This window comes from Callorhinus ursinus, unplaced genomic scaffold (genome assembly GCF_003265705.2).
Source record: "Callorhinus ursinus isolate GAN/ISIS: 27379988/994484 unplaced genomic scaffold, GSC_fseal_2.0 scaffold12, whole genome shotgun sequence".
Lineage (NCBI taxonomy): Eukaryota > Metazoa > Chordata > Mammalia > Carnivora > Otariidae > Callorhinus > Callorhinus ursinus.
Genome location: NW_027397074.1, coordinates 73,566,984 through 73,837,912, shown reverse-complemented (window position 1 = coordinate 73,837,912; position 270,929 = coordinate 73,566,984). Strand labels below are relative to the sequence as shown.

The 270,929-nt window shown below is 40.0% G+C and overlaps 3 protein-coding genes, 1 long non-coding RNA gene and 2 pseudogenes across 10 annotated transcripts in view; 3 read left to right on the top strand and 3 right to left on the bottom strand.

The window, feature by feature from the left end:
- NUP205 (nucleoporin 205) overlaps positions 1-18,204 on the bottom strand; it is a 78,823-nt gene extending 60,619 nt beyond the window's left edge. Inside the window, exons 1-7 of the mRNA XM_025854804.2 lie at positions 18,153-18,204; positions 10,082-10,224; positions 8,376-8,547; positions 5,983-6,127; positions 5,403-5,562; positions 4,706-4,934; positions 2,350-2,514 (exon numbers count right to left, since the gene is read on the bottom strand). Coding sequence (XP_025710589.1) covers positions 2,350-2,514; positions 4,706-4,934; positions 5,403-5,562; positions 5,983-6,127; positions 8,376-8,547; positions 10,082-10,224; positions 18,153-18,180 — 1,042 coding nt within the window. The 5' untranslated portion in view covers positions 18,181-18,204. The remainder of the gene's footprint in view (positions 1-2,349; positions 2,515-4,705; positions 4,935-5,402; positions 5,563-5,982; positions 6,128-8,375; positions 8,548-10,081; positions 10,225-18,152) is intronic.
- A 7,104-nt stretch (positions 18,205-25,308) lies between these two features.
- On the bottom strand, positions 25,309-34,381 carry LOC112810899 (uncharacterized; annotated as a pseudogene).
- Positions 34,382-47,357: 12,976 nt separating this feature from the next.
- On the bottom strand, positions 47,358-54,635 carry LOC112811039 (uncharacterized). Its single transcript, XR_012380351.1, has 4 exons — positions 54,339-54,635; positions 53,774-54,222; positions 48,757-48,897; positions 47,358-47,629 (listed from the first exon to the last, which is right to left on the bottom strand). It is a non-coding gene; the product is annotated as an uncharacterized lncRNA (long non-coding RNA).
- A 113-nt stretch (positions 54,636-54,748) lies between these two features.
- On the top strand, positions 54,749-198,179 carry CNOT4 (CCR4-NOT transcription complex subunit 4). Of its 6 annotated transcripts, none has more exons than XM_025854731.2 (12): positions 54,749-54,957; positions 116,847-117,112; positions 128,487-128,684; positions 135,881-135,967; positions 136,929-137,030; positions 137,750-137,875; positions 141,331-141,455; positions 160,402-160,459; positions 163,457-163,706; positions 164,973-165,470; positions 195,891-196,103; positions 196,784-198,179. In XM_025854731.2, the coding sequence occupies exons 2-12, from the start codon at positions 116,939-116,941 to the stop codon at positions 197,083-197,085; spliced, it is 2,133 nt and encodes a 710-aa protein (XP_025710516.1). In that variant the 5' UTR covers positions 54,749-54,957; positions 116,847-116,938; the 3' UTR covers positions 197,086-198,179. The 6 variants fall into 6 exon arrangements, with proteins under 6 accessions (XP_025710516.1, XP_025710515.1, XP_025710518.1 ...); XM_025854730.2 differs by having other exon boundaries at positions 141,331-141,464; XM_025854733.2 differs by lacking the exon at positions 195,891-196,103 and having other exon boundaries at positions 54,750-54,957.
- On the top strand, positions 148,476-150,836 carry LOC141373936 (signal transducer and activator of transcription 2 pseudogene; annotated as a pseudogene).
- A 26,865-nt stretch (positions 198,180-225,044) lies between the features above and the next one.
- The window catches only part of LOC112810900 (solute carrier family 23 member 2-like), a 49,734-nt gene continuing 3,849 nt past the window's right edge, over positions 225,045-270,929 (top strand). Inside the window, exons 1-11 of one of the 2 annotated variants that reach the window (XM_025854771.2) lie at positions 225,045-225,201; positions 227,408-227,551; positions 237,033-237,190; positions 254,364-254,523; positions 260,481-260,662; positions 261,568-261,688; positions 262,759-262,915; positions 263,742-263,995; positions 268,570-268,734; positions 269,142-269,250; positions 269,347-269,442. In XM_025854771.2, coding sequence (XP_025710556.1) covers positions 225,160-225,201; positions 227,408-227,551; positions 237,033-237,190; positions 254,364-254,523; positions 260,481-260,662; positions 261,568-261,688; positions 262,759-262,915; positions 263,742-263,995; positions 268,570-268,734; positions 269,142-269,250; positions 269,347-269,442 — 1,588 coding nt within the window. In that variant the 5' untranslated portion in view covers positions 225,045-225,159. Of the gene's footprint in view, positions 225,202-227,407; positions 227,552-228,122; positions 228,256-237,032; positions 237,191-254,363; positions 254,524-260,480; positions 260,663-261,567; positions 261,689-262,758; positions 262,916-263,741; positions 263,996-268,569; positions 268,735-269,141; positions 269,251-269,346; positions 269,443-270,929 lie in introns of those variants that run through there. The other variant, XM_073899237.1, reaches the window with a different exon arrangement.

The following is a 270,929-nucleotide window of genomic DNA, read 5'->3' as shown; positions in this document are numbered from 1 at the left end:
AGCAACCCTCAGTTTGTTTCCTGAGATTAAGAATTCCTCATATCAGTGAGGTCATATGATACATGTTTTTCTCTGATGGACTTATTTCACTCAGCATAATACCCTCTAGTTCCATCCACGTCCTTGCAAATGGCAAGATTTCATTCCTTTTGATGGCTGCATAATATTCCATTGTGTATATATACCACATCTTCTTTATCCATTCATCTGTCGATGGACATCTTGGTTCTTTCCATAGTTTGGCTATTGTGGACACTGCTGCTATAAACATCGGGGTGCATGTACCCCTTTGGATCCCTACATTTGTATCTTTGGGGTAAATACCCAGTAGTGCAATTGCTGGGTTGTACAGTAGCTCTATTTTCAACTGTTTGAGGAACCTCCATACTGTTTTCCAGAGTGGCTGCACCAGCTTGCATTCCCACCAACAGTGTAGGAGGGTTCCCCTTTCTCCACATCCCCGCCAACATCTGTCGTTCCCTGACTTGTTAATTTTAGCCATTCTGACTGGTGTGAGGTAGTATCTCACTGAGGTTTTGATTTGGATTTCCCGGATGCTGAGCGATGTTGAGCACTTTTTCACATGCCTGTTGGCCATTTGGATGTCTTCTTTGGAAAAATGTCTGTTCATGTCTTCCGCCTATTTCTTGATTGGATTATTTGTTCTTTGGGTGTTGAGTTTGATTAAGTTCTTTATAGATTTTGGATACTAGCCCTTTATCTGGTATGTCATTTGCAAATATCTTCTCCCATTCTGTTCGATGTCTTTTGGTTTTATTGACTGTTTCCTTTGCTGTGCAAAAGCTTTTTATCTTGATGAAGTCCCAATAGTTCATTTTTGCCCTTGCTTCCCTTGCCTTTGGTGATGTTTCTTGGAAGAAGTTGCTGCGGCTGAGGTCAAAGAGGTTGCTGCCTGTGTTCTCCTTCAGGATTTTGATGGACTCCTGTCTCACATTTAGGTCTTTGTAAACTGATTGTTAATGTCTAAAAAATTTATTGAAATTTGGAGTTTAATAAAGTTTCAAACACTATAAATTAGCGTAGTAAACATGTTTGGTAAGTTTTTCAGAAGTCTATGAAGAGAGTAGTAACTAATTTTTCAAAATTCCTATTTTATTAAAACTTGTCTGGGGGAACGTGGGTGGCTCAGTAGGTTAAGGATCTGCCTTTGGGGGGCGCCTGGGTGGCTCAGTTGGTTAAACCGCTGCCTTCAGCTCAGGTCATGATTCCAGCGTCCTGGGATCGAGCCCCACATCGGGCTCCCTGCTCATGCAGGAAGCCTGCTTCTCCCCTCTGCCTGCCGTTCCCCCTGCATGTGCTCTCTCTCCCTCTCTCTCTCGCTATCTTTCTCTGTGTCAAATAAATAAATAAAATCTTAAAAAAAAAAAAAAAAGGATCTGCCTTTGGCTAAATTCGTAATCCCAGGATCCTGGGATCAAGCTCCATATCGGGCTCCCTGCTCAGTGGGGAGCCTGCTTCTCCCTCTCCTGCTCACCCTAACTGTGCTCTCTCTCTGTCAAATAAATAAAATCTTTAAACACAGGGGCACCTGGGTGACTCAGTCAGTTGGGCATCTGCCTTTGGCTCAGGTCATGATCCCGGGATCCTGGGATCAAGCCCCGCGTCAGGCTCCCTGATCAGTGGGAGGCCTGCTTTTCCCTCTCCCTCTGCCTGCCACTCCCCCTGCTTGTGTTCTTTCTCTCTGTCAAATAAATATTAAAAATAAATAAATAAATAAAATCTTTAAAGACAAACAACAAAAACTTGTCTGTATTATTTCAAGAATGGCCTTTTTTTTTTGAGAGAGAGAGAGTGTGCGTGCATGCGTGCACACAAGTGGGGAAGGGGTAGAGGGAGAGAATCCTCAAGCAGACTCCCCACTGAGCACGGGAGCCCTGAGATCTGACCTGAGCTGAAATCAGGAGTTGGATGCTTGACCAACTGAGCCACCCAGGCACCCCTAACATATTTTATTTTTAAATAATACTAATTTTTAATTTGTGAAAAATTATTTTGTGAAAACCAAAGAAGAAAACATAAAAAAAATAGTAAATTTTAATTTAAAAAATTATGATACCGCCATTTCAAATTTTACACTCTTAAGGAAAAAAAGAAGCTAAAAGAGCACTGTCACTGGCTCTAATAAAGAGAAATAATATTTCATGAAAGTTCTTTCGGGAAACAAGAAAAAAAAATTGGTATTTCACCACATTCCAAAGCTTCATTTAACACAACTCTAGATACCTTCCTGTGCTCATGCTTATATATGTCAAAGATAATACTTCTTTCAAAATACCATTGAAGTTGATATGTTCTTTCTCATAACTAAATTACCTACAATCAATTTACCTGTCACATCAGGTAGCTGAGATATTCCTCTCAATGCCAGTGCCCAGGCAAGTCTAACAGTGGCTTGCAGCCCAGGCAGTTTCCAAAGCTGTGAGTCTTGAAGGCGGGAGTGAATTGTTGCAATGTACTGTCTTTCTGTCAACAGTGGAAGTTGATGAATCATATCTGAAAACACAAAAATAGACCACTATACCGAAAAGTAGAAAAATTCTCACTTTTGATATACAAGAGTAATGTCTAAAAATCAGAAATCAGAGTACTCTTATCAAATAACTGTGGACTAATTAACATTAATGTTTGACAAACCAAAAACAAAATTATCACAAAAATTATATGCAAACAAACTGAAAGAGGCAATCGACAATTCTAAATTTTAATTCTATTTTTTCAATTTTTTTAAATAAACTTACTATAAAAAATTTAAAAAACAGTTAAAGAGTCACTCATTTTTTCCTGTATATAAATTCTAAAATATATCAGGGTGCCTGGCTGGCTCAATCGGTTGAGCGTGTGACTCTTGATCTTGGAGTTCTAAGTTAAAGCTCCACATTGGGTGTAGAGACTACTTAAAAATAAAATCTTTAGGGGTGCCTGGGTGGCTCAGTCAGTTAAGCATCCGACTCCTCATTTTGGCTCAGGTCATGATCTCAGAGTCATGAGATCGAGGCCTGTGTCAGGCTCCGTGGAGCCTGCTTAAGATCCCTCTCTCTTCCTCTCCCTCTGCCCCCACCGCACTGCTTGTGCATTCTCTCTCTCTAAAAAAACAAAATATAAAATCTTTTAAAAAATAAATAAAAATAAAATATAAATCAATGCCATTTAAGATCAAAAAAAGATATAATTTGGGGCACCTGCTGGCTCAGTTGGTGGAGTGTACGACTCTTGCTCTTGGGGTTGTGAGTTCGAGCCCCATGTTGGGTGTAGAGGTTACTTAAAAATAAAATCTTAAAAAAAAAAAGAATTTTACTAGAGAAATGCCTGAATTTAAAATATCAAGCAAAAACTGGCCAAAACAAAGGATCCAAATTGCAAACAAGTATCTACTCTGATTATAACAAATGAAATTGCTAAATAATACTAATTTTCAATTTACAGTTCAATTATACTATGGTACTTCAAACAAGCACAGGATTCTGAATAAATACTAAAATGGGAAACACCACTAACACCTAAGAATTCATTTATTTTACTTCATTATTTTCTTGTACTTCCTTTTGATGTCAGTGGTTCCCAACCTTTAACAAAGAACACATTCTGTATTTAATTTCCTGTGTTTTAAAAGTTTCCATCTACTACTATATATGTACTCTACTAATTCACTTCTCCCATTTATTAATCAAACATATACAGAACAACCAACAAGAAATTACAGTCAAAATGAGTTAATTAATATAAGCATCCTAAATTTATAAAATTACAACCTAATACAAAACCTTCCATTTTAGCCTATGAAACCTTCCAGGCATTTCATTTTGCTTTTGAAAGTCCCACTTACAAGTTTCCATGAACACAGTCTGTCCCTACTTAATTCTGTGCTTTAATTCATTCAAGACAGGAAATCTGACGAATGTAGTAACAGGCAGCATTCCTAGATGAGCACAGGTAGCACTTATTCTGTGACATGCAGAGCACTGTGTGACAATTTGACTGGAGGAAAGGGGTACTTAGGTTTTCCATAAGCCTTTCCTAATGCCTAAGGATGGTCACCAAACATAAGTGGAAAATGTCTATCCTCCTTACATAACTTACTGAGAGAACACGCCGATGACACGATCAAAAGTGGACAGAGGTAATGAGGTAATGTATGGTGATTAACATTAAAAAAAAAGTGGACAGAGGATAACTTTTCAAGTAAGTATAAATATCTGTGCTGTTAAAAGGCAATAATCTTCAATAATCTTCGGGAATCATTTTTGAGATCCTCATTTCTAAGCAGTAGTTTATGAGGTTACCAAGTAAAAGTATTACCCACTTCAGAGAAAATATAAATTAGAGAGGATATATTACTAAAAATGATAGTTATCCTCCCTTAGAATGTTTTCATGAAAGGTTTGAAATGTGAATAATTAATATAAAGAAACAAGCAATGAATTGCACATGCAGAACTCATGAACATGTATTACATAACTTTTACCACTTTCCTATTCCAAAACTGAAAAGGACAATAGAGATATCCAACACGGTACATATTTTTAAAAAGGTGATCTTACTGATGAATTACGCACACAGGAAAAAATACAGGAATAAAATATACAATTTTTTATTTTAGTAGTTAAAATACTGCCCTTAAGGGTAACCTCCAAAATTTAATCTGATTTTTTTAAATAAAGACATTAATAGGTATAAAATTCAATACCATCTCTTTCCTCTGTGCTTTGTTCTATAAAACTGATATCAAAGCAGTACAGAAGTGCCATAAGAAGAGCCAGATTCACGGCATCCAACGAGCCATTAGCCTCAACTGTCACTTTTTCCAAATGGCCAATAAGAAGCAGAGTGTCATCTTTGCCTAAAGGTGACTGACAAGCCCAGGCAAAAAGGCTTTCTGCCAGAGACTGCCTGCACTCCTTGATGAGATCAGAAACCTAGAGATAAAAATATATGATCATCAGTATACATAAATCACAGTGAAGCCTGGTCTTATTCCAAAAAGTAAACTACCTTTTACAAAGCTAACTAACTAAATAAATCTATCTGAATCCACAAGTAACCCTAAAATCTCACCTCTAGAATTCTAAACAAACCCTACTGTTAATTCCTCATTTTAAGTTCCAAGCTCCTTTATGTAATGAAGGAGCTTGGAACTTATGTAATTCCTTGGAACTTCATGTAATTCCTTCAAGCGTTCATTCCAGAAAAAGAGCTACAATAGCAACTAAGTGACTAGAAAGAAGTGAAAACAGCTGAAAGTCAATTTTGGATAGAGATGCCTATACATTTCAATGGACATTAGCAATTTTCCTATGCCTGTGTTAGAATGTTCTAAATGCCATGACTTTTCCGCCTGAGATCTGACACAGACGACCCATGAACTGATCTCATTGAACCCTTGCCTCTTTTCGGTGTTTTTCACTGCCCAAACCTCTCTCCCGCTGTAGTTTCTCAAACTCATTGTTCACATCAATCTGTGACACCAGAGTAAGGACTTTATAAGTCAATCCTTGCTCCATCAGCTCCTCTGTAAAGTGGGTTGTCATGGAAACCAGCTCTGGACTGTAATGAAAAGAAATCAATGGAGAAAGTTACAATGAACAGTCACGTCTACACTTCATCATACAGATACAGCAAGCGCTCTTGACAATAATGTTTCATTACTAGAAAAAAAACAGGATGAATTGTAACTCAGCTCTTTTCATCCTTGCTAGGTAATTAGGCATCAATAAACTTCTAACCATAAATAATTATTTTTTATTTGTAAACTAAATAAAGCAGCTTTAATCTGTCACTCTTTGCAGAATACTCAGTTATGTTACATATTTTAACATGTTGAATATGGTATTTCAACTAAACTACTTTGGGATCTTAAATTATACATACTAAAAGGAGAAATTTTTGTTATTTCTAATAATTAAAATAACAATCCGACAAGTAATTTCCAAAAAAAAGCCCTGAAATCCAAAGAAGCAAACAGACCTGAGTTCGAGGGTCCATGTTTTTCCTCGTCTGGACTGTATCAAGGCTTTCAGGGAGTTTGCAATGCACCGTTTTCCATCCCAGTATAAAAGAACAGCTACTAATCCTCTGGTGAGACCAGGAAAATGTGGCTGTTGGTGCTCTCCTAGATAGGGGAGTTTAGAAATAATTTAGTAAATACGTGTTTAGGAGACAAAAAATTACTATACCAATGTTCAGTTCAAAGAAATCACAGAATCTCAGGGTTCAAGAGGTCCTACAGTCCTCTACTCCAAACACCCAACTACTGTTTTCCTCCTCCCACATCCTCAAGAGGCCATCCAATTTGTGCTGGAACACCAGTACTCACATGGAACTCACCATTTCCCAAACTCTCAACCTCACCTTCATCCACGATTTCCATATGCTGGTCTCACTGCGGTCCACTGAGTCTAATAATAGTTAATGCCCATTTCCCCCTCTTTCACATGAAGTCTTTCAAATGTTTAGAAGTTTCTTCCCCTAGAGTTTTCTCTGAAAAGTAAATAACCAATTCCTATGTTTCTAGTTCACTCGCCCTTTCAACTGCTCTCTTTTGAATAAGTTCCACTTTTGTCTTTTTTAGTTTTCGTTTAATTTCCTAAGGCTAGTTGTCTTCTCCCCGAAGTCCAATCACTCCACTCTCCTGTAACCAAATTCATCTTGAAGCTCACACCTCTGCACAGCCCATTCCTCGTGCCTAGACGCCTTTTGTCCTCCTGAGTGCACACCTATTCCATGTGACATGTGCCTACTCGTATTTCAACACCTAGTTCAGGCCTCATGAATTTTGTGACGACTTCTCTGTACACCCTGAGGTCAATTTAATCCCTTTGCCTCTGGACCATCACTAAATCTTGCATAAACTGGCATTAATGCACTTTAATGTATAATTACTCGTCTCCATATTTTTCTCAATTACTAGACTATGAGCTCCTTTACACTAGTTGAAGTTTCGTTCGTGTTTCTATCCCTGGAGTCTTACCACAGTGCCTGGCCCATGATAAACATAAAATAAATGTTTGTTAAATGCAAGTTCTGAGTTAAACTAAAAACTCAAGCCTAACCAGTTAACATTTCCCGCAACAGAGTGGGAAAACTACCTTCCTATTTCTCAGTATCATACTTTTTTTTTTTTAAAGATTTTATTTATTTATGAGAGACAGAGGAAGAGAGAGAGAGAGAGAGAGAGAAGCAGAGGGAGAAGCAGGCTCCCAAGGAGCAGGGAGCCCGATGCGGGACTTGATCCCAGGACCCCGGGATCATGACCCGAGCCCAAGGCAGTCGCTTAACCAACTGAGCCACCCAGGCGCCCTCAGTATCATACTTCTTTTAATGCAGCCTTAGGTCAAAAAGGATTTTGGAAGCCACGTGATATCTTTAAACATAGGAGACTTTCTTGGGGCACCTGCGTGGCTCAGTCGGTTAAGTGCCCAACTCGGGTTTTGGCTCAGGTCGTGATCTCAGGGGTCACAGGATCGAGCCTCTCGTGGGGCTCCATGCTCAGTGCGGAGTCTGCTTGAGATTCTCTCCCTCTACCCCTCCCCCCACTCGCGTGCACTCTCTCTCTCTCTCTCTCTCTTTATGTAACTATTCTGCTTAATGCCCCTGTCAGCAACTTCCCATTGCAAAATAAAATCCAAGTAATTTTCTTTGCCTGCAAGACTAAATATACTCAGATTCCTGCTCTCTTCCTTAACTTCCCTCGCCCTCCCCCATCTTTGTGAGGCTCCTGCAACGTTTTACCCATGGTCTCATTATTCTTTAGTGTGCCTTTGGCCTCACCTCAAGCACTTGCTGTTTGCTCTGCCTGGGTCACCCTTCTCCAACAACTCTGGCACCTTGTCATCATGCAGGTCTCAGGTCAAATGTCCCAGAGAAGCCTTCCTTAAGTATCTAAATTAGAGTTGTCCCCTAGAAGCCCCCATCTCTCTATATCACATGGTTTTATTTTCTTCCTCATACTCAGTGTCACTAAAATTATCTTATTTCTAAAAAAAACTTATCTTATTTCTAACCTATTCATTATCTGAATCACCTCCTCAAAAAGAACTCCAAAAAAGCAGTGAACTTACTTTCTTACTCATTACATGACAATAAATTCTTTGTGCCATAAAATTTGTGAGATGCTGCCAATGATTCTTTGCTAGTAAATTACCATGTAAAAGCCTATTTTAAAACAGTTAAATTACCTTTAACAATTCCAATCACTAAAGCCCTCCCATTAATCAAAGATAAACAGAAGGAGATATTTTGAATATGGTATTTCAACTAAACTACTTTGGGATCTGAATGATACAGCCCTTTAAACCCTGAGTGAATGACTTTATAATTCTGTACTATCTTACCACAGATTCACTTAAATGTCAACCTACCGGCAAGGAGAAGCTCAACAGCTGCCAATTCTCCAATATCAAAAAGGTCACTAAGGATAAAGGCCTCTTTAATGAGCTGTTCAGGAAGAAGTCTGGTTCCCTGTTGACCCTGGATAGCAACTCCCTCTGTACTGGCTTTCTGAACCTTCTCATGTTGTTGGACATTTTTTGGCTACAATGGTAAAAATAAATAAAATCGTGGAATGAAAATAGTATACTGGAGACAAAGTCTTAAATTATTACCTAGAGAAGTTAATTCATGATAAGGCAGACAGGTAACATGATGGAAGAGGTACTGCTTATCAGACACTCTACAATTAGACCTTTATGACATGACACTTCCTATTACCTTCAACACTTATGCTGTTACTATCTTCTCAATAACTGCTTCTGCTAAACTCTGAAATACAAAATGTTGAGAAAGCACAAAAATAGTACACTATTTTTCAAATTTGTAAGGAATGTTTCTAATTATATATTTCATAAATAAAACATAAGGCCTTCAAGTGGAAAATAACAAATGGATATATGAATTGTTGAATCAATTAGGAGGGCTAAGGATAGTTTGTTAATATATTATGTAAAATGCAGTCTTATTCCCAAAAGTCTTACTTGATTCAAATATTTAACAAATGACATACAGTATAGAATTACTTGATGGATCATAAAATTTTAGAAATTTACATCTTATAAAAGGTCACATGGGTCATTTAATCCAACTCTACTATTAGCAGATGGAAAAGCGGGTGCCTGGGTGAGGCAGTCAGTTAAGCTTCCAACTCTTAGTTTCGGCTCAGGTTGCGATCTCAGGGTCATGAGATCAAGCTCTGCACCGCCCTCCACTCTTAGTGTGGAGTCTACTTCAGATTCTCTCTCCCCCTCCTTCTGCCCTTCCTGCTCCTGCTCACTCGTTCGCTCGCTCTCTCTCTCTCTCTATAAAAAAATTAAACAAATCTTTGAAAAAAAAACAAACAAACAGATGGAAAAGCTAATGCCCAGATAAGTCAGGTGACGTCCCTGTGCACATACAACTCTAGTGGTAGAGCCAAGACTGGAACTCAGCTCAACTGGCTCCCAGGCTACAGCTCTTTCTATTAAAGACAGCAAGGGAAAAAAATAAAAATAAAAAAGCTAAAAAGCAAAAGGCCATTTCTGGTAAGACAAACAGTTCTTAGATAGTCTTGTTAGTCTATAAGAGAAAATTATCAAACAGCAAGGAAAGGAATTTCCAAATATACATTCCCTCCACTGAAGTACTCTATTCCTGGTTGAAAAGGATTTCAAGATGCAGTGATTAATGACACGCAAGAATTAATTAGTTCAGCTAATACAACTTACATAACATTATGAAGAGTTAAAATGTTGAAAGTGTACCTGGAAATAAACAAAATAATCAATCTTACTGAGCTTAGATATATTAACTATCGGTCAGAAATTCCAAGGAGGCTCATATTTCTGGAATATACTAAACCTTCTACATTGCATTCAAATATTACTAAGATATCTCTTGGCTAGAGATTACAGTATTAACATCTGTGGAGAACAAAAAGGTAATAACTGCTTCTAGGAAAAATTACACTCGTAAAGAACACTTGAGTCAAGGCCTAGGACAAGTAATATATTTCATTCACATGCATTAAAAATGTACTTGCTCTTTAACTTTAAAAAAAAAAAAAATCCAAGAAGCAAAAAAGAAAATTTCCTACTGGGTTTCTGAACAATGAGATGAAGTCAGGTTTGTGTTTCTTCAAAATCATGTCAAGAAGGTGGACAGCTTCAGGCTGTCTTCTCCAAAGAGCATTTCCCACAGTTTGCCAAATGTCTTTGTAAGGACCCCAGAGACTGGCAGCTTCAAGAAAAAACAAATAAAACAAGCATCAGATAAAACATACATGTGGAAAATAACATCAGGGTACTGTCCACACATTTCAGTCATGCTCATCATATCTACTTCAAAATATACAGGGTTATACCTACAAACCAAACATTAATATAAAAGCATATATATCAGGTTTCTCAAGTGACAATAAAAACATTATTTTACTTAATATAACATAAAGTAAATCCTGACTTTAAACTGGAATATCTGCTATGGTTTTGTCACTTTTTTAGATGTGTGACATGGAGCAAGGAAATAACCTCTCTAAACTTCAGTTTCTGTACATAAATAATAGAGAAATCATCTATGTCATAGGGTTGAATTGATTAAATGATATAAACTAGGTGAGACACAATACAGTGCCTGGCATATTGTAGGCACTCAATAAATGTAAGTGCTTTCTATCCTCCCTATCATCCAAATAAAAGCAGGAGTAGGGGCAAAAGATTAGATTTTGTAAAACTTAGCAGCTGGAAAAAAGCACTTTATTTGGGCTGGGACACTAGCTATTAAAAATCAACATAGAAATATGGAACACTTCTATAAATTTATATAAAAAGGATCACATTTTGATTTGTAAAGGTAATAATAGTAATACTGAGCTTTTGCGACTGAGCATGGTTCTAAGCTCTTCATATTATTTTATTTCAGAACACTATGAGGTCAGCACTATGTCTTCCTCCATTTTATAGATATGGAAACTGAGGCAGAGAGGTCAAGAAACTCACCCAAGGCCACACTGGATAGGTGAGTCATGAACCCAGGCAGTTTCTCATCAGACTGTGCCTTAACTGCTAAACTATACTGTCTCTATACATAATACTTAGAAAACGAAAATGTTTGGGATAAATACAGGTATTTCTGACATATCTAGTAAATGAAAAAATTAAGATCACATCTAGATATACCTAGACAAATTCAACCAAACTCAGCCAAATTCACTTATCTAAAAATGTTTTAAGCCCTTAACAATAAAATATCACAGAGGATAAGAGAAACAATCTGGTCTTTAAAAACTCATATCAAGTTTTGAAGACAAAGCATACTTAAGTGAAAAATTTTAGTAACAATACAATAAAGGGAATATGATTGTTGCCACAAAAAATAAGGATTTCAAAAGACACAAAACGATGGTTAAGAATTTCTAAGGCATGACTACACTTGTGCAGCAATTTGGGGAAAATCTGGGTGACAAAGAGCAGCCAAGGGAAAGTGGGAGCTAAGGCTCAAAGACAGGTATGAAAGTATAAAAGAGAATTCAAAGAGCCCCAGTGAGGTTAAAGAGTTGTGACTTCCAAACTTTTCTGACTATAATCCATGGTAAGAAATATTCCGTATCTCAATCCAGTATCCACTTATATGCAAAACTGAAAAGTTGTATAGAAAATACTAATATTCATTCATTGTATCAATGCACTCCAAGATTTTGTATCCTGTTCACTATTTTATTCACTATATAAATTCACTATATTTATTTTAGACACACTATTTGAATAACACTCCCTGAAGACCCAAGCTTCTGTTTGCAAACAATCAAATATGGTACCCGTATGTGTTTATAAAGACTTTGAAAGGGAAACTAGTCAAAACCAATCAGTCGGGGCACCTGGGTGGCTTGGTCAGTTAAGCGTCTGCCTTCGGCTCGGGTCATGATCCCAGAGTCCTAGGATCGAGCCCCGCATCGGGCTCCCTGCTCAGCGGGGAGTCTGCTTCTCCCTCTCCCTCTGCCTGCTGCTCTGCCTACTTGTGCTCTCTATCTCTCTGTCAAATAAATAAATAAAATCTTAAAGAACAAACAAACAAACAAAACCAATCAGTCATTCCAGAAACTTGGAACTTATCTATAGCCTAAACTGTTAAGGGTGGTGTGTAACCATGCTTAACTGCTATCTGAGAAAACACAAATCCAAAGAAACCTACCAGGGCAGGCAGGGCAGACTCTGCTGAGCACGGAGTCTACTTGAGACTCTCTGTCTCCCCTCTCCCTGCCCCTCCCACCTGTCCCCCCTCTCATGTGTACACTATCTCTCTCTCTCTCTCTCTCTCTCTCTCAAGAAGAAAAAATAAATAAATCTACGAGGGCAGTAAGATGGCATGATAATGTAACCTAATTAAATGTGTTAATTGTTCATTGTCCTATGTACAATGTTGTCAGAAAAAGGCAATGCACTGGGAAAAAAATTTTTTAAGGGGGAATGTGCTGGGAGAGGATAGACTAAACTAGTCAAACCAGATCATTTATTCACTCAACAGGTATTTACTGAGGGCTTTCTATGTGCCAGGGACTATCAACCAAGCAAGACAAATAGGATCCCAGTCCTCACAAAACTTAGAGATTGACACAGAGAAAGACATTAAACAAAGAATTCAGAAAACAATTACCAATATAATAAAAGACAATGGAGAACTACAGAGTGCTAGGAGAACATATAAAAGGGAGAACCTAGCCTAACCTAATCTGAAGATTAGGGCAGGAAGCCAGAGGTCTTTGGTGTGGGCATGTGGGGGATGGGAATCAGCAGGTCTAGACCTCACATAAACAGCAGTCTACTCCCTGCTTTGCTTTCATTCTTGCCAATTTTCTGATTAAAAAAATATAGCTTGTCATATAAATTTCTAGAGTAAAAAAATGTGCTGACAAACCAACACGAGTACCAGTGCAGATATACTTCCCATTAAAGATCAATACATTGAAATACTGGGCGCCTGGGTGGCTCAGTTGGTTAAGCGACTGCCTTCGGCTCAGGTCATGATCCTGGAGTCCCGGGATCGAGTCCCGCATCGGGCTCCCTGCTCAGCGGGGAGTCTGCTTCTCCCTCTGACCCTCTTGGATCTCGTGCTCTCTCTCTCTCTATCTCATTCTCTCTCTCAAATAAATAAATAAATAAAATCTTTAATACACTGAAATACTGGTTTACCTGTCTTTTGAGTCTCGTTAAAGAAAATCAATTGCTAGGATCCAATCAACTCTGGATATACCAAGAGCCCGCCAAAATGAGAACCTAACCCCTAGATCCTGCTGATTGCCAGTGAGGTACTGGTTGGATGCTAACTAGCTAATCTCCCTAGAGATCATTTTCTTGGCCTTCTCTAACTGCAAAGGATAGAGCAGGTTTGAGTCCTGGATTCCAGGCCAAGATGGAATTTTTCCTATTAGTAAATAGGAAAGTTTCAAGTAGTAGATGACAAAATGAAATTGGTACTATAGGGCAATGGTGTGGTTGCTGGACTAAATAGAACCACAGAAGTGTCAGGAACCTAGGATGACAGGTTAAGTAAGTTGCTAATAAGGTGATAGAACCTAAAGTAGGATGAGGGCAGTAAAATCACAAGAAAAGGTCTGTTAGTAGAAAAGAGCCCAAAATAATAACTGATTGGCACAGGGTACAAAAGAAAGGTATCAAGGGGAGCCTGGCTGACTCAGTCGGTAAAGCATGTGACTCTTGATGTCAGAATTATGAGTTCAAGCCATACACTGGGTGTAGAGATTATTTAAAACTAAAATCTTAAACAGGAAAAAAAAAAGGAAGAAAGGTATCAAAAACAACTTCTAGGCAAATTTGAAACTTGCCTTACCACAGGTATTTAAAAATTCTGAGAAAGAGCTGACAAAAGTAAATTCTCTTCTTTAACAGTCACAATATATTGAGGCACCCGGGTGGCTCAGTTGGTTAATCATCCGACTCTTGATTTCAGCTCAGGTCATGATCTCAGAGTCGACAGACTGAGCCCTGAGTGCACCTCCACACTCAGTAGGGAGTCAGCTTGGGATTCTCTCTCTCCCTCTACCCCTCCCCCCCGCCCCCCCCAAGCATGCACACTCTCTCTCAAATAAAAATAAATAAATAAATCTTTAAAAAAATAAATAAAAGTAACAATATACAACAGAAACTCTGAAGAACCAATAAATTTCTTTGTATTAAACATACTTAGCATTATAAGCTGACTGAGTTATAGAGAAAAATTCTATTTCCCCTCCTTTTATGAAGCTGAGAGGCATCCCCAGTAACTGGTCAAAAATCTACCAAAAACCCCATGTATCCTGGCATCCTTAGTCTATCATTAACATCAACACATCACGAAGTTAATTGCAACAAAGAGTTTTCATTGGTTGGCTAATTTTCATAAATATCTTTCTGTGATTACAAATGAAAAGAGGCTATAAATTCTTCCAAATTACTAAATGTTTTTTTTAAAGATTTTATTTATTTATTTGACAGAGAAACACAGCAACAGAGGGAACACAGCAGGGCGAGTGGGAGAGGGTGAAGCAGGCTTCCCGTTGAACAGGGAGCCCGATGCGAGGCTCGATCCCACGACCCTGGGATCATGACCTGAGTCGAAGGCAGACGCCTAATGACTGAGCCACCCAGGCGCCCCTACTAAATATGTTTTAACATAAGTGATCTGTTCATTTGAGAAATATGTTTTATTTAATGTTTAGGAATACCTCCAGCAAATCACATTCATTCACTCATTTATCATGTACTCGGTACTGGTGAGCTTACAGTGTAGGGACAAAACACAGTAATTATATAGTCAGACGTAAGGGTAATATCCAACTTGACAAGTGCTATGAAGAAGAGGTACCCAGGGCAAGAGATGACAGAATCGGGGAATACAACCAAGTCAAGGAGGTGAGGGAAGGGAAGGATTCCTTGAGGAAGTGATCATTAGTTGAAATCTGAAGGATCAAGAATGGAGTTAACTGAAGGGAGGAAGGGAGAACATATATCCAGGAAGAGAGGACAGCACATGGGTTCCCATGGGAAGAGGGAACACTGCCCTCTCAAAGAATGAAAAAGCCACGGGGCGCCTGGGTGGCTCAGTTGGTTAAGCGACTGCCTTCGGCTCAGGTCATGATCCTGGAGTCCCGGGATCGAGTCCCGCATCGGGCTCCCTGCTCGGCGAGGAGCCTGCTTCTCCCTCTGACCCTCTCCCCCCTCATGTACTCTCTCTCCCATTCTCGCTCTCTCAAATAAATAAATCTTTAAAAAAAAAAAAAAAAAAGAAAAAGCCAAGAGCGCTAGAGTACAGGAAACAAGGGTTTGGTAAGGGAGGCAACTGGCAGAGCAAGCAGGGCTCCCCAGCCCAAAGATTTTGGTCTTTGCCCTAAAAGATTAAACAAAATAAAGATTTTTAAAGTCTGAGGTCCTTAATGAAATAGAAAAGCACATTTACCTTACTGAAAGCTGTTTAAGAGGATGGGCAGAGACCAGAGTGGGTAGAGGAAGAAAAGGTATGGAAATGGTACCAGTGTATACTGACAAATCTTTTGAACGGTTTGACTGTGAAGAGAAGCAAAAGGATAGTAACTGGGAAAAGGCATGAGATCAAGATCAAAAGGGGAGGTTAGTGGAAAGAAAAGAGAGAGAGGTGAATATAGAGGAGGGAAGGGGTCCACTAGGGAGGAGGGCATAAAGGGTGGGATTTAACTTAGACACAGGGAAACTGGTTAAAAAGGGTATAGATACATGTAGGTTTAAAGTTTTTAGGGTGAAAAAAGAGAGTGCATGCCTACTGGCTCTTATTTTTCTCTATGACTAGGAGGCTGAGGGATCAGTTACAAGTTAACGTTTTGAGGAGTTGTGGAAAAAGTCTGAAACAGTCACTGCTGTGAACAGGACAGGGGTGACAAGACTGCCACAGAAAGCCTGCTAACCACTGTCAGTGGCTGCTTACTGACAAGCCTGTAGGTCTACTCGGCTAGACTGATACAGGTCTCAATACCAGTAAATCACGCAGCGGAAACTCAAGCAAAGGTCTTAGAATCTACAAGCTCTATTTTTCCCTGTCCACAACTATAAGATGTTTGTTTGGTTTTTGGTTTGTTTTGGTTTTTTTTGAATTGTAGTAAAGACAACAACAACACAGAATTTGCTATCTTAAACATTTTTAAGTGTACAGTTCAGTAGTGTTAAGTGCATTCACACTGTTGCATAACAAATGTCCAGAACTTTTTCATCTTGCACAATGGAAACTGTACCCATTAAACAACTCTCCATTTCTCCCTCCCCTCAGGCAACCAACATTCTTTGTTTCTGAGTTTGACTACTTTAGGTATCAAATATAAGTGGAATCATTCAGTATTTATCTTTTTGTGACTGGCTTACTTCACTCAGCACAATGCCCTCAAGGTTTATCTATGTTGTAGCATATGACAAGATCTCCTTTTTAAGGCCAAATAATATCCCACTGTATGTATATACTACATTTTGTTTATCCACTCATCCATCTATGGTCCTTTGGGCTGCTACCCTAGAATGTTTAATTAAATATACATATATTCTCCTGACTCAGCTGTGAAAAATGTTTCCCTTCTATGTTATCAATTAAACACTCCTGTCACAAGGCTTTATTATACAATGTATACTCTTTGCAGTTGTTGGTAACTCCCTTTCCTTGTTCCTTCACTGATTTATGTTTAATGATAATAACTTGGGATATGTACTAAAGAACAGTATATAACCACACATGTAATATGCAAGCCTTGCTTTTAAGATTGTATCTGGGTACGAGACCAGGACAGAAATATTTAGGACATAACTTCATGACCAGCATTCATATACATGAAAATTTGATGTAATAAAATGAATTAGGTTGTGCTTAAGTAGTTTAAGCACCTAAGACTAGCTTACAATCATTAGGTGTATAAATTTGGGGATGTTACCTAACTACTCTAAGCCTTTATTTCCCAGTCTGTAGACTGGGGTACTTAATAGCAGCTACTCCATAGGTGTACAAAGGGGATTAAATGAGATAATGCAAGTACAACACTTAGTCCAATGCCTGGGACATACCAGATGGTCAATAAACATAATCCTTCATCATTATAAAATAATTTATGACAGTGTTCCTGAAATGGCTTGCTTTGCAAAATTCAGATTTAGCAACTTTACAAGAATATCAGTCCTGTGGAAAGCAGAACCAGCACTCCCACCCACCCCCCCAAAAAAAGACTACATAAAGAAAGGGGGGGGAAAGCGCCCAGTAAATATTACTCTTGAGTGAGATTCTCTACTAGCGTTTACCACACAGACATGCTCTTTAAATTGAATCTAAGAAGCTAACCGCACCTCATCCTGAGCAGGAAATACTCCGTTTTCAAGACCATTCTGCCCTGTGCAGGACTTTTGGCATCCTTGCCCCGCCCATCAGGCGCTAGGAATTGTGACAATCAAAATGCACCCACTCTTTCAACAGCCTCTGGGAACGGTACCGCCCAAGGTTGAGAATCACCAAAAGAGAACCCACCCCAAATCCTCTAGAGTCCTTCAACTACCTTCTTGGTTCTACCCTGCCCGGAAGATCTACCACTCCAAAGGCAGAGTATACAGGGACGCGCCACATGCGCAGAGCTCAGAGTCATCGGCTGAGCCAGTGGCACCGCCTCCCCAGCCACCTTCCAGGTTGCAGGCTTCATAATCAAAGATACTCGCTTCCTACAAGACCGCCCAACATCCATAAGGGACTGCGCTGCCTACTCTGAGGTGCGAGCTTTCAGCCTGCGCTTGTAGCTAAAAATTATCTCGGGTCCTCTGGCCTCACCGCCGGAGACTTGTGTGTCTTGACGAAATCCGGGCCAAAGACACATAATGGGGTGGGGAGTTGAAGGCACCAAGCTCAGCCCCTGGCTGCAAGAGACTGCACGCGGGGTTCCAGTGGACCAAGCCTCCGTGCCTCCACCCTAAACCCCAATTCCAGAGCTAGAGCTGCAGCGCCGACGCGCGCCATTCAAACTGGGGAGGGGTGGGACTCTAGGCCCAGAGCTAGGGAAAAGCAAGCACGATACACAAGTGAAGGCTTGGATTGCGAGGAACCTCACAGTCCGAGACTCTCCCTAAAGAACCAACCATCGCCCTGCCCGACTGTTTCCTTCCTGTCCTGGCCGCCCTTACCCGAATTTACCGCCAACAGCGTCGCCATCTTGGAGGCGCACTAACGGAGCCCTCCTGTCGCACGGAAGCCCCAGAAAAGGATGAGGCTGCCCGAAGCTATGCCTGAACAGAAAGGTATCACCCTGTCTCGGAATGGCACTCTGGACTGACTCAGGCGGACAAAGACTTGAAAATTTGCTGTAGGTCTTAGATGTCAATTTTCGCCGCGATATTCTCATTCAAATTAGGCGAGGGCAACCGGCACGGAGATGCGAGGTCCTCGATATGACGTTAGTCGTGCAGTGCGTTCTGGGCCTTGTAGTTTCTATTTAATGAGTGAAGTTTAAGTGGAACAATAAGACAACGAGACTAATTATTGAAATTACGGCTATTTATGATATTATAAAAGCCATAAATAAATTGAAATCATTATCTCCATGTCATATTAAACCTTCCTTGCATTCTTTGAGGAGTGGAGTGGGGTGTAAAGTATATAAATCTTAAAAAGCCATTTATTACTTATAAACTAGGTTTTCATTATGTTTCAATATACCAAGTGTGGGGCGCCTGGGTGGCTCAGGTCATGATCCCAGGGTCCTGGGTTCGAGCCCCGCATCGGGCTCCTTGCTCGGCAGGAGGCCTGCCTCTCCCTCTCTCCCTCTCTGAGCTTATGTTCCCTCTCTCGCTGTGTCTCTCTCTGTCAAATAAATAAAATCTTTAAAATATATATATATATACCAAGTATGTTAGGTCAACATAGTTGCATAGATTTAAACAAATCAAAGTGAAACAAATCATAACTTTTTATTATGACATTTTCAAATGTGTACAAAAGTAGAATAATGAATGCTCAGCTTCAGTCACATGGCCATTTCCTGTAATCCACCCCTAAACTCCAGGAGAGATTATTTTGGAGAAATTTCCAGACTTATCATCTCATAAATACGTAATATTTTTCTACTTACGCACCCCCAAATAGCTGGATTTTCTTTTTAGATTGATTGATTGATTGATTGATTTGAAAGAGCGAGAGAGAAAGCATGAGCAGGGGGGAGGAGCAGAGGGAGAAGGGTAAGGCGACACCAGGCTGAGCAGGGAACCAACATGGGGCTTGATCCCAGGACCCGGAGATCATGACCCCAGCCAAAGGCAGAGGGTTAACTGACTGAGCAACCCAAGGGCCCCCAAGTAGCTGGATATTTTTTTAGTTACTAAATTTTAGTTTGCTAATTTTCAAACTAAAATATAAAGAGTCATTAGCATTTACTATCATATGCCAGATGTTTATTACAAATTTGACATCATTGGACAATGCAATAATTATTATGTTATCTCATTTAATCCCTGAAACAACTCTATTAGGAAAATGATGTTAATTATAGCTACTTATCTCAGAGATGTTCCCTGTGCCTTACAATCTCAATTTATCAACTCCAACATTCCGCTGAGGATGGGAGGAGATAAGAGTTTATATTTCTACTTCATTGTTGGAAATCAGAATTACATAATTTAGACACAATCCGAGCAGGCATGTTCATTCTTTTGAACAAATAGTGTTGGGTGACACAATGTACATTAGGTGGAACACAGAAGTCATTGGAGATTTTTTTTGAAAGTCATTGTTTTATAGACACAAATGCCAGACTACCATGAAAGTGGTTTTAAGGAGTGAAGGGGAAGAGAAAATGAAAAGGCAAAGCAACATTTCCTGAAGTTTAGCATGAAAGGGAGAAAAGTATTGAGCAGAAACTTGGCAGAGAGCGGCATTTAAAGATTTTCTTTCTCAGGACAACTATTATAAGCCCTCCTTCCCTCCACCCCTGCAGGCCCACACACTTCTCTCTCAGCAGATCACTTAGCTTTCTATGAAGGAACACTTAAACTTCCTGCCACTCCCCCTCACCCATCACATTTACAAGGATTTTTCACAGGTTCCTCAATCCATAGCAATCGAGATATTGCCATCACAACTCCCCTAAAACTGCTCTCAGGATGGTCACTAATGACCCATTGTCAACCCCATCGCACTTTTCCGAATTTCTTAGAAATTCTTTTCCCCCTTGACTTGTGCCACACCATCCTTGTTGGTTTTCTAGTTCTTAAGTTTCCTGTATGGACTTCTCTTTCTCCTCTCACCCATTAAATGTAGGTCTTTCCTTTGGGTCTCTATTTCTTCATTCTACTTGCTTTCTCTAAGAGATCTTACTGCTTCATATTACCCCCTGTTTGCTGATGAATTCTCTATTTGGATCTCTAGTCCAGTCCTCTCTCCTGGGCTTCAGATTTGCATATCCAGCATGTCTACTCCCCATGTCTATTGATCATCACACAGTCATCTCAGAATCACTTAATTAATTAATCCCAAACTTAAATTAGCACTTTCCGGGGCGCCTGGGTGGCTCAGTCAGTTAAGTGTCTGCCTTCGGCTCAGGTCATGATCCCAGAGTCCTGGGATCGAGCCCCGCATCGGGCTCCTTGCTCAGCAGGAAGCCTACTTCTCCCTCTCCCACTCCCCCTGCTTGTGTTCCCTCTCTTGCTGTGTCTCTCTCTGTCAAATAAATAAAAAAATAAAAATTAGCACTTTCCTCCTAAAATTCTGCCACCTGTATCCACCCAATCGCCAAAGTCAGAAATCTGTTAGTCATTCTATATGCTTCCTTCAACAGCCAAATCCTACTCATTCTATCTCACAGATATTTCTGGAACCCTTTTTCTTTGCTCTGTTCCCTATGTCATTGTTCTCTTCAGGTCAAGCTTCTTTTACCTTCTATTCTGCAATAGCCTCTCACAGGTCTTCTTGATTTCCATCTCATCCGCCTCTCATGGACCCCAAAGTGATTTTTCTTTTTTTTTTTTTTTTTTTAGGATTTATTTATTTGAGAGAAAGAGAGCACATGCATACACGCATGTGTACGATTTGGGGGAGAGGTTGAGGGAGAGAATCTCAAGCAGACTCCCCATGCAGGGCTCCATCCCATGACCCATGAGATCATGAGTCGAGCCGAAATCACAAGACTGAGCCACCCAGGTGCCCTCCCAAAGTGATTTTCAAATACACAAATCAGATCCTGTACTTGCCCTGATCAAAATTCATCAATGAGCTCTTACCCAAAAGTAATATTTGAAAATTTCTTAGCAAGGAACTCATGCCACTTCCTCATCTGGTTCAGCCTCCTTCTTCAACCTCCTCACCCTCACTCTTCTCACGCAGTCATCTCTTTTTGCTGACCCTTCTGAACTATTTTCTATTCCCCAAGTACAACATACTTTCTTGTGCCGTGTATGAATGAATGTCTTTGCACCTGTTTTTCTATATGCCTGGAATGCCCTTCCATCCCTTCCCTATCCTACTGACCACCCACGAAATTAACCTCCCAAATATAACCCATCTTCCAAGTCTGAGGGCCTGTGTTAATGCTGCCTCCCTGGGCGCCTGGGTGGCTCAGTCGTTGAGCGTCTGCCTTCGGCTCAGGTCGTGATCCCGGGGTCCTGGGATCAAGCCCCGCATCGGGCCCCCTGCTCTGCGGGAAGCCTGCTTCTCCCTCTCCCACTCCCCCTGCTTGTGTTCCCTCTCTCGCTGTGTCTCTCTCTGTCAAATAAATAGGTAAAATCTTGAAAAAAAAATAAAACGGAACATTAAAAAAAAAAATGCTGCCTCCCTGATGGTATCTTTGATTACTCCAACTAATTCAGGGGACCAATTCAGGGGTTTCTTTCCCTACATCCCTCTTGTACTCTTAGCCATCCCTATTTACATGCTGTGATGACTGTCACCACTAAAACTGTTAGCTTCTTGTGGTAGACTGCTATTAAAAGGACCCCAATGAATCACACATCCCTGAATTCAAGCTAGTGTGTAATCATCTGCCACACTGAATCTGGGTGGGCCTTATGACTTGCTTGGGCCAAAAAAATGCAGTGGAAGTGATGTTGGGCAAGTTCCAAGGACTGAAGAGGCATTGCTGCTTCTACTTTTCCTCTTTCGGCGCCCTGAACATCACATGAGGAGACCTGAGCTTGACTCCTTGAAGATGAAAGACCATGAGGAGAGAAGCCTAGCCAGCCTCCAGCTGTTCCTATTATCCCAGCTGAGATGTCACATATGAATAAGGCCATCTTGGATCCTCCAGGCCTAGCTGAGCCACCAGTTGACTGCAATTGGGTATGTAAGCCCAGCCCAAATTGCAAAATTGTGAGCAAGTGAACACCTATTGTTTTAAGCTACAGTTTTGTGGTTTGTTATGCTCAAAAAACAACTGCTTTGGGGCACCTGGATGGCTCAGTTGGTGAAGCGTCCGATTCTTGATTGCAGCTCAGGTCATGATCTCAGGGTTGTGAGATTGAGACCCACGTTGTGAGATTGAGACCCACATACTGGGAAGGGAGCTTAAGATTCTCTCTCTCCCTCCCCCTCTGCCCCTCCCCCCCAAAACAAAGAAACAAACACAAAAAAACTGATTTACTCCAACAGCAACTCTGTCTTCTTATATTTATGTTCCCTGCTTCTGCCACATCTCTGGCCTGCAAGTACAATTCAGAAAAAACAGTTTGCAGAGCTTGGTGCTTCCATGATCCACTGAAAGAAAGAGAGATGGAACATATAATTGTGGTTGATGGTTCAGACCCTAGAGCTCGGCTTCCCGGGCTCAGATTCTTTTAGCTGTGAAACCCTCCTTGGTGAATCAGTTTCCACATCTCTAAATGGGGATGATAATATTAGTACCTTCACAGAAGAATTTTTTTTAAATTTTATTTATTTATTTGAGAGAGAGAGAATGAGAGAGAGAGAGCACGAGAGGGAAGAGGGTCAGAAGGAGAAGCAGACTCCCTGCTGAGCAGGGAGCCCGATGTGGGACTCGATCCCCGGACTCCAGGATCATGACCTGAGCCGAAGGCAGTCACTTAACCAACTGAGCCACCCAGGTGCCCATAGAAGAATTTTTAAGAAACTTTTTGTAGAGATGCCTGGGTGGCTCAGATGGTTAAGCATCTGCCTTCGGCTCAGGTCATGGTCCCGGGGTCCTGGGATCGAGCCCCACGTCCAGGCTCCCAACTCAGCGGGGAGCCTGCTTCTCCCTCTCCCTCTGCTTGTGCTCTCTCTGTGTGTGTCTCTCTCTCTCAAATGAATAAATTTAAAAAACTTTAAAAAAAAGAAGCTTTTTGTAAAGAGCTTAGAATGTGCTGTATGAGTGTTTGTTAAATAAAAATCAATTGTTTCTAAGGCAAAATAAGTGCTAAATGGAGGTATAGTAAATTACTTAAAACTAGTTTAGCCAAAAGTGCACTGCAGGGGCGCCTGGCTGGCTTGGTCGGTAGAACATACGACTCTTGATCTCAGGGTTGTGAGTTTGACCCCCACGTTGGGTGTAGAGATTACTGAAAAAAATAAAACCTTAAAAAAAATAAAGTGTACTGCAGGGGCGCCTGGGTGGCTCAGTCTGTTTAAGTGTCTGCCTTTAGCTCAGGTCATGATCCCAGGGTCCTGGGATGGAGCCCTGCTTCAGGTTCCCGGCTCAGCAGGAAGTCTGCTTCTCCCTCTCTGTCTGCCCCTCCCCCCCTCAAATAAATAAAAAAATCTTTTTAAAAAGTATACTGCAAATGTGGAAGCATGCAGCAGTTAAACAATGTGTGGCTTCTCTGGGGTTAGGGGTAGGACTCTGTCCCAATCAAATTGATCCATTATTTGTAACTTCCCTCACTGCCCCTACTAGTTGAGTTTTAAATGTATACACAAAGTGCTTTGAGATCTTAAAATAAGTTATTTCTTATTTGGAGTCTGGGAAATGAAAATTAGGTAAAATTACACAACGGAGGTAGCACTTGAATGGACAGATGATAGGATTTTGGAGGGTCCTGAAAGTGTATGGGACAGGAAATGGGGGAACAAACCAGTGAAAAAGTGACAAAGTCCAAGGTTTAGTATTTACAGAGCAGCAACACCTTCTCTGGACAAGGCTTAAGAATTCAGATGAGTTTCCAGTTCTATGATTTTCCACATCCTGCCCAGTGGAGGACCCCGAGGCATGACAGATTCATGGCTATGTGTATGTGTTGACCCCAGCCAGTGGCCAGTTAAGTTTGCAGTTGCAGAACCACTGGCCTTGGCGTACTGGTGGTCTCTGGTGGACTAGGAAACAAATTAGCCCTAGATTTTTCCCTAGAGATGCACAACCGCAATGCATCAAGGAGGTTTGTTAGAAGAGCTTCCCCTTCGTAGGCTGCATCATCCTAATAGCCTCCTAACTGGTCTTCCTGCCTCTGGTCTCTTCTTTCCAACTCACATCCCACACCATAACCAGAGGGATCACTTCATCCTCTCCCCAACCACCCCCACATCCTTGTCACCGGCCTGAGGCGAAGTGTAATTCTTAGAATGGCCTACAAGGCTGTTCATGATCTGGCTCCTACAGGCCTCTTCAGTTTAATCTCACATCTACTCCCGTAGGCTCTTCCTCAGTGACTACTGCAGCTACTAAGATACACATTCTCAGCCCCTCCAGCTCCCCAAGACCCTTTATCAGAACAGCCCTTTTCTTCATGCGGTATTCCCTCCAGCTACTGTATCACATCTCCCTTCCCCCGAATCTTTGTTGGCACTCTCTTCTTTAGCCCCTCTGGTTGGTCTTCTCAGGAAATCACCTTCCCCCACCCCACCCTTACCTGAGGCTAGATTAAATGCCCTCCTGTAAGAGTGCCTGGGTAGCTTAGTCGCTTAAGCTGAAGCATCTGCCTTTGGCTCAGGTCATGATCCCAGGGTCCTGGGATCAAGCCCCGCAGCAGGGAGTCAGCTTGTCTCTCTTCCTCTCCCTCCACCCCTCCCCCGACTCTCTTTCTCTCTTTCTGTCTGTGCCTCTGGACTGAAGGCTCCACACAGAGGAGTAGAGATATCAACAGGTACCCAACAAACGTTTGCTGAGTGACTAAGGGTGAGGAATGGTCACACCACTGTCTTCCACTCATTGCCAGACTATATTGTGGACCTCTTGAAGACAGCTTCATAAAGCTGTCTCTCTCCAGGTGTCTCTCTCACACCATCTCTCTCACAAGCCACTGAATACTCTAGCGTAAGAAAGCCAGGACCCTCTTTCCAAGATGCATGGACTACAAGCACAGACCTGAGGGGAGAGGGTACTCCACATTTCCTCTTCTGAAGAACACCAGGGTTCCAGCTAAGGAGCTAATTAGCTCCAGCTAATCGCCTTGAGAGCTTTTCATGTTGGTATGTGTGGGAACTTGGTCCCGACAGAAGGTGCCTGACACAGAACAGGAAAATGAGGAGTAGCGAAAAAGTGCTGGTGGTGAAGTTTTTTTTTGTTTTTTTTGTTTGTTTGTTTTTTGTCTTTAACCTGATCAGGAGTCTGGATTGTACCCTGGGAATTCACAGGGCACGAGTGTGTGAAGGATAGTGGGGAGTTACTGAGGAAAGCAGAATTCGGTCAGAGGGTGATGACAGAGCACAGCATTCATCCCATCGGAAGAACACTCCAAGAGAAACCATGCACAAGGAACAAGAAACCATTAACTGAAATAAACTACCGCACTGTTCAGGGCATGATGTAAACTCAGAAACAAAGGACAATGGGAAATATTCCCTAGTGCAGACAAATGCAAACTAGATGAATTAGAGAAAAGAGACTTTAAGAAAAATTCCAGATTAACATGAAGCTGTTGTGTAGGGGTCATTTCTCTGCTTCAATTTGGCTTAGGGACTTTCTTCCCACTTCCAGGAACCGTTGAGATTCAGGAAGAGACTGATACACAATGTAAGGCACAGCGTGCTGGCAGAGTGGAGAAGAGACTTTTAAGGCAGGTTGCCTGGAATCTGGATTTCTACTTTGCGCATGACTTACTGTGGGAGAGTGAGCAAGTTATTCAACCTCTCTCAGTCTGGGATTCCTCATCTAGTAAAATAGAAATGCTTTCCTTAGGAGCGCCTGGGTGGCTCAGTCGCTTAAGGGTCTGCCTTGGGCTCAGGTCATGATCCCAGGGTCCTGGAATCGAGCCCCACATCGGGCTCCCTGCTCAGCGGGAAGCCTGCTTCTCCCTCTCCCTCTGCCTGTCTGTCTGCCTGCTTGTGATATCTCTCTCTCTCTCTCTGTCAAATAAATAAATAAAATCTTAAAAAAAAAAAAGAAATGCAGGGCTCCTGGGTGGCTCAGTCGTTAAGCGTCTGCCTTCGGTTCAGGTCACCATCCCAGGGTCCTGGGATCGAGCCCCACATTGGGCTCCCTGCTCCGCGGGAGGCCTGCTTCTCCCTCTCCCACTCGCCCTGCTTGTGTTCCCTCTCTCGCTGTGTCTCTCTCTGTCAAATAAATAAATAAAATCTTTCAAAAAAAATGCTTTCCTCAGAAAGCTGTGAAGATTCAGTGAAATAACACATGAATTTAACACAAAACACTTAAAAGACATTCTGCTGTAATAAGGACGATCAGACTAAAGTATGGGGATTAAAGAAAAGAAAAAGGAGCCATGGAATAAGAGTGTCTGATAAAGATGTATGAATGCAGTACTAATAATAGTTTAGCATCAATGAATTCTATTAATGAGGCTCCCACAGTAGTATTAACTCAACCATGTTACACAACCCTATACATATTAAATTACACATTTAATAAGTGCATAAGTAGTAATAACACTAAACGCTTTTAAAATTAGATAGAAAATTGATGTGGCTGCAGGAAATCAGAGTTGAATTTACTGTGATTTTAAGATTTCAATCTCCAGCCACAAGTGTGACAACTGCAAGGCAAGGTAATCATTTTTTAAATGTAATTTAAGAAAAAAAAGTACTATCCAGCATTGAAATATTGTTGCAACTTGGGGTTGCTCTAAAATTACACTTTTATAGTACCTAGAACAATGCTGGGTACTCATTATTTTTTATTGTGATAAAACATACCTAACCGAAAATTAACCATTTTTAAGTATACAGTTCTATGTCGTTAAATACCTAGAACAGTATGTAATACCCCATGGTGGAAGATCAATAAATATTTGTTTAATGACTCACTGTACAGGAGAAAAAAGTCGGTATACAAGGCAGAGTTAGAGTGAGAGAGAAAGAATATAGAGAAGGCTCGAAGAAAAAAACCATAAGCAATATTAGAAAATATTTCAAATTGAATGAAAATTATGTCTCTTGGAAAAGCAAAGCTAATTAAATATATGGGGAAGGAGAAAACAAGTAAGTGGAAATCAATCAAATAGAAAATGGAAAAAGAGAAAGCCAATGAAATCAACTGTTCGTTCTTTGGAGAGAGAAAATAAAATTGATGAATCTTTAGCTTGATTGAGCAAGAAAAAAAAGGAGAAAAACACAAATTGTCAATATTGAGAAGGAGGAAGTGTCACGTCAGATGCTACATGCATTTAAAAGATAGCAAGGTTGGGGTGCCTGAGTGGTGGAGTCTGTTAAGCATTTGACTCTTGATTTCAGCTCAGGTCATGATCTCAGAAGCCTGAGATCAAGCCCCAGGTTGGGCTCTGCACTGGCTTGGAGCCTGTTTAAGATTCTCTCTCTCTCCCTCTCCCTCTGCCCCTTCCGCCTTGCTTGTGTGCTCACATGCACACTCACACACTCTCTGAAAAAATAAATTAAATAAGTTAAAAAAATAAAAAATAGCGAGGAAATACTATGAATTACTTCATGCCAATATATTTGACAACAAAAATGAAGTGGTCAATTTTCCCTCACAGACAAAAGTTTCTAAAATAGAAAAGCTACATAGCTTTATATCTGTTAATGAAACTGAGCTTGTAATGATGAAACAAATCTTTGGATAGGCTAGCCCAGGTCCTCTCTCCACAGGACACTGGCAGTCACAAATCTAGGTCTTTTGCTCTTCTTTTCCCAAGAAGACCACTCTGTTTCTGTTAACAAATTTTTGCTCTGCTTTGTTGTTCATTTTTTTCCCCCAGAATTAATTCAATCGGCAACCTCTTGATGAGATTGGGACACACTCTGGTCTCTGGATTGGACTCGGTCTTCCAATTTCTAGAACACATTTGTACTCTGTCTCTTAGGATTTCCTATGGTCTTAATGTTTGTTTTCCCCCAAATTCATATACTGAAATCCTAATTCCCAATGTGATGTATTAGGAGGTGAATGAGATTAATGCCCTTATAAAAGAGGCTCCAGAGAGCTAGCACACTCCTTCCACAAGATGAAGATGCAATGAAAAGTGTGCAACCTGGAAGAGGGCCCTTACCTGACCATGCTGGCACCCTGATCTTGGACTTCTATCCTCCAGAACTGAGAAATAAATTTTGGCTGTTTGTGAGTCACTCAGTCTATCATATTTTGCTGTGACAGCCTGAACGGACTAAGAGAGGATTTCTTGCAAATGACCATTTCATGCAACAGTGTAATCACTGTTTTCGTTTATAATCTTGATTAATTTTGCTCTCAGATTAATTATTTGGCAAATTAATTGCTTAATGAAACTCACTAAGGAGTATGAAAGTGGAGACCAACTTCCTCCCCAGCTAACTTTTCAGCAACTAGCTGAAGTACCTGGCTCAACAGACAGCTGAATGTATGAATTGTGAATATGCAAGGTAAACTTTTTTTTTAATAAGCTGTTTTCACATTAAATCTGTTACATTGCTCATGAGTTCAAATAAGCTCCAAAGAAAGGCTGATACCGGGCGCCTGGGTGGCTCAGATGGTTAAGCGTCTGCCTTCGGCTCAGGTCATGATCCCAGGGTCCTGGGATTGAGTCCCGCATCGGGCTCCCTGCTCCTTGGGAGCCTGCTTCTCCCTCTGCTTCTCTCTCCCTCTCTCTCTCCCTCTGTCTCTCTCATGAATAAATGAATAAAATCTTTAAAAAAAAAAAAAAGAAAGGCTGATACCAGTGACAACCCACATAAGACAGACTCATCCACCAGAATGAGTATCAAAAAGAATGAGATGGTAAAACATCCAGACATGCACATTTCTTTCACTTACAAAGGTTGACTTAGCATCACGAATGCACATAGAATCCCAAAAGTCCAATGCAAACTAAATAGATTTTTTTATCAAACCTTAAAAAAACAATTGCCAGACACTTCACCCTCTGAGAAAGCTTATTTAGGGGGACAAACTACTTTGGGAAGATAAGTCTCCTTGAATATATTCGGCTATCAAGGCACGGCATCTTCCTATATAAAAACATCATTTTCACACTACTCCAAAGAAATCCAATAAATTACTTACTGGGCTAGATGAATCTTCAATGATAGAGGTGCCCCGGAGTGCCAACACCTCCCTCCACAAGCTCGCCTGTTATTTGTTCTTGAACGTGACCCTCTGGCGTTTCCAAGCCGCTTTACCGAAGCACGCGGGAAAGCCCAGAGCAGCGTGAGGTCAAAGAGTACGACACAAGAACTGGCCAAAGCCAAGGCTTCCACGCGATATCTCTCTTCTTCCAAGCGGACTAGAGAATGCTGGAGCGTGGCTTCAGGCCACAAGTTCTTTGGTGGAAAGTCCTCCATGCCCGTCATTTGGGGAAGAGCAAGCTCGGGAGGGCTCTTTCCATAGCAATACTTGGCCATGGGAGTCCCTATAGGTGTTCTTGTGCTGCAGTCTCCGGGATAAGGTCCCGCATTTGGCCAAACATAAATCAAAGTGATCTTCGACGCCATGAAGAGGTTCTAGAATGCCACGGCTGCCAGGTGCAGGGAGCGCTCCCGGAGAAGCAGCTTGCTGGGCTGCAGGCAGCGGGATGCGCAGTCCTCCTAAGCTGCCCTGGTGCAAGATTGCAGCGGGACTGCTTTGTGCCAGGGACATTGACCTTACAGCCGTCATTCACCAGCAAATCCTTCCTTTCACAAATGTAGCCTAGTTGGTCCGTGATGAGGTACTTACCTCGAATGGGGTTCCCTCACGGGTGGCCAGGCCCACTCCTCTTGCCTAGGGGAAACTGCACTTGACACACAACGGGCTTGTCGAGGTCTGGAACCTGGAGGAGATTCCGATCCCTCACTGCCCTTTCCTCCTTCTTGAGGGTGCTGGTGAGGAAGGAGAGAAGCAAGAGCCTGAAGACCAGGGCGAGCACTCACGTCTTCCGGAGAAGTGGGTGCCACACAGTGGCCTCCAGGTTCACCGCGTCCGCCCGGATGCGGTGCGCGGCGGGCGTTCAGCTGTGCAGGCCCCGCTCCTGGTCTGCATGGCCCCTAACCCTCCTGGCAGGTGCGGGACCCCCCGGCTCCCCAAGGATAACCGCTTTTTTAACCTCATTCCCCAATTCTAGGGCATTTTGTTACCTTGTTACTATTTCATTAGGCACAATTTTCACAAAATGTGTGCTTCCCTTTTTGTAGTGTTTTGAGTATTTTAAGTAGGAATAATCCTGTTTCCAAGTTATGGGGCAGGAGATTAAGTACAAGAATCCCTTCAACAACAAGAACCAGTCTAGGACTTGAAGTAGATATGGGTCGGTAGTACTACTTTCAGTTATGCAGGACATTTCCATCTGGGGCTAAGCAAAAGAGGTTAGAATGACACCTGAATCTGGGCCTCCCTAGAATCTGTCACCTCCCCCCCAAATGGGCCATTCTGGCTTTCTTGACCTCTGACTCCTCAGCAGCACCCCCACCCCTAACCTGCTGATGGGTGGGTGACTTAATGGAGCTCTGAGATGCATCTATTTGCTGCTCAGATAGGAAACTTGAAGCAGCAGCAAGTGGAGACCTTCGCGGGGCAGGGTTGGGGGGGGACTTGCTTGCAGGGGCCACTGCTGGCCTACTGACTCCTGGGTACTTTGAATCACGACTCTGATTGCAGAGTCCTCAGCTGGTCCAATCAGTCCTGGACTTCTGTTGGAGGTGGAACTGTATTCTTATAACTAACCTCGATTTGCTGACCCTGAAATATGGAGCTGAGAAGCCCAGTTAAACTTTGGGACACAAGTGGTTAACTGGGTAAGTGGCTCACTCTCTGCCTCTGTCCCAGCCCGAGTGGGAAGGACCATGTGACTCAGAAGGGTAAAGACAAGACAAGGTTGAGAATGGAGGCTGTTCAAGCAGGTGCTGCTCATTACCTAGGAGCTGGACAGAGACCTGGAAACCGACTTTGAGCTGACAAATGTGTCGCAATGGAAGGTCCCCAGGAAGGTTGGAGGACAATAGAGAACAGAACCTTGGGAGATGGCCTAAGGCTGTGAGACATGAAAGCCAGGAGGTTGTTGAAGAAGGCAGCCTGCAGGCTCACCCTGAGTCCAGAGGTACTACTGTTAGGGAACCATCCCAACCTAGATGATCACAGTGTGATGCCAGCTCGCATTAAGATGAACTGACTCAGGAGCATCAGGCTGGCTCAGTGAGTTAAGCTTCTGCCTTCAGCTCAGGTCATGATCTCAGGGTCCTGGGATTGAGCCCTGAGTCAGGCTCCCTGCTCTGTGGGGAGTCTGCTTCTCCCTCTGCCTCTGTCCCTCTTCTCTGCTTGTGCTCTCTCTCTCTCAAATAAATAAGGTCATTATTATTATTATCTTTTAAAGATCTTATTTTTATTTCTTTGTCAGAGAGAGAACACGCCCAAGCAGGGGGAGTGGCAGGCAGAGGGAGAAACTGGCTCCCCGCTGAGCCAGAAGCCCAATGTGGGACTTGATCCCAGGACCCATGATCCATGACCTGAACCGAAGGCAGACACTTAACCGTTGAGCCACCCAGGCGCCCCAAAAAATAAAATCTTAAAAAAAAAAGATGAACTGACTCAATGAATTTCAAATTGCAACTTGTGACCCATTAGTAGATCCTGAAATAAATTTATTGGGCCTATTCCTCAACTTTTTTAACTAAAAAAAAATACAAAATACAAAATATAACAGAAAATATCAGTGTCTTAGAAGTAATAAGGGTATGTTCCGATTTGTAAAATTTTGTTTCAGCTCTATTTTGTGTAAGTGTAAACTAGGTCTTCAGGCAAAATGTATTTCCAACTAGAGGTCATGTAAACAAAGTTTGTTACCAGTGGCTCTAATTCCCCTTGCTCTGATTTCATGCAGTCTCATCAAACAATCTATTGATTTGAATTTAGTTGCTCACATAAAGGAGACAACATTAATCAATGAGTATAAGTATTTAGTTGCTTGATAGTTTTATTTCTCACTGTGGATTAATAAACTGGCATTCTGATTTTACTAATATCAATCTCTTATGAATTCTTTTTTAAAAAGATTTATTTATTGGGGCGCCTGGGTGGCTCAGTCGTTAAGCGTCTGCCTTCAGCTCAGGTCATGATCCCAGGGTCCTGGGATCGAGCCCTGCATCAGGCTCCCTGCTCGGCGGGAAGCCTGCTTCTCCCTCTCCCACTCCCCCTGCTTGTGTTCCCTCTCTCGCTGTGTCTCTCTAAAAAAGCTTTTATTTATTTGTTAATTAGAGAGGGGGGAGCACATAAGCAGGGGGAGGGGCAGAGGGAGAGAATCTCAAGTTGACTCCACACCAAGTGTGGAGCCCGCCACAGGGCTTGATCTCACGACCTTGAGATCATGACCTCAGCTGAAACCAAGAGTCAGACGCTGGCTGAGCCACCCAGGCGCCCCTTTATGAATTCTTTTTAAGCATGAGTCAATTCCCTACTGCCCACACTCCAATGGGTAATTAACAAGACAGATTTCCAAGCCAGCCAGTCTGAAGACTGAGTATCAGAACAGGGTTGTTTCAAAGCAATGACATCCTTACTGACCTTTTCCTTGCCTTCCTCACCTGCCTTCCAACTACCCTCCACCCAGTAGCCGAGGTGGTCTTTTTATAACATAAATCCAGTCTTGGCACTCCCCTGCCTAAAACCTTTAACAGTGTGCCATTGTATTAAGTTGAACCAAGTGAAATCACTGGTTGAAATGAAAATCAATGATTTTACACTGATCAACTTAAAATGGGAACTTCTTGTGTACTTGTATGAGGACTTGTATGAGCTGGACCTAATCTCCCCCTCCTTTACCTATGTTATCTTCATCATGCAATGGCTTTCAATTTTTTTTTATGGCAATCCATAATAAGAAATACAAGAAATACATTTTAGGGGTGCCTGGGTGGTTCAGTTGGGTAAGCATCCGACTCTTGATTTCAGCTCAGATCTTGATCCCAGGATTGTGAGTTCAAGCCCCATGTTGGGCTCCACGCTGGGCATGGTGCCTACTTAAAAAAAAAAAAAAGAGGGGCACCTGGGTGGCTCATTCGGTTGGGTGTCTGCCTTCGGCTCAGGTCATGATCCTGGGCTCCTGGGATCGAGCCCCGCATCGGGCTCCCTGAGCAGGGAGTCTGCTTCTCCCTCTGCCTGCTTGTGCTCTCTTACTATCTCTTTCTCTCTCTCTCTCTCTCTCTCTCAAATAAATAAATAAATAAACCTTAAAAAAAAAAAGAAATACATTTTACACTGTGATCCAGGATCCACATATACATAAGCAAACATAACATGCTTCATGTCTTGACTGATACATAACTTCCTGAGAAGCCTTCTTCAACCAACCTGTGCAAATGGATCCCATCCTAACCTTGATTCTCTACCATTGCATCCTATTCATTTTTTACAGTGCTAAGCATAATCCGAAGTGCTACATTTACTTATTTATTTGTGAGAAAGAGAAAAGAAGTCCCCTGATATCCAGGAACTGACCTGATGTTATCACTTAGGCCTTGCTGTTGCTGAGCTGGCCCGGCACTTGGAGCCAGGTCTTGATATATTCCCAGTGAACATAAACAATATCATAATATCACACAACATCTACATGAGACAAGGGCACTTTGTGACCATGATGAATCAAGACCAAAACAAAACCACTCATAACCAGGTGCCTGGGTGGCTCAGTGGTTGAGCGTCTGTCTTTGGCTCAGGTCAGGATCCCAGGGTCCTGGGATCGAGCCCCACGTCGGGCTCTCTGCTCCTCGGGAAGCCTGCTTCTCCCTCTCCCCCTGCTTGTGTTCCCTCTCTTGTTGTGTCTCTCTCTGTCAAATAAATAAAATCTTTTTTAAAAAAAAAACACTCATAATCATATTTGAGCAGAGAAAACATTAACAGTCTCCAAGCTACAGAATACCAAATATTTTCCCTTCAGCTAATATGAGTGACTGCCACTTCTTTCCTAATTATAGCTGTGGGCTCCATATAAATAAGATATACTGATGTGTCCAATCATAGAATCACTCCCGGTTCCTGTAAGCACCCAATACTGACTAAAGCTCTGTTTCCTGGGACCTTTCCCAAAATTACTTAACCTAACCCCAAGTCTTTTAAGTCTTTCTAAACCCTCTTACCGAAATGCCCCATGGCTCCGCATGGTGTGTATTCTCCTGCACAGCAACGAGTTAATAAATCCAACTTGTTCAGCCTCAAGTATGGTTCCCGGTCTATTATTCATCAGGATATCCCCTGGGACTTGCACAGTGCCCGCCACTTAAGAGGTGCTTAATATCTTGGATAAACAAATAGATGAATGAGAGTCAGAATAATTAATTGCTTAATTTCCACCTTCCTGCACCGAGGTGGAGGACCTGTCTGGGTGGCTGGCTGATCTTTCTGGGAGACAGTGTTCTGTCTCACCGTGTGTCTTAGAGCCATCAGCTGTTATTAACACCCTCCTTAAATGCTTGGTGATCTCTTCTATAACCATCTCTCCTGCTAGTCAGAGAAGTTGTCAGTTCTTTTAAACATGCTCAAACCTAATTCTTCCACAAGCTTGGCTTATTGCGTTCTCAGCACTTAAATATTTTCTAGATTACAACTGGCAAAGGTGAACTCTGATCCCTGGATCCTCTGTGATGCTCTTTCCAAGCAAGAATTTCTTAGACAAACTTCTGACTCTGTCACCACCCCATCTAGCTATGTGTAATATTTCATCTCTATGCTGAGGTTCACTAAGCTTCCATAATTTTTAATGATCTCTTTCTGATTATAACAATAACCGATGCTCATGAAAGAGCATTTAGACAACACAGAATGGTGCAAAGAATAAAAACTGAAATTAGCCACAATCCTACAGCAACACCTTGATTTGATTTTAGTTGGATGCATAGATATTAATATAAATTAATAATATATGTTTCTTATATTTTTATAAGAATATTATGAGCATTACCTTCATCATTAAATATTCTTCAAAATCACCATTTTCAACTTTGTTATTTCATTCAGAGAACATTACATGCTAAGAACTCAAAAGCCAGAATTCAGTGTATGGTCCTTAAAGTATGTAGCTGTTCTTAATAGTGAATATTTAGATTTCTTCTAATTTTTCATTGTTATACATGCTTCAGTGACACCTTTCTGTATGAATCATTGTCCACATTCTTCAGAAAAGTTTCTTAGAAGTAACATTATTAGGGGCGCCTGAGTGGCTCAGTTGGTTAAGCGTCTGCCTTCGGCTCAGGTCAGGGTCCCAGGGTCCTGGGATGGAGCCCCGCATCGGGCTCCCTGCTCAGTGGGGAGCCTTCTTCTCCCTCTGCCTCTGCCTCTGCCTCTCTCTCTATATATATATGACTCTCGTGAATAAATAAATAAAACATTAAAAAAAGAAGTAACATTATTAGTTTAATATGCATGAATTTTTTAATACTCTCAATAGGTATTGCAAAATTGTTTTAAAGACTTTACATTTCTGCCAGAGAATGTACCTGATTCTCTGACCTTCACCAACACTAAATATTACTATTTTTTTTTCAAGATTTTATTTATTTATTTGACAGAGAGAGAGACAGCGAGAGAGGGAACACAAGCAGGGGGGAGTGGGAGAGGGAGAAGCAGGCTTCCCGCAGAGCAGGGAGCCCAATTCCGGGCTGGATCCCAGGACTCTGGGATCATGACCTGAGCTGAAGGCAGACGCTTAACGAATGAGCCACCCAGGTGCCCCTAAATATTACTATTTTAAAACATATATCATTAGGAAGATTTTCTTTTTAAATGGTATCTAATTTTTAAGTTACATTTTTTTATTGCTGGTGAAGTTCAGGAATTTGTTCAAATGAATTTCTTTAAGAATCCAAATATTCTCTCTACCCTATTTTAAAAACAAAATTAAATAAAACATAATGCCTTTAAAATAATGTTATAGAGTAGTTTTCTTACATAGACAAACTATTTATTATAGGACCTCCGTGAATATGAACCAAAACCGAGTCAAGTCTGATCCTGAGAGACAGTATTTTAAATCAAAACAGCGGTGGCAAAGCCAGGATGTGCAGTTTATATCTTGATATACCACGTTAACTTCAGAGTTATTGGCAGGGGGAGAAATTGCTAGGTCATAATTTCAAGGCAACAGGGCTTAGAAAAAGATTTCTATAAATTTTGCTTATTTATCACGTGCTCCTGGGTGAAGCCATGACTAAGATAAGAGACACGAGGGAAGGGAAGAACGTGTATTCCAGACAGAAATTCATCTCTGCCAAAGGTTCAAAAATACCCAGACATTTCCCTAGTGGTGTTTTGCAATTCTTCGTATTTGCATTTTTCTCATAACAAAGACCCTAGCCTGCAGCCAGAGCTGTTTTACCCCCTCGAACATTCTCTGAACAAAACTGCCTGGATCCAGCTTTCTATTTTTAACCCCCTTGAAACTCTTTTTGAATTAATCACTTGATCTGTGTGTGTGAAATATTCTCTGAGCTCTGAATACCTTCAATTGTGTTACATTCTATTCAGGTAAATTTGATCCAACAAATATTTATTGAGAACCCACCGTGAAAAACAAATAATTTTTTTAAAAAGAGGTCTGTAGGAGTAACAGAGAGATCAACACATAACCACAATACTCTGTGACTCTCCATGTGATACAGATGGATATAAAGGATCGTAAAAATACAAAGAAGGGATGGTAAGAAAAACTCCTCTTAACCTCCACTCCTTTTGTTGAATGGGTGGATCAAGGGTTTTTCAGGAAATAAAGGAGAAGAAGAAGAAAGCAATTTTAGTTTCTTTCCCATGCCTACAAACCTACCCCTCTCGAAATTTAAGCCCTAGTTAGGCTCCTAGATTGATCTGGAATTGATCTGGTAAGTAGCCAAAGCTTTGGGGCAGCAGATGGCTGCAGATTTATTGGACAACAGGAATGGGCCATGAGAGTGGCCAAATGTGTTGAAAACCAGATCAGGGGGCGCCTGGGTGGCTCAGTCGGTTAAGTGTCTGCCTTCAGCTCAGGTCATGATCCTGGGGACCTGGGATTGAACCCCACATGCGGCTCCTGGCTCAGCAGGGAGTCTGCTTCTCCCTCTCCCCCACCTGCTCATGCTCTCTCTCTCAAATAAATAATCTTTTTTTTTTAAAGATTTTATTTATTTATTTGAGAGAGAGATAGAAAGCACGAGAGGGAAGAGGGTCAGAGGGAGAAGCAGACTCCCCGCTGAGCAGGAAGCCCGATGTGGGACTCGATCCTGGGACTCCAGGATCATGACCTGAGCCGAAGGCAGTCGCTTAACCAACTGAGCCACCCAGGCGCCCTCAAATAAATAATCTTAACAAACAACTAGATCCGATCTTCTAAGAGGCAAACGCATGTGCTGTATTTCCAATTTTTTACCATTTTATTTAGGTACGATTGACGTGTAAAAAGCTTTACATACTTAATGTATACAACTTGGTGAAGTTGGGGATAGGTATGTACCATCACCACCATCAAGGTCATAAATATATTCATCTCCTCCCAAAGTTTCCCCCCTCCTCCATTATCATTATTATATTGTTATTCCTGTGTGTACCTGTGTGTTAAGAACACTTAAGAACTACCCTCTTGCATCAAAAACTAATGATGTAATATATGGTGATTAACATAACAATAAAAAATTAAAAAAAAAAAAAGAACTACCCTCTTAGCAAATCCTTAGCTAAGGCACTATGCTGTATAGCAGATCTCCAGAACATATTTATCTTGCATAATTGAAACTTTGTACCCTTTGACCTTCACCTCACCCTCCCCCACCCCGTCCCAGCAACCACTTCTACTCTCTGCTTCCATGTGTTTGACTGTCTTACATTCCACATATAAGTAGATCAACTGCGTATCTAACTGCATGGACCTCTGCAGGTTATGAAGTCCTCCTTCCTTCCTACATTATCTCATCTGTCTTTATACCAATTAGGTAAATGAGGAATTATTATTCTCCAATTTGAACAGATGAGAAAACTGAAGCTCAGACAAGTTAAGTGACTCGCCCAAGAGCATGCCCAGAGTGACACAGCTCGGCATAAAACATAAGTCTTCTGACTACAAGTTCAGTGCTCTTTCCAGAGGAGGAATGCCCAAATAACATTATAAGGCATACTGGTATTATCTGTACATGCAATGGCTCCAGCTTCTAGAATTTTAAAGGTCCCCTTTCAACCTGTACTAAAAGCTAGACCTAAAAGGAGAGGAAGTAGGGAGGAAGCTTTTAGATATACCATTGATTTAGGCAAAAGATGCAGGTGAAACATAACGTTCTAAAATTTTCATGTGTCTCATAAAAAGGAAGGTAAAACTAAAGAAGAGAGCTAGACAAGATGAACTATAAGAGTATCATATTATTATCCGATTTTCGTGATGTGATAATAATTATTAGGTAATAATACATAATACTCAAGTACTACTTATTATTAAGACACTTACATAAGCACTTACAGTGCTTACCGTATTCTAGGTACTGTTTAAGTATTTTAGATGTGTAAACTCATTTAATCCAGCCTCTAAGAGGCAGGTACAATTATGATTTCCATTTTATAGATGAGAAATTCGAGGTACAGAGAGGTAGTAAGTTCCTCAAAGTCACACAAGCAGGATGTGATGGAGCCAGAGAGCTGGACTTCCCAGGGCCACTTAACCACTATTCTGTAACTGCCTCTTTCAATGCCTGCAAAACTTCTTTTTTTTTTTTAATTTTTTTTAAAGATTTTATTTATTCCTCTGAGACACAGAGATAGAGAGAGAGAGAGAGAGAGCATGAGCAGGGAGAGAGGCAGCGGGAGAAGCAGGCTCCCCGCTGAGCCAGGAGCCTGATGTGGGGCTTGATCCCAGGACCCCGGGATCATGACCTGAGCTGAAGGCAGACGCTCAACCACCTGAGCCACCCAGGCGCCCCAATGCCTGCAAAACTTCTAAGAACAGCCAGACTTTGCTTTGACTTAAGCTGGGGATGTGCCTCCTTACCATGTTTCTGTAACACCTTACACATTCCTGGTCTAAACACTCCTCACATTTTCTGTTAATCATTTATTTAATTGTCTTTCTCCATAGTCTCAAAGGTATGGAGGCAGATGCTGTGACTCGCTCATTTACCACTGTCACCCAAGCGCCTGGCTCAATGCTTGGACCACTGTAGTTGCTCAATGCAGACTTGTTCAAATAATTATTCATCTCACAAGCTCTTCTATAGTGTTGACCATGTGCCAGGGACTGTGCAAAGAGCAAATATTTAAAAATCCTATGAGGTATGTACAATTTTACAGATAAGGAAACTGAGGCACACAGAAGTTGAGTAATTTGAACAAGGTCACGAACTAGCAATAAATAACAAAGTCAAGATTATAACCGAGGCTGTCTGACTTTGAAGCCCATGTTCTCCATTACTAGGCTGAATGAATACATGAATGAATGCATGAAGTATCTATCTGGGGCGCCTGGGTGGCTCAGTCATTAACCATCTGCCTTTGGCTCAGGTCATGATCCCAGGGTCCTGGGATTGAGCCCTGCATCGGGCTCCCTGCTCAGTGGGAAGCCTGCTTCTCCTTCTCCAGCTCCCCCTGCTTGTGTTCACTCTCGTGCTGTGTCTCTCTCTGTCAAATAAATAAATAAAATCTTTAAAAAAAAAAAAGAAATATCTATCTGTATGTACTATAGAATCTGGGGTTGCTGTTCCTTAGGCTTTTGTGGTCAAGTAGTTTTCTTAGTGGCTTCTTCATGGTTTCCTTTATGGCTTGGATTTGTTACTTTTCTTTGGCCTCCTCCAGTGGAAAGAGGATGGACATTACAATTGCAACTTGGCTGAGTGAAGTACCAGATATTTCTGTTTCAGTTGCTCTGCTTTTTATTTAGTCTCTACAAATGTCTCAAGGTGAACATAGCTGTCTAAATCTTTGGAAAGGAATTAAAGAACTGAATTCTCATAGCATTGCAAGATGTCAGTAGAGTGTCAAGTGGGAAAAAATGGCTAAAAGATTATTTTATTTCCAAACATGCAGCATTATTTTGCTGATATCCTCAGATTCCAAGCAAATTGTGAAAAACATTGAAATACAATTAAACATACATATTTAAATATTTAAACAGAAACTTCTACTATGACATTTTTATAGCTTATTATTTACTTGGTTTGTCCTATAAAAGCTTATGCCATGAAAATAGGATCCTCATTTTTTTATTATTTTTTATTTTTTAAAGATTTTTATTTATTTATTTGACAGAGAGAAACACAGTGAGACAGGGAACACAAGCAGGAGGAGTGGGAGAGGGAGAAGCAGGCTTCCCGCCAACAGGAAGCCCAATGCAGGGCTCCATCCCAGGACCCCGGGACCATGACTCGAGCTGAAAGCAGACACTCAACGACTGAGCCACCCAGGGGCCCCAGATCCTCATTTCTTAAATACTGTTTGATACCTACTGGAATACCAGGAGGAAAAAAAAAATGCACAGTTGGGAAGTAAATGTGCCTGAACATATAAGGATTTTTCTTTTTATTCTTAAGTCTCTTTATTGGTATTTCAAGGACTCAGAAAAATCACACAGAACTGTGCCCTGAACAATGGAGCAAGAATTAATCATGATCAATCAAGTGTATATTTTCTCCCACTTTATTCTCATCAGAGTCTGAAATATACAGGCCACTTCAATGTGTGGCACTGGGCTTCGTGGGCCTGATGGTGTTCAGTAAATACTTGTTGAAGAGAGAGTAACAGAGAAGGAAAGATACAGTTCGATATCCAACCCCTATGTTCCAGAATGGTTCTTCAAAAACGCAGATCAGCCTCTCCAAAGAAATAAAGTGAAACCAAAAATCCTGTTTTCCCAAAGTTTTTGTGGCAATCAAACCCAGAGGAGAAATCAGAAAATATTTAAACCACAAACCAAAAGTCTTTAAATGGAGTAGTTTTTCAAGGTCTTCCAGATGAACCATAAATTATTATAGTCTTTGTCTCTGTCTCTGGATTTTCCCCCAGTAGAAGGAATTTATTTTGGTACCACATTGAGTGTACAGTGCAAAGAATCTCTCTGTCTCATCTTACCTCCCAAGCCAACAGATTCCTCCCCCAGAGGGACTATTACTAGTTTCTTGTAAATCCATCTGGAGATGTTCTTTGCATACACGTTTTTTTTCACAAATGATAATATACCATACATAAACTTCTGTCCCCTGCTTTTTTTCACATACTAGGACATGATGGATAGGGCTCCACATCAGTATATATATAGATCTGTATGATCCACTTACGTGACTCTGTAGACTTCCATTATTAATATACCATAATACCTTTAGCCTGTCCACTATCATTGGACAGTTGGAACTTACATTTTGCTATTACAAACAATACTGAAATGAACATATTCAAACATATAGACCACAGGTAGTTTACAGGGAAAATAACATTAGGTAAACACTGAAAAAGGACGTTCTTTGAAACCTTTTTTAGGGCACTTATTTCCAAGGGCACATTAATAATCAGTTCATTGTGGTGAGCACCTGCGTTCAATCTTGCATTGTCTTGACTTGAAATACATTCCATAATTTCTTATTATTTCTTAGACTTTTATTTATTTATTTATTTATTTATTTATTTATAATTTAAGTAGGCTCCACACCCAATGTGGAGCTCAAACTCACAACCCTGAGATCAAGAGTCACATGTTCCACTGACTGAGCCAGCCAGGTGGCCCTCTTAGACATTTTATTTTAAACATTACTTTTAAGAATAATTTAAAAGCTAGGGTTATGTAGGTTTCCTCCAGAAAACTTCTGTTTCCTTCTACCAAGTACCTGATTGGGCTAGCAGTCAAGGGCAGGACTGGTTGACCTACATCACCCACTGGAGAGTATCTGCCCTTACATTCTGAAGTAGGGCTTTCCAGGGTCCCAGTCAACTGCAGAAGGTTGAATTCTAACCCCTATTCTTTTAGCCGCAGGTTCCATGAAGCCACCCCACTTTTCAGCTGTTCCCCTTAAATAAACTAATGGTCCTAGGGCACAAGCAGTAGTCCTTCCGCATATTTAACAAGTAAGGGGGACCTTTATCTTTGGCACCCAAAAGACTTACCTTTGACCATTGGCCAAAGGCAGGTTTGTCTCTTAGATGCTTTTTTTTTTTTTTTGCATAAGCAAATGCCCCTTGGACAGAAATGGCCTCAATCCATCTGTTTAAGCTCCAATTCCTTCCCAGGTCAGGGCCCACTATATTATTATGACTTTGATGCTTTTTAAAGTAAACACTTCCGGCATTTATCAAAAAAAAAATTTTTTTTTTAAGATTTTATTTAGGTACGCCTGGGGTGGTTCGGTTGGTTAAGCATCTGTCTTCGGCTCAGGTAATGATCTTAGGGTCCTGGGATTGAGCCCCATCAGGCTCCTTGCTCAGTGGGGAGTCTGCTTCTCCCTCTGCCTGCCGCTCCCCCTGCTTGTGCTCACGCTCTCTCTGACAAATGAATAAATAAATAATCTTAAAAGAAATAAATATTTTATTTATTTACTTGAGAGAGAGAAATAGTGAGAAAAAGCATGAGCAGGGGGCAGGGAGAGTTCGGGAAGCAGGTTCTCCGCTGAACAGGGAGCTCAATGCGGGGCTTGATCATGACATGATACCCTGGGATCATGACATGAGCTGAAGGCAGACGCTTAACCAAGCGAGCCACCCAGGCGGCCCTATCCAAATTCTTTTTAATGGTCTTTAGTGAAAGGAAAAAAATGATTTATATTTAAAGAGCCTCCAAGAACCAGAAAGTAGAGTAAGATCTGGATGGTCCCTCTTTCAGTGTCACGGTAAATTAGATGATTGTTCAGCAAATATTCACTTCCACCCAAACTCCATGAGAGGAGTCTACCTCCCAGTTCTTTTGATTTGAACTTGGTCATGTGATTTGCTTTGCCTACTGAGATGTTGACAAAGTGGTGCAAGGAGAGGCTTTAAATGTACTTGTATATTTGGGCCTGCCATCCAGCATCCCAGCATCTCTGCACTACCATGAGAAGAACTTTGCTCAGGAAACTGCTGCCCTTCAGCCTGGGCCCCGGAATGAATACAAATGAGAGCAATCCTGAGCTGAACCCACAGAGGAGACAATCCCAGCTGGATTTGCAGTTTGAAGCAGAGCCCCTCAGATAAGCCCAGTTTAGATATGATGACCCTCAGCTGACCTGCAGCTGCCGGAGAGAAAACAAATGATAATTTATTTTTAAAGATTTTATTTATTTATTTGACAGAGAGAGACACAGTGAGAGAGGGAACACAAGCAGGGGGAGTGGGAGAGGGAGAAGCAGGCTTCCCGCAGAGCAGGGAGCCCGATGCAGGGCTCGATCCCAGGACCCTGGAATCATGACCTGAGCCGAAGGCAGATGCTTAACGACTGAGCCACCCAGGCGCCCCCAAATGATAATTCTTTTAAGACGCTGAGTTTTGGGGGTAATTTATTTCACAGCACTTTTGTGGCAATAGCTAATCAGACAAGTAGCCTAGCAAGAAGCTGGCACCAGCTTGTTTGTGTTTTACAACACAAAAAAAAGGCCATTATCAGAACCTGAGCTCCAGAAGCTTTTCTTTGCTGACTGACAGTCATTCCCAACCAGGAGGTTCTCGTTATGCATAATTGCCTAGATGTCCCCCCGGTCCCCCAATCCCATTCTCTGTATGTACTTAAAACATGACAGGAGTGTGGTCCTGGGACCATCCCTCCCCCACCACACACACTTTTTTGCAAGGGTATACCAGTCTATTCATGCCAGGCTTAAATTAAGCAAATGTCTGTGTAAGATAACGAGGAATGTTACCTTGCTGCATCTCCAGTATGTTCTCCCCACCAAATCTTATTTTGCATGTACACTATCCAGCACTTAGTGATATGTGTGCAAGGAAAGGTTGGTCAGAATCATCTTTTTTTTTTTTAAGATTTTATTTATTTATTTGACATAGAGAGAGAGAGAGACCGCGAGAGAGGGAGAAGCAGGCTTTCCGCCGAGCAGGGAGCCCGATGTGGGGCTCGATCCCAGGACCCTGGGATCATGACTTGAGCCGAAGGCAGACGCTTAACGACTGAGCCACCCAGGCGCCCTTGGTCAAAATCATGTTCCTTGCTATTACTGAAAGCCAGAAATCCCACAGGGTTAAAAAACCCATTCCCCAAACTTAGCCAATTTCACTGTTTTTTTTGTCATGTGCATTTTTATTTTATTTATTTATTTGAGAGAGAGAATGAGAGATAGAAAGCACGAGAGGGAAGAGGGTCAGAGGGAGAAGCAGACTCCCTGCTGAGCAGGGAGCCCGATGCGGGACTCAATCCTGGGACTCCAGGATCATGACCTGAGCCGAAAGCAGTCGCTTAACCAACTGAGTCACCCAGGCACCCACGTCTTGTGCATTTTTTAAATCATTTCCGATTGTTATTGCTGATATATAGATGAATGCTATTGATTTTGTAGGTTGATGATGAATCCAACAACCTTGCTGAAATCTCTTTCGTTTTCATTGTTTGTTCATATATTCTCTGGAATCTCTCCACTGACAATCATAATATCTGTATATAATGAGAGTTGTTCTCGTTCTTCCTAGTTGTTGTAGCTCGTTTCCTTTTTATGTCTTTTTACATTGGCTACACCCTCCAGTTTGACATTAAATAGTAACTATGGTAATAGTGAACGTTCTTGTCATGTTTTAAAGAAAATGCTTTTGAAATTCCCCCATTAAGTGTAATTTTTGCTGTAGGTTTCTAGTGGATTAAGGAAGTTCCCTTTTATTCCTAGTTTGCAAAAATGTAAATTTTAATCATTGAGCATTGACTCTTACTGAAAGCTTTTTCTGCATCTATTAGAATGATCATATGTACTTTCTATTTTAATCTGTGGATTTGGTAAATTATACTGTATTTATCTCTGTAAGTGGAAAAGTTGAGTAAGAAAAGTTGAGTAAGAGAGATATTATCTATTTCTTGAATGATTGCAAAATATTAGTGTCTGCAAAATATTAGTGTCTTTCAGGAGCGGAAACCTGACTACTAATTCAATTCTTTGATGAGTATGTCCTTGAATAACAATTGTTTTCATTGTGAAACATATCACACAAAGGAGTACAAAATGTATTTGCATCTCTTAAAAATAATACTAACATGAACACCTGTGTGTCTACAGGATCCATCAAGAAACACACCAGCACCAAGTTCTCTGCATAACCCTCTCAGGTCATGGACCTTTTTCTCCCCATAGAGATAACTGAGTGCTGAGTTTTGTATAAAACATTTCCTTGTTTTTCTTTGTAATTTTTTTTTAAGATTTTATTTATTTATTTGACAGAGAGAGACACAGCGAGAGAGGGAACACAAGCAGGGGGAGTGGGAGAGGGAGAGGCAGGCTTCCCGCAGAGCAGGGAGCCTGATGCGGGGCTCGATCCCAGGACCCTGGGACCATGACCTGAACCGAAGGCAGACGCTTAACAACTGAGCCACCCAGGTGCCCCTTTCTTTGTAATTTTAACTCTATGTATCTCTGGGCAATATTATTTAGTTCTGCCTATTTTTAAACTTTGTATAAAATGTATCATATTGTTAATTGTTACATGTATTCATCTGTGACTTTCTTCCTTTGCCCTATATTTTGTTTCTGGGAAAATCATTCTTTGAGGGGCACCGGGCTGACTCAGTCAGGAAAGCATGTGATTCTTAATCTCAGGGTTATGAGTTCAAGCCCCCCGGGGGCATAGAGCCCACTTAAAAAGAGAAAATCAGGGGTGCCTGGGTGGCACAGTTGGTTGGGTGTCTGCCTTCAGCTCCGGTCATAGTCCCAGGGTCCTGGGATCGAGCTGTCCGTCCGGCTCCCTGCTGAGTGGGGAACCTGCTTCTCCCTCTCCTTCTGCCTGCCACCCCCCCCACTTGTGCTCTCTCTCTCAAATAAATAAATAAAATCTTCTTTAAAAAAAAAGAGAAAAAGTTCTCTGAAATTGAAATGCGTAGCTGTTGTCCTCTTTTTTTTTTTTCCTGTAGAGTATTACACCATATTAAACTACCCTTATCCATTCTACTGTGATTGACATTTGGGTTGTTTCCAGTGCTTTTGCTTTTGCAACTAATGCTGTCATTGAGTCTCCTGGCATAACGGGTGTCAGATTTATACACACTCATTTGTACATACACCCCCCTCCCCCCCCGCCCAGGAGTGGAACTGTTTGGTTGTAGGGTAACATATCAACGGGTCATTTGTATTTCCTCTTAAATGAGTGATTTAAAAAAATATTAAGGCAGCAAACTACAGCGTGTGGGCCAGCTACCTATTTTGCTACCTATTTTGGTCAATAAAGTTTCATTGGAACCAGGGCCAGGATTAGGGGAAAGGAATTGAGGCAGGGTTTTCTAAATTTAGTGTTGGATCTTCTAATTTTTATTGTAATATTTTGCTCATCGTGGAATTTTTTGCCTTAATTTTGATTTTAAAAAATGTTACATCAGGGGCGCCTGGGTGGCTCAGTTGGTTAAGCGACTGCCTTCGGCTCAGGTCATGATCCTGGAGTCCCGGGATCGAGTCCCATATCGGCTCCCTGCTCAGCGGGGAGTCTGCTTCTCCCTCTGACCCTCTCTCCTCTCGTGCTCTCTATCTCTCATTCTCTCTCTCTCAAATAAATAAATAAAATCTTTAAAAAAAATGTTACATCAAGGTATTATTTACCTTGATTCCTACATCTTTTGGTGTTTGCTTAAATTTTGTTTGTTTTCTTTTTTAAAGATTTTATTTATTTATTTGACAGAGAGAGACACAGCGAGAGAGGGAACACAAGCAGGGGGAGTGGGAGAGGGAGAAGCAAGCTTCCCGCAGAGCAGGGAGCCCGATGCGGGGCTCAATCCCAGGACCCTGGGATCATGACCTGAGCCGAAGGCAGATGCCCAATGACTGAGCCACCCAGGCGCCCCTAGATATCTTTTAAATAGCAGAACACAAAGGGAAGTGTTTCAAGTAGTTTGTCTACATGAGTGAGAAAGAATAGGCAGCTGTATTAATTCGCTAGGGCTGCCATAGCAAAGTACCACCGACTGTGTGACTCAAACAACAGGAATTTATTTTCCTACAATTCTGGAGGCTGGAAGTACAAGATCAAGGTGGTGGCAGAGTTGGTTTCTTCTCAGGCCTCTCTCCTTGGCTTGTATGTGGCCCTCTGTTCCCCATGTTTTCCCTCGGTGTGTCAGTGCTTGCTTAAATTTTGTGCCCAAAGTGAAGGCCTCCATTGCCTAACCCTAGTCCCAGCCCTGCCCTAGTCTAAGCCACTTATCATCTCCATGCTGTACTTCTGCAATAGCATCCAAACTGGTCTCTCCACTTACACATTTGCCACTTACCTTCGATCCATTCTCTACAGGGTAGCCACTCTGACCTTTTGGAAAGACAGATTGATTTATGTTACTCCTCTGCTCCAAACTGTTCAATTGTCTCTTACTCTAATTAGAATAAAGTCCAAATTCCACGTAGAACCCCAGATAATCTGGATTTTGCCTTCTTCCCTAACCTCATCTACTACCGCTCTGCTTTTGAATGCCCTAGCCTCACTGGCTAATTTTCCATTTCTGGAATATGCTAACTCATTCCTGCCTCCTGGCCTGACACAGGCAATTCTTTTTTTTTTTTTAAAGATTTTATTTATTTGATAGAGAGAGACACAGCGAGAGAGGGAACACAAGCAGTGGGAGTGGGAGAGGGAGAGGGAGAAACAGGCTCCCCGCCGAGCAGGGAGTCCTATGCAGGGCTCGATCCCAGGACCCTGGGATCATGACCCGAGCCGAAGGCAGACGCTTAATGACTGAGCCACCCAGGCGCCTCCACAGGCAATTCTTTAAACGGGTGATCCTTTCTAACCTTTAAATTTTAGATTAAGTTATCTCTTGAGAGAGGCTTTCCAATCTAAAGTAAATCTCCTCCTGATAGTTCTATTGTTCTGTTCTTTTTCCTTCCTAATATTTTGCCAACACAGAAGTAGAGTTTTATTTGCTTATTACTTGGTTTCCTTGTTCTGTCTTCCCTTTTTAAGCCCAACATCTTTGAGGGGTTTAGTGCTTTCCTCCCTACCAACACTCAATACTTAGCACTCCACTACTCACTAAATAATTAAAATGAAGGAGAAAAGATAAAACTCAGAGTAAAAGGGTTTTTGGGAAAGAAAGGGCCCCCAAAGAAAGTGGTATTGATATTCATTAATATTAAAGCAATCTGGCCATGACAAGGGACATAAAACTGATCATTTCCTTTGACCCAGTAGGTTTACATTTGAGACTATACCCCAATAGTAACTTGGAAATTTTATTTATTTAAAATATCCACATATTAATAATTTATGAAGGTTGACAAAATTGGAAACAACCCATAGTGCTGGCTGCCCATTAACCCTTCCCTGTTTTCACTCTCTTCAGCCTGGATAGGCCCACCTATACACTCTGCTGCTGTGTAGAACCCAAGTACATAAGCACTGTTAGAAAAAAATCACTAAGTTGGACAAAATACAATTACCATAATTTTCAAGTTCACCAATTTCAAATGTGCAATCGTTACTTCTCTGCAATCCTGTAGTTCCTTCAATGAAGCTGTTTTCATTCTCTCCAGATGTTGTTTAAATGTTCACTGTTCTTCTCTTATCAAAGGAGTCACCATCTGCAAGGCCATTTAGATCAGAAAATCCAAGAGCCATTTATGAGCACACTTCCCTTACCCAGTTCATCACCAAGGCGAAAGGAATCTCCCCCCCCACAAGATGTATTTATTTATTTCAGTGAGAGACAGAGAGAGTAGGGGAGAGGGGCAGAGGAAGAGGGAGAGAGACACCCAAGCAGACTCCCAGCTGAGTGAGAGCACAGAGCCCAGTGGGGCTCAATCACACAAGCCCAAGATCAGACCTGAGCTGAAACCAAGAGTCGGACTTCACCAGCCCAGTGCTCCCCAAGGATATCTTGAATTCATTACCTCTTTGCTATCTTAACTGTCACCCCAATCAGAACCACCATCTTGATGCCTGAAATGTTCTTTAAATTACTTGCTCTATTTTCACTCCTGCTTTTCTCCTATCCATTCTCCACACAGTGGAGTGTTCTTCTATTTTTTAAAAAAATGCTTACAAGGAATTCATATACATAACAATAAACCAATAGAGCAGTTTATAAAGAAAAAGTTATATTCTCCCCCCACCCCTTTCCAGTTGCAATCCCAAGGTAACCAACCACACAGTAAATATTTGATGTGTATGTATCTTCCTATTCTTTTTCTGTGCTGAATGAGAATGTATTCACATATTTTTGGATTCTTTTTTATTTCTAAAAAATGAATTACATTATATACCATATATTGTATTGTAATTTACTTTTTTTTTTTAAGATTTATTTTAGAGGAAGAGAGAGCATGCCCATGCATGCATGTATGCATGGACATGAGCAGTGGGGAGGGGTAGAGGGAGAGGGAAAGAGAGAATCCTAGGCAGGCTCCACGACCAGCCCAGAGCCCAACAGGGGGCTTTGATTCCACAACCCTGAGATCATGACCTGAGCTGAAATCAAGAGTCGGAGGCTTAACCGACTGAGCCACACAGGTGTCACAACTTACTTATTCTTTTTTTTTTTTTAAGATTTTACTTATTTATTTGAGAGAGAGAGAATGAGAGACAGAGAGCACGAGAGGGAAGAGGGTCAGAGGGAGAAGCAGACTCCCTGCTGAGCAGGGAGCCCGATGTGGGACTCGATCCCGGGACTCCAGGATCATGACCTGAGCCGAAGGCAGTCGCCCAACCAACTGAGCCACCCAGGTGCCCGCAACTTACTTATTCTTTACCAAACAATAATATATCATGGACATTCTTTCAGGTCAATATAGAGTTCTTTCCCTTTCTCTTTTTTACTTTTTTTTTTTTAAAGATTTTATTTATGGGGCGCCTGGGTGGCTCAGTCATTAAGTGCCTGCCTTCAGCTCCGGTCATGATCCCAGGGTTCTGGAATCGAGCCTCGCATTGGGCTCCCTGCTCTGCGGGAAGTCTGCTTCTCCCCCTCCCACTCCTCCTGCTTGTGTTCCCTCTCTCACTGTGTCTCTCTCTGTCAAATAAATAAAATCTTTAAAAAAATTTATTTATTTATTTGAGAGAGAGAGAAAGGGAGAGACAGAGCATGAGCAGAGGGGGAGGGGAAGGAGGAGGGGCGAGGGAGCAGGAGAAGCAAGGCTCCCTGCTGAGCAGAGAGCTTGATATGGGGCTTGATCCCAGGGTCCTGGGATCATGACCTGAGCCAAAGGCAGCGCTTAATCGACTGAGCCACCCAGACACCACTCTCTTTCTCTTTTTTAGATAGCTCTGTAATATTCCAGAGAATGGAAGTATGAAATTTAAATTAATAAATTTCCCAGTGATGGACATTCAGTAGCATGGTCTTTTAAAAATGTAAATCAGATCATGCCTTTTTCTTTCAAAGGCTTTCCTTTGCCCACAGAATAAGATTTACATTTCCTACAATGGCCTAAAAGGCCCTGGATGATCTGGTGCTTGCCTCTCATTAAATTCACCTTCCACCACTCCTCTCCTTGCTCACTATACCCCATACTAACTAGCCTTCTGGGAAGGTTTTTTTCCCACCTCATGGTCCCTGCATTTTTTCTTCTCTTCCTCTATAAAGATCTTCCCTATCCTCTACCCCAATAATCAAAATTGGGTTCCCCTTTTATACTTTCTCATAACATCTTATAAAAACCTTCACAGAATTCATTGTCAGTTATAATCATATATAGGAAATTATATTTATATATCCGATTATTATTTCATCTCTGCCTCATCTACTAGGCACCATGTATTAGGACATATACAGTGTTTTGCTGACCTCTGATTTACTGTGCTACCAGCACCTAACACAACGTTTGAAGGTAGAAAACATTTTTTTTAAGATTTTATTTATAAGATTTTATTAATTTATTTGACAGACAGAGAGAGAGAGAGCACAAGTAGGCAGAGCAGCAGGCAGAGGGAGAGGGAGAAGCAGGCTCCCCGCTGAGCAGGGAGCCCAATGCAGGACTCGATCCCAGGACCCTGATATCATGACCTGAGCCGAAGGCAGACACTGAACCACTGAGCCACCCAGGCGCCCCAGTAGAAAACACTTCCTGCATGAATAGATGATAGATCCCACATTGAGGAATCATTAAGCAAGTCGGGTAATAGAATTTTTTTTTAAGATTTATTTATTTATTTATTTGACACACAGAGAGAGAGAGAGAGAGAGAGAGAGAGAGCGAGCGCGTGCACACAGGCAGAGGGAGAGGGAGAAGCAGGCTCCCCGCTGGGCAGGGAGCCCAATGTGGGGCTCGATCCCAGGACCCTGGGATCACGATCTGATCCAAAGGCAGATGCTTAACCGACTGAGCCACCCAGGCGCCCCTCAAGTCAGGTAATAGAATTCAAAGTAAATTAACTTTTATTTTATTTTTTTTAAAGATTTTTATTTATTTTTGACAGACAGAGAGAGATAGCGAGAGAGGGAACACAAGCAGGGGGAGTGGGAGAGGGAGAAGCAGTCTTCCCACTGAGCAGGGAGCCTGATGTGGGGCTTGATCCCAGGACCCCGGGATCATGACTTGAGCCGAAGGCAGACGCTTAACGACTGAGCCACCCAGGCGCCCCATAAATTAACTTTTTTAAAATGACATGAGAATTACATGTTATATGGATAAACCTAAATGAAATGATATACATATATAGATACACATATGTGAAAACTTGGTAATATAAAGCAGTAAAAGGAGGACTGGCATGAGAGGGCACTAATTTGTTAGCAACCTAGGAAATGGCACTTCTCCCCTGGTAGTCTCCATCAATGAACTACCCTCAGCAGGTGTGGTATTGCCCCTAGTGTTGCATACTCTAGGAGGTATTACTGGCCTTTAGAGAGCAGAGGCCCGGAACCGAGGCTTCTTGAAAAACGTGGGCCTGTTCCTCAATGAAAAATTTTGTGTCCCTCACAATTCTGAAAGGCCCCAGTGTAGGGAAAAACCTGTGTATGACTATCTGTACCCAAAACCTGACCTATTTTACATATGAACACAAAGCTGTTTTTTATTTTTACATAATTATAACAGCAGACATTTTAGGAATGTATCTACAGTGGACACTGAGGACAGATTAATGTTGTTCACCAGAGGCGGCCGAAAACACCATACCTGTGTCAGTTGTAGCTTTCACATTCATGGGGATTTCACTTATAAGTGTAGCCACTTGATTTATGACTTGATTATATTTTCTAGAATGGTTATGCCTGAACATTTATATTGAAACAGAAATCACTGTATTATAAATTACTTCCTTTACACTTTTTATATTATATTTTATATTTGATTTAAACCCAAATCATGCATGTATGCAGGTTATATTATCTATGAATTTCATTTTAGGTTAATAAAGGGAGACATTATGAAAGTATTTGTCATTTAAAAAAGGTGTGTTGGGTTAAAACAAGGTTGTGAAACATTGATTTAAATAGATGAGGACTAAGATCCCTTTTAGTTCTTAATGCAATGGACCCTTATCTTTAATAATGTAAAGGATTCCTTTTATTTTGTTCTTTTCATGACTTTATGTTATAAAACTGGTAATATAAAAAATAAACACATTTAAAAAAACACGTCTCCTACACCAAATGTTTTTAGATGGTTACCTAAAGGTGAGTCCGAATGGTTTCTCGAAGGTTTCCTTGCTAGATAATAATTTCATGATTCTAAAATTTCAAATTTATGGTTGTGAGTTTATCACATGCTTTAAATTTTCACCAAGTAATTGTTGTCTCTAGGCTTGATAGTGAAGAGACTGAAACACAAAGAACCAATGTATTAAAAAAAAATGAAATGAAGGTTTCTCACTATGAGATTAGGTTCACAGATTTAAAATTGCAACCTCTTGGGAGCCTGGGTGGCTCAGTTGGTTAAACGACTGCCTTTGGAGCGACTGCCTTCGGCTCAGGTCATGATCCTGGAGTCCCGGGATCGAGTCCCACATCGGGCTCCCTGCACAGCAGGGAGTCTGCTTCGCCCTCTGACCCTCCCCCCTCTCATGTGCTCTCTCTCTCATTCTCGCTCTCTCAAATAAATAAATAAAATCTTTAAAAAAAAATAAAATTGCAACCTCTTCCCTTATTCCCCAACTATTTTAAATTTTTCATCTGTTATGATATACTATGCATTTTAATCATATATTTTGTTTTTATTTTTTAAGAGTTTATTTATTTATTTGACAGAGACAGACAGCGAGAGAGAACACAAGCAGGGGGAGTGGGAAAGGGAGAAGCAGGCTTCCCGCCTAGCAGGGAGCCGGATGCGGGGCTCGATCCCAGGACCCTGGTATCATGACCTAAGCCGAAGGCAGACGCTCAACTACTGAGCCACCCAGGCGCCCCTTAATCATATATTTTAAAAATTGATTTCGTCCTTCCCCTTTTCCTTCACCCCAAGACAGCTAGAATAGATACAGGAATTCTTAGAGTACAAACAGGGAATTTTGTGTTTTACTCACCAGCGTCTTTCCATGTATCAAACAGTGCCAGACACACAGGATGAGCTCAGTGAATATTTATTGTATGAATGGGCGAAGAATACACGCAATAAGCAAAACTGAGTGCTTCGAGCGCCCCTTTCACCAGAGTCCTAGGAGACAAGCGGGAGTCACCAGGAACTTGATTTTTGTGATTGGGGATTCCTCGGCGCTCGTACGGATTGAGAGTACTTTTTTACATTCTTTAGGATGTACTGATGTGTGGTGGTTTGTGAACTTCATGCACAGAGCTGTACACAGGTAGAACACCAAACTAACTTGCATCGAAGTCCACGTAATCTCAAATTTGTATCATCAGAAACCCGTTTTTGTAAGTGCACGGGTCTATCGTTCTCTCGTGCATCTGTACAGGACAATCTGGGATACTTCACCGGAGATTAACGCTGAGGAGGGGATCAAGGTTGGTGGCTCTGAAATGAGCAAGCAGGGGAAACGACTTAACGCTCACTTTTCGCAAACAGACGCCAATTCAGAATCAAATTCTCACCCTAGATCAAATCCCGCGCTCCTCCTACCGGCAACCTACCTCCACCCCGCCCCCTTTGATACCTATGGTGGGCGGGGCAGAGAGGAGCCGTTCCCGGCTCCCCCCAAATTGGTTAAACTCGCCCGAGTTCTGTTATCCCATTTCTGAGCAAACACAGAGGAAACGGAGCAGCCAACGAAGACCGTCGACCAAATGACAGCGGAGCTTCACAGGCGGACCGAGAACGAAGCAAAACACGAAGAAAGGCAGTAATCTAGCTGCCACGTGAGGCGCGCGATCCCGTCCGCCCTCCGAGCGAGAACTTCAACTCCCGGCTTGCAGCTGGGCGGTTATCCTCCGCGGACTATAATTCCCAGGGTGCTGCGGGAGCGACCGCCCGCCTCTCCTCCTGCTCCTCCCCCGCCCCTCCCGGCCGGATCGGCGTGCGCCTGCGCACCGGAGGCCGGAGGAGTCTTACCCTAATGTAAGATGGTGGCCCGTCTGGCTGTGGAACCCACCGAAAACTGAGAGTCTGTATCTCAGCCGTAAAGGTCGGACTCGCTGAAGCAATCAGGCCCGGTTCTGAAGAGTTTTTCCCCCGACACTCGTTCAGTGGTCTCTTGTGAGGACACGGCAGCGCGTGGAGTCGGCTAAGGGAAAAGCGAGGCAAGGCAGGCGGGTGAGTGTATGCGGGGCTGGGCTTACGGGAAACCCGGGGCTGACCGGCTACGAGAGAGCGGAGGCTTCGCTGGGACTGTGCAGGCCGCACCCCCCTTTCTCCCCACCCCCCGCCTCATCTTCACCCTCCTCCTTCTTGGTCTTCCTCCTCCTCCTCTTCTTCTTCCCTCTCCCCTCTACGCCACAGCAGTTTACCACCAGGAAAAGGGAGCCGGGCAGAAGGCGGCGCGGCGGCGAGCACCGACTCCTTGGAAAATTTCCTCAATTGGGGAGCCGAGGCGGATTCTCGTCTCCAGCTCTCTTCCCTACGTTTCTGTAGGGGCAGAAATCTTGGGTCTCGGTACTCCCTTGTTTCCCCAGCCCTCTCTCCCCTCCCTGACGTCCTTGTCCCGGTCTCCCTAGACCCAAGCCATCCCTTCCACTCTGACCCGAGTTGCTGCTGCTCATCAGTCCCACTACTCATTGCCCACTCGTCCTGCTGTTTGTTTTTTGCTCCACTGCTACCACTCTGGAGTTAGCCTTTGCCCCCCTCCGGTGCTTGCAGTCAGCCCCTACTCTATCGGCCACACTGGCGCTTCTTCCGATTTGCAGTCGTTCCTTTAACCACATCTGTCATTTTAAAAGCTGCCCCTTAAGTATCTAGATTATGCGGCTGCTCGTTCTAACCCACCTGTTTCCCAGCTTTCTTGGGAATTGTCTGTTCCTTCCGTCTTTTCTATCCAGATTCTTTCAACATACACTTCCAGAAAAAAAGGGATGCCCCGTGTTGGCCCCTGAAAAGTCAAGTTGGGAAGTGAATTGAGTGAGGTAGGATACTCTTAAACGTTATGAGTGGAGATCATTTATTCAGGCTCCTCGGGAGAAGAACGTTTTCTTTTGGCTTTCAGGGATCTATTTGTGGATTTTTCGCTCTGTTGGGACGTGGGGGTTTTTTGTGTGGTGGTTTCCCCCCCCTTCCCTTCTATTTTTGACTGGCTTCTCCCTGCTACTAAGCATTCTACTTAATTACCTTTCCCCGGGACACTTAATGTGAACTCTGATTATACCAACAAATATTAGCCTAGGCGTTTCAAAATAAGGTAAATCTGGCATACAACCAAATTAATCTGTGAACTCCACAAGAAGATATGAGATTTTTATTAATCTGCTGGTTATATGTGGGTTACAGATCCTTTCCATATTGAAAATTGATTATTGACTGAGTTATATTGAGGATCGGCTTAATTGATGACACATTTATGGTTCGGGTGGAAATTTCCTTTCCAGCCAATATCAGACTTACTTAGTATTTTTGGATTTGGGAAGTTCTCTCTTTTAACATAAATTGTCTTCTCTCGAAAATTCATTAGGTATGTATGCAAAAGAAAAATGAATTTTTTTTTTCCTCCAAAAGTAAATCCCCATTTTTTTCCACAGAAAAGAAGGGGGTTGGGAAAAGAAATGACAAAGCTGTGCTCTTGTATGCATTTGTTGGCACTCACTGTCATTATTATCTACATTAAAAAGCAGAAAACTAGGAGCAAGGGGTGGCTGACGATGTCCATTTTTTGATGAAAGCAAAATTGAAATGCCCTGACTAATGGTATGAGGAGCCTGTAATCACACCAGTGTGAAATAAAGAATTATCAGAAAAACAAACAGGATTACATAGATCAGATACGTATATTTCAGCATTTCAACTTTAAACATAAATAAGACACTGTGTTGTATGTAAAAATGTTAAAAGTCACAGTAGCAATTTCATGCATCAGTATACCTCTTGCAAAAGTAATAATACCTTAAGTGTAAATACAAATACATACAGTTACCCTTTTAATCACTTTTTCACATTGCTGTATTTTGATTTTTATAAATTTTATCTGTAATACTTGAGGAATCTTCATTTGGCATTCTATTTACTTGATTGTGATAAATGATCTGCTTTATCAAATATAAACCAAGGTTAGAAAAGCTGTTTATAAAATTTCCTTCTTCTTTTAGCCACTTAAGCCCCAATTTGGGGAAACTAAATAAATCCCTACTCTTTGAGACTTGTAAGCAATTTCTATAGCAAGACTTGTCCTGAGTTATAACTTGAGGTTTTTCTTTAAAAAATTACTTATATTTAGTTTATCAGTAGGAACATGTTTAATACAATTGGTCTTCAACTCTAAGTAAAAGCATCTATCGTTTTCTTTTGTCATACACTGGTGGAGAAGCTTTCCACTTTGTACCTGCAAATAATACCAACACACAGGTTTAGGAAACCCTTGGCAGTCATACTTGGCTGATTTGTAAGCAGTGTGTTCTAGGAGAGGACTGTTCGGCAGAAAAGTGTAAATGATTTTAATACATCTTTTGTAAAGATATTTTAGCTCACTAAATATATTCTCAAGTAATTTTCTTCACTCTACACTTTTCTCTTGCAATCATTAGATTCTTAGTTTCTGCACTTTAAAGTCAAAATGAATTTACTTTGGGATCTTTAGTACATTTGAAGGAGGTATTTAAATTTTTTTTGACATTTTGATAAATTGGGAGCTGTAATTTCAGAATGTTTGTGTATCATTTAAGTTTTTAGATATAACTTGAAGAACATTGCAACTTCATACTTCCGTGGATTTGGTTTGTTCTTTTTTGTGATAGATTGGAATACTTTCTGCCAGGTTCAATAGTTGAATTCTTTAGATGAATAGATGATTTCTATAGGAAGGTTTACTTTAAAGTTACTTTAAATTAACTTATTTTAAATTAACTTATTATATAAAATTTGTTTCCATAAAATTGCATAGACAGGTCTTTAATTTTATTAGGATGAGATAGTTAATAATCAAATCACAAAATGCAGGAAAAGAAAATTTTGTACTGTCCTTCAGCTTCACTGGCAATAACTTTCAACTCATTGCTTTGTAAAGGAGAGTGTTGCTTAAGGATGAACTTCTTTCATTAGGGGAATTTTATTTTAAAAATGATTTTAAATGGCTTAAGAGAACGAAGAAAACATTTTCTCAAGGCTTCCCTTTTCTTCCCTACTTCTGGTTTTAAGATGAAGCTACACTCTTCATTTTACTGTGTGTGTGCACGTGTGTCTTGTACCTGCAAATAATACTCAATTGAATCTATTTCAATTCATGTTATTATTTTTATAGACCATTGAAGTGAAATAGAAAGTTTTAATTTGTTAAAACTTCAGCCTCTGCTGAAAATTCAGTTAGCTTTCTGTCATTAAGTGTAGTCTTGACATTTTGTGAAGGAAGATACATTTAGCTCAGGTGGTTCCAAAGAAAAACTGTAGGGAAATAGGTTATAGAGATTTTTCGTGTTCTAGAAGTAGTATAACTAGAATGTACCACATACTATTCTCAAAGGATTTCTTAATCTAAGTGGAGCTTGTAAATGGTTTTTATCCCACTGGAATAGCATGTATTGGATAAAACAACACATTCTGAGATTTAAAAAATTTTATGTACTTAAGAGATATTAAGAAAAATCTGCAAATGCCCATTCTTATATATAAAATGTGTCAATATGTTAATATCCTTGATATCCTAAAGATGGTTCTTTTTTTTTTTTTTTAAGATTTTATTTATTTGAGAGAGAGAGAAAGAGAGACAGAGAGTATGAGAGGGAGGAGGGTCAGAGGGAGAAGCAGACTCCCCTCCGAGCGGGGAGCCCGATGCGGGACTCGATTCCGGGACTCCAGGATCATGACCTGAGCCGAAAGCAGTTGTCCAACCAACTGAGCCACCCAGGCGCCCCACCTAAAGATAGTTCTAAATATTTTTTTCTTGGAAGTTGAGATTATACAAATTATAAAGATGACATAATTTACTCAATCATGTAGTGATGCAAAGAAAGAAGATAAGTGGGGCTTTTTAATCACATATTTAGTGGTTTTCTGAAAGAACTTTTTTCCAAATTGCTTTTAATCTTATTATGTGGTCTTTATTAGAAAAGAGTGTGTGGTAAGTGTTAACTTTTTTATTTTTTATTTTTTTAAAGATTTTATTTATTTATTTGAGAGAGAGAGAATGAGACAGAGAGCATGAGAGGGGGGAGGGTCAGAGGGAGAAGCAGACTCCCTGCTGATCAGAGAGCCCGATGTGGGACTCGATCCCGGGACTCCAGGATCATGACCTGAGCTGACGGCAGTCGCTTAACCAACTGAGCCACCCAGGCGCCCAGTGTTAACTTTTTTAAACGTAGTAATATAATTCAGTGGGTTTTGTCACATTTCTTTTTCATGGTATAATTCTTTTACTTTTTAATCAGAAATTAGTTTATGGAAGAGAAAATTTAAACACTGTTTTGGCCCTTGGATTAGCTTTCCCATAGCATTTTTTTTTTTTTTCATGAGAAGGGGAGAACATCGATGCTACCAAAAAAATGATGATTACTTGTACTTGCTAGAAAAAGTTAATTTTCAAGATAGTACAAGTACAAGGGAATTTGAGGATGAGTTTATTTTTCTCCTAAGAACTGTATTTGTGAGGAAGGTTTTGTTCTTACTAAACTCTGTTTATGCAAGAGTGTTGTCCTGTTTTAAACTTTAATTGCATTGGGTGATGAGGAGATGATACGTTGCTATGAGGATAAACCTTGTTATTTGTTTATGTGTCAGATATCGTTTCAAAAACAAATATTTTTTTTAGGTATGGCAACTAAAGTCTTACCTCTTGAGTCTTCAGAGACAGTATGGGGAGGGAAAATCAAAATAATCATATTGTTTTATTTCTAAAACCAGTCTGGAAAAAAAATAAGTCAGGGCAAAATAAGCAGTGTAATTAGAAGAATAAAATGCCAGCATTTAAAGGTAGCTGGTGTTGCATTCCTGCTTTTGGAAGAAGTTAATGAATGATGTTGTAGGGAAAATACTGATTGAAATTTTAAAAGTAGCTGTAGACTGAAGTATCGGAGGGGTGGAGCATTCCTTAGCAGCTACAAACAGATACATTGTCATTAAGCCAAATATCTGAAATTTCTTAACCATGTTTTTCAGTCTTTGGAATAAAGAGGAAGTGCTAATTTTTCTGATTATTTAAGAACCTTCTAATTCATTCCCTGTTGAGGGCAGTAGGTGTCTTCAGATTGTGAGCTTCCTGAAATAATACTGGCTGACTTGTGTTATTGAACATTGATTGTAGCAACTTTTTTTCCCTACCTTTTGTATGCTTATGATTTTTTCCTGATGTTTTTTATTTTTTGAGGTTTGGGTGGACCTTTTTGTGAATGCTGTGATTGAATGAATATTTGAAATGTAAACAGTATTGCTTTTGGTAGTAAGATTAATTATTCTTTTGATAGAGAACCCCTCCGATTTTGATCCCATTTTTTTCCTTTAACTGATTTTTATTCTTAGAATTAGGATGCTGCAAGTTCCCTGTCAAATTAGATCTTTCCAGAAATTTTTTTCTTACTCTGAATTGGGACCTAGGTATTTGTTGAGTAAAGAAAATGTTATAATATATTTCGGTTTTGTCATTTAAAATGAAGTAAAGACATTATTAGTACTTTTTAAAAAATAATGTGAAAAATTTTAAACAAGTTTAAAAGTAGACACCAACTTCGGGGTGCCTGGGAGGCTCAGTTGTTAAAGCGTCTGCCTTCGGCTCAGGTGTGGTCCCAGGGTCCTGGGATCGAGCCCCACATTGGGCTTCCTGCTCAGCGGGAAGCCTGCTTCTCCCTCTCCTGCTCCCCCTGCTTATGTTCCCTCTCTCACTCACTGTCTCTCTCTCTGTCAAATAAATAAATAAAATCTTTAAAAAAAAAAAGTAGACACCAACTTCTTTGTAGTTGTTACTCAGCTTCAAAGGTTATTACCTCATAACCAGTCTGGTTTCACCTATATCCCTACTTTACCTCTCATCCCTCTGCTCTTTGACCTAGATTATTTTGAAGCAAATCCTAGTCATCACATTACTACATTTGTACTGGAACTCTTTTGACATAATGAAATAAAATATCTTGATATTTTATCAAGATCATTTAATCAGCTTGTCAAATAGTCTTTGAGTACTTACAGATCCACTTTCTGCACTATGACCCAGCCTCTTAAGAGTGTATTATCTTGGGGCGCCTGGGTGGCTCAGTCGTTAAGCATCTGCCTTCGGCTCGGGTCATGGTCCCAGGGTCCTGGGATCGAGCCCCACATCAGGCTCCCTGCTCAGTGGGGAGCCTGCTTCTCCCTCTCCCACTCCCCTGCTTGTGTTCCCTCTCTCGCTGTGTCTCTCCCTGTAAAATAAATAAATAAAAGCTTAAAAAAAAAAGAGTTTATTATCTTGTTGGGTAAATTTTCATAATAATACAACTAGCACTATCCAAAGCAGTATCCAAATAATGGGCGGTATACATAGTCTGGGTCCATTATGTCAGTGTAGGGATATCGTCAGACTGAAGTTCTAGGAGTGAGGCTTCTTAGAGAAAGTGGGACTTGAATAAAAAATACATACCATCTGCATAGGGCAAGCGTCTCCAGAACATTCCATATGTGAGCAAACACTGGCTGTGACCAGCATGATGTGAGAGGGATGTAAGTAGTCTGACCTCAGTGGAACAAGATCTTAATTTCTGAGAATGGTGTCAGGTAAGTTAGTATACTAGGGTAGAGCTAGGTTATGAAAGGTATATTCAGCGTCAGGTTGAATTTGATGTGCTAAACTGTAAGGAACCATTAGAGTTGGTCAGGAGGCAGGAGATAACATATTAAAGGTGCTTTTTTTTTTTTTTGAGGGAAAATTGCCTTTCAGTAAGATGCATCATATTTTGGGGTTGACAGGTAAGTTGAATGTGAAAAATTAATGACTAGGCCACTGAGGTAAGGGGCCATGGAGAGAAGTTAGTGTTGAAGTTCTAGAGGATTTGGCAGCTAATTTATTTTCTCTTCAGTCCCTTACATTCAGAAATAACACCAAGGTTTTAAAGAACCGAGAACTGAAGAAATGTGGTCGACTTATCTTCGATAGTAAACTGCAATTTATTATTCAGGCCTAGCTTTTGGAAGGGAAGTGATGCATGATACTCGATATATAACAACCTTAAAAAATTTCTGTAGAAAATAGCTACCAGTGTCTTAAAATAATTTTAGATATTCATTCACTAGGGAATGAGAGTGTGAACAGTAAAAGACAATCTTAATTACATGATAGTAAGAGGGGCTCCTGGGTTGCTTGATAGGTTAAGCGTCCTGAGTGTGGAGCCCAATGCAAGCTCGTTGGGCTCCACACTCAGCGCAGAGTCTGCTTGAGATTCTCTCCTCCCTCTGCATCCTTCCCCTATGCTTGAGTGCTCTCTCTCTCCTCTCTCTCAAAAAAAGGGGGGGGGAAGAAAATGACATGAAAATAAGAGATGGAAGATATCTGACTTGTAAAAGAGAAATTTATGTCTCATCTGTTTCTTGTGTGTGAATGAGTTGAGAAGGAGTATTAGGAAACTTATTTGAACAGTTTGTAACCAGTATATATTATTAAATATCTGTAAAGTTTAATAATGACCTGATGAGAGCAGAAGAAATGGCAGAAAATTCTGATGAAGTAGGGCACTAACTATTGTCAGCTCCAAGCTCCCTTAAGGATGGATAAGTTTAGGTCAGCAGGCTAGAGAAGAATGTAGGGACATTATTAAATGGAAATGCGTTCTTTGATTTAATTTGTTATACTCTGCTTTGCAAAGGTATTAATAAAAATAGATCTGGCTAAACAGCCCTATTTTTATTTGGAATTTTCCTTTTTTTTTTTAAAGATTTTATTTATTTATTTGACAGAGAGAGAATGCACATGAGCAGGGGGAGGGGCAGAGGGAGGAGAAGCAGGCTCCCCGCTGAGCAAAGAGCCCGATGCAGGACTCTATCCCAGGACTCAGGGATCATGACCTGAGCCGAAGGCAGACACTTAACCGACTGAGCCACATAGGTGTCCCTATTTCGAATTTTTCTTAAGTTACGAGACCCCTAAAGTTCTTTTCTTGTTTTGTCGACTCTTCATTAAACCAGCTTTTTCATCCGTTTTGTATTTCTGGAAAATTTTGCGTTTGTTTTGTGAAGGAAAATTTTACATTTTGTCTTAAAGCAGGAGGGGGGGAAGTAGATTTGCTTCTGGCTTTGTAAATAATCGATGAATAATACCGTATTGCCATTTATTCACTTACTGCTTCCTTCAATATCACATGTGTTCTCTACAGCATATAGCATGTGGATCTTAAGGATTCTCACAGCGTCTGAAAACATCTCAAGCTGAGGGTACTTGCAACAACTTCACAATTAATCTTTATTCACCAGTCATTTTTGGTCCTGGTATTATAAAAGGTATGACCTACCATAATGCCATGGACCCTTTAGGTACTTAGGAAATATTGATAAGGATACGGATGATGATGCAACATAGTACATTATTGGGACATGTCTGTTTTTCCTTAACATTCCCTCCATTCTACGACCTCCTTACTCTTGATAACATGACAGAGCTATTTTTGACATTTTTTACTTCTTTATATAGCTGGTCATGTGTGCTTTCTAATATGGTCAATAGAATGGAAAGCTGTTGCCTTCTTGGTTTAACAGGGGCTTTAATATGTTAATTTTGGATTTAAGATTGAGTTGAGATCCTTTCATACAGGAAAATCTTGAGAAGGATTGTATATCTGGTATATTGTATATACCAGTGTATGTGGGAAGGAAGTATCAAGTACACAGTATAAGAGAACCTTAGTATTTGAGAATATCTCAAGTGGTAGCTGCCAATCCATTCTTTCCCCAAGAAATTTTAATTTAGTCCTTGGAGTATGGAGCCATTTATAAAGGTTACAGTGGGTAGTAGTGGGGAGAAAATGGTTCACTGCTCCAAAAAAATCTCTCTCAATTTTAATAACTTAAATAAATCTCAAATTATTAATAGTTGGCTTTTTTTTTTTCATTCACGTAATTCTTGGGAAGGAGCTGACTTTGTGTGAGTGGCTTTGGGGTTGCCTTGGGCGGCCAGGAGGGTGGGTATATTGTAAACCCAGGAAAGGGGAGGGGAGGCAGAAAATAAAGTGAGAAGACTTCAGATTCTAGCAATGGCAACTCTGCATTTTTGGCTAAAGCATTGCTCAGCTCCTTTGCTGCCTTTGGTTACATACTTCAGGGTTTTTTGTTTGTTTGTGTTTTAAGGTTTATTTAGAGAGATAGAATGGCTATGGTGGGAAGGGGAAGAGGGAGAGAATCCCGAGCAGGCTCCACACCCAGCACAGAGCTTGACATGGGGCTCAATATCGTGACCCTGAGATCACGACCTGAGCTGAAACCAAGAGTTGGGATGCTTAACTGACTGTGCCCCCCAGGCGCTTCAGGGTCTTTTTTTTTTTTTCTAAGTTACACTGTTAGTACGAGTTGAGAAGGCTACAGACTTTAGCCATTTCCAAATCAAACTAGTGTCCTTGTCCAGCCTTGTGCATTTTAACCTCTACAGCTCAAAGCCTGACAAGATTTGTCTTTTCTCTGCCAGAAGGAAAGGGGAAACAGGAAAGAGAAGAAAACGATAGGTATGATACTTCTCATCTGCTTATATGTTAGTGATGTATTATTCTAAGACTGTTCTATGGAAAATCCTCTGCCTTTTATTTTTATTTTTATTTTTATTTTTATGTATTCAGTTATAAAATACCTTCATGAATTTACCAAATGAGTCCTTAGGAACCTTTTAAAAGGTCCTTTGTGGGGGAGAACGCCTGGGTGGCTCAGTCGTTAAGCATCTGCATTTTTTAGCTCAGGTCATGATCTCAGGGTCCTGGGATCGAGCCCCGCATCCGGCTCCCTGCTCCACGTGAGGCCTGCTTCTCCCTCTCCCACTCCCCTTGCTTGTGTTCCCTCTCTCGCTGTGTCTCTCTGTCAAATAAATAAATAAAATCTTTAAAAGAAAAAAAAAAGGTCCTTTGGTAGCCATGGAATTAGTGATAGGTTGAAGAGTACCTATATAAGTTGATGCTTGGTGGTACTTTTTTGAGATTTCTTGCTGCTACTAAAATCTTCCCTGTCATACTGGACACAGTCCTAGATGTGAGTTTTGCTTCCAAAAAGTAAACCTAGGAATCTCTTTTTAAGGTAGCTACCTTCCCTGCATTGTATTCAAGTCTGTTTTGATCCTGATGAAAGCAAGTGTAACAGTAAAATACTTTAATACTGTCATGCTAACAAAAGAATATTTGTTAGTCATGTGTTACCATATATTCTTTTGTCATGCCTAGCGAATATTTTCAGCAGCTTTGGTGAACTCTGAATAATATATGATGTGTTTGTGTTTACAGATTATGTTTTTTTTATTTTATGTACTACTAAATTCTACAATTTTTAAAACTTGATATATTAAAAGATATATTTTCTTCATTATTTGGAGAAAGGACTAACTTAAATGATTTTTCATAGTTGAACAGCTTTTTTTTTTTTTTAAAGATTTTATTTATTTATTTGACAGAGAGAGAGACAGTGAGACAGGGAACACAATCAGGGAGAGTGGGAAAGGGAGAAGCAGGCTTCCCGCAGAACAGGGGGCCTGATGTGGGGCTCGATCCTAGGACCCTGGAATCATGACCTGGGCAGACGCTTAACGACTGAGCCACCCAGGTGCCCCATAAACAGAGTTTTTAATAGCTTCTCATTCTCTGTGCAAGCCCTTCGAATTGTTCCCTATTTTTATTTATTGCTATTACTGTGAGTATGCAGTGTAGTATGAAGCCATACTGCCTAAATGTAAATCTTGACTCTACCATTTATTACTTGTCAGACCTAGGACAAGTTACTTTACCCTGTGTGGGCCTCAGCTTCCTCATTTGTAGCATGGAGATGTGAGGATTATCTGTGGAGTAAATGAGTTAATATGTAAAGTGCTTGGAATAGTATTTGGCACGTTGTAAACCCTGTATAAGTGTTTGCTATTATTATACATTATTATACATTTGAAAGAATCAGAAAGCGTTCATTTTTGAAGACTTTTTTTTTATTCAATACAGTTTTTAATGTTTAGGTACTAGACATATGTTTTCAGTAATTACTTGACAAGCTGGAAACACAAGTAATGTGTTTGAGGGGACAATTGAAAGACTGGCCTGCCTGGAATTCTTTTGAATCAGGGAGTATTAGAAAATGAAACTTGGTAAGTATGATAAAAAATGATTATGGAGTGTTTTGGACTGAGGCAGAGAAATTTAGATGTGGTTGTTAAGAGGGCAATCATTGCAATCATGGTAAGGTTCTTTTTTTTTTTTTAAGTCAGGAGAGTGATGTGTTTAAAATAGTATTTAAGGGAAGATGGTTTTGAGTGTCCTTGGTAGCATAGAATTATTTGATTTTATGTGGACAGAGAGTTTTTTTGTTTTTGTTTTTGTTTTTTTTTTTTGTCTGTTCTGTTCACTGATCTACCTTAAATGGCCTAGACAGTGCCTCATAGATAGTAAGAGCTCAATAAATACTTATGGGATGAATGAATCTTAAGGGAGACTGTGAGTTAACAGAGAGAGAAACACAAAGGGCTCACATTAAACTTTTGGAACCTCTGCCTTTAAGGGGTTGAAGTGAGAAAAGTGTTATTAAAGGAATAATTGGAGAGGTAGAAAGAAGATGGAAGAGTTTAAGTTTCAGAAAACAAAGAGATTTTCCAGTAGAGAGAAGTCACAAAGATGAGGAATAGGAAAATCCAATATGGTGTCACTTCAGTTTTAAGAGGAAAAGAAAGTGACATAGTCCAATATGACATTCAGGGCAGTGAGAATAGAGAAAGCTCTTTGGCTTGTGGTGTGATGATCAAGAACGATGTTAAAGCAATTTCAGTAGCCTGGGAACGTAAATCATATTGGGGGGAAGGTTAAGGAAGGTGTAAGTGCAGACTCTAGGTAAAGACCATTCAGTCTAGAAATGGCAGGAAGACAAATTATAATAGCAGCTTTCATAGTTCTTGAGTGTGTACTGTAAGGGATTCTATTTATTAGGAGAAAACTTGAGGCAGTTTGTGCTGAATGTTCTTGTTTCATAATAGAGAAGACTTATTACACACACTGTTTCAGGACTCTGCCACTTGCTAACTCTAACTCTCCCTTGTCACATGGAGGCAATGACAGCATGTATTTCATAGATCTGTGGTAAGGATTAAGTTATTGAATCTTTTTAAAACCCTTAGAACAATGCTTGGTATCTGGTAAATGTTTGATAAATGTTAGCTATTATCATCATCCACTGTTGAGGTATAGAGAGTAAGATTGGAGGTCACATAGAAAAAGAAAAAAAAGAAATTAATGAAATCATTGCCAAGTAATGTCAAGAACTACATGGAAAGACCTTAGAACCTTTGCTGTGGCTTTCCCCTCTGTCTGAAGAAACTTTTCCAAATATCCACATAGCTACCTCAACTGCTTCAGATCTTTGGTCAAATGATCTCCTTTTCAATAAGGCCTACCCTGACTATTTTTTTATAGTTAGAACCTGGGCCCCTCTCCTTTAATATTTGCATTGTTTTATTTTTTCTATAATATTTATCTTTGTATATATCGTATAATCCATTTATTCTTTATATATACTATTTTTTGCTGATTTCCACCTAGTAGGGTAAGGATATTTGTTCCCTGATGTACCCCAGGTTCTAGGAATAGTAGTTGGTACATAGTAGTAGGTGGTCAATATATGCTTGCTGAACTAATAAATTACTCTGCCATTGAGGTGGGTTTTCTGAAATTGGTGAACACTACGTAGAAGTTGACCTCAAAGATTTCCTCTCCTTTCTGAAATAAGTCCACTTTGGTAGTGGTTTTCCTGGCAATCTCTTGAGAAATCCATTTAGCTGAGAAAAGGAAAATGTAAGATGAATTTCTTTTTTGCTACAATAATTACATTTTACATTTGATTAGGTAATAAAAGCTTACCATTGAGTGCTTATTAGATACTAGGTACTGTTCTAACCTCTTTATTAGTTTTTAAAAATTCTACAATCTTAAAAGTACATTATAGTTTCCTTGCAAGCCATCTTTAGGGATGGAGGGGAAGCCCTTTGCCCTGAGACTAAGCCTGCTTCCCAAGACTGTTGTCTTCTTTTGACAGGGAGCTTCTTATATGTCATTCTTCCCTCCAGTATTCACAGCCTTGACACTGTTACTTGCCTGAAGTATATCTGGACTAATCTCATTATATCCTTTATCCCTTTTTATGTCAGTCACCACTAGTCTCATACTTTAATCCCCACAGGGTTCTGAACATTTCTAGTTCTTTCACTCCTCCATCATCAGCAAAATTTCTTCTATCCTTGTTTTTTTCCTGAATATTTTCCTCTACTTTCTGCTTTCCTGAAAACACTGCTTCCCCTGCAGTCCTGTTACCTGTTGGCTATTAAGTTTTTCATTTTTTTCTTGTATGCCATCATCAAAGGTCAGTGGGGAGTCCCGTACACTATGATTGAAAACTGTATTTCCCATTCTGACCTCCTCCATATAGGAGTTGAAGAGGGAGCCTGGTTCCACTGAGTCTGAAAAATGAGGCAGTTACTTTCCATTCACCTCCCCTCCCTGCAACTTGTCTGTTAACAGGTTATGTTGTCCATAAACCCTTGTTTGCTGTCATCTGCTGCACTCTGGGTTCCATCTTCTCTTTTCTTGACTGTTACAGCTCCTAGCTCACTGTTACTCTTGCTGATACTCTGCGTCTTTTAATTCTTCATAATTTCAACATATACCATCTCTGATCCTACTACTGTGGCCTTCTCTAAATTATTCTCTAAAGATTTTGCTCACTGTCTCATCTCAGTCATTCACTCCGTGGTTGTTACACCTTCTTATTACCAATGACTTGAACCCTTCCATGATTTTCAATTCATGCAGCCCCTCTGCCATCTATCTTTTCAGCTCATTCTACCTAATACCCTAACGTAACAATCGTTTCCTGTCATTAGGACTTCCAGTCCACAGACTGTCCTTTGCCCCCTTGATTTTCTTCTTACCTGTTATTCATTCATTACCTAGTGATCAATCATTATATTCACTCCCTTTCATATGCCCTCTACTGTCTCGCTCCTCTTTTACTTCTTCATACTTTACTTGGTAAAACATCAACTCTAGTTAAGTCAGATTCTCTTGAGTACTTCACATCTGCACCTGTGTGGCTAAAAGCGACTGAAGAATACAACTATGATGAGCACTCTCAACTTTAGATTAATAGTAAGAAACTTCAGGTGGCCCTTAATATTGTCTGGCAGTCATAGTCTATTTCTTTAGTCCATTCATTTTTCCCTCTCCCAGATGTCTTAGTTATACCCTTGCCTTTCTTCTTAGACTTCCAGCCTTCCTCCTCATATTCACTTTCAGTTGACGGACCTGCTTCCTCTTCCCTTGAGAAAATAGAAGCTGTCAGAACATTTACAGACTCCACCTGTATATCTACGTACCTGATGGTCTGACTCACAGACCTTTGCCTTCCTTCTGTTACTATAGATGAACTGTCTTTTATTCTGTCTAATCCAGTTCCTCTGATTAATGTATTCGATCCCATCCCCTTTCATTTACTCTGAACATTGCTCTAAGCAGTTCTCCTCCCTCTCTTCAGATCATTAATTTTTCCTTTTCTGGATCATTCCCATTAATGTGCAAACATGCTATCATTTTTAGCCTCATAAAAATATCTTCTTCTGCTCTTCTCTATTTCCATTGCAGCAGAATCCCCTAAAGCATTGTCTAAATGTACTTGTTCTGGTTATTTTCTCATGTTTTCTCTGAAGCCTGTTCCAGTCAGGCTTTGGCCCCTGCCACTCACTGTACTAAGATTGTTTTTGTTCAGGTCTCCTAACAATGACAGTGGTAAATCTAGGAGTCATTTCTTTGTATTATGTGATCAGTCTACATTTGACAAGTTATTTTCTCTTCCTCTTTGATATACTTGTTTCATTTACCTTTTAGGATACCATATCCCCTTGGTTTTCCTTAAAACTTACTGACTGCTCCTCCTTAGTCTTTCTTGGTAGATTCTCTTTGCCTACCTCTAAACGGTGGATTACCCCAGGGCTCAGTACTTGATTATCTTGTCTATTTACCCTCACTCCCTTGGTGATGTCTACTAGTTTCGTGGCTTTGAATATCTTCTTTTTTGGGGTGGGGTTGGGGGGGCACTTTGAATATTTCTAAATGTTGATGGGTCTCAAATTCATTTCTCCAGCCCAGACTACTCTCTTCAACTCCAGATTTGTATATCTAGTTGCCTACTTAATGTCTTCACTGGGATGACTGTTAAATATCTCAAACTCAGTATGTCCAAAATAGAATTCATGCTCTTTCTTCCCATATCTGCCCTCCCCTACCTGCTTCACCCACATAACCTTCCTCATCTCAGGTTGGCAGCTTTTAGTTGCTCAGGCCAGAAGCCTTGGCATCATTCTTGACTCTCTTGCTCTCACATATTTATTCCATCAGGAAATTCTTGGCCCTGCCTTTGAAACATGTACAGAATTCACCCAGTTTTCACCATCTCCACGGCCACCGTCATCTCTTGCTGGGTAATTGCAGCAGGCTTCTGAGGGATTTCTCTAACTTCTACCCTTTTCTCTATAGTTTGTTAATAATATAGCTGTTAGAATGATCCTTTGAAAACATCAGTTAGATGGCAAGAGATCTTGCACCACATTTAAGAAATTTCATTTGAGTTGATAAGATTAGAGATTGTTCTAGTCTGTTTTATTTTACTAAATTTCATTGGTACAGATGGCATATTTAGTGTAGACTTTGATTATACCCATTTTTATGGGTGAGCAAAGAGCTGTCAGGGATGGTTCATGGTCTTCCTCTTTTCACTAACCATTCTCTCTTTTTTTTAAGATTTTATTTATTTATTTGAGAGAGAGTGCCCCTGCATGAGTGGGGGGAGGGGCAGAGGGAGAGGGAGTGAGACAAGCAGGCTCCATGCTCAGTGCCAGGCTTGATCCCAGGACCTCAAGATCACGACCTGAGCTGAAGTCAGACACTCAGCTGACTGAGCCACCCGGGTGCTGCACTAACCATCGTCTTTGCAACCCTACACACAGAAAGACTCAACACCTATATCCCTGAAGAAATTGGAAAGAGAAGGTCTGAGTTGGTTACTATTTCAGAAAGTTGCTTTGAATGTAAGAGTGGACCACCCTTTCTTAATAGAGTTCCGCTGTTACTTCATTACTGCCACTAACGTCCTTTAGCAAAGTTTGCTTTCCCTCATCCCCTGCCAAATTTAATGTCCTCTCTACCCCTGCCCTTTTTGTTTTTTCCTACTCCCAGATGGAAGTGTTGTATTTCTTAACTTTTGGCTCTATTTGAATTAGTATTTTATACTCTAAACTCTTTTTACATATCCTGAAACCCATTCTTAGGGCTGGGATAGGAGTTGGTTTTACTTTTGTGAATAGAGTTTCCAATAGAATGATACTGAACATGATAGTAAAAGGGGAATTGATACAAAGAGGTGAAAAAGAAATGATGTGTATAATTGTGGGGAAAATGAAAGTACTTGTCATAATGCTAATAATTTCTGGAGGAATTATACTGTACTGCATTTAAAGAAGCTTGGAGATTGTGGTGAAGAAAGAATTTAACAGCTCATTTTTTAAGTTTCTTTGAGTTCTTTTCTCTGAAGGCACATGTTCTCTAATCAGTTTTCTTTTGATTCCCTTTCAGAAAGTTTTCTTGTATTGGGATCAACAATCATACAAAAATTACGATATTGTATATATGTTGCTGTTGATTTCAGATCCTTTCAGATTATTGTGCTTTTAATCTCCTGGTCTGAAGGTAGATATATGCCTGTTTTCTCAAGCCATTTCTTAGACCTGTGTTATCCAATATGGAACCTATGAGCTTCCAGTGGCTGTCAAGCAATTGAAATGTGACTAGTCTGGGGCACCTGGGTGTATCAGTCAACCAATTAAGCATGTGACTCTTGATTTTGTCTCAGGTCATGATCTTGGGCTCATGAGATTGAGCTCCAGGTGGGGCTCCGTGCACAGCATGGAGTTTGCTTAAGATTCTCTCTCCCTTTCCCCCTCCTCTTGCTTGTGCTCTCTCTAAATAAATAAATTAATTAAATACCTAAATAAAATCTTAAAAAAAAAGAAAAATATGACTAGTCTGAATTAAGATGTGTGCTAAGTGTAAAATACTGGAGTTTGATTGCTTAGTACAAAAAGATGCATTTTGAATGCATGGGGTTAAATAAAATTACTTTTTGGTACTTTTTCTTAATGTGTCTAGTAGAAAATTTAAAAAATTATAGTAGTGGTTTTCATTTCTCTTGGACACTGCTTACCTTTTTTTTTTTTTTTTTAAAGGTTTTATTTTTAAGTAATCTCTGTACCCAGTGTGGGGCTCAGACTCACAACCCTGAGAACAAGAGTTGCATGCTCTTCTGACTGAGCCAGCTAGGTGCCCCTAAACTTATCTTTTTCTTTGCCCTAATACTTTCAGTTTTTAACTCAGTTAATGATCTGTTATGTATTCAACTAAAAATGAATTTGGTATTACGTATTTTAAAAGTATTTTTTTTCTGAAGTTAAATACTTTTTTTTGTTTGTTTTTAAGCAAGCAGGAGTTTAATAGTGGTCAGCGTGAAAGTACATTCTAAAGGTGGGAGAAGAGGGCAGGCCCGGAAGTGGCAACTGCCTATATTGTTATCCTTTTTTTTTTTTAAGATTTTATTTATTTCTTTATTTGACAGAGAGAGAGGGAGTGAGAGAGAAAACACAAGCAGGGGGAGTGGGAGAGGGAGAAGCAGGCTCACTGCAGAGCAACGCTCCATCCCAGGACCCCAGGATCATGACCTGAGTCAAGGGCAGATGCTTAACCAGCTGAGCCACCCAGTTGCCCCTATTTTTTTTCCAAGTGCCCCTATTGTTATCCTTAGTATTAATGTTCTCAAGCCCTGAGTTTTAAGTATTTGACTTTTGCCATACCCTGCTCATGGCACTACATAAGCATAAATTATTCTTTATCTCCATTGCCTGGAAGAATTTTGAAGGAGGAACTTAAAAAGTATCAGAGTTGACCTTTTATTTACTTTACTTCTTAATATTAGACTATTTAATAGTACATTTTACAATCCTTCCATTATTAACGTATAACTTTAAAGGCAGTGTTTATCTGGTTAAAAAAAAAAAGGATTGAAAATTTTACGTATGAGGAAAGAGATTTTGTCTGCTTAAACACAAAACCCAGCAAATGAATAAACAATCCAAACCCCTGCTGACTCAGTCTGCTGTCTAGGTTTTATAAACTTTGATAAACTTGGGCCTTAGCACCCATTACTGCTGTTTCCCCCCCGCCATGTTACAATACTTTATATAAAGATTTAAGTTCATGGTTTTATTTATATTTTCTTTTTACAGCTGTTGAAAAAAAAATTTATCTTGGGGTCAGTGAATGTTTTTACAGAGGTTAAGCTTTGAACTGTGTTTAAGTCCAAGAGGCATATAGCTCAGATCTGGGTAGTGAACAACTGATAATTGGGTAGCTCTGGATTATTTAAAGGGAGATGTTGACTTCTGAGCTCCAAAATATATTTCATTATAATCCACACTATGTTGTTACCATGGACATATTAACAAAAATGGCTCTGTTAAACATTTGAATATTTACAGAAGAACTATTATTTTTATTCTCATCCAAAGAGTCCACCGTACATCCTTAGGTATTGAAAATTATATAAAAGCACACTCACAAGAAGAGTGCAAGAAGTAAAGTTTGGTCCAACAAACTTGAATCTTTTTTTTTAAAGCTTATTTATTTTTGGTAATCTCTGCACCCATTGTGGGGCTTGAACTTATTATGACCTCTAGATCAAGAGTCTCATGCTCTTCCGACTGAGCCAGGCACCCCCCCTTGAATCTTTTTTAAAAATGACTGAAATTGATTAAAAAAATAGGTTTTATAAACAAGGACAGTTGGGGAAAAGAAGATCTATGGCAAGAAAAGAACAGAGATAATATAGATAATAGGAACTGTAGAAAGAAGAAGGAAAGTGAGCTCATTAAAGTTCACATTCTTGGATGCTCAGTGGAAGGATAACTTTGATAGGCTGAAAAAAAGATTTTGCTACTTGTCAATTTTCTGGAGCTTAGAATACCGTTTACCTTTTTGTTTCCTCTAAGCTTTGAGCATAGGCCCAATTTCTGTTGGCTGTGCAGTCTTAGATTTAGATTGATCCATAAGAATAATTTGAAGGGGCGCCTGGGGTGGCTCAGGAGGTTAAGCGTCTGCCTTCTGCTCAGGTCATGATCTCGGGTCCTGGGATTGAGCTCCTCGTGGGGCTCCCTGCTAAGTGGGGAGTCTTTCTCCCTCAGCCCCCTTCTTGCTCGCGTGTACAGGCGCTTTCTCTCTCTCTCCCTCCTTCAAATAAATAAATAAAATCTTAAAAAAAGATTTCTGAATCCATCTATGGTGTGCATATCAACTGTTCTGTTCTTTTTAATTGCTGAGTAGTATTTCACAGTGTGGATATACTACAGTTTGTTTAACCATGCATCTGTTGATGGACATACTGTTTTTCTGTTTTTTGGCAATTGCTAATAGAGCTGTTAACGTGTGTACAGATTTTTACATGAACTTAAGTTTTCATTTCTCTGGGATAAGTGCCCAAGAGCACAAATGTTGGGTCATTAAATAAGTTCATACTAGTTTTAAAAGAAACTGCAAGACTATTTTCTAGAATTGCTTTCTGATTTTGCATTCCCACAAGCATTATATGACTGATTCCGTTTTTTTCCAGATTCTAATGAGATTGTGTATTATCCCTTTTTTTGTTCTGTAGTTCATTCTGATAGATGTGTAGTGATATAGTTTTAATTTGCATTCCCTAATGGCTGAAGGTGTAGAATGCTTTTTCATTTGCTTATTGACCATTCGTATATCGTCTTCGGTGAAACGTCTGTTTGTCTTTTGCCCATTTTCTGATTGGATTTTTTTTTGCTGTTGAGTTTTGAGGGTTCTTTATATATTCTTGATACAAATTCTTTGTCCAAAATATGGTTTGCAAATATCTTCTCCTACTCTGTAGCTTGTCTTTTCATCCTCTTCATAGGGCACCTCACAGAGCAAAAGTTTCTGATTTTGATGAGGTCAGTATGTCCGTTCTTTCTTTTATGTATTGTGCTTTTTGTGTCAAGTCTAAGAATTCTATGCCTTGTCCTAAGTTTCGAAGGCTTTCTCTAAAAGTTAATAATTTTACATTTTACATTTAAGTGTATGATGTATTTTGAACTAATTTTTGTATAAGACATGAGGTTTAGGTTGAGGTTCTTTTTTCCTTTTTCTTTTAAGTACAGTTGCTCTTGCACCATCTGTTGGAAGGGCTACCTTTCCTCCAGTGAATTCCTTGCACACATGTCAAAAATCATTTGGGCATATTTGTAAGGACCTATTTCTGGGTTTTCTGTTCTCTTCCATCCATCTGTATGTCTTTCTCCATGAGTACCACACTGTTTTGATTACTGTAGCTATGCAGTAAGCTTTAGTATCAGAAGAGTGATTCCTCCCACTTGACTCCAGGTGTTGTAGGACTTTTCCCTTTTCATGTAAGTTTTAGAATAAGCTTATCTATGTCTCAAAATCTTTCTGAGGTTTTGCTGGGAATTGCATTACACCTATAGATCAATTTGAGGAGTGTTGATATCTTTACTATGTTGTGCCTTCCAATCAGTAGTCTCTCCATTTATTTGTCTTCTTTTATTTCATTCAGCAGCATTTTGTAATTTTCAACATACAGATCTTGCAAGTTTTGTTAGATTTATACCTAAGTATTTCAGGTTTTTTTGGTATGATTGCAAATGGCGTTGTATTTGTAATTAGATTTTCACATGTTTATTGTTAGTGTACAGAAATTTGATCTTTATGTGTTAATCTTGTATCCTGTGACCTTGCAGAACTCAAAATTAGTTCTAGGGGATTTTTTGTTCAAGGGGATATTCCTTGGGGTTTTCTAGTTAAAATACCATATCATCTGCAAATAGGAATAGATTTTTTTTTCTTTGTTCCATTCTATTTGCTTTTTGTTTCTTTTTCTTACTTTATTGGCTGGCTGGAGCTTCCATAATTATGTTGAATAAGATTGTCGTCCTTACCTTACTTGAGCTTAGAGGGGAAGCATATGGTTGGCACCATTTAAGTGTGATATTAGTTGCGGGCTTTTTGTAGATGTTCTTTACCAAGTTGAAGAAGTTCCCCTCTATTCCTAGTTTACTGAGAATTTTTATTATGAATTTTGTGGAGTGCTTTTTCTGTCAATCAGTATGATCATTTTTTTCCTTTAGCCTTTTGATATGGTGGATTACATTGATTTTCAAATGTTAAACCAGCTTTGCATAACTATGATAAATCCCAATAATCTTTTTATATATCACAGGACTTTATTTGCTAATATCTTGTGCAGGGTTTTTGCAACTAAGTTCATGAGAAATATTGGTCTGAAGTCTTTGGTTTTTGGCACTATGTCTTATTTTGGTCTCAGAGTAATACTGGCTTCATAAAATGAGTTGGGAAGTATTCCTTCCTCTTTAAAGGAAAAATAGTGTAAAATTAGAATTAATTCCTTAATTTTTTGGTAAAACTCTCCAGTGAAGCCAACTTAGAGGATTTCTTTTTCCTGAGCTTTTAAACTATGAGTTCGATTTCTTTATTGTTTGTAGGACTTTTCAGATTATCTGTTTCATCTTGCTTGAGTTTTAATAATGTGTAGTTTCTGAAGAATTGGTTTATTTTTTTCTAAGTTGTTGAAATTATAAGCATTAAGTTCTTAGTATTACCTTATTATGGCTGCTGGATCTCAGTAATAATCTGCTGTTTCATTCTGATATTTATGATTCTTGTGTTTTCTCTTTTTATATTTGTCAGTCTTGCTAGAGGTTTGTCAGTTTCCTCCCCCCCTCCCAGAGAACCAGCTTTTGGTTTCATTAATTTTTCTGTCTTGTTTTTATTTTCAATTATTTTGATCTCTGCCCTTTATTATTTCCTTTCTGTTTACTTTCCCCTTCATTTTGTAGTTTCTTGAGGTAGGAGCTAACATTATTGATTTGAGACCTTTCTTGACCTTTCTTTTTTTCTAGTGTAAGCAGTTCTATAAACTTTCCTCTGGTTACTGCTTTGGCTGCAATTCTACAAATTTTGATATGCTGCATTGTCATTTTCTCTTAGCTCTGTGTATTTTTTCCTCAACTTTTTATTTGTTTATTTAATTAAAGTAGAGTTGAGACAGAGTAGCTCTATTTTATTATTTTCTTTGAGACTTCCTCTTTGGCTCATGGATTATTTAGCAGTATGTTGGTATATTTTCAAGTGTGGGGAGATAATTTATTAATTTCTAGTTGAATTTCATTATTTTTTTTTAAAGATTTTATTTCCTTATTAGAGAGAGAATGAGAGAGAGCATGAGAGGGAAGAGGGCCAGAGGGAGAAGCAGACTCCCTGCTGAGCAGGGAGCCCGATGTGGGACTCGATCCCGGGACTCCAGGATCATGACCTGAGCTGAAGGCAGTTGCTTAACCAACTAAGCCACCCATAATGAAATCCATTATGATCAGAGAACATACTATGTATGATTTCAATCCTTTGAAATTGGCTGAGTTCTGTTTTATGGCCCAGGGTGTTGTTTATCTGGCTGAATGTTCCATGGGCACTTGAAAAGAAGGTATGTTCTCCTACTTATTTTTGACTCTCCCTCGTTTTCGGGAATATCACCTATCTCTTCCTGTGGAACTCTCTTCTTACTCTTGCCTGATCCATTTTATTTGTTCATGTCCCTTATTGCTGGTTTGTATAGCATCATTGACAATAACTTTCTTTTTATTCTTACTTCCTCCCCCTTATTAAGAATTCTTTATTTCCCATAAATCCTTTATTTCCATGTCCCATGTCTCATTTTCTGTAGTTTTAAACAATATGTAATATTCTTTGTTCTAAATTGTCACTAGTTTTTATGTTGGCAGTGTAATTTATATTTATACTAGAGGCAAGTTAGCCTTAAAATATTACTGCTCCAAAGTGAAATATTGCAGTATGTTTTTGTTATTTTTTCAAAAGCCACCCAGAAAGTATGATTCTCTGGATAAACTTAGACTGAATTAGGAATTATATGATAAGCATATTCCTAGGAATTAAATGAGAGGAAAATTTGTGTCCTCATGATACTTTGTGGGACATAAGACGAATGCCTCTGCAGTGGTTCTAATATATAAGACATTAGACACCAGATGCTTAATGGACTATAGGAATTCAGAAAAGGAATAATTAAAGGATGTGGACAGGATTAATTTGTGCAGTCTTGTGAAAAGATAATACTTGACTGAATAGTAGGTGGAGTGGGAGAGGAAGTTGAAATGAACATTATCTAACCTAAGGGGACTGCTCTCCCAAAATGAGCATGGCCTGTGGGAAGGAGAGTGAGGAGGACATTCTGTGAGGCAGTAGGGTTATGCAGTAGTAGGAGGGTAGAGAGGGTTCCTGAGCGCAAGGAAAGAATTTAAATTTGAATCTGTAAGCCAAATTAAAGGTTATTAATTTGAAGAGTTACTTGAAGAATGCTGTACATATAAAGCATTAGCGTAACCTGGGAGCTTATTAGAAATGCAAAATTTAATACCCCACCTCAGACCTATAGAATCAGAATCTGCATTTTTAACAAGATACCCAGCTGATTTGTATGTATTGTGAAGTTTCATAAGCACTGGTCGGAAGGGAAGTTAATCAGACAGAACTGTATACAAATTGGATTCTAGAGGAGAGAGATTTCATTTAGATCCTATATTAGTTATCCTGTTGAAATTGAGACCAGAGGGTGTGTAAGAGAGACCTATTAAAGGAATACAGTCAACAGGATTTAATGACCAGGATTTAGAGAATGGAGGAAGGAGCTAAATCGAAGATTATGATCCAGTTTTGGCACCAGGCAGTTGAAAACTGGGTGGGCCATTGACAGGAAATAAAAAAAGCCTGAGTGGCATAAAAAGCTGTGATTATTCTTTACTTCTAAGCCACTAGAACTTTTTGTTAACAGAAAATCAGCATAATAATAACACTGGAGAAAATTTTGGAAAAGGAATGAAAAAAATGTATAATTCCAGATCCTAAAATAAACAGCATTTTCATTTTTTTGCATGTTATCATGGTTTCTTATTAATATGAGAACTTGTTTCTACATTGTTGTGTTGTAAAGCCATTTTGTATGCCTTAACAATTTATTCTGTAAATATTTTTCATGCTTTTTCAGAATTTAATTACTTTGAAAGGACTTTTTTCCACTATAAAGTATATACACTCTCACTTAAATTTTTAAAAATGCAAATTAAAAATAACAGTGATTGCAGTATTTACATTTTAGATTGGTAAGCATTAAAATGTTTGGTTCTCATGTGGTTCTAATAGGTTTTAGTGAGAATGCAGATTTGTGTAACTTTTTAAAGGGCAATTTGGCAGTGTCTGTAAAAACTAAAACTAAAAATTGCACATACCATGCTTGATCCAGCAATTTCATTTCTAGGAGTTTTTTTTTTACAGATATACTGGCTCTAGGTCACTTAATCTACAGGTCAGTTTTGTCATGTTTACCAATTCTTCGTATCAGTGTTTTCAGGAAAATATTTTCCTAGTGAATATGAACAAAATTAGATCATTTCATGGGAGAATTTTTCAGTATACTCTGATTTCTTTCCAGTCCTTTGAAGTTTTTTCCCAGCATTTTCTACTTTCTCTACAGTCTTCTAAAAAGTTACTTTATTTATTTATTTTAGTATTTTGGTATTTTTAGGTTTCTTTTGTTAATTTCAAAGTGCATATACCAGCCTTGCTTTTTTGTTTTTGACTAAAATTTACAGCTATTTGTATTGGATGGAATGATTTAAACAGCTTTTGAAGATTTTTGATGAGATTTGGTTGACAGTTTTTTTTGTCCTCATAACATTGTCTTAAGGAATGTTCAACTTGTAAGCTAATGGTCATAGGTTGGTTGATTTTTATGAGTGTATTTTATTTTCCAAAAGACATTTCACAGTCAGTAGTCTTTATTTCACTATCGATCTAACATGTGTTTACTGTAAATGTGTACTGAAAAATATCTGGAGCAACCATACCAGTAGAAATGCTAATAAGAATGATATTAAGGCATTGGGAATAATAAAATTAAAGACTGGAATAATGAAATATTTCATTCAAGCAAGAATGTGAGCAAATGAAAAAAAGTGACCTAAATCTCATCACAAAAGACAAATTAAAAATTGTAATGACTAGAAACACAAAATTAACAAATCTGTTTATTAACATATTAATAAATACAAAATATCTGTAGAAATAATAGGGGTTTACAGGGGTTCCTGGGTGGTGCAGTTGGTTAAGCAGCCGCCTCTTGGTTTCTGCTCAGGTTGTGATCTCAGGGTCATGAGATTGAGCCCTGTGCCGGGCTCCTTGCTCGGCACAGACTCTGCTTGAGATTCTCTCCTCTTCTCCCTCAGTCCCTCCCCGCTCCGTTTAAAATAAATAAATAAATCTTTAAAAAAGAAGTAAATTTATGAATGTAACATATCTACATTTATTTCCATATTAACATATATGTAAATATATAGATTAAAAATACATATTAAATTATTAAATATAAATATACTTATATGTACACACTATATTATAAATACATATAATTGTTAATATATGAATGTAATATAAGTAATATATAATTGGGTTCATATGTCTCATGTGTTCAGATCCTTGAGATGAATTTGTAAATTTGGTAATTTCAGTGAGTTTATTGTTCAGCATACTGAAGTTTGGAGAATTGGTTTGTTTCTGATACACTAATGCACAGGAACATATGTTTAAGGGTGTGCATTGCATTATTGGAATACCAGAAGACTGGGAACTACTGAAACTAATGTCAGTAGGGTTTGTTAAATTATGTGTGCATTTCTTTGATGGAATATGTTGTAGCCAAGAAAAAGAGTGGAGTATCTATTCAGATAGAAACATTCTTTGTGTGTGTTAAATGGTAAAGGGAAGGCTTAAAATAGTGTACCTTGATAGTTCAGAAACTGTTCTGTACCTTTTCATTTTCAGTTTAAAAAGATGTATTTGGGTGGGGGGGAATGGTGTAATTGGGTGATGGGCCTTAAGGAGGGCATGTGATATAATGAGCAGTGGGTGTTATATGCAACTGATGAATAACTGAACTCTACCTCTGAAACTAATGATATGCTATATGTTAATTAATTGAATTTAAATAAAATAAAATTAAAAAAATTTATAAGTATATGTTGATATATATCTGGAAGAATACACAAGAATTATTTACAGTGGTTGCCATTGAGGCTTTAAAAGATGGAAACAAAAGTTAATATAGGTACACTTGTTGTAATTTGATTTTTATCATTTTTACTAGCTAGTAAAAGTAAAATATTTCTAGTATATATTCATTGCAGAACCCTTGAAAATGACATGCTGAAGTCTCCCAAAGCTAAACTTTTGTTTGCAAGTTTGTTTTACTGTGTTTCCTTTCAGTCTTTTTATTTTATGTTTTACTTTTTTGTGTTCATTTTACTTACCATAATATTAGTGTTTTCCTGTTGTCATATATTCTTTACCGTACTTTCTGAAATAAGATGAGGACATAAACTCACAATTATTTTTATCAGTCACTTATTTTTTTTTTTTAAAGATTTTTTATTTATTTATTTACTGAGAGAGAGAGAGAATGGTAGAGAGAGCATGAGAGGGAAGAAGGTCAGAGGGAGAAGCAGACTCCCCGCCAAGCAGGGAGCCCGATGCGGGACTCGATCCCGGGACTCCAGGATCATGACCTGAGCCGAAGGCAGTTGCTTAACCAACTGAGCCACCCAGGCACCCAGTCACTTATTTTTTTTAAAGATTTTATTTATTTATTTGTCAGAGAGAGAGAGAGAGAGAGGAAGAGAGCCTATGTAGGGGGAATGGCAGGCAGAGGGAGAAGCAGGCTCCCTGCTGAGCAATGAGCCCAATGTGGGACTCAGTCCCAGGCCCTGGGATCATGACCTGAGCCAAAGGCAGACACTTAACCAACTGAGCCACCCAGGCATCCCTATCAGTCACTTATTATACCATTAATATTCTGACGTGAAGGTTGTATATTACTTCTGACGTGAAGGTTGTATATTACTCCATTGACTGCCTGGTTGATAACTGATCTTGTGGGTTGGGTGGATGGCCTCTTCCTTCCTCATGGCTGCATAAATGTGAATTTTAATCAGATTATCTTCTGTGGAAAATTGTGTTGAATCATTTAAATTTTTTGGTCAGATTTCTAGATAATGACATTACACTTTTCATTTCAGACGTTTTTTTTTTAACTGAAATTATTTTTACTGGGGTCAGTTCTTTGCCTTTTACATTTTACAGCAAACATGTAATTTATTGATCAGATTTTTGTCCTTACATAATTTTACAGATTATAGTTGGTGTTTGCTAGTTTCCTTTCGATCTTGCTTCTACCAAATTGGATTTTCTTGCATACTGTACACTGAAATTTTGTCAAGAAGAGTTAATTCATCAGGTTTTAGGCAGCAGTGTATTTAACACATAGAGTTTTAGTCTGGTCTGCTTAATTTTGTTGATTAATTCTGCCATTAGTATTTTTTAACAATTGAGTAAAGGACTGATGTTTAGCTAATCCTTGAGAAATCATAAGCAGTTTCTCTTTGATATCGTAGGACTCCTAACTCTGTTGTCATATTCAGTGAGTCTCCCAGTTCTTTTAATTCTTTTGTATTTAGGTTGCTTTTCACCTTAACGGTACCAGTCATGATGTTGGTTTTTGGTGATGAGATTTTAAAATAGAGAATTCTGTTTTTATGTGACTTACCCATATCTTTGATAAAGTTTTTTCATGTAATTGCCAGTGGTGGTTCTGTTACATAGGCGACACTTGTGGAAGACAGTAAAAGCAGTTTGGGTGCTAGAAGTACAGATCTTTGTAACGGACTTAAATCAGACTGTAGCTCCTTCAAATTGCAAGATGTATTAACTTCACTCTCAAGTGTTAAGCAAGGTTGAAACAGCTTACATTTCTTTTAGTTAAATTATTCACTGGAATATTGCTGCACAGAGGATAGTGTCATTATAGATTTTGCATTGTATTGATTTTCATAAGGATTGAACCAATTGTAATGCTATCAGCAGTGTGTAAGCATCTCAATTTCAATATATTTAGAATTTGGTATCACTATTTTGAAACGTTTACTTAACTAGGGAGTAAAATGGTCTTGTGGAGTTGCTTTTATTTACACTTTCATTTGCTTTGTGTAGAAATTTAATAGGAACAACAAATCAGAAGCAGTTTGAAAAAAATGTTAACTCTTAACCAGAACATTTGGTTATGTAGCCTTCTAGCCCTGTGTTAATGTTTTGAATCAAAACCCGTTTAAAAATTAAGATTGGTTATTAGCATAATGAAATAGAGTGTCCCTGGAAGGAAAGTCATAAAGAGTACTATTGTACTCTTGAAACAGAGGAGTTCTTTTGTCTGATGTCCCTCTCATTTCTGAATAGAATAATACACTACTTTTATCCTGCAGTTTGACAATTAATACTGTGCTTAATCTGTCTCTCTGTGTCTACTCGGTTCAGTCCATTGAAAAAAACTTACTTTTTAATTCTTTGCCATGTTAGCAATACCATAATATATTTTTCTGGGATGTGAATAAACTACTTTTGTCATGTTTTGATAGTTTTTCTTGTTTATTCTTTTTACTTAGCCAAAAAATATTAGTGTAGCCCCACTTTTTCCTTACTGTTTTTGAATATAGTTTTTAACTATAAGTAATTTAAGAAGTTTAGAAATCTTTTAAAATAATCTTTAAATTAAGCATGTCATAGTTCATTTGTCTGAAAACAGGGAACACTTAAATAGGTTGAGTATTTTTATTTACTTTTCTATTTATAACACTTGTTAGAAATCTTATTTTGTTTAGAATTTTTTATAATCTGTGAGGTGTATAATTAACTTTTTTTTCTTTAATTTCCTTTCAAACCAATCATTTTAGGGCTAGTTTGAGAATGTTGCTTAAGTGATATAAGATGCTTTCTGCCATGACCTACTTGTAGTGAGGAACAATTAATGTAATAGCAGTATCTCGTTTGGCTAGTGAGTGTGCTGTATAACTCTCTGCTAGGTTAGGAACACTGCCTTCAGGGCACTAGCATAAGGCTATTTGAGTGACAAGATTATCACATGTAACGTAAGATAGTTATGAGTAATGCAAATCATTGTGTACTCAGGAGCTGAGTAAATGGATTTCACAGAAGGAAAAGAACAATCAATAATTTACTTTCAAGGCTGTTTTCTACCTTTATCTCTTGATGATTTGTTTCCCAAAACAATGTTACCAGATCCCTTTAAAATTAGTCTTTTAATTTAATTTTTTAAATTTTATTTATTTATTTGAGACAGAGCGAGAGAGACAGAGCGTGAGAGAGCATGAGTGGGGAAGGGAGGGGAAGGGGGAGGGGGAGAGGGAGAAGCAAACTCCCTGCTGAGCAGGGAGCCCGATGCAGGACTCCATCCCAGGACCCTGAGATCATGCCTGAGCCACCCAGGTGCCCAAAATTCATCTTTAATTTGTCTTTTCATAGCTACCTATTTACAATTTTAGGACCATTTGGAAGGTGGTGCTTGTAGGCTTGTGTCACAATTCTCACAATAATAATGGCAAAAATGTTCTGTAGTTTAAGTTGTGGAGGTTTGTTTTGTTTTGTTTTGAGGTATCTCATGTTTTACAAGATACCAGTTTTTTTTTTTATCAGTAGCTTGAGTGATATCTTATTGGATTTGCATGCATGGTGACTTTTATCAACCAGAATCTCCTCTCTCTATTATACCCAGTTGACTCACTGAAGGTTTGTTGGTAATTTAGGATAATTATCTTGAATAGTCCAGATTTTATACTTCTAGGACATGTACTGGGAAACTTACTCCGACTTTCCTCTTCTCATTCTCCTACTATGTGCTTTGGTTCCCTCCAAGTCTTTCCCAGCAGCTGAATAGTTGAACCAAATTGTAATAGAGTAGGCTTACCTGTAAGAACTCTACAGGCACGGAGAGCAGATAAGTAGAGATTTTGTTTATGGGTTTTTTTAAAAAGATACCCAAACAGTTTCAGTGAAATACAGTGAAATATGTGAGTGATGTATAAGTGAGTGATAAGCGACAAATAATGAATATATAGTAAATGATAAAATATGTGAGTAATAAGAAATGTATTGAGTGTTAAGTTGTGATAAATGCTTGCAGCTATGTAACTCATACCTCTGTTGAGATATATAACATTCCAGTCACCCCAGAAAATTCCCTCCTACCACTTTGTACTCAGTACCTCTTCTCCACAATCAGTCTTTGTTCTGCTTGTTATCAGAGCTTAGTTTTGGCTGTTAATGGAATTTTATAGAAGTAGGATAATTTTCTGACTGGTTTCTTGTACTTAGTATAATGCTTCTGAGATTTGTCCATGATATATGTGTGTGTGTGTGTGTATACATATATATATAAAATATATTAGTTATTTTTTATTATGAGTACTATTTACTATTCCATTGAATGACTATACCTCAATTTGTTTATCCAGTCACATATCAGTGGACATTTGGTTTGTTTTCATCTTGGCTGTTATGAATAAAGCTGCTTATGACCATTCATGCATTCATTCATTTATTTTTGAGAGAGCACTCATGTGAGAGGGGAGGGGTTTGGGGGAGGGGCAGAGAGAGAGGGAGAGTCTTAAGCAGGTGCCACACTCAACGTGGAGCCCAACATGGGGCTCGAACTCACGATCGAGCTAAAGTCAAGAGTTAGACGCTTAACCAACTGAGCCATCTAGGTGCCCCTGATCATATATTTATAAGCCCTTTTGTGGACATATGTTTTCATTTCCTTGGGTAGGTATCTAGAAGTGAAATTGCTAGGTTTTATGGTAAGTGTATATTTAAACTATTTTCCCAGAAGGGAGTGGGGGCGGCAAAAAAACCCCCACAAAAAAGACCAATTTTCCCAAGGCAAGTGTTTGGAGCATAGTATAGAGGGGAATGGAAGTGAGATGACTCTAAGGCTATACCATGAATGACTTTTATAGTTCATATACTTTTTTCCTAAGTACAATATAAAGCCGTGGAGGAGTTTAAGATAAGAGAGTAACACCATCAAGTATGTAATTTTATTCTGACTTCTTTTTGAAGAGTGGATTAAAGGTGAGACTAAAGAAGGAAGATCCAGCCAAGATACTCTCTCTTGTCCCAGAGGACATAAAACTTGACCCAAACTGACTTAAACAAAAGGAAACTTTTTGGGTCACATAAATCAGAAAGTCCAGGCATATCATTCAGACTCAAAGCTTTATTAAATATCTGAGTTAAAAATTTATATTTCATCAGCCCTTACAAGTTTGAACTCTAGATTTGTTTATTCAAGTCATCCTCATGCCTGGAAAAGTGCCTTGTACATAGTAGATACTCAATATTTTGAGGAATGAATGAATATTCTTGGTTACCTGTGGGAGTTATATTGAGGGTCATTCTTGAAACTTACTGCTTTTCCTTACTCTAACATCTAGACTATCCCCTAGAATATTTCTCAAACTTGACCACTTTTCTCAATCTCTACTGTCTTTATGCTTTTTTCCCTCCTACTTCTCTTAGATGATCTTTTGTGATCTTCATGTGCATTCTTTTTCTCCACTGCAGTCTTTCCGATGTTGGAATTATTCAGGCCTTGGCCCTGTATCCGTTTCTCTTTGTGCCCTCCCTGGGTAGAAGGGAGAATTTTTTTTTTTTAAGATGTATTTATTTGAGAGAGAGAGAGAGCACGAGTGGGAGGGGCAGAGGGAGAGGGAGAGAGAATCCGAAGCCGACTTCATGCTGAGCACGGAGCCCGATGCTGGGCTCAGGATCCAAGGATCCTGAGATCATGACCTGAACCGAAACCAAGAGTTGGATGCTTAGCCAACTGCGCCACCCAGGCACCCCTAGAAGGGAAATTTTTTTAAAAAGGAAGATTAAAGGTGTGATACTAGGTGTAAAGCATGGAAGTTTACATGACTTTGATATACATACTATTTGCTATAAGGAAAAAGAAAATATACCAATGGTTACTATAAACTGAAGTTCAGGGAAGGAATGCATATGTAAAATTTGAGGGAAAATTTCCAGTAGAGTTCTTTCTGGTTTGCTTGAGAATAGAGAAAATATATTATTTCTTTGTTTTAGGAGTTTACAAATTGAGTGCCCAGAATTTTAATGTACACATCAGGTAATCTGTAACAATCTTATTTTCTAAGCTAGCAAATGGCTTTAAAATCTGTAAAGGAAATTTTAAAAGAAAGGGTGATGTATAATTGAGTTAAAGCACAGCGTATATGTTTTCTTCCCACTCTTGACTTTACTGTTCCACCTTGTATTTTCCTCAGACATTCGGATTTTCTGGAAATTTTTATATCTTTACATCACAGACTGTTGATTAAAAATGGTTGACTCACAGTGATGATGGGGGAATGTTAGGGGCACCATGGAGTAGTCACAGTTGCATAGTATTTGCACAGCTATGTTTAGTACTTGGCTGATTTATGTTTAAATCTGGAAGAACCTGAAATTTGCATGTGTAAGTAAAGGTCATTGAGTGTATAGTAAATTTGTTAATCACCAATTTTTCTCCCTCAAACAACATCACCATCATTATCACCTAGTACTATATCTGACACATAGTAGGTACCTAACAGGATTTGCTGTATTGATGTGATGAATTTTAGTTCTCTAGAAAGTTCACATGGTGAGAGATAAACATTACTAAAAATTACTAAATCCAGTTGTAGATATAGAAATGTGTTAAGGGAAGAGTAAGAGTTTGACTTAAATATCTAGTCTATTGGGTCCTTTTTTTAAAATTTGAATTTATTTCTTGTCATTTCTCTTTTCCTAGACATTTCAGTTTACATATAACCCTGCCCCAATGTTCTTTGTATTGTAGTATTAATATGACTTTTTTTTTTTTAAGATTTTATTTTATTTATTTGAGAGAGAGAGTGAGAGCACAAGAGGGGGTAGGGTCAGAGGGAGGAGCAGACTCCCTGCTAAGCAGGGAGCCTGATGCGGGACTTGATCCTGGGAATCCGGGATCATGACCTGAGCCGAAGGCAGTCGCTTAACCAACTGAGCCACCCAGTATGACTTATTTTTTAGTATACTTTTCTTTAATATTTTGTTTTAAAAAATTTTAAATTTACTGTTAATCACACAAGTGATACCTTTTTAGAAAAAAATTCAAACTGTATAGATAAGGTAAAAGTACCACTGTCCATTTATTTATTTATTTTAGTTCTGTTTAGTTAACAGTGTCATTAGTTTCAGGTGTACAGTATAATGTTTCAGCACTTCCATACATCACCGTGTGCTCATCACGACAAGGGCCCTCCTTAATCCTCATCACCTGTTTAACCATCCTCCCACTCCCTCCCCTCTGGTTACCTCAGTTTGTTCTCTGTAATTAAGGATCTGTTTCTTGATTTGTCTCTCTCTCTTAATTTTTCCCTTTGCTCATTTGTTTCTTAAATTCCAGTATGAATGAAATAATATGGCATTTGTCTTTCTCTGATTGACTTATTTCGCTTAGAATTATACTCTCTAGCTCCATCCATGTCATTGCAAATGGAAAGATTTCATTCTTTTTTATGGCCGAATATTCCACCACACACACACACACACAGTATATATATATATACACACACACACATATACACACATACACATGAACGTACACATATATACGTACACACACACACACGCTACACACACACACCACAGCTTCTTTATCCAGCTTCATCAGTTGACAGACACTTGGGCTCCTTCTGTTATCTTGGCTATTATAAATAATGCTACTGTAAACATCCTTTTGAATTAGTGTTTTGTATTCTTTGGGTAAATACCCAATAGTACAATTTCTGGATCATAGGGTAGTTCTATTTTTAACTTCTTGAGTATCTTCCATACTGTTTTCCACAGTGGCTGTACCAGTTTGCATTCCCCCCAGTAGTGCAAAAGGGTTCCTTTTTCTCCATCTCCTTGCCAACACCTGTTGTTTCTTGTGTTTTTTATTTTAGCCATTCTGACAGGTTTGAGGTGATACCTCATTGTGTTTTGATTTGCATTTCCCTGATGGTGAGTGATGTGGAGCATCTTTTCATGTGTCTGTTAGCCGTCTATATGTCTTCTTTGGAAAAATGTCTATTCATGTCTTCTGCCCATTTCTTAACTAGATTATTTCTTTTTTGGGTGTTGAGTTTGATAAGTTCTTTGTAGATTTTGGATACTAACCCTTTATCAGATGTGTCACTTGCAAATATTTTCTCCCATTCTCTAGGTTGCCTTTTAGTTTTGTTGATGGTTTCCTTTGCTGTGCAGAAGCTTTTTATTTTGATGGAGTCCCAACAGTTTGTTTTTGCTTTTGTTCCCCTTGCCTCGGGAGACATATCTAGAAGGAAGTTGCTATTGATGATGCCAAAGAGGTTACTGCCTTATTCTCTCTTCTAGGATTTTTATGGTTTCAGGTCTCATAGGTCTTTACTCCATTTTGAATTTATTTTTGTGTTTGGTGTAAGAAAGTGGTCTGGTTTCACTCTTTGCATGTTCCTGTCCAGTTTTTCCAATACCATTTGTTGAAGAGACAGATGTTTTCCATTGGGTATTTTTTCCTGCTTTGTCAAAGATTAATTGACCATATAATTGTGAGTTTATTCTGGATTTTCTAATCTGTTCCATTGATTTATGTGTCCATTTTTGTGCTAGTACCATACTGTTTTGATTACTATGGTTTGTAATAAAACTTGAAGTGAGAATTGTGATGCCTCCAGCTTTGTTTTTCTTTTTAAGATTGCTTTGGCTGTTCGGAGTCTTTTGTGGTTCTATACAAATTTTAGGGTTGTTCTAGCTCTTTGAAGAATGCTGGTGGAAAAAAGAATGCTGGTGGTGTTTTGATAGGGATTGCTTTGAATGTGTAGATTGCCTTGGGTAGTATTGACATTTTAACAATATTTATTCTTCCATTCCATGAGCATGGAATGTCTTTCCATTTCTTTGTGTTATTTTCAGTTTCTTTTATGAGTGTTTTATAGTTTTCACAGTGCAGGGCTTTCACCTCTTTGGTTAGGTTTATTCCTAGATATCTTACTATTTTTGGTGCAGTTGTATGGGATTGTTTTCTTAATTTTTCTTCTGCTTCACTATTGGTGAATAGAAATGCAACAGATTTCTGTACATTGATTTTATATCCTGCAACTTTACCAAATTTGTTTATTCTAGCAGGTTTTTTTTTTTTTTAAGATTTTACGTATTTATTTGAGGGGGTGGGGAGAGAGCATGCATGAGTGGCGGGGAAGAGGCAGAGGGAGAGAGAAGCAGATCAGTAGGGATCCCGAAGCGGGGCTTGATCCCAGAACCCAGTGATCATGACCTAAGCTGAAGGCAGACGCTTAACTGACTTAGCCACCCAGGTGCCCCAGTTCTAGCAGTTTTTTGATAGAATCTTTTAGGGTTTTCTATATAGAGTATCATGTCATCTGCAAATAGTAAAAGTTTTACTTCTTTCTTACCAATTTAGATATATTTCTTTTTGTCTTACTGCTTTGGATAGGACTTCCAGTACTATGTTGAATAGAAGTGGTGAAAGTGGACATCCTTGTCTTGTTCCTGATCTTAGGGGAAAAGCTCTGTTTTTCACTATTAAGGGTGATGTTAGATGTGGATTTTTCATATATGGACTTTATTATGTTGAAGTGTGTTCCCTCTAAACCTACTTTGTTGAGGGTTTTTATCATGAATGGATGTTGTACTTTGTCATTCTTTTTCTTCATCTTTTGAAATGATCATGTGACTCTTACCCTTTCTCTTATTGATGTGGTGTATCACATTAATTGATTTGGGAATATTGAACCATCCTTGCAACCCAGGAATAAATCCCACTTGATCATGGTGAATGCTTTTTTCATTTTTTTTTTAAAGATTTTATTTATTTATTTGATGGAAAGAGAGAGCCAGGGCGCCTGGGTGGCTCAGTCGTTCAGCGTCTGCCTTCGGCTCAGCTCATGATCCCGGGGTCCTGGGTTCGAGCCCCGTATCGGGCTCCCGGCTCAGCGGGAAGCCTGCTTCTCCCTCTCCCACTCCCCCTGCTTGTGTTCCTTCTCTCGCTTTGTCTCTCTCTGTCAAATAAATAAAATCTTTAAAAAAAAGAAAATAGAGAGAGCCAGAGAGCACAAGTGGGGTGGGCGGGGCGGGGGGATAGCAGGGGGACTGGGAGAGGGAGAAGCAGTCTCCCCGCTGAGCAGGGAGCCTGATGTGGGGCTCGATCCCAGGACCCTGGGATCATGACCTGAGCCGAAGGCAGACGCTTAATGACTGAGCCACCCAGGCGCCCCAGCGAATGCTTTTTTTAATGCATTTTTGAATTTGGTTTGCCAGTATTTTGTTGAGAATTTTCGCACTTTGTTTATCACGGACATTGGGTTGTAATTCTCTTTTTTAGTAGTGTCTTTATTTGGTTTTATTATCTGGGTAATGCTGGCCTCATAGAATGATTTGTAAGTTTTCTTTCCTTTTCTATTTTTTTGTCCACTGCCCATTTAGATCACTTAGATAGCTAACTCCCCTGGTCAGTTTGGCATACGTATTTCTGAGATTTTATATATATACACAAATGAATACATACTCTTAAAAAATAATGTTTAAAATTATAGGTTTTTGTCAGGTACGTTTTAGGAAGCAATCTGCATTTTCTCTTCTGGTTTTATTACGTACAGTCAGCACTCTTGGTACATACACCTAATGAAGTCCTGTCCTTTTATTTAAAATTACATGAATTTGTTAAAACCAGAGTATCAGCTTAGAAAATAAATCAGATTTATGAAAAATCTCCTTAATAGTTGAGCTGTCTTCCAAATCATCTTCAGTGATTTAGTGCATCAGTAGCAATTTGATGTATAAGGTACACTATGTATACAAAGAAGTACTCTCTAATTTAGATTCTTTTATTTGAAATTAGTAAGGCTTCAATTTATGTTTGTTATGCCTTGGAAAAAGCTTTTTTGTGTATTAACTTCTGTTTAGATTTTTCTAGCCATCATTTTATAACACTAAAATTAAGAACCATTTATTAACATTAAACAACAAAACATTAGACCTCATTAAATAAAACTTAGAGTTCCTTAAGAATGGTGACAATTTATTTTATTTTATTTTATTATTATTATTTTTAAAGATTTTATTTATTTATTTGAGAGAGAGAGAATGAGAGGGAAGAGGGTCAGAGGGAGAAGCAGACTCCCTGCTCAGCAGGAAGCCCAATGTGGGACTTGATCCTGGGACTCCAGGATCATGACCTGAGCCGAAGGCAGTCGCTTAACCAACTGAGCCACCCAGGCGCCCAAGAATGGTGACAATTTTAAATTTTAAAATCATAGAATGTTGATTATCATTAAATGTTTCCTAAGTAGCATTTTATTCCTGTTGTTGGTTATCATATTATTTGATCCTTTTTTTTTAAAGATACTATTTTTAAGTACTCTCTACACCCAATGTGGGGCTCTAACTCATGACCCCAAGATCAAGAGTCACATGCGGCACTGAGCCAGCCAGGTGCTCCTATTATTTGATCCTTTTAAAATATTTTGTGCTTAACTGCAGAGGTTTAATGTAATCATTTTGCATTTTTAGAATTTTAGAATCAGGAGAGACCTTAGAGATTTATCTAATATAGACAGACAAAGAAGCCTCAGGTCCATAGAAAGTCAATTTTATTTTACAGACAAGCCACAGGTCCATAGAAAGTCAATAACTTGACCAACTTCTCAAAACTAGTTATTATAAGAATTGGAACTATAACCCAGATATCCTCTTCTACATTCCTAGTTTTCTGACCCTTTCTAATCTTGAGTCTAATTGAAATAGAGAATGTGTTCAATATTTGCATGTTTAAAGGTCTTCATTAGTAAGAAATCTCCCAGAACCTATAAGGACAAAAGCATTTGTGGGAAGGATCGGTGTATTCTTGTGAGAGAGTCTTAGGTCTTTGTTTTAGGGACATGTGGTTGATAATTACCCAGTCTTTCATTATTCAGTCTCTTTTCCTTCTTGTCCTCCTCCTTTCTCTTTGAGTGCAGATAGGAAGACTGTAAAGTAGACATGTAATACTGGACAAAAATAGGGAGGGGCGCCTGGGTGGCTCAGATGGTTGAGCGTCTGCCTTCAGCTCGGGTCATGATCCTGGAGTCCTGGGATCGAGTCCCGCGTCAGGCTCCCTGCTCCTTGGGCGCCTGCTTCTCCCTCTGCCTCTCTCTCTCTCTCTCTGTCTCTCATGAATAAATAAGTAAAATCTTTAAAAAAAAAAAAATAGGGAGACTGGATCTAGGGACCTAGGGTAAAACTGGAGTAGGTTAATAATTTTTTGTAACTTTCTGTGCTGATTCTGATGTTTCAACCCAGTCACTAGAAACCAAAGGAACCAAAAACAGTAGATTTTTATTTATTTTTTTATTTTTGAGGGATAGAGTGGAGGGGAGGGGAAGGGTGGAGGGAGGAAGAAAGAATATTAAGCAGGCTCCATTCCTAGCGTAGAGCTCAACGTGGGGCTCGATCTTATGACCCTGAGATCATTACCTGAGCCGAGATCATAACCTGAGCTGAAATCAAGAGTCGGACGCTTAGGGGCACCTGGGTGGCCCAGTCGTTAAGTGTCTGCCTTAGACTCAGGTCATGATCCTAGGGTCCTGGGATCGAGCCCCACATCGGGCTCCCTGCTCAGCAGGAAGCCTGCTTCTCCCTCTCCTACTCCCCCTGTTTGTGTTCCCTTTCTTGCTGTGTTTTTCTCTGTCAAATAAATAAATAAAAAATCTAAAAATAAAAATAAAAAAAAGAGTCAGATGCTTAACCAATTGAGCCACCCAGGCTCCCCGAATACACTTTTTAATATTATCTTTGTTGCATTTCTTCCACCTGTTATTTCTGAAGATTTTCTAGATAAAGCAAAGACAGGGTGTGGAATAAGATGGGAACATTTAGGTGATGATATTTATTCCTGTAACTATGAATCATTATGTTAGCCACAGTTGCAAGTACAGAGTTTGTTAGCAGTAGCCTTTCAAAGAATATCTTCTGAATATTTGATAAAAGTAGTTGAAGAGTTACAAACATTAGCAAAACCACTTACCTGTGATAAACATTTTGAAATTGTTCATGTCGTTTTGCATACTAGCCTTTATAATTTTAAAAATTAAATTAAAATTTTTTTATCTAGTCAGGATAGGAGTTGGGTAGTCTTATGGGAGTTAAAAGAAGAGTTCATATGAAAAATAAATTTCTTCCTTAAAACTCACTAAGACTCAAACTTATTAGACTATCCAATAAAATATGGTGACTGGCACACACCACCCAGAATTCTAGGGTAACTTCCTGCCTTCATGGGTCTTTAGAGAACATAGTCTATGTCAGGGGTCAGCAGATTGTAGCCTGCAGACCACATCCTGTCCACGGACTGTTTTTGTAAGGTCTATGAGTGAAGAATGGCTTTTACATTTTTTAAAGGTTGTAAAAGTTAAAAAAAGAATATGCAGCATAGATTGTTTATGGCCATCAAAGCCTAAAATATTTACCACCTGGCCTTTGAAGAAAAAATTTGTCCATTTCTGATCAGAATCAGATCAAATGGTAAAGGTTCTAAATTGGCCACAGAGAACCAAGTCAGCACATTCAGAGTTACAGTAAAAGTAATATAAATAAAGAAAATCAACAGATGGAATGTTTGTTGCAATATTGTTTACAGTAGGAAGAAAATTTAAAAGAGTTTTATAACAGGGAACTAATTAAATAAATTACAGGACATATGTCTAGTAGACTATTCATTGAGAATCATCACCCATGATTTATGCAAAGGAAAGCTGTTAATTGCATTAAGCAGGAGACCAGATTCCAGAACAGTGTGTGCAGCATGGTCCTTTTTTTTTTTTAAGATTTTATTTATTTATTTGAGAGAGAGAATGAGATAGAGAGAGGGCATGAGAGGGGAGAGGGTCAGAGGGAGAAGCAGACTCCCCGCTGAGCGGGGAGCCCGATGCGGGACTTGATCCTGGGACTCCAGGATCATGACCTGAGCCAAAGGCAGTTGCTTAACCAACTGAGCCACCCAGGTGCCCCCCCCCTTTTTTTTAAAAGATTTTATTTTTAAGTGATCTCTCTACCCAGCATGGGGCTCAAACCCACAATCCCAGATCAAGAATTGCATGCTCCACCGACTGAGACAGCCAGGCGCCCCTGATCCTTTTAGTTTTAAACAAACATGTAATGTCTGTGTAGGTGCAGAAAACTTTATACACTAGAATATGGGATTATGTGTGACTTAAATATTTTTTTTCTAATTGTTGCTTTTTTGTAATTGCTGATTATTTTTTGGTGAAGTTAAATAATTGACCTTTTGCTATGGAAAAATTGAACAGAGTTTGAAGTCACAAAGAACACGTAATACATTAATATGTAAAATAGTGTTAGAAGTATGGATACCCTACTGAAATTTAGAAGTCTTTGGACAAATTAAAGAAAATAGAACTGTTAAAATCCTCTTCCAGTTACAGTTTTTTTGTTTGTTTATTTTTGTTTTTTAAGTAGGCTCCACACCCAGCATGGAGCCCAGTGCGGGGCTTGAACTCATGACCCTGAGATCAAGACCTGAGCTGAGATCAAGAGTCGGACGCTTAACCAACTGGGCCACCCAGGCAACCCTAAAATCTTCTTAATGTATTAGCCTAGACGTTCTGTAGGCTGAGCATATAATGATGGCATTTTTGTGGGCTATTCAAGTAAAATAATACAATTTTAAGGAAATTTCCTCACAGTTTGAGGTACCATGTATCATAGAGAACATTTCCTTCCACAAAGCATTAGTTGGTGTCACTTTCAAAGATGGAATTTTCATGGGCACCTGGGTGGCTCAGTCGGTTAAGCGACTGCTTTCGGCTCAGGTCATGATCCTGGAGTCCTAGGATCGAGTCCCGCATCAGGCTCCCCGCTCAGCGGGGAGTCTGCTTCTCCCTCTGACCCTCTCCCCTCTCGTGCTCTCTATCTCTCATTCTGTCTCTCTCAAATAAATAAAAAAATCTTAAAAAAAAGATAGAATTTTCACTTAGACCATGAAGTTTAAATTAAAATGTCATTTCTTCCCTTTGTCCCTTCATCTTTACCATTTTTAAACCTTCCACAGTATGTTATTGATGTACAATTGATAGAAAGTAGAATATTGACTTTTTATGTAGTATATATACTTGTCTCCCAACACCCAGATCAATATATGGAGCATTTTTATCACTCCAGATAGTTTACTTGTGCTCCTTTCCAGTTAGTACCACAGCCCGTCCTAGGAGGTAACCAGTCTGGAATTTTGGTTAGCTTGGCTTATGTAACCTGGGATCGAGCCCTGCATAGGGCTCCCTGCTCCGCGGGAAGCCTGCTTCTCCCTCTCCCACTCCCCCTGCTTGTGTTCCTGCTCTCGCTATCACTCTCTCTGTCAAATAAATACATAAAATCTTAAAGAATAAAAAAATAAAACTTTATATAATGGACTCATATACTTTTTTGTGTTTGACTCCTTGCTCTTAACATAATATTTTTCAGATTTATCAAAATAGTTATTTGTATCCATTTCTTTTTCGTTGTGAAGTAGTATTCCATTGTATGAACATAGCAAAATTTATCCACGCTGCGATGGACATTTGAATAATTTACTTTTTTTGCTGGGGGAGGAAGGAGACTATTATGAATAATGCTGCTGTTAACCTTTTTTGTGCAAATCTTTTTGTAGGCATATGCACTCATTTCACTTGGGTATATATTTAGGAGAGGAATTTCTGGGTTATAGGGTGTGTGAATAACTTTATTAGAAACTGCTAGTTTCCGAAAGTAGTTGTCCCATTTTACACTCTAATCAAAATGTGGCAGTTCTAGTTGTTTCCTTCCCTCACTAACACTTGGAATTCTTAGGTTTATTGATTGTAGCTATTCTGATGGTTGTGTAGTGATGTCTCTGTGTAGTTTTAATATGCTTTTCCCTGATGACTAGTAGTGTTAGACACATTAAGTGCTTATTGGCCATTTGTGTAAATTGTATTCTTTTATTATTGATTTGTAGGAGTTTTTTTTTATGTGTTTTGGATATGAATTTTTTGTCAGATAAATGTTTTGTGAATGTTTTCTTGCAATATGTAGCTTTTTACTTCATTAATAGTATTGTTTGATGTGCAGAAGGCTTTAATCTTGATGAAGTCCATTTTATCAATTTTTAGTTTTGTACTTACTTTCTTTTATGTGCTGAGAAATCTTTTCCCTTGCCCGAAGTCATGAAGATATTCTCCTAAGTATTCTTCTGAAAGCTTTATGTATTTTCTCATTTATTTTATTTTATTATTTTTTAAAGATTTTATTTATTTATTTGAGAGAGAGAGAGAAACAGCATGAGAGGGGAGATGGTCAGAGGGAGAAGTAGGCTCCCCGCTGAGCTGGGAGCCAAATGGGGGACTCGATCCCAGGACTCCGGGATCATGACCTGAGCCGAAGGCAGTTGCTTAACCAGCTGAGCCACCCAGGTGCCCCTCTCATTTATTTTTCAAATTGAATTATTTGTCCCTTTATTTTTTCCAGGGGTTCTTCATGTATTTGAGGTATGAGTCTTTGTCAGCAGTATATAATTTGGCACTCACATTTAACTCTGTGATTGATCTGAATTAATTATGTATGTTAGGTAGAGATTCACTTTTTTTTCCACATAGATGCTGGGTCCTCACCTCTTTCTCCCTTGAATTTTATTAGTGTCTGTCCAAAAATTACGTACCAGTTAAATGCCAGCACTGTTTTAATTACTTGTAATTTTATAGTAAGCTTTGAAATTTGGTTGTGTAGGTTCTCCAGCTTTGTTATTCAAGATTGTTTGAATATTCTAAGTCCTTTACATTTCCATATAAATTTTAGAATCACCTTCTGTATTTCAAGTTAAAAAGCCCAGTTGGATTTGGGTTTGGATTGCATTGAATGTATACATTAATTTGAGGGCAATTGATATCTTAAAAATACCAAGTTTTTCAATTCATAAACATTGTGTATCTCTCCATTTATCTTACATTTCTCTCTGCAAAATTTTATGATTTAATGTAGATGTACCTCACATATCTTATTAAATTCATTTCTAGGTATTTGATGTTTTATTTGATGCTATTACAAATGGTGCTGTGGCTTTAGTTTCTGTCTCCATTGTATATTACTAATACTTAGATATACAGTGGGTTTTTGTATATTACTTTTGTATGCATTGATCTTGCTAAATTCACCTAGTTCTAGTAGCTTTTCCCCCCCCTTCGGATTTTCGATGTATGAAGTTGTGTCATATGCAAATAAGGACTGGTTTTAGTTCTTTTCCAATTTTTGTATCTTTATTTTTCTTGTGTTACCATACTGACTAGGACGTCTAGTAAAGTGTTGAATAGGTAAGTTGAGAGCAGATTGTCTTGACTTGTTCTTGATTTCAGGGAAGGTGTTTAGTATTTCACCATTAAGTATGATATTAGCTGTGGGCTTTTTATAGGTACTCTTTATTGGATTGGGGAAGATTCCTTTTGTTTCTAATTTGCTGACAGTTTTTATCATAAATAGATATTAAATTTTGTAAATGCTTTTTCTGCATTTTTTTGAGATGATTAGCATTCTTTTTTATTCTGTTAATATAGTGGATTCCACTGATTTTTTTTCATCTTAACTTTGCATTCCTGATATAATCACAGTCATGATATTATTTCTGTTAATATATTTGCTGTATTTTGTTAGTTTTTGAAGGATTTTTGTGTCTGTGAGGGTTTAGTTCAGTAATTTTCTTACAATATTTTTGTCAGGTTATGCTAACAGAGTAGCTGTCTTATAAAATGCCTTGGAAAGTGTTTCATTTTCCGGTCTTCTCTGAAAGAGTTTGTCTAAGTTTGGTATTATTTATTTTTTTTTAATATTTGGAAAATACACCCATGAAGCCCTCTGGAAAGGTTTTTAAAAATAAATTACATTAACATTTAGAGGAAAATCAAGATTTTCTATTCTTGGGTTAATTTTAAAAACTTGTGTTTTTGGGACACCTGCGTGGCTCAGTCAGTTAAGCATCTGCCCTCTACCCAGGTCATGATCCCAGGGTCCTGGGATCAAGCTCTGCATCAGGCTCCTTGCTCAGCAGGGAGCTTGTGCACATGCGCACTCTCTCTCTCTCTCTCTCTCTCTCTCTGCAAATAAATGAATAAATAAAATCTTTATGAAAATAATAAAAAGTTGTGTTTTTACAGAATCTGGACATTTCCTGTTGTTAAAATGTATTGGCTTAAAGTTGCTTCTCATGTTCTCATTTATGCTTTTTACTATTTGTGATATCTATAATTACCTTTTTTATTATGACACTGGTAATTTGTGTTTGTTTTATACATTGTCTATTTTGAATTGCTCTTTTTTTTAAGATTTTATTTATTTGAGAGAATGAGAGAGAGAGAGCACATGAGAGGGGGGAGGGTCAGAGGGAGAAGCAGACTCCCTGCTGAGCAGTGAGCCCAATGTGGGACTCGATCCCGGAACTCCAGGATTATGACCTGATCTGAAGGCAGTCGCTTAGCCAACTGAGCCACCCAGGCACCCCTTGAATTTCTCTTTACATATAATATTGCCTGACTTAAAAATTTTATCTAACATTCTGGAATAACGTTAATAGTAATGATAGCATTCTATATTATTCCTGATTTTAGTGGAAATCCCTTTAATGTCTCATCATTAGGATGTATTGGGGTAGATATCCATTATTGTTATAAGATAATCTTTTCCTAGTTTATTAAGAGATTTTTTATAAGGATAAGATAATTGGATTTTATTAAATGATTTTTTAGCATTTCTTGAGATCACAGTTTTTTCTTTTGATCTTTTGAGGTGATAAATAATTTCCTATTATGATGTCTTTCCACTTCTGGGAAAACTCTGCTTAGTTTAATATTGTTGATGTGGTTTTGCTAATATTTAGGATTTTTATATTTATGTTTTCATGTGAATGATCTGTAGGTTTTGGTATTAAGTTTATGATGTTTTGTCTGTTTTCCCCCTCCTTGACTCCCTATTTTTCTCTCTTATCCTTCTCTACAATTATTAAGCACCTACAAAGTACAAAGCACTTAATACTTATCCTTGTTCCTTACTGTAAAGCTAATTTATTTATTAAATAGTCTTTGGGAGACATAATCTTATAAATCTAATTTTGCTAGTTAAGCAGATCTTTTCACCTAATAGGTTGTAGTCTGGATTGTTACTCAGAAACATTTTAAGCTAGTTCTTCTGTGGTTCTTTGTTCAATGTAGATTGCTGCTTGGTTAATGTATTCTTTTTTTTTTTTTTTAAAGATTTTATTTGTTTATTTGACAGAGTCATAGAGAGCACAGATAGGCAGAGTGGCAGGGAGAGGGAGAAGCAGGCTCTCCGTGGAGCCGGGAGCCCGATGTGGGGCTTGATCCCAGGTCCCTGGGGTCATGACCTGAGCCAAAGGCAGCTGCTTAACTGACTGAGCCACCCAGGCGCCCCAGGTTAATGTATTCTTATACATGCCTGTTGCTTTAACACAGGATTATCTCATTTAAAAAATTCCTATTTTGTGCATTAAAGCTTCTAGAAGCATTGCAGATGTTACAAACAGTTTACCATAATTTGCCTAGTCCCAGAAAATTGGTGAAATGGTAACTGCTGAAGTTATAGCCACTATCAAAATTTAAACACTTTCACATGTGTAAGTATAGTAACATTGTTTACACTTATCTACCACATGCTATTATACCTGTATATTGTTAGTACCAACAGTTTGATTCTTAAAACTTTCCTCCCATTGATACACTGTAGTTTTTATAATAACTAATGGTTGCATACTTCATATAGTAAGACTATAGCTATATTGCAAAAAATCCCATTCTCTCCCCTCACTCCAGGGCCAGGAGGGGGATTATAACTGGATAACTAAATGGTGACTTAATTTTAATGTTTTGTTTCATTTTAAAGATTTTATTTATTTGTCAGAGAGAGAGAGGGAGGGAGCGCACAAGCAGGGGGAGTGGCGGGCAGAGAGAGCAGGCTCCTCTTGAGCAAGGAGCCCAGTGTGGGACTCAGATTCCAGGACCTTGGGATCATGACCTGAGCCGAAGGCAGATGCTTAACTGACAAAGCCTCCCAGGCGTCTTTTAATTTTAATTTTTTATTTTGGCTATTTGCTCTTTTATTCCCCCTTTCTCCTTCAATCCCTCACCACCATTGTTCATAAAAGGTGTTTTCTCTTCAGTTAAAACTCAGCTCCTTCCCTTGTAATACCAGTCATTATAGTTTACCTTTGGCTGTTTTCCTTTCTTGTTAAAACTTAACTTAGACTCTAATAATTATTTTATCCAACTTCCATGTCTTTATTTTGTTGCTTTTGCGTTTTTCATTACTCATATTTTACTTTCATCATTCCTTTTTGCACCTCCATCTGAATTTCTTCCTTCTATGAAATATGAAACTGCACACAATTCTGAACTTACAGGTAATTTTCTCACTCTTGTATTTTTGTATACAAGTAGTATGATTATTTGGAACTTACTGAGGCTCCCAACATTGGAAACATTTTCTAAACATTTAGTAAGTGTTGGTTAACATCACTCAGAACAGTTTTACTTACTGCTTTAACATGTGTTATTCAGAATGGTCTTAGTTTTATTGTAGCTGTGTATGGTAGGTATTTCATTTCTCAGGTACTGTATTTGTTTCCTGAAATTTATCTAATTGGAAAACAAGGCTGTGTCTACACATTACTTCAAGTTTTGTGAAATTTTATAGTAAGAGTAATGGAGATGCAGAAATAATTTTTTATATCCTAAAATAGTGCTAGTAGTTTCCTGTTGCATGCTGGAGCAACTCATTAGGGTCTGTTAAAGTAAATGCTTGGAGTGGAGAGAAATCATGTGTTTAATATAATACTAAAAAAGATTTCCTTAGGAAGAAGGTTAAGAGAAATAGATTTGAAAGAAGTCCAAGACTTAGACTGATGCTCGAATTTGTGACTTTTCTCTGTTAGTTTGGAGCAGGGGTCCCTGCTGCTTGTTTTTCTAAGGCCCAGGAGAGGGGTTTTTACATTTTCAAGCGTTTGAAAAAATAATCAAAAGAGTAATATTTTGTGATATGGGAAAATTAAGTGAAATTCAAATTTCAGTGTCCATAAATAAGTTTTATGGGAACACAGCCACACTCATTTCTTTATGTATTGTCTGCAGCTGTCTTTGTACTTGAGCAGCAGAGTTGAGTGATTACAGTCTGTATGGCCCACAAAGAATAAAATAGTATTCAGCCCTTCACAGAAAGTATTTGCTGACTCCTAGTTTGGAACTTCTCTTTTAGTGAGTTAGATTTTTTTTAATGGGCTTTTAGGACCTTCCTTCCTTCCTTCCTTCCTTCCTTCCTTCCTTTCTTAAAGATTTATTTATTTCTTTATAGAGATGGAGGAGTGGGGCAGAGAATCTCAACCAGACTCCTCGCTGAGCAGGGAGCCCCACTTGGGCTGAATTTGACAACCCTGAGATCATGACCTGAGCTAAAATAAGAGTTGGATGCTTAACCAACTGAGCCACGCAGGCGCCCCTGGGGCTTTTAGTTTCTAAGATGGCAGTGGTATGGATAAGTTAGCATATTTTTTATTCCACCGTTAGGTAAATAATATCTTCCATTTCCTCAGAATTTAGGTGCACATATGTTTTCAGTCATTTTTTAATTTTTTAATTTTAATTTTTTTAAAAGATTTTATTTATTTATTTGACAGATAGCGAGAGGAGGAACACAAGCAGGGGGAGTGGGAGAGGAGAAGCAGGCTCCCCGCCAAGCAGGGAGCCCGATGCGGGACCCGATCCCAGGACCCTGGGATCATGACCTGAGCCGAAGGCAGACGCTTAACGACTGAGCCACCCAGGCACCCCTTTAGTCATTTTTTTAAACTATAGGCTTAAATTCCACAATATTATTTGAAGTGTATAATTATTTAAATAGATAATTTGGCTGCAAGAAATGAATATAATTTTTTAAAAAATATGTTCTTTATAAATTGCTTCACTTGTTGATTGTGGATTTTTACTTTTTAACTTTTTGTTTTAAAGTATGTGTATAGAGTATACCTATATGCGATTTAAAGATTGATAAAAAGTGTGTCCCACCCAGCCAAAAATTGAAAGGATGGACTTCCTCATTAGTCAGTCAGTGCTTGCCATGAAGTAGGAAGACCGAAGTGGTGGCAAGTGAAATAATTTGGGGATGGATGAATTGGAACTGATCTCTTGGTGGAAGAGGAGCATGCAGCATGCAACCTGGGATCAGAATTTAAGAGGTGTTAGAATCTAAGTGACTGGGTGACATTTGGATATAAGTAAAGAAGAGGTCCCACTTAACCATGCTAATAAACATTTTTGTTTGTTTGTTTGTTTTTAATACTGAGAGGATGAAACTGGCTCTTGCACTTCAGTTTAGTATTTTTGCCTGACTGATTTTTTTCTATCTTATCTGTTACTACTGGTATACTATAAACTGATGTACAGACACATCTCTAAAAGGACTAATATATGTTCAGAGTGACTAGGAGGGTTTTGAATTTTTGATGCTTTGATTCATTTGTTTCAAATAGTTCTCTGGGTCAGTCCTAAAAAACTATAAAATAGGCACACCCTTCTATCAGGTGCTGCCCCCCCAAGTAGATCTGGGTTTTTTTTGTGGGGTATTTTTGTTTTATTTTGTTTTTCTGAACGGAAAATACACTGATATACACAACTTCTGTTGACAACCTGTGTAAGTATGGTAGAGAACTAATTAGCACACTAATTAGTCTCTGCTTTGATTTTATGCGGATTTGATTTTATCTTAGTAATAACACTTTCATCAGGCTTAGCCTTTAATTTTTTTTAACTCCTAGCTTTCTTCTGAGAGAGCAGTAAGCTAATAGGAAACATGTTGATGCTGATTCTCTAATTACACATTCAAAAGTTTTTTTGTCTCATCACTTTGTGTCTTTTTGTCAGATGCACTTAATTTTTAATTTAAAATAGTTTTTCCCTTTATAAATGTAAATGTTTATTTTCTAAAAATTGGAAAATAGGAGGAAGAAAAGAAACTGCACATAGTCACCCTGCTATTTTGGCATTTTCCCTTTGAATCATTCTTTGTATTCCCTCCCCCCTTGTGGGAACCTATAATTTGCTATACATTTGCCTGTGGCACAGTGTTGAACACAATAGATGTGATCTTTGTACTCAAACGATTCAAAGCTTAGTAACTTTGAAGTTATTTTTAAAAATTAATGTACTATAATAGAAGAAATGCATTAATATAATGTCTTTTTACAAGACTCATACACAAGGCTCGTTTCCAATCCATACCATTTCTTTCATTGTTTCTGTAGATGTAGTCACTATTACCAGCTTATAATTTTTTCTATGATTTTTTAATGTAAAAAGGTTGTACAGTACTTGCAGTTAAATTTTTTCATTCAGTATGTTTGTATATGTGGATCTACCTTAGTCTTTCAAACTATTGTATAGTATTTTTATTGATTTACTGTATTTTTGTCATTTCCTATTGATGGACATTTAGGTTTCCCTTTTTTTTTTGCTATTACAAAAAAGTGCTGGAGGTGTTTGTATTTGCCTTAGTATATGTGCAGCTCTTTCTGCGTGGAAGATACAGGGAGGTGGGATTAGTAGATCATAGAGAGTATGTGGTTACCCTTGAAATTTTACTGTTCATATTCCTCTTAAAGTTGGACCTTACGGGAGCTTATCTTACATCACTCTTCTCCAAACTGACATGTTGTTATTGCTTAATATTTTATTTTATCCTTGTTAAATCCAACAAATTATACTGTTCTGTATAGAAGTACATGATTTAATTTGCATACATTTTTACCATATTCTTTTCTCACTGTCTCTTCTTTAATCTGTTTGTGAGATCATTTTCCTTCTTCCTGAAGAACATCTTCACAGTTTCCTTCAGTGGAGGTCTCTTACTGGTAAACTGTCTCTATTTTTGTTTTAATTTTTAATTTAGCCTCATTCTTTTATCAATTATTTTTAGCGCTTTATCATGGAAATTTGTGAGCATACGTGAAAGTAGACCAATAGTGTGATGAAACCCAGTTATTTCTATCCCATAGTTTCTGTAGTTACAGACATTTTACCATTCTACTTTCATCCCTTCCCCATTGTGTCTCCTTTCCTGCTTAAATATTATATCATGAAGTCTGTAAATACTTCAGAGTGTATCTCCTGTAGAAGAGCTTTGAAAAATGTTAAAAAGAAAAAAAAAGATAGCAGGAAGGGAAAAATGAAGGGGGGGAATCGGAGGGGGAGACGAACCATGAGAGACTATGGACTCTGAGAAACGGGGAGAGGGGCGGGGGGATGGGTTAGCCTGGTGATGGATATTAAAGAGGGCACATTCTGCATGGAGCACTGGGTGTTATACGCAAACAAATGAATCGTGGAACACTACATCAAAAACTAATGATGTAATGTATGGTGATGAACATAACATAATAAAAAAAAAACAAAAATAAATATAATACTACTACTATCCCTAACTCACAGTAATTCCTTAATATCATCTAGTATGCAGTCCATGTGAAAATGTTGATTATCTCAAAAAATGTTTTATGATTTTACTCTCATTCTTGAGGGTTATTGTTTTCTAGGAAGACAATTGTAGGTGGATAATTTTCTTTCAGTATCTATGTATGTCTTTCCCTTCTGACTTAAGTTGCTGCTGTTGAGAACTCAGCTGTAATTCTAATTATTCCATTGGGTGAGAGGTCCTTTTTAAAAGTCTGCTTTTTAAGATTCTTGTTACCTTCAGTGTTCTGCAGTTTTGCTGTCTTATAGCTGGATGTGGGTTTGTTGATCCCACTTAGGTATATTGTGCTCTCTGGGTCTGCAGATTATTTTTAACCATTGTGGGAAACCTGCAGCTCTTATCTTTTTCTTTTAAGACTGAAAAAATTGAGGAATATACAGCAACATATAAAACATGTACAGCAAGTGTCTTTATAACCCGGGTCAAAAATAGAATATTTCAAGTACCCTCAGAATTTCTCAGATACATCTCTTCCCATTCATAACCCTTTCCCTTTCATTCAGAGGCACTCAGTAGTCTGACTTTTATTACCTTGTGTGCATCCCTGAAATAAATTTTATTTGTTGAAATGTATATGACAACAATTATATTCTTCTTGCTTTCTTTGCTCAACATTGTTTGTGAGATTCATCTGTGGTGTTGTGTAGCTGTAGTTCATTTTCTTTTCTTTCTTTTTTTTTTTTAAGACTTTATTTATTTATTTGAGAGAGAAAGCAGCAGCAGAGGGATAGGAGAAGCAGGCTCCCTACTGAGCAGGGAGCCCAATGCGGGGCTTGATCCTAGGACCCTGAGATCATGACCTGAGCCGAAGGCAGATGCTTAACTGACTGAGCCACCCAGGTGCCCCACTGTAGTTCATTTTTATACGGCCATTATTTTTTCAGATATTATTTTCTTCTTCTTTTCTCTCCTTTTGTTCCCATTATGTGTATGTTGATGCACTCAGTGGTGTTTTACTTTTCTCTGAGGGTCTGTTCAGTTTTCTTTTTTCTTTTTCCTCTCTGTTTCTTGGATTGAATAATCTTTATTAATCTGTATTTGATTTTGCCACTTCATTCTTCTGACAGTTGAAATGCACTGTTGAGCCCCTCTAATGACTTTTTTATTTGTTATTATACTTTCCAACTCCGGCATTTCATTGTTTATTTTTAATAATATTTATCTCTTTATTGACACTCTATTTGATGTGACATTGTCATCATACGTTACTTCTTTATGGTTTTCTTTAGTTCTTTGAATATATATGTAAATGGCTCTTTGAAGTCTTTGTTAAATCCGACTTCTGGTGGCTCACAGAGGCAGTTTCTATCGCCTGCTTTTTTCCTTCTCTATGGGTTATACATTCCTGTTTCTTTGTATGGCTAGTAATTTCTTATTGGAAACTGGACATCTTATATAATATTGTAGCAACTCTGGATACTGGTCTCCCCTGCCCCTCTCAGCCCTTATGATTGTTACTTGCTTATTTTTTTTTTTTTTAAGATTTTATTTATTTATTTGACAGAGAGAGACATAGCGAGAGAGGGAACACAAGCAGGGGCAGAAAGAGAGGGGGAAGCAGGCTTTCCGCAGAGCAGGGAGCCCGATGCAGGGCTCGATCCCAGGACTCTGGGACCATGACCTGAGCCGAAGGCAGACGCTTAGTTAAGACTGAGCCACCCAGGCGCCCCGTTACTTGGTTATTTGTTTAGTTACTGGGTGGATTATTTTAGTGAAGTCTGTTTCCCTCTTGCAGTGTTAAGCATCTGGTGTTGTTCCTAGGGGGTGCAGATTTGGATATGCCCACACTCACCCAGGGATTTTTCACAGGGCTCTCTTTCACTGCCTCTTTCCTTGACCACACCTAGATGTTAAGCTCCATTAATTGCCACCTGCCTGCTCCATTGTTTTCAACAATGCCTTAGGACATAAATTGTTTCTCAGCTTGATCCAAAAAATTGGAGCTCACTTGAAGGCATAGTTCTTGAGTCAGAGCTTGAAATTTGTTCTGACCCCAGGAGGGCTCATCCCAGACGGTTTACAGGTTAACCTGTTTCTGAATCTCCTACCATTTATCCTTCACCACGATGTCCGAGGTTTTGAGATTGCCCTTAGGCTTGAACTTCACACTCTGTTGCAGACAAAGTCAACATTGGAACAATGTTGGATTGGAACGGTCTCTTTGGAAGAGATTCAGAGCTATTGGTTTTAAGGCCTGCTTTACGTTTCTGGTAAAATCTTTGGCTCTGGCTGTGGAATTGGGTAGGAGAGAGAGTGATGTGTTTTTCTCTTTGTGTTTACCCCCAGTTTAGGAACTGAGCACTTCTTGGAGGTATATGTGGTAGTCTCAGGTCACCTAGTCTTGCCTTTCCTGGTGTGGGACTTCTGTTTTCCAAAGTAGCTGAGTGGAGGACAATCTGGGTCCTAGTATTTTCAACATGTAGCAGCAACATAGGACCTCTTTCCTGTGCGTGGCAGTTGAGTGGAAGAGAGGTGCCCTTATCTGCACTTACCTGGAACTTAGCTTTAGCATCAGGTAGCTTTGAGCAGAATGAGAAACGCTGACATCCTGCTCCTCCTGGGAAGATTGCTCTTGGTCTGGTAGGTGTGGTGAGAAGGTACTCTTTGTTCCTGGCTGCACCAGTCTGAAATTTCAGCCTCACTGAGCCAGTAAGGGGGAAGGAAAGAGAGGGAGTAGGTTTTGGTTCAAATACTACATAGTCTTCTGCTTTTCCTGAGTTTTAGATTTTCTTGAGAAAATGTTTCTTCATTTGCCTCATACCTTAGGATCATTTTTGTCTGTTGGGGTCACTAATGTATCCCAAAGACATAGACTAGAATTTGAAACACAGTAAGAACTGAATAACTATTTTATTGAATCACTCAATAAATGAAGATAAAAAAGAACTGTTAGAACGGCAGAAACTTCATTGGTCAGCTATCTAACTTTTCTAATAAAGTGAGAACCTTTGTAAATAGAAGGAATAAATGTTATGTTGTACTGGATACAATTAGAACAACTGGTTAGCTTTCTTGATAAGAGAGCTTAAATGTGCTTTTACCTTTTGTTTTTTAAACTTCCCCCTTTAAAATACTAGTCATTGTTAAGTTCTGCCCACTATACTTTAAGTAGTGGTGTAGTAGTCTATACCGAAGTGGTTTTTTTTTTTTTAAAGATTTTATTTATTTATTTGAGAGAGAGAGAGAGAGAAACAGCATGAGAGGGGAGAGGGTCAGAGGGAGAAGCAGGCTCCCCGCCGAGCCGGGAGCCCAACGCGGGACTCGACCCCAGGACTCTGGGATCATGACCCGAGCCAAAGGCAGCCGCCCAACCAACTGAGCCACCCAGGCGCCCCTGAAGTGGTTTAAGTTAGATCTTTTTTACTTGAATCATTTTAAATGTGTATGGAAACTTTTTTTACAGGAAGGAAACTTGTAGCAAATTTTTTTTCTTTAAATTGATAATACACATAAATGATCATATTCAGTTTTTAATATATTTTAATTTTCATATTAGGTTTTTAAAAAATATATTTGTATGCAAAGGTTGCATTTCCTTATTGCTTTGATTTGAATGATTTGTCATCTTGGCTGTCTTTGATTTGTTCAGCTGATAAATTGGTGGTAATTTTAATAACAACTCTCCCAAAATCAATGATCCTATTCCTCCAGCTGCAAATGAATGCATGCAAATTAGCAAATTACTTTTAGTATTGAGTATTGCGTCATAAGTAAATAAAAAAAACCTTTGCCTTTTCAGTGAGATGTTCAGAGAAGTCTGTTACTATGTCTAATATGTATTTGCTACATATGGACTTGAAAAGATTGGCAGTTTTGTTCAGTGAGTCTTCTGATAGGTACCTACACATTTATGGATGAATAAATAGGTACTTCCCCTTCCTTTACCCCCTTCCTTCCTTCCTTCCATCCCTTCTTTCTTGCTCTCCTTCCACTTGACAAATTGTTACATGCCACCAACTGTTCTGAGATTTTTGGATATGCCAATAAGTAAGACAGTTTTTTCCCTCCTGGGGGTTACTTTCTACTGGAAAAAGATTTGGTTCATCTTCTTCCACCCTTATCTACCTCTTCTGCCAAAAATGCTGAGGGGACATGTTATAGTGTGTGAGATGACTTGGATGCTGATTTTGATTTACATCTTCTGAAAGTAAAATAATTTACTAAATGAACACGGTGGAGAGGTCAAAAGCAGTCCCACATAATTGATTCTTTTATGTATAATGGCATCTTAACCTTTATGAAGGAGACTTTAAATTCTTACGTATTTTTCTAAAACATAAATAAGCTTTCCTCCTGTTCCTAAAGGTAATACAGTCTTGAGTTCCATAGTATATGTGTATTCATGGTATATGTATACTGGTAATTTGGTACTTAATTTAAAATGGGGAAGTATTGTTGATATTTAGGCAGCTTATCTTGCCTTTTTTTTTTTTAAAGGTTTTATTTATTTATTTGACAGAGAGAGACACAGCGAGAGAGGGAACACAAGCAGGGGAAGTGGGAGAGGGAGAAGCAGGCTTCCCGCGGAGCAGGGAGCCCGATGCTGGGCTCGATCCCAGGACCCTGGGATCATGACCGGAGCCGAAGGCAGACGCTTAACGACTGAGCCACCCAGGCGCCCCTTATCTTGCTTTTTTATGTAGCAAACTGTTCAGTCTGTTTTTATGACTTTGTGTATTTTATTATATAAGTAACATGCTTTGTGAAATAGGTGCCTAATATAGAAACAGTGGATAACTTAGAATGTTGTTTCCTATTTTTGAAGAAGGTTGTCAGTCATAAATGACATATAACAATAATTTATTCCTTTTTTTTTCATTATTCATTCATCAAATAAGTGAGTACTTACTCTTTACCACCAGCCATATTGTAGCTGCTTGGTATACCATTGTAAATGTGATGTGCCAGGTAATTTCTCTGCTTTCCTGAAGTTTCCTTCTAGTGAGATTGGACTGGTTGTTAAATAAGAATTTTATAGTTATAAAACAGTGATTAAGTAAACTGTAAGTGGTGTGGTATTATACTTAAAGGTTTTAAGAAATGTTAGTGTATAGTTCTATGTATATATATTGAGTATATGGTTTTTATGGACACTTAAGATGCTATTCTGGATACCCTTCAAAGTCTGTGTGTGTACATATTTCACATCTGTAAGTAGCTTTCTGTTACGTGTTGTTACAATATATTTTGGTTGTGTAGTATATCCAGCAGTATAAATTGCAGTGCAGTGGAGTTGGATCATATACACATTTACCTTATCACAAAATCAGCTGTGAGATTGGCAAAAAATTAAAGGATTAATGACTTTAAGTAGGGAACCAGATACTTGAAAAATTTTCTCAAAAGTGCTGTTTATACCCCATTTAAGTGTGTATAGTGTATATTTTTCTTTTATTGATTTTTTATTATAAAATATATCTAACCCCAAATTTGTCATTTTAAGTATTTTTAAGGGTACAATTCAGTGGCATTAAGTACATTCACTGTGTTGTGTAACCATCACCACTTTCTTTTTTTTTTTTTTTAAAGATTTTATTTATTTGACACACAGAGAGAGCGAGAGAGAGAGGGAGAGAGCACAAGCAGGGGGAGTGGCAGGCAGAGGGAGAAGCAGGCTTCCTGCATGAGCAGGGAGCCCGATGTGGGGCTCGATCCCAGGACCCTGGGATCATGGCCTGAGCTGAAGGCAGCGGTTTAACCAACTGAGCCACCCAGGCGCCCCCCCATCACCGCTTTCTATTTCTAAAACCTTTTTTACCATCCCAGCCAGAGACTCTATATCCGTTAAGCAGTAACTCCCCATTCTCCCTCTCCCCAGCCCCCAGTTACCTCTACTTTCCTTTCTATGTCAGTGAATTTGCCTATTCTAGATACCTCATATCAGTGGAATCATATGATACTTGTCTTTTTGTGACTGCCTTATCTCACTTAGTACAATGTTTTCAAGGTTCATCCACATTGTAGCATGTATCAGAATTTTATTCTTTTTATGGCCTAATATATTCTATGTGTACACTACATTTTCCATTCATCTGATGGACACTTGGGTTGTTTCCATCTTCAGCTGTTGTGAATAATGCTGCTGTGAACATTGCGGTACAAGTATCTGTTCAAGTCCCTGCTTTGAGTTTTTTGGGTATATATCCAGAAGTGGATCATATGCTAATTCTATATTTAACTTTTTGAGGAACCACCAAACTGTTTTCCACAGTGGCTACAGTACTTTACATTTTACAGTATATTTTTATACAGATTTTTTGAACAGGGTCCTAAGCACAAAAACATGTATGCAGCACTTTATGAGTGATTTTTGAGCATGGTTTTGAGTACGGTATTTTTATTTTGTGTACTTCATCACTACTCTTTGGTGTTTCAAGAGCATTATATTTATGTCAATTTATACTGTGTTGTGGTATTAGTTTCAGTTGATCTAGAGAATAAGAACTTGGATAATGTAGAGATTTTCTGTAGTATTGACTTTTTTGAAAAAGTAACATCATTTTCACTTTTTGGAAATGTACATTTCATACACAAAGATATGCAGCTGTGACTTCAGTGATCATAATTTCTGTCTTACCATGCTGGAAAGGGCTTGGGTTCTGAAGTTGGTGGTCTTACTTTTGAATTGTATGTTTTAACCCTTAGAGCCAGGTTTACCACATAGTCTCAGTTTCACCTTTTATAAAGGGGGTAATGTGTTCTTACCAAGTCACTGTGAGAATTAGATAGTGTATGTGAAAATGAACTTTTTTTTTCAAAATTAATTACTGAATCAGAAACTAATCACTTCTGTCCTAAGAACCCCCACACCTCCTCCAGGAAGTCGTTGACTTGACTTACCTTTTTCATCTAAAAACATCTTTTCTTTCTGTGTCTTATACCTTTATAAATCTTATTGTTTTAACTCATTTTATTTTTATTTTAATAGACTGTAAATATTTATAGTATATTAAATATTTATAGAACATACAATATATAATTTTAATATAAATATTAATATTTATGAAATAAAATTATTCTTAAATGAAAATTTGGGCTAAGGTATTTGGAGAGGAGAGAGTTTATTTCAAAGCTTATTTTAAAGCTCAGTTCAATGGTGTTACATAAAGGAAATTTCTCTATACTTGAATTTTCATTTAATTTTGCATGTCTTAGCATTTTTCAGATGAATAAGTTGAGTCCTACAGCTTTTGAGTGTCTTAACCAAGATCATATAGCTATTTAGTGGAGGGATGAGGCAGAAATCAGCTCTTTTACTTCGTATTCCAGTGTTCTACCACATTAGACTTCTCTCCTACATTTTACCAGTTCTGTGATTACTTTGACAACAGGCTTGCATGGCATCTCTCCATGGTACTAGATGTGTACAAAATGCCCTTGCACTTGTTTTAACCATCTTAAGGGACTTCTTGCTGTTTTGTTTCCTTTCCTCCCTCTAAACTGGAAAATACATACTCCTGCAGACCCTTTAAACATTTTTTTAAGGGCCCCTGGGTTGCTCAGTCGGTTAAGTGTCTGCGTTCGGCTCGGGTCATGATCCCAGGGTCTGAGATCTAGTCCTACATCGGGCTCCTTGCTCAGCGGGGAGCCTGCTTCTCCCTCTTCCTCTGCCTGCAACTCCCCCTGCTTGTGCTCTCTCTCTCTCTCTCTCTCTCTCTCTCTCTCTGTGTCAAGTAAATAAATAAAATCTTTAAAAAAAAATTTTTTTTAGGGGCACCTGGGTGGCTCAGTTGGTTAAGTGTCTGCCTTTGGCTCAGGTCATGATCCCAGGGTCCTGGGATGGAGCATCATGTCCTGCTCTCTGCTCAGCGGGGAGTCTGCTTCTCCCTCTCCCTCTACTCCTCCCTCTGCTTGTGCACGTGCTCTCTCTCTCTCTCTAATAAATAAAATCTTAAAAATTTTTTTTTTAAAAACAAGCAATCAAAAAGCAAAAATTCAATATGTCATCTTTTATTTATGGTAATTTACTTTTTGGAAAGCTTTTCAATTCATAAATCCCAACTGTTTACCTCCCAGCATCCCATAAATTACCTCACTAGAACTCAGGTAAGCTATTGGTTGTGGAAGTAATATCATGCAATCAAAAGTACATTAGAAGTGTAGATAGCACCTCAATTAGTTTCATGTTGGTGGAGACTATGTTTGAGTCTGTTTTTCCTGCAGGTATAGTCTGGGATATTCAAGTTGGAGGAGCTATTAGAAATCACCTCTAATTTTAATATATGAATAAACTAATTTTATATATGAAAAAACTGATAGTAGCAAAATTGGGTCTGCAAACTGGGATTCTGGAATTGTTTATAAATACATATACCATGTCTTTAAAAAAATTTATTTTGAAGTAATTGTAGCGTCATAGGAAGATACTTTATTTTTCTCCTAATTATTAAAAGTCAGATTTATGGGACACCTGGGTGGCTCAGTTGGTTAAAGCGTCTGCCTTCGGCTCGGGTCATGATCCCAGGGTTCTGGGATCGAGTTCTGCATTGGGCTCCTGGCTCAGCAGGGAGCCTGCTTTTCCCTCTGCCTGCCACTCTCCCTGCTTGTGCTCACTCTCTGACATAATAAATAAATAAAATCTTAAAAAAAAAAAGATTTAACTAAATTTTCAAAAGATGAAAATAATTCATAAGATTTGCCGTTTGAAATACAAAAAGAATATTTTGTAACAAATCAGATAATACAGATTTTTCTAAAATAAAATTTTGAAAAAAAATTAATTTGAAAAATAAAATCTACTTAACCTCCATTTGTCTTTTTTGATAAGGTAACATTTTGGTGTATAACCTTTTATGTGCTTTATTTTCTTAGAGAAACAAATCAAATATATATACATACAGGGTATATATATTTATGTGGAAATAATTGTCTATATTAGTCTCCAGCTTGATTGATTGATTGATTTTTAAGGATTTATTTATTTGACAGAGACACAGTGAGAGAGGGAACACAAGCAGGGGGAGTGGAAGAGGGAGAAGCAGGCCCCCCACTGAGCAGGGAACCTGATGCGGGACTCGATCCCAGGACCCTGGGGGCTGACCTGACCTGAGCTGAAGGCAGATGCTTAACCAATTGAGCCACCCAGCATCTCCAGCTTGATTTATTTTTTAATTTTTAATATATTTTTAAGATTTTACTTATTTATTTATTTGAAAGAGAAGAGCACAAGTGGTGGGTGTGGGGGAGGAGCAGAGGGAGAGGGCCAAGCAGACTCCGCACTAATTGGGGAGCCCATTGCAGGGCTGGATCCCACGACCTGGAGATGACAACCTGAGCCAAAATCAAGAATCAGATGCTTAACTGACTTAGCCACCCAGGCGCCCCTCCAGCTTGCTTTAATAAGACAACCCAAAACCAAAACCAAAAACCCAACAACTATATAATAGACATCTTTTGATTCAAGACATCCAGTTTATGGCTATATCATTATTTAGTTAATGATTTCCCAACTGATGGACAGTTACTTTGCAGTTTTCTGCTCTAGGAACAGTGCTGCGAAAAAGAGCAAAATACTTGGTCCACCTGTGTGCTTATGTGGGATAGATTCTAAAGTGGTATAAAGGCATGGTTAACAGCACAGATTCAGGGGCTAAGACTTGCTGGAATGAATCCAGGCTGCACCACTTAAGAGCCGGGCAACTTAAGGCAAGGTACTTTTTCTGCTCTCATTTTCTCTGAAAGAGGAACTTAGATCATTGATAATCTTTACTTTCTGGGGAGACTAACTTCTTTGATAGGCTAATGCGGAAAATACGCTCTCAACTATTTACTAACCAGAGAGGTTGATCATCTTTTCATATGTTGTAATTATTTGTAATTCTGTGAATTACTCATTGTCTTCTCTTCTCATTTTGTTTGACTTAATTGCCTTTTTAAAAATTGCTTTGTAAGATTTGTTGATATACTCTGGACCCTAATTCTTCATTATATATAGTGAATATATCCTTTACTCTGTTGCTTGCCTTTAATTTTGTGTTTTCTTCTTTCCACATTACTAAGTTGACCATATCTTTCTATGTAGATCTGTCTTTAAAGTAGATACACCAGAATTTTATTATTGCTTATAAACTGGTCTGTCCTTACCATATTGATTTATGAATGTCACTGTTACTAAATATTAAAATCTCATAAATTCATGGTTCTGTTTCTAGAGTATTTAGGTTTTTTAATCTTTTGTCTATTTTTGTACCCATGTTAAATTTAAAATTACTCTAGCTTTGTAACAGTTCAGTATCTGATAGCACAAATTCCCACATTTCCCTCCTAGAAGTTTTAAAGCAGTTTGTATGCATTTACTCTTTCTTGTAAACTTTAGGATAAGTTTGTTGAATTATGTTAAAAAAAAAAACAAACACCTGTTATTTTGATAGAGATTGCATTGACTTATATTTTGGAGGCTAAAATAGTGATTTCAACTTAATGTTTTAATTTACCATTGACTTTTCTAAATTGTTACATAAAGATTTTCAACTCCCCATAATCTAAAATGATAAATTATTTAATTTTTCAAAACACTTTGGAGTATGGAATCTTTTTGGTTTCTTCCCCCTTCCTTTTTTGTGTAGGATTTTGTACCATTACCATAGAAATAGTTTTTTGTTTTATATGTGCTTATTTTACCAGAAGTTTTCATTGGCATAATAATACGTATTTGATTGTAAACCATTGGGTTCTGTGGCATATTTTTTCAGTTCTAGTCTTTCTGTGGTAAAGGTTTGATATTAACATGTAATTATAGATGACTGAAGCCTTTTCTATTTCTTTAGGTTTATTTTGTAAACACATTTATTTTCTGACACATTTTAGAATTCTCTAATACTCCTTTAGTTATATGGCAGCATTACTAGCTTTTAGGTCAAAGATAAGACAGTGTAGAGTGTGTTTTAAGGCTGTATGTTATTTATTTCCCTAAAATGTGCTATGATTAGGTGCTAGGTTAGTATTAAATGTTTTATGTAGAAAGGCGGAAGTTCTTTTGTCTTTCTCTTGAATCCAAAAGATTAGTAATGCTAGACTTTTTATTTTGACATTCAAAACAACTTCAGAATTCTATTCTGAAATCTCATCTGAGATGATAGCAAAATTTGTTTGATTAATGTTTTACAAATTTTTTGTTAATATGGTTCCTGATGGTTAAAATGCCATTTTTTCCCCAGTAGTAAACAGTATACTTTGTTTCTTCTCATGCAGGTCTTTGAAGTTCTACAGTTTAGTTCTCAGTGCTGAACTTCCTTCTCCCTTAAGTTATTATAAACTTTTGCTGCTGTTTAATAAACGTGAAGATGTCTCGCAGTCCTGATGCGAAGGAAGACCCTGTGGAATGTCCTCTTTGCATGGAGCCCTTGGAGATAGATGATATCAACTTTTTTCCTTGCACCTGTGGCTATCAGATTTGCCGATTTTGTTGGCATCGAATTCGCACTGATGAAAATGGGCTTTGTCCTGCATGTAGAAAGGTAAATACTCCAAAGTAACTTTGTGTACAGTTTTTTTGCCCCATGCATATGAGTAAGTAGATTTAAAAGAATCTACAAACCTCAGGTGATTTTATGTGTAGCATTATATTTTTAAGATAATAAGTAGAAAGACACTATATGACCTTGGAAAAGTCATATAATCTCTCTGGTTAACCTTTAGCTTTCTTATCTGGAGAGATTCACAAGATCAGTGGTGCTGGATATTTAAGAGAAATAGGAGTAGAGAGGCTGTGGATTTAGATAGGATGATATGAAATTGGAAAAACACGTTCAGCTGGGAGGAAATTCACTTTAATTTTCTAGTACAAAATAGGGAAAAAGTTTTGACATTTACTAAAAGAGGTCATGTGTTAAAATGACGGAAATCCTGCTTCAGAAGGTAATGGTTACTCATTTGTTGAGTCTTTACAACTCTAGGCTGTAATGCTATCCCCAGTGTACATTGAAACTAGGCCTTTCAAGTAACTTGTCCACAGGCATCAGCTAGTGGGTAGTAGGTTTGGGATTCAAATATAAATCTTTTGAGTCTATTCTAGCTCTAAATAGTTCTATGATTTTTAATATTCCTGGGTCTTGTTTAAATAATCAGGCACAACAGTTACAGTATAGTGAGTGACTTAGAATGAGTGGGATTGCTGCATTTCTATTTTGAAGGACTTTATTTGTGATCTAGGGGCTAATGTAAATATCTATTTTTTTTTTTTTTTTGCCTTTGCTTTTCAGTGTCTGTCGGTATGGTTTAAACTTTTCTGTTTACCCGTTTCAAAGAGCTCTTATATTCATTACTACAAATTTTGAGAAAGCAGAATGTGTTTTAGATACCTAGAATATTTATCTCTCAATTTCCTTACCAGAGAGATTATATCTCAGAAGGCAATGCATTATCCAGTTGTTTTTTTAATCTAGTGGGCATGTAATATATATTACATGAATGAAAAAAGGTTAGCTCTAATTAAGTGTTGAGTTTATGTACAGTATATATATGTAGTATATATAACATGTAATAGATATTTATAATGTATATATAGTATATCTTTTTGTATAGTTAATGTATTTTAGGGATGTGAATGAAAAGCAAATGAAAACCTTAATATTAACTTTGGTCAAGATTTGTAATAAATTTGTGTTAGTGGATTTTAAGCATTCAGTCATATTTTAAAAAGTGGTTCTTGGTCATTCCATAAGAAGACAATTGTATTGGGGTGCCTGGGTGGCTCAGTCGTTAAGCGTCTGCCTTCAGCTCAGGTCATGATCCCAGAGTCCTGGGATCTAGCCCCGCATCGGGCTCCCTGCTCAGCGGGAAGCCTGCTTCTCCCTCTCCCACTCCCCCTGCTTGTGTTTCCTCTCTAGCTGTGTCTCTCTCTGTCAAATGAATAAAATAAAATCTTTAAAAAAAAAGAAAAGACAATTGTATTGAACTGTTCTGTTGAAAGTGGTAATTTTTAGTATAGCCCGAGACTATAAAGCTTGTGAAGTCTTTTGACTTCTTAGGTTTATCTCTTTTTTTCTTTGGGTGTGCTATGAAATCTTAATAAAAAGACTACTTGTTAAATAGTCATTAGAGAAAAATCTATTATTTGAGGAAATGGCAGAAAAATTCACTTCACTTTTAGGGGATTACCTAGAATCACTTTAAATTCTTAGAAAGTAGAGAAAAAAGTAGAAAAGTTTTAAGGATAAAGCAAAATAATTTTAGCAGAGCTGGTTATCAATAAAAGTGTGCCTTTCTGGGAGGATAAGCAAGTGTGAAGAATCGGAAAAACAGTAGGCCATTGGGATCAATTTAAAGAAAGAAGCATTAGCTCAGACATACTCAGGATAAGGCTGCTGAGAAAAGATAAGAGTAGTGGTGCTTTTAAAAAAGATCCTAAGGAAAGTATCCGTGTGGTTGCCTGAGGATTGCATTGGAGCAAGATACGGGTCCAGCCTAACTTTTATGCCATGTAGCAGAGACAGATGCTCTCTAGCTGGAACACTGATTATAAATTTGGGTCAGAGCCTTAAGGTGAGTGGAGATACCCTGGAGGAACTAAGACCTCCTGTGCTCAGAAGATGAATTATTGATATACTCCGTCCACTAGTTTGTCCTCCTTGCAGTCATAAAAGAGCATCCTGCAGTAAACAGAAATAGCATTTATAGGCTGGTTGACAGAGTTCTTACATGTAAAAATGTGTAAGAACCAAGAATTAACAGACATTTCAGGAATACCAACATCAGTACCAAAAATCAGTAAATAAAAGAACCTAACAAAAGTAAGCAAACAGAAAGAAACATTTAAAAGGGTCATTGGTGCTTCTCAAACAAATAAAAGAGAATGGCATATCTATATAGAAGGAATATTTTTTAAAGAGCAGATTAGAGATCTTGCAAATGAATAATCTTATGGGTGGGCTGAAGAACGAATGAACAAAGTTTAAGAACAAATTAATAACTTGGAAGATTTTGCTGAGTATTTTTTTTTGCAGCATATAGTACAAAAAGATTTTTAAAAAGCATGAAAGAGAAGTTAAGCAGCATAAAAGATCTGGTTCTAATCTGCTAAGAGAAGTTACAGAAGCAGTGAAATAAGAATGGATGGGAAGGAATAAAGAACCACTAGAAGGAAATTTCTTGTGAAAAGCAGTTGTCCTTAGAAGGGCTGTGTGAGTAGGAGACAAGATAACTGAAAAATATTAACATCTATTAATAGAATTGTAAAATTTTAGAATATCTATAATAAAGACAAAGTTCTCAAAGCTTATGGGAGGAAAATGCATAGACTACAAAGGAACAAGAATAAAACTGATACTGGTGTTTTTGTTTTATAATGATGGAAAAGAGAAAATAATTGAGAAATTTGTTTTTCTAAATTTTTGAGGGTAAATGACTTGAGGAATTCTCAGTTTCATTCACATGTAAAAGCATAATAAAATATTTTCCAGACATAAAAAGATTCATAAGGTTTAATATCCACTATACAGGACAAGTAGAAGAGTTGGTGAGTGTGTAAGGGAAGTAAAGAATGGCCATTGACTGAGATGGGGAAGACCTCAGTAGGGACAGGTTTTTGAGAAGATCAGGAACTCAGCTTTAGACATGTTAAGTTTGAGATTCCTATTAGAAATCTAAATGGAGAAATTGGTTAGGTGAATATTCAAATTTGGTTCTGGTATGGAAATATAAGTTTGAGAGTTAGCATATAGAATGTATTTATAAAGTAATACTGGATGAGATCACAAGAGAGGGTCAGTAGAAAAGATGAGAGATTGTCTAAGGATGGGCATCAAAGTTCTCCAACATTTATAGGGAAAAAAAATCCATATTAAATAATTTTGAGACAACCTCCTTCAGGGTTTCTAAGTTATAATCTTTAGCTGCGGTCTTTACTGTTAAGTCAGACCAGGAGGATTATTTTTGTTTTAACTCTAACCTTCTGCTTGGTCTGTGACTATTTGACCTTGCTCCTGCTTGTCTCATGGCTGGAGTGGGTCACGGACAGTAGACGGTGCTGACCACAGAGTCTTGGCTTAGCTTTGCCAGAGAGTGTGCTGAGCACACTTAGCACATGTAGTTATGAAGCTGCCTGTCTTAGTCCCTGACTAAGTCTTTACATCTCTGGAGACCAGCCTCAGTGATTGTGTTAACGCAGGAAGACCCCAAGTGTTGCCCGATGCCTGGAGAACACCACGAAGCTGCCATTTACACATAGCCCAGCCCTGCTGAAGATGGCCTGCAGAGGCCACTCTGTGAAATGGCAAATCAAGATGATTTAAGTAAACTTGGAGATGCAGGTGGGGAGTTGGTTGAAGCAAGCCCTGATTTGGGTGCACAAATGAAATCTGCTTGTTTATGTAAAGGGCCTCTTTGCTTTAGTATTTTGAGAAGCAGAGAGGTGGGCAGGTTTTACAAACCAAGAAAGTTTAATGTTTCTCTTTGGTCCTAGTTGCCATGCCTAAAAGGATCAGAAAGACCTTCCGTGTTTCCCTAAACTAAGGCATAGGCTACCTGGTCATTCCTTAGATTGTCTTTGTATGTTCTTTTAGTGCAGCATTTCTGAGAAAAATACCTGGTGGAAACAGATGTGGGAACACAGGTCGTATACTGATGTAGCATCATACGGTATTGACTCACGTGGAAGCCAGACTGGCCAAAGAGACGAAAACTCTGACAAAGTTACTGTTATTTTCATCTCAGAAGTAACAGAGGATATTGCATTCATGAAACAAGAACAGGATAGTCTAAAAAAGATTCAGTGAAGGATAAACACTGTTACTAATAATTAAAATATAGCAGAAATAACAAGGAAAGAGTTGGGAGACGAATTTGAGAAAATTTCTTAAAAAGTAGTGCAAAAAGACAAAGGAGATACTCTTATTTGATAAATATTCTTATTTGAGAGAAGAGATAACTTTGAGGATCAATCCAGGAGGTCAAATACTAAATAAGTTAGTGTTCTAGAAATAGACCACAGTAATATAGAAGGAAAGTTATTTCAGAAATATGATTGAAGAATATTCCCAAGACCAAAGGATATATTTCCAGATTAAAAAGGCCTATTGAGTGCCAGGCACAAACTATTTTTAAACAGAAAACTGAAAACAAAGAAGTTCTGTAAGCTTCCAAAGAGGAAAAAAGTAGGCTACAAATGAAGATCAGGCATCGGAATCATTTCAGAATTCTCAAAAGCAAGACTTGAAGACTGAAGATATTTCTGAAGGAAATTTATTTTCATCCTGGAACTCCATATCTTCCTGTTAAGTGTGAAGGTACATGAAAAGACCTTTTCAGACGTGAAAGATCTCGAATTTTTTTTTTTTTTAATCTTCCGTGCATTCTCTCTCAGGAATCTACTGCAGAATATGCCCCTCACATGAAGGAATGAAGAAAAGAGAATACATGGGATAAAGGAAAGAGGTGACCAAGTACAGGAGCGATGCAGTGGGATCCTGAGATGATGGGAAAGAGGGCAGCCAGTACAGAATATGGCAGATCAGAAAGTTGCAAGATAAGGGTCTCTACAAAAAGATAAAATTGAGAGAAACTTGGTGTTTTAAAAGAGAATTGTGTTGTGAGGCCATTTCAACATTTGGAGGGGATTTGATGGTTGAATCTAATCAGACGGTTAACTCTAGGGGAAACAAAAAGCTGTACAAGAAAAATAAAGTAATCATATTATGCTACAATGGCTCAGATATGTTGTAGGGGTTGAGATTTTTTCCCCCCCATACAGATATATTGTTACAGCATCATTTGTAGAAAAGACTCTCTCTTCAGTATTGAATGGTTTTGAACTCTTTCTTAAAATCAGTTGCTCATAAATGTGTAAGTTCATTTCTGTCATCCGCAGACAATTGTTTCTATCCTTATGCCAATACCATACTGTCTTGATTACTCTAAGTCTTCAAATCAGGTATGATAAACCTTTCAACTTTGTTATTCTTTATAGAATTTATTTTGGGTATCTAAGACCTTAGCATTTCCACATAAGGTTTTTAATTAGTTTGTAATTTTGTACAAAAAACCTACTGGGCTTTTGATTGAACTTGAATAAACAGGTCAGTTTGAGGAAAAATGACATCTTGAAAATGGTGGCTCATCTCGTTCATAAATAAGGTTTATCTTTCCAGTTTTCTAGGTTTTAAACATTTATAAAACCATGTTCTGTAGTTTTCAGCATATGGAGTAGTATAGCATGTTTTGTTATATATTTATCTGTAACTTTTATGTTTTCTGAGCTTCAACATATGATATTTTAAAAATTCCATTTTCCAGTTCATACAGAGAATAATTGATTTTGTTAAATAGATTACTTAGGCTTTTCTACATAGATGATCATGTCTTCTGTGAATAAAGACAGTTTTACTTCTTTTCCAACTTTTATGTTTTTAAATTATTTTTCTTGCCTTATCGCACTGGGTAAGCGCTCCAGTAGAACATTGGAATAAAGTGCTAAGAACAATTATCTTTGTTCCCAATTTCAGTGGGAAGCATTATTTCACAATAAGTATGTTCCTGGCTGTGTTTTTTGTAGATGGTTTTTTATCAGGTTGAGGACGTTTTCTTTGCTTACTGAGAGTTTTTATCACGAGTGGGTGTTGCATTTTGTCAAATGCCTTTTCTGTTTCTTTTGAAATCATCATGTGTTTTCTCCTTCATTTTGTTGAAATGGTGATTTAGGTTGATTGATTTTTGAATCAACCTTCCCTTCCAAGGATAAACCTCATTTGATGATGATAAATTACCCTTTTTCTTTTCAATTTGCTAATGTTTTCAGAAAGATTTTTATGTCTGTGTCATGAGAGGTATTTATCTGTATTTATTTATTTATATTGTTTTTAGATTTGGTATCAAACTAATACTCGCTTCATAAAATGGGTTAGGAAATGTTTCCTTGTCCTCTGTATTCTGAAAAAGTTTACATGTGATTGGTATTACTTCTTTTTTATTTCCTCCCCAAATTCATTATTGACCTGGACTCTATCAGAGTGTCTTTATTGGAGAGCTGCCTATGGGAACTGGCTATCACAGGATTCCTCTATGTAGATTTCTGGAATTCTTTTTGGACTAGTTCCTGCTTTGTGATATTTTGCCCCATAAATTTCAGTTGCCTCAGCCTCTTCAGGTTTTGATCACTTTCCTCTCTGCTCAGTGTGATTGTTGGACCCAGCCAGCAAGTGCTGGCAGAGCAGAAAGCTAGGGTGGTTTTCACCTGTCTCATTTCTTTTCTCTCAGTAGTCACGGATTTGCTGTTCATTACCTGTATGGTTTGATGTCTGAAAACAGTTCTTTCATATATTTTGTCTTGTTTTCTAGTTGTTTATGCTAGTAGGCCTGGTCTGTTACTATCTCCTCTGTCACGACTGAAGGTAGAAATGTATAAGTAACATTTGAACTTTATAATAATGTAATTGTGAATGTTGACCTAACCAAAATTAGGGTGGAAGGTTAGAAAGTAGACTTGGGATGTATGGTTAGCCTGGGTAAAAGAAACCTATATTGTCAATTTGTATGATGTGATAATATGTAGAACTGAAAAAGCAAGAAGTAGCCATACAAGCATCTTATTTAATGATGTGATAGTAAATGACAAAATAATGATCTAAAAGAGTCTAACAGGATTATTTCCAGGGAGAGGCAACTAGTTCAGGGAAAGAAGAAAATGAGAGATTATTCTTTTCCCCAGTAAACCTTGTAGAACTGTTTGACTAGAAACATATACAGAAAATTATCAGTGAAACTACGGAAATCATAGGAAAGAAGGTATAATAGTACTGGTATTAGTCATAATCAAATTTAAGATCAAACACATTTTAAAAGGGAAAAGAGGAATTTTTTAATTGCTAAGTGTCCATAGAGTCATGGAATTTTATTTACTTAACAGTAGCTCTTTGAAGTATATTGAGCTGATACAAATACCAGGAGAAACTGTATCCATATCCATAATGGAGAGAATTCTAACTTCTATATTTTAGAGTTTGATAGATGAAATAGACCCAAAAAAAGGAAATGGAAAAAAAAATTTTTTTGAAGATTTTATTTATTTGTCAGAGCACAAGCAGGGAGAGCGGCAGGCAGAGGGAGAAGCAGGCTCCCTACTGAGCAAGGAGCCCGATGTGGGACTCGATCCCAGGACCCTGGGATCATGACCTGAGCTGAAGGCAGATACTGAGAGACTTGGGCATCCCAGGAAATGGAAAATTGAATAACACGATTAGCAAGCACGTGTGCTTGTACATGCACACAACTTTGTACAAATTAATATAAAACTTTGTTGTTTTTTTTTAATTTATTTATAATCTCTACACCCAACATGTTTGGTGTTTTGTTTTGTTTTTTTGGCAGCAGATCATATATTTGTTTAAACAGATAAGCATTATTGTTTTTAAATCTGTATCAGATAATTCCAGTAGCTAAAGTCTGTGAGGAATGTTTCTACTGGTTGTTCATGTTGTTTTATTTCTTTGTGTGCTTGGTTATATCTATGCCTGCTTTTTGGTTGTTGTCCCTGAATTATTTGTAGAGTTGTCCAGGGCCTAAGGTATTTTTGCCCTCCTCTAGAGAAACTTTCATTTGTCTTCTGCTGGATCCTATAAACAATGCTGTTAGAGGTGCCTCAAGCATAATGGGCGCTGGTGGGGCCAAGTATAAAGTTCTAAGGTCCCTAGGATGCAAATTTTCCGGAAGGTTGGTTTCAGCAACTTCTTCAGGATGTTTTTCTTCTATCCCCATTTTTCTTGTTCTGACCTGTCTGTAGTTTGTTCTTATCCTGAGACTGAAAGAGTCTTTTGGGGGACGGGCTGGGTCTCAGCTTAACATGGGGTTGAGTTCCCCCAAGACTCTTCACCTTGGGCTAGCCCTGGGCTTTGAATGCTGACCCTCCCTTCCCATTTGTTGTTACACAGATTTACACTTACTCTCTGGATTTTGACTTTTATATAGAAGTTGGCTTGGGACTTCCCCACTGCAGATCATTACTGTTTCTAAGATATTGGTTAAAAAACAAAACTTTATATAGTATTTTTCATTGCTTCTAGAAGGAGGAAAAGTTAAGGCTGTGCATGCATTTATTGGAAAACAAAGAACAAAAAATAAATTAGCTTATTTCTAGGTTAAGAAACCAAAAAAGAATAGTAAACATTGTGACAGTGGAAGCAGGGATTAAGCAGAATTGGGTGAAATAGAAAAAAAGTAGCATTTCAATAAAAGTTAGAGCTGGTTCTCTGAAAGACAATAAAATAAACTCTTGGCAAGTCTCATCGGAAAATAAAGAGAAAAAACATAAAAGATACATTAGAAATAAAAGTGGGACCATAACTACACACATGAAAAAAAGTAAGTGATTACACTAGAGACTATAAATCATCATAATTAATGGTTTGTCAGTTTATCGTCAGATTAACACTATTAAAAATATTTTACACATTAAAACTGCCATATGCCACAGGTGCCATATTTTGCATTAGTTTGATATATAACACACAATAATATATTTAAAGAAAAATTTCCCACTTGTACTTTTTCATTTGACGCTATATTCCTAGAAAATTAAGTTTAGTATACGTGTTTCAGTCAAAAAGTAAACCACATGTATTTTTCGTCTCCCGTTTTTAGTCTTTCTCCCTTGCTTATCTCTTTGTACTGGCTTATTAATGTTGTGTCATTGGGTTTGTGGAGTAGGTATTTCTGGTGGTGTGTGTGTGCTGGAGCAGCTGTCATGGAGTGCATGCTTTTCCAACGTTTTCTGGAGCCTTGAAAAGTTAAGATTTTTTTAAAAGAAAAATTAACCGTGCTAAATTCTCTGTTCTAGAGAGTAGCTTGGCGTTCATTTGGCAAATATTTATTGAGTGCCTAAAATGTGCATTTCTAGCTTCATATTTCATCCTGGAGAAAGACTTCAGGTCATGCAAAAGTCACACGAGTTACCAAGTCAGCTGTTTTATATGCCTCCTACTCACAAGTCAGTTCCAGTATGCCAAATAGGACCAGTTAGCTGGAAGATTCAGATTTTTATTTTATTATTTTTATTCAGATTTTTGAATGTGGAAATCAAATGGTATGGGTGCTTGTGTCTTCCAGGACCACTAAGAGTTATGTCTGAATATTTAAGAATGGGATTTTTGGAGACCTTATGATACTACCAGTAGAAGCTGAGGAACATAAAGAGAAGTCTCACTTTCTTAATTGCCTTCAGCATTAATCTGAGTGTTGACAAATTCGAGGGTTTTTATTTTTGTGTTTTACTTATGTATGAAAAGATGAAAGTACCTTTATGTTAAAAGCATAGCAAGATTTCAGGCTTTTGAATACTGTCTCCACTCTACTTTGTTCCTGCTTTTTTTCTTGATGACATCATTTCTGTTAGTCCCTACTCCTATATTCTGATAGATACAATTTCCTGTTTCTGGGATCTCTTCATATCCACTTAGATATGATCTTTCATTTATTATTAACTATTTATGTTTTAGGTGGGGAGGGGCACAGGGAGAGAGAGAATCTTAAGCAGGCTCTACACCCAGCATGGAGCCTGATGTAGGGCTTGATTTCACAACCCTGAGATCATGACCTGAGCTGAAATCAAGAGTCGAACATTTAGCCGACTGAGCCACCCAGGCGTCCCTATTTTTTGATTAGTAGTAATAATAAGTGACTTATTGAATGCTTATGTGTAGGGCACAGTTTTAATCACTTTATAAATGTGTATCTCTTCTAACTCTTACAGAAACCCTCTTAATAAGGTACCGTGTTTCCTATTTTATAGGAGAGATGACTGAGGCAGGCAACTCACATAACTTATGGCCAAGGTCTCTCAGATAGTAGAGAGGAGCCAAGATTTAAAGCCAGGCAATGTGATTCCATAGCTCTTATTCAGGCCACCAGTAGCCCTGGCATTAGCAGTAGGAATAAAAGCAATATTGTAAGGACAAGAAAGGGGAAAAAATTACAACAGTGTAATTGCTAGTGTTTATTGAGGGATTACTGTGTGCTATTCATGATGATAATGGCTTTATGAGAGTTACTTTACTTTTACCATTATGCCTCACACTTTAAGATCATTTTCATCTTACTATTGAGGATACTGAGGCATAGAGTTTCATTAACTTGCTTAAGTCCACATGGCTAGTAAGTGTTGGAAACTAAAGTCAAACTCCTGAGCCACAGTATCAATGGATTGTTGTTTATTTGCCCATTTATATTCCTTTTAGATTGACAGTGAATTAAAGAATAAGTACTTCATTAATCTTCTAGCACATAGTAGGTTTTCATTAAATATTTATGGATTGTAATATATAAACCTATGTTTAGATGAGATAAGTTATACTCTTTGCCTCTTACACAGCACCCTGGAAGCTTTCTTTCCTGTCAACTTTGCTAGACACTATAGGGAATTACCACGGTTGTATTTTTTTTTTTATTACAGAACCTTTGGTGGTTTTTTTTTTTTTTTTAAAGATTTTATTTATTTATTTGACAGAGAGAGAGATAGCGAGAGCAGGAACATAAGCAGGGGGAGTGGGAGAGGGAGACGCAGGCTTCCTGCCGAGCAGGGAGCCTGATGTGGGACCCGATCCCAGGACCCTGGGATCATGACCTGGGCCGAAGGCAGACGCTTAACGACTGAGCCACCCAGACGCCCCTTTGGTGGTGTTTTAAGTTTTAGTGTTAAAAGTGTCTGTGCTAAGCTCTAAAAAAATAAGTATTTTAAAAACTTTTATCTTAAATTTATTAAAAATATTTTAAGCAATTAAAAGATTTAGGAAAAGGGAGATGTAACAAATAACCACATACCTGTCATCCAGAATGATAATTGGTTTTCATATAGCTTATTTCTTTCCTTATTTAATGCTAACTTCTATGTTTGTTTTGTGCTTAAAGCCATATCCAGAAGACCCAGCAGTTTATAAACCACTCTCCCAGGAAGAATTGCAAAGGATAAAGAATGAGAAAAAACAGAAACAGAATGAGAGAAAACAGAAAATATCAGAAAACCGCAAACATTTGGCTAGTGTACGTGTTGTACAGAAAAACCTCGTCTTTGTTGTAGGTCTGTCTCAGCGCCTAGCAGACCCAGAGGTAAGTCCTCTTCTGTTTTCTTTCTCAACTTGACATTTTTTTTTCTTTTTTGCCTATCTTATTTGGAAATAACAGCTAACCTTGCCTATTTGCAGGATTCCCCTGAAATTATTAAAACTTAGGAGAGAATGGGAAATGATTTTTTAATTATCTCTAAGAATCCAATGATCAGTTGTGATCTTAGGCAAGTGTCTTAATCTTTCTTGGCCTCATTTTCTTCAGTTGTAAAACGAGGCAGTTGAACTAGATCTCTGAAATCTCCTTTAGTGCTAATAATCTATGAAAGTTGGATAATGGTTCTATTTTGCTATTCAGGCTAACATGTGACATGACTACTCGGTTTCTTTCCTCTTTTCTGCAGCTATATAAGGATCACGGTGGACATGCAGTTACATGAACCCACTAGAGATCTGTATTTTTTTTTAATCCTGTTCACATAGTGATTCTTAGTTATTGAACAGTTATAGACCTGCTGCTCCACATTCATTTTAAGCCAATTTTGGGGAAAGAATTGATTGAAGGAAAATAATGGACCAGGTTCTTTGTCATTTGTTTGGAGGCAGGGGAGGCCTTAATCCTTTTGTTCATAACCTCTTTTTTTCTCCTTTCACCACCTGCATTGAAGAGTAATGTTGAGCTTATAACTTTCCCTGATACCCTTGGATGTACATCTGCTAATTTTCAGTTTCTCATGTAGTAGGAGGTGCTGACTAGATTGATGGGAGAGCAGGTAGAAGCTGATTGACAGCCAGAGTGTTTGCTTCAGTAGGAGAGAGTTGGATTTGGGGGGGTCTACCAAAAGTACTCCTTGAGAAGGGTTTTGGAGTAATGCTCATCATCATGGTACCCTAAGAGGGAGGATTATAGTGAATATGCTTAGGGAGGTGGGACTCTTCAGACTTGGCTAAGTGGGCAAAGGCCCCCGCGGAAGGAAACTTAAAGGAGTCTAAAAATTGATTTTGTAAAAATCAATTTAGAGAGAATAATACATATTTATTAATGACGAGTTTACTTTGTAATTGAGGCTGTAAAGGGCTTCAGGATCAGTAGAAGAGAAAGTCAGGGAGACCTTACTAAGAAAGCCTTTATCGTTGGCAATAAACACAGAAGCAACTCCAGAATTACTTGGACTTAAGTCCGGGGTTACTGGCATCAGTGGGCAGCATGAATCCTTCAGGAAACGATGTTCTTTCCAAAGCCAAAGGGGGCTGATCTAGAGATCTACAGGAAAAGACTTCAGTAAGAGCTGTTAAGGATGAGAGCTCATTTTAGGCCTATGACTCAACCTCAGCAGCCAGTTCTTGTTTTTAATTCCTCAGGCAGGCAAAATCCCACTTCCCCTGTGACCATTTTCTTGAACACCACTACAACTTTATACACCAGTCCTTCTGTCTTCCCCTTTCAGCTCTACCTTTTTTCTAATCAGAGGGCACTTCTTGCCTCTGCAGGTTTTTTACTTTATCTGTCTCTGTTTACTCCTACTAATCTTATTGATTAGAATCTACTTTGGCATTTCTGAAACTGCTATTCTAGTAAACTAATGGAACTTTTATTTTGATTTGACGACTCTTGAATATGCATGTACTTGATTTTGTTAATACATCCTGCCTGGATCCTGTCACCTATAGTACTGGAGGCATATGGGGAGCAGCCCCTGAAAGCTGGCTAAAATTAAGCCATAGTCTCAGTCTGGTGTTTGGATTATAGGTTTTCTACCTCCTCTTTTAGATTCTGTGATTTGTTTTTATTTACTTACAGAGGTTTCTTATTTCCACTTCAAATGACATGACTCCAGTAACATTAATCTGAAGAACTATTACACAAAAAAAATTAATCTAGGTGGTATCTAGTGAGAGAGGGGTACTTTATCATGAATCTAAATGTGCCTTGAAAAAACACTCTACTTGTTTTATACTTTTGAAATCATTATTGCCTGGTGAGAGGACAGTGAATTTTTTTAAACATTTATTTCTCTCATTTATTTCTCTTGAAACTCTAGGAAGACCAAAGACCAGTGTTTTATTTATTCAGTCCTACCACTTCGAAATAATATAACAAATTCTCTTAATTTATTGTATAATCTTTTCAGTTTGGAAAACTTAAAAGTTGGCTTTATTAGAAAACTTGGTTTCAAGTTGTTAGTGTAACTTTCAGGTCAAAGAAGATCTCTATTTACTTATTTTTGGACGATGAACAATTTGATATTTGACTGAATTCCGATTAGCAAAACAGGAGAGTTTAGGGAAAATTCAGGCTTATTTGAAAATAACTTTTGTGCATCAGAAAACTTAATACCAAGATTGATTGTCAAATGTATTCCTCTGTTGATCAATAAAATATATATAATTTTTAAGGTTTTATTTAAGAGAGCGTGAGCTCGAGTGGGGGAGGAGTAGAGGGAGAGGGATTAGCAGACTCCCCGCTGAGCAGGGAGCCCACTGGGTTTCCGGGATCATGACCTGAGCCAAAGGCAGATGCTTAACCAACTGAGCCACCCAGGTTCCCCCCAAAAAATCTATTTTAGAAGATCTGGTAGGTAATTAGAGGCAGTGATTAGAGGTAATCATCTTCCAAATCCTAAAATTTCAGATTTGCTGGAACCTAATTCATTCATTTTATGAATTAACTCTTGAATACTTACCATGTTTTAGGTACTTTGATGTTGGAAATAAAATAATTTAGCTAGCCAGACTCGTTCTCTACCCTTAACTAACTTACAGACTATTGGTAAGACAGGATTTAAGTACTTTTTTTTTTAAGATTTTATTTATTTATTTGAGAGAGAGAGACAGAGATAGTGACAGAGAGCACAAGTGGGGATTAGAGGGAGAAGCAGGCTCCCTGCGGAGCAGGGAGCCCAATGTGGGGCTCGATCCCAGGACCCTGGGATCATGACCTGAGCCGAAGGCAGACGCTTAATGACTGAGCCACCCAGGCGCCCTAAATTTAAGTACTTACAAGTGTGCTGGGGATTTATAAACAGGGAAGTACAGAGTTTTTTGGGATACATATAACAGTGGGGAACTTGGCTAGTATAGAAATCCACAAAAAGCCTCCCAGAGGAAAGGATAAATTAAGAATTACTAGAGATTGGCTAGGCAGCAGATAAGGACGGGAGTGTCTCAGGTATGTGGTGGTCCAAGAGAGCATCTTGTTTGAGGAACTAAAAGACTTAAAAGAACCATGATATTTTACAAATGAGAAATTGAAGCATAGGGAAGTTAAGTGACTTAGTTAAGTGACCTGGGATCACACAGCTACTTCACAGCAGAGCCAGGACTAGGAACCACCCACCTTCCCAACTGACCAGTTTTTTAAAGGTCCTATTCCAATGTATTTTACACTGACAATTGGTCTGTTGTTCATCCATTCCCCTAATTTATCCATTCATCCTTCTGTCTCTTACCAAGTTTATTTTCTCTGTAGTATCCATGACCACTTGACTATGTTACCAAAGAATATATAGGAAGACATTTTAAACATTAGGCATGTCATTGGGCATTTATAACTCTCTCACATGGCTTTTTGTATTCTATATTATTTTTGTTTTTGTTTTGTTTTAAAGATTTTATTTGTTTATTTGACAGAGAGAGAGGAAAGAGGGAACACAAGCAGGGGGAGCGGGAGAGGGAGAAGCAGGCTTCCCGCTGAGCAGGGAGCCCGATGCGGGGCTCGATCCCAGGCCCCTGGGATCATGACCTGAGCCGAAGGCAGATGCTTAATGACTGAGCCACCCAGGCACCCTCTATATTACTATTAAAGCTGGCTCACTGTGAAGTAAATATATGATATTTTTGAATATATGGACCATGTAGTGATAGGCAGGGTGTTTTACCTACTCCCCAGGCTTCTTAATCACTAGAATACTGTTTTGCTAGTTGTATGTTTAGGTAGAATCTGGAGTATTTAACTTAATATAGAAAGTTTAAATTATTTGGGGGCGCCTGGGTGGCTTAGTCGTTAAAGCATCTGCCTTCAGCTGAGGTCATGATACTGGGGTCCTGGGATCGAGCCCCTCATTGGGCTTCCTGCTCGGCGCGAAGCCTGCTTCTCCCTCTCCCCACTCCCCCTGCTTGTGTTCCCTTTCTCGCTATCTCTCTCTCTCTGTCAAATAAATAAATAAAATATTAAAAAAAAAAGGTTTTAAATTATTTGAATTTCCCTTGCCTGGGCAGGCCATTTCTTATCAGCCATAGGCCATTTTGCTAATACTTTGAGGCCCACCAATGTTCTTTATCCATGTAATTCTTTTTGTTCAGTGCTGAAACAGTTATTTTTCGGTTAACATTTATTGAGTACTGGGCAGTGTGTAAGACACTGAGTATACACCAGTACAAAGGTAGTCCTTGCTTATTTTCAAACTAACAGTATAATACACTATGAGAAGTACTTTGTGCTGTGGAGGCACAAGAGAGAGCACCCGATCTTGTTGGTGAAGTATGTACTCTTCCACTATCTTTGGGGCGAAGTGCTCCTGGTACAGGAACTGTACAAGTTCTTCAGGATGAGAAAAATGTCGGTATGCAAGTGATTTTTGGGGGGAGGGGGGGCTGGAAGATTAGAGTGCAGTGGTGAGAGATGAGGCTGGTGAGGTTAGTAGTAACATACTATGAAGGGCTTTCTAACCATGCACAGGAGTTTGCACTTTATTCTAAAGGCAGTGGGAACCTGTTGAATGTTCTTAGGAACAGTGACATGGCTAGATTTGTGCTTTGAAAATAATCATTCTGGCTCCAGTGTGACATGTCAGTATAATTATATACAAGTATTATGTTGTATTGAAGGTTTTATACCCAAATACTGGACAGAAACTGTTTCCGTGAGTTGTTTTCAACCTTATCAGAGCCAGTAACCATTTTTAAAAATATTTTATAACACTCTTTGACTTTTATGAAGTGATTTCATGATATAAAGAAATAAAAGGAGTAAAAGGGAAATAATTTATAAAAAACTATTTCTACATGTAAAATTTGGGTACCACTAATCTAGAACCTTGCTACTCAAGGTGTGGTTTCTGACCTGGTAGATTAGTATCCCCTGGGTGCTTATTATGTAAAGTCAGGCCCTGCTTCAGAGCTACTAGATCTGAATATGCAATTTAACTGGATCCTTAAATGATTTGTATGCATATTTAAGTTTGGGAAGTACTGTTTTTAAGTACACAATAAAATAGTAAGATGCTTGCATCTGTGTGCAGAATCACTGTGTGACACCTACAAAGGCAGATTGTTATAGGTATATGTATCGGCAATCCAGATACTATGAAAAGCCAATGATGTGATTTTTCTGAAATAACTCTTGGTATAATTCTGAACAAAGCACTTGTAGCCGTACCTTAATTACGTATTATTTGCTTTCCTATAAATTCAACATATGTCAAAACTGTAAGGAACTACTTTTGATTTATATATAATGTGGAATTTGTTTCTAGTTTCACTTAATTATAAATAGGTTTCTCAGCTACATGAATGTCTTGTAGAACATTCAAAAATTGTGCAGGACAATTCTTTACTGTGCAGGGCTAGCCAGAGCATTGTAAGCCATTCCTGGCTCCCATCCACTTAACATAAGCATGGCCTCCCAGTCATTTTGACAACCTCCCCCAATAAAAGCTCCCACAGATTTTTTAAATGCTCCCTTGAATGCTGCCTTCATTGAGAGCTACTACCATAAACTCAGATGTGATTTGAGATGCTGATGCAGCACAATGTGTGACCAGTCTGAACTCTTTGAAGCAGATATTTTGGTTCTGAAGCCCTGTGCTGAGTTGGTGTACATCCAGTTGGAATATTGAGTGCAGTTCTAAACGCCACCAGCTGGGAAACTTTTCAGAATAAACTCTTCCCTACTCATCAACCCTGAGACTTTGCTGTGTACAACCTGAGGGTCATTGCTTTTGCCACTTAATAGTCTCATTTGTCTTGGGGGATTTGGTGGAAAAAAAATTGAAAACCAATACAGTCACCTCATCTTATAATCCATTAAAATTGGCTATAAGAAACATAACAGCCTTGTACTTACAAGAACCTAAAGTAAAATGTGGTAAAAATAATTATGTTAATTAATTTGAAAACTGTTAAGAATTAATGATACCCCAGTCAGACTGTTTCACAAAGCTTTGATTCTTTCATATGCAGAACATACTAGCTAAGTTTTAAGTATGTGAGAATGTTATCAAATTAGAGTGTTTGGAAAGAATACTTTGCATACACATGGACAGGTATACACAGAATGCTTTCCTTGAGAGAGAGCTTGCTTTTTGGGAAGGTTGTAGGAACAGTAGATCTATAGATAAATTCTAGGAAAAGAACAAAATTTAATTTTGAAGTAGTTGTGAATTAAAAGGAGAGGTTTTTGTATCAAGTTACATATTAGTCAAATTAGCCAAGATCAGGTAAGTCTGTAAGAGTTAAATCAATGTATGTAGTGATCACGAAATGAAGTGACACAGGTGCGAGGGGGAATAACCACCAAGAAGTAACCAGGTAATAGAGAAAGAAATGTATAAATTTGTTTCCTCAGTTTTTTTCCATCCATCACCACATATATCACTGCATGCATATATGTTATTTACCAGGAAAAGGGAGGAAAAAAACAGGAGATAATCAAGAAGTGGTAAAATTGACACAAAGAAACTAAGTACACACACACACACACACACACACACACAGCATGAAGCTAAGGTTGAACATTGTTACCATATTTGCAATTTGTGGTTTAACATAATATATCAAATGTTATATACAATAGATTTATGAGTAAAGACTCTACTATGTTCTTGAGTTTCTGTCTCTGTGTAATGCATAATTATTTTGGTCATTGTTTTGAGAATTACTTTTTTATAAGGATTATTAACGAAAATGTGGTTAAGATACGTGATCTGTTTGGTGTTTAAGCACACTGTGAAGGTAGGATCCCATGGATTATTGGTGCAGATATTAGAACATAGTGGGTAATACCAAATTTAGGGAGTCTTAGTTTCCATATAGTGGGTCAATGAAAAATAGCTTTTAGACTCTGTTGATGATTTCCTATAGGTTAACCATACAAATTGTAATTAGGAAATAGTTACATTTATTAGAAAACTTTAAAAATTATTTTCCTTTCACTGAAGAGGGATGGGGTATGTCCCCATTAAAAGGATAACATTGATGAAAATGGGGACACATTATACCTTATTTCTTCTTCTTTTATAGGTTTTAAAACGACCAGAATATTTTGGGAAGTTTGGTAAAATACATAAAGTTGTCATCAATAATAGCACATCATATGCAGGCTCACAGGTAACTAATTATAGGGATTTTTGCCTTTCCTCCCCGTGGTCTAGGCTTGGCCTGGGCTGTTGAAAATCTGCTTTCTGGGATTTTCTAGAAAGCCCAAGGGTCAAGGATTTGAGCAGTGTAGTGACCTCTACTGGTGGGGTGGGGGAATTTCTGGTGCTCATCTGACTTCAGGACTTAAGAGTGAATTGATAGTAGTAAGAAATAGTAAAACAAAGATTAAGTGATGGTTTGGGGGGGGGAGTTGAGTCTATTATCAGGCAATGTAATAATTAGATGATGATTTCTAATTAATATTTTCAGATATTGAAAACTTAATAGAGCGTCTTTGTTATGCTGGTATTAGCAGATAGAATACTCGCAAATTGCATTTATTTTTGGGAGAACATAATTTGACACGTTGTCTTTAAATTTTATTTTTTTAAATCTAATTTTCAAAGTTTGTTGTAACCTTGACGAGCCTGTCAAATGATTTACAAAAATAAATACTAAGCCAGAGATGATATGTTATCCATATTATATTTTAGTCTACTTAAAATCAGATAAGTACAGTTGTTTTAAGATGAGCTAGGATATGGTTTAATCAAAGCTACTACTATTTCTGATTATTGTCATTATTTTTATTTTTAAGATTTTTATTTATTTGACAGAGAGAGAGAGAGAGAGAGAGTGAGAGAGCAGGAACACAAGCAGGGGGAGTGGGAGAGGGAGAAGCAGGTTTCCTGCTGAGCAGAGAGCCCAGTGCGGGGCTGGAGCCCAGTGTGAGCCTTGATCCCAGGACCCTAGGATCATGACCTGAGCTGAAGGCAGATGCTTAGCGACTGAGCCACTCAGGCGCCCCTATTATTAATGATAGTTGTAGTAAAGGTCTTAAGAATTCCCTAGGCAGGGTACAAAGGAATTGATTTTTTTTTTTAGAGTTTTTCTTGAATTTGAAACTAGTAACAGTGTGTTTTCACTTTAGGGTCCAAGTGCCAGTGCTTATGTAACCTATATCCGGTCAGAAGATGCTCTCAGAGCCATACAGTGTGTGAACAATGTGGTAGTAGATGGCAGAACACTTAAGGTAATATGGTCCTCTTGATTTTTTTTTAAGGGGGAAGAGATAAAATGTAAATAGGGGAGAGCCTACCATTTACTTATTATATTTGGAGGGAATCTATTTGAAGATTGCTTCTTAAGCATCTGTACTAACCTATGACAGCTAATTTGTTTACTGCCAGCTTATGTAGGGTCTTGTTTTACCAGGTAGGAATAAACACATTCATTATCAGGTGATAATCTTTAAAAATCTATATTTACACATAAATCTTATTTTGTGAAAATAGGATCTATTATTCATATCAGAAATAAAGAGTGGTTCTAATTTGTCGTCCTTAAGGATTTGGCCATTGATCAATTAAGGTTTGAGTAAAGGGTCGCACCAAGCCATGCTTTATATAAATGGAAAAAGGATGACATAACTAGAAAAAAGAATTTGCCTAGGTGCCTAACTTTTGTAACGTGAAATAGATTTTGTGTATCTTCCCTTCTGATCTCTAGGGAGGATGATTTGGGTACTCAAGTTCTGGAAAACTTAGGTGTTTTCTTTAGTTCTTCCAAAGGAGCATCATCTTTAATAGATCCTGCTAGCAATAGTTTAGTTCTCCAGTATTCAGAGTCATACCTCTTGTTTTGTCATGTCTGTGCCTCATTTGAGGTGAAGTGAAAACAACAAACATGGAAATTCTCATTGTGCCAATTCACATTTTGGGTCCTTTTTCCCCCCCCCTACTCTTTCTGCAGGCATCTCTAGGTACAACAAAATACTGCAGTTACTTCTTAAAGAATATGCAATGTCCAAAGCCCGACTGCATGTATCTACATGAATTGGGGGATGAGGCGGCCAGCTTCACAAAAGAGGAAATGCAGGTAGTAAAATAATGTGAATTAAAACTTTGCAGAAAAGGGAGTATTTTTCTTTATAAATTAAAATTGCAAAAGCAGGAACTAGGGATTTAATTTTTTTAATCGTTATTAAAGTAGCATTTTCCAGTGTTCCATGGAATGTCAGTTCTACAGAATATTGTTATAATAAAAATGGGTCTGTAGTCCATTAAGTTTGAAAATGCTAGATTAATGAAGATAGTTTTCTTTCCTGCAGGACTTCTCAGAGTCTTTAATATGCTAATACATATCCAGGAAGGGAATGTACAATCAGAACTTAATTGACCAAGAAAAGCATTTTGGTAAATGCTACTTTAGGGGGAATATCAACAAAATGGAAGCTAAGTGGGTTACTGTAATTATGAGGTTTTTTTTCCTTCCTGATTTCCACTCTTTATAGAACATGCTAGAAAATAATAACCTATCAAATGTTGCTGATAACCTAACATTTTTATAAAATGATTCTTTCCATGAAAGTGTACTGAGTCAGTGTCCTGTGAAGGATGAACTGAAGGTTTATCATCCTGTGTTCTTTTTTATATTTCCTGTTCTCTGTTCTCCTTTCAATTTGTAGTATTATAAACATGACAAATAAAAATGTTGACCATATGCATATTAAATGAGGATTATACCAAAGCACAATGCTGCACTTCCCTATTAACAGATGAGGACATCAGATTGTTGCTGTGGACTTTTGCACATTTAGAAGGTAGAGGGGCATTGATTGCCACCTTGGACTCTCCATGTCAAACTAGAGAAAGTCTAGTAGGGTCTCCGTTAAGAGCAGATTGTTAAAATGAAATATTACCCTTTTTTTGACTTGAAGTTATTTCAGATTTAAGTTCCGTTATAATCAATTCATTGGAATTTCTTGATTATATTTCTTTATGGTCCAAAAACAGTGTTAAAGTAAGGTCTCTGTGATATTTAATGGGAACAGATGACTTCTTACTTAATAAATGCTTGTTGATTTTTTTTTTCTTTTTTTGGGTGAAACATTCTGGATAGAATCTAAGGTTGAACCATTCCAAACTAAATTTTGACATGTAGAGAATATGCATTACTCATGCTACTATTACAGTGAAAATTTCTGTCAATAATCTCAGCCCTAGTTGATCTCATTTTGAGTATTATTGAATTGTAAACGAAAATGGACAGACAGTCCCATGGAACTGACTTGTAATGGGATTTAACCTGTCTTTGTGGACTGCCCCTGTAAAATCATTTGAGTATTAGTTTTAGTTCTTAGTTGCTAATGAAAGCCATAATATCTCCTGAAGTATTGATTGTAGAAAAAAATTTCAAGGCTATTCAATGTTTTAAAGGTATAAAATCCACATCTCACTGTATTTTTTTCTTAATAATTTAAAATTCATATTGTGATGAATATCTGCTCTTCTTTATGTGAGCTTAAAATTAATTTGAAAAGAGGTTTCTTTATTAAAACAGTTCCTCTATATAGAAAGGAAATTTGAACAAATTATATCATGGCAAAAGTCAGATCTTTCCTCGTTACTGCATAATTGAAAATTTAGTACCATATGAAATATTTATAGATCCATTTGGAACAGGCAGGAGCCCCCTCAAAACAGGGCACAGTGCATTGTGCAATGTATATGACACAGTCCTACTTGATTAGATGATGTTGCCCTTGCTTGTTTTTATTGTTTTGTGTTTGTTTTGATCTGTACCTTTCTGGGTTTGGTTTTCCTGTAACATCTAGTTAGACACACTTCTAAAATAATTAAACAATCCTGAAGGTAAGTAAAAATGTCATTTCAGTCATGATATACATGTAAATCGTAAAAAGTTATTCAAAGTAATTTCATTGTAACTTATTTTTTTTAAGATTTTATTTATTTTTGAGAGAGAGAGTGTGGCACGAGAGGAGGGAGGAAGGGCAGAGGGAGAAGCATACTCCCCAGTGAGCAAGGAGCCCGATGTGGGACTCCATCCCAGAACCCTAGGATCATGACCTGAGCCGAAGGCAGACGCTTAACTAACTGAGCCACCCAGGCACTCCTCATTGTAATTTATTTTTGTGTATGACTAATTTCCGGAGGCAGTCTTTGCCTAATTTCTCCGATAACGTTTGTGACATTGTCTTCTGATATACAGCATCCAACTACGGAAATACAGATTTTGTTGTATATAGAACACTGATCTTCAAACTTTCTGTAAAGAGCCAATTAGTAAATATTATAGGCTTTCTGGGCCTATCTGGTCTTTGTAGTAAATACTCAAATTCTTCTGTTGTAGCAGAGACAAGCCATAGACAGCAAGTAAATGAATGAGCATGACTATTCCAATAAAACTTTATAAAAACAAAGGGGCTGGGGGTGCCTGGGTGGCTAAGTTGGTTAAGTGTCTGCTTTTGGCTCAGGTCATGATCCCAGGGTCCTGGGATTGAGCCCCACATTGGGCTCCCTGCTCAGTGGGGAGTCTGCTTCTCCCTCTCCTGCTCCCCCCTGCTTGTGCTCTTTCTCTTTCTCTCTCTAATAAATAAATCTTTAAAAAACAAAAGGGGGCGCCTGGGTGGCTCAGTTGTTAAACGTCTGCCTTTGGCTCAGGTCATGATCCCAGGGTCCTGGGATTGAGCCCTGCATCACGCTCCCTGTTCCATGGGAAGCCTGCTTCTCCCTCTCCCACTCCCCCTGCTTGTGTTCCCTCTCTCTCTATTTGACAGAGAGAGAGGGAACACAAGCAGGGGGAGTGGGAGAGGGAGAAGCAGCCTTCCCGCCGAGCAGGGAGCCTGATGGGACTCAATGCGGGACTCAATCCCAGGACCCTGGGATCACAACCTGAGCCGAAGGCAGACGCTTAACGACTGAGCCACCCAGGCGCCCCTAAATAAATAAAATCTAAAAAAAAAAACAACTAGAGGTCCTTTTCAACCTATTTTCCCATCATTTATTTAAGAATGAAGTCTTCTAACAGGCCATTACAAAATTTTCAGAAGATCACCAAAAAATATTAATTTCTCTTTTTAAAAGAGATGAACACATTGTAAATAGTACACAGATAAAAAGTCTTAATACATTTTTCATTATCTTGACACACAGTAAGAACTCCATTACTTTGTTTGTACATAAAAATTAATGTATTTTAAGCTCCAGACCAGGGAATGGCAGTTTACTACCACACAGGCACCCCAGGCCTCTAGTTTTTTGAGCTGGCAAAAAAGTTGTCTGTAATATGCTTTTCTGCACAATAAATGGTTGATGAAATCCTTAATTAATGGCATATATATCATGTAGTTTTGTAGGAAGAACTTTCATTGGTCTAGCAGTTCTGTGACATCATCCTCACGGGGTTCTCTATGCCATGAAAAATCCTTACATGTTTATTTAGGATATCTTTAATAATTGAGAAAGTAAGTCGTCATTTTATGCCAGCCATTTTGTGAACCCCACTGCAGTTTTAATTTCTTCTTCCATTAGGCGGGTAAGCACCAAGAATATGAACAGAAACTACTTCAAGAATTATATAAGTTAAACCCCAATTTTCTTCAACTATCTACGGGTTCAGTTGATAAGAATAAGAACAAAGTGACACCACTGCAGAGGTATGATACGTAAGTACCGATATTAGTATAATCAGACACCTTATCTTCATGTCTGTCGATCCCCTCTTCTCATTTTACATCTTCTTCAGGCACAATTCTTCTTGACAGTGTCTATCATTTGTGCAGAATTGTTGCATTATATAGGAAATGTTGAGTCACAGTTTCTGGGTTTGAATGTTTGCTGCCTGCCGCTCCCTGGTAATACTTCAGATGAGCCTCTTGATGGCTACCCCTTTGCGTTGATTTGCAGACTGCCCTGGACCCTGAGAACACCCTCCTTGAAAAAAAAGGAATTAAGGGATGTTGGTTATTGAAAGGCTCTTATTACCTAATTAAGGTTTCCCCTGATATAATGAGGGGGAAAATATTGTAAAAGGGGGAGTGGGAGATTTCTGAAGCATTGTATGTTGGGGACCCAAATATCTGTGGTTTTTTAGTCGCAGGAATCATTAAAGTCTTATATCCTCTGAACGAGAAGGATTGAGAATCTTACTCATCTTACGAAACAACTTACTTTTGCGTAGACCTGTATTATGTCAATGTTTAAATGAATTTATAGTCTAAGGTACAGAGTCTCATTCTGATATGGTGATCTTCACATTTTGGGTTATATTTGGTCATGGCCTGTCAGAAAATGGTATGATTAATAAAAACAATAATTTTGGGGTTGTACTCTGTCCCGAATGTTCCTTAAGTTTGATGTGTTAGGATCTTGTTAATGTTTTTTAATTTGGTAAGTTTAATTTTTATAAAATGAATTCATTTGAAGTAAATAGCTATAATTAGTTTAGATATGTTCATTTTCTTTCTTTCTTTCTTTTTTTTTTTTAGCTTATTCCAAAGTTAAATTTGTTTAAAGTGATATTCTAAATGTCTGGTTGTTACTTGTTATAGTCCAGCATTTAGCACTAAAGTAATATAAGGGCCATTTTTCAAATGTAGCTAATAATAACTACATATATTGTCATCAGGTCAGTTTCTTTAGTAACCTATTCTTGTATTTAAATTCTTGAAGTCCTTGTTAAGTTTATTCACTTTGATGGTAAAGATTATTTAAAAGGCTATTCAAGTTTGTTTATATACACACACACACACATATGCACATGTACATACATGTGTATATAAATATATATTAAAGAGGCCACAGAGCAAAACATAAAATTACTGTATAGTAAACTATGTGAAATTTGTTTATATCAAAGCTAAGAATTAAAGCTAAGTCCAAAAGAAATCTTTTTGGGATGATAAGCTTTGTCCCTTTCTGTTGATCTTTTTGTACCTACCCCTTTCTACTCCTGGATGTTTACTTTGTTATGAACCATATTCTATTACTTACCTCATTGGTTGCTAACTCAGTAGTGCTTCATATAAGAATGGGGTTATCATAGTAAAAATTTTCTTCAGATGCTTTTAACGTTTATATACATCACTGTTTTCATTAAAAATGTCATTCTAATTAAAACCATATTCTGGGTTTATAGCCCCTAGAGAATTCAGACCAGAAATTTAAAATTTAGATCATCTCTTTGAGATAATGTTTTTTATTTCCCAAATATAAAAGTAATATTGTATGTGATCTCAATACTCAAGACATTTGCCCTGAAAATGATTTGATGTGTTTCCTGCAGTGTGTATTTCTTTGTAGTCCTTTTCCTTCTTGTAAATGTATATATACACAAAATACATTTGTTTGTTATGTTTTAAAACTTAACACTCATTATTATGAATATTTTCCTTTGTCATGAAAACAATTTTTTATGGCTGCATGGTATTTCATTATACATGAGCATTTGAAATTTATTAAAGCAACCTCCTGCTGGTGTATACTATTTTCATTTTGGTGCTCTTATTTATGACACTGTGATGAACATTTTTTCATATAAACATTTTGGTTATAGCTTTGATGCTCTTTGAAGTAGAACTGCTGAGTCAAAGATGATGAGTACCTATTTCCTTGAATTGAATATTTTTTCTGCACATTTGCCAATTTGATAAAAAAAAGCTGTCTCATTTTAATTTGTATTTGATTAATAGAGTGAATGAACTTCTTATAGATTGTGAATTCATATCTGTTTGTTATGTTTTATTGATGTATTTAAGTGTTGTATGTGCATTATACAGAATTAACTTCCCCAATTAGTTGACCAGTCTACTTGTGTTTTAAAATACTTGAATTTATGAATCAATTGTGGAAGAATTTCTATTCTGCAATATAACATTGAGTGTTCTAAACCAATAGCATGGTATATCTCTCCAAGTCTTTTGTGTCTCTTAGGAAAGAATTTGTTGATGTCTTTTCCCTGCTTTATTGTATTGCATCTCCCACCACCACCTCTTCCTATTTGAGAATTCCAAGGCTAAAAATTAAAGACCAGTTTTAGAAAGTGGTGCTATCAGGCATCCTTGTCTCATTCTTTATAGGGCTATCTCCCTATTTTATAAGGCTGTCTCCAGTGTTTTATTCACTTGTAAATGTGATTTTGACCATTTATTTGAAATAAGTATTTTTAATCACAATATGAGAATACCTTGTTATTTTTAATTTGTTGAGTTTTTTTCTTTAGATTGAAAGTGAGAATTGACATTTACTAAATGTCCTTTTGGCATTTATAACAAGTATTTAGTTTTTCTTCAACGTATTTTTTGGTAATCAGTTATCATTAGATTTACTAATATATTACTGACTTTGCCTTCATATAAAGTGTAGTCAGAACCCATTTATAACTGTTTCAGTAGCAGGAGGGGAATGTCCTGGATACCATGGAGTAAAGGAAGGAGAAAGGGAGATATAAAACAAAGTACTCATTTAATAACTGCCCAAAGCCAGTTGTTACTGAACCTCAGCTAGGACCAGAATAAATCTTGACACGGTTACCTGTGCTTTGCATAAGTACACAGTATAGGAAGGTTTCTTTGGGGATGGAGAAGGGTTGTTTTTTGTTGGTTTAATTCAGGTCCCCCAAATTTAAGGACATGTGATGGCCCAAGGTAGAGAGAGTTCTTGTTTTGGCAAGCTCCTATAGCTTGTTTTCTTTCCATGCTACCCCTGCAAAAGATTAAGTTCAACTGACTGTCAGTGCTGCTGAAGGTCTGCTTTGGTCTCTATTTCCACATTGTCACTGTATAGGGTATAGTGGTAGGGATGAATTTGTAGATAATTTTCCTTCTTCCCATAGGGAAGACTTGTCAAGTTAGAAAGATGAACAGTATGACTCTTTCCATGGTCCTACCCAGGAGATATGTTTTTCTTATTCAAGATAAGTTGAGAATTAAGCTTTGTAGGGAAGAATGAAAAAGAATGGTTTCTTTCTGTCTCTTCTTGTCATTCACATGTAGTGAATAGCAGTTATACAAGAACTGCAGGAAAACAAAACCTGGAACCTTTATGAATTGATAGTAAACCTAAAATGTAGTTTCCTCTTATTTCTAATTAAGCCAGAGTACAAATATTAAGAGTATCATGCTACTGAATCCTCACTGAACCCTGACATTGTCCTGATACAGATATAGAAGTGAAGTTTCTGTAGTGTGTCTTACTCCTATTTCACTTAAGTGAACAGTAAATTATGAAAGGGTATATGCCATTTGTTCTCACCACCCCCCATTATGGTGCATTCCAGAGTATATCAGTCAGATGGAGTATAGATGTGCTGGTTTTCTATATTAATCAGTTACTTTGAAATGAATACAAATGACAAGAATGGGGAATAAGGAAACCATGCAGTAGTGATGCTTAGTTAAGGACTGGCTATTTTAAGTTTGGGGCTTTGAAATACCTTCATTTAGGTTGAGACACTATTTGTGCCCCAACTGAAAACTGTGAAAGGAATAGTAGCTAGATGGGCTGCTGTGCCCAGGGACAGTGAGTAGGCCTACATAAGAATTTGGTGAGCACATTATTGGGTATATAGATCACTCAAGGTAAATGGTTATGACTTGACATTGTGGCTTAGACAAGCCGCCATTGAAGGTGTGGGGATGTTCAGCTTTAGACTGAGCTGAGAAGAGGGTTGGTGTCTTTGTGTGCCTTTAGTCTCCGTTGTCCTGTGTGGGAGATACCATTGTTCTCTTGCCAGACCAGGGACTGGCAGAGGCCCGGGACGCCATTGTTACCTTATTTCTGGCAAGGAAAACTGGGACTGGCAAGGTTCAGAGAGTTTAAGTAATTCACCAGTATCCCACACAAATAAGTGATAGACTGGATTCTGACCAAAGTTGCTGTTGCTTTTACCCCCAGGCTCATTCTCCCACTCTGCCACTGCTCAGTCTAGAGGAGGTAAAATTCTTAAGAGACTTTAACTTGAATCAAAAACTCTAACATGAATCAAACTAATTGACTTAAAGAAGACTATGTCACAACTAATATGTAGTTTGACCTTGAAGATCTCGGGTCTGGAGGTTTATTATCTCAGGATAAATTGGATATACTATACATCCCAGGAATGAATGGTATTTTAAGCAAAAGCTTTCCTAAACTACACTTTGGTGGCAATAGAGGAAAAGCTAAAGAAAGGAAAATGACTATAGGAATTTGTCAGTTTTTATTACATCGAAGGAAAAATGCATGTCTTTTTAAAAACGTAGCTATATCTTTATTGAAAATCAAGTATAAGCTTTGATAGACTGCGGGCATAGTCAGAGTGCCTTTTTTATTCAACGTAATGGGAGTGGTCCCTGCATGAATCTTGTTCTCCTACCCTGACATCATTTAGTCTGGTTTGATTTAGAAAAGGTATGGTCCCAGAGACTTGTTGAAAATAGTCTTGGGTAGAGCTTGTTAAATCATGAACAGGCTTCAGCACATCTGTGAACTCTCTGAAATTTTATCAGATTTTGTGTGTGTGTACATTTTTCTGGAGAGAAGACCCATGACTTAATAATAATTATAAATTGCACCTGTGTGTGTTAGTACTTACAGATAGAAGTGATTTCAGCAGTGATTCTCAAACTATGGACAGGCGCCATGAGAGATGGCCTACATTTTTTTTTTTTTTTTGGTAGAATGGATCCCCAGAAAGGCATTCCCCCTTTTATAATAGATAAATGATTTGCAGTTCCCTACTTTTTTTTTTTTTTTGCATGAAACTCAAGGCAACTTACTAGTAAACTAAGTAGATGAATTAGTAAGATTTGCCTTGCCTTCTGGGTGTGTATATTAAAATTAGTGAGCTATAAGATTTTTCTGACCTTTGTTCTCAGAGTCTTTTTTCTTATTTCTCCTAAGAAATTTTATTCCCATTCTGTATTTGGAAATAAAAAGTTACTGCACATGTGCATATACATGCTGGAAAACTAGTACCGAGTTTTGGTGTCTTGTTCCACCTACATAGAATATTTTCAAGAAAGTTAGAGAGCCACTGGTATTTTTTTTCCCAGAGGGTGGGGTATAATGAGTGTTGGGGGATGGATAGTTAAATGAGCAGTTGTGTGTTTAAATTCTACTTAAGTATATAGTATGTTTTAAAAGATCAGCCTTTATTACTGAAATACAAAATCAAAATGAATAGATGGAGACAGTTTTACTTGCTGCTTTTGAAAGCTGGCCACAGCCTATATGTTTAGGATGGTAGATGTTTATCTTTCAACTTTAATTTTAATAATTGAATTTTTTTATTACTAGTAATCAAAACATTTATTTTCGCTCATGCTCAGTACATCCTGGAGTAATTGAGAAAATTCCAATTAAAATTGTATTTGCCAAACTATAATCAGTCCAGATTATTGACGCATTTTTTCTTACCATGTTAATAGCTCATTGTGCCACATTATGTAAGAGGTGGCCATATTTTAGTAGTAAAGTAATACTTGAGATGTTAATGTATATTGAAGCCTGTATCAAATAAACTCTGTAAAGGCAAGCTACCTGTCTGTACTTTAAATTTGTCCTTTGCAGTAGCAGCTGTAGATCTCAGTTATTTAAGACGGGCAAGCACGAAAAATTAAAATGAATTCTTCTGAATGAATATGGAGTATTTAATTTAGGAGCAGTGTGAATATATATTTGTATATACAGTAACATGACACTGAAATTTGGAAATGTCCATTATGTTGACATTAAATTATACCTTATTTCCGAAATGCAACCATAGTTAGCACAATCATGGAGACTTTGTCTTTTCAATATGATGAACACGAGGACTAGACCTTCTCAGTATTTTTTCTGTCCCCACTCCCAATCTGGAAAATGGTCTTTTCTGTGATCCTTCTCCTATGTAACTACTTGTTTTATGTTGCAAATTTTAGAAAGCCGCCAAGAGACTATTTTCAGGAGTTTGATGGCATCGCTACCAAGAATTAGAAAGGAAGTCAAATTTGAGCACTATCTTTGGGGCAAGTTAGAAGCTAGCATCTGAAGATCCAAACAGAAGAGTAGCTGTGTCACACTACCTACTTGCAGATACTTGTAGATCGTGGTTTCTTTATCTGTAAAACCTTTTGAATTTGATATTAATGATTGCCTCTAGCTCTACAGTCCAGTAACAGCGCTCCTCTTCAGTTCCACTAGTGTAGTAATCGTCAGATACCAGGTGTTGCCGTTAAGACTAAATCAGCATCTCCAGAAACAGATTCTGGATATACACTCTATATTTCAAAAAAATAAATATACATATTTATTTAATGCCCCATAGCACTGGGTTCCAACTTTTGGGTTAGTTGAAAAATACTTACTCCTGAGAAATCTATAATCTGACCATAGATTTCAGAGCTATTTAGGACTAGGACTTTAAAAAAACTCAGTAAGACTATTTCTACAAAGATGTTACATGTTTACAAATTTTCATTTACAGACATTTACACACACAGCATTGCCTTCTGGAAATATCTTGATTGTGTTATGAGACCCACCTACCTTTTAGAACTGCTTAGTCCCACTTGAATCCAGTGCTTTTCAGTTAGTTGTGTGGTATTTAAAGATTTAGGTGTTTTGATTTCTCTTTCTCTCAGCATTATTACTGGGCAACGATGATTCCAAGGCTAACATGCCATTCCTTCAGTTCTTGGACCAAATGAACTCTCAGTATGCCTGCTGCAGCCAAGACCCTGAGTGCTTGTTGCTACAGCAGAACTTGTGAAAATTCTATTGGGACGGTCAGGCCTTTCCTCAGGGCCCTACCCAGTTGGCTGAGATGATGTTTAATCTCTTTAATTCTGATTCAGGCTCAGAGGGCTCAGTCGGAGCAAGGAGAGGCAGACCTCAAAGCACCTGTGGAGAGCCAGCAGCAGGAGATTGAATCCTGGAACCTGGAATTAAGGGCTAAGATGGAGAAGCTGGTGAAATCCATCAGCCAACTGCAGGACCGCAAGGATGTCTTCTACTCGTGATAGAAGACCCAGCCCCAGTGAGGATGTCCTCTTTAGACCCCCATCAGACCAGACATTAGCAGCTTCTGGAGGAAACCCCGTGAATGGGACAAAAGGAAAAAGGAGGTGCTGGATACCTTTAAAGCACTGCTAAGCCATTACCTACCCTAATCAAGCTACTGCCAGAGTTGGAGGCATGGAAAGTCCAGCAGCGAAATGCCTGCATTGGCATTGGCACCTGGACCACAGACGGAAAGTTGGAGAAGTGTTCACAGCTGGAGGAAAGCTGTTGTTTTTTATCTGTATTAGCTGCTGGAAGACCTGAAGGGACTGTGTCACCTGGTTAGCTATCAGGATGACTCTCTAACCAAAGAGGAAGGTCCTGTTCATAGCGTTGCTGAAGTGTCTGCTTCAGAAAGCCTTTGTGGTAGAAACCCAGCCTTGCATGGCCCAAACTCCCCATCAGCCCTTCATCTTCAAGAGTGGGAGGAAGTTTACTGTCCTACAAGGCTGCTGGTAAGATTCCAGGAAGGCAGTGGGTCACTGACTGCAGAAGTCCCCATCGACAGGAATCCTCCTCAGTTACAAGGTCTCCAGAAGTTCAACATTCTGACTTCAAACAAGAAAACTTTGACCCCTGAGAAGGGGCAGAGTCAGGGTTTAATGTGTAATTTTGGCTACTTGACTCTGGTAGAGCAACATTCAGTTGGTTCCAGAAAGGGCATCATTAGGGACTGCTGAGGGTGATGGAGGAACTGTACATTATCAGCGTCATGGTTGGATACACCTACCAGGGTCTGAAGCAGGAGCTGAAAACAGATAGCCCTTTGTGTGATTATTTCTAACCTGAAGCTACTCAGTTGCTTGGGCCTTGGTTCTTTGGTTCAGTCTGCTCAGCTTAAGCTCTCAGAATCAGCAGTTCTTTTCTAGCCCCCCACCCCCCGCCCCCAGCCTACCCAAAGCCCTCCTGGAGCTTGCTGGGCCCTGCTCTCAGTTGGTAGTTCTCCTTCTGTATTGGCTGAGACCTTGACCTGGAGCAGCTGAGCATACTGAAGGACAAGCTGTTTGGGCAGAACTCTAGGATTGAGGGTACATTGTTGTCCTGGGCTGACTTCACGAAGCAAGAGAGCCCCCCCACCCCTGTGCAAGCTACCATTCTAGACATGGTTGCACAAAAATCTGGACTTGGTACATGACCACCTGAGGAATCTGTGGAATGATGGCCATATCATGGGCTTTGTGAGCTGGAGCCAGGAGCACCAGCTGCTTAAGAAGACCCATCTCTGGAGCCTTTCTGCTACATTTCAGCAAATCACTGGAAGGGGACATAACCTGCTCCAGGGTGGAACCTCAGGACAGTGATAAGGTGATCTACTCTGTGCTGCCCAACAGCAAGGAGGTACTGCAGTCATTCCTGCTGACTGAACTCATCTGGCACTACCAACTGCTTACTGAGGGAGAACATACCTGAGAATATGCTGTATTGCCTCTATCCCTGAATCCCCTGGAGTGAGGCTTTTGGGTACTACCACCAAGAGAAAGTTAATCGCTAGGAACAGAGGAAATACCTGAAACATAGGCTCCTTGTGCTGTCTGTAGACAGGTGGATGAGCTGCAACAACCACTGGAGCTTAAGCTGGAGCCAGAATTGGATTCATTAGGGCTGGAGCCCAGGATGGCATAAGGGCCAGAGCTAGGCTTGGAGTTAGAGCCACTGCTTGAGGCAGAACTGGATCTGGAGCCAGCACTGGAGCCCACACTAGGTGTGGTGGCACAGAGAGTGCCAGAGCCAATCCTGGGACCAGAACTGAAGCTGGAGCCTATTCTAGAGCCATTCCCAGGGAAACCCAGGAGACAACTACCGTTGCTCTATGATATGCTTGTAGTGTAACTTGAGATGCAAATGAAAGTGGGGCCCCTGTGCATTTTGGTGTTTCCTGGTTATGTTAGAGGAACAGACTTGTTCAGAAAGAGGCCTTTCTGAACAGAAGTGGCTAATAAACTTTGTGCTGACCTAGAAAAGAAAACTGTAGATTTTTTGTTTGCTTATTTTTAAATAAAAAAGCCCTGTGCAGTTTATCTTAGTGTACCCCATCTTCTTTCATCTGGTATTATGAGGACTTGGCAGTTCTTGACAAGACAGTAGTCCATTTCATGGAGTAGGTGTCTTTCTTCCATATTAAATGTGGTATTTATTAAAGTTTGTTTTCCTTTCTTAAACTTCTTGGCGTGATAATGGGTTGGTGGATGTTGAATGTAAAACAACAAATACTTAATATGACTATAACTTAAGCAGACACAGAGCTTGATGAGGAAGGAAGTTCACACCCAGTACTAGGGACGTTGTGAGAACTCTGACCTGTTAGTGGTAGCCTTGGGATAAGTGTTACCTGTCCAGCCATTAGAGATCCAAGGAGTTCACATTTATTAGAATTGGAATTTGTAAATATATATTTTTTTCTGTTGAGATTATACATGCATTTGCAGGGATTCTCCCATCTGTATTTTCTTTTGCACTGATAAGGTTGCACTTACACTGGCAGGTTTAACTATAATTTGACTCTTTACAGCCTACATAGGAAATAAAAACAATTTTTAGTTTTATCTTTATTCTTAAAGCTTTTCATTTATTGTTCCTTGAATAGTTAATTTTAAGGTAAATTGAAAAAAATATTAAAACTGAGTGGAACATAAGCTTACTGATACCTTGCCCCAATCCTGTTTTTTTTAGCAGCTGTCTTTGGTTTAATGACACTGATCTAGAAATTTTTAAGCATCTTTGGTAAACCTTTCCCGTGCAAAGCATCGAATGCTATGAATCAGTTATGAAACCTCAGTTGGCATGGTGGACTAGATGATATAAGTTAATTGTAATCCAGAAACATTATCAAGGTTTATTCTGAATGCAGTATTTTCATTGATTGCCCTTGACATTAGCAAGACTAACCTCACCTATACTGAAAATTATTATTTAGTGCTCTTTAATGGTGGTGGCTGAGAACCTGAACTGAGGTAAAGACACTGCAATTCTTCCTTTGTAATGTCTTGCTTTCATCCCTTGTTTCCATTATTTCTGTTTCTTCTCACCTTTAAGCCTTTATTCTCATAAGAATAGTGTAAGTTTGGGGAAGATGGTGGAGTAGGTAGCACCAGGAATCTGTCTCCCCACCTGGACAACAATTGCACTGGCAGAATCTGTTTGATGTAGCTATTTTGGAACTCTGAAATCTGTTGAAGGCTTGCAAATTCCATGGAAAGACTTGGGTTAATTTTGGTCAGTTTCAGCTTCTAAACCACGCTGCTATCTATCCTCTACCCCCAGCCACTTGGCAGGCAGCTGTGCACATGTTTCTGGAGCAGCTTGCATGTAGCTTGCAGAGCCAGGGTGGGCAAAAAGACCCTGGCTTTCATATATTGAGGATCTTTGCTCTAATTGCTGATTACTGCTTCTGATCACAGAGGTGCAGACAAAGAAGCAGGCAACCATTGTTGCAAGCCCCTCCCCCTCTGGCTGAAATGATACCCAGGGGATTTAAAGGACTAGTGTCCTTCCCCTCTTTTCCCCTTTCAGTTTTTCCTTTTCCTCCTTTTGAGTGCTAGATATTAAAGACTAGGAGATTCAAAAACAACTGCATATTGGGAGAAATGTAGGGTTCGTGCATGGCCAGAAAAAGGCTCAGAAAAGACCTGAGAAGACTTTAAATTTATACCTAGGGCTGATCTTTCGCACAGAGACAGCCTGCAAAAAAGCAAACAGATAACAAAAAAAGCAAACAGTGAGGAAGGGGGAGAATCTGATTTCTAAAGGTACTACATTACTAGACTCAAAGGGCCAGTGTTCAGTAAAAAGTCACAGTTATGCATATAAAAGAAACAGAAAAGTATTGCTCATTCAAAAGAAAAGAATGATCAACAGAAATTGTCCCTGAAAAAAAAATGGCAGATATAGTAGACAAAGACTTTTAAAAAAACTCTTTTAAAGATTCCTAAGGAACTAAAAGAAGATGTGGAGAAAGTAAGACAAAGTATGAACAAGAGGGAAATATCAATTAAAAAAAGTAGGAAAGCAAAAAGAAATTCTGGATCTGAAAAGTACAGTAATTTAAATGAAAAATTCACTAGAGGATTCAAAGGCAGATTTGATTAGGTAGAAGAATCTGTGAACTTGAAGAAAAGACAATGGAAATATTATAATGAGTTTGAGGAACACAAAGAGAAAAGACTGAAGAAAAGCAAACAGAGCCTAAGGGACCTGTGGGACACCATCAAGCAGACCAGTGTATGTATTGTCAGAGTTCCAGAAGGAGAAGAGAGAGAAAGATGGCAGAGAATATTTGAAAAAAAAAAAAAAATGGCTGAAAAATCCCCAAATTCAGTGAAAGAAATGAATACAAATATGGGACAACCTTAACTCTATTTAAAATGAACTCAGACAAACATTGACACACTTATCAACCAGAATCAAGTCAAAATTTCATAATCAAAAATAAAATCAAAGTCAAATCAAAATTTTATTAAAATGCCAAAGACAAGGAGAATCTTGAAAGCAGCAGGAGATGTGAATCATCATGTAGAAGGAATCTTCAGTAAGATTATCAGCGTATTTCTCATGAGAAACTTCGGAGGCCAGAAGACAGTGGGCCAATATATTCAGAGTACTAAGAGACAAAATCTATCAACCAAGAATTGTCTATCCAGCAAACTTTCCTTAAAGAGTGAGGGAGAAATTAAAACATTCCCAGATTAACAAAAACTGAGGGAGTTTGTGATCTCTAGACCTGCCCTGCAAGAAATTTGCTCAAGGGAGTCCTGCAAGGTGAAATGAAAGAACACTAGTAAAGGTAAATAAATGGGCAAATATAAAAACTAGTGTGATTGTAACAATGGCTTGTAACTCTACTTTTTGTTTCCTACATGATTTAAGAGACCAATACATTTAAGGTTCAATATATTAGTGTAAAAGCTAAAAGGGGTTGGGATTGAACTGTAAAGGAACATAGTTTTGGTATGTTATTGAAATCAAGTTGATATAAATTTTGAGTATTATAATTTTAGGATCCTAGTTAAATATAATTCCCATGATAACAAGGAAAGTAACTCTAAGATATACACAAAAGGAGATGAGAAAGGAATTTAAGCATTTCACTAGAAAAATATCAGCCAAACACAGAAGAAAGTAATGCAGGAATTTGTTGGGGGGAAAGCTATAAGGCATGTAGAAAACAAATGGCATAAAGGGCATAATCACTACTTCTTATCAGTATTTACTTTACATGTAAATGGATTCAACTCTAATCAAAAGACAGATTGGTAGAATGGATAAAAATACATGATCCAAGTATATGCTATCTACAAGAGACTCATATTAGAACCAGAGACACAAACAGGTTGAAAAGATAATCCTTGAAAATAGTACACAAAAGAGATCAGGGGTGACTATTCTACTATCAAACAAAATAGACTTTAAATCAAGAGAGACAAAGGACATTGTATATGAATACAGCAAGAAGATAGAACATTTAAACCTTTATGCACCTAATGACAGATCATTGAAATATATGAAGCAAAAACTCACAGAATTGAAGGGAGAAATAGTTCTACAATAATAGGTGAAGACTTCAATACCCCACACAATAATGGATATAATAACCAGATAGAAGATCAGTAAGGAGAGAAATTATTTTTTTTTTATTTATTTGAGAGAGAAAGAGCACACAAGCAAAGGGAGGGTCAGAGGGAGAGGGAGAAGCAGACTCCCTGCTGAGCTGGGAGCCTGATGTGGGGCTCGATCCCAGGACACCAGGATCATGACCTGAGCCAAAGGCAGACGCTTAACCAACTGAGCCACCCAGGTGCCCTAGTAAGGAGAGAATTTAAACATGACTCAGCTGAATCTCACAGACACCTACAGAACACTCTCCCCAACAACAGGATACACGTCATTCTCAAGTTGATATGAACATTTTCCAGGATAAGATTATATGTTAGGCCACAAATCAGTAAATTTAAAAATCTAGATACCATACTGAGTATCTTCTCACCATGGTGGGATAAAGTTAGAAATCATTATCAAAAGGAAATCTGGAAAATTCAAAAAACTGTGGAAATTAACGCTTTTAAACAACTAATAGATTAAAGAAAAATCACAAGGGAAATTGGAAAATACCTAGAAATGAATGAAAATGAAGAAACATTAAAACTTAATGGGAAATAGCAAAGGGGATGTGAAGGGGGAAATTTATAGCTACAAATGCTTACATTAAAAAACAAAGACCCAAAGTCAGCAACCTTACTTTATAACTTAAGGAAATAGAAAAATTAAAAAAAAAAAAAGGAACAAACTAGATCCAAAGCTTGCAGAAGGAAGTAAAGATTCAAGCAGAGAAAGATGAAATAGCAAATAGAAAAACAGTAGAGAAAAACAATGAAACCAAAAGTTGGTTCTTTGAGAAGATGAACAAAATTGACAAACCTTTAGTTAGATGTAGACTATGAAAAACCACAGAAAAGCCTCAAATTACTAAAATCAGAAATAAAAGTGGGGACATTACTGCAGATTCTACAGAAATAAAAAGAATTGTAAGAGTACTGTGAACAATTGTATGTCAACACACTGGATAACCTAGATGAAATGAACAAATTCCTAGAAACACAAAACCTACCAAAACTGTATTATGAAGAAATTAAAAAAAATATGAATAGACATATAATTAGGTTATCAAATTACTAATCAAAAATTTTTCAACAAAAGTGGTGAATTCTACCAAACATTTAAAGAGGAACTAATTACAGTCTCTCAAACTTTTCCAAAAAATTGAGGAGGGACCCACGTCCTAACTTATTCTATAAGGCCAGCATAACTCTGGTACCAATGCCAAAGACATTATGCGAACACCACAGACCAATACCCCTTATTTACACTGATGCAGAAATCCTCAAAAAAAATGCTATCAAACAGAATCCAGCATGTTAAAAGGGTTACAAACCATGATAAAGTGGGGGTATATTCCTGGAATGCAAGGATGGTTTAACTTAAAAAATTGAGCACTTTCATGTGTCATATCAACAGAATGTAGGATAAAAAATACATGATACCTCAATTGATGCAGAAAAAGCATTTGACAAAATTCAGCACCCTTTCATGACAAAAACAATTAATGTAGGAAGGAAACTACCTCAACATTATAAAAGCTGTATATGAGGAACTCACAGTGAACATCATACTCAGTGGTGAAAGACTGAAAGCATTTCCTCTACAATGAGGAACAAGGCAAATGCCCACTTTTACTACTTCTATTCAACGCATTATTGGATGTTCAAGCCATACCAATTAGCCAAGAAAAAGAAGAGATATCTAAATAGAAAAAGAATAAGTCATATTATCTCTTTTTATAGATAATATGGTCTTAATATGTAGAATGTCCTAGGGATTCCACACACAAACAAATGGTTACAACTAATAAATGAATTCAGTACAGGGTACAAAGAAATCAGAACTATTTCTAAGTGTAAACAATGAATAGTTGAAATTACAAAAAATTCTGTTCACCATAGTGTCAAGAAAAATACTTAGGAATTCCTAAGCAAGGAAGTTAAAAACTTATACAATGAAAATACGACACATTGCTGAAAGAAATTAAGATACATAAATAAGTGAAAACACATCCCACGTTCATGGATTGGAAGACAATATTATTAAAATGTTGCTTTTACCCAAAGCTATCTACACATTCAGTACATTGCATATCAAAATCCCTGTGATTTTTTTTTTTTAAAGATTTACTTATTTTAGGGAGAGGGAGAACAAGCAGAAGGGGTAGAAGGAGAGGATCTCAAGCAGACTCCGTGCTGAACACGGAGCCGAACATGGGACTTGGTCTCAGCCTGAGGTTACGACCTGAGCTGAAACCAAGAGTCGGCCACTTAACCAGTTACGCTATCCTGGTGCCCCAGTGATGGTTTTTGTTTGTTTGGTTGTGTTTTTTTGCAGATAGAAAAACCCCTCCTAAAATTCATACAGAATCTCAAAGGACCCCAAACAGCCAAAATAATCTTGAAAAAACAGAACTGGAGGCCCACAGTTCCTAATCTCAAAACATAACTGCAAATCTGCAGTAATGTAAACAGCATGGGATGGGCATGAAGACAGATATATAGCCCAGGAGGATAGAAAAGAGAACGCAGAAATAAACCATCACATAGACGGTTAAATGGTTTTTAACAAGGGTACCAAGATCCTTTCCCCTGTGGGGGAAAGAAAAGTCTTTTCAACAAATGGTGCTGGGAAAACTGGATATCTACATGTGAAAGAATGAAGTTGGATCCTCATTAAACACCATATTCAAAAATTCAAAATGGATCAATGACCTAAATGTAAGACCTAAAATAATTATTGACTATAAATAAAGCGAGAAACTTAAGCTCAAGGAGTTAAGTTTATTCAGGAATAGCAGAGGAACTGCAGTTTGGAACAAGCAAACTGTAGCATGCTACAGGTGGGTCCATTGAAGATTTTTGGTAGGTTGTATTTATGGGCAGGGAATGGAAAGAGGGGAGAGTTCAGTTAGAGTCCGCTAAAATCAAAAACAGGAAACCAGCCTTGAAAATTTTCCCGAGCAAACGAAATCCTCCCTGTCACACAAACAAAGCTCAAGTCATCCCATTATGTGAGATCAATCCAATTTGAGCCATGTTCCATTCATGCCTCTGGCAGAACTTTCCAAGGTCAACATAGGACAACCTCTGATCATCCTCCCACCCAAGAAAATTTCAACACTATCCACTTTCTGTAAATCGGACATTTCAGAGGACTCAGTCTTTTAGTCCTTAGGTTTACCATCCTGGGGGCACATATGTGAGATTCTCCATCTTGTATTCTCCGGCTCTGTTTTAGATTGAAGTTCTTTCACACAACAAAACCATTAAAAGAAAACACATGACTAAAGCTTTACAACATTGGATTTGGCAATGATTTCTTGGATAGGACACCAAAGACACAGGTTACAAAAGAAAAAATAGATTGAGCTTAATGGAAATTTTAAAATTTTGTGACTCAGAAGACACTGTCTATAGTAAAAAGGCAACCCACAGAATGGGAGAAAATACTTGCAAATCATGTATCTGAGAAAGGATTAATAACCATACTAATATAGAGAACTCCTAAAACTCAACAACAAAATCAATACCCTAATTCAAAAATAGGCAAAGGACTTGAATAGACATTTCTGCAAAGAGGATAGATGGTTACTGAGCACATGAAAAGATGCTGAACATCACTCATCATTAGGGAAATGCAAATCAGAACTACAGTGAGATACCTCCTTACATGCATTCGTGTGGCTACTATCAAAAAAGAAAACAGAATCACTAAATTCTCCTGAAACTAACATTACACTATGTATTAACTAAGTACTTAACTAGAATGTAAATAAAAACTTGAAACATTAAAAAAAGAGAGGAAAAAATAAAACAGTAAAACAGAAAACAGAGTTGGAAGGGATGTGGGAAAATTGGAACCCTTATGCTGTATGGGTGGGCATAAAAAATGGTACAGCCACTGAGGAAAACAGTATGGTAGTTCCTCAAAAATTAAAAATAGAATTACCATATGATCCATCAATTCCACTTCTGGGTATACAGCAAAAAGAATTGAAAGCAGGACCTTGAGGCGATATGTGTGCACTTACGTCTTAGTGCACAGTAGTTTAAACATGGAAGCAGTCCAAGTGTCCATGGCCAGATGCATGGACAAACAAAATGTGGTATAAATACAAAGTTAATATTATTCTGCTTTAAAAAGAAAAGAAAAGAAATACTCTATGATTCCGCTTATGTGAGGTATGTAGTCAAAATTATAATGACTGGGAGGGAGGAGAAAATGGGGAGTTTAGTGGTATAGAATTTCAGTTTTATAAGATGAAAAGAGATGGGGATAGATGGTGGTGATGGTTGTACAACAAGGTGGAATGTATTTAATACCACTGAATTGTACACTTATAAATAGTTAAGCCAGTAGATTTTATATGAAATCTGCTTTACCACAATGAAAAAATTTTTTAGAAAATATTACAAGTTCTTCTCATATCATCTGTCCTATGTTCCAGTCTGTTCTTCACGCCACCACCAAATTAATCTTTCTAATACTGCTTTGTTTATATCATTTCTGTGCTCAACAATTTCTCTTGGCCTCTGGTGTCTACCATTTGTCCATATCTCCCACTGTTGTCAAAATCATCCTCTGTGTTAGCTAAACTAAGTACTTAACTAATTACTTAACTTTTTCCCAAACCCATCTAGGACCTTTTGATGCATGATACACTTGCTATTCCTACCTTTAATGTTCTTTCCTCCTTTTTCCCTTTCCTCTCCTAATGTGTAAATCTTTTTAAGGACCTACATAAATTTGAACTCCCCTAGGAAATATTTCTTAATTGCCCCACTTATGGTGGCTTCTCTTTCTTTTAAAGACCTATGATATTTATGGTTTAATTCATTTAGTAACTGGCTAAATGGTTGATGTTTGTTCGGGTTTACCTATCTCATTTCCCCAAATGTCTCCAAACTTAGTGGGCTCAAAGCTATATCTTAAAATTATTTGTAATACCCATTTGACCATAAAATGAATTGACTTATTGCTATTTTGTGAAAATAATCACTAAAGGTGCTGTTTAGTGAATTCCAGACCTATTTTTCAAGAGTCACAAGCATCTGGTGATGTTTATGCAGAAGATACACTGGGTATTCTGATTCGGTCCTAGCCCTTGTTAAATTTTTCTAGAGCAATTAAATGTGGTACCAGTAAAGTTGTCTGGCTGTCAGGGTAACTTTGTATATATTTATAGCCAATAAAATAATTTTGCGAAATTTAGAATCTTAATTTGTTTTGCTGTAATACTATATCATATTAGTATTTGGGTACTGATACTTATCTTTTATTCATGTGCTAGGTTAAATACAGTTAGTTATGGAAATGCCTCACTAGGTCACGGTTGTAATGCTTGTAAAGATTTTGTTTTGTTTTTAAGTCAGCAATTCTTTGTTACTTTACTGTTGTACTGCATTTTCCCTATATGGAAATCAAGTTTTATGTCTTTGTTTAATAGTAAATAGTTTACACAAAAGTTTCTGTTTTGTGTGTGTGCATTTATACACACACATATGCCTTGTCTAGGGTTGTAAGTAGGCTATTGAAGTAGTAAAGGAAACGTATTGCTCTTAAAAACCTGTAGAGAACATTTGAGTGACTTTTATGCCCTCTGTTAAACACCTGGAAAAATAGGTGAGTGTTATGTCAAGAATTTTAATGAGGAATGTGTTTATTGTGTGCACAAAACTGAATAATGGATTAAATTTTTGACCTACTACAATAGTACTCCTATTAAGCAGTACCTTCTTTTTTTCATAAGTTATTGTTTCACCCACTGTTTTTGGAGAATCTCATTAGAACTTAAGTTGCTCAAGGGTAGGGATTTGATCTTATATTTCTTTGTATCCTCAACATCTCAGTTGATATCTTTATATCATAGTGTACCAACAAATGTTAAGATAATAAAATGTCTATTTTTCTGGCTTTTGGGGAGTTTGTTTTTATTGTGTGAGAATGACTTTACTCTGATTTTACTTGATGTGTTTTTTCTTTTTACAGCCCCATTGACAAACCTTCAGATTCTCTCAGTATAGGGAATGGTGATAATTCCCAGCAGGTAAGATTTTGATTCTGTATCGCTTCATTTATCTTCCATTCCCTGAAATGGCATTCTATCCAAGTGAATTTTCTGGGTAGTAGAAGATACTTTAAATACGGAAACAATTTAAAAATACTGTTGGTGGATATCTTTTAAAGATCTATTACAATTAGTCTTCCTTTCTTCCACAGAATATTCTGTATTAGAGTATAATTTTAACCCTTTCTTGATGACTCAGAATTATCCTTATGACCACATGTTATATTGTACTGTGTGGCAATATATTAGTGTCCTAAGAATCTGCTGATGCTATTGGTCTTTTTGACCCTACTTCAAAATGGTCTCAGACTAGCATGCCTTCTTCATTCTTGATTTTAAGAGTTGTTTCTCTGCTATGTGCTCCCCTCGTTGCTTGTTGTCAACTTTAATTTTCTGTTTCTCACAGTGTCCTTGCCCCCAGCAGTTTTCCCTTTCCCCCAAACGACTGTGGGCTTTGAAATAATAAACCAAATAGTTCAAAGTTGTATCCGCATTGATACTGAGTGAGGTTCTGATCTTTCTATACTGCTTTGTATCATCTTGTCTAGGTGCTCGTTTTTCACTGCGTAATTTTCTGTACACCTTCTTATATTGGTACAGAAAAATATAGTCTAATCTGTTCCATAAAGAATGGCCAGTTCCCCACAATGTTTGTGAGAAACTTAGAGATCTAAAAAAGACTGCTTTTCCAGAATTTTTACTCACAGGTTCCATAAAAGAATTTGAAAATCAGTATATCCTTTGTATGTCTTAGGTTAACATTAAAGATTTTTTTCATGTTAACTTAAGAATCATTGTAAAGGATATAATTTTCAGGATATTGTTAATATTGGTATTTTTAAATAAAAGCACTACATTGCTTTTTAATAAATATCTAAGAGATTCAAATATTACAATATTTTGTTGCTCTGTCATTCATTTTTAAAAAATACACACTTTTTTGTAAACATCAAATTTTTTTTTTTTTTTTTTTAAAGATTTTATTTATTTGAGAGAAAGAATGAGAGAGAGAGAGAGCACATGAGAGGGGGGAGGGTCCGAGGGAGAAGCAGACTCCCCGCCGAGCAGGGAGCCTGATGTGGGACTCGATCCCGGGACTCCAGGATCATGACCTGAGCCGAAGGCAGTCGCTTAACCAACTGAGCCACCCAGGCGCCCGTAAACATCAAATTTTATATCATTCTGTGTTCTTCTTGAACTCATTCTTCTACTTCTGCTATTACAGAATTTTATCTTAATACAATATAGTTTATTCTTGACAGGCATATACCTCTCTCTAAAATAGATACAAATTTTCAATTGGAAACTATTTTTTTTCTGACACAAGGCTTTAAATGCCAGTTTTCTTTCTTTTTAAAAATTTTGTAAAGATTTATTTACTTACTTGAGAGAGAGAGAAACTTAAGCAGACTCCCCCTGAGTGCAGAGCCCATTGTGGGGCTCAGTCTCAGGACCCTGAGATCATGACCTGAGCCCAAACCAAGGGTCAGAGCTTAACTGACTGCCCCACCCAGGTGTCCCCCAACTTTCTTTCTTCTGAATTTTTACTCATAGTTTTGATTTGATCAAAGCAACTTATATAAATACAGATTTTTGATAAAAATTATTAAACACAAACTCTAAAATTATATTAGAAATTTATTTCTTAATGAAATATTGACAGGGCTATTTTAAAATTGGTTTTCATGGGGCACCTAGGTGGCTCAGTTGGTTAAGCATCTGCCTTCAGCTCAGGTCATGATCCCAGAGTCCTGGGATCAAGGCCTGCGTTAGGGTCCCTGCTCAGCAGGAAGTCTGCTTCTCCCTCTCCCTCTGCCCCATTCTACTTGTGCACAAGCGTGTGTGCTCTCTCAAATAAATAAATAAAATCTTTAAAAATATATAAATAAATAAATAAAATTGGCTTTCATGTATCCATGGATGAATATTACCTGTTGGTACAAGGAGACAAGTTTCAACAGCAATGTTAGTCATGTTTTCATTTTTGTAAATGTCAGTGCTGAGGATGGAAGAAAGAGTATTGTCTCAGTATCAAATTTTTGAACTCCTTCTAAGTTAAATACCTAAGAATAATATAAAGATTTATTACAAAAATTATTTTTAATGATGTGTTTAGAAATAACGTGATTAAATCTTCTTTCCATTTTGTTTAAAACTTAAGTATTGGGGCCTGGATGGCTCAGTCGGTTGAGTGTCTGCCTTTGGCTTAGGTCATAATCCCGGAGTCCTGGGATCGAGCCCAGAGTCAGGCTCCCTGCTCGGTGGGGAGCCTGGTTCTCCCTCTGCCTGCTGTTTCCCCTGCTTGTGCTCTCTCTCTCTCCCCCTGACAAATAAATAAATAAAATATAAAAAAAAAAAAAACTTAAGTATTGGGAATCATCTAGTTTGCAAAACAATCTAGTCATTAGTCACTCTCATCACCAACCTGAATATTTTTTTTTTAAGATTTTATTTATTTACTGGAGAGAGAATGTGAGTGAGAGAGCATAAGAAGAGAAGCAGCAGAGGGAGAGGGAGAAGCAGACTCCCCACTGAGCAGGGAGCCCGACTCGGGGCTCGATCTCAGGACCCTGAGATCATGACCTGAGCCAAAGGCAGCCGCTTAGCTGACTGAGCCACCCAGGCGCCCCCAGTCTGAATATTCTAATAATATTTTTGTTGCTCTCATAAAGTTTTCACTCTTGGTCAAATTACTATAGTTAGATCCCAAAGAGTGAGCAATAGTTTGTAAAGTGAGAGAAGATAGGTTCTGAAAGGAGAGGAGACTGGCTTAGTCTTTTCAAGAAGGAATCAGTTTTAGAAAAGAATACATATGTAATTGATGGATTTTTAAAAAATTCATGTTCTCATAAAGGAGTCTTTAAGCACCCCAGTTTGAAGACCACTGTTCTAATGCCTTTTGTTGCAAGCCTTTCTGATGGTGGCTTATTAAAGTGTATAAACTTCTATTGATTATTCTTTTCTTATTTTATTTAGATATCTAACAGTGATACGCCTTCACCACCACCTGGTTTATCAAAATCCAATCCAGTCATCCCCATCAGTTCATCCAATCACAGTGCACGGTCTCCTTTTGAAGGGGCAGTAACTGAGTCACAGTCGTTGTTCTCAGATAACTTTCGCCATCCCAACCCGATCCCAAGTGGGCTTCCTCCTTTCCCCAGCTCCCCACAGACATCCAGTGACTGGCCTACAGCACCAGAGCCACAGAGTCTCTTCACATCAGGTATACAACAATACTACTGCATGTTAATAATTTTACTCAGGCTGAAATGAGACCTTGCTTAATGTGTTTTTACCCCTTTAAGCACCCCCACTCCCTTTTTCATAAAGTTGTAAACATTTAAAGGGCATGGAGTGGGATGGTTAGATAAGTAGCTGTATGACTTAGGACTTAATGTGTTAACAGATTTCTCCAGAAATCAAGGGTTAGATCATTTTTCTGATAATAAAATGCTTATTCCTCTAAGAATTTTTAAGGGCTTACATTTTTAATCATATTTGTGTTTATATAGTTAAATTTAAGATTTTTTTTTCTCCAGCTGATGAAGAGGTATGTTAGTTAATATTGAAAGTTATATTTTGGCATTTTGAGCCATTTTCATTTTTATTCATTTTATGTTTTCTTATTAATGTGAAGGATGGCATAAAATTAACATTGAAAATATAGTACCTATTATCGAAGCAGACAGTTTTAAAAAATACATAAAGTTTAAGTAGATATTTTTTGATTGTTACATTATTTTTTCCTAGATTATATAAAGCATATATTCAAAATTACTTACACTTTGTCTTTGATAAATATATTTTAAAAAATAAACCTCTGAAACAAATAATATATGTTAAAAAACAAAGAAGATAGTAGGAAGGGAAAAGTGAAGGGGGGAAATCGGAGGGGGAGACGAACCATGAGAGACGATGGACTCTGAGAAACAAACTGAGGGTTCTAGAGGGGAGGGGGGTGGGGGGACGGGTTAGCCTGGTGATGGGTATTAAAGAGGGCACGTATTGAATGGAGCACTGGGTGTTATATGCAAACAATCATGGAACACTACATCAAAAACTAATGATGTAATGTATGGTGATTAACATAACATAATAAAATAAAAATTAAAAAAAATAAACTTTACTAATTGAATTCTGTTACATCATATTTATTACCTTATTTCATTGAAATGACTTTCTCCAGGTTTTGGTTATGAATAGCTAAAGGTGTAATTTGGGTTTCAAGTACTTTATTTTCTTTGATTAACAAAATCAGTCTATATCATTCAGTTTTTGAAGTTGGTAACTTAAGATGAAATCATTGCTAGAAGTATATGAGACGTTTTATAATATTATAATCTTAATGTGCTAAGAAATAATACAGATTTTGGATATATTTGCCTTTATCTTATAATATGATGTGTTTAACTTTCACTAGTGTGGATACTCATTAAATACATGAGTGAGCTATGTATTTTAAATTTATTACTAATTGTCTTCCCAACAGAAACAATCCCAGTATCATCCTCTACAGACTGGCAAGCAGCATTTGGCTTTGGTTCTTCTAAACAACCAGAGGACGATTTGGGTTTTGATCCCTTTGATGTCACTCGAAAAGCCTTAGCAGACCTGATTGAAAAGGAACTGTCAGTCCAAGACCAGCCTTCCCTTTCGCCCACATCTCTTCAGAACTCCTCTTCACACACTACAACGGCCAAAGGTCCGGGCTCTGGATTCCTGCATCCTGCTGCACCGACAAATGCCAACTCTCTCAATAGCACCTTTTCAGTCTTGCCACAGAGGTTCCCTCAATTTCAGCAGCACCGAGCAGTTTATAATTCATTCAGTTTTCCAGGCCAGGCAGCCCGCTATCCTTGGATGGCCTTTCCACGCAATAGCATCATGCACTTGAACCACACAGCAAACCCCACCTCAAATAGTAATTTCTTGGACTTGAATCTCCCGCCACAGCACAACACAGGTCTGGGAGGGATCCCTATAGCAGGTAGGTTCATTTATAGCCTTTGAGAATTTGTGAATAACTCATGCCTTCAGGTTGTTGGGTGGGTAGGGTGGGGAATTTTTGAATAACAGAGAACACTTATTATTCTTGGAAATTTCTATGGGGAAAAAAAAGTCCTTATCATAATTTAAAAATTTTTAATTGGATGGATGCCTTGTAATATTGAGCTTTATAAGGATGGTGGAGTATTATACCTAGTTATAACTTGGAAGCATTTTATTTAACAGGGTAGTTACCAAACTTTCGTATGGAATATAAATGCACAAAGAAAAAGAAAAAAATGTGCTCTGAAATTATGGTGCCGGAAAATCCAACATTATGGTACAAATTCCGATTATACATTCTAAAAATAAACTTATTCAAAAAATTTTTTTGAAATGGTAATTAGTGAGAGCATGAGGGATGAAGCCACTCTAACTACTTTTGGCAATTACTTATTTTGACTGATACACACGCGCAAACACACACACAAACTGTGCTCTATGTTAATAAAGTACTTAATATTTGAGAACTCTGATTATTAATGTTTCACAGACATGTGTATACTTTCTGTGAAAAAGCAGTTGTTCAAGGAGAGATACTTTCCCTTTTGGTCTGTCATGTTTTTATTTCTGGAGAAAATACTAGGTTCCTCATAAGTGATACCAGAATACTTCTGGTTTTGTACTGCTGCCCTTGAAGGTTTCAGAATTTTGGGGTTTTAAGGTCCCATGTAACATTTATTAGATCAAGTGACTTCTATATCTAAAGGAATCCTTCTTATTAATAGTTTTTTTTTTAAATTTACTTAAGTTGGGCTTTAGAGATGACTGGTAAAAGAGAGAGTTTGTTTCTCTCCTGATTCTCTCAAGTAGTATAGAATAGTCCCTCACTGTGTTACATAATTCCTAAAATTTATTGTTATCCCTTGTCATGGCCTTTAAGATATGGCATGGCATAGTCTTATTGTAATAATGTGCTGTTAACTAGCAAGTCGTTTGTTCTCTTGTTTTTAGCAAGGTTGATAGGTGAATTTGAAGAGATCCATCAGAGTTCTTTGGCTCTTTGGCCATTTCATTTTCAAGAAAAGTAGATGGGTTAAGAGAATATGGTTTGTGACTTTTGATATAATGAATTTAACAGTTGATACAGTGAAGTTAATTTACATAAGCATGATACACCAGTGTATTGGTTTGTATATCAGTGGGACTCATGATATTTGTTCATTTGATTATGGTAGTTAGTAGGTAATTCAGAGTGACATTTTTCAATCTTCTCCTTCTACGTGATATTCACTTGTGAAACAGTTAAGTACTCAGTTCCTGATACTGCTTTTTTTTCTTCCATTCAAGACAGCATATTAGAGTGTAATTTTGTTTTGTTTTGCTTTAATCATTTAGAAATGTGGCATTTTAATGACTAGTAGTGTATCTTATAACTGATTATAACATTAAGAGTTAAAGTTAAGTTCCCCTAAATATCCTAAACATTTAAAAGTAAAATATTAAACCAGTTATAGTGAATATTTGGGTTCCTGTTTGCCCAATAATGAACTAGGCCATGTGGGTAATGTAAAAGAACTCTAAAATATGGATATTATTTCCAGGTATTTTGCAGTGTAGTTGAAGAAATAAATTTAATACTATGTATGAGAGTGGTAACTATATGATAACTGGAATCTGAGAGATCTCATTTGAGCCTATAATTGTTGGGGAGGCTTCACTGAAGAAGTAGGAATTGATCTGTACTATGGTATCTTGGATTTGGGTTAGTGGGGAAAAGAGAAAGACCTTTTATACTGATGGGAACTCCTGAATAAAGGCGTGGAGGCAGGAATTAGTATGTCATTTCATTAAGAGGCAATAGAACTGCCTTCAGCAATGGGAGGTGCTTATGTATTGTATAAATAGAATGGACAAGAACATGGGGAGCTCTGACAGGGAGGCAACACAGTGTGGAGTTGATATGACAGGAAGAAGGGTGCCTTTGTGGGACTCCAGTTCTTAGCTGTCTTCATTTTATGCTTTTATTTGACTTATTACATGACTATGTTCAGTAAGTTATCTGTTCTTCTGATTTCACAGTTACCATATTGTCCATTAGCACAAAAAAAATAATTTTAACCCAAATATTTCAAACCAGTATATATTGTGAAAATGCCACAGTGGTAATGAATAATTACTGATTTGTGAGTGTAGTTGTCCTCATGTTAGTCATTTGAAATCTTCATCTAAACTAGATACTTTCTGAAAAAAAATGTGGCATTAAATTATGGTCTTATCTTTGTGGGTTTTCTTTTTAACATATACTCAAACATAGAGCATAAAATACTTTTTTTTCCCAGAAATTCTAAGAATGAAGTCACCAACTTGTAAGTTCTGAATCATTGTATTTTGTGGGAGGTTGGGAGAGTTTGTTATTTCAGATTTTCAGTTTTTGACTATGCATACTTGTTTGGTATTTAAATGGTGACTTATGATTAAGCTTATTATTAAATTATTTTTAAGTCTCTGATGACAAGAGAAACTTTAGTTTTAATGAAAAAAATATTTAAAATTGTTATTAAGAGTTACACAGAATACTCTCATGTCCTATAAATATTTGGCAAATATCTCAGGAAGATGAATGTGCTAAACCTCAAAACAGAATAGTTATATAATTGTAGCCAGATCATGTAGGATTTTCAGTAACAATTAGAAATGACAGGAAGTGGAATTCTGGAAAACGATGTACATTTTAACTGTGTCTAATTTGAAGCAATTTAATACCTAGGCAGTATCTGCCTCCCCCACCCCTAGTTGTAAATCAGTTGTACTTGAGTTGAACTATTGAAATAGGTTCAGCTTTGTATCCTGCAGTGAATATCATGGTATCTTACCAGGGTAGCTGTTGGTGAAGTCTTCATAATGGAGAGTACCTACTGTTTCTATGATACCTGCCACTTTAAGATATGCTTAGACAATATTCAACACTGGAAAAGACACATATATTTATATATTCTTTAGATATGTAGAGCAAAACAGGGTCCCTGACCTTTAGGAGCAAATACTCAGGTGTCAGTCACCTATGTATCCTACAGATACCATGTCTATATTTATTATATATTTGTATTTAAATTTTTAGTTTTGGTTTGTTTCAGTTAAATTATTAAAAATTGATATATCTGAAACCTATCATGGGAAGGGCAGTTGCCAGAGGTTTGACAGAAATGCAGCTTCTATTTCTTATGCCTACATGAAAACTTTTTTTTGTTGTTGTTTAAAATTCATTGTTTTCTTAACTAGGTAAAATCTTTTTAGCAGCATTTTCTTGGCTGCACATCCAGTTTGCTAAGTCTAGAAGGACTTTGGGAATAAATATTCTTGGGGAAAAACTTTGATTAGTGGACAGTTATAGTCAGTCCATTCAGATCTCTTTTGCTATTGGAACCATGTGCTTTTGTTTAAGAAGTGACTTTTCCTAAAAAGTGACTTACCTTGTTCAACTCCTTCTTTTAGAAAAAGCAAAGCTGTGTTCCAGAAAGGTTAAATAATTTGTTAAAGGTCAAACATTCAATTAGTAGTAGAATTAGGACAAGTACCCAGATCCCACATTCAAACTGAAATGTTTTTCCACTACAACATTGATGTTCACCTTCACAAATGAAGATCACTGGCATGTGCTTTAACTTGGCTTTCTTCCCATAGTAATTGATTGTTGCTCTCACACACTTGCAGGTCCCTTTTTATCAACAGTATCTATTCATGAGACAATTGGCCCAGCTCAGGGATATGGCCTATAGCTACAAAATAGAATGAAGTTTATCAACTTGATAAAATTTAATCTCTTGTGTAGTCCTTATTAGTACCATGTTCTCACCAAGAACTCTAGTCTAAGATTTCCTCTACACAGCCTCCTTGCTGTGTACTTGGAGTTTATAGAATCTTGGCCAATTTACTGAAAAATTATGAAATAACCTGTTCTAAAGGCTGAGAAGCCTTTCTTCATGTTGTCAGTTAAATCTGTCAGTTAAGTACTTCCAAATGTAATTTTGCAGATTTGTTTTTCAAAGAACTCTCTGCCAAGATGTTTTTATTCCATAATGCTAAAAATTGTTTGGAAAACAAAAAATAGTCTCAGTCTGTAAGCATTGTTGTTTTAAGATATACTTAGAAAAATACTTGAAACTGTTTAGGATTGGATTTTTTTCATGTTTTTGTTTATTCAAATTTTACTCGTGAGAGGACATTTTTCTTTAAATTTTATTACTGAATTAGCTATTTTAACAGTGACTTGATTGGATTTTGAGTCATGTGTGAAACAAGTCACTTTCAGTCCAGTAATTATCAATTATAATTAGGAGAACTGATCTCATTTTGTGTATAGTTCTCTGACCTAGAAGTAGTCATCTCGCTTTCAGTCAATTGGATCGTTGTATTGTTAGCATTTTATTCTTTTCTAATTCCTTCAGAAGTACACAGTGAATTTTCAGATGCTGTATGGTAATTTGCTGAATTAATATTTATATCTTTTTATTTTTTATAAACATAATTTCTACCTCTAAAACATGGATTTGTCATTTTTCCTTTTGAAAACATGTTTTCACATCTGTGAACTTACTTTCAATTTTTTTCACAAAATACTGTTAGGAGGAGTATCTGAATTTAAAAGGGGTCCAATTGGCTTGGAAAAGAATGGCTTTCCTGGTCTTTTTTTTTTTCCTTTTGTCTATTTATAATCCTAAATCTATTAAATTTGTTCTTATATCTGACATAGTATTAAATTGAAGGGTGTGTTTATAGTGTAACTACTTTCTAGGTACTTGATAAGTTTATATTTTAAAATTCATGTCTTGTTTCACACCCGGATTCCAGCCATTAAGCATGTATTTTATATATGTATCAGTATTCCAAATATTGAAATCATTTTTAAAGGGACTGTTAACAAATCTAGTCACCCATAACTAGACCATGACTGACTTTTCCACAGGGGAAGAAGAGGTGAAGGTTTCGACCATGCCACTGTCAGCCTCTTCCCATTCATTACAACAAGGACAGCAGCCTACAAGTCTCCACACTACTGTGGCCTGACAACAGAACTGAGAGGAGAGGATTAGACTCTGGGGTGCTTGCATGGGCAACCGGATTTTTGCATGATTCCTTTCTGATTTTGCATTTAATGTATACACCCAAAAGAGCCAATATAAACGTTCCTCATGCCTACAACTAGTGTGTTACCTCATAGTTGCTAAAGTATTTCTTCATTAGGCCTTTAACACGATTTATTAGCATAATAATTTTGGCATTGTTTCTCATGAGTGATACTATTTTTAACTCACACAAATAAACTTGTAGTACTAATTAAGATCCCAGATGAGATTAGCTAGAATTGTTCTTGTTTTGGCTCTATAATTGAAATTATGCAAAGATAATGGTAGTTCCTTGTTTTCTGATTTGTGAAAAAAAATGGTAATATCCTAATATACTCGTGAAAAAATTGAAAATTAAGATAATGTCTATTGCATTTCTTTGAATACTTGAGAAGAAAGAAAACATATAAAACAAAATTGGTGGTGTTGTTTAATGCTCAGAAGGATGTTGTCAGCAATTATTTTTAGTTGTATGGATTTATAGCCTATATTAATGCATTACATGTTTAGAAACTGTTTTTGTTGTCTCTCATTTGCACATTTGCACTTTCTTTTTGAATGGTTGTTAATTATATATAGAAGGTTAATTATTATAGACTAAATGCAATATCTCTTTTCTAATGCACTGCCTAGTATACCAGGAAATGCCTCAGAAACAGAATTTCAACTTACAGTTGATTTATCAGAAACTTGAATATGGGGTAAACATTGTATGTGAGAAGCAACCATAGTAGTGTAACATTTTTATTGAACAAACGGTAGTTCTGTGAGATATCTGTTTGGAAACTTCGTTGTTTAATAATGAAATGTGATAATAAAGCTATATTACAAGTACCTGGCCAGAATGAGACTAAGGTGGAGGAGAAGAGATTGGGGATCCTCTAAAATTAGGCCATGTAAGATGTCGTAGATAATTTTGATCACAGAGGATAGTGAAGTACTTTGTTAGGACATAATGTGAAGTGATGTTTTTGGATAATACACAATTTTTTGAAATAGTTTTAAAGCTGATAATGAAAGCAAATAAACTGAATTCAATTCCGAGCAGTGGACAAAAGCTGATTCAGAAAACATGACCATATTCTGCCTAAATTAAGCATCTGGGAAGAACGGGGAAAGTCAGCTCTCCTCTTTACGTTTTCAAGAAACAATTGTGATAAAAGATATGCCTTTATTTGTTAAAACTATTAAAAGAGTAATGTGACTACCAAGAAAGAAAGCCTAAGGATTTTAAAATAATAATTATTATTTAAAAACACGTTATTTGTGTTACTTAATATCATGTTGGAGTTTTCGAGGTTACCTCTCTATATGAAGTCTGGTTATTTTCTATTAGCTATAATACAGCAAATGAAATGGCTTTGTCCTCAGGTATAGTGGGTAAACTAAAATCTGTTCTTAGATACCCTTTGATTTGGTTAACTGAGGTGTGTAGGAACACCTAACTAGCCATTTAAATTATTTTTGTAAGATTCTGCGTAAGTGACAATCTCTAATTTCTATTCAAAAGTGACTGTAGGGCAGCATTACAAGAAATTGAGAAAATACAAGTAAAATACTATAGACTTATTAGACGAAAACCTTTTGTCATAGGTTAATTATGGTTTCATTTTTGCTTTAAGAGGCAAAGACATCCACTTAATGTCTCCTGTGGTGCTAAGGTTCCTAGGCTTTGGGCTTCCCATAATGAAGCTTACTAGTATGTAGCTTTCTCCAGCCATCAGTGTAAGCCTTTCATCACCTGGATCTTTTTTCCAAGACAAATGGTTCCTCCCATTTACTTTACTTCTCTGTGTTGAGAGAGAGAGATACACCTGTTATACAAGGCTTCTTTCCTGTGGTTGCTTTCTCTCTCCTTTGTCCTTCCTAGCCAAGGCCAAAAAAACCGTCAGATAGTTTGTCTAGACTTGCTAGAATCCAAAATTCTCTCCCTGCCTGCTTCTCCATCCTTCACACTTTTGACACACACCATACATCAGGAAAATGTGTCTTGGGCACTTAGGCTTCAACTGAATTATTTTCACATTGAAAAGCTAAAGATTATCCTTTAACTTCATAATTTCGAGCCTAGAATAATAAGCCTCACCATTTTGCTTACCTAATATTTCATATAGTGTGGTTTTTTTTTTTAAAGTGAGGTCTTGAAATCATAGTGGTAATTCATTATATTAGCATAGAAGAAATTACACAACACATAAAATACCGCTTCACATAGCAAGTAAATTGATGAAGCCTAATGATGGTAAAGAATGAAAAATTCTACAAAGCTTCAGATTAGTTTTTGTTAAATTCCTGCATGATGAATGTGTCATGCACAAGGGAAGCTTTTTATGCTTTTACATCCTAATTGTAAATGCCAGAGTTCAGAACCCTTTGGGTGTACTAGCGAAGTTACGCGTTTGTAGGTATGTATAGCTGTCTGCTTTTTTCTGGGGAGAAAATCAATAGTTACTAAATTTATAAAGGGCTTGGTGACACCCCACTCCACCTCCCACCCCCGGAAGAGAAGTTAAGAACTGCTACCCTGAAATGGCTTTAGTGCCACTGTAGGAAATAGAGACCTGGAGTGAATGATTTAAGTCATGATGAATGTCAAGTGCCTCTTTTTATTTTCTTAAAGATTCCATTAGAGAATATTTTCTGGTTAATAATATTTTCCTTTTCGTTCTGTCACATTTTGTTTTTCCCGGTGGTGCTTTTGTATACTCTCCGCTTATTACAACAAAATATTAGTCAAATGTTTGAATGCCTATTCTGTATAGTGACCTTTAGTTAGGTCTTGAGGGTTGAATAAAGCATAGATCCCATCATCAAGGATAACAGTCTAATGACAGTTTTATTTCAGATTGTTTCTGTAGGGTCAGCTCTTAATATATTTTAACAAGTACCTCCACAGTGGTCTAGACTCATTTTATTATTCATTGCTCTGACAGTAGCACTAACATAGGGCATTAAATATTAATACCCCAAATTTTAAAATACATGATAATTTGGAGGGAGTGAAAAAAAATCTTAATAGGGAAGACATACATTCACGATTCTGACTTCAGTATCTTAGTTGTGTGTGTATGCTGTCTCTCTTAGTGTTCTGGGTGTTAAATAGAGCTTTCTATATATGTGTTCTTTCAAAGAAAACACTCGAATGCATTGTGTCTGTGCACATTTTTTACTGACATTGTTCCTAGTTGTACGGTGTTCCAAGCACCTTCAGGATTGCCAGAGCTTCTGCTGTAACACAGGTCCATAAGGGAGCTACTCCCACAGAGGCATTGCTTCAGAAAGCCAAGAAAAAGGAATGAATTGCAGGTGCATAGAAATCTTACAAAATGACGACCATTGTGTTATTTGTGCATACATTAAAAACTGGGGGATGTTTTATCCTGTTGAGTTATAAGGTTTTAGATTTTTGTTTATTTGATCTTGAAGTTTTCCCAAATTTGCTTAATTGGTTTTAAGAGATGGATATCATGCAATTAAAAACACAATAACATTTTTAAAAGATTATCTTATAAAGAGGTGATAACCCAAAACAATGATATATATGTTTTTTTCTGTAAAATATGGACCAAAGTTAGTTATCCAGTGTCAAGCTAGTCTTTCTGCCCTTAGTGCTATATCTTTCTCCTCTCAGCCTTTTTTATCTGAATGAGTACCTACTGTATTGTCTCCTTGTGCCAAGTAAATGGCAGTAATATATGCAGGTATTTACACATGAAATGTTTAGCAAACTAATCAAACACTATGCTGATAAAAAAGTGAAAATGGGAATTAAAAAACTAATGTAAGCTGGTTCAGGGAGAGGCTTCATAAAGTCTGGGGCTTTTTTGGAAGGATGGCTGAAATTTAAATGATATAAGGGGGAAATACAATAAAGGGAACAGACTGAACAAAGAACCAGACACAGAGATTGCAGTGGTCTCTAGTGATTAGGAGAGAAGGACAGTAAGAAGATGGACTCGTTTGAGGTATATAGGTCATACAGAAAGGTGGAGTATACAGGTCATACAGAAAGGTGGAATTAGTGTGCAAAAGCCTTAAAAACTGGGAAGGATAGTTTAGTCTTGATAATGGATGTGGTCAGTGATAGAGAACTCTAGGTTCTTTGCTGAAGATGTAACTTGACTGTAGCATTTTAAAAAGATTAATTTGGTGATGTGTTTGCTTGAAATTAGGACCACTTAGGAAACGGTTTTCGGTATGTATATTGCTGGGCGGTACAAATAAGATGGCCTGGATTAGAACAGTAATAGTAGGAATGGAGAAGTTAATGAATTAGAAGCCAGAAAACATGAGATCTAAGAAAAGGCCTAGGTGTCTGGTGAACTTTAAAAATGTAACTTTCATAAAGGTACAGATGGAAATCAGATTCCTAGGATTCAGAGGAAAAGTCAAGGATATGGATGCAGCAACCATTGATTACTTACTTAAGACATTTGGCACTTAAGGGTAAGAGAAAGACAAGATGCTTACCAGAAGGGTGGTAGATCTTAGAATGCATTGCTTTAAGGTAAGGTGGATATTTAAATATTTAAAAGCAGAACATATAGAGCTATTTGAGAAGAAGACATGGACAGTGCTAAAGAGAGGGCAGACTAATCCAGTAGGGTAGCAGATTTCTCTAGTGCTGGGAGGAGATAAGCTCCTGAGATGAGGTTATGGACTTATCTTTGAGAAGAGGGCATTGTTCTTTGTAAGGACAACCAGAAAATCTAGGAAAGAGAAGGTGAGATTAGAGAAAATGAGAACACAGGAAGGGACTCTTAATCAGTTATTATTGAATGCATATTGTGTGAGAATGGGGGTGAAGAGTGGAGTTGGGACTCAGTAAAGAAAGGCGATTAAATAAACCTGTGAGAATAAGCCTAGAAGTACATCAGAAATTCAAGAATTGCTGGGTAAAGATAAAGATCAAATTAAAAAATTTCAGAATCCAAATATGTATGGTTTTGTATGTGTTTCTCTGGTTCTGCACAAAGCATCAAGGATAGACAAAGCAAATATTGAGGGTTTGGTTAGAAGGGGAAAAAGAAAAGGATACAAAGATATTCAAGAAGACAACATTGAAATACCTAATCTTGTGGTCAAGAAGAGTCCACCAAGGCAGAAAAGAACCAATAGTGTGTGTTAAAGGGAGTTCAGTGACTTTAGGTTTTGGTGAGGTCAAAGAACAGGTATAGTGTTGTTAAGGGAATGACAGATTAGGGTACTGTGGTCAGCATGATGACGGTTCAGTGCTGAATGTTGAGTGAGAACCAGAGAAAGGATGGTATATAAATGTGTAACATCAGAGCTGGGGGTTGGAAAGGCAGTTAGCTTTCATAAACTCTACTCACTTACCTTCCAGCCATTTCTTGAGAGTGAGAAAGCAGACTGCAGGAAAGAGGATTGTAGAAAGCATGATACTGCTTGGGGAATCCTGGGTCAGGTTTTTTAAGTTGATGACCCAAAGGAAAACTGCCCCCGTGGGATAAACGTTCCTTCCTCAGCATAGGAAGCACAATGCAGGGGAAGGCTTGGGAAGAACCAGGGATGAAACTGGACAGGTGTAGGTAAGCCCAGTGAGTGTAAGGGATGGTGAACATGTTATTTATGATGTGGAAGGTTTAGAGGCGGTAGGTCTGGTAGTTGAAGAGCCCAAATATGAGCTAGTTTCTCCCAAGCACACATACAAATTGAAAAGAACCAACTCCTCTTACTTAGTTGTACTGGGTCATTGTGCTTTATTTATATAGCACATTGGAATTAAAAGTAGTAGATTGGTGAAGAGTAGGAGAGAGAGAAAGTCAGAATTTTATTACAACAGGTTATAAAAATATTTTGACAGTTTGTCCCTAAAGAGAATAGATACATATAAACCTACAAGTCATTGAACTAATCTATTCTTATATTTTATATACTTAGATGTGACCTCTAGGGAAAGTTGCTGAAGATAAAGTGAAATGGAGATCTACATTTTTTTCTTTATTCAGTTAATAGCAAATATACTTAGTTTGGAAGCATTTTTAATTTACTGACATTAACGTATTTTTTTAACTCACTGGACTTGATCCATATATCTCAGCTGATATATCAACTATGACATTTAAAAGCGATAATACTTCAAAGTACAAGTCATTGCTCAAGAATACTGTTTGTGAAACCATGCTGATGGATCAAGAGGCCACTGCTCCTTCAATCTCCTTTCTGCCCTGTGATTTGCTGCCATGAGTATTACTCTTACCAACCATATATTGCTGGGGGTACCAGCCTTTAATACCAGCTTCCTTAGTCAGGACCTTTTTCCAAAGAATCACTCTTGAGAATTCAAGATTCATTAAGAGAATCTATTCTGTTCTGTAACATCTCAGAGAGTCTACTCTGGGTTTGAGTTACACAAAAATCTGGTTTATACCTGTTAGGTACCTAGAACTGAAGGAAAGCCTAAGCAATCTAAGCTGCTTGAGAATTGAACTGAAGTACCTAGAAGTTCCATTTCAGATGGAAGTTGTACTGAAAGAACCAATCCGTTCTCTCCAGGTTCCTTCAGACCATGCTTCCTATGGCAGCTATTGACTTTACTTTGTTCTTAGTCCACTTCACATGTGCGATTCTTCTAAGGGTTCCTGGAAGCTCTCAACTGACCCAGAAAGGTACCGTGCTTACAACAGTTTTGTTGTTCAGCTCCTGTTTGGTACTCAGACCCGCTATTGTGCTCTATTACAAAGCAACACTACAAAAGCTTCCCCCACCTCCATAAAATGTATAAAGCTTCTAAAGCACCCAGTACCTTTTTTTGTTAAATAGAAGTGAAATTCACACAACATACAAATAACTAAAGTGTACAATCCAGTGGTCTAGTACTCTTCTTTAATTATCTCACTGTTACAAGAGCAAAATAAATAACCCACTCCATCTGTGAGAATTTTGGCTTATTCTTTGTTGGGCTGTGTGCACCTGGACTCAGTGTTTTACCCTGTAGGCTGAAAGGCAAATATTAAACCTTTGAATATCCCATACTTCTTCACAACAATACTTAAGATTGTGGGTGAGGCAACTTTTATATACCGCCCTTTATAAAAGGGAGGAAGGCAAGGAGCTATAGGTAATAAAGCTTTAGGATACATGTATTCCTGAGTAGGTAAAAATGTTTGAAACAACCATGTGAGTAGTTTTGAAATAGCAATAATAATCTTTATTTGTGACATTTGATTAGCATCATGTAAGAAAAGGTTTGCTTAGCAGAGGTATACTATAAGCGTAGCGCTCTCTATGGGTGTGAGGGTGAATGTGTGTGTGTGCACGTGTGTTGTTTATACTTAATAATTTTCATTTAAAATTCTCCACTTAGTGAATGTAGCAGAGGAAAAAGCCTCTGGCCATTTTTCTGCGACGTTTCATGTATTTATTCCTGTTATGTTCTGCTTAATTCATATGTTCAGGATAAATGATGCATTTATAGTCTTTCTAAAATTTTTTTTAAAGAAATAAAGACCCTATTTAAACGCAGCAAGGCTATAATACTGATGCGTTTCTCACCCCTGGCCATATTTTATCTGAACAAATATTTTCATAGCTTTTTCTCATCAGATTTCAGTCTCACTAGTAAGCATACCTGTCCCATGTTTGGACAGGCCTAAGGATAATAAGAAAACTTCTATTAGAATAAATTTCAGAGCTTTGAAATCTGGACGTACTCTTTAACAATCTGCCTTTTAAAGACCAAGTAATAATAATGCTAATAATAAACAAGGCTCAGAAGGATTGTGATTTGCCCAAAATCACATTCTAACAACAATTTAAAGTTCTCTTAGCCCTCACCATCTGAATTTGCCTTCAAACATGTAACTCAAGGAGAAGAAAACTTCAAGATTCAGAATATATCTCTTCTGTAAACTTTGCTGTGTCTTACGGTTTGATTATTATAGTAGTTCTTGCAAGTCAAGGGCTTTCAACTGTGAATGTCAGTGCAAATAATGAAGGCTTTCAAAGTGTCCATCTACTGACGACTGTTATCACAGATCCTGTAAGTTGTGGAAACTGGTTTTAAATGTGACCCAGTGGTCTTGGAGTAACATTAGTGACGGGTGGAGGGGGGTGTAACCTAGCAGGTACTCGTAATGTAGACTTAAACTAATTACCAATGTCAGAACTAAAGTAAAGATTAAAACAGAGGTGGAATTAAATTTACCCAGGATTTTTCTGCAGTACCAAAGAGCATTTAAGGAGCAGCATGCATGATCACTAGACTGGTGACATCTCTAATATTACAGAATGAAAAAAAAAAAACTTATAGTAATGGCACCAAGATGTACTACACTCACACTAAAGCTGTCATCTCAGACTCATCTTGAAGAACTGCTATATGCTACACCATGTAAAACAATAGCATATCTGCTGATAATGTTTCAATCAAGGAGGTTGTTGTTTTCAGCATAATGAAACAGAGGGAAAGCTCCACAAGGATTTAAAGATGATAATACCATCACCATCTCCAAGAAGAAATGCAGGAAAGCTGACTGCAATCAACTTTTGTAGCCTAGTGCTGTTTCCTTATATGGTGAGATCTTATCCCAAGGACTGTGCTAACATTTACACTCTGTTATCAGTCTTGCATACTGAAATCATGTGTCTACGGAGCAGAATATAGTGATCTGGAACATTACTGGGTTGTTTTTTAAGTGTTGTCATTTTCTATGTTGGCATTTGTAAGAAGACCGATACCCTGAAGCTGTTTATTTTTTCCTGTATTACATCTATAAATTGAGTATCCAGCTAAAGGTAAAGGAGGCCCAGGGTTATGAATTCATCAGCCAAAGTAGGAAGTATGTCATTGGCTTTAAGCAGAAGGTTGGGTTACATACCATTGTTCCACTTATGTTAAAAAATGAGTTTTAATTAAAACTTATAAATATGGATTAATGATATATATGCCCTAATGGGCATCCCCCCCAACCCCCAATTTAGGGTAAGATTTGCTCTTAGATATGTTTCTTTTTACTTCTAAACTGTTCATTAATTAAAGTAACTGTGGCTTTCCCCAGACCCAGATAGATATAACATATCTTGAGTTTTGGCACAGTCAGTGCTGTTACGTGTAAACTTCCAAGACCTCACCTATTTTTTAAGTGATACTTGATTGGAATGAAGCCGATTAGTAAAATAAGCAAAGATCTCATAATTTCCAAATACATACATACATCCCTGCAACCTCTGTTTTATAACACACTTTCAGGTTTTAATTCTTGACCACCATGAGTCTTATATTAACACCTTGTGTTCACTTCTCTATTTGGTTTTTTCCTTTCTTTGGATAAAGAAGAAAATCATCTTTCCCTGTATAACTTTTCACAATTAGAGGGGGAATGCTCTACTAGATCTTAATGTGCACTCCCTATATGATTACCCTACAACATCCCCGACAGGCCCGAATTTTCCCTTTTCACAGGAGAAAGCTCTCCCTCTCAGGCTGCTGAGTGCTTATTCGGGTCTCTATGATCATTTATCTCCCAGTTACTGCCCCAGGAACCAGTCTACCATCTTTCAGCTTATTTCCAAACTGGCATTTAGTTTTAAGTGATCTTTTTTTTTTTTTCTTTCTCTCTTAAAACAGCACATTTAAACAGTAAGCATAGTCTGAGTTTTGGAGTAGATTAACAGTCACTGCAACTGTTAAATGTTGAATTGATAAAGATTTTTGACATTGTAAGACCGGTATTATCCACTTTCCCCAACTTCTGAGTTATTTAGCTCTTTTAAAAATCATTTAATACTTCCAGACAATATGACTAAAATTCAGTGTTTTACAAATATGTGTAATTTTTAATAGAATTAATTTTTTTTTTCACTGAAATGATAGTTCTAGTTCAGTATAAAGGTCCAGGATATGGTGAAATAAGAATTTCTGATTTGAGTTTGAGAATATATTCATTTGGTCTTCTTTCCCTTCTTTCCTTCCTGCTTCCTTCACAGTAGGGCTCAACATTGATTAAGAATTGGTTCTGTCAAGACTATCTTTGGCAATCTTTTTCAGATCCAACTATCATAAATCATAGCTAAGGATGAACACTTAAATAAATGTATATTTTAAATGATTTTTAAACTAAGGCCCCTTAGTGGACTGGTGGTGAGCATTTAAGCCTTTGAATTCATCAGGGTTTTTTTGAAATGCCAATTTCCACAGGAGTATTATCTTTTGTAGGTCTGCAAAGGATGCATTCTTACTAGGACTAATTCTTTTTAAATTGAGACATCACTTGAGAAATGGAAGCACAAAAGTTTTTTATTTCCCCTAGTTGTGAATAAATAGTATAGAGGAAGAAACAGGAAAATAGTCTTTTTTTAATCAGACATTTCATATAGCTAAAATAGCTAAATTTCACAATATACATGCTTGTTTTGAAAAATCAAACATTTATTTGTAAAAGAATCCCAAACGTTAACAAATATCTCTTGGTTTGTAACTAGTACAATGAGGAAGAACTCTTAAAGTTGTGTGCTTGCTTGGTCTGTTGGGTTGGAAATGTTTACTACCATATACATCACCATGACTATACCCATATCTGTTTGATTTAGTTTTTAGTATGAAATAATGAGAAAGCTATTTCATTTCCTGAATTTTTTTCTGAAATTAAGAAATAAAGCAAATTACTGTTTTAAAGTCTGAAATGATACTTTCTAAGAATGAAGCTCAGAGCTGGGTTATGAAGAATTTGTCAATTAAAATCGTGTTTCAGAACATGGATAATTTTAGTCTTTTTTGGGAATTTTTCTGACTTTGATTTAAATCCATAAGATAAGATAGGAGCCATCTTTCAGGAAAAGATGAGACTGATCTTCACTGTCAAAATAAAAGTAAGCTGTGTAATTAAAGGGAGTACAAAACTGGGTTTGGTGTTTTTTAATAACTTAGAAAATTTGGAAATCTTTTAATCTGGAAAATTATGAACATCAGAAATCTTAGGTATTTCAGTAGACACATAACCATGTGGGGATTTGCTGCACAGGTAGCAAAATACTTTGGTTATGAAAACAAGCCCAAAGAGGAACGTATACCACCATAAAAGCGTTTTATCGGTGCTGAACAATCAAAAGCTATCACTGACTTTGTTCACAATGGCCAGCCTGTAGTGAACCACTAAAGAAAAAACAACAAGCAGAACAGCATCACTTTTAGGAAAGAAGATACAGAGTAGACATTCAGAAAATGTTGAGTGAAAGCTAATGGTTGAGAGAGTGATATTGGTGTCTGAATACTTCTGGAGGCCTGCAGAACCTGGTGTGCTTTGTGTTACATCTAGACTTTGGAAGCGTTTACTCAGATTCGTTTGCACATGAGTTATAACTTACGTCTTGGTTGTACTGTGGCATTCATTGTCGATTCCACTCCATGATCAAACCTTTTCTTCTGTCTTCTTTGTCTCTGAACTCTGGAAATCTCGGCTCTTGCTGTTTACTTATTTCTTCAACACCATCCCCACAAAGCACTCTCACAGTTTTTAGAATGTCACCTAGGGCGCCTGGGTGGCTCAGTCGGTTAAGTGACTGCCTTCGGCTCAGGTCATGATCCTGGAGTTCCAGGATCAAGTCCCGCATTGGGCCCCCTGCTCAGCGGGGAGTCTGCTTCTCCCTCTGACCCTCCCTCCTCTCATGTGCTCTCTCTCTCTCATTCTCTCTCTCAAATAAATAAATCTTTAAAAAAAAAAAAGAATGTCACCTAATAACACTTTTTTCTTCCAGTTTCTCATTTGTGATACCCATAAATAAATACGTAAATACATAAATGAATATACATATGTGTGTGTGAATGTGTGTACATTGTCCCCTAAAACAGGCACATATACACAATTCAGAAAGTCTTTTAAAGGCAACTAATAATTCTTAAAGAATTTTTTTTTTGGTGAAACCAAAATCTATTTCCCATTTATACTTCTTGTCAAATATGTGAAGGCGGTTACCACTTGTCTGGTAACTTCTAGAGGTAGATGAAGCATTTTTAGGCCTTCCAGCCATTTTACACTTAGCATGGATTCTAGTTCTCTCTGTAGTCTAGTTCTCCTCTGCATTTATTTTGATTGGACAATAAATGTTTTTCTTAAAATACAAAGCTCACACTTTAATAATCCTGATGTGTTCAGATAATAGATCTATTTTTTCATTAAAACTGTTCTTATTCTATATATTTGTATATTCCTCTACAGTTTACAGAGTCCTTTTTTAAAAATGTCCTATGGGCATAGGTATTACCCCCATTTCATAAGTGAGGAAACAGACTCAGAGTGGTTTCCCTTGCAGTTTGCCCATTGTCCTACAATTGCTAATGTAAACATTGCACATCTATTTACAGTCTTAATGTTACCATTTTAGACATTCCATTACCCATTTGTCATATTAGATATAAGCTATTGAGTAAAACCACTAGACCCTTTTTTCATACATATGACTGGTTAGTTAGATCTCTTTCATACTGTACTTTCCTAATACATTTTTAAAAATCTGAATGTGTATACCTCTTAAATTTTGTGCTTCGATTTGATGAGGTTAGAGTATACCGTTTGTGTATCACCATCTTACAAGTTTGTCTTATGAAAGAACTACGAGATTTTAAAGAGATAGATATTGGTAGCATTAACATTTATGTGAAGAATTCAATGATTTTTAATTAAATAGCCGTAATTTTAATTACTGATTCTGTCATCTCTAGAATTGGCTTCCATTTGCATATTTAAATTAACTTTGTGGGTTTTGCTGAGCTTGATAAAAAGTATGGAGTCAAAGATAAGGGAAGCAGTATCACAGAAACTTACTTGGTTTTTAAATTTTATTTAAATTCCAGTTAACATACAGTGTAATATTCATTTCAGGTGTTCAATACAGTGATTGAACACTTCCATACATGACCCTGTGCTCATCACAAGTGCACTTCTTGGTCCCCATCACCCATTCAACCCATCTCCCCTGCCCATCTCCCTTCTGGTAACCATCAGTTTGTTCCCCATAGTTAAGAGTCTGTTTCTTGGTTTGTCTCTCTCTCTCTCTCTTTTTCCCTTTGCTCATTTGTTTTGTTTCTTAAATTCCACAGATGAGTGAAATCGTATGGTATTTGTCTTTGACTTATTTCACTTAGCATAATACTCTAGCTTCATCCATGTCTTTGCAAATGGCAGGATTTCATTCTTTTTTATGACTGTGTAATATTCTATTGTATATACCACATCTTTATCCATTCATCAATCAATGTACACTTGGTCTGCTTCCGTATCTTGGCTACTGTAGGTAATAGCTGCTCTAAACATAGGGGTGCGTGTATCCCTTTGAATTGGTGTTTTTGTAACTTTGGGTAAACCCAGCAGTGCTATTGCTAGTTCTATTTTTAACTTTTTGAGGAATCTTGATACTGTTTTCCACACTGGCTGTACCAGTTTGCATTCCCCCAGCAGTGCAAGAAGTTTCCTTTTTCTCCACCTCCTCGCCAACACCTGTTGTTTCTTGTGTTTTTGATTTTAGCCATTCTGACAGGTGTGAGGTGGTATCTGATTGTGGCTTTGATTTGCATTTCCCTGATGATGAGTGATGTTGAGCATCTTTTCATGTGTCTGTTGGTCATCTGTATGGCTTCTTTGGAAAAATGTCTATTCATGTCTTCTGTCCATTTTTTAATTGGATTATTTGCTTTTTGGTTGTTGAGTTTTTATAAGTTCCTTATGTATTTTGGATAGTAACCCTTTATCAGATATGTCACTTGCAAATATCTTCTCCCATTCTGTAGGTTGCCTTTTTGTTTTGTTGATTATTTCCTTCGCTGTGCAGAAGCTTTTTATTTTGATGTAGTCCCAATAGTTTATTTTTGCTTTTGTTTCCGCTGTGCAGAAGCTTTTTATTTTGATGTAGTCCCAATAGTTTTATTTTGCTTTTGTTTCCCTTGCCTCAGGAGACCTATCTAGAAGGAAGTTGCTATGGCTGATACCAAAGAAGTTACTGCCTGTGCTCTCTTCTAGGATTTTTGTGGGTTCAGGTTTCATAGATCTTTAATCCATTTTGAATTTATTTTTGTGTTTGGTATAAGAATATGGTCCAGTTTCATTCTTTTGTATGTTGCTGTCCAGTTTTCCCAACACCATTTATTGAACACGCTCCTCTGCATTTATTTTGATTGGACAATAAATGTTTTTGTTCCAGCTTTGTCAAAGATTAATTGACCATATAATTGTGGGTTCACTTCTGGGTTTTCTGTTCCATTGATTTATGTGTCCATTTTTGTGCCAGTACCATGCTGTTTTGATTACTATAGCTTTATAATATAACTTGAAGTCGGAATTGTGATGCCTCCACCTTTGCTTTTCTTTTTCAAGATTGCTTTGGCTATTTGGGGTTTTTCCCCAATCCTAAACAATTTTAGGATTGTTTGTTCTAGCTCTGTGAAAAATGCTGTTGGTATTTTGATAGGAACCACATTAAATGTGTAGATTGCTTGGGGTAGTGTAGACATTTTAACAATATTTGTTCTTCTAGTCTATGAGCATGGAATGTCTTTCCATTTCTTTATGTCATCTTCAGTTTCTTTCATCGGTGTTTTATAGTTTTCAGAGTATAGATTTTTCACCTCTTTGGTTAGGTTTATTCCTAGATATCTTACTGGTTTTGGTGCAATTGTAAATGGAATAGTATCACAGAAACTGTCAGGCTGACACACAGTACCTTAAGTTTTGTAAAAATTCATCTAAACACTGCTGTTACCCAATGCTACACTTTACATCTTATCCCAAAAGATTACCGTCAGAGGACTTACCAGAAACGGCTCAATTCAAGATATATTATACTTAGGATATCCTAGAAAGCCCATCCAAGGAATAAATTATTTTGATATGATTGCTTCTTTATAGAAATGCATTTTGGGGAGTTGATGTGTCAGTGGGATGGGAAAGTAGCTGGCTTCAAAGTCTTGAGTTTGTACAGGCAGCAAGCAGAAGAAGAAAGGAAAGAGACCATGGTAGAAAGAAAGAGGACATTTCCAGTGGAAAACAGTTGTCAGGTAGAAGCTGCCTCCATGACTACCTACCTATTCCACTTGAGAATTAAAGTTTAACTTCCTGTGCGCTTCAGTTGAAAGGAAGCTAAGGTTCTAGCCAGAATGCTGCATATTATTTTCCATGAAATATGCCCCCAAATGCAAGCAATAGAGCAGCAGTGCTTGCTAAACCTGTCACTCATTTCTAAAGAAATCATCCAGCTCCTAATCTGTTTAAATTTTCCCAAGAACTAATTATAAGCATGTAGCTTCTAGAGTCTGCCATTTTCTCCTTTTCCAGCACTTAATCTTAACAGGTTTTGTGATCACATCTGTGAGGATTAATTCCCTGGAATAGAATTAATTCATTTTGCACCTAAAGATTTAAAACTCATTTAAATTGAGTGGATGTTCTTTTATTGTCTTTTGCGTCTTTACTGATTTACAGTTCTCTTCTCCACATTGCTTAATCTGTCCATTCTGGTTTGAGGATTGTGCTCTTTTCATAAAGAAGATGGAAAGAAGCAAAATGAAGATGGAACTGCACAGCCCTGCCTTCTCTTGGGGCTTAGCATTATGACACCAGGCTGCACAGGGGCTTTTCCTAATTTTTTCCTATTCCAAACTTAGCTTTTTCTTGCCTTCAACATTGTCCGCAAGCTTCAGATCATTACATGTTCTGATTTTAGTCCTCAAGGATCATGACACTCTTATTACAGACAGGTAGGTTTTCTATCTCCATCCATTTTTCCTGAGCATTCTTTTCAATTCTAATTCTGTGTGATTCTCCCTCTGTTAACAATTGGTTTCTTTAGATTTCTCCCCAGTTTCTTTTCTTGTTAGAATCATTTATTCTTGCATAATCAGAAAGTCATATTTTAGCATCTTCTGTGGCCTATGAATCATTGTCCCTTATAACCATGGGACTACCCTGAGCCATACTTTTTTTTTTTTTTAATGTTTTGTGGAAACCTGTTTTCTCCAAAAATCTGGAAGCAGATGTTCAGGGCTGTTTGTTTAGGAAACATTAAATACCTGTTGAGGTCCAGGTTTGGGAACTGTTCATGATATACGAAGAGCATTAAATCAGCGCTCCTTTCCTAGAGGAGCTCATAGTCTAGTAGACAAAAGCTTACACATAAACAAGTATTTGCAGTGCACTGTGGTAATTGCAGAAAGAGCCGGGATGCCTGCTATCCAAGAGCACCAGTCTAAAGTTATTCCCATTTTTTGATTCTGTAAATCCTAAAATGATGTCACAAACTCTTAGGGCTTCTGTTATGTTCGCCACAGCCAACCAGTTCTTTGTCAGAAGTCCAGAATAAAAGTTTCCCTCCTTGTTTCCACCTTGGGAAAGAGAGACTGTCAGGAAGTCAGTTTTATTAGGTTTATCTTCTTCTAGCAGATTCAGACCTCAGAGATGTTAGGGTGGTTGACAACCCCCCATGTCTGTGTAGTTTTGTCATTTGTCTTGGTGAAACCATATTCTGGTGACTTCTATATGCTCCCCTGGATGATGAGCCCCCCTGATTGTCTTTGCATTGCCTCACAATGCTTTGTTCGTAGTGCTCAGTTTTGTGTTCACTTGAATGCTTTCCTTTATGCTTCCACTTTCAGATTTTATAGGTTTCTTAGATTCGATTTTTGCCCTTCTGGTCCTTTAGCTCTGTTGCTTCTATATTCTGGTTCAGGTTCCATCTAATCCAGTCTGTAATGCTTCTGAGATGTATTTATCTTTTGCATTAACTTTTAAGTGTACTTTTTCCTCACTCTGTATATAGCTTTATGTATAGACATCATTCCATAAGTATTTTTCCATTTTAAAAAAGTAGATTCTGCTTCCTTAGATCCTTCATAAAACAAACAGCTGGATGTTTTCCTGGTTCTCATTGGATGATCTGATTCTCTCCTAAAATAGACTTATAGGAACATTCTAGAAGAAAAAGGTACACATTGTACAAAACACATCTACTTATATTTTGAAATATTTCTACTGTATTTTAGATCTACTGCTCTGTGTTCTGTATGGAATGTCCATGTCCTCTTCATTCATCTTCTCGAGTCACCACTTACCTGCACGCAGAATGGAAGAATAGTTTGTTTTCTTCTTTATGCCCATAGGACTTTGTTCATACCAGAAGAGCATTTAGTATCTCCCAAGCATTCCTTATTTAATTTCGGTGCATTGGATTTTAAAAAGTGTACATGCATCTCAAACACTATTGAAAACATATCATTATAGTGGCTCTTTTCCCTCAGTTGACATGCAGAAAAGCCTTTTGCTCCCCCCCCCCAAACCTAGCTGATTCCTGCTTTCAGAAAGATTTGCATCTCTTTGGAGAGAATGATTTGATTCATAGCATTATACAAATATGAATTAAACAGCCTTTTTAGGGGAAAGTGATTTTTCAGCTCTTCTCAAGTTGGATCTTTGATTCAGCAGATATCTTAAGGCACATCAAGTTTCTAAGACAGCAACATGCTGAAGGATATACAGAATACACCCTTACAGGCCTTGCAATAGAATTGAGAGGTGTGAGTTAGGGTGAGCAGCAACCATAGTGGGGTCACAGCAGTTTGCTCTGCCCAGTGAGTGTGGTTCAGGCCACAAGTACTGTTCTAGAATGATCTGAGTGGAAGAGAAAAGACTTAAACTTTTGGAAGATTGAATAAAAATTAATTAGAAAAAAGCAGGAAAACATTCTAGAGAGGGAAAAAAGCATGAAATAAAGGCAGAGTCCAGGAAGCCAAGGCCATATTTAGCTGACCCTCACGGCCTCTCTATTCCTGTTTATGTCATTTCTGCTTCTTTCTATTAGTAATAAATTTTGGTTGTTTTTTATTATTACTTTTTTTCAAGTTCCTTGTGTTCTCAGAACTTTTTTTCATTTGCGTTCTTAGGATTTTTCACTTAGTTTAATCTCTACTTTCAAATCTATTAAATCCTTAACATTTTGTGCCCCTGGTAAATCTGCTCTGCAGTACTGGCCTGTCCTGATTTATAATAAGCATAATCCTAGAAATCTGAGTGTCATTTCTTTTTGTTTAAGTAGAATAACATTTTTTTTCATAAACCTGAAGGAATTTATTCACAAAAGTCATTTTCCCTGCAAATTTTAGTTTATAAATTGAAATTATTTCTGAGGCTCACCTAAAAAGGACAGCATGCCGATACAATAAAGCTTGCTTTCGAGTTCTGGTAGGAGAAATTTTGTATGCTCTTTGAAGTTTGGTTTAACATATAAGGACAAGCATAATTCATTTATATTTGAGTTGCTTAGAGATATGTTATTGAAGTTTGGAGAAGGTTTAGGGTTTTTTAAAATCCTGTCCTGATGGAGATGCACTTCATCCAAAACTGATAGGAAATCATACATATAACAGGGTGAGGTGGGGTAGGGAGGTGGCCTAGAGAGGGGTAGAGCCTGAGATAGGATGACTGTGTGTCCTTCTAAAAATGCATGAATATTTGAGAGTAACTGGCAAGAGTAACATAATGGGAACTAAATTTCAAATGTACAACAGCTTGTACCAAGAAATATTTGTTTCCCTAAGTAACCTAGCCACTGGAGGGAGCCTTTGACTTTGACTGTAAAGGACAGCAATAAAGGAAAGGAAGATAAAAGCTTTTTGGAAAACAAGATCAGGTTGCCAATTGAGGCTTTGAGGAGTGACCATTAGATAAGGCTTAAAAACTGGAGAGCAGAATAAACTCTTCTAGGCGTATTTGGGACTCTTGATGACTGCTGCCCGTTTGGGGAGGATTTGAGCACCGACGGGAATTTAACTTGAAATTCCAGATGTCTCTGCCACAGGGATGGCGGATAAGAATGGAGTAGCCTAAGACTGAGGATGTGGGCCAGTTGTCCCTAGCAAACATGAAAGTAGAGAAATGGATGGGTCTGTGAATTTAGCTGCAGCTGGCCAGTTTAATTAATAAGGCCTATGTGTTTCTAACAAAAAGACCTTACAGAGGTGGTGCCAAAAAGAAGGTAGAGGCAAGGCTTCCAAGAGGAGACAGAAAATCCTGACCTGGTGGTAGAGACGGTATTAGAGGAAACGAATACTTGGGATGGCCTTCTGTTTTCAGGTTCCCCTTCTGTGTGTTTGTTCTCACCGTGTTGTCATTGCATACAGATCTCCTGTCTTCACACCGAGCAGCAGGTACTGGTTTTCGAATGCAGTCTTACCTGGCACCCTCATGTGTGACATAGATGAGAGCAGAATGGGAGGGGGGTGTGCTGTCCTAGCGCCCTGGCCCCTTCGCTTCCTCCCCAGGGGCTCTTGAGATGGTTTTGCAGTCCGAAACCAGTCTGAAAATCAGTCTTCAGGTGAAGATTTTATGCATTAGCTTAAAAAAAAAACTCATTAGCTTGTCACCAGTGACAACTTATAAAGAGCAGGTTTTCCCACAATTTTGCTATCATTAGCAAAGTTTTGCATTTCCTAATGATGAACACATTGCAGTTAACCTGAGGAACAGAAAGAGAAACCCGCTTAAGCCGCTGCAATGCTGTGTGTTCTTGCCTAAACCATTCATCTTTTCCTGCTTTAGGACTTTCTGTCAAAGATCTGATGTCAGAATACAGCTTAATTTTATCTTATAATATAGTTGACCCTTGAACAATGCAGGAGTTAGAGGCACTGAAAAGAGAAAATATGTTTAATATAAATATTAAAATCTATTTAAATATTGAAATACATTTCATAGTGCTGTGCTGAAAAGAATCCACACGTAAATGAACCCGCGCAGTTCAAACCCATGTTGCGTCAGGGTCAACTGTGGAGCCATTGTTTATAAGACATGCCTTTCTCTATGCATCCTACTTGTAGTTGGTCTAAGTCTAGTTTGTGGATGTTTGAGGCTCAAGGTATCTGTGGAGTAAATAAAACCACTCTGTGAATGAATGATTGCTCCTGTCCTTACCCACCCCCCGCCCCAGACATTTCCACGTGCGTGCCTCACTGGCCTCTCTTTTTACTAAACCTTGTAGCATTTATTAATCACATACAACCCAGTGGCATTTCTTCTGTTGCTTGTCCAGACTGTCGTCGTCGAATATTTCCTGTATTCACATTGTCTCACCGTCTTGACTTTAAACTCCTTGAGAACGGGAGACAAAGTTGAAATTGTTTGTTCTCCTTGCATCCTGTACGCCTTCAGTAAATAGTTGCTTTAACTTTGATCTTGGCCATCTTTACACATACATTTTATAATTTTTGTTGTTGCTGTTGTTGCTAAAAACCAGATTTGTCAACCTGCTTCGTGTGCTGTGACCAACGTGTGATGGACCTGGGTGTTAGGTAATCGGCAAGCTGGCCGAATTTTAGACATAATTTCTTCTCTGTGGTGTGCTGGTCCAGGGAAACTGAAAGTATACTGATACTTCTTAATGGCATATGAGAATGTGGTATCTGGCACCTTGAAGGTATTTTAAATTTTATGTCTTTGAGTTCTATACTGAAAAATAAAACTACTACAAACAACTTGACCTGCTTTCCTGCCCTCAAATTATTTAGACCCCAAAATAGTATTTTGTTGTACATATCTGAAAATTATAAATTAAAATTAGTTTTTTTTAAAGATTTTTATTTACTTATTTGAGAGAGCGAGAATGAGAGAGAGAGAGAGACCACATGAGAGGGGGGAGGGCTGGAGGGAGAAGCAGACTCCCCGCTGAGCGGGGAGCCCGATGCGGGACTCGATCCCGGGACTCCAGGATCACGACCCAAGCCGAAGGCAGTCGCCCAACCGACTGAGCCACCCAGGCGCCCTAAAATTAGTTTTTTTAACATTATAAAACATTTGAACGTTATTGGCAGTCCTTTAAAAATATACAGTTCTTCCCAGATGTATTATACTACAACTAATTAAATGCTTTAAAAATCAAATAGTATCTAATTTCTAATTGAAAATACGTTCAGTAACTTGATTTTCATTGTGCTTTGCTTGTGGAAAGTTTAAGGTGCTTTCCCATATCTTATTTGTCTTTGCAATATTTTGGTGGTGAGAAGACTTATCATTTAGATCAACTATATAGTCCCTCTGTGAAGATGCTGGGTGTTATCCCTACATTCCCAAGGAGGAGACTGTTTGTACGGAGTCAGTTTCTGGCAAGTGAGGAGTCCTCTGCCTTGGCTTTTTGGAAAGTTTACTGTCTATTTAGTATTGAGTACTGATAAAAAATTGTTATTAGGCATTTATCAAGTAATAAATGGGCTTCAGATTGCTTTCTCTTCTCTCATTTTATCCCTACAAGAGAGTAAGGCAGATGTTATTCCTACTTATGAAATAGGGCCCTGGGATATTAAGAGACTTACTTAGATGCCTTAGGTTGTATTAATTACCAGTATAGAGCTGACTATATAGGCCACCTGCAATTTTCAGCCCAATATTTTCTCCATTAGACCTACTGATTTGTACATTCTCAATGGCACCCCAGTGTGAAGTCCTGTATCAAGAAAGGGAAATGAAGTTGCATCGAGTTGAGTCCAGTGATCAAAGTTCTGGTACGATCTTAAAGGGAAATATGTATTCAAGTGGGATTTTTCAGAGCCCTAGATACAAAGGAACCGACTTCCTTTGTGTCAGTGGTTCTCAACCAGGGACCATTTTTGGCTCCCCCAGGAATCACTTGGCAATGTCTGGAGACATTTTTGGTTGTCAGAACTGGGGTGTGTGAGCTCCTGGCATCTAATGGGTGGAGGCCAGAGATGCTACTAAACATCCATATAATGCATAGAACAGCTCCTCCCCGGCAACAAAGAATTATGTAGTCCAAAATATCAGTAGTATAGAATAACCCCTGCTAATAACCCCTGCTGTTGTGTATTGCAAGGAGTGGATTACCAGAAGCCCTTGTTACCAGAACAAATTTGAGTCAGAGGCAATGGGGGATGGGGAGGTAAAGAAGGTGAGTTCAAGTGTGGCTGGACTAAGAGAGCTATTTTGATGAAGGGAGGCATTAGTTAATTTCCTTTCACTTGCCCTTTCTTTGTGCCAACACTTGGCATAGCAACAGTGGAGAAAGCTGAAGAAAATTGCTCTTCTTGTTCGAAGCTCCTTGGAATTAGTGGTCCCATTCCAGGAGCTAAAGATGTCAGTCCACGTCCCTGTGACACTTGCAGCTTCACTGTAAATCAGTCACGCATGCTCTCAGGGTCCCAAGATGTCTAGGTACGTGACTTTGTTTTTTTGACAAGGTAGTAAGAATTATAAACTAGCTAATTTATTTCTCAAGCTATCTTATAATCATAGTTCACGTGGGATGATCTGAGTTTTTCACTGTTCCTGTATCATGTGCCATATGTGAGTTTCTTTGGTCAACGTAGAGTTGACCCTTAAACAGCTTGGGGTTAGGGGCACCAAACCCCTGTGCAGGCAAAAATCCACGTATAACTTTTGACTCCCCAAAACCTTAACTACTAATAGCCTACTGTTGGCTGGATTGCCTTACCCAATAACATAAATAGTTAATTAACACATATTTTGTATGTTATGTATGTTACAGTAAATTAAGCTAGAGAAAAGAAAATATTACTAAGGAAATCATAAGGAAGAGAAAATACATTTACAGGACTGTACTGTATTTATCGAAAAAAAAATGTGCCTGTAAATTGACCCATGCAGCTTAAATCTGTGTTGTTCAAGGGTCAGGTGTACTCTTGCTTGATTTCATTAGTCTAAAATCAGAGAAACATCTTTTAAAAAACTTTGTTTTTTAGAGCATTTTAAGTTTACAGCAAAACTGAGTGGAAAGTGCAGAGTTCCTGTATATCCCCTACCCATGCACAAATGTCTTTTGACTTTATTGCAATACTAATTTTCAAATAAACTTTATATAAATGCAAGTATTATTCTTTTAATGCGAAATTAGGTGTTCCTTAGTTCCAGTACTCATTAAACGTAAAGCAGAATTTTGTAAGGAGAAAATTGGTATTATTGAGTTATGGGGTATTTTCTTTTTCTCGATTTGGTGGAAAAGAGGGGCTCAAATCATCTGCATAGGCTTCTTACTGACTTCAGCTACTTAGTTCAAGAGCTTTATCTTCCTCAGAATTTCCCCATGTAGTTATACATCATCTTTTTAGATCAGGGGGATTTTTTTCCTTCCTGGGAAGCTTTCCTTGTTTAGAGTTCAGTTTCTGGTTGATTGAAAACCATTTTAACTTATATGGTCTGACAGTTTGACCGTTTATTTATTTATTTATTTATATTTTTTGATTTTTTTAAAAAAGATTTTATTTATTTATTTGACAGAGACACAGCGGGAGAAGGAACACAAGCAGGGGGAGAGGGAGAGGGAGAAGCAGGCTTCCTGCTGAGCAGGGAGCCCGATGCGGGGCTCGATCCCAGGACCCTGGGATCATGACCTGAGCCGAAGGCAGACGCTTAACGACTGAGCCACCCAGGCGCCCCAGTTTACCACTTTAAAAGTTCGAATGTGGCATAGCCACCAAATCTTCCTGTAATGGAGGGTATTTTAGAACTTTGTTAGTGTGATCTTGTTAGTACCTCATGCAGTTGGAGCCAGAGTGAAGATGATGATTGCATTGTTGATTAGAAACCCCCCCCCAACCCCTGAATTGACTGCGGAGTCCAGTTTGTTCCTTCAGCCAAAATATTTGTCTATCCTGCTAATCATGGCCAATAGATACACTATAATATTGCTGTGTTTCTTTTTTGCCTCCTTTTAGTCATGGGTCTTATAGGCCCCTGGGTTTTCCCTTAAGTATTTGACCCATTAAAAAGTCAGTTAATAGTCTGTACCATGTAGATCAAGAGAGAGAGCTTGGTGTTATTAAAAGAAACAACTCAGATAAGGTCTGGGTTCAAGTTCTTGCTATACCAGTTATGTGACCTTGAGCAAATTATTCTGGAGTGTATTTCTTTATCTGTTAAATGGAGATGATTCTCCCTGCTCTGCCTACACCACAGCATGAGGGTCAAATGAAATAATAATTGACTATGAGAGAGCCTTGTAAATTGTACAATTCAATGCGGATGTAAAGTAGGATGCAGACAGAAGGATGAGTCTTAGGAAACTGCATTGATTGTGAAAGGAAAGAAGGTTTGAGGAATTTATTTTCCCTTATCTTGACTTGTCTGTATGGCGTAGATGGCCTCTTCATCATCTTAGTAATTCAGGGATGACTTTTGTTGGGTTTGGTTGTAGTTTTTTTTTTTTTCCTTTTTATAAATAAGGTCAGTAGGGTTAAATGCTTCACTTGCTGAAACATGATACCATTTGGCATAGAATAGTAATTGGTGCAAAGCAAAATTATAAAAAGAAAATTCTGAATTCACCAAATAGCATACACTGCCTGATAGAATATCGTCATCATCATCATTGGTGATTGCTAATCAATTCTCTATGCTCTTCTCAAAAAGCTTGGTTGATAGTCTGACCTACATTCCTGTTTCCAATACAACAATTACTCTGGTAGCTATGCTTCCCTCACTCTTTCCCCTCCAGCCAGTTAAAGCATGTGGATTCTGGGTGGTAGTAGATCAAGTTAGTTCAGTCACAATTTATAAAAAGCCTTTTTACATTGATAGTGTCTTGTCATATATGACATTATTCATAAATAGAACCAGAGAACTGACTGTAGGACTCCAGGACTTGAGTTTTAAATGGTTGGTGGATCTGTTGGAATAGAGTAGGTAGACTGTGCTGGAAATTATCCCATCTGAAAGGTAGCTTCGCCCCTGCCTACTCAGCCTTTATGACTAACGGAAAAATACTCTCTTCAAATTCAAAAGCCTATTCATTCCTGCCTTTCTCCTCTGAAATGCATTACCAGTTTTATCATAAGGAAGAACTTAATTCTTTTTCCTTTTCTATTAGCTTATGTTTATTCTTCATAAAATGACTTTTCTTCCATTTAACGGGCTCAGAAATGAGCTCCTGTATTGAACTTTGCAGGCTTCATAGAGTAAATCAGCTCAGCTGGCTAAATGCCTCACTGACTGAAACTTTAATGTAGCTGGAACTCAGTTGTGCTCTGGAGCATGGAGTCTTTAAACTGGATTATTGATTTACAAGCGCAAGATGGTGAAATGTCTATAAGAAGGACGAGGCGCTCCCTCTCCTGATCCTTGAGCAAGTCTTTCCTCGCTGATTTCAGGGGCTCTGAGCTCATGAGCAAAATCCTAACCACATTTATCTTGCTTAGGACAGCCCATCTTAAATGCTCAGTAAAGAAAGAATAATTCTTCTCCCGCTTAACCACTAAAGAACAACATATGTTTCTAACGTCAGCTTTTTATTTTTTTTTTTATCTTTCATTTTTTTGTTGGTAAATCTCCCAGACAACAGCAGTTCTGTAGAGAGTTTAAATATGAAGGAATGGCAGGACGGGCTAAGGGCACTTCTACCCAACATTAACATCAACTTTGGTGGACTGCCCAATTCTTCCTCCCCCTCCAACGCCAACCACAGTGCACCAACGTCCAACCCTGCCACCACCGACAGCCTGAGTTGGGACAGCCCTGGCAGCTGGACAGACCCAGCCATCATCACAGGTAACTTTCTCCCTCCTTCAGCCCCACTGACTGCCATCCGTTTGGTTTTTAGCACCGATGAGATAAAAAAACAGAGGTCTCTTCAACATAAGCTTCTTTTCGCAAAGCCGCAAGCGTGGGGTGGCCGGTTTCGCTGTCGGGGTCGTGCAGTCCCCGGGGACTCTGTCGGCCTCGTTGTATGAGGCACTTGATGCCTAGGTTGGTTCGTTGGGTGTAAGGAGGTGCTCACAGCATGTGTGTATTTTTCAGGTCTCAAAGCACAAAAGTATCTGACTTATCCTTTTAAAGGAACATACTCCACTTTTTAAAATAAAGCTCTCTATTATAAGGCTCTCTTGTGTACGTATCCCCGTCAGAGAAGGAGAAGCGCCACTGGGAAATGATGGCGTCCAACTGTGGGGACTCGGTTTTGCAGTTCTGCCTCTGTGACAGTGGGGGACAGTGTCTGTGTAGTGGAAGAGGAGGCACGGGTTTCTGTCACGATGAATCGTCCTTGGGGGTGGAGGAGCCAAAAGAACATAAGGTTAAAAAGGTCTTCTTTGGAAGGAGTTGAAGACTGTCATTTTTCTGTTTCTTTTTGGGTAAACTAATCATACCTGAAACATTCTCTGTTTGCTGGCTTTCTGGTTCTTTCTGCCCAAACTCACCATTTTCCCTCATGTTTTCTTTTCTCTCCTCAGGTATTCCAGCAACTTCAGGAAACAGTTTAGACTCTCTTCAAGACGACAATCCTCCACACTGGCTAAAATCTCTTCAGGCCCTCACAGAGATGGACGGCCCCAGTGCGGCTCCGTCACAGACCCACCACAGCGCCCCCTTCAGCACACAGATCCCCCTGCACAGAGCCAGTTGGAATCCCTACCCTCCTCCTTCAAATCCTTCCAGCTTCCACTCCCCACCCCCAGGCTTTCAGACAGCCTTCAGACCCCCCAGCAAAACTCCCACAGATTTACTACAGAGTTCAACACTGGACCGCCATTAGGGAAAGAGGAGAAACCATTAGAAAATGCAGGATTTGTCCCACCCTGTTTTCTCCCTCTCAGCCCACCCACTGCTCCCTGCTCATCTCTTACGTTCTGAAGAATCCAGTTCCTGATCAATTTTTTTTCTCCCCACCCCCAGATGCAATGCGATCACAGGGTCATGGCCATCTTTGGTTTTTTTTTTTTTAATTGTAAAAGTTTCTGTTGATCCAGCATTTGAGTGACACTGTTGAATGTTTCCTAAAAATGCCTTTTTTAAGGAGGAAAAAAAAAAAAGAAATCAAAGGGCAGTCTCAATACTTAGAAAATTACTGTCTGTCTGTTGCGCATAATAATGACATAATCTGCTTAGCAGAAAATGACGATTAATCTTTAGGAAAGGTCAAGTAAATGCATTATCAACTGCAAAAGTTTGAAAACCAGGTTAATTGAAATGAGATTGCTAAGTGCATGGGGGAAAGAAGTGGTCCTGGCATCCATCTTGTATTCAGCTTATGACTATTGCAGGGAAAAATGCTTTTAATTTAATTTAATTTTTAATTCTTTTGGCAAGTTGATGGAGAGGACTTGTGTCGTTAAGCAAAAGAATTTATTGGAAGTTGGTAGAAAGACAAATTGATTTGTAGTAGTAACTGGCCTATTGCTAAAGAGTTTATAAGGAGGGGAGAAGTGATTTTTTTTTAAAGGGAGAAAAAAATTTTGGGCTTTAGATTTAAAGTAAATTCAAACGTTTTAAAGAAAAAAGTATTCACAGACTACCTATGCATAATATAAAAGCTGAAATATACTACAGTCTTTCTCCTCTGTCAGAATCTTTTTTTTCTTTTACCTTAAATTCGCCTGACTAGGGCACTCTGAGATAGCACTGCTCTGGGGCCATCTGATCACCATCAGGAGCAAATCTCTGACCTCCTTGCCTGCCGCTTTTACTTAACCCTGTAGTTTCTGGACGTTTGTGCAGTATTGAAAAGACAGGAGAAAAGAAAACAGAAACCTGGTTATAACCTGACGCTAAAACTAAAAACAAGGAAATGTACCTCTTTCTTCAGAATTAAAACTAAAATCTTAAATAAAACAGAAAACTTGATGATGACCCTTGGGTGGTTCTTGGTTTTGTTTTCCATTTTGTTGTATTGTGACCGCAGTCATCAGATGTTTCTGTTGATTTTACGTGTTCAACACTAGGAAAAATACTACAGAGGAAGAAGTGAGAAAGAGAATTCATCTAATTGTCAGTCTTGGCCATCTTTGAAGATCAGCGCACCTTGTCCTCAAGAGTTGCTCTTCCTGCAGGTTTTGGCAGAAGATACCTCCCTGTGCTATTGTATTATGCAGACCCAACCTTCCCAGCTGAGAAGCCTCATGTGCCAGGAAGGAGCAGATGAGCTGTTGGTGTGCTGAGAAGGTGGTTGGCTTGGGAGGCCTAGGGGCACTAGCCAGTGTGGCATGCACGTAGCCGTGCCGTGTGTGAGTGCCGTGCTGGGAAAGAGATTGGGAGACCATAACGTCTCTGATGGAGACATCCCACAGACGGATCTTCGATGGCCAATCCATTCTAGGGAGTACCTCACAGTGGGAAGATGGTCACCCCACTGACCAGAAGAGGGTGGGGGACAGAGCGAAGTGTTCCCTACCAGATTCCTAAGATCTGTATGGTTTGCATTTCCTGGCTTGGATTACATTCACAAGTCCAAAGCTGGAGTTTGCACGTTTTCAGCCACATCCAGTAATGGAATCGTTGTTGAATGAATGAAGTAGATCTTCTAAATCGTGCATTCTGCGCTTTCAGGTTGATTTCTTTTTCTTACCTATACTTTGTACTTCAATTTGCTACAAAAAACAAAATGCACAAAGAACAGTTTCAACACGGTTTTTGAAAAACAAACAGGATAGTCTCAGATGTCACCACGAATAGATGTTACCACATGAATAGTAAATTGGTTTTTTTAATTTGTTTTTTAATCAAAATGTTACTGTGATAGAGGACTGACTAAAAACTGCAGACTCTCTTTGTCCTGCGAACTTGGCTTCGGTCTCCCGAATTTTCACATTGCACTACAAAGGGATGGGTCAACACACAGATAACATTCAGGTAGCAGTGAATTGTAATCAAGGCTTTTGGGGGCCGGGGCTTGGATATTCCTGAGATACGGATATATCAATAAAAATGTTGCTTTTTTCTGTAAAAGAAGGGAAATTCGACTTTGCCATCTGTGCTGTGATTGTTCAGTGAATCATGCATAAGACTATAAAACAAATATTTAAAGAAATAATAAAAATAAACACCTATGTGCCTACCACCCACGTTAAACGTGGAACCTGCACCATCTTGAGGACTCCCTCCCTGCCCGTCTCCAGTTACACTCCCTTTTCTCTTTTCACCATCTACAAATAACCATTATCTCCATTTCCATGTTAACCTTTCTTTTCTTTAGAGTCTTGCCACTTAACGTATGTCTCCCTGAATAATACATTGTTTGGATTGTAAAAGCTGAGCTGTAAACCAAAACCTAGCTGTGTGAGGAAAGGGCAGTACTGTCACTGTTAGATCAAGGCTTTCAGAAGATCAACAAAACCTTCTCTGGGTCATAGTTGGCTTTAGCTTCCCTGATAATTTATATGCCGAAGTGAATCCTGGAAATCAGAGTCCACCATAGTCGGGGCACATGGCGGGGCTGGTATGTGAGTCCAGTCCTGGGTGTCGGGCAGAAAAAACTCGGTCTGTAGAAACAGTCTTCTGTTTTCTGTGTCTCAGCTCACCCTTGCTTCCCTCCAGTCCTCTGGAGTGCCAAAGCATCACCTGTGTGTTTGGGGTGTTGAACGTAGGCTGATCTATTCACCCTCCGGGGCATGGTGGAGAGAACAGAAATGCTACTAGGTTTGGTCAACATCAGATAAGTACCAGAAAGAACCTGGACCAAACTGACAGGCAGCCTTGACATAAGAGCGGTGGGAATCTTAGTATCGACAGCACTGGGGATGTGTCTCCTGGGTCACCAGACTGCAATCAGGTGCACAGCTGCCATTCCTGCTACTTCTTGCGCCTCACTCCTTTCTTGGGCCTTCCCCCACCCCCGCCATCTTCCTATATGTTCCATCCTACTCATTTTTTTTTTTTTTTTTTTTGTGGGAGTGATATCCTCCACTAACTTCTTGAGAATGACGTGTGGGAGATAAATATTTTAGTAATTTGCATATCTGGAAATACTCTCAGTTGATAGTTTAGTGGATACAGGATTCTAAATTACAGATATTTTTCCCTTTAGAACTTTATAGGCATTAGTCTACTGTCGTCTTGCTTCCAGTATTGCTGTGAAAAAAGCCCAAAGCCATTCTGATCCTTTATGTGTAATCTTTTCTTTCCTCCCTCTCTGGAAACTTACAAAAATCGTCTTCCATGTTCTGGAATTTCACAATGGTGTTCCTTGGTATGGCTCAATTTTAATTCATTGTGCTGCACACAATGGGCACACAGATTTTTAAGATCTAGTAACTCATGTCCTTCAGTTCTGGGAAATTTTCTTACTTCACTAATGCATTTCTTGCTATTATTTTCCCTGTCTAGAAATCCTGTTACTCAAATATCGGACCTTCTGGACTTTCCTTCTGCTTTTCTTTTTTTCCAATTTTCCATCTCTGTCTTTTGCTCTTCTTTCTAGGAAGATTTATTACAATGTTATTCTTTATATTTGTAGTTTTGTATTTGTAGAGTTGGCTTTATCTATTTGCTTTGATCTCCATCTTCCGTATCAGAGACTTCTCAGATTATCTGCTCATAAATAAGACTATAAAAAGCTGATAGGAAGTTTTGGAAGCATGAAGCTTGCCAACTTTGGAAGATCTGGCTGGGCTATGTGTTGGAGAACCCCTACCATCTTTCGGCCTTTTCTCCTGCGCTGGTCAGTTCCATGAAGAGTCATACGGAGGCTGGCCTAGAGGGTAAGGGTCTGACTGCCAGAGCTATTTTGGTAGTCTCTGTATTCATTACGCATCTATTCCCTTAATCCCTGTTTTGAGTTCTTTCCTTTCCAGGGGTTAAGTCTCCAGATATCTGCCCATTTAGGAGACAAGTGGTTGCACCATGGTGTCGAGTTGGGAAAGGAATCTAGGGAGCTAACTTCTTACAACAGCTTTCTCAGTCATCTTTGTTTATAACCCCACTCTGCACACTTTACCCTTGGTTCTAGGGGCACCTGGCACTGTCTGTTTCCGTATTCTTGAAGATTCTATGGTGTAAATTGCGTTGGGTCTCAGTTTCCCGAATCTTAGCTTGTGGCTTCTCAGGTCACCTGAGTTCACTCAACCAATCTATTTTGTAGGTTGCCAGTTTTGTTCTGCTGTCTCTTCTTACATCCTCCCTGTTTTTTTCTTTATTCTAATTTCAGTAGATCTTTAGGGAGAAATGAAATTAAACATGTAGGTTTAATCTGCTATCTTGGTCCAGATTTTGCTCTGATTTTATAAGTTAAGAGACATAATTTGTCAGGCAATAGGGTAGGGGGAGCTTCTTGCTATTGGCCAATGAGCACTAGCCGCCATATTGTATATTCCTTGGTTTGAATGGCACCTGCCCACATTTGTTTATCTTGAAGTGGTTTCTCTGAAGAAGTTTTTAACATCCTCTTTTCCAAGGAAGCTCTTTTGACTTACAATCAGTAGTTTGCATTCCAAAAACTTGTCACACAGGGGATTAAATGGTTAAAATATTAGTCTGGACGTTAAAAGGCAAGTTTTACTGTAGTTTTTTTGGGGGGGAGGGTGTTGCAAGTCATATGGATGTGGGTCATTTTCTAGGCTACATTGAATTAGAACGACTCTAGAAATCGCAGAGGAGGCAGGATTCCCCTATCCTTAACTGTATATGAATTGTAACTTGTGAATAGGTAATAACTGTCAACAGTGTCTCTCCACAAGGATTATGCCGCAATGGCCAATATAGAGCGGAATACAGATAGTGCTCTCGTGCTCTCCCACACGACTGCCTGAACTCCCAAGACATGGCGTACACTGCACATGTTATTTGAGTTTTCTAGCTAATTTTTACCAACATCATTTGATTTAAGGTCCTTATTATATTTAAGGTATGTAAACTTTAAAAATTTAACTTACATACCTTAAACATAACCGTGAAACATATCCTGTCAGATGGAGTTATTTCTGCCCAAGTGGTCTATCCAAGTGAAAAATGACTCAGGTCATTAGCATGAATTCTTTAAAAAACCAAATACTCATTTTGTTGCAAAAAGCAGTACTCCTTTGTGCTTAACACATTGCTAATTTAGTCCAGATATAGCCTTCAGACACTCAGGCAGTTTCCTACCAGAAAGACCTGCCTTCAAAAATACATTTCTAAAATTATTTTTGGACAAATCAATTTAAAGAAATGAGTATCTAATTAGAAAAATCCCTGTAAAGGGTAAAATCATTATGTTATTAGGTATAGCCCAAATAGGTTGGGAAAGAACATTAACATTGGCCCAAATATTTAGGGCACATCTGATAAGAAAGAATTGGCCATCTAATGAATGTATTTCACATTTGATCCATCCCTGAGGGAAACTGGATGTAGCAGGCAGATGTTTGTAAGTGTAGTCACAGCACCTCCTTCCACAGCACCCCTTCATAATTGAAGGAAGTAGGTGTACAAGAGCAATAGAAATTATTCGGCCAAATAGAATTTGTGTGTGTGTGTGGGCTGGCTGATTTAAAAATCCCGGGGCTTATAAATAAGCATTTCAAGAGAAATAATGATCTGCAGCTTTCTTATTTTCACCTTTACTATTCGCAAAACTAAAATGCTGTTATTAAAATGCCATGCATATTACATATAGTCTGGAAGATTTTTTTTTTTATTTTGTTCCAGTAGCATGCATTCCTCGGCTTTTATCAGTCTCCATAATATGCAAAAATAATTTTTTTTTAGATGAATAAGCCCAAAGTTGGGTTTTTGTCCCGGGTCACAGATTTAATAGCAGAGCTAGAACTAATTGTCACCCATCTTCAACCACATTTATCTATGACGTCAGTCATACTCCCTTTTTGTTCCAAAGCTACAAGTGCTTTGTGAAGTTTCTTGTTTATAGAATGCCTATGATAAGGGTGGAATGAGCTGTTTCTCCTTTATTTTTACTAAGTGGTGGGGGAAGAAAAGGGTTTGAAGAGATACTCTTTGTCCCAAATCATAGAGTGTGTGTCAAAGGTTGGTTGGGAAATAGGACCCTTGTGGACTTCATGACTATTTTGTGCTTATATTGCATTTTGTTCACATTAAATTAGTCCATCAAGTTAGCCAGTATCTTCTGGATTTTGTACAGATAAGGAACAAAGACAAGGTAACTGTCTTCAAATATCTGAAGGACGGTTATGTAGGAGAGGGCATAGGAAGAAGACACAACTGAAACTAAAACATGAAAAAGAGATTGGATTTAATTTAGTCTAACATTTTTTTCAAACATCTACCATGGGCCAGGCATAATGCCAGATTCTTCAGGCGGTACAAAGATAAGATGATCCCCATTCTCATAATCTGAAAAAGTGGGGTGAGTCAACTCTAAAATACAACTGAATGTGAATGTCAGAAGTACAAAATGTCAAAGTAGCTCAAAGAATTGAGAGCTTTAGATAAGCTGAAACTTGGGGGTGGAGAGTACAGTCTGAGCGAAGAAAGACTTTGGGACTAGATTGCATAGGATATGTTTGGGGATTGCATCTCAGTTCAGAAGAAACCTGGCGTTTGTGTAGGGGACTTGTGAGAGAGAAAGTCTGAGGGTGGATTGGCCACTGCTTTTGTTGGAAATGAGCCACTGACAATTTCTATTTCAGGGGAGAGACATGATAGGCTTGTGCTTTATGAATATACAGCCCTAGATGGAAATGGGGAAGATGGGAGAGACCCTGGAGGGGTTTCTTTGAGTTAATGAAAGAACCCAAAGAACCTAGGGTTTGGCCTCAGAGGGACTATTGATGACTCCCTGAAATTGCCTGCAAAATATAGTATGTGCATATGTGTTTTATCAAAACGTAAAAAAGAGGGTGACTGGGTGGCTCAGTTGGTTAAGCATCCAACTCTTGATTTCAGCTCCGGCCGTGAGATCCAGCCCCTCAGGTTCCTTGCTCAGCAGGGAGTCTGCTTCTCTCCCTCGCCTCCCCCTGCTTGCTCCTGCACACATGTGCATGCTTACTCTCACACTCTCTCTCTACCACAAACAAATCTTTAAAAAAAAAAAAAACATTAAAAAGGTCCATGATACAATAAAAAGTCTGGCTAATAAACTAGAGAAATAGTCCAGGTAGAGGTTATTGGTTGATCAGGGGATTGTGAATGGAAAGAAGGGGAAAGAATTCAAGAGGGATTTCAGAATCTTGAATTTTTGCAAGTTATTCGATGCAGTTAAAGGATAAAAGAAAAATAATTTCAGAACTTTCTTGGGTTTCTCCTAGATCCTCCGCAAGACTTTTAAGCTCTTGGAGAGCAGGAACTCATCTGCTTGTTAACCCTTCTAGTCCCAGCTCTTAACCAAGGGACTGGCACATGGTAAAATTATATTTATATTTAATATAAATATTTACCTGGATGAAGGTGAAATAAGAGTATGGCTGTGGTTTTGAGCCATATAATTGCAATAAATCCTTGTATTGGGCTTAAAGGAAATGTGGACTCATGAAAAGGAACTCATTTAGAAGGAAGATGATTGTAAATGTATGGATTTGTTGAGTTTGAGGTTTTGGCAGGTCATCCAGCGGTAGGTGTCCAGGAAATAGTTGGAAATTTGGGTGAGACTTCGGGGAGAGGCCAGAGGTAGAAATGCAGTTTTGGAGTCATCTTCACAGGGGAGAGAATGAGGCTGATAGAGTGGGGAAAAGGGAGATGAGTGGTCTGGCACGAAGGAAAACTGAGTGTGCGTTGTCAGTGCCGGACCGTGTCCAAGGGGCATTCAGCCTCAGGGTTCCGTCAGGAAGCCAGGGGTGCCACACCCGCTGGAAAGGCTGGGAGAGGAAAAGTCAGGAGGGGCTCTGCTGGCTCTCAGGACGTCTGGAAGGGCAGGAGTCAGAAAAGCCTTCACCGGAGAGCTCTCAGCTGCTTGCGGCACCCACTTGGTGATTTTCAGGAGGTCTCTGAGAAGCAGCTGCCCAAACCCCACATTTGCCAGTGGCTTCCTATTTGCGGCCACCTTTCGAAATACAGCTACTTCCCACCGACCTTTCACATGTTACCTCCGTGCCTCTCACCAGCAGGACCTAACCTGGGATCCCGATGGAAGGAATCAGAACTGTGAGAACGACAGAAGAGAGAGGAGCAGGGTTGGGGGCTGATGATGAGCGGTCAACTGCAGTTTAGAACTTCTAGAACGGGTTGTGTCCCCTTCCTGTCAAAACTCTCTAAAAGCTCCCCCACCCCCAGTATTTTCATAATGAAATTTAAGTTTTGCTGGTGTGGCACCCAGTGCCCTCTCCCCTAACAGACAGAATGATATTCTCTACTTCATGAGACTATGCACCTGTTCCTTACATATCTGTTCTCTCAACCTGGTATGCAACACAGAACGACTAGGTTGAGGATGCATATCCTCAACATGGCAACCTGCTCTTTGAAGCTTTCTCTCCTACTCCTAGGCAAACTTAGGTGGTCCCACCTTCTTTAGTACCTTATAGATGCCTTCATGGATGAAGAGATGATTCTTTTTGTCTACGTATACCCAGGGCTTAGCATACTCCCTGACATTCAGTTTGAGTAAATGAGGGAGGAAAGGAAGGAAATTTTGGAGGCTGGGGTGCTATTACATTTTATTGGCAGGAGATCAGTAATCGTCAAGGGATTGGTTTTAATCCAGTTGGAGAACGTACTAATGCACAACTACCACTTGGGAGGCATGTAGCAGGAAGGGAAAAGTAGAGAGAAAAAGAATGGTAAACAAGTAGCAAGGGCCTCGTTGAGGTTGGCAAATATCTGAAATGGACCCGATCAGAATAATTTAATGTTGCCCAGAAATGCTTATCAGTCTTAGAGTAAAAGAAAGGAAAGGAGGTGGTGCACATGACCTTACATAGAAATGGCAGAAAATCTGAGGTTGGGATATTGGGAGGGGAGGAGGGTATCAAAGTGCTCGCCACGAGGTTTGGGCCCATAGGAGGCCAACAGTAGGGGATGTTCTTAGAACATACTTCAGTCTCCCAGGACAGGGATTGGGGCCCGAGAAGCTGTGCACACAAACTCAACAGCCTGTAAGTGGGGACGGTGCCATGTGAAGGAATGGCTCACCAACCAAGGAGTTGGAGCCCTCCACGATCCCTAACCTTTCTTCCAAAACTCAGGATTTTATGATTCTCTGGGGATTACCGCAGAAGTTGGCAACAGCCAGAATTCAAAATGGTGGGTAAAACTTAACAGAATGTACACAGAATTCTTTTATAAAATTCACAATACCCAAATTTCCTACATTGACTTTCTTTCAGGGATATCTGTATTCTCTTGTTAATAAAACCCACATCATTCTTTTTTTTTTTTTTTTTAAGATTTTACCTATTTATTAGAGTGAGCACGAGCGGGGTAGGGGCAAAGGTAGACAGAGAGAATCGGGATGTAGCCCGACACGAGGCTCCATCTCACTGACCCTGAGATCATGACTTGAGCTGAAACCAAGAGTTGGATGCTTAACCGACTGAACCACCTAGGCGCCCCTCTTTTTTTCTTTTAAACTCTAAACATGTATTGAACACAGAACGACTAGGCTGTGACATGCTGTAGGGATACAGCTGACAACAAAACAGACATGACTCTTTCTTAGAGCTCATATTTGGGTGACAGAGATCACCATTAGGCAAACAGTCCAGCAGTAAATATACGGTCATATCAAAAATGCAGAAGAGCATGTTTATAATCTTGGGATAAGGAAAACATTTGTAAGCAAAACTCAAAATACAAGACCCCAAAGGCAAAATATTGATCAGTTTACCAAACCAAAATTTTATAGACTTTTTAAAACAAAACACCATAAACAAAATCAGATCAACAACACACTGGGAGAAAAGACTTGTGAGCTATGTATTAAAAACTTTAAATAACCTCAAGATGCTTGGGCTCTCACTGAGAGGCCCCGATACAAAGCAGCAGAAGTGTTACTGCTTCCTCCATGGCCTTGGGAAGACCACAGCATCCAGGCTGGCCTGTTTTTTCATCGACGCATCGAGATCATCGTACGCAGGTGGCTGTGAGGCTAAATGAAATATTGTAAATGACCGTGCTTTGAAGCTGAAGTGCCCTACACACGCAAAGAATGTCTGATTGCTGTAAAATGCTCTCTTCTCATGAAATCCTGCTGTCCCTGTTCAGGCTGGAGGCTGAAAATAGGGGCTTACTCTGCTAGCCGTCTGGACGTCTCCAGTGTCAGTCAAGGAGCCCCTGGACAGCCCCCACAGGCCACACTGCACTCTGGACGTCACTCCCCCTGGGAATGGCACCCACAGTTTCCCATCAGGAAGACCTGCAGTTCGAGTGGCTTCCAGGCTTGAATTCTGCTACCAGCCCTCTTGGGAGAGGCTTTGGGTCTGATTGCTTCAGGCTATCAAGATGACAACTTTGAGTAATTGCCCTTATTATGTTTGACACTTAAAGAGCTACTAATCGTAACCAGATGTTGTGATAACAACTGTTATCCCAGCTCCTCATTTCTGGAGAAGATGCTCCTACATGGCATATGGCAGGGTATCTAAAGTGTATTTGGGAATCCTGTATCTCAGAGGTCTCATAGGGACCACCTAATGTGTCCTTATCTATCATTTTAGCACGGTATAGATGGATGAATATTTTGTTTATTTGTTCCTTGAACAAACATTCATTGAGTACCCACCAATGAGAATACCAAGGATGAAAAGACGTGTTCCTGACCACCAAGGAAATCACATGCTGGAAGGAAAGACTGACATCAATATCTCTTAAAGCTTTTTGATTGAAAAATATAAGACAAAATGAAACGTACATAAATCCTAGATATGCAAAGTGATGTAGTAACACAGTGGAGGGAAGGTTTAGTTCAGTAATGGAGGATCAGGGCCAACTTCACAAGGGAAAGAAAACGGAAGCTGGGCTTCAAAGGATGAGTAGAGTTTGCTAAGTGAAACCTAGGGATTTGGGAGAGGGCACAGAGAAAGGAGAGGACATGGGATTCCAAGCAGGGAGGTGGCAGGTGCAGGACAGTGAGGAAGGCACGAAGGGCTTACCAGGTAGTGTGGTGTGATTAGAGGAAGAGCCAGAGGTGAAGCTGGAGAGGTAAGTTGTGGCCAGATTTCAAAAGGCCTTGACCATCAAGTTAAGGAGTGTACACTTTTCCTTGTAGTCAACATGGAAGAGCAGGTCTTTTCATATCTTACAAAGACATCATATCTTACAAAGATATGTAGATTTTACTCCACACACGGGTTGGATGAGAAGAAAAACTAGAGATAAGGAAACCAGTTAAAAAGCTACTGAGAATAAGCCAGACACAGAAGGACAACTACTATAAGATTCCAATTATATGAGGTTCCTAAAATAGTCAAATCCATGGAGAAAGAAACAATAGTGAGAGAAGAGCAAATTAGAAGTTTCTATTTAATGAGTCCAGAGTTTCAGTTTAGGAGTTTGGGATGACAGAAGAGCTCTGAGATGGATAGCACAACAATGAATGTTTAACACCACTGAACTGTACCCTCAGAAAGGGTTCAAACAGTAAATTTCATGTTATGTGTATTTTACCACAGTAAAAAAAACAAAGCTACTGCGGTCGTCCTGTAAGAAACTGTGCATGAGTCCGAATTGAGATAATGAGGATAAAGACGAAAAAAGTCATTCTTTTTTTCTTTTTTTCCCCTTCAATAAGTATAATTTTAATTTAAGAGACATTGCTGACAGATAATTGGCAGGACTTGTGTCTGGAGGAAGAGGTCAAATAAGAGAAGGGGACAGGTATGGCTGAGGTCTTTGGGACGACTGTGTACATGCTGGTTCTGGGGGAAGAGAATGTGGAGCTGGATTTGAGTGGGTTCTGCTGCGTGGTGAAAAAATACATGTATGTGCACATGCACACACACATGCTACAGGGGAGCTCAAGTAGGAAGACACACCTGGAGATAACCATGTAGGGGGTTGTCAGCGTGTGGGTAGTAGTATGGAACCGAAATCATTCAGGAAGGAGGGGGAGAAAAGAGCCGTAAATGGGATCTTAAAGAACATCAGCTAGTGAGACCGAGAGGAAACAGAAAAGAGCCAGAAAACAACAATAACAAACCCTGTTTCGTGGAAGCTAAGAGAGAAAAGAGTGTCATGGTCAATCCCAGTTGGAATGAAGACAAAGCAGTTTGGTAGATTTGGAAACTGGGAGGTCAGAGGGACCTTCTCTGGAGAGAAGGTAGCGGTGTGATCCTAGTGGGTGAAGAAGTGACTAGGAAGTGAGGAAGTGGAAATAGTCAGTGGAGACTACTTGGTTGGTTTGTTTTTTTTTTTAAGATTGATTTATTTATTTTTGGAGGGGTTGGGGGAGGGGCAGGGAGAGAGAGCATCTCAAGCAGGCTCCACACCCAGTGCAGAGCCTGACGGGGGGGGGGTCCTCCTCATGACCCTGAGATCATGAGCTGAGCCAAAATCAAGAGTCACACAGTTAACCGACTGAGCCACCCAGGTGGCACTAATGTTTTGGGTTTTTTTTCGAAGATGAGATTCTTCATCTCCTTTGCAAAGAGCACTTGAAGCTTTATTATTAATCCTCATTCTGAATCTCTTTGTGTGTTTGCGCTTGTGCTTTCAATTAAAGCCCAAACCCACCTGTTTACCGTGGGTTGTCACTGTCTTCAGTGACACCTCTTGTCTCTGGGACACCCTCAGCGCCTCTTCCCCATCTAACTGTGAGGGTCTTTAACTGAAGACAGAAAAACACCAAATCAAAACCTTTTGTAATTACAAATGATACTGCAAAGATGATTCGGACTGCAGTGGGTGATGGGGTCTTATGGTGAATCTCTAGAGGATCAGTGTCTTCGGACAATCTCTCCAACAACGTACTGATTCACTCGCTTTGTAGACTTGGAGACTTGGACGATTTTCTTGACTCTCAAACAGGACTTACACTCATGTATCCAGCGGTCATGATATACACTGTTGACATGTGATCCACTGGGTGTTAAGAAAACCTGGATCCCGCTTCTGTTGGCCTCTAACCACCTGTGTGACACTATTCTGGATTGGTTTGCTCATCTTTAAAATGAGGGCTTTGGATTATTAAGTGACTTTGAAAATTCTTCCCTGTTCCGATACATTCCCACTCAGTTACCATGGTGACTGTGGCACCCATTTGCCAGATGAATGGCCAGCGCCAGGGTGCTGTGTATGACTGGGGAATACTGCAAAACTCTCGGTCCTTCCTGGGACTTGCTTTTTATGACTCACGGTCCCCAGGTATCACTCAGTCCCCTTGCCTGCTGAGCTCCAAGGCCTCATGGTTTATCTGGTTTCTGGCTTCCTTGGCCTAATCTACTCAGCCCTTCTCCTAGGCTGGCTTCTTAGGGCCCTGGTATTGGTTGATGGCTTCCTTTAAGGCCAGGAGCTGATCTAGAAACTCTGGGCTGGAGGAGACGGGGCCAAAGAGCTCTCAGGAAGTGAGCTGAGATTCTCCCGATGCCCCACATGGACAGTGGTGCCCACATTCAGGTCACGCATGAGGACAGACAGGCTGAGGTGCAGGTGGATTCCTAGCACGAGCAGCTAAAAATAGTGACAGTAGGACGGCACTCCGAAGCAGTGACAGTATCCGTAAGTTAATTAAGAAACCTGTCAGTCAGGATGAGGGAGCTGGCCCATTTCCCATTCAGATCAACACTGCCACAGATGAGCCCAGCACATGTTTTCTGGTGGGGCCGAGCTCAGTCTCAAGACCGAGAGACAGCTCCCTGGAGTAGGCCTCATGTCAGACGTTCAGAAAAATTCACTTCTCAGGGCACCCGGGTGGCTTAGTCGGTTAAGCGTCTGCCTTCGGCTCAGGTCATGATCTCGGGGTCCTGGGATCGAGTCCCGCATCGGGCTCCCTGCTCAGTGTGGAGTCTGCTTCTCCCTCTGCCTCTCCCCCTGGCTTGTGCACTTTCTCTCTCTCACCCACTCTCTCTCTCAAATAAATAAATAAAATCTTAAAAATAAAATTCCCTTCTCACTGGTGCAGATGCTCTCAGGTGAGAGGCCGCTTCGGTGGGGAGCTGTGTGGGGTGTCCATGTTGGCACCCAGTATCACACCCCGTTTGTGTCATGCCTTGTACTTTGGATTTAGCCAGTCGAAGTGGTATGATGTTTCATTTTGAATCTGGTCCTTGTAGGTGTATACTGGTTGTTGTTCAGTTTAAGATGAACCAAGGGAGGGCACCTGGGTGGCTCAGTAGTTAAGCGTTTGCCTTCCGTTCAGGTCATGATCCCAGGGTCCTGGGATCGAGCCCCACATCAGGCTTCCTGCTCGGCGGGAGGCCTGCTTCTCCCTCTCCCACTCCCCCTGCTTGTGTTCCTGCTCTCACTGTCTCTCCCTCTGTCAAATGAATAAATAAAATCTTAAAAAAAAGATGAACCAAGGGAAGGGCAGTAGCCTTCTCAGTCCTCTGATGCCAGGAAATAGGCAGAATGTGGGCGCAAGGTGCTAGCAACAAGGTGCTAGCAAAAATGTGAGGGCAAGAAACTGGTTCTGAAGGTCAAAAAGAAACCCCCCTCCAGGACTGCAGGAAACATTTCTGGGCAGAAAGCCCCAGCAGGGATTCTATCACAGAGCATCCCAAATGATCTCAGTAAGGTCACTCTGTAGTCCCCACTGTCCCCGACTTGGAATACAGATCTGTGTCATCTTCTGTTGGCCAGGCCTGCAGTTGCCTGAAGCAACCCTCTCACCTCTGTGTCGGGAAATCATGGTGGAAGAAAGTGTGTCATTGAATATAAAATCAACAGAAGTGCCATCCACTGGACTGTGACATGGCTTCATCCCCCACAGAATCACCCCTTGAATTGTAATGTGAGCCACTTCCATGGGGACCCAGAGGGGTGAGCCAGTGGGGAGAGCGGGCCTTTAACCTCCTGGGTCCTCAGCACCACCACGCCTCCAGTTCTTCCATTTCCCAGCGTCCCTCCTCTTCTTTCCTGCCCACCTCCTTCAGGAAGCCCCCCCTAGCTGCAGAGACCCAAGCATTTATAAATGCAGCCCTCCTCCCCGCAGGACATCTTTCTCCGTCCCCTCTGGGAATCATTTTTAGTCAGATTCCTGTCACCTCTTTTATTCTCTAATGTATTAACTGTCCTATCTGGGTTCCCAGAGTGGGAACACATTTTAAGCTAATTATTGGAGGCTTAGTGACAGTTCTCAGTGCCGGGCTAGTCGTCTTTCAACATTTAGGAGTAGGAGGTCTGTTGCATTAAAATAACTAGCTCTGGGGGCACCTGGCTGGCTCAGTCAGTAGAGCATGTGACCCTTGATCTCTAGGTTGTGGGTTCGAGCCCCACGTTGGGTGTAGAGATCACTTAAAAATAGAATCTTTAGGGGCGCCCAGGTGGCTCAGTCGTTAAGCGTCTGCCTTCGGCTCCGGTCATGATCCCAGGGTCCTGGGATCGAGCCCCGCATCGGGCTCCCTGCTCCGCGGGAAGCCTGCTTCTCCCTCTCCCGCTCCCCCTGCTTGTGTTCCCTCTCTCGCTGTGTCTCTCTCTGTCAAATAAATAAATAAAATCTTTTAATAAAAAAATAATAAAATCTTTAGGAGAAGACCAAAAAACAAAAAAAACAACAGACTTTAGGTCAGGAGCTAATGGGCCTGGGACTTCACCCAGCCTGTGTCCTGCCTTATTCCCATGCCTCTGCTTGTGACTTGATCATTTCATGCCCAGACAATTCCTTCTAATTCCTAAGCCTTGTAAGCCCATATTTCCATTTTTACAGCGCATGATTTCCACCTACAATTTAACATGACTGCGAAAACCCCCTAGAGCTGAACTTAAGAGGATGCCTGTTGATGTCAACCCGCCCTGGTCCCACCATTTCATGTTTATCCTTCTGCCCCCACCCCGACCTTCCAAACAGACACCCACAGCACCCGCGGGAGACCCTCCGGTCAGTGAGGCTGTCCCAGCAGTGAAGTCACTTTTACCAGACTGTCTTGGAAGACCGTGCTTGGCCTGGTGGCCCGAGGCTCTTGAAACCCATCGTAGGAGCTCGGAGCTTACCCCCAAAATTCTTTAGCGTGGGCTCCAATGAGCAGAGTTGCTCAGGAAACTTGTTCTCAGCAGCTGGTTCTAGTGCAGCCACTAGAGTGGCCCTGGGTCTCCCCCAGGACATCAGACACAAGGCGCATAGAGACCCAGCCCCTTGCACTTCCATGCTCCAGGAAAGAAAACAAAACCGAGCCCGTATCAGAAGGAGGGCGTGTAACTTATGCAGGTGTGTGCAAGTTTCCTGCAGAGAGACTCCGGGAGATATCAGACCAGCTAGACCTCGGAGTTCAGTCGTGAGAACCTCCACCTCCACCTCACCTCCAGTTGCCCTGACCAGCGCTCCTCCCTCCCCCGCTCTCCTGTCTGTAGTCCTCAGAGCTACTTACCCAATCCCTTGATATCTTTCCTTTCCATAAGCCTGAGTGACTAAGCCTGATCCACACTGCTGCTTTGGTGTTGGCAGCGTATCCTACCCCCTTTCCCAGCACTCTGTACACCTTGATTCGACCCAGAGCGGATCTGGGAGACATCCGTGAGGACTGACGCTTGGAACTGGCCAGTTGCTGCAGAGACCAAAAGCCAAGTGTCTGAGAAGCAGGTGACCCAAGGCCACATGACCCCACTGAGCTCTAAGCTATTTGGCACCCCCTGTGCTCTGAGATCTCTGGCACCCCCTCTCCCTCCTTTCTCAGCTCCTACGTTGGTTGATTTTTTTTTCATCCTGCTGCGAAGCCTATTCAATAAGAATGGCAAGGAAAGTGTCATTGAACACTCTCCCTTCTCTCTCCCAGTTCCTTTGACCTTTTATGGACCCCCTTTTATGGATGAAGAGACTCTTCAGGTTATTACAACATGGGTGATGACAAAGGTAAGACCACTAGGGGGCTGCTCTGCTGAGCAGTGTGCTCATGAGAAGCTCTCCATCTAGCGCTACATTAACTATATTTTCCATATTCCTGGCATTCTGGCTTTTGGGGCTCACTGAGCAAGGAAAGATGGCCCCAGGGCTAGCTAGTTCTTAGCGATAGCAGACAATGCCCATGTGAGTGTGCCTTTCATATGCCAACCAACCAATCCAGAGCCTAAACCCTCAACCAGCACCTTTATTGCCTTTACTGGCCAAACCACTACCTCCTGCCCTACTTATTTCAGGATGGGACACCGGCCAACGAGAGACAGCACCGAAGTCTTAGAGATCGCCAGAATTAGGCAAACTAGCCAATCCTAAGCCTGTTAGCTATTTATTCCGCTTCACTCACTCCTCCTTGCAAAAACACACGATACATGGAAGCAGAAGAGACCCCGAATAGCCAGAGGAATATTAAAAAAGAAAAGCAAAGCTGGCGGCATCACAATTCCAGACTTCCAGCTCTATTACAAAGCTGTCATCATCAAGACAGTATGGTACTGGCACAAAAACAGACACATAGATCAATGGAACAGAATCGAGAGCCCAGAAATGGACCCTCAACTCTATGGTCAACTTATCTTTGACAAAGCAGGAAAGAATGTCCAATGGAAAAAAGACAGTCTCTTCAACAAATGGTGTTGGGAAAATTGGACAGCCACATGCAGAAGAATGAAACTGGACCATTTCCTTACACCACACACAAAAATAGACTCCAAATGGTTGAAAGACCTCAATGTGAGACAGGAGTCCATCCAAATCCTAAAGGAGAACACAGGTAGCAACCTCTTCGACCTCAGCCACAGCAACTTCTTCCTAGAAACATCGCCAGAGGCACGGGAAGCCAGGGCAAAAATGAACTATTGGGATTTCATCAAGATAAAAAGCTTTTGCACAGCAAAAGAAACAGTCCACAAAACCAAAAGACAACCGACAGAATGGGAGAAAATATTTGCAAATGACATATCAGATAAAGGGCTAGTATCCAAAATCTATAAAGAACTTATCAAACTCAACACCCAAAGAACAAATAATCCAATCAAGAAATGGGCAGAAGGCATGAACAGACATTTTTCCAAGGAAGACATCCAAATGGCCAACAGGCACATGAAAAAGTGCTCAACATCGCTCGGCATCAGGGAAATCCAAATCAAAACCTCAATGAGATACCACCTCACACCCGTCAGAATGGCTAAAATTAACAAGTCAGGGAATGACACATGTTGGCGGGGATGTGGAGAAAGGGGAACCCTCCTACACTGTTGGTGGGAATGCAAGCTGGTGCAACCACTCTGGAAAACAGGTTCCTCAAACAGTTGAAATTAGAGCTACCATTCGATCCAGCAATTGCACTACTGGGTATTTACCCCAAAGATACAAATGTAGGGATCCGACGGGGTACGTGCACCCCAATGTTTATAGCAGCAATGTCCACAATAGCTAAACTGTGGAAAGAGCCAAGATGTCCATCGACAGATGAATGGATAAAGAAGATGTGGTATATATACACAATGGAATATTATGCAGCCATCAAAAGGAATGAGATCTTGCCATTTGCAACGACGTGGATGGAACTGGAGGGTGTTATGCTTAGTGAAATAAGTCAATCAGAGAAAGACATGTATCATATGACCTCACTGATATGAGGAATTCTTAATCTCAGGAAACAAACTGAGTGTTACTGGAGTGGTTGGGGGTGGGAGGGATGGGGTGGCTGGGTGATAGACATTGGGGAGGGTATGTGCTATGGTGAGCGCTGTGAATTATGCAAGACTGTTGAATCACAGATCTGTACTTCTGAAACAACGCAACATATTTTAAGAAAAAAGAAAAAGAAGAAGATAGCAGGAGAGGAAGAATGAAGGGGAGTAAGTCAGAGGGGGAGACGAACCATGAGAGACGATGGACTCTGAAAAACAAACTGAGGGTTCTAGAGGGGAGGGGGGGTGGGGGATGGGTTAGCCTGATGATGGGTATTAAAGAGGGCACATTCTGCGTGGAGCACTGGGTGTTATGAACAAACAATGAATCGTGGAACACTACATCAAAAACTAATGATGTAATATATGGTGATTAACATAACAATAAAAAAATAAAAAAAAAAACACACGATACAGGCTGTTGCTCATGCTTTCCCCCACCTCCTTCTGTCTCTTGACAGTGGTGCTTCTCATACCTGAAAGAAAGCAAAATCCCAGGTACATTTTTTTCCTTTTTTGAAGATCTAACTGGCTTTATTAAGGGATTCACGACTCGAGCTGCAGGTGAACAAAATGGGAAGTTTTAAAAGGAAGGAAGTGGGGCAAGGAAGTTATTAGCAAAAGAAAAGAAAGGATTATTTCAGGCCAGGTCATCTTTGGGCGTGGGGGGGGAGAGGAAACGGCAGGGTTTTTATCAGACAGATTTCCTCACTAGTGCTGAGCAGAAAATTTCATATTGATCCTTTTTTCTCCCCCAGGTACATTTTAAAACCAGCATAGAGGCCAAAGATCTTAGTTAAGCTCTGCCCCTCCCTGAGGGGCTGTGTCACTCTCTGAAATGGAGATTGAGATTTCTAAAGTTTTAGAGAAAAACCAGCAGTGTGCCCGCCCTCGCCCTCGTGTCTGCTTCCTGGTTTGTAGACAGCCACCTTCTCTGTGTCCTCGCGTGGCAGATGGGTCAAGAACGGTCTCTGGGGTCTCTTTTATAAGGGCATTAATTCCATATATGAGGGCTCCACACTTACAACCTAATCACCTCCCAGAGTCCCATTCTCCAAAGACCATGGCATTGGGCAGTAGGATCTAACATGAATTTTGGGGAGACCAGTCTATAGCACACGTTAGAAGGTGTCCGGTTCTGGGCTCCCACACCTCCCAGCTGCAACTGGTTCATAAAGAGGAGCCGGTGCTTGCATTAGCGTGGGGAGGACATGTAGGAGCTGGGGAGTGTCGTCAGACCTGGGCTCCCACCAGCTCCACGGCAGTCAAGCCCTGGAGGGCAGAGGAGCTTCGAGGGAGCCCAGTGCCAGAAGCACCTGGGTAAGTACAACATTGGGGATGGTGCAGTGATGGGCCAATCATGGCCACCCTCCTTGGTGACTGGGCCCCAATTTGAGCATCTGATGGGGGTGGTGAGTGGGAAGGAGAGATGCTGACTCTGCTTCGTCCGTGGCCCAACAACCACAGCTGCTCACCCTGGAGACATTTTCTGGTGACTCAGACGCTCAGCCCTCCTTCCCCCTTAAGATGTTCATAACAAGTGTGAAATTCAATCTCAAAATGCAGGTGGGCCAAAAGGAAACACGTTAATTTTTATTTTGAACCCCCATTCTACTGGGCTGGTGGACATTCAACCTTTTGGTGGGGGCTCTCCCCCTTTTCTGGAGTTTGTGGCTAAATTTGGGAGCAACTTGGGTGGTGCCAAGGCTTAGGGGAGGGCCCCATCTGTCCCCGAGTCACCTGTGCTCAGAGGTGTCCCCTGAGGTGTCCACTGTAGGTCTAGCCCACCTTCGTCAGTTCGTGTGTGTCCCACTAAGAAGAACTTGTCTTTCAGACCCATGGGCTGGCTTGACCACCTCTGATTCTCTGCTTCAGCGTCCTGGGGGTGCCATCTGTGGGCCAAGGAGCAGGGCGCCATACCGATGGTCCTCCTCTGGGGGGTCTTGTTGGCCTCTTGCTGGTCTCTCCCCCGAGAAGTGGGGCACAGCCACCTCTTGGAGACCCCCCAGTGCTCTTGCTTTTCCATTTCCCCTCACCAGTGACTCCCTCAGCTACCTGCCTGCTGAAATCCCTCCCTCCATAAATGGTGATTATTTTTGCCAGAGGAACTTGGCACTATTATAATTTCCAAAGCGTTATTCTTCCACGGTGTCTTCCTAATAGGTTTCTGTGTCCCCACAAAGAAGGGGGACACCGGGCTCTCCCCCCACAGAAACTGTGCCTCGCAGAGTCACTCCCCAGGATCATCAGAGAGAGGTAGCCGAGACTGGACAGGGGGCAAAGATCTCTCCTCCCTCCTCCTGGTACTGTGCCCGCCCCTGATTGGAGCACTGAGTTCTCCCCAACTAGGGGCCCAACAGAACTTTTCTGGAATTTGGATTAGCCTCTGAGCGTCTCACCTAAATGGGGATGCTTTCCTTGTAGACTTTGCAGCAGAAAATGTACACTGCATCCTGCCCCTGATCTCCAGCCACATCTGCTTCTTCCTCAGTGCTTGTTCTATCCCTGGGGCCTCAGCTGCCTGGCATGGCAGGGGTGTGGGGTCAGCTGGGTCTAGAATCTTGCTGGACCTTCACGGCTCCTGCCTTAGCTCCCCCACATCTCCTGAGACCTTCTCAAGCACACCTTACTTTCACACTTTTAGCTGAGAGTTCCGGGTTTATGGGTCAAGTCTCCCAAGAAAGGTCAATAAATCCTAGAAGACAGCCAAAAAGAACACTTACAAGGCTCTCAATCCTAAAGAGTGATCTTAGAGCTACGCCTTGTTCCCTCGAGCTTAGCTGTGGGCTCAGACGCCTCCCCTGAGCTCAGTTTCTGCATTGAGCCCCCCAGCCATTTGAAGGGCACTGGGGCCCCTCAGTCTCACCGGCCTCAGGTAGAGATGCCCCTGCCTGCGGGACGTGACAGCCGCCAAGTGCCAGCCAGGGCTGGGGTGCTCCTAAAAATCTCTCCACTCTAGAGGCAGCCCCCCAGCAGGTGCTTTGGGAACTGCCCATTCCCTCTCCAGGGAGGGGGTCAGTTCTTTAAGAAATTCCAAGTCTGGCATAGGGGGCTTCAAATTCACCCTCTATGCCCCCTCTGTTTCAAGTATTCTCCTGTCAATCCGAAAGTAATCTGGCCTCGAACAGGCCATGCCACCTGCTTTCTTTGTCCTGCTGACAGCCCTGGATCTGCCCAAGCCATTTAGTGTCCTGTGGGCATCTCCCCAGAACACAGCCTGGTGAGGGACCCCAAACCCCTGCCCCCGAGAGGCTCCAGGTCCCCAGGAGGCTGCTCAGCAACCCACAGCCTCACAGGTGTGCCTCTCCCTCTTGGGTCTATGCTCAGTCCAGAAAACATACATTAACTGTGCAAAAACAGTCTGCCAGCTAAGCTGAATCCCTGTTGGGGGTTGGGCAGCAGATGATCACCTTCCAGGCTTGTGCCCAGTAGGGGAGGTAGGGGTGGAAAGCACTCCTGGGGTAGCCGGGAGAGCATATGAAGCAGACACACTCCACTGTTGAACTTCTTCCTGACTGCGTGGCTGGTTCACTCGCAATGGCACAGAATTTGCGTGGGAAACTCGCGGGGCTCCGCCACACAGGACTCTCCCTTTCATGGGAAGGGTGGGGAGCAGCGACCTCCTTCCAGCGCCTTCCTCCTGGCTTTCTTCCCTTTCGTTCAGAGAAACTGCCCTTTCCCCTTTGGTGTGCCTCCCAGAGGGCTGCCAGGACCTGCCCCTCCCCCAGTCCCAGCGGGCTGCCTGCAGGGATGGACTTGTAACTCAGGCCGGGCTGATCAGATCTTGTCCCCTTGGAATTTGACTTCTGAGTGGTGGCACGAAGAAGAGAAGGTGGGTGGAGTCACCTGCCAGTACTGTCCTGAAAGAGAAAGTCCCTGGATTCCTGTCCCTGGAGTCACTCTTGCTTTCTTCCCCAAAGCCTGCTCATTCAACTCTTCACTCGCTGAGCTACTAGTGTTTTTCAAATAAATGCCCCTTTCTTGCTTAAGTTGGTCAGAGTCAGTTTCTGTTGCTTGCGCCTGAGAAGGCGAACTCACAGTTTCTGGTTTACACCCATCGGGCATCCTGTGATTTCCCGGATCCTTGAATGACCAGGCAGTAACAGGGTGAGTCATGGGTCTCCGAGAAGGACTCCGAAATATTGTCCCCTCAGTACATGGGTCACAAGGTGACACAGAAGGCTGACAACTGGCGCTCAGGTCCAGGTGAAAGGTCAGATGGGGCACTCCAACAGACAGCTTCAAGGTGAGGGGAGTCTCTAAGTCTAGGACCTCTCATGGCAGAGGTGTCTCTGCAAAAAAATCCATCGGACTTTCACTGGTCTGTCTCGTCCAGCCTACTGAAGTCCACCCTCCTCTCCTAGCCTCCCCCCCCCAACCCCCAGCCTGGCCTGGGAAAGCACAGTGCGCCATAAGGAAGAGCTTACAAAGACACCAAAACTGGCTGCAGGACCTCCTCCTGCCGAGAAGGGGCAGCTTGAAGCAGCAAACTCTGGCAATCCATTGTCCAACGGTGGAATCTACCTGATCATATTAGAGTAGTGGTTTTCAACGCTATTGTCCATAAGCTGGTTCAGATCTTGGTTCCATGGTTGGCAGCCCCCAGGTCAGTTCCATCCCATCAAGGTGTCCAGTCCCGGCTCCCAGAACCCCACTGCATATTCTTCCCTTAAGATGTATATACATTCAGATTTTTAAAAAATGTATTAGGAAAGTACAGTATGAAAGAAGGGCTTGGACACTGAAAGACAAAGATAAGCTGTAGGGTTAGAGGAAGCATTTAGTTACAAGAGCATGTAGAGAAAAGGGTTATATATGACTTCTGGTAACTGGCCCTGAAATGCTGCTGTGGTCTACAGGAGCGAACTCAAAGAAAAGTTTGTAGTATGTGGAGCTCTGGAAGAGTAAAGCAGGATTCCACTGAAAAGGGGGAAATGGGTTTTTTTTTTTTTAAATACTTAGTTTTACTCTGTTTAAGTGATTTATTTAAATCATACTTACATTCTATAATTAAAGATAAAAAATTAGATGACGAAGACTTTCAAGGTTGAGTGATTAAAAACCAAGTTTTTGGACCCGTGTTTGAGAGCAGGAGTCTGCAAACTTTGTCGGCAAAGGGCCAGGTAGCAAATTGTTTTAGGCTTTGTGGGCTGTCACAACTCTTCAGCTCTGCTGTTGTGACACAAAAGCAGCTTTTGAGAGTATCTGAACGCACGGGCATGGATATGTTCCAATAAAACTCTATTTACACAAATAGGCAGTGGGCCAGACTTGGCCTGAGTCACAGTTTGCCAACCCCTGTTTTGTAAACTGAGATTCAATTAAACATGAGTGTGGGAATTATTTAGACCATGAAGTCATAAATCAAGAGCTACAATCCACTTGAGGTGGCTTTCCCAAGCTGCAGGTATCAACATTTGAAGTAAATGTTTTGCGGATCCAAGCCTAAAAGTCTACAACTCCAATTTCTATTAAAAAAAAAAAAGTCAGGGTTCAGTAAAGATGTAGAAAACCCACCCTCCACGGTGAAGTTTGGCTTCTTGACTTTTCAGATCAAGAGTATACGAAATTAGGTTTTCACTTGAGCAAAGCTTCTCATAGACAAGTAGCCTGGAAATTGCTTCCCCAGTGCTCTCTTGGATTACTTTTGCCACATTTTAGGCAATCAATTCTGTTGTGCAAAAGTATGTTGAGGTTGTTAGCATTAGGATAGATGTTTAAATGATTTTTAATGCTCTTGAAATTTAACAATCATTGTTAGTTGAAGATTTAAAAATTAGCAAACATTGTGCAAGTAATTCTAGAAAAAGAACTGGTCTATGACTGGAGATAAAAGTGTTAAGTTTGTGGATTGTTTTTTTTGTTTGCAAATGACAGAAAACCCAAATCAGGTTGGTTTAAACCAAAAGAGAAGTTGCTAGCAGAGATGTGTGGCTTAATATATAGATTAATTATCACTGGGACCCTGTCTCTCTCCATCTTAGCTCTGTTCTCCACGTTGGCTTCCTTTGCAGACTCTATAAAGTCATGAGATGGCTGCCAACAGCTATGGAGGAGCATCCTCTAGGTTCAAGTCCAGTGAAAAAGAGAACACCTCTCTTCCCAAAGTCCCAGTAAGTCTCATGGCCTCTCATTGGCTCTAGCTGGCTCTCATGCCCCTGGCTAGCCCAAGGCTGTGGCCAGGGGTTTGCAGGGCTCCCAAATGGCCCTCACGCACATCCAGGCAGCCACAGGGCAGAGTAAACTCTGCTTGAAGCATGTGGACTGCTTGCGGTGGATCACAACGGTTCGCTGAGGAAAATGAGGGAAGGCTAGATGAGTTCTGAAAGGCAAAACCAAGAGCTACATCTTCAGTTTTGTTGGACCTTCTCTTGAGAAACTCGGTTGGCCTCCTGCGCTCTTGGTGTCAGGTGTGATTTGCCTCACAGCTGTCTCTTGGCATATTCCTTCCTACCATAGCCAACTTTCAGTTTATCTGCAGTGGTGCAAATGTCCAGGTCAAGCCTTCCTGCATAGCCTACTCCACATACAAAATGGCACAACCAGTGGGGCCATCATACGTTATATACGGAGAGGCCCAGTGCCTTTTTCCTTCCAAAGTACCTGGGGCCTGAGGAGCTGCTGCAAATCTGGGATTAGATGTTTAGGTTTGAAAATGTAATAGCACAGTTTTCATTCCTTCATGTGACTGAGGAAAGATCATGGGTTCCCAGAGAGGACCCATATTCTTAAATTCCTCTCATTGTCTGAGCTAATTATTAGAACTTGATTTCCATAACTTGAAACACAAGGGTTATAAATAATCATGTGTAAATGTGCTGTGTATGGAGAACCTCAAGCTGGTGTGTGTATGGGATGGCAGGATGATTCCAGCGGGCGAGGGAGGGCAGGGCCGCCAGCTGGGGCAGCTGAGACTGTGGAAGGGTTGTGGAATACCACAGTTGCTTCAGGGTAAGAGATGGCAGCAGAAGCTCGGCCAGGCCAATGATGAGCAGGAGGGACCATAGTCTGTAGAAGTGACTTCTGAGGGGTGGAAGGTAGAGGGAAAGGAGAAGTGTTGGCTTGGCTCCTCATCTGAGCTGCTGAGGGAGGTGAGGACCACATGGACAGCAGCAGTGGCCACAAGCCAAAGGACTTATGCAGGGAGCCACGTGAAACAAAGAGTGTCAGGCCCAGAGGAGAGGACTTAAAGAGTGAGGAAGGTTCTGGAACATGCCGTAGAGGCAGCCAAACAAACTGTGTAACGGGAGACCGTCTTTCTGTTTTACCTCAGTTGATGAGCTAAACATTTTACCTCATACCATGGGGGAGTTTAACTGTATGCCTAAACAAGCAACAGGGAGGGGCATAGCCAAGGAAGGTAAGCCCTTCAATGTGGGGGAGGACAGAGTCTCTGAGAAGTCAACTTCTTCCATGTTATTCCAGAAGGTGACAGGGAAAAGAGATGTCCGACATGAGCCTTTGCCTATGTGCCCAGATCTGTGAGGGTAGGGGTTGTGGTGGGCAGCAAAGGCAGCCCCCCACTATGCCCCACACCCGCTGGGCCTTCCTAGAGCAAGAAAGCCTGGGTTGCTCACTGCAGAGATCGGCGTGAACGGTGGCACCTGATCTCTGCCTTCACCTCAGAGTTCACCCAGCTGGGAACTGCACATTTAGTGTGTTCAACAGAGGTGGAAACCCACGCCCTCCCAAATCCAAGCAGTCTCACTTTCACTCCTGAGGTGAACTCGAGGCCCCTGGGTGCCATTTGTAGAGGACGCACGTTTCCCTTCGGGGGTGGCATGGGGAAGCCCACTCTGTGGCCTCGCTCTCTGGGCCATCTCCCCTGGAGCCTCATCCTTTACATCTTCAGACCCAGAGGCCATGTTTCCGTGAGGATCTCCTCGGCCTCTGCAGGCTGTGGAACAGGACTGTCTGGGCTTGAATCTCAGCTCCTACATGGGTTATGAACCTTGAACGAAGAGCTTAACAGGCCCATCAGCATCTCGATTTCTTAATCTGTAAAAGAAGAATGTGAATGCTAATTTGTGGTGAATGTTGCGTAAGGTAATACACAGTGTACACGGCTAAGTATTCGGTAAAGTCAGCTACTTACCGCTGGCTTTCCTGTCATAGCCCGAATGAGGTCTCTCCCGTCCCTTGTCAAACATCTCGGTGTGTTTTTCAGGGCTTCCTCTTGGACCAATTCCTACCGATGTCTGTGTACCTTCCACCGTGTGTTTCCTGAACCTTAGGACCCAGTGCCACCCATTCCAGAACATTCCACCACCCGGAGTAGCTGGTACTTGGCTGGCTCTGGACTTCATGGAGTGGGGTTTATTCAGAGTTTTTGAGGAGGACCGTGTGCCCAGTAAGAGCAGGAGTACCCCTTGCCGGACTTCTCTCTCTGAAAGGGGGGGGGGGGTTGTTAGACGTTTCGGCGTGTTAGGGAGACACCTAAGGAGTAGAAGCATTTTTTCTCAGGTTCTCACCTGAGGGCTTTGCTCCACCAATGCACCTTGGCAGCTTCTCCCAGATCAACAGTAATGCCCTATGTTTCATGATGACTTCATTATTGCATCTCAGAGGCCAGGCTGGTCGGACTATTTCTTCAGTGCTTTTCCTTTCCAGCTCAACTAGTCATTAAGAATCAGCTTCAGGGGCGCCTGGGTGGCTCAGTCGTTAAGCGTCTGCCTTCAGCTCGGGTCGTGATCCCGGATTCCTGGGATCGAGCCCCGCATCAGGCTCCCTGCTCGGCGCGAAGCCTGCTTCTCCCTCTCCCACTCCCCCTGCTTGTGTTCCTTCTCTCACTGTCTCTCTCTCTGTCAAATAATAAAATAAAATATTAAAAAAAAAAAAAGAATCAGCTTTAAAAAAACCGCACGGCCCGTGTGTGCAGCCCAGGGCCTCCCCCTCATCCCCCCTCCTCTCGCGCCCCCTGGAATCAGGCTTCAGAAAGTAATCTCATGCCACTCCCAAAAGGCTGCACCTGATTTGTTTCCATAGCGTCATAGAGGATCATTAACTCCTCTACACTTTCTCAAACTTATTAAATTATGAAACATTTGCTGCACCTGAGTGCACCTTGGTCTCCTGTGGTGATTGGAGGGGGCAAGAAGGGAAGTCTGGAAGCCCCACCCTCCCCAGGGCCAGCCCAGCCCAGAATCCCTGGCTTTCTCTCTCCCTTATGATGTTGGCAGGCAGGGAGACGTTAATCTCTTTCAGCTGGAGCGGGTTCACTTCGTTTCTCTCCTGAGAGGAGGCCAACAGGAACTGACCCCAGGTTGCCATGAGCTCTGTCATCACCAGCTGTGAGCACCCCGAACCTTTGGTGAGTGCGGCTGAAAGAGAGGAGACGAGAAGAAGGGGGCAGGCAGAACGGAAGAAAGGCCTGGAGGGGGTCCTGGTGCCCTAGTTCATTATTCGTGCTCAGCACATGCGGCTCACGTTCTAGAGAAGATTGTAGATCGCTAGACAGGTGTGCCGCTGCCCTCCCTACCACGCTGTCGTGAGGCCAGGATTCCTCCCTGAGTGCTGAACTCGGTGAATGCCTTCCCAAGCAAGGAGGAAGCCCTGGAAGATCCTTTTAGTTTTACCTTTATTCCCAGCTGGTCTCCGAAGATACCTAAATATTTGTTTTCCAGGTTTCTCCGTGCTATGATTTCTTTGCTCAGAAGGACTTTCTAAAACAAAGCAAAGGGAAAGAGAGAGGGCATCGGAGAGAGAGAGAGAACTAATATTTACCAAACAACCAATCCAGCCCGGGCACTTTATATGTTTTATTTTCTTCCTTCCAAGCCAACGATGCGGGTGCTTCTGTTCCCAGATAAGGAACCTGAGGCCCAGAGAGATACAGTAACAGTAAGGTTCCTCTGGAGGCTTCTCTGGCGAGGCCTTGAGCCCTGCCCCCCGCCCCCCCACCTTCCCAACCGATTTTTGAGCACCTAAAAGTAAGAGGGTGAACTGAGTGGAGACACTCTTGTTCTTGGCACTGCTCACCCCCAGGGGGAAAGAGCTCCTGTTCACCGGGGCCTGCGGGCCCTGCGGGATGGGGGTCACCCACAGACGCTGGCTGGGCGCCCACAGCTGTCCCCTGGGGCCAGGCCGCCAGACCCTGCCCACAGAGGCTCAGCCCCCTGGTGAAGAGACCCCGGCTGTTTTTTCCCCAGGAACTCGTGCAAGGCACTTGAGAGATCTCGCTGCTTTTTCTCTTCAGGATTCTTTCTGCCCCTACCGTCATGGAAACAAAACAAAACAAAAGTCTTGGGAAATCAGTCAGAGACTTCTACATTTTGGTTTACCTGAGGCCACCTGGAGCATGGCAGGTCTGGGCTTGTACCCCTCCCCTTTTCAGTGGCCTGCCTTCTCTTCATCCTCGGCACCCACTCTTCTGAGATGTCTTTGGTTTTGTATCATGTTGCTCTGCTGGAAATTTTGAGGAACATTAACAAGGGGGAGATAGGTTCCTGACCCTGAAAGCTTGTGGCCTAGCTAGGGGAACGCAGCGTACACAGAAATGTTTCTGGTACAAGAGAGAAAACAGCAAATTATGTAACAGAGAGACACAGGGTGCTGGGAGTTACCGGGGAGAAAAATCATATGGGTGTGGGGAGGTCAGGAGAGGTGATGGGGAGGAGGTGTTGAGCTCTTGCAAGTGGGTGGGGGAAGCAGGGGGCTCAAGGGGGGCCCCACAGGGGGAGCTAAGGCTCTGACACAGGATAACGGGGGCCACACTTGGAGGAACCTGGACAACCCCATTGGCTACAGCCAGGCAGATGGGAGTGTTAGGAAACAAACCTAGAGGGCCAGGCAGGGTACTGGAAGCTGTGTGGGGTGTGAGTGGAGTCAGAGGGGCAAGGGACCCCTCTTCCTCCCGGGAACTCCATTGCTGTCCCTGCACCCGAGTCTCCTCCTGCCTTGCCTGGCAGCCCCAGGCAGTCGGGCACTGCACCCATTTACATTGGCACGCTACATCCATTCATTCGGTCCACACTGAACACAGGTGTTGGCTAATCTAGAAGCTGGGACTACACAGAAGAGTAAGGCACAATCAGTGCTTTCTAGGAACTCACAGCCCAGCAGAAGCGAGGGATACGGTAACTGTCCATTCGAATAACCACGCCGTGAGGAGAGCTTTGGCGGGTGTAAACACAGGGCGAGCCCCTCTGAGGGCAGCTACAGCATTCTGGGGCCAGGATCCCCATGTACCTGTCTGGGAGGGAAATCTGCCCATTTTCTGACCTTGGAGTTGGCTCCCAACTCCTCCTCCACGAAGCCGCTACTCAACAAAGGGCTTCAGGCAAAGCAGCCACTCACCTCGCATGACCCCAGACCACACACACAGGCCCTACTAAAGATGTGTAATGTAGAAAATCACTGGTCTTTTGAGTCGGGACCCAGAAACCCCAAACTGGCCAACCGTTATCGCTGTCCCCTTGCCTCTTGCCCCTGGCAGGCCATCCATCTACCCAGCTGAAATCAGGAAGTCCACTTGATTCCTCTTAAAATGTCTAGGTGTGTCCTTCTCTTGTTCCCAGCAGAGGGATGATGTGCTCAACTGTCACAATGATGGCCAAGGCAGGAGGAAGCCTGGGCGGGCCGGGAGCTCCAGCAGCAGCCCACTGATCTACAGCATTCTGGATGTCCCACCGTGGTACCTCTGCATCCTCATGGGGATCCAGGTAATGCCACCCAGCGAGCCCTGGGTCCAAAGAGGCTCTGCCTCAAAAACCACACTGATCACACCCAGGCCGAATTAGTCAAGATCTACAACTTTGGTTACTGATATTCTTGTCTTCCACGTAGTTGACTTCCAGGGGAACTCAAAGCTCCTTGTCTCTCTTTCTCTCAGGGGTGTGGGGGTGGGGGGTTGGAATTAGCGCAAGAGTCTCCCTCATGCTAAGCTGATAGGTCACATCAAGGACGCCGACTGCATCATTTTCACGATACCGACCTCGATTTATTTGATTTGCAACAACTTAAAAATGTGATAACCAGGGCTTGGGGAATTTGGGGAAACAAGCACTGTCAAACGCTTGTGTTGGAACATTTTTTGATGCAACCTTTCTGGATGACCATTGGTGGTTTCTATCAACATGTAAATCATATGCCCTTTAACCCAGTCCCCAGTGTTTAAGAATTTCTCTGTGGATACACTGGCAAGACTTGTTAGGTACAAAGACGTTCTTGTAACATTATTGGCAATAGTAACATCAAACCACACAACAAACAAATAAGCACAAACCCTAGAAACAACCCAAATATCCTTCAAAGGGAACGGGCTGAACAAACTGTGACCACATCCGAACAGATGACTTTTGTATGCAGCTGCTAAAAAGAGAAAGATATATTTCTCTTGCAGTTAGGGAATATTCCCCAATAGATGGTAAGTGAAAAAAGCAAAGTAAATAACTATGTATATGCTGTTATCTTTTATGTGTGTGTTAAAAACAGAGAGAGAGAAAGATAGAGATAAGTATGTGGAGTGATTTGGGGTTTTGAAGGATCCCTAAGAAACTAACAAAGGTATTTAGCTTTGGGAAGAAGAACCAAGAAAGGGGAGGTGGCTTTCCGTTTTCACTTCTGATTCTGTAAGTTTCTGTAACATGAATTTGCCAGACTCACAGATGTGTTTCTTTTAATTTTACAAAGTGTTCATTATGGAATATCAGGGATGGGGTACACTTTTTGTTTACTTCTTGGTGCTTTTCCATAAAGTAAGAAAAGCTGATGTCATACTACTTAAAAAATATTATGAGCCGAGAAAATGGATCATATAGATAATATAGATCTACAGCCACTGACTCAGAGAACTGTAAGGACATATTTTTGAATTTAAGAAAGCCAAATGCAGCTGTCAAGTTTTCCCAACATGATTTGTTGAACAGCCTGCTTTTCTCCCATTGGATATTCTTTTCAGCTTGTCAAAGATCAATTAACCTATAGTTGTGGGTTTATTTCTGGGTTTTCTACTTTGTTCTATTGATCTATGTGTCTATTTTTGTGCCAGTACCATGTTGTTTTGATTACTACAGCTTTGTAATATAATTGAAGTCCAGAATTGTGATGCCTTCAGCTTTGCTTTGCTTTCTTCTTCTCCTCTCCTCTCCTCCTCCTCCTGCTTCTGCTGCTGCTGCTGCTGCTGCTGCTGCTGCTTCATCGTCGTCGTCATCATCATCTTCTTCTTCTTCTTCTTCTTCTTCTTCTTCTTCTTCTTCTTCTTCTTGGGGAGAGGGAGAGAGGATCTTAAGCAGGTTCCATGCCCAGCGCAGAGCCTGATATGGGGCTCAATCTCATGACCCCGAGATCATGAGCTGAGCTGAAATCAAGACTCAGATGCTCAACTGACTGAGCCACCCAGGTGCCCCTCCAGCATTGTTTTTCATTTTCAAGATTGTGTTGGCTATTCAGGGTCTTTTGTGGTTCCATACAAATTTTAGGATTGGTTGTTCTAGTTCTGGGGAAAATACTGTTGGTATTTTGATAGGGATTGCATTAAATGTATAGATTGCTTTGGGTAGTATAGACATTTTAATGATATCTGTACTTCCTATCCATGAGCATGGAATGTCCTTCACACTCCATGTGTATAGGTCTTCCACCTCTTTAGTTAGGTTTATTCCTAGGTTTCTTATGACTTTTGGTGGAGTTGTAAATGAGATTGTTTTCTGAATTTCTCTTTGTGCTGCTTCACTATTGGTGTACAGAAATGCAACAGATTTCTGTATGTTGATTTTGTATCCTGTGACTTTACCGAATTTATCAGTTCTAGCAGTTTTTTTGATGGAGTCTTTCAGGTTTTCACGGTATCATGTCATCTGCAAATAGTGCAAGTTTTACTTTTTCCTTACCAATTTGGATGCCTTTTATTTCTTTTTGTTGTCTGATTGCTGTGGCTAGGACTTCCAGTACTATGTTGAATTAAAGTGGTGAGAGTGGACATCCTGACCTTAGAGGAAAGGCTCTCTGGTTTTCCCCACTGAAGATGATATTAACTGTGGGTTTTTCATACATGGCCTTTATTATGATGAGGTGTGTTCCCTCTAAACCTGCTTTGCTGAGGATTTTTTTTTTTTTATCATGAATAGATGTTGTACTTTGTCAAATGCTTTCTGTGCACCACTGAAATGATCATATGGTTCTTATCCTTTCTCTTATTGATATGTATCACATTGGTTGATTTGGGAATATTGAACCACCGTTGTAACCCAGGAATAAATCCCACTTGATCACGATGAATGATTTTTTAAATGCATTGTTGAATTCAGTTTCCTAGTATTTTGTTGAGGATTTTTGCATCTATGTTCATCAGGGATATTGACCTGTAGTTCTCCTTTTTAGTGGTGTCTTTATCTTGTTTTGGTATCAGGATAATGCTGGCCTCATGGAATGAATTTGGCAGTTTTCTTTCCTTTTCTATTTTTTTGGAATAGTTAAGAGAATAACAGGTATTAACTCTTCTTTAAATGTTTGTTAAAATTCACCTGTGAAGCCACCTGGCCCTGGACTTTTGTTTGTTGGGAGTTTTTTGCTTACTGATTCAATTTCTTTGCTGGTTATCAGTCTGTTCAAATTTTCTATTTTGTCCAGTTTCAATTTTGGTATTTTGTGTTTCCAGGAATTTATCCATTTCTTCCAGGTTGTCCAGTTTGTTGGCATGTAGTTTTTCATAATATTCTGTTGCAATTGTTTGTATTTCTGTAGTGTTGGTTGTTATTTGTCCTCTCTCATTTGTGATTTTATTTATTTGAGTCCTTTCTTTCTTTTTTTTTTTGATAAGTCTGGCCTGACGTTTATCAATTTTATTGATTTTTTTTCCCCACAGAACCAGCTCCTGGTTTCATTGACTTGTTCTATTGTTTTTTTAGTTTTCAGTTATTTCTCCTCTAATCTTTATTATTTCATTTTTTTCTGCTGGTTTTAGGTTTTGTTTGTTGTTCTTTTTCTAGCTCCTTTAGGGCTAAGGTTAGATTATTTATTTGAGATTCTTCTTGCTTCTTGAGATAGGCCTGTATTGCTATAAACCTCCTTCTTAGAACTGCTTTTGTTGGGACGCCTGGGTGGCTCAGTCGGTTAAGCGTCTGCCTTCGGCTCAGGTCATGATCCCAGGGGCCTGGGTTCGAGTCCCAGATCAAGCTCCCTGCTCAGCAGGAGGCCTGCTTCTCCCTCTGCCTGCTGCTCCCCCTGCTTGTGCGCTCTCTCTCTCTCTCTCTCTCTCTCTCTGGCAAATAAATAAATAAAATCTTAAAAAAAAAAAAAGAACTGCTTTTGTTGAATCCCAAAGGTTTTGGATTGTTGTGTTTTCATTTTCATTTGTTTCCATGTACTCCTTTTTTCTTCTTTTATTTACTGGCTGACCCATTCACTGTTTAGTAGCATGTTACTTAACCTCCATGTATTTGTGATATTTCCAGATTTTTTTCTTGTGGTTGACTTCTACTTTCATAGTGTTGTGGTCAGAAAAGATGCATGGTAGGACTTTGGTCTTCTTGAATTTGTTGAGGCTTTTTGTGGGCTGATATGATCTATTCTGGAGGATGTTCCATGTGCACTTGAAAAGAATGTGTATTCTGCTGTTTTAGGATGGAATGTTCTGAATATATCTGTTAAATCCATCTGTTCCGGTGTGTCATTGAAAGCCATTATTTCCTTGTTGATTTTCTGTTTAGATGATCTGTCTATGGATGTAAGTGGGGTGTTAAAGTCCCCTACTATTATTGTATTACTACTGATTAGTTCCTTTATGTTTGTTATTAACTGTTTATATGTATTTGGGTGCTCCCATGTTGGGTGCATAAATATTTAAATTGTTATATCTTCTTGTTGGATTGTCCCCTTTATTATTATATAGTGTCCTTCTTTGTCTCTTGTTACAGTCTTTGTTTTGAAGTCTATTTTGTCTGAAATAAGTCTTGCTACTTGGCTTTTTTTTTTAAGATTTATTTATTTATTTGAGAGAGAGAGAGAGAGTGAGCATGGGCAGGGGGAGGGACGGGGGAGAGAATCCTCAAGCACACTCCCTTCTGAGTTTGGAGCCCAATCTCATAACCCTGAGATCATGACCTGAGCTGAAACTAAGAGTCAGATGCATAACTGACTGAGCCATCCAGGTACCCACCCCCCCCAGCTTTCTTTTGACATCCATTTGCATAATAGATATTTCTCCATCCCCTCACTTTCAATCTGCAGGTGTCTTTAGGTCTAAAATGAGTCTCTTGTAAGCAGCATATAGATGAGTCTTTTTTAAAATCCATTCTGACACCCTATGTATTCTGACTGAAGTGTTTAGTCCATTTACATTCAAAGTAATTATTGATAGATATCTATTACCATTTTATTACTTGTTTTGCGATTGTTTCTGAAGATTTTCTCTGATTCTTTCTTGTCTTTCTGCCATATTTTGCTGATTTTCTTCAGTGATATATTTGGATTTATTTCTCTTTACTCTTTGCATGTTTCTTAGTGGTTTGGTATATAGCTGCCATTAGGTTTGTATATAACCTCCTCTGCAAATAGCAGTCTATATTAAGTTGGTGGTCCTTTAAGTTTAAATCCATTCTTTTCTCCTCTCCTCCCATGTTTTAGGTATATGTTATTACATTTTATATTTTTGTGTGTATGTGAGTTCCTTGACTGATTTTTTACAGAAATATTCATTGTTACTGCTTTTGTGTTTCCTGCCTTTATACTGTCACTTTTGGTCTCTCCTTTCCACTCAAAGTGTCTCCTTTAATATCTCTTAAGGGACTGGTTTAGTCTTCATGAACTCCTTTAGTTTTTGTTCGTCTGGGAAACACTTTATCTCTCCTATTTCTGAATGATAGTCTTGCTGGATAGAATATTCTTGGCTGCAGATTTTTCCCATTAAGCACTTTGACTAGATCATGCCACTCCCTTCTGGCTTGCCAAGTTTCCATTGAAAGATCTCCTACTAGCCTTGTGGGTTTTCCCTTGTAAGTTAATGACTTCTTTTGTCTTGCTGCTTTTAGGATTTTTTTTCTTTATCACTATATTTTGCAAGTTTAATTACACTATGTCTTGGTGTGGGTCTCCTTTTGTTGATATTGTCAGGAGTTCTCTGTGCCTCCTGGATCTGGATGTCTGTTTCCTTCCTCAGATTAGGAACATTTTCAGCTATTATTTCTTCAAATACATTTTCTGCCCTCGTTCTCTCTCTTTCTTCTTCTGGGACTCCTATAATACAAATGTTATTATGTTTCATGGATTTACTGAGTTCCCTAAGTCCATCCTTGTTTTGTGTAATTCTTTTTTCTCTTTTGTTCAGCTCGATTACTTTCCATGACTCTGTCTTCGAGGTCACTCATTTCTTCCTCCGCTTCTCCTATCCTGTTATTCATCCCATCACATGTGCTCCTCATTTTGTTTACTGAGCCCTTATATCTCTGCTGTGTTAGTCCTTATCTCTGTGTTAAGGGTCTCACTCATGTCTTCCACTCTTTTCTTAAGTCTGGTGAGTTTCCTTATGATCATTGCTTTATATTCTCTAGCAGGCATGTTACTTATATCTTTTTTGCTTAGCTCTCTGGCCATGGCCTTGTCCTGTTCTTTCATTTGGGATAAATTTCTCTGTCTCCCCATTTTGTCTGCCTCTCTGTGTCTGTTTCTGTGTGTTAAGATAGTCAGCTCTGATTTTGCTCTTGAAAGTGGTGGCTTTATGAAGAGGAGGTCCTGAGTGCCCTGCAGGGCAGTGTCCCCTGTTCACCAGGACATGGCATTTCAGGCGAGTCTCCTGTGTGTTGCTAATGCCCTGCTGTTGTGTCTGAGTCACTGTTCCTTTCAGGGCAGTCATCTGTACTGCCCTCTGCCTGTTGTGGGCTGTGCTTGCTCTCTGTCTGTCAGTGGGATCCAGGCAGGCCAGTTCTGAAGGGGCATGCCCGCCAGGCAGTTTGGGAGTGGGGCAGCTCCCAAATTCCCAATTTTGTTAGCAAAATTTGCATTGGGCCACTAGTTCTAGGCCAGATCCCCCGAAGCACTTAGGCAGCTGTCAACTGGGGACTGTGAGCCAGGTGGCTGGGGGTGTGAGGCTGGGCTCAGTGCACTGGCTGGGTGCGTGGGCCTGGCAGCAGTGCACCCTGCGGCTGGCGAAGCACATGCGCAGCTTTAACATAATTTGCCCTGAGCCCGGCGGAGGCCACAACTGTCGTGCAAAGTGGCTCTGTGTTTATGCTGGAGGATGGGGGAGGAAAAGGGCACCTGCCGGCTCCCTTGTTTTCAAAGAAGTCCCCCAGTATGCTCCGAAATCAGTTTGAACAGATCTGTCTCCGTTTGCCCCAGATGTTGTATAAGAGGGAGGGAGAGAGAGAGAGAGAGAGAGAGAGGGAGCGCGCAGGGGGAGGGGCAGAGGGAGAGGGAGAGAGAGACCCAAGCAGACTCCCCACTGAGTCTCACAACCCTGAGATCACGACCTGAGCCCTGAGCCGAAACCAAGAGTTGGCCGCTTACCCGACTGTGCCGCCCAGGTGCCCCTGAACTGCCATTTTTATATTGCCTCTCCCCTCAGGCTGCTGGCTCTTTAAGGGCGGTGACCCGGCTGTCACTTCCCCTTCCAGTCGGCCCAGTGCTGAGTCAGCTGCCTTTCACAGCTCTGGGCTCCAAGCCCCCCCCCCCCGCCCCACGGTTTTACAGACTCACGGAATTCAGTCCCTCTTGTGTTTAAAGCCAAACGTCACGGGGATTCGTCTTCCCTGTGTGAGCCCCCTGGTGCCAGGGCCCATTTGTCTGCCCTTTCTGTGTGCACAGCTCCCTCCCTGCTGCGGGCAGCCTCCCTCCACCTTTCTGACCTTCCAAAACTTTCAGATGCAGCTGCTTCTCTATGTTCAGTTGTGGAATTTGTTCTGCCTGTCTTCGGATCACTGTTCGGTTTCTTGATTTGGATGGGGATGATACCTAGTTGTAAGCGTGGAAGGGGGTGAACTCGGGAGTCTCCTGCCCCACTATCCCCCCGAGCTCCAAGTCTCTCGCCCACTTTTTAAATCAGATTGTTCGGGTTTTGCTATTGAGCTCTATGAGTTCCTTAGACATTCTGGATATTAATGGGGTGCCTGGGTGGCTCAGTCAGTGAAGCATCTGCCTTTGGCTCAGGTCATGATTGGGGACCCTGGGGTGGAGCCCTGAGTCGGGCTCCCTGCTCAGCGGGGAGCCTGTTTCTCCCTCTCCTCCCTGCTCATGCTCTCTCTCACTATCTCTGTCCCTCTCTCTCTCAAATAAATAAAATCTTAAAAAAATTTTTTTGGATATTAACCTTTTATCAGAGAGACGGTTTGCAAATACTTTCTCCCATTCTGTAGGCTGCCTTTTTATTTTGCTGTTTCCTTTGCTGTGCAAAGCTTTTTACTTTGATGTAGTCCTGCTTGCTTATTTTTGCTTCTGTTGTTGGTGTTTTGGTGCCATAGCTAACGATCTTTGTCAAAACCTGATGTTAAGGAGCTTTTCCACTGTGGTTTCTTCTAGGACTTTCATAGTTTCAGGCCTTATATTTAAGTCCTTAATCCATCTTGAGTTAATTTTTATGAATGGTGCAAGGTAGGAGTTCCATTTTTCATTCTTCTGTGTGTGGCTGTCCAGATTTTGCAATACCATTTATTGATGAGACTACCCTTTCCCCCATCAAGTCTTTTTGGCTTCCTTGTCAAATGTTAGTTGACCATATATGCATGGGTTTATTTCTGGGGTCTCAATTCTGTTCTATTGGTCTATTTGTCTACTTTTATGATAGTACCATTCTGGTTTTTCTTTTTTGTTGTTGTTTTTTGGGTTTTTTGAAAATAACATTCTTCCAGTTTTAAAAAACTGCCATCAAATTTAGTAAAGAATCTGCTTACGTTTGGGAAACAAATGAAATTCTGGTATGTTTTTATTATTTCATTTTTGTCTTACATTTTAAGGTAAATGAAAACATCAACCAGTTCTCAGGTACCATACTGTTTGATTACTGTAGCTTTGTAATAGAGTTTGAAATGAGGAATTATGATGGCTGCTTCTTTGTTTTTCTTTCTCAGGATTGCTTTGGCTATTTGAGGACTTTGGTTGTCCCATACAAATTATAGCATTGTTTTTTTCTGTTCTTGTGAACATCATTGAAATTTTGATAGCAATTTCATTGACTCTATAGCTGGCTTTGGATAGTATGGACATTTTAATGATATAAATTCTTCCTCCCTTCTGCTAATTTTGGGCTTAGTTTATTCTTCTTGTTCTAGTTCCTGGAGGTGTAGAGTTAGGTTGCTTGAGATTTTTCTTCTAGGCGTTTATCACTATGAGCTTCCCAGGAGTTTCGATATGTTGTGTTTCCATTTTTGTTTGTCTCAAGATATATTTTTTTAAATTTCCCTTTTGATTTCCTCTTATTCCCATTGGTTGTTCAGGAGGGTGTTGCTTACTTTCCACAAATTTGTGAATTTTCCAGTTTTCCTCCAGTTTCATACCATTACCGTCAGAAAAGACCCTTGGTATGATTCCCTTCTTAAATTTGCCAAGGCTGTTTTGTGACTTAACATATGATCTGTCCAGGGGAATGTGCTCAGGGCTTCCTGGTCATTAGTCTTGCCCTCACCTTGTACCTTGTTTTAATTATGAGCCTCTTACCTTGTTCTTTTTTTCTTTTTTTTTAGATTTTTGAAAAAGATTTTATTTATTTATTTGACAGAGAGAGAGAGAGCGCGCGCTCAAGTAGGCAGAGAGGCAGGCAGAGGGAGAATGAGAAGCAGGCTTACCGCTGAGCAGGGAGCCCGCTGCAGGGCTCCATCCCAGGACCCTGGGATCATGACCTGAGCCAAAGGCAGTCGCCCAACCAACTGAGCCACCGAGGCGGCCCTCTTGCCTTGTTCTTTTTCTGAAGGCCCCCTCTTTGGTTCCTGTTATGTCCTCCTGTTTTGTGTCCGTGCCTGGGTTTCTTACCCAGGATATCAGTTCCCAGTGTTAGAGTTCTACCCTTGAACCCCAGACCCTCAGGCTGGGTCTCTGTTTCTTGCTGCCTGGTCTCCCTTGTTCCCACTGCTGATCTGGATGTCTGCCTGTCACTCCCGGTCAGGCTCCTCTGAGACCAGAGGTAGAGCTCTTTCCTCTGGCAGAGGACTAGGAATGAGGGTGGAGGAGGCAGCCCAGCATCTACCTGTCTGTCCACTCTCTCTGCTCTGCCCACAGCACTTCCTCACAGCCCTGGGGGGGCTCGTGGCCGTGCCACTCATCCTGGCCAAGGACCTGTGCCTGCAGCATGACCCCCTGACTCAGAGCTACCTCATCAGCACCATTTTCTTCGTCTCCGGCCTCTGCACTCTCCTGCAAGTGTTTTTAGGAGTCAGGTAGGTAAAACTCTTTTCCCTGGCTTCTGACTTTTCACTGCTGGAGTATCAGCAAAATTTGTTTGGCTTGCAGCTGGAGAGGTGGTTAGGCAGCTGGTGGGACCTAACAGAGGGAACATGGGACTTGGAATCAGAGCCTGGGTTCAAGTCCTAGCTCTGTATTGGCTAGTATTCTCGGTTCACGTTACATAAATGTCTGTATTGGCTAGTATTCTCGGTTCACATTACATAAATCCAGATTAGTTTAGGCAAAGATTTGTTCTCTATTAATGTATAAGATCAAGGTAAGAGAAAGGCAAGGTGCATCATGCATCAGGAACAAGGACTCAGATGGGACTTCTCTTGTTTCTACAAAGGCCTGCCCCTAATTTTTGTGAGATGCAGGGCAAGAATACAAATGGATTCCCACACACTGCATGTCTAAATATTGGAGAGTTATAAACCAAACTTAGAGACTCTTAAATAAGATATGTTCTGATCATTCTACCTGGAAGGCCAGGTTTGAATCTGGAATTCTGTCACCACTCAAAATTCTGCTTTGGAACTTAGCCACATGGGGAGGGCCAATCCCCAGCCTGTGGCCTTCCTCCTTCTCTTCCTACCTCAAGCTTTGCTCCAGATCATAAATGGTCTTACATGCATGAATGTGGACACCACAGCCTGCATATCCAAGCTCCACCCCCCCCCCCCACACACACACCAGATTCCCCAGATAGCTGATGCTTGGCCATCCTCAGGCCTGGGGATGTGTACACCTGCATCATGGTCTGCCATGATGGTCTGCCTTCAGACCTGAGGAAGAGGCCCAAGCAGGCTCTGGAAAAGGCTCAGGGCCATTTGGGCAGAGAATTCTTGGCTGTCAAACGGGAGAGGCACACAGACTTGAGGTGGACATGTCCCCTTGGCCCCACAGACACCTCCCCCTAGAAGGCAGAGCGGGGCCCTCTGGAGCATCGGGCTAGGTGCAGGGGGCTCTCCTGTCTGAAGACAGAGCAGTCTCCTCACCACATTGCCAGTGCCTGTGCTCTGTTGTCATGGACAGGCTCCCTGCACAGGAGGGGGGACAGGTGGCTGGCAGTCCTCACACTTCTCTCCCAGAGCAGGTGAGTTCTGCTCCGGCAAGTCTCCCATTTTAAAATTCCAGGGAAGAGCGCTAATTGGTGCAACATAAACCAGATGCCCAGCTCTCACCCATCGGGGCAACAAATATGGAGACTCCTACTGAGGAAAGTTTCCCAAAGAAGCAGAGAAGAGGAGTTTTGTTCTGAGTAGACAAGACAGCAGAGATTCACTGAGTGGGATATGGGGTTTGGCACCTATAAAATAAGGCCGATGCTCATATTGCCTTTTCTCCCTTAGAGTCGCATTGATATGAGCAATTGTTAAAATCAGTGGAATCACCTTTAAAAAACCAAAAACAAAAAACATCACGTCCTTGGCGCACCTGGGTGGCTCAGTCGGTTAAGTGTCTGCCTTCAGCTCAGGTCATGATCCTGGAGTCCTGGGGTCGAGTCCCACGTCGGGCTCCCTGCTCGGCGGGAAGTCTGCTTCTCCCTCTCCCTCTGCCTGCCACACCTCTTGCTTGTGCTCTCTCCCTTTCTCAAATAAATAAATAAAATCTTAAAAAGCAAAAACAAAAACATCAAGTCCTTTATGCTCATACATAGGCTGCTAAAATTAGTCTGAGTAAAATGGAATCCGATTGCTCTGGAGCTGGCCTGGACAAAACTGTGAGGCCAGGAAAATGTCTCTGGAGCTTTCCCCCTCCTCATTTCCACACCTCCCCTCTTCCTATTCTCCACCACCACTCCCTGCCCCACCTTGAGTCCCAGAACTCCACACAGTGGCTCCCTTGGTTACCGTCAGCTCAGGAAATCCCTCTCTGTGGGTCCTCCAGCCCTCCCCCACCCGCCCCCTCACCTCAGACCCGTGAGTCCTGCGTCTTCTTCCTTTAACATTAATTTAGCATCTAGTCCAAGGACAGATCCAGGTTTTGTTCAGCCGGAAGCTTACACAGTTTTTGGTGTCCTCTTTAAGAAAAAAAAACAGAAGTATGAATACAAAATCACATATGAGAGAGAATATTATTAACTTGAAAAAAATCACAGCAAATCACAAATTTTAAAAAGTAGATAAACCCCACAAATGCCACAAATTCCAAAATAGAGCATGACGTTTTTATTATTTAACGTTCTTACAGTCCCCTGTAATACTTCTCCCTCACATTTTATGCCTGTGTACTCTTTTCTTCTTTAATTGAAGGCTGTGTACTCTTTGATCACCTCTTCATTTTATAAAGAGAAGGAAAGATAATTCAGTCATGAATTATCATGGATTTGTCCAAATTTGTTTGTACTTCCTGCTAGCTGAAATACATCATTCTGCCTTCACGCACAGACTGTAATAGTGCTGTGGATTTGTGCCCTGCAAACACAGAAATTCTGTTGTACTCGATTTCTATCAAAAAATTTAAAAATGTGTGCTGCATTTATAAGTGTATATGGTGCATTATTATGTATATTCTTGAGAGGAGACAGCTTCCATCCTGCCTGCGTAGCAATGAGAACCAAATCTTTTCTGGCAATTTCGCATATCTGATGGTTGTCCGATTTTCCAAAAAATCAATTTTCTGGCACCATACATTTCAGACCTTGTTTCTCATCCACCACCCACGTAGGTCAAATGTCAGGTGCTATGGGACACATTCATGACATAATGTGACCTCGGGTTCTGTGCCTTCTCGTCACACGGTAGAGTGAGCTGGTACGGAGGGTGGTAGGAATATGGTGAGAAACAATCATGACACCAAGGTGGCTAGAAATAAATTAAGTATACGTGTGTGGTTTAGTGGTCTCAAACCACATAAGTACATCCTACCACACTCAAACTGAATTTATCAGCCTCCCCTTAGCCAGATCCTAAAAGTGCTTATGGTCTTTCAAATGCCATCTGATGCAAGACTTAGAATCCGCAAGGTGGCAGTGCAAAGAGACAAGAGTTGTAGCCAAATGTGGCTGAAACTGTTTACTTTTGCAAACTTGACAAAGATATATGGCTAGTGAACACATTGCAGGGGTCCCTCCCGGGACTATAGAAGGAGCCAGGCAAGTGAGGTCCTTTCACCATCAGTCTCCTTTTGACCTAATCTGTGCCAGGCCTGTGCTCAGCCCTGGGTTTGTGAAGGGAAATGGAAAACATTTCCTACAGTGGGCTTTACCCGACCTGTCTTGACAGAAAATGACTGGACAGGAAAAATTATCCATTTCTTCTTTGTCAATTATCTGAATCAAACCACACAGGTCTAGACTGATACAGGGCTGGCCACTTGTTTCCAGGAGAGGCTGACCGTAGACAGCATTCATGTCTGGCATGGCCTTTTTGCCTGAATCCAATCAAAGGCACTTTGCAAAGTCATTTCCAGGCGATATGCCAAGGCTTAAGTTCTCACAATCTCTGCTAAGGAGTGGGAGACCTGTGCCCACAGCTTTGGTGGGTTAGTTCCCTGCTCTCTCTTATATGTCACCATCTCTGTGAGCCAAGATTTTTTCCAGATCCCCAACCAAGGACTCAAAAAGGTACAGGGCTTGCTCTGGTTTTTCTCTCAGAACCCTAAAATCCAGACCCCACCATTTTCCAGGATTGGCTCTAGGAATGTAAGAGGCTGCAGTAGCATTAGGGAGTCCTTGCAGGACTCTGCCTGGGGACCCGGGGACCTCACCCTTGTCCCAGCCCCATGAAGAGTTACAAACACAAAGCTCCTAAACTTTAGATGGCCTTAATTATAATTATGGGAAAGTATTGAGCTCCAAAACTGGAGGCCTGAACCCCAGTCTTGGCTTCTGTGCCATGGGAACTTGGATAAATCATCTACCCTCTTTAAGGCTCAATTTTCTCATCTATAAAATGAAGGAGTTCAACTACACAATATCTGAAGGTCCCTTCCATATCTGTTATGGACAGCTATGATGTTGACAGGGAAGGTGATGAAGTGCCATGTTTCAATTGGTAATCGGTAGTAAAAGCGCCTGTGGGCCTAGCCTTCTGGTGGGTTCTGTGAGAAACACAAACTAATCAGGAGTTAGGGTCCAAAGAACTTGAACTTACCCCTTCATTAAACACACAGAGAAAGAGGGAAATAAAATCACGCTGATGTCTTTAGACTAAGGTGGGGGCAGGAATAAACATGCATTTCGTTCTACCCATGGAAATAAGCTCCCCTCTCAGATGCTGATGAGTAACTGCCTAAGACATTATAGATTATAAAACCTAACTGAAAGTCAATTGACTCAAAGGCCAAGTAGATTTGATTGCTGATTATTTGCCGATAACCCAAAACAGGCTGATGTTGCAATAAGATTTCAGAAGATCTTAGTGATTAAAACCACATTAAATAATCAAAAAGGAATGATAAGCCATGATAACTGGGGTGGGGGTGGAGAGGGCGGGGAGGGGTAGAGGGAGAGAGAGAATCTTAAGCAGGCTACATGCCCAGTGTGGAGCCCAGTGTGGTGCTCCAACTCACGATCCTGAAATCACAAGCTGAGCCAAAAATCAAGAGTTGGATGCTTAACGGACTGAGCCCCCCAGGCACCCCACTGCTGCTCTTGAAATCAGAGCTCACAAGCACTGTGCCCAGTATGGGGTAGACAGCTGTAATCCTTGGCAACATGGATAGCTGCCTCCCTGGTATGCCTTTAGGGGTCTTGGGTGCATCCCCAGGAGCCTTCCTCACTTAGGTGTTCACTTCTGATATTCATGGAAGGGCATACTCTATCATTAATTTCAAAATAAGACATCAAGTTTGAAAGGCAATCATTAGAAGAAATCAAAGATTGACTCCATGTCATTCTGGGCCTTCATTCCATCTCTAGAATTATTCATGATTTTTACTGGTAATTTCTTTTTCTAGAGTGGTTCCAGGCAGTATGTCTCTCTGTTTTCCTGGGAGTATCTCAAGTGGGGAGCAAGTACCCCTGGCACAAAGTCCATCCAGATATCTTGTGCTTGCTTGCAGACATTTTTGCTTGAGTTAGCCCTGGCTCAGTCCTTTACACCCAGTGACTTCCCCGCAGCTGAGCTCAGCCCTGCCCTAGCTCTGCGCCTGTCCTCGGCTCTGTAGAAAGGCCACGCCCACCAACAGGGGTATGTAGGTATGCAGCCACTTTCCTCCTGCCCTCTTGACAGCCACGTCACCAGATGTACCATTGGAGCTCTGGCTGGAGCAGGAACAGTAGTGGCTTTGGGGGTAGAAGAGTGACCAGACAATCCATCACATCAGTGGAGTCCCAAAGACGGGGCCTGGTGCGCTTCTGCTTCCTCTGGGTTTAGGTTGAGTAGTTACCAATAGGGAAGGCACATGATGCCATTTCCTACAGTGTAGCAGGTCCTTATCTGCTTGGTGCAGGGAGCTCAGAAAAAAGGTGAACAAAGTGCTCTTTGTCCAGTAGTGAAGTAGTTGGGACTCAGAGTGCTCAGGATTTTAAAACTCAAGAGGAATTCATTAGTCCCATCTTATATTCCAGAGGCTCTGCTCCCCATTCTGATCTATTTCAAAGAAAAGTCCCTGTGACATCAACCTTTACCCACTCATTGGATTGACTCAAGAAGGGAACATCAAAATGATGACATGGGTGAGGCCAGATTCCAGTAGCTCACCCTCCAGACACCTCTGTCCCCAACTGTTGACCACTTCTCCATTCATCCACACTCTTCTCCTCTTGCCCACAGGCTTCTCAAATTGCACATGTCCCAACCCCCAACCTTCTCAGGGGGATCATCCCTTCCAGGTTCCCAAGTGCCTAAGGCATATTGCTCTCTCTAGTGGAGACTTAATGCTCCCTCTCCTCTCTACCCTGGACAATATTTGCATTATTTTCTCTTGAAGTCCTTGTGTTTCTGTGAAGTGGAACTGTTTTTTAATTTTTCCAAAGCCTTGAGAATTATATTAGATAATGCACACAAAGAGCTTAGCTCTGTGCCAGGTACAGAAAATTTATTTTTCACATCAAGAAAAGGATTGTACTGTACACAGAATTTTGCACCCTCCCTCCCTTTTTGAATAATTAAAAAAAATTAATTGTAAAAAATAGCTCTCCTCTCCCTTTTAAAACATATACAATGCACTGTATTTTTCCATTTCAGCAAACACACTTCTGCAACAGTACTTTTTAAAAAATGATCACTTAGTATTTAATATTCTAGAGGATATAATTATATTCTAATTTATTTAACTATTTCCTATTAAAGGACGTTCAGGTTGTTTCAAGTTTTTCACTAGGGTAATAGCAGCCAATGTAATTTATAATTATGAGAGGTAGAAAGTATACGTATACTGAGAATCACTTATCTATTTAAAGACAGAAAAAGACTGGTAGAAATCTTTAAGGTTATTCATGGGTGGTTTACATTATATATGAAAGATATATATTATCTGTGTGCTGATAAAATTTATCTGGTTAAAGATAAAAAAGACTGGAACAAAATGTTAATCATTTCTGGGTTATATAATTAGGGTGATTTAAATTTATTCTTTCTATTTTTCTCTATTTGCCATTTACTTTCCTTCAATGTCCATGTATTACTTTATAACTGGGAAAAGTGACTACCATTTAAAATGTATTTTTTAGAACAGTACCAGGGCATGTTTCATGAGGCATACCCTTTGAACCTGTGCCTGAGAGCAAAAGTCCAGTACGTTGCCTATTACCATCTTGGAAGAGGGACTGGGCACTGTGGATGAAGGCCCCAGCCTTGAGACAAATTCTGAGATCCTGCAACGCTTGCCGCTTCACCTGCTTTCATTTTTGTTTCCCCAGTCCATTTCTCCATGATCAGCATTAAAGCACTAAAAACAAAAAAGGACAGGTGTGTCTTTGGGGCAGAACAGAAGGGAGACCTGGAGCAGTGGCTCCCAATCCGTCTCCGGTTTTGGACGGAGGGATGGGGAAGCAGGGGTACACTCAGGGTGTAAGCAGTGATGTGTTTAAAGAAGATAGACAAACAGGCTTCCCCTTCCCACCAGAAATCTTCCCCCCCCTCCCTTTTTTTCTAGACCGAGGCAAACATTTCATCTCTTTAAGCTGATTATTTAGGAACTATCCTCCAAATCTCTAATTAACACCCTTCCATTCTAGGTATTACTAATCGATGTGCCAGTATGAATGTCTGAGATCTCCTTTTCTTTCACAGCCCCTCACTCACCACATACAAGCAGACTTCCCATCCCTTATTCTTCTGTGCTCCCAGCATAGATCAATATTCCGTTTACATTATAATTATTCCGTGTATACATTATTCCGTGTATACATTATAATTAATGACTATGATATTATTTGGAGCTGAATCATGTTCTCTTTTCCTGCCCAGATTTTTGTTTTCCCTGGAGTTTACATCTTTCTTGTTTCTAATATACTTAATTTTCTATGTGTTTATTTCTAATTCAATTCTATACTCTTTGTTTTCTGCCTAGATTTCTTCTTAATAATTTCATTCACAAGGCACCTGGGTGGCTCATTAGGTTAAGCGTCCAACTCTTGATTTCAGCTTGGGTCATGATCTCAGGGTCATGAGTTCAAGCCCTACTCCACACTCACGACCCTGAGATCATGACCTGAGCTTAAGATTCTCTTGCTCCCTCTCCATCTGCTGCTCCCTTCCTCCCCTCCTCATGTTCTCTCTCTCTCTAAAAAAAAATGAGATAAATAAAATTTAAATAAATAAATAATTTCATTCACATCAGCTTCATCTTGATGAACGATCTCCTTGAGCTCTCTGACTTGCTGCAATTTTGAATGGTTGCTGTATATGCCTGGTATACATCATATATGTCACCCTGAGATGCCCCTTTACCCCATCCTGGGAATTCCCTTCATGTCAGTTCTCAAGTCTTGGTCTCCTGTTCCCATATTTTTTCTTTTTTGGAGGAACACAATAATCCAGCAGCTTCCTGAGAGAGAGAGAGAGAGTACATAGGAAATAAATTTCATAAGACTTTGTTTATATGAAAGTGTGTGGGTTCTACACTCACTTTTGATTGATAGCTTAGCTGAGTATAGAAATTTAGGTTGGAAATGATTCTCTTTTTTTTCTTTTTTTTTCTTTAATTTTTTTTAAGATTTTATTTATTATTTGACAGAGAGAATGAGAGGGAAGAGGGTCAGAGGGAGAAGCAGACTACCCGCCGAGCAGGGAGCCCGAGGTGGGACTCGATCCTGGGACCCCGGGATCATGACCTGAGCCGAAGACAGTCGCTTAACCAACTGAGCCACCCAGGCGCCCGGAAATAATTTTCTTTTAGAATTTTGAAAGCATTTTTCCATTGCTTTGTAATTTTCAGCGTGATTTTAAGAAAGTCAAACTTTATGTAACCTCTCCCCCTTTCTCCACTCCAGAAGCTGGAAAAAAAACTGCTTTATAATCCAGGGTTGTAAATTTTTATATATGTGCCACGGCCTGAGTTTATTTTCATCCATTATACTGTGTACTCAATAGTTCCTTTTAATATGCAAACAGTCATCCTTCAGTTTGTTTGAGTTTCTTTCTCAAACTCCTTTGATTCACATGCTGGATTTCCTGGAATGGTCCTCTAATTCTCTTACCTTTTCTTGCCTATTTACATCTTTTTGTATTTTTGTTTTTTGTGGGGAGGAAATTGTATCAACTTTATCTTCCAATTCTTCTACTGAATTTATTTCTACTGTAATACTTTAAGAGCTTTTTTTGTTCTCTGAATATTCTTGTTTTATGCATCCTATTCTAGTTTTATGAATGCAAGATCTTACTTGCCAAGGATATAAATGAGAGTGTGTTTTAAAAATTATCATCTCCCGGGCGCCTGGGTGGCTCAGTTGGTTAAGTGTCTGCCTTTGGTTCAGGTCATGATCCCAGGGTCCTGGGATCGAGACTTGCTTTGGGCTCCCTGCTCTTGGGGAATCTGCTTCTCCCTCTCCTCCCCACTCGTGCTCTCTCGCTATCTCTTTCTCTTTCTCTCTCTCTCAAATAAATAAATAAAATCTTTTTAAAAAAATTATCATCTCCCTACAGGACAAGTTACTTTCATCTGTTTCTTTATTTGGGTCTCTGTCATCTATAGTTCTTTGGTTGTCTGATGATCCTTGTATATCTGTTCATATTTAAAGGTTGGGTCTCAAAAGCTTGACTGGAAGTTCTGAGCCTGAGACTGGGTCTTGTTCACTTTGGACTTCATTGCAGTATGATATGCAGGAATGCCACATAACCTAACTGCAAGGGTCACAATTCACACTGTAGTCTTAATATGGTGTCATGACTTTTGAGTGTCTTTATGGTTTTCCCAGCATAGCTGGGGAAGCCTGAATCTCAGCATCTTTATGCTTTTCCTCCCAGATCATCCTATCCTCCAGAAAAGGACTTTCCAGTCTCTTGCCTGGAGAGTAAATGCCTGGTTGGAAGTGTTCGAGAAGCTCAGTGGGGAAGTGAGCGGGATGTTTTAGTGTTCAGTGTGCATATATTCAATGAATCACCCTGGTGTTCGATATGGTATCTCCACTTCAACTGTGCCAGTTTCCCTGCAGAGTCCATAGACCCTGTGTCTTGCCTTTTCTGCAAAATAAACTTCTAGTCTTCTGCCAAGACAGGGTAGGACAGTTACCTGACTGGTTCTGCAAAAGACATTAAATCTGTTTTAGCTCCACATTTAATCTTACTTCAAGAGCCAGTTCCTGATATCTTGTGAGTTTTTCAGTGTAATGCCATTTACCTATTGCTAGCATAGGATACGGATTCCCCAGGGCAATCAGATCAGTTAACACTATCCATCTGCTCTTTGCCTTTCAAAGTTTTGTTGCAATTGTCTCCTGCTCAGATCTTCTTATCTTGTGATTTACTCTTCTAAAATACATGTTAAGGTCATTTTATTGGCGTTTCAAGATGGAGAGAGTGTATAACCTGGCATTTTTAACCAGAAGTCAATGTTTTTCTTATTTTGCAAAAAAAAAAAAAATCCAATACATATTAAGAATACTAAATATTTGTATTTATTAATTGCCTTAAACATTTTAAGTGTGTCTTGGTTTTTGATTAAGATATATTTTTTAAAGATTTTATTTATTTGACAGAGAGAGATAGCGAGAGCAGGAACACAGGCAGGGGGAGTGGGAGAGGGAGAAGCAGGCTTCCTGTGGAGCAGGGAGCCTGATGTGGGGCTCGATCCCAGGACCCTGGGATCATGACCTGAGCCAAAGGCAGATGCTTAACAACTGAGCCACCCAGGCGCCCCTTATATAAGATTTTTTTGCCATATCAAAGCTTTGATGTTTCTGTGGTAAAATTTATTACTTTTTCCTTTGCTATTTTTTGATCTACTTTTAGACTTAGTAATACTTTCTATATCCAATAGATAAGATAAATAATCACCTTTTTAAAAAAGTACTTGTATGTGTGTTGTTTAGATTTTTAAATTTAACTCTTGAATTTATTTGGAATTTATTTAAGTGTATTGTATGAAGTGAGGCTTCAAATTTATTTTTTTCTCCCTAAAAGCCAATTATCTCAATATCATTTGTTGAATAAATGGGAATCAAGACTTTATTCATCACATATTAAGTTCTTATATATCCTAGGATCCATCTGTTTAAGGGCTACTATTTTCTGCCATTAATTTCTTTGCTGTGTTTTCAACCATTACCACACTGGTTTGTTTTTATTTTTTTAAAAAGATTTGTTTGTTTGTTTGTTTGTTTATTTATTTATTTATTTATTTGAGTGAGAGAGAGAGGGGTGTGCAGAGGGAGAGAATCTCAAGCAGACTCCTTGCTGAGTGCAGAGGCTGATGCAGGGCTTGATCTCACGACCCTGAGATCATGACCTGAGCTGAAACCTCAAATTGGATATGAACCAACTGAGCCACCCACGAGCCCCCACACTGTTTTAAAATTAACAACTTTGTACTGTACTTTATTTAGTTGGGCATGCTTTCCTCATTTTTCTTTCCTTTAAAAGTCTTTCCAAGTTATTCTGATTTTTAAATTCTTCCAGATGAATTTTTAAATCATTATATTAAATAAAATATTCTCATTGGGATTTTGATTGCAGTTGCATTACATTTAAAGATTAACTTGGAATAAGTGACACCTTTATAATATTGAATTTTCCTTTCAAGGAACATGGTACATGCCTCATTTATTTAAGTCATCATATGTCTTCTCTTAGAATTCTATTTAAAAATATCCCAAGTGGAGTGCTTGGATGGCTTAGTCGATTAAGCATCTGATTTTTGGTTTTGGCTCAGGTCGTGATCTCAGGATCCTGGGATCAAGCCTGGTGTTGGGCTCCGTGCTTAGCGTGAAGTCTGCTTGGGATTCTCTCTCTCTTTCTGCCCCTCCCCCCTATGCTCATTCTCTCTCTCTCAAATAAATAAATACATCTTAAAAAATCTATTATCCCAAGGTATTCTATAATGCAGCTGTATCCTTTGTTATATTTTTTGAGCATACTCAACAATTTTCACTTGCTTCTTAGAGGAAATTTTTCCTCTAAATCTTCAGGGCAGGAAAACATTTCCCCTCTTCTGCAGGATCTTTTTCAAGCCCAAGTCATCCTGGGTTTTCTGTTCATTCATCACTTAACTGGAAGAGATCTATGTAGTCAAAATGTCTAAAGGACAAGTTCAACTATGACCATTCTGTCTTAAATCCATCAGACACTAGGTTTGTCTTTTGAGTTTTTGTTTTGGTCTCTGCATTTTCCAATTTCAGCAAGAATCTTGCTAATTCAGTATAGTTAGAATCCCCACCCTCCATATCTGATTGGGTTCCTCAGTCTCTATCATCACTCAAGTGATGTCTGATCACCTTGGCCTGCCTTCAGCAGGATTTCCCCACCTCCTCCTGCCTTATCCCTGATCTTTCGTCTTAGTAATTTTCCAGCTCCTGACCCAACCCTGCTCCTGGGCTATAAATTCCCACCTTTTCTTAGGGTATTCAGAGTTAAGGCTGATCGCTCTCCCCTACTACAGAACTGCATTGTAGGAGTCTTCTTGAATAAAGTCATCATAATGTCATTAACCAGGGTCATGAATACATTTTTCTTCAACAGCAGTGTACCTAAGAGCTCAGAGAGAAGGATGGGAGTTGAACTTCCCACTACTTTCAAAAAGGCAGATGTTTCTGGTTATCGGTTAAAATGGGACTACAAAGAGAGAAGAAAAATGTATCCTCTAATCATTAACCTAAACTCTAGTTTGTTCTTAGCTCAGGTCTTTTTATCAGTTGTTTTTATAACAAACACACTGTTGCAATTTGGCCACGTGACTCAGCCTTTCTGATCAGGGTTTCCCCACTTCTGAGCTGAGACCTCCCACCACCACTCCTTCCCCCGCCCCCAGTCTCCTCCTGCACAGGCAGTGCAGTGTCACCACCCTGAAGGGCTCTCGAGATAACTATATGAAAATGCTCTGTACCTTTAAAACACTATGTAAACTTAGATGTTAATAGTAGCCCCGGGGACACATTCCTGTGGCTCTGCCAACCCAAAATACTTATCCCGTTAAGGCTTTTAAGATACAGATTTTGACGTTTAACCTCTTAGGAAACTTGCAAGTCATTGTTGTAAAGAAGAACGGCGGGGCATCTTCTCTTCTTCAGACTCAAGCATCCAGATGAGACAGTGAAGCGTGGAGGGAGTAGAATGCACAGGGAGAGTCTGGCCACATTTTCTACGGGATGTTGTGAGGGCTGCAATGGAGAATTGCAGCCAGATCCCACTCCATCTGAGCCCAGACTGGCTCTTCCTGCAAAGGTTCATGAGGCTGGGTGTGTAGCAAGTGGGGCCTGGAGGGGGAGAGGAATAGCTGGAAAGTGAAATTGGATGGTCTGAGTATAGAGTGGTAGGTCCTTACTATATTGTAATATATTTGTAAGCCCCTTAAATCCTATTTGACACAAGGTGACGTGTAAAGGCTCAAGTTAATACATAGCATGTTGGAACTTGTGGGACATTGTCAGATCACTTCTTTCAAATCAAATGTAACAAAACCAAAAAGAACCAGGGAAGGGGGACCTCTGAAATAGATCCAAAAACAATACCAGAGCAGTAAGCTTCAAAGTGATGAGTAGATCCAACAGCAGCAACTCCATCCCAACGGACATGTGTTGTGACCTCACATGCGGACAGCTGTGCCTCAGACATTAACCTTTAAATGTTAACACAAGCCCCTACAGTAGAGAGACAGTGTCTACTTTAAGAACTGGAACAGAAGAGGGCCCCTGGGTGGCTCAGATGGTTAAGCGTCTGCCTTCGGCTCAGGTCATGATCTCAGGGTCCTGGGATTGAGCCCCGCATCGGGCTCCCTGCTTGGTGGGGAGTCTGCTTCTCCCTCTCCCTCTACTGTTCCCCCTGCTTGTGCTCTCTCGCTCTCTCTGTCAAATAAATAAATAAAATCTTAAAAAAAAAAAAAAGAACTGGAACAGAAGAAATAATGAAGAGGGGTGGAGTGGAGGCTTGGGAGCTCTGTGCGGGTGGTGCTGTGCTCCCTGCAGGGCTGAGTACAATGGGCCACGGAGCAAGGGGAGAATTAACACAAAGATGCAGCCTTGGACCAGCCCAAGCACACGGATTCCAGCGACACAAAAGAAAACAAGGGATGTAGAAAACAAATCTTAGAGAACCCACCTGCAAGAGATGAGAATGCCAGACAACAGTCAAAAAAAAAAAAAAAAAGCCCACAATATAACATCTGTAAGAGAAAACACTAAAGAAAATGTCATGTCATAACGTACACCTCCTTCTCAGGAAGTACTCAGAGGGAGTAATAAAGTAATGACAATTACTGCTGTTTGGTGAGCTCTTACAGGCCCCAGGCACTGGCCCACACATTTATACTTATTTAATCTTCACGGCTACTCCCTGGGGGGAGGACTCTTATTTTATCAAAGACGACACTGGGGCTTGCAGAAGCTGGGCAACATGCCTAGGTCACACAACTGATAGGAGGGCGAGCCAGATTTAAACTGGCCGTGGGTCTGTGCCGTGCTCTTCATCAGTGTGCTAGGGAGACCTGAGCGCTCCTCCTGGTTAACTCTATGACTTTGGGCCCAGATCCTCTACCTATAAAAATGATGAGGCCAAACTGGATATGGTTCAAGAGGCTCTTCCAGATCTAAAAAGTTGAGTTGGTTTCAAATCAAAGTCTATAGTTTATAAGAGAGACATTTAAGTCAGAAGGCCCATGTAGAATCATAGTGAATCATACTCACGAGCAGATTTAAAAAATATAGGGGTTGCCATCACGGTAGCAGATAAAATTTATCAGGAAATTTAAAAGAACACTGAGATATGCATCAAGGTCACCATCAAAGGTAAGACATACATAGAACAATGAAAGCCTAGAATAGTACTGAGTGCACATACCCTATACACATACTAGGGACATGCATGAAGGAAGAGCTAGCAGAAATGCAAGGCGTGTATGTAGATCTCTCTCTCTCTTGCTTGCTCTCATCTATCTACCAAAAGGGTACTGATAAGAAGTTATATCTGGGGCACCTGGGTGACTCAGTTGGTTAAGTGTCTGACTCTTGGTTTTGGCTTGGGTCATGGTCTCAGGGTCATGGGATCCAGCCCTACAATGAGCTCTGCACTCAGCACAGAGTCTGCTGGAGATTCCCTCTCACTCCCTTCCCCTTTGTTCCTCCCCCTGCTTGTGCTCCTGCACTCTCTCTCTAAAATAAGTAAAATCTTTAAAAAAAAGTTATACCTAACAAAATGGGGGTGGGGATGGGGCAGAAAGGGATAGAAAATGGAACTGGAAGATGTAAGTATAAACTAACAAGGGAAAAATTTACGCATACATTGTGTGAACCTAAAGGTAGAGCATGATAATACCCTGAGGCAAATAAATGAAAAAAAAATTCATCTTGCTCTTGGACATGAAAGATACTTAGCAATCACCAAAAGGCAGAAAGTCCATGTATCATATTATCCCAACAACATGTAATCATCTTGAAAGAAAATAATATGAACAGAATTAGAAAGGAACTCAACTACTTGAAAATTTTGAAATGCTCTCTTTAATAATTTCTGAATTGGGGACGAATTCCTACATACAGTAACAGAAAGCATTTTGTTTTTAATGAAAAGAAAGCTCACTATCATAAAAATTGTTACAAATATATTTTGATAGTATCCAAACCCTATGTAATGAGCAGACAGTTTATAGATAAGGAGAGAACAAACATTACATCACACAAATGAGTGCACATCTCTCCTAGCTTAATGAAATGCAACTTAACATTTGTTAGGACTTCATTCCATGCCTAGTAAACTTAAAAAAATAAAATGATGAACCCAATGTTGGCAGGTTTTTTGTGGTACCAGGCTCAGCACTGGAGGGATGGGAATGAAAAATAATGAATCCCTGTCCTTGTGGAACCCAATAGAATGGACATGGCAGACATGGCGGACTGTATGTAAGTTTCATCATGAGGTGTTAAAGTAATCCTTGAGAGTAAGTTACTGGAAGTGGTTAGTTTGTTAGTACGAGGGCTGAGATGTGTGTCACTAGAATATAACTGGGAGTTTTGTCTCACTCACCATGGTGTCCTCAATATTATGGCAGCCACTGCCCACCACAGGGCAGATCCTCAGTAGACACTTGGTGAATGAGTGCAATGTGCATATGGAATTATAGCAAAAAATTAAAACACAAGTTCTGTCTTATGTAACTCTGGTTATACCCACATACAGTGGCTTATATGTTCATTTTATTTTATTTTATTTTTAAGATTTTTATTTATTTGAGAGAGTGAGAGAGAGAGCATGAGAGGAGAGAGGGTCAGAAGGAGAAGCAGACTCCCTGCTGAGCAGGGAGCCCGATGTGGGACTCGATCCCAGGACCTGGGATCGTGACCTGAGCCAAAGGCAGTCGCCTAACCAACTGAGCCGCGCCTAACCAACTGAGCCGCCCAGGCGCCCCTTATATGTTCATTTTAAAGCTCAAGGGGATTTTGTAAAGATCTAAGTAGAGCATGTTTCCCTCTCTGTCCAGATATTTAGATTCATAATTTTTAAATTAAAAAAGTATTCACACATACCCATACTAGCATGTATTCTATTCTACTTTGGAGCCTTATGGGTCTAGATTTATGGATGTAGATGAGTTGTCCTCAACCCTGGCTGCACACTAGAATCCCCTGGAGCTTTGAGTACACTCCATACCTGGGCGCACTCTTAGACAAGCCCACTAATTTGTCTGAGGGTGATGCCCAGGCATCATCGATTCTAATGTTCAGCCAAGATACCAAGGCCACTTAGGCAGGAAAACTCTTCCATCAAATTTATATTTTCGTTACATAGGATGTACTCAGTCATTCTCGAGAATAATCCTTTAAGAGGTTTTTGTGTAATTCTGAGTTCAAAAATACCCTTCTTGTATTGTGAAGAAAAAAGTATCTGAAGTGGGTGTATCAAGATGCTGGGGTTGCCTCTGCACCACCATTCCCCTGATATTAATGTCACGGGCGGGCAGACTAGGCTAGCCTTGATAGCCTCTGATCTAATAAGAGAGGATTGCTGGAGGTTGACTTATCAGGCTGCGTTTATCTCAAAGGGAAGAAAGTTCTAGAAGTTCTCCCAGAGGCCAGAGGGAGAAGCCAGGCAGGAGTAAGAAGGGCCTGGATGGAAGGAACTTGCCTTGATAGTTGACCTAAAAACCGTTTTGTCCATGTGATAAAAAAGAGGCTTGAAGGTCAAGGTCTGGGATTGCTGATCATTTCTGAAGACACAAAGGAGTCTGACAACCCAGATTTTAGGCTGTGCATCTCTTGGTGGGAGAACTCCCCATGGGAGCTATGCTTTTATCCTGGGTTCTGGGGAACATTCTTTGGGACCAGGGTACCCAGTGGCATGCACTCTACATGCTTGCTGAGCTCTGTGCTGTCTCCAAATCATTTCCCAGCGCCTCCCGGGTTTGCCTCTCCAAGACTGGGGTTCAGTCTGCCTGTCTTCCCCTGTCCAAAGTTTGGCAGGGTTCCTGGGTCTGACTTGGAGCGTGGCAGGAGCTCCCTGTATACTGGGACCAGCTGGGTCATGGCGTCTAAATCAAGCTAGGGCTTGGGATTAAAGAACTGCCGCTGGGCTGAGTTTCAAACCCGGGCTTACAGATCTCATGGGTAACTACATCCTCGTTCCCCTCCTCCAGGCTGCCCATTCTCCAGGGAGGGACGTTTGCTTTTGTGGCACCCTCCCTGGCCATGCTCTCCCTGCCTGCTTGGAAGTGCCCTGAGTGGACATTCAATGCCAGTCTGGTGAACACCAGCTCTCCTGAGTTCACTGAGGAATGGCAGAAGAGGATCCGAGAGGTAACGGGGCAAGGAGGGTGTAGGGGACAATGTCACACTCCTACTATATGTTTGATAATCGTGCTCTAGTTCTGTTTTTTTCTCCCCTCCTTCCAAAGTCTGCACTTGTACCTTTGTAAATGAACTTTTAAATTTTAGGTTAACACATATAGAAAATAACACAATAAATTTCCTAAAGCTGAACTTGTTCCTGTTACCAGCACCTGGATCAAGAAACAGAACATTACCACCACCCCCAGAAGCCCCGTCATGCCTCCTTCCAGTCACCCCTCCCCCAGGGATCATCGCTGACCTGATTTCTAACACCATAGATGAGTTTCGCCTGGTTTTGAACTTTCTATACCGAACTCCACAGTACATACTAGTTTGCGCCTGCTTTCTTCATTCAACATGATTTTTTTAAACGATTTTATGTATTTATTTGACAGAGAGAGACACAGTGAGAGAGGGAACACAAACAGAGGGAGTGGGAGAGGGAGAAGCAGGCTTCCCGCTGAGCAGGGAGCCCAATGAGGGGCTCAATCCCAGGACACTGGGATCGTGACCTGAGCCGAAGGCAGATACTTAACGACTGAGCCACCCAGGTGCCCCTATTCAACATGATTTTTACAAGAATCTTCCCCATTGTTATATGTCGGGGTAGACTCTTCATTCTCTCTACTGAGTAGCATTCCATTATATAATTATACAGCAATTTACTTCTCTATTCTGCTGTTACCTGAACTGTGTTTAAGGGTAGTTTCCAGTTATTGGCTATTATAGATAGTATACCTATGGACATCTGTGTACTTGGTTTTAGGTGAACTTCTCTATGTATTTCCATCGAATAGACATGTGTGGGAGTGGAATTGTTGAATCATAGCGTATGTGTACCAGTCAGGGATCTCCGGAGAAACAGAACCAATGGGATGATATAGAGATACACACAAGAGGAGATGTACTGTAGGAATTGGCTCACGTGGTGAGGGAGGCCAAGTAGTCCTTGAGCTATTTGCTACAGATGTTGATTTTCATGCTGGTGGGCATTCTGGGTGGCCAGCCGTTTTTATAGTAGTTTGGGCCGGGTCTTCAGTTGCAGAAGAGGCAAAGGTCAAACCAGCAACACTGTCAATACCAGTTTTAAAAAAACATGAAATCCTTCCATACTCTGTGAAATGTCAGGCGTAGGCAGACTGCCAGCTCCATGTTGGACCGTACACCCTCCTGTTCTCCCACCAAAGGCAACTGTGCCCATTGCTGTTGACAATCTGGACCATCCTGGGCAATGCAAGTACCTTCAGATGGAGATGGGCATTATGTTGTTTGGAGCCCGCATGCGCATGGTTTGTGGCCCAAGGTATCAACTCGTGGGCCCTGTGACTACATTCAAAGTCATACTTCCTTCCTCTTTTTAAGACTCCGGGACATCACCATGAGCCACCTGTATTTGAGATTTAACTATAAACTCCTGTCCCACACAAGGTAAAATTTCAATAGATACTTGTATGATCCACTTGCCAGGCCAAACTGCTAATTGTTGGCCGCACCCCAAGCCCACAGGGGCAATCCCCAGCATCTATGTGGGCGTAGTCAGCTGCATCACACATAACTCAGCCCATTGGCTGGATTTAGACTTGCTTTCCTTCTTCCACCAAGGGTCTTCTGTGGAAATGTTAAATACTCTAACAGCCTCCCCCTTTCTCAGTTAGGTGAGCAGCACCTTTAGCAAGGCTCCAACACGGTCTTTCTGAATTTAGGGACTCACAGGGTGAGACTCAACTCTAGAGTTACGTTACATTGTGAGGTAGTGTCTGTCCCAGGGGAGGGGGGGATTGTCACTGGCTCATGAATCCTAGGAACCCCTCCCATGTAACTGCCTTTTCTTTACCCGACCATAACTATGTCCTTTAAATTTTTAAAAGGATTTTATTTATTCATTTTTGCGAGAGAGAGAGAGAGAGTACAAGCAGGGAGAGAGACAGTGGGAGAAGCAGACTCCCCACTGTGCTTGGAGCCCAATGCAGGACTCAATCCCAGGATCCCTGGGATCATGACCTGAGCCAAAGGCAGACGCCTAACCAACTGAGCCACCCACACGCCCATAACTATTTCCTTTAATCAGCGAATGTTGTTGATCTGTCCTTCCTTACTTAAATGTCTTTCTGGCCTCACTCGAGATATGGTTGGGATCTCTGATTACTTAGAGTTATTGGTGCCATTCACCAGTGGTCTAATTCCAAACAGTGCAGACTAGTTAGTAATGGTCTGTCGAAGGGGGAGAGGGGAGGAGGAGCTGCTCCAGACCCCAGCCTCACCCGAAGCCCCACAGCAGAACGGAAGCTCCTGGCTTCTGACGGGGTCCGTCCTCATTCGGCGTGGGTTCTACTACCAACACCTGCGATATGTCAGGGAACACTGGGCTGCGAGGGCACAGATCTGTCTGAGCCATAACCCGTGAGTTTCAGCCCAAACCTTCTGCGGTTCTTCTTCCCTTTCAAAAGCAGCCTTTTTGCACACCCCTGTGCTCTGATAGACAGGCCAAAAGTGCATGTACCTCCGCAATCTCGTCAAGCCCTGTGCTTCCTTTTTATCTATCTCGGGGTGGACCCAGAGTTAACCAGGCTCTTGAATCTTTAAAGAACAATCCCATGGTAGCTCTGGACCAAGATATGCCTAAGAATTTCACTCGTCAAGCTGGTGGGCCCTGGATTTTTGCCGGGCAGCCTGGTCAATCTCAGAATGCCATGCGCTGTAGCGCCTTCTCCAAATTAGGCTGTGCTTCTTCAGGGAAGCCTGTTTTTATGATGCCATCAACAGAATGAATCACAGAACACGTGCGTGGCTTGTGGGTGTTTGTTTATCTGTTTGTTTCTGCTGTCCCCCTGGGGAGCCCATATTTGGCTTCGTTAAATCCAAATTAAACCTAAGCAAAGAACAAGAAGTGGGGATTCCTCACCCTGCTCTGCTAGATGCCAGGGCAGTGTTTCCCTTCGGCGCAGACCTGCTGAACCCTGGGGTTTCTCATGCAGGAGTCTCTTGCCTGCATCCTATCCAAGAAGAAAGATCTGACAAGTTCGTTTGTCTCTTCTCTTACCCAAGGACTTCTGCTCAAATCTTTCCTGCGTCCTAACGAAGCATCTGCCTCCAGCCCTACCATACATAGCCCAACTCACAAACCTGCAGCGCATTCAGAAGCAGTTACCTTGTGTTTTGAGGACACTGGGCAAGAGTTCTGGAAAATAATTTCCCTGGGGCTCGAACGGTATTAATAGTGAGGGAAGTGTTTAGGGATATGGGTCATGCTGTACTTGCATTAAACATGGGATCCCAAGTGGCAGAGACACCATATTTTCTTTAATACCTTTATTGTTTATTTTTGTGGTTATGATATACAGAGTCCTTTAAAGTCCTTTAAAGGAGTAGAAGAACTACAGCTCTGCGACCAAATCCAGCCTGAGGTCTGTTTTTTTAACTGCTCACAAACTAAGAATGGTTTTTACATTTTATTTTATTTTTAAAGATTTTTTAAATTTATTTTTTGACAGAGAGAAACAGCGAGAGAGGGAACACAAGCAGGGGGAGGGGGAGAGGGAGCATCAGGCTTCCCGTAGACCAAGGAGCCCGATGTGGGGCTCGATCCCAGGACCCTGGGATCATGACCTGAGCCGAAGGCAGATGCTTAACAACTGAGCCACCCAGGCACCCCTGGTTTTTACAGTTTAAAAGGTTGTTGTTGTTGTTGTTGTTTTTTAAAGAGTATGTGATAGCACACATGGCCCACAAAATCGAAAATATTTACTCTCTGGCTTTTTACAGAAAAAGTTTGCCAACTCCTGCTCTGAAACCCAGGGCCCAGGGTAGAGATTCCTTTTGCCCTAAGACAATAGTTGCCACTATTTTTTTCCCACATTACCTCCAAGGGTCCGACCCAGTGAGCCAAACCCAGAGCCTTATCTGTGGTAGTTGAGCTCCATCTGCTGGTCCAGTGTTTTTCACCAGCGCTGTAAGTAGGAGAAAGTTCTTGCAAATTTCAACCTCATTTCATGAATTGGATTGATTGGTTGAATTTGCCAAGCCAGCCTAATGGAATTTAAGGTAGATTCTCCATGTTTTACTGAGTTATATTTATCCACACACATCTCAAGGATTGAAACCACTGGTGGTCAGCACACCAACTCTATATCACTCTAGGAGCCACCAGTGAAGGTTATGCAAATATAGGACGAATAGGAAGGTCGTTACTTACTGGGCTTTAAGTAATGGGGAAGTGAAAATGAACAGTGGTTCTATTTTAAGGACATGGTGGTAGCAGAAAAAGTAGAAAACTGGGAAGAGAAGGCAAGTTCAGTTTTCAACACCTTAGACCAGTTCAAACCTCACCTTTCAGTACCATGGTAGTTTTTATGTACCTACTTATGTGTCCTTAGATATAAGTGAAATGAGTGACAGCAGTGACATGAGGGACGAGAAGGAGGGATTTAAGATTATTTTGTTATTATAAGGTGCTCACCCTACCCATGAACTGGCATAGTGTTATTTGAAAGTGGACTTGGATTAGTTGTAAAAGTACGTTGCAAACTCTAGGGCAACCACTCAAAAAAAGTTGAAAGAAAGAGAGAAAGAAAGAAAGATAACTGATATGCTAAGAAAGGAGAAAAAAAATGAAATGCTCAATTAAAACCACAAAAAGAGTAGAAGACAAAAATAGGAACAAAGAGCAAGGCCAACAAATAGAAAACAGTGATGAGTATGGTAGGTATTAACCCAATTATATCAATAATCACTTTGAATGTCAATGGATTAAATGTACCAACTAAATGACAGAGACTGTCAGAGTGGTTACAAAATACGTACAACCTAACTATATGTTGTCTATAAGAAACTTACTTTGAATATGAAGACACATAGGGACACCTGGGTGGCTCAGTCAGTTAAGCATCTGCCTTCGGCTCAGGTCATGATCCCAGGGTCCGGGGATCGAGTCCAGCATCGGGCTCCCAGCTCAGTGGGAAGCCTGCTTCTCCCTCTCCCTGCCTCTCTCCCTGCTTGTGCCCCACCTCAAATAAATAAATATCTTTAAAATAATAAGTATGAAGACACATGGAGATTGAAAGTAAATGGATGGAGAAAAATATACCATGCTAACACTAATCAAAAGAAAGTAGGAGTTGCTCTATGACTTTTAGAAAGAGCAGACTTTAAAACAAGGAAAAGTTATCAGGGATAAAATGGAATGCATAACATCTAAACTAGAAGAGTAAGAAAGGAGGCTTTAAGTAAATTCAATAAGTCCAGTCGATCAGGGGTTGGCAAACTACAGTCCATGAACCAAATCTGGCCTGCTGCTTGTTTTTATATAGCTCACAGGTTAAGAATGGTTTTACACTTTAAATGGTTGAAAAAGAAGACTACTTACTGTTTCATGATGTGTCAGAATTATATGAAATTCTAATTTCAGTGTCTACACATGAAATTTTATTGGAACACAGCGAGGCTCATTTGTTCACATCTTGTCTGAAAAATTTCAACAGAGCCCATATGGCGCATCAAGCCTAAAATATTCACTATGTGGCGGAAAAAAATTTTGCCATCTCTTGCAATAGAAAGTGGGAACACAGAAAAATAAAGCCGCAAGAGGTTCAACAACGCTATGGAGTGATGTCAGTTAACATCATCATCACTATGACCAGTAAATACTTTTGAAGGCTATTTCCTGAAAATCTTCAAATGAAGTGAAAATGTCCAACAAGCAGTTGGAAATCCAGAGCCGGAGAGAGGAGGAAGAACAGGGCTCTCCTTGCCTCTGTTGCTCTGGGGTTCAGCTTTGATCCTACACTGCCTCTTGCGTGCCACCTGGGTGGGGGGGACGGGGTTAGAAGTGGGCTGCGCAGCTGGGTTTGCCGTGATGGCTGCAACTGGGCTGAGGCCCACAGTCTCTGCAAGCTTCAAGGCATCTGAGCTGTACTTTTTGTCTTCAGTTGCAGGGCGCTATCATGGTCGCTTCCTGTGTCCAGATGCTAGTGGGATTCTCAGGCCTCATTGGGTTTCTCATGCGCTTCATTGGCCCCTTGACCATCGCTCCAACTATCTCCTTGGTGGCCTTGCCTCTCTTCGATTCTGCAGGCAATAACGCTGGAATCCACTGGGGGATTGCCGCCATGTAAGTGCTCTCTGGGAATGGAGTGTCAGCTCAGTTCTTTCTGGTGGAAGATTAGCCAGTAGGAATAATGTGTTCTGGATATTGGCAAACTCTTGTGGTTTACGGATACTTTCATAAACATTATGATACCTTAAAAAGTGGTGAAATTGCTACCATTAATTATTACTACTATTTATTACATTATTAGTCCTCAGAAACCATAAGTTGATGACAGGCGGTATATAAGAATACTTAATGTTCATAAAACATTGATACTGCGGGTCCTCTGCCTGCTAGCTTTTCACTGAGCCAATGTTTGTAAACCTCGGGCACCTGGGAAGGGTGCAAAGACATCGCTCCAGCTCTCAGTAATCTTATAGTGTAGGAGAGAGATGAGCCTCGGGTCCAAGGAGCTATGACACCAGGAGACAATGATGAGCATCATAGAATGCCCTGCATGGTCCAGGGCAGGGGGTGATGACAGCCAACGGGGAGGATCAGGAAGGCTTTAGGGAAAAAAGAGGCCTTAGGCATTTCCACAGCGCTTTGAAGGGACTTGGGGTTGGCACTGGACATGCTCATCCACGCTGCGGTGACGGTCTCACCACGAGGACTAGGAATTGCAGAATGACCCAGGAGAGAAGACAGTCTCTGACTCCGGCCTCACTGGCTCCACCTGCTGGGATCTGTCCAGCTGCTGACCCGCCAGGAGTAACAGCCCCCCTTCCCTGGTATTCCTCTCTAGCCACCAGCAGCTTTGGAAGGGACCAGCCCACCGTCTCAGGGATGGGGCCTGCCTCCTTGGGGACCCTCCCAGTGCGGCCCGGCCACCCCGTCCCAGAAATGCATGGTGGCTCAGCTTCCTGGACCCTTGCTCAGGACGAGCCCCAGCTTGCCAGGCTGGGCATGGCTTGTTTCTGTTTCAGGACCATCTTCCTCATCGTACTGTTTTCTCAGTACCTGAAAAATGTCGCCGTGCCCGTGCCAGTTTATGGAGGAAAGAAGAAGTGTCACATGTCTAAGTTCTACCTGTTTCAGGTCTTCCCGGTAAGAAGCACCCCCCCCGCTCTCTTCCCTTCTTAGTGGATTCACCCCCGGAGAGTGAAGGGCAGCCTCTCGCACTCCCAGTAGGTTCCCAAAACAAATGCTTCCCCGTGTGCAGGGTCTCTCCTCCCTGACCCCCACTCCTCTGCTGTAGAAGGAGGCCGAGGGGAGCCCCGCCGGCCGTGCGACTGCTCCCTGGCTGTTGGTGTAATGCCGTCCCCGTCACTCCGCAAAGCTTCTCACCCCAGAGCAGAGAACCTTGCCCTAGGTCGCAGCTCTGGGCACCCGTGTGGGACATCCTTGTCACACGTTCCTGGGGCCATCTCCATAGCAAGGTTCACGGCTAATTATACAAAACTGAGGACCCAGTTGCTCAGATCAAGTTCTCGGTGGCTCGTGGGTAATCCAGATCCCTCGTGATAACGCTGGTCCCTCACTTTTCAGATACTCCTCTGCTGGATTTGCATCTCGGTGTTAGGTTTGTGTGGCTGCCAACCACACAATACGTTTTCAGGTTTAATTTAATTGTGAGCTACATTTCACCTTGTAAAAAGAAACTTCCACATCTCACTGATCTCTCACTGCCCTGCGGGCTGGTGGTTCTACCATTCTGCACGCACAAGAATCACTTGGGGACATTGCTAAAAATACATCTTTCTGGGGTTCTGCCACCAGGGATTAAATATCAGTAAAGCTTCAGGCTCTATAGAGCACTGATTATCATTCCATTGTACAGATGAGGAAACTGAGGCGCAGAGAGTTTGATCCAAGGTCATGTGACCAGCCAACAGTGGAAAGGGAGACAGACAGTAATCCTTTGGACCCGGGCTGTGCCTATTCTGCTAGACCTTTCTGCCTCTATTTGACACAAGGTTTTTCCATAGTTTATATCCTACATGTCTTTAATGTGCTAATGATGACACAGATTGCTATTGTTATTGCAAGGGCCAGTAACCCAGCATCTCCTCATTTCAGAGAGCTTCCCTGACCTCCTTCCCTGGCCCAGCACCTCTGGAAGGTGTTGGCAGGGGCTGGGGCCCTGGGCTCAGTAGTGAAGGGAGCTCCCTCCGCAGGTGCTGCTGGCGCTTTGCATCTCGTGGCTTCTCTGCTTCGTGCTCACAGTCACCAACGCCCTTCCTACAGCCCCCACCGCCTATGGGCACCTGGCCCGCACTGACACCAAAGGCAATGTGCTGAGCCAGGCTCCTTGGTTTCGCTTCCCTTACCCAGGTAATGAGAAGATAGGACTCCTTTCTGCCAGGGACATGTGTTTTCCAGGACTGTCCGTGGGGTCAAGGGCACTGAATGGAGAGTTGAATAGAGCCAGGGGATAGATCTCCTCCAAAAGATCTGACAAGGAAGAGCAGGCCCTAGGGGGTCCATTTGAGACCCCTAAGAGAAGGAGGAGACCCTTGGGCTGTCCTAAGAATCCTCTGGGGGTGTTAGACCAAAGGCTCCCATTCCTGGACCTTCTTCTCATCCCCTCCTCCATGATACTCAGAACCCATGGCCTGAGAGCAGGCAGATCAGAGAGGTCTCGACCTTCTAGCGAGACCTTCGGGAGTCTTCTTGGATTAGTTGAATTCTACCTAAGGGAGCCTTGGACTGACTTAGAACATTTCTAAGTCAGATACTTAAAAAATATGAGGTCAAGGCCATCCCTTAGCCCACTTCTGGTTGCCTTTTCCAGCACTTTTGGCTCAGGGGTATTAATAACCAGGTCCAGGGAGGGCTGGCCTGGCCCCGTGGACTGTGGAGCTCATTCCTCCCTGAATACGAATCTCTGCTTCCAAATGCTTCAAGATCTGCCCAGGAAGGGGCCCTGCTGGGGGCTGTTTTTGTGCACAGTGACCTCAAGGTCTGGGTGTCTGACTGGCCCTCAGGGAGGAATGATCAGGCAGGAGTCCAAGCCAAAGCCTCTGGACAGTTGTGGGGTTGGGAGATACACTGCCTGGTCTTTCAAGCCTTCCAAAGACCCCCTCCAGCACAGAAGTTATTATGGGCTCAGCCACCTGTTGTTTTCTGGATTAACGTTCCCTCTGCCTCGTTCTTGCAGGACAGTGGGGCCTCCCCACCATCAGCCTGGCTGGGGTCTTTGGGATCATTGCGGGGGTAATCTCCTCGATGGTGGAGTCAGTAGGCGATTATTATGCCTGTGCCCGGCTTGTGGGGGCCCCACCCCCTCCGAGGCACGCTGTCAACCGTGGCATCGGCATTGAGGGTCTTGGCTGTCTTCTGGCGGGGGCCTGGGGTACAGGGAACGGCACCACCTCCTACAGCGAGAACGTTGGGGCGCTGGGCATCACCAGGGTAAGTCCACTGCCTGTGACCTCAGGCTGGGTGCGTGCATCTGTCATCCACCTGTTGCTGCAACAAATTATCACAAACCCAGTGCTTTCAAACAACTCGGATTTGTCATTTTCTTGATCCGGAGTTCAAAAGTCCAACACGGGTCTCAGGGAGCTAAAATAAAAATATTGGCGGGTCTGTGTTTTCATTAGCTTTGATGCAGGCCTTTGTTTCTTGTTCCTTATGAGGATTATAAACAACCAAAAAATGTATTTTGATGTGGTAAATCCTTACCGCATGTCTTGTCAGGAAGACATTTAAATAAATAAGCTCTTAGACTGGAAAGAACAATAAGCAAAGGCAGGATCTGCTACTTTATCGCTGCTGCATTAGTGAATTCAGTAGTTGCCACTTTTTAAAGATACTTAAAAAATACTTTCAATTGTGGTTAAAGACGCATCACATAAAGACTGAAATCTGCACCAAACAACTCTTTATTCTCCTTCATCCCCAGCACCTGTCAGCTAGCATTCTAGTTGCTGTTTCTATGAATTTGACGACTCTAGGGACTTCATATAAGTGGAATCCTACAGTATTTGTCTTTCTGTGGCTGGCTTATCGCACTTAGCAGAATGTCCAGGACTGTCCACAGACAGTCCAGGAATATTCCACTCCAAAGATATATACCGCATTTTGTTTATGCCTTGTGTCTGGATTTCATTCTAGCTCCTCTCTGTGGCCCTTACAGCCCTTTATGGTGGAGCCCTTGCCTTGCTCTTCATCCATCTTCCATGTGTCTCTCTGTCCCCCTGCACTCCAGACACATGGATTTTCCTTCCCACCTCCTCCCCCGTAGCTTTACTGAGATGTACTTGATTATAATATAACATTGTGTAAGTTTAAGCTCTACAGTGTGTTTATTGGATACCCTTCCATTTTGCCATGTGATGACCACCATTACCTAACACTCCCATCACGTTACATAATTACCATTTCTTTTTTTTGTGGTGAGAACATTTGAAATCTACTCTCTTAGCAACTTTCAAGTGTGTAATTCGGCTTTGTTAACTATAATCACAATATTGTACATTAGGTCCCCAGAACTTACTCATCTTCTAACTGGAAGTTTGTACTCTTTGATGAACATCTCCCCATTTTTTCCACCCTGAAGATCCTAGTAACCACCACTCTACCCTATTTCTGTGAATTTAGCTTTTTTATTTTTTTACTTATTTTATTTATTTTTTTTTTAAGAGAGAGAGAGAGAGAACGTGTGAGCAGGGGTGGGGAGAGGCAGAGGGAGAGGGAAAGAAAGAGAGAATCTTCAGCAGACTCTGTGTCCAGCATGGAGCCTGAGGCGGGACTCGATCTCACAACCCTGAGACCATGAACTGAGCTGAAATCAGAGTTGGACACAACAAACTGAGCCACCCAGGCGCCCTGATTTTAGCTTTTTTAGACTCCACATATGAATGGTACTGTACGGTATTTGTCTTCTCTGACATATTTCACTTAGCATAATGTCTTCAAAGCCTATCCATGTTGTTGCAAATGGAAATGTTTCATTTTTTATGGCTGAATACTATTCCTCTGTGTGTGTGTGTGTGTGTGCGTGTGTGTGTGTACGTACACACCACATTTCTTTCTCCACTCATCCATCATTTAGGTTGTTTCCATGTCTTGGCTGTTGTCAATCATGCTGCAATAAACATGGGTTGCAGATATTTTTTCAAGTTAAAGTTTTGGTTTCTTTGCATAAATGTAAGAGGAATTGATGGATCATATGGTAATTCTATTTTTAATTTTTTGAGGAAAAGCCATGCTGTTTTCCATAGTGGCTTTGCCAATTTATGTCCCCATCAACAACACACGAAGGTTCCCTTTTCTGCACATCTCTACCAACACTTGTTATTTTTTATCTTTTTTATAACTGAATCTAACAGATGTGAGGTGATATTTCATTATGGTTTTTTTTTAAAAGATTTTATCTATTTATTTGACAGAGAGAGACACAGCTAGAGAGGGAACACAAGCAGGGGGAGTGGGAGAGGGAGAAGCAGGCTTCCCGTGGAGCAGGGAGCCCGATGCGGGGCTCGATCCCAGGACTCTGAGCCCAAGGCAGACGCTTAATGACTGAGCCACCCAGGCACCCCTCATCGTGGTTTTGATTTGCATTTCCCTGATGATGAGTGACGTTGAGCATCTTTTCATGTGTCTGTTGGCCATCTGGATGTCTTCTTTGGAGAAATGTCTATTTAGTTTCTCTTCCTATTTTTAAGTCATTGTTGTTGTTATCATTGAGTTGTATAAATTCTTTATACATTTTCGATATTAATCCCTGATCAGAGAGATGGTTTACAAATATTTTATCCCCCATCCTGTAAGATGCTTTTTTATTTTGTCAATTGTTTCCTTTGCTGAGCAGAAGATTTTAGTTTGATGTAGTCCCATTTGTTTACTTTTGCTTTTGTTGTTTGTACTTTTGGTGTCATACCCCCCAAAATTGTGAAGACCAATTTCAAGGGGATTTCCCCCTCTGTTTTCTTCTAGGACTTTCATAGTTTCAGATCTTACATTTAAGTCTTTAACTCATGTTGAGTTAAGTTTTTTGAGTGGTGCAAGGTAGAGGTCCAATTTCATCCTTCTGTATGTGGTTCTCTGGGTTTCCCAACCCCATTTATTGACGTGATTATCCTTTCCCCCATTGAATATGCTTGGCTTCCTTGTCAAATATTAGTTGACCATATATGCATGGGTTTATTTTGGGGCTCTGAATTCTGTTCTATTGGTCTATGTGTCTATTTTTATGCCGGGATCATACCATTTTAATTACTATAGCTTTAGAGTATTGTTTGAAATCAGGAAGTGTGATGCCTCCAGTTCTATTTTTCTTTCTGAGGATTGTTTTAGCTATTCAGGGTCTTTTGTGTTTACAGACAAATTTTAGGATTTTTTTTTCTATTTCTGTGAAAAATGCCATTGGATTTTTGTTAGGGATTACTTTGAATCTATAGATGGCTTTGGGTAGTATGGACATTTTAACAACATTAAGTCTTATCCATGAACACAGGATATCTTTCCATTTATTTGTGTCTTCTTCAATTTCTTTCATCAGTGTCTTATAGTTTTTAGTGTACAGATCTTTACCCCCTTGGTTAAATTCATTCTTAAGTATTTTATCATTTTTGATTCTATTATGACTGGATTGTTTTCTTTATTTTTCAGATATTTTGTTGTTAGCTTATAGAAATGCAACTGGTATGTTGATTTTTCTATTCTGTGACTTTACTGGTTCATTGATTGGGGCTGATAGTTTCTTGGTTGAGTCTTTAGGATTTTCTCTATATAAGATCATATCATCTCAGCTGTCATTTATGGCTTTCACTGTGTTGAGGTATGTTCCTTCTATACCCAATTTGTTGAGAGTTTTTATCATGAATAGATGTTGTATTTTGTCTAATGCTTTTTCTGCATCTACTGAGATGATTTTACAGTTTTTATCTTTCATTTTGTTTATGTGGTGTATCAACATTTATTGTTTGTGCATGTTGAAACATCCTTGCATTCCAGGGATAATCCCACTTGGTCACAGTATATGATCCTTTTAATGTGCTGTTGAATTTGGTTTCCTAATATTTTTTTATTTTTTTAAAGATTTTTATTTATTTATTTAACAGAGAGAGAGAGAGAGAGAGCACAAGTAGGCAGAGTGGCAGACAGAGGGAGAGGCAGAAGCAGGCTCTCCGCCGAGCAGGGAGCCCTATGCAGGGCTCGATCCCAGGACCCTGGGATCATGACCTGAGCCGAAGGCAGCCGCTCAACCGACTGAGTCACCCAGGCGCCCCGGTTTCCTAATATTTTTTAAAAGATTTTATTTATTTGAGAGAGAGCAAGCTAGAGAGAGAGAGAGAGAGAGCACATGCACAGAGAGGGAGAAGCAGACTCCCCACTGAGCAAGGAGGCCAACACAGGGCTCAATCCCAGGACCCTGAGATCATGACTCGAGCCAAAGGCAGACGCTTAACCAACTGAGCCACCCAGGCACCCCTGGTTTCCTAATATTTTATTGAGACTTTTAATCTCTATATTCATCAGGGATATTGGTCTGTAGTTTCTTAGAGTGTCATCGTCTGGCTTTGGTATCAAGGTAACGCTGGCCTTGTAAAATGAGTTTGTGAAGTAAGTGTTATTCATTCCGTCTGGTAAATTTGGAAGCTGTTTGGAGGGATTAAGTAATGTGCCCAAAGTCACACAGCCAGTTAGAGGCAGAGCTCAGCTTGGCCATCCCATGCCCATCTTTAAGCACTGGGCCCCTGCCTTCCAAGAGAGACCTTTTGCCTCGCTGGAAAAGCCTTCTCAGGGAAGGAGCATTTTCAGTGAGGACTTTAAGGCAGGGATAGAACAGTGAGTGACGAGTTGAGGCCAGAGGCCAGGACACAAGGTCACACCCTCATCCTTTCCAACCCCACGTGAGAGTGAGGGGGGCCATTTTGGGGTCATGTTGTATGGCTCTTACAAGTTCCCTGGAGTGTCGTTTGTAGAGCAAGGCAGAGACCTGCTGAGCATCTCATCCCTGAATTCCCTGAGCCCTGCAGGTAGGGAGCAGGATGGTGATGGTCGCTGCTGGCTGCTTGCTGCTCCTGATGGGCGTATTTGGGAAGATTGGGGCTGCCTTTGCCACCATCCCAACCCCTGTGATCGGAGGCATGTTCCTCGTGATGTTTGGGGTCATCACCGCCGTGGGGATCTCCAATCTGCAGGTGAGGCAAGGTGCTCCTAGAAGAGCGGCCAGGGCATCTCCTGAAAGGAGCCCAAGGGGATTGAGAGGGAGGGAATAGGGCTGGGGCCGAGTGGAGGAGAAGGAATCGTTGGTCCCAGAAACCACAAGGGCTTCCAAATGGAAGACAGGAGTAGCCAGAAGCATCCAAACTTCTGAAAAACAGAAACTGCATCAGTTTGAACTGGGTCGTTCAGGCCACTCAACTCCCAGGGCCAAGTGGGAATCGGGGCCTGGCTTGCCCACTGAGTGTGCTGCTCAGAGCCCAGCCTCAGTAGCCCCTACCTCTGGTGGCAGTGGGAGGGCAGGGGGCACTTGGAGGGGAGTTAGATTGCTATGCAGAACAGGTGCTGATGGCTCTGGGCTTCCATGGTGGCCTCTCTCCTGCAGTATGTGGACATGAACTCATCCAGGAACCTCTTTATCTTTGGCTTCTCCATCTACTGTGGGCTCGCCATTCCCAGCTGGGTGAATAACAACTCTGAGAAGCTCCAGACAGGTGATTCTCTGTCTTCTAAACTGTGACCGCTCCAGGGGCAGGGCCAGTGGGGACCTTGGTCCCTGGGAATCCCTGTTGCTTTTGTCTTCACTCTAGGGATTCTCCAGCTGGACCAGGTCATCCAGGTGCTGCTGACCACGGGCATGTTTGTTGGCGGATTTCTGGGCTTTCTCCTGGACAACACCATCCCTGGTAGGGCTCGCCTTCACTCTGTAGGCTGGTGGTGTGGGTAGATAGGCAGCATTTGGGCCACCCACATGGCTTCTCTGACCCTTATTACCATGTCAGGCTGACCACAGCATATCCTGAGCAGGCCCTGCCTCTGGGTGGGACATACAGGCCCAAATTAGCTTTCTAGGGCTGCCATAACAAAACACCCTGGACCAGTTTAAACAGCCAAAGTGTATTTCCTCACAGTCTGGAGGCTAGAAGACCGGGATCAAGGTGCTGGCAGGGTTGGTTTCTCCCGAGGCCTCTCTCCTTGGCTTGCAGGTGGCCGCCTTCTTGCTGTGACCTCATGTGGCCTTTCCTCTGGGTGGGTGCATCTCTGGTGTCTCTCTGTGTGTCCTAGGCTCTTCCTATAAGGACACCAGTCAGATTAGATTAGGGCCCACCCTAAAGACCTCATCTTTAACGGAATCACCTCTTTAAAAGTCCTATCTCCCAATGTATTCACGTTCTGAGGTAGGGGGGTTAAGGCTTCAACCTATGATTTTTGGGGGGACACAATTCAGCTAAACAGGGCCCTAAGGTAAGAAACACACCAGAAACAAAAACAGCTAAGAGCCCAAAGTCTGATTGGTGAGGGAGAGAATACATGTATTCTTTCTTTCTTTTTCTTTCTTTCTTTTTTCCTTTTCTTTGTTTGTTTGTTTGTTTGTTTCTTTCTTTCTTTCTTTCTTTCTTTCTTTTCTTTCTTTGTTTCTTTGTTTGTTTGTTTCTTTCTTTTCTTTCTTTCTTCCTTCCTTCCTTCCTCCCTCTCTCTCTCTCTCCCTCTCTCCCTTCTTTCTCTCTCTCTCTTTCTCTCTTTTTCTTTCTTCCTTCCTTCCTTTCTTCCTTCCTTCCTTTCTCTTTCTTTCCATAAAAACCCATTGAACACTTGCTGTGTTCCAAGTGCTATGTACTGAGAATCCAAAGAGCAGAAAGACATGCCTTCCACCTTCCAGAAACCCACAGGCTAACAGGGGAGAAAGACAAGAGAACAGACAATGAGAATAGAGGGTAATACATGTGGTGAGGAGCAAACCAAGTCTCTGGGTGCTGAGGATATTGCAGTGAGGACTGCAGGGCCGCCCTCATGGATGGCTTTCAGTGCCCCCTTCTTGAACCTCCCACGGCCTCTTGAGAGGACCTTTAGGATAGCACCTGCTTCATGGTACTCTATTTTCCACATTTGTTCTCTCCAAGTTTAAAGTGCATCTGCATTCTAGAAACAAAGCGTGGAAAGACCTGCCCCTTGAAGGTGAGGAAAGGATGGTGTTCAGAGAAGGTTGTACCGTCCCGCCGTGGGAGCTCAGGGAATGCCCTGGAGCGCCCCTGAGCTGTGACTCCGAATGGGCAGAGAAGGAGGAGGTGCTGTTGGCAGGTGGAGGGCATGGAGAGGAGACCCCACGAGTGCCTGCAGGGGGCGCCAGAGCCCCCCCCCCCCCCCCCCCCCCCCCCCCCCCCCCCCCCCCCCC

Coding starts and splice junctions, on each gene's coding strand:
- CNOT4 (XM_025854730.2), top strand. CDS start 116,939: ATGTCTCGCAGTCCTGATGCGAAGGAAGACCCTGTGGAATGTCCTCTT. Junction 160,460..163,456: donor ATGGTGATAATTCCCAGCAG/GTAAGATTTTGA, acceptor TATTTTATTTAG/ATATCTAACAGTGATACGCC. Junction 165,471..195,890: donor GGGAGGGATCCCTATAGCAG/GTAGGTTCATTT, acceptor TAAATCTCCCAG/ACAACAGCAGTTCTGTAGAG.